This window comes from Ammospiza nelsoni, chromosome 3, assembly GCF_027579445.1.
Source record: "Ammospiza nelsoni isolate bAmmNel1 chromosome 3, bAmmNel1.pri, whole genome shotgun sequence".
Lineage (NCBI taxonomy): Eukaryota > Metazoa > Chordata > Aves > Passeriformes > Passerellidae > Ammospiza > Ammospiza nelsoni.
The window spans coordinates 62,471,049-62,759,406 of NC_080635.1; the positions used below are offsets into that span (position 1 = coordinate 62,471,049).

At 41.7% G+C, this 288,358-nt stretch overlaps 4 protein-coding genes, 1 long non-coding RNA gene and 1 other non-coding gene across 10 annotated transcripts; 2 read left to right on the plus strand and 4 right to left on the minus strand.

Annotated features, from left to right (window-relative positions):
* Positions 1 to 27,617: 27,617 nt before the first annotated feature.
* Positions 27,618 to 51,398, minus strand: TRMT11 (tRNA methyltransferase 11 homolog). Its single transcript, XM_059468393.1, has 13 exons — positions 51,148 to 51,398; positions 49,688 to 49,753; positions 48,853 to 48,926; positions 47,556 to 47,637; positions 47,365 to 47,457; positions 46,204 to 46,338; positions 44,441 to 44,597; positions 39,813 to 39,893; positions 39,024 to 39,188; positions 37,618 to 37,690; positions 36,774 to 36,905; positions 33,472 to 33,592; positions 27,618 to 28,212 (listed from the first exon to the last, which is right to left on the minus strand). Exons 1-13 carry the CDS (start codon positions 51,220 to 51,222, stop codon positions 28,081 to 28,083), a joined length of 1,386 nt encoding a protein of 461 aa, XP_059324376.1. The 5' UTR covers positions 51,223 to 51,398; the 3' UTR covers positions 27,618 to 28,080.
* A 2,355-nt stretch (positions 51,399 to 53,753) lies between these two features.
* On the plus strand, positions 53,754 to 58,037 carry LOC132070740 (uncharacterized). The gene is made up of 2 exons (XR_009418034.1): positions 53,754 to 54,080; positions 54,361 to 58,037. It is a non-coding gene; the product is annotated as an uncharacterized LOC132070740 (long non-coding RNA).
* Positions 58,038 to 59,444: 1,407 nt separating this feature from the next.
* HINT3 (histidine triad nucleotide binding protein 3) lies at positions 59,445 to 66,378 on the minus strand. Its single transcript, XM_059467741.1, has 5 exons — positions 66,176 to 66,378; positions 65,647 to 65,764; positions 64,253 to 64,322; positions 63,324 to 63,450; positions 59,445 to 61,132 (listed from the first exon to the last, which is right to left on the minus strand). The coding sequence occupies exons 1-5, from the start codon at positions 66,323 to 66,325 to the stop codon at positions 61,085 to 61,087; spliced, it is 513 nt and encodes a 170-aa protein (XP_059323724.1). The 5' UTR covers positions 66,326 to 66,378; the 3' UTR covers positions 59,445 to 61,084.
* A 2,137-nt stretch (positions 66,379 to 68,515) lies between these two features.
* NCOA7 (nuclear receptor coactivator 7) lies at positions 68,516 to 151,594 on the minus strand. 5 transcript variants are annotated; one of them, XM_059468061.1, is made up of 16 exons: positions 151,427 to 151,594; positions 128,517 to 128,648; positions 109,253 to 109,506; positions 92,741 to 92,820; positions 91,839 to 91,946; positions 90,831 to 90,929; positions 89,638 to 89,763; positions 87,254 to 87,438; positions 84,790 to 85,856; positions 83,211 to 83,379; positions 76,724 to 76,871; positions 73,349 to 73,477; positions 73,069 to 73,221; positions 72,460 to 72,555; positions 71,756 to 71,829; positions 68,516 to 70,835 (listed from the first exon to the last, which is right to left on the minus strand). In XM_059468061.1, the coding sequence occupies exons 2-16, from the start codon at positions 128,567 to 128,569 to the stop codon at positions 70,700 to 70,702; spliced, it is 2,877 nt and encodes a 958-aa protein (XP_059324044.1). In that variant the 5' UTR covers positions 128,570 to 128,648; positions 151,427 to 151,594; the 3' UTR covers positions 68,516 to 70,699. The 5 variants fall into 5 exon arrangements, with proteins under 5 accessions (XP_059324044.1, XP_059324045.1, XP_059324046.1 ...); XM_059468062.1 differs by lacking the exon at positions 151,427 to 151,594 and adding an exon at positions 147,079 to 147,209 and having other exon boundaries at positions 84,790 to 85,823; XM_059468063.1 differs by lacking the exon at positions 151,427 to 151,594 and adding an exon at positions 147,079 to 147,209 and having other exon boundaries at positions 85,204 to 85,856.
* Positions 151,595 to 154,061: 2,467 nt separating this feature from the next.
* TRNAE-CUC (transfer RNA glutamic acid (anticodon CUC)) lies at positions 154,062 to 154,133 on the plus strand. The gene has a single exon. It is a non-coding gene; the product is annotated as a tRNA-Glu (tRNA).
* Positions 154,134 to 164,485: 10,352 nt separating this feature from the next.
* HEY2 (hes related family bHLH transcription factor with YRPW motif 2) lies at positions 164,486 to 175,803 on the minus strand. Its single transcript, XM_059468319.1, has 5 exons — positions 175,649 to 175,803; positions 174,410 to 174,488; positions 174,220 to 174,303; positions 171,538 to 171,619; positions 164,486 to 166,709 (listed from the first exon to the last, which is right to left on the minus strand). Exons 1-5 carry the CDS (start codon positions 175,729 to 175,731, stop codon positions 166,024 to 166,026), a joined length of 1,014 nt encoding a protein of 337 aa, XP_059324302.1. The 5' UTR covers positions 175,732 to 175,803; the 3' UTR covers positions 164,486 to 166,023.
* Between the last annotated feature and the right edge of the window lie 112,555 nt (positions 175,804 to 288,358).

The window sequence follows — 288,358 nt, forward strand, 5'->3', positions numbered from 1 at the left end:
CACACACGCTTGGCCCCGATACGCCAAGGAAACAAAACACTGTGACTTTGGGCAAACAATCTCCATATTGCATTCTACTTTGGTTCAACTCAGGCTCAACAAATAAGATAAGAATTGTGTTTTCTTTTCTCTGAGGTTCAGAGAATGTGAAACGCAGAAATATTCTTGGGAAGAATTGTGCCTTGCTTTTCTCTGTGAAGAGAAATGTGGCAACACAGAAGAGCAGTGTTGACCACACTCTCACTTGATCCTTTAAAAAATGCATTTATTTAAGACCCTTTACTCCCTGCAGACCACTGAACTTGAAATAAGAAATATTGGTTACACAGCTCATAGGGAAATTGGTGATTTCTCCTTGATCTCTTTTTCGGTCCTCATGCAGCCAGTGCTGTAGGACATCTGTCCCCAAAACATACTTCTCATCTGTTGGACAGACAGATTCCCCTGGAGATATTGGATAAAAAAAATCAGTGGAGAGATATCAGATAGAAAATTCAGAGGAGGCAAGAGGAGAGACAAGAAAAAAAGTAAAGAAAGAAAAGAAAAAAATGAGAAAAAAGGGGGAGAGGAGAGGAGAGGAGAGGAGAGGAGAGGAGAGGAGAGGAGAGGAGAGGAGAGGAGAGGAGAGGAGAGGAGAGGAGAGGAGAGGAGAGGAGAGGAGAGGAGAGGAGAGGAGAGGAGAGGAGAGGAGAGGAGAGGAGAGGAGAGGAGAGGAGAGGAGAGGAGAGGAGAGGAGAGGAGAGGAGAGGAGAGGAGAGGAGAGGAGAGGAGAGGAGAGGAGAGGAGAGGAGAGGAGAGGAGAGGAGAGGAGAGGAGAGGAGAGGAGAGGAGAGGAGAGGAGAGGAGAGGAGAGGAAGAAAAGGGAGTCATGAATCTGGATGTGTAATTTATATATGAGGGAAAGTTTAAACCAGTGTGATTGGCAAGAATACAATGTTACCAAAAGCCACAGACATGCTAATTGGTGAGTCATTTAAGTAAACCCTATTGATCTTGTAGGTTTGCCAATTTTCAATTTTCGCTTTTGCTTGAAAATAGCTCAGAAAATAAGACTTAACTAGAAACTCATGATCATTGACTTTTTCATCCAATTTTTTAGCAAATGTAACTCATCTATCTTGAGGGGTGTTTTTGTTTGACCAAAGGAGCAGTCACAGAGCTTCCCATGACTCACCTAAGCCTCCCCCAGCATTGGCCAGAGTCACACACTCAGAGCAGACCACGTCCTATGTGCTTTCCATATTCCCATTATTTCCATATTTCCATTGCAGCTGCAAACCAAGATATTCTTCTCAACCGTGAATATTCACTGCCAGCAAACACTCTTAGGTGTATGAGAAATCACCACCACAGGCTTGTGACACCTCAGCCATGCCACTGCAGACGTGGGGGATTCCAAAGGTGAAGCTTGGCTCAGCTCAGTTTTCTGCAGCCATGCCCAGCATAGCAGCTCTGAGCTGCTCAGAAACACATTGACTGACATTGTCAGCATGAAGACAGTAAAGGAAAGTGACTGATGTCGTGTGGTTAAAAGATGAGTGTAGTTTGACAATTAAAGTAAAAAAAAAAAAAAAAAGCTTTTATCCCATTGATCCCTTCATCCTTTACTATTTGGGCTGAATCGAAGGCAAATTTGACAGAGCAGCTAAAGCAGGTATCCCTGAACATCCACCCTGCTCCTCTGCCACAGGTTAGGAAAGTCTTGTCCACCTGGAAAGAAGAACCATCATCTGTTGTGTGATCCTGAGATAGAGGGATTAGCTCCTTCTCCCCCTCAGAAAAAGCTTCAGTAAGCAGGCACAGGCTTTCCACATTCTTAAGCAAAATATTTACTTTACAAGTGCTGAAATAAAATTTAGAAAAGTGAAGAATAATATTTATTTTGATGATGTTAAATTGCATTAAAGTCAAAAGTGAAAATTAGATGCATGTACATACACCAAGGGCATTATTCACTAATCACAGGAACATAAAAGAACTGGAAAATACCCTCCTTCTTTGCCACTAGGAAAGTTGATCTGGAATAAATTACAGGCAAAATGTATAATTAAGCAAGCTATGTATCTTAGCACATGCTGACCTCGTTTATGGTGATTGGAATAAGAATTCAAGCAAGGTTTGATTTCACAGCTGTGTCCACGATGCCTTGGACCTGATGTTGCCCCAGAAATTCCCAGAGTTTTAGCACTGGTATCTAAGTTGCTGCTTATGGATTCCTGTCCTCCTCAGCTGCTGACTGGGGAACTTTTCTTTAGCTTCTTGGAAATGAGAAAATCGTTTCACTGATCTGCCAGCCAGGCTTTATACTTGAAACCTGTGTTTAATTACTTTGAAGAAGCTTTAATATTCCACCAGTAGAAGGAGGAGGGACCTTCCACTGCATGTTGCTATTCTCTTATTTTTATTTTTTGCAGGTGTAAGCTTGTGGCTTAGTTACTGAAATAATAATTCTGTTGAAAATATCCTTGGCATGAGAGACAAGCTGCCAAAGTGTTATGGGCACAGTAATTTGTACATGGAAATGAGGATCCAGGGAACAACATGAACATCAGTGTCCTGAGGAGCTTATGATTAAAACATTATGCTGAGCTTTTATGATTTCTACAGCTAATTAGCAAGATTTATAAGTGTCTAAAAAAAAAAAAAAAAAAAAGAAGGCTGAATACAGAAACGATCCTTATTTTCCACTTAGGGCAGAAAACTCCTGGGTTCCAAAATAGTGGGGAAAGAAAGAGATGGAAAACACCCTTATCTTTTCATTTGCCCACAATTTAGACTAATTGCTTCTCTCTTTTCCATAGGATGAGTGGATGTCTCTCAAGTGTTGAGCATGAAGTCTGTGACTTATTCACATCAGTGGCAATGCCTTGTTGATTTCATAGAGAAAAGGTTTCCTGCTGTTTCGTTATGGATTCAGACTAGCCCTGGTTTTGTTTTCCAGTGGCGTGCTGAGGAATGCGAGGTGTCTGAAAAAGCCACTTCCACCAATATATCCTTGGTTGATTCTGTTCCCCAGGAGTGCAAAAGGAAAGGGAGGGGAGTGGGAGGAAAGAAGAAATACCAAGCTAGCCTGTAGAGGAATGAGGGTCTTAGTCTGCAGCCACAGACCTGCAAGGACCTCCACTGCTCCCAGGAGGATTTCTGGCTGGAAGCACCTGCATGACCTGCTTGGGAAGTTCATGGTGTGCATGGAGAGGCTATGCATGCCCCCAGCCCTTTCCCTACAATTTTTGCATTTTCAGAAGCCCAAACATCTCCATGTAGTCATGGACAGAAAACCCCTGGCCAGTGTCATAAAACTCTTCTGTTCTGTCTGGACAAACCTTTCAGCCAGAAAAGGAGATGCCCTGAGAAAATGTGATTGTGTGGACATCTCATTGCATAGGATGAGCCTTGCTCTAAGTGGGATAAAGACTGATGATCATTACGAAAGGAAGGAATTTCTTCAATGCAGACCCAAACCAAGTGAAGCCAGATGTGATGACTGGTTTTGTGGTGATTGTAGCTAGCTCCTGTGTGCAGAGCAGCTGAGATTTCACCCAGAACACAGCTGGCTGTTGTGGCCAGGGTGTCCCTGGTCCAGGTTTGCCTTTGGGAAGAGACTCTCCAGCCACTGTCGGCATTGTTCTTTGCCAAAATCTGCTCTCTTCCTGTTTCTAGCCAAGAGTACAAGGACCGCAGGTGGGTCTGTGCTCCCCTAGCTGGAGATTGTGACCCATGGTGGGGGACTGAGAGCTGCACTGGGCACAGAACTCCATGTAGGGACACGTTCTATGTTTACAGCCCTCTCAGGCAAACGTGACCTTCACAGGATTGCACTTTACTCTTTGGTGGCTGCAAGCATCTAGTGACAGACACAACATCTTCATGTATCCCTGGAAAGTGCTTTGCCAATTCTGTATGTCACCACAATGTAATAATTAAAAGTACACTGTCTTACTGCACAACTAGTGTGACCACAGAAGTCCATTTATAAAGTTCTATCTATTTATACTGGGTCTCTGTTTCCTCGGCTTAGATATATACAAATACCAATATGCCACACTTACTAATATCCTAGCATTTTATTATTTTTTAATGAACCACTGTCATCACCTCATCCAGTAATTTTTTTCTCATTCCTCTATTCCTAGACAGATGGCCTAAATGGGTATAATGGGATAATTTCCACTCCAGCAATAGTTTGGCACTTATGTTATACAGTGCTTGGTAGCTGCTGCACCCTTGAGACAGAGAATATGCCAAGTTTATGGTGAAACTCACACTGGAGTGATGTCATACTCTCCATATTTACCTACAGAGCCAGTCTTTTTTTTTTTTGTTAACATGGAGTGGGAGCAGTTAGAAATATTTTTAAAGAGTTTCTAGTCTAACATTAGATAGGAAGGTTTAGCCTGAGAACTTTTCACTGAAGTGGCACCTTACCTCCTTGGCCAGAGGTGCTTCAGACCACGGGAATATCAGGCTGGCAATTCCTACTGCAACATGTCCAGCAAGAGGAACATCAGCAGAGCTTGACTTCATCATATAAACCCAGGGTTGCATGTGGATACAAAGCTCCCAAAACAGAGCGGTGGGGGAAAGAATACCAGCCTGATGGAAAGAGGGAAGTGGAACAAAGGCCTGGCTGAGGCAGCACTGCTGGAATGACAGCAGAGCTAGCAGAGGGAGGGGGGCAGGGAGTGCCCTGTCACATAGGAGCCCCTCCATCCTCCATTCTCCAGCACAGGGAGGGGGGCCTGCCCAGCCTCTTTTACAGGTGTGCAGGGAACTGGGGGACCCACAGGCTGCTGGGGCTCTCCTCCCAAGCATGTGCGCTCCAGATGGGCTAGGACTGAACGCCAGCCAATATGGAATATTATTTATAATAACAATAATAACAATATTAATAACATCAGAACATCTGGTAGCATTTTTTTCCATCTACCATTTGGCTGGAGGCAGAGCATCCGAGTGACATGACAATGTATTTCTGTTTCCAATTTAGCCCCAGCTCAGCTGCTGCAGTGACTCAGAGACAGGCACTTCCAGGGACGCATCCCTGCTCCCGGTCCCGGCTGGCCCCACAGGTGTCCCACCACAGACAGCAGAAGCACCTTAGATCATCCATGCTTGGATTTCCTTTATTGGCTGTTTCACAGGAGGTTGCAAGGGGATTTTATGCTTCCATGGCTCCTTTCCATCCTACCCTGTGAGGAAGTCACCCAACTACAACGGTGTGCGGTTTCAGACAGAAAACAAAAGCTGGCTGTTTTGAAATCAAACCAGAAGAGGCTCTATTACACATTTCATGCTATTGAAAGTATATTTGACTTAATACATAGTTAAACTATTTTTGGTATTGTTTTGAATTCTAAGGCTTTCAAATGTGTCCAGTGAATATGTCACATCCACCAACAAAGATTTCAGTTTTGACATGCAACTAACATCTAGCCTAAAAAATTAGTGCTGTAGTTAAAACCAGACTTTTCTTTCCTCATTATACTGACAGAAAACTAAGAGCAAAATTATCATGGGAGCTGAAGCTGTTGCTCCTAACATGCATACAGACAGTTGCAGTAGGAATACTTTTATCCATCCTGCTCATCATTAGTTTCTCCTAGCAAGTTCTAGCTGGGGAGTTGATTTCTTTGGGATCTAGTGAACTGAGGGTGGACTCCTCGGCCATGGAACAGGCTTTCACTTCAAAGCAGTTAACGCACTGTGCACGGATTTTCATCTGCTATAAATTTATACAGGTTGATGACAAACTTAAAAGGTGCACTATTAAAACTTCATGTTCAAGAATAATGTTCATTTAAGTATTTGAGTGTTCTCTCTCAAGTCGCTAAAGACTGAGATTTACGTAAAGTAAATGAAGCATGCCCCTGATGCCTTTGGAGGCACGTATCCTTTATCCTTGGGGTCAGCCAGCTCTGTACATATGCTCCAGGACAAGCTAGGTCTTAACACTCATTATATTATCAAATTTGCATATGAAGTAGCAAAAAACTGCTGATAAACCAAAAATCCAGGCCTTTGGCTCAGTACTTGTCCAATTATCAAAATCAGTTGCTTTAGATGACATCTGAAATAAAACCATTTCTCCTAATGCACTTTACACACCACTCTGTGAAAAGATTAAATCTAATTATGCAGCTTGACCTCCTAGTTTAGTCAGCTGAATTTTTAGGGCAACGCAAGGTTGCTCCCATCACCTTTGGCTATAGTGCTGTGATTCTTAAAATCCTTAAGATGAAAACTTCAATAGTGCAGCATTATTTGTAACTGACAAAGGCCAGGAATTTGGGTTAATTCTACCTCCAGCCTCATTTTAATCCCCACATGGGTTCCCTGTTGTCACAAATATTATTAGCATATGAAATCTGCTGACTGCTGGAATTTCAATAATGAAGGAATTTCCTCACCCTTAAATCTAACACAATTTCTGAAGCAGACTGGCTGCCAATGTGTATTGTAAAGCTCCCCTGGTTGACTCAACACTCAGTGACAGTGGCCAGGAGCCTGCAGCTCTGGTACACAAATACAGGGCCAGACTTTCCCCTCTTGGCCTGGAGAGGCAGCAGCTCCCTTTCCCCTTGGGAATGCTGGTGGTGCCACCCAAGTGGGAACCCAACATGTGCCTTTCTTTGGGATCTCATGGCTGGCCCTGGGTGCAGTGCTTACATTACAGGGCAGAACACACTCAGACTAGAAATCTGGCAGCCAAACAGCCAGAGGAACAGGGGAAAGCATAGTGGAAATGAGCAGACTTGGGAAAAGAAAACTGGGAAGGAACAAAGAGAGAGCTGTAATCAGAAATCATCTGAAGCAATGCTGTTAAGATGTTATCCATAACAGAGTCCTTGAAGACAGTCCAGGGCTCTCAGCCTGGGCCAGGGAACTGTCATCTAGAGAAGAGTAAAATCTTACATAGGTTCATGCTATTAATAGTGACAATGCTCAGTAAATCTTACCATGTGCACTGTAAACAAGCTTTTATTTCTGTGGCTCAGGACAAGTCCTTCTAAATCCAGAATTTATCTGTCTCCCAGACCAGAGGTCCAGCTTTGCACTGTCACACTGTGTATGAATGGGCTGCATATATTTTTAGCATAAGCAGGTATGATCCCCTTCCTCTTGCAAGATGTTGAACTTTCAGTTCAGTGTCTCCTCCCTTCCCACATCCTACCTCACCAAAACAGGGCGTTCCCTCCATTCTGTAGGGAATTCCCTCATATACTTGCATTATGTGAACTAAAGAAGTATTTGTGACAGTCACCTGGGAGAGGGAGAAGTGGGTTCCTGCCTTTGTTTTAAAGATTTGACCCAACAGCAGAGTGGGAACTACATCTCCATGGTCACCAGAGAGGTCTTGCAACCTGGAGAGACAGCCTTGCCTCTTCCACTGCTTTCTCTGAACATGATAACTAAATCCTTGAGCCCGAGGATGACAGCTGCAATGGGGAGACTGCAGTCCACAATCACAAAGCTTTCTAATCCCTTTTTTCCTACAAGATGGCTTAATCAGCCCTGCTTCTCCCTGGTAAAGGTGTGTGTGTTCAAACTATGTGTCCCACAGACTAAGCAGGCAAGAAGGTATGCAGGCAGAGCTGGAACTGAAAGAGGGTAGGTTTAGATTTGATATGGGAAAGAAATTATTTACCTTGAATGTGGTGAGACACTGGAACAGGTTGTCCAGAGAAGCTGTGAATGCCCCATCTCTGAAAGTGTTTAGGGCGGGTTGAATGCAGCTTTGACAACCTGGACTAGTGAAAGACGTCCCTGCCCATGGCAGGAGAGATGGCACTAGAGGATCTTTAGGGTCCCTTTCAACCCAAACCATTCTGTGATTCCATAAAATACCTTCTCAGTCCTTCAGGGTGTGCCTTGCTTTACCATCAGTGGTAAGAACTGAGGCAGTTAGCCAGTGCTTGAATACTGATTCTGTGTGTAGCAGATGACCAAACACCTTCAGGCAGAGGTGCTCTGCTCCCCACTCCAGGGTTTCAATAGTATATTGCCAAGAAATCCTGCACATCAACAGTGATTTTTTGGTAAGATTTTTAAAAATGCAGGTGTGGAAGGCTGATGAAAGATCCCCAGAGCAATGTGGGTTATGGTGTCAACATCAGAAAACAAGAAAGAATATCAGTGATTCCCTCTCATATTTCTGCCCACATGTCATCTGAAAGAAAATCTTGTTTAATCCTGAGTGTCATACTGTTATGGAAGGACAGAGATACCAAATAATAGGAGAGGGCACACACACTTCTGGCCACACTAAAAACTATCCCTAGGAAAAAATATTTCAATTTATTGGCTCTGGCCATGGAACCATGGATTACTCAGTCTTCTCAAAGAGTATGCAGCTAGCAGCAAAGCTCCCTCCTAACACCAGATTAGTGTTGCTTTTAGTGAGCTGTGGGCTTCTGTTGTGGGCAAAGGAAGAGAAATATTTCTCAGAGTAATAAAGAGATGACCCTGGAGTGATCAGTAAATGGGAGAAGATGTGAAGATGACTAGCATCATATTGATTGCTGACAGCAAGTGACTCAGGGCACAGTCCCTCCCAACATCTTTATAAGGAAAAGACTAGGGAACAGGAGAAGCTGTCCAGCCCAGTAAATCAGGATGGACAGTCCATCTCTCCCTTGAGTAAATGAGTTGGTCCAGCTCCTACCACAAAATAACAGAAGCTGGAGGGCTACACCCACTTAACTTCAAGCAGCTTTTGCTAATGTGGGACCTTCACCACACATTTTAGGGGATCAAGCAACAAGAGTGCTACTGTCTGCATTACAATGAATAAAATAAGCAGCAAAGTGACTGCATGTGGGTAATAAAAATAATAGCCAGTGGGAAACATGAGGAATCATTTAAATGATGCAAGAGAAATTATATACATCTGAGTATATTTTTTCATAGGCAAACAGATGAAAACTGGTCCTCCAGCAAAGCTGGGATAGAGCCAGGGACTTAGATGTTGCAATGTTTTAATTTGCAGATTTCCTGTTGCCTAGCAGACTCCTCGGCCAAGAATTAGAGAGTTGAGATACAATTCCCAGGGAGAATTAGGTGCCTTAGAAGAGTATTCCTAGAAACCAGCACACTGAGTATGAAGTTATTCACACTGCCCTGGAGAAACCACAGAAGAACAGAATGGGACCACAGCCACAGACAGCAAAAATATCTCGCTGCTCAGCCTGAATCTCCCCTGAAGGAAAAGAGTTCAAGCCCAGCTGAGTCTTTGTCACAGAAAGAATCTTTCCTTTTTTCTTCACCTCCCATTGCATCCAGTATCTCAGTAGCGAGGTCACTCTTAACAGAGAAGAAAAACCTGCTTCAAACCCCCGTGCTGCCTGATGTGCAGCAAGGATTTGGTGGTGGCTGCTGCACAAGCACTCACACCAAAGCAGCTCACCCCAGCCTCTGTGTCCCCCAGCAGCTGTGCAAGGAGGAGCAAGGCCAGGCTGAGGATGAGTGTGCGGGCCAGCAAACAGCTGTGCTGGGGGAAGGTGTGGGGCTCTGAAAAGAGCGGCTGCAGCTGCCATAAGCATGACAACAGACAGAAGCTGAGGTGGACAGCTTGGCCTTTCAAGCCTGCCTAGAAATCAGGACTTAGGTGCCCCGAGACATGCACCCATCTGACACTAACACACCAGTCACACAGCTGCCTGCATTATCCACAGGAAATGTGCAGATCTAGATAAACTTTGTGAAAGCTCAATGAGGAAGTTTCATAGCCGGCTCTCTGTCAGGATTTTCTCACCCCTGTATTAGGCATGGGAGACTGACAGACAGATTCTTGTTATATTCCTTTATGTTTGCAACCTTATGAATGAAGACTCTGCTCTCCTAGGGAAGAAAAGTGCAGCTGTATATTTCTTTTGTATCAGAACTCTGTCAGAAATCAACCTTCTCTTTATGCCCACATATTAAGTGTATAAGAGTAATATTCATGTGAAACCAGCTGATATATCCAAGGAACAACTATCCCAGAGACTATGTATGCAATTTTATGCAGCTAAGAGTAAAATGCTTCTGCATGAGCAGAATCTATTTGGGTAATATTATAATTATGACAGCTGTATACTGCTTGCAGGCAACCTCTCCACTGACTTTGGTTGGTATGCAGACCTTCAGGCACTAGAGAAATCTGCTTTAAAATCATTAAAATATACTTCTTACTGTCCAATTAAGAATAATCTTGACAGTCTAACCTCATGAAAAAAAACCAAAACAAAAAAACCAAACCAAAATAAAACAAAAAAACCCGCAACATTTTGGAACTGACATGAATTATATATGCTTAGGCTTGTATTACAGATTTTTTAAAATTTAAGATAAATGTGCACTAACTCATTTTCAATATGGCATCACTCCCAGTCTCAGATCCAGCAGATTTCTCTCTCTGGGACTGCCTGTGAACCCTTCCTTCTGCAGGCAAATAATTTTCATTAGCGTCTTATCTAGCTCCTTAGGACAGGCTTCCCTGCTAGATAAACCACTGCAATTTGAAACCACAGGGAAGCAAACTGCAAACCTCTTTGCCCAGAATGACTGTAAACATGCAGGCAGGAAACAAACAAAACAACCTTTGAGTTAATGAGGATGAATGCCAATAGCCACCCCGTTTTCAGCCAGGTATTCTAGAGGTAAGGATTGAGACAAGCAGGACTCAGTGCTGCTGATGTAGTCTGACTTACCAGTTAATGGAATGTGCTTCAGAACAATGTACCCAAGCTGGTCTGAGTAAAAGGACTCAAAAAATAGACAATTTTTCTGACCATAGGAGACCACCTCTCACCCCTCAACAGCACCCCAGACTACTCCCTTGTTATAATTAAGGGTATGTGGGGTATTATTGGTGGCAAAACTTTGTCGAATACACAGGACCTATTTAGCAATTGGCTGGACCAAACAATAGCAAATAGACCACAGAAACAATAGTCCTGTGCTTTTAGAGAGGGACACTGGGTGATGTAATGGACCTTCTGCATTTGAACCTTGTCATCTATCACTGGCTATGGGCTGCAGAAGAATGGAAAACGTGTAAGATGAAAACAGGTTTAACAATAGAAAAAGAAAACACAAATGCAAATGCAGAATGCAATATGATTGCTCAAGATGCAAATTATAACCAGACCCAGGGACAGATTAAGAGATGATGAGTATTCTCAGAGTGCCAGACTCCAAATAGTAGGCTACTGTAATGCCTCCTTTTTAACTCACTAAGACACTGAGACAGCAGTAAACTTCAGTTGCAGGACTTGGCTCTTCTTATGTTCAGGACATAGGTAGAAATGCACATTCAAAGCTCCAGTTCTACTTCTAGGTCTACAGCACACTAGAGGCAACAACTTAGACTTCATTTTTCAATAGGAATAGTCACAGAAAGTAGATAATTTCATTGAGGCAGCTAAAGACTGGATAAAGCCTGTGTATGACTAACACATGATCTCTGAACACAGCTCTAGAAACTCTGATTTCTAGTTTACACGGGGAGCTATGTGAGTGGTACTGCTGCCATCAGCTGAAAAAGACCCTTGGAGTTCTACTATAGGCAGTCTGAAAGTCTTTGGTTTGCAGAATGAGTTAATCTGCATATCTTCAGTTTCTGCAGCTGGCCCCATGGCCTGAGGACAACAGCATACTAAATGCTTCTCAAAACTCTTGTTGAAGATTCCTCATCCTTTTTCCAAGGCTCAGGCATATCATCTTCCCAAGCAAAATACAGGAAAGAAGATTGTTCTCCTGCTCTAGAATTGTTCTCCTCTCTTTCTTTGGGAAACAAAGGACTTGCTTCCCAATTCCTGGTACAGAAGCAACACAAATGCATCCCCACTTTGTCCAGCTGAAGCTCAAAAGCAGAAACTTTTCAAAGAAGAGAAAACCAAGAAAAGTGAGAGGCCAGAGCTCTGCTCACTTTCATCTCTGCTTCTCGGCTGAAGGCCCACAGAGCACCAGGGTTTCTACAATGCCAGGAGGTGGCTGGTAAAATGATTACACCTTGTTTCAAGCAAACCCACAGTTTCTAAGTGGCTTGCTGAGAAGCATCACCACCTGCTGGAGAGAACAGCAGGAGCCAGTCACTCAGCTACCAGTTTTTATGTGTTGGCAGGACCTATTGGCTGGCATAAAGACATTTTTATTATCAACACATACAATCAAATTTTCTGATTACAAGATTAAGCCAGGATTTTGCTAAGTGATTAACTCTATTCCCAAAGACTTTCTAACTTATTGCTGACCATTTTATCAAATAAAGAGAGGGAAACAGAAAGGTTCATAGATTTTATAAGACCATATTATTCTTCAATAAAGAAAGGCTGAGAAATACTACCCTTTTTCAAAATATTCAAAGACATATAATATTACAAACCCCCCTGTTCTCTGCCATATGATTTTCAAAGTTATATTAAGAAGGGAAAAATAGAACCTTAAACCAGACAGATCAACCTCTCCCAAGATCCTTGTTACAACAGAAATGGAGCTGAATGTATATGAATGACTTTTTATTTCACCGTTTCCCAATTTCTTCTCTTACACATAGAATTAATAACAAGTATAGGTTCATTCTATTAGTTAGACCCTTGTATAAAAGCAATTTCTGTCCTCTGTCTCTAACAAAACATCACTGAGTTCAAAAATACCCCAACAGCTCTAGTAAGCTCTTACAGGTCTCTATTGAACAATTTCTTTGCAAATCAGATTGACATGGAACAATTTTGTTGGCCAAGAAAACCAAGAACTCAGCCAGAAAAAGAAACAAAAAAAAACCCCTGAACCTTTCCCCTCGGTTTTCATGCAAACACACAACTGTAATAATATTTGAGCATATTTTTATCATCAGAAACAACTATTTCACTCTTAAACAACTTACAGTATTTAGCCAGCCATCCAACTAAACTGCTGGTCTCTCCAAACAATTAGTCATATTTTAAACCAATGATAACAGGAAAGATCATGGCTTCCATAATAAATATATATAAGTTGATCATTATTATTATATGGTTTCATTAGTAGAAACCATATTTTGTATCTTTTTCTCCAATATATATCCTATTGTATGCATTTCAAGGCTGTTAATAATCAGATGACAACTGTTGGAGAAGAGAAAAGAAACTGAGGCTGGCATAGATCCTACCTCATCCTGAGTTTCTGCTTCTGGGGCAGGAATCAGTAAAATAATAGGTCTCAATAAACTTCATTCTGTCATAAGAAATGAATAGTAAAAAAGGAAGGTGAACCCACAAAGAAACCAGAACGAGACCTTGGCATTTCAAACTCCCTTCCAATTCATATAAAGAGATGCTATTTCCTTTAGGTTTAAATCCCTACCCCACCTTACTGCTGTGTTGCACATTATACATAGAGGCCCTAACCATTTACTTGACTGGATAACCCCAGTGTGCTCCCAGAACTGAGACCAGCAGGAGAACTCAGGTCACCAGCCCAAGAGACTGGCTGCTGTGTTCCTGCTGAGGGCTGAGTGGTTTTACTGACACCTTCAGAGACAAGGACATGGCACACTTTGGTCCTTCCAAGCCCTGCTCCACAAGGCACAATGTTCTGCTCTGACAGAAGAGGTATCAACAGCGCAAAATAAAGCAGCTGACTTCCCACTACACAGGGGAGAAGGGGACTTCAGGAGAATGGGGGTCTGTGGTGGCCTGAGGCAGCTGGGCACAGATCCCCTTTCCCTCTGTCAGCCCATCTGGGCAGTGCTTAGAGGAGACCTGACAGTGGCTGCTGGTACACTGCCTCAAAACCATCTGCAGCAGGATCCTCTTCTCACAAGGACTGTCCAAATTAAAGACATTCAGAACCAAAATCCAGACTTTGGTGTGGAGCTTATTGAGGTTGGGTTTTGGTGTGGTTTGATTTTTTTTTCAGGCAAACATTAATGTAGCAGTGAGTCTCTGAACTAACTGAAATCTAAGTAACAATGTGGGGAAAGGAGTGGGGAAAAAATGGGGAAAGGAGTGGAAAAGCTTGGTCATCAGTAATTCTGTATCTATAATAATTCCTAAACCTGGCTAAGCACCTAAGCACGTGTAAAACTGCATAGACTGAAGTCTTCCTCTGGCTCACCTCCGAGACATTAATGCAGATACACTCATAATTAACAAGATTACATATTTTGTGAGATCTCACTGTTTCCAACTCAATGTAAGAAGAATAATTTTAGAGGGGTCAGTTGCCCTTTCTTATCCAAAGAACTTGCGTCAATGTAAAATTACCAAGTGGGAGGAGAATTAAAGCATGTCACTGGAAACCGAACTATTTAACTCTCTGGAGATATACATCTGGCTTTACAGTTCATTCTTTGATATTTTCTTTAAAAGCCTGAAAGAGTACAAGAAATTGAATTCCAATTAAACCATTGCAGTGTCTGCAGGGCATTTTTTCCCATTAGAGGTTCAATAACCTAAATGAGGTATTTTAGTTACTTCTGTAGAGTCCAGATTTACCAAAACACACAAACATGCATGTCTTTGAATGCTGGAACTCCTGGTTTATAGAGTCACATATTGAGATCAGTTCTGAGGAAACTCAAAAACTGCAGTGCAGTTATGTGTGCAGTAGGACAGTCAGCAGATGGGGATCATTTTGAAGAAAGGCACCCCCTTTGCCCCACTTAGAGCAGCTGTGAGTCCAAGTGAAGCACACCCAGCCATTGTGGCTGAAAAACACATCCTACAGCAGCAGCAGGGACTCTTGCAAAGGTACAGTCCTTGTGCTTTGTTAGAAACAAAGCAACTTGTGGGACTGGGTGCTTCACATTTGTGATTCAACAAACGTCCTCCACCTCCTTTTTCAGGACTTCTATATTAGCACAGCACATTAGTTGGACACTACAAACTGCCTTATCCAATTTCCCAGGTGCTCCAAATCTGCAAAGCAAAAGGTGAATGGTACCAGAAGACTCCTGGGTATCAAGCTTACAGACTGTCAAAGCCTTAAGCCAAGGAGCTGTTAAGTCTCCTTTTCTCCACTCAGACTATAAAGAGGGTGTAATATTTAATGGTAAAATATTGCCATGAAAGATATTTGCCTGTGTTTTTTTTTTAATAAAGTCTATTTGGCAGCTATAGGAAAATGGACCATTAGGTATTTTTCCATCTCTAGAGTCTATTATTCCAACTTCATTTAGGAACAGTAGTCCAGTATCCATCTGTAGCATTAAAGGCTAGAAAGGCAGAGTTAAGCCCAGACATACAATCAGAAGCTGCTGGAACAGCCAACACGATCAGTTATCCATATCTGGTAGCCAGTAATCTGATAGTCTGGTTTCTTACCTTTAAGACTGAAAATATCCATCATCATAGAATGGGAATTCATTTCTGGAAGAACAAACATAAAACTTTGAAAATAATCTTCTGGGCATGTGCTGGAGGTACCTCACCACACCGTCCTCTTCTTTGCGCTGATGTGTTGCATCCTGTGAAGAAGGCTAAGACAGCCTCTCTGAAATGTTGTGATGTTTTTCTCTTCACCTTGTCACAGCTCTGCTGAGTGATGGAGGAGGATTGAATGGTCTATTCTCTCTGGAGTGAGAGAATAGTGTCAACACTGCTATAGATTTCAGATCTGGCAAAATGTGCCTGAAGGTGACATGGAAGAACAGTAAGTTTTAAATGACATCTCCGCTCTCATATGACTCCCATGAAGATTTGCCATTAATAGCAGAAAGCTGTCTTAAATGTTATTCTTGTGCTTCTCGTACTGAGTATCTCAGCCCAATGCTGATTTAAATAAGGCAGACACTTGGTTTAGATGTGGAGGATAAGCAACAAGTCCAGCTTTAATGAAAATCTGAGTGTGTTTTAGTCCCAGCACCATCAGTGCTCACAGACTAGCAACACTCCATAGACAAATCAGTCTTTCTTGATGTTAGCAATCACAGACATTCATTTTTTACTTTGTAAATCCTAACACAGATGGAGCTTTTGTGGAAGAAATCTTTCAGACAAGCTTTGAAGATAACTGCTACAATAAAGGATTGATTTTCTCAGTTTCCTAGGTCTTGATCTGTTTGCTGTAGTTTAGTATAAAATAAAGAGTAGCTTTCTTACAATTGACAAGCCAGAGTGAATGAAACCAACTGTGCAGATTACAGCCTTTGAAATTTTACTTGAAGATTGTACTAATTGTCTAGAAAAATTTAAGAGTAATTGACAAATTCACTTGCATTGTTTCTCATGGTAAGAGGAAGTTTTGTTCAAGGGAATGTTCAACATATTGAGGACAATTACTTCGTGTTTCAGCATTAATTTCCCCACTTATTTTAAAATAATTCTTTACTTCATGTATTTTTAGTACAGTCCTATGGATCATTGGTTCCTTCTGGTTAGAAAGCAAATTAATGTAAATAGTGCCTACAAGCACAAAAATATTAAATGCTACAACAGAACCTATAAAATTACTAGTTTCACAGATAGATCCAGGTTGGGATTTACAGATCCAGAACATTTTGCTTCCCTGATCTCCTAGCACAGAAAAAAATCCCAGTGGATGTACAGATTTGTGAGCTGGTTGTGATCAGCCCTAGAAGAAAAGCTGGTGGAGTGGTTTGGGAGCTAACCTGAGACTTGGGAGATGTTCATTTTCATGACATCATGTATGGCCTTCGGCAAGTCACTTTTCTAAAACTGGAATAATGTCTACTTCATATGGATCTTCTCAGGACAAATGCATTCAAGAATGTAAGGCACTCAAATTATGAAACCATAGGAGCATAGAGGCCTTAAAGATCATCTCTTTCCAACTCCCCTGCCACAGGCAGGGACACCTTCCACTAGATCAGGTTCCTCAGGGCTCAGGCGCATCCAATCTGGCTTCAACACTTCCAGGGATGGGGCATCCACAGCTTCTCTGGGAAAGCTGTTTCAGTGCCTCAACAATCTTACAGAGAAGAATTTCTCCCTAATATCTAACCTAAACCTACCCTCTTTCAGTTTAAAACTGTTACTCCTTTTCCTATCACTACAGCCCCTGATAAATAATCCCTCTTTATCTTTACTGTGGTTCCCCTTTAAGTACTGTAAGGCTGCCAGAAGGTCTCTCTGGAGCCTCCCCTTCTCCATGCTGAACAACCTCAACTCTCAGTTTGTCATCCTAGGAGAGGTGCTCCAACTCTCTAGTCATATTTGTGGCTTCCTCTAGACCTGCTTGAACAAATCAATGTTTTTTTTCTTATCTTGAGGTCCTGAGAACTTGTGGTTTACAAAAATACATAAAGTAACTTTGTAAGCTCTGTGTTTGGAAACATTGCAGGATAAGGAGTTCTGACATAATTTGCAGAAGGAAGGGCCACAGCAAAGAATCCTAACCCTGCCTTCCTGAAGGCAAATGTCCCACACAAGAAGATGTCCCCTAGCCCAGAGATGAACATGTTCTTGCATTTCACACACAGAAACCACCTTCCTGCTTCAGGCAGGATATAAACTCTGGGTTACCCACTGCAGTCACAGCTGCTGCTCTGTCACTCTTGCACCACTTCATCGTCTCAGCATATCTAGTAAAAATATCCCCACATGGCACCTCCCAAAACTCCTCTGTGTGCTGCTGTTTGGTGGGTAACTGACTTAACCTGCTACACAACCCTGCTGCTCCCTCACGTTATTCAGGGTGGGATTAACCAGTCAGTGATCTCAGTCTTCAGTCTGGCTTCTGTCCTGCTACCCAGACCATACCCACACAGACAAGGACTGTCTGACCAAACCACAGAGAGAGAAAAACCAACAGCCCAGCACATCCTCACACCAACTACCCAGGCATGCCCTTGAAATGCTTGGGTTAATAATACGTTGCAGCATCCAAATGAAAGGAAAGCCAGGACAACTCTCAGCTGACAGACTGAGAGGAAAGGACTGATTTCTCAATAAAAATCAGTAGCCACTGAGATGCAATTCCAAATAGGACAAAGACCAAAGCAGAAAAATATTGTGTTCCAAAAGGGCCACTTTCACAGTGTTGGAAACTACTATAAGCCATATCAGCTTGGAGAGATTTTGAAAGGAAAAGAGAAGTAGTAATTAGGAGGTATTTTAAAAGAGAGCACTGAATAAATAAATATCCATAATCACACACACAAAAAAGGTAATTTTTGCTCTGTGGCACATACTGTGGTTGGACTTCTCTACATCTTAAAAAATCTGAAGAGAGACTACAAATGCTGCGGGGCTGCAAATCTCTTTATGCCATCCCAAGGTGGTAAATCCCATGGACCATTTGTAGCTCCACTACTGATCCTCATGGCTCCTCTGTATTAACTCTGGCACACCTTGCCTCTGGATCACAAGAAGGAAAGAAAGCTTTCAGCACCCACGATATAGCTCTTCACTTCAGGGAAAAATGTAATAAAGCATTAGGTCTCAAGTGAATAAACAACCCCCAAAGGCAATCCTTCTCAGTTCAGTGTATCATCCCTTTTCTCACAGGCATGGCCTGAATTTCCTTCTTCTGAGGTGAGCTGTTGGATCAGCTCATGGTGGTCATGAAGCCTTGGTCTCTGTCACACAAAAGACCATAATTTGCTTCTGCCACGAGGTCCTTGGGCAATTCAGCAAAGAGCTTCACAGCCTCCACAGTCAGCCTGAGGTTTAGGAGTGATGTGACAGAGATCACAGCTTCATGACCACAACAAGCTGATCCAAGAGCTCACCTCAGAAAGTGGAAATTCACTCCCTTGGGATAATCTATTTCAGCAAAATAGCCAGTTTTATCCTGGCTTAGTAGGCTGAACTGGCACAAGAAATGTTCCAGTAAGAATCACAGTCAGTGTAAGTGTGGGTCGCTCTGCTGAGGAGAGGGTGAGAAAAGCCAGGACCGGGGAATAGGGAAAAGGCACAAACCCCACTCCTTTCAGCAGCACTGCACTGTCACATTAGTATCCATGCTTGTGAAACCACAGGGTGAGGACTTGCTGAGGAGCAATAACTCATCTGCAGAACCTTTCATGAAGTGCAATCCAGTACTCCAAGCAGGATTCGTATCTTACCCATCAGCTCCCCAAAGCATCATACATATAAAGTAACAATCTAGTGAAAGGGGAAATAAAATTAGCTGCACAAATATTTAGATAACCCACAATAAAAGGAGAAGCAGTCAGCAACTCACAGAAATCATGAGCCACAAACCCGATAAGATGGACAAAAGGACAAAAGGAAATAACTTCTATGTCTGCCAAGAGAGCAAGAGAGATTTTGATCTTTGGGTGTTTGCTCTCCTGGGTGTTTCTTGAATTACTGTTTTTTCTTGTATATAAAAACCAAATTGGTTCATTTTTGGATGGACAAAGTAGATGAAAATTAAGAGGGCAGAACTATTTCATAAATATTCTTATCCAGCATCACAGAAGCAGGGGCTTATATGCATGGATGAAATGAAGGTGAATTAACTGGCCTCACTGTAAACAAAGTTCAGTAAAACCAGACATTACTAACTAGAGTAGCTCTAAATGAGCAAGTCTGAGATGAGCACAAGCAAGAGCTCCAGAAGAGCAGATGGACAAGTGCCCTGTCCACTGACTACAAGGACACTAACACAACTGCTTGAGATATGGCATTGACATGAAAGACTAGGTGTGGACAAGGCGCCTTGAAACTACACTCTACCTTGAGACTCACTCAAGGCATCCTGAGAGGGAAAGAAAAGCTCAAAGCAGCTGAAGACAGCCTCTCAAGCTCACACTTGCTGAACAGTGATGGAGTAAAACAGCAGGAGGACACCCCATAAAAACAAAGCCCTTGGCCCACTGGAAATTAGTGGAAAGGGTACATCTCCCACAGAAGAACGTGTCTTTCCATGGCAGCAGGCACAGCCTGGAGACAGTAGATGCTGCTGTGTCTACACTATCTCCCATAATGCTTTAGAATTTGCACCTCCTTCACAATCTTTAGATTTGCCAGAAATTGCAAGTGGGGAAAGTTGCTATTGTTCCTAATGATTAACAGACTATGCCATGAGTATAACGGGTAATATTCATGTTCCTTCTCCAGGCAGGAGGCACTCCAGGCAGGCCAGCAAGGTGCTTGGAGCACCTGCAGCAAGGAGCTCCTGCCATCCCCTCCAGGAAGCACTGGGATCTAAGACAACGTGCTCACAAGTAGCTTTCAGGTGCCTTTGTGAGCTGCAGCCTCACACCTGGAGGGGCTGTGCTGGTGAAGAGGACGGTCTGTGGCAAGGCCATGGGAAGAGGCTGTCAGCATCCCACAGCACTGCCCATGTTCAGAGCAATGTCTTTTCTTGGCCTCAGCATGGCCACGAAGGGAGGAACTCATGAGCGAGGGTTTAGTAAACTCACAAGTTTCCAGAAGACTCTCCTGGCGAGAGGGAAGAGGAGCAGGAACATGGGCGATGTGCCAGAGATCGATTTGTCCAATTTGAAGAAATTAATTTAATTGTCTGTGGCAGTAGGAAAGCTTGCAGCTGCTGGCTCCAGGAAGCCTGGACAGTAAGACAAGGCGGCGCCAACGCTGCTAGAATGAAGCAAGTGAGGTGAACACCCAGCAGCCGGGGCTCAGGAAGCTTGGTGGTTTCATATCCTTGCAATGAGAGGCTTGCACACCCACCATTTCCATTCTGAATTGTTATATCCCTCTAAAATCCAGGTTGTAAACATTTAGTGTAGCTGGTACAAGATAGTGTTTAAAAATTCCACCATTCTGCAATTAAAACCTTGCCCTGCAAAAGCCAGGGATCTGTCCTGTCTGTCCCACCACCCAGCAGGCGGCTGAAGTAGTGGGACCCTGCGTCCCAGCCCAGAGAGGTGAAAAGCAGGGAGAATACTAACAATTCTGTAATTACAAAATTATGTTTCCTTTTTTTTCTTTTCTTTTTTTTTTTTTTCCTCAGAAGATAAGAACAGTTGGAGAACTATATGCTGTGGGGCCTCAGCAAATCTACTGCCAGGATTTGCTGTTTGAGGCTTTCATCCATCCAGTTTTAATCCAAATTAGTAGGAGCTTCAGAAAGGGATTCTGGCAAAGTCACAGCTGGAAAGATTTTCATCATTAATTCTGCCAGGCATATAAAAATACAATTTAAAAAAAATAGGAAGGGGGTGGGCTGTAACAGCTCTTGGCAGAAACTTGTTTTGGTTTGCTTTTAGAGTAAAAACAAAAATCAAAATAAAATCCGTATTTAATTAAGAAATAATCCTTATCTTTGTTTTCCTTGACATTTTTACATAAGGCTAAAAATGCCATTCTAGGATTATTATAGAATTAATTTCTTTGCTTTGTAAAGAGGCAGGGCAGCTGGGGGTGAGCGGGGAGGGCCGGCTCCCCTGGCCCCAGTGGCACAGGGCTGTTCAGATTTTTGGCAGGTCATTCCTTGTAGCAAACAGCAGTAGTTTAACGAGTTCAGCCTGCAGCTTGTCAGGGGGAACACCAGAGCAGGAGGCAGCACAAGCACAGGTGGTGCCTGGGGCTTGTGTGTGCTCACCCAGCAAGCACCAGCATGTCCCCACTGCCTGGGACCAGCTCCCCAGCAGGGACAGGACCAGAGGTGCACACACACTTCTGTGACATTTCCTGCTTCAAGCTGTGGAGACTAAAACATGACATTTTGCAAATGCTGACTCTGACAAGTACTGCTTCAGCAAACCAGTTCATTTTCTCATGTAATCTCATTTATCCAGGGAGTGCTGTGTTAAGGAATGAGGCTCAAGCAAGGGCACACAAGTACTCTGCCACATATGGATTTTGAAGAGAGAGTAGGAACTTCCCAAAATGCTTCTAAATTGCTATGGGTCTGTCTATTAAAAAGACACAAGGTTCCCTTCAGGACAGAAGCATATGTGCTATGGTGCTGCTCATGATTCTGGTTATCTTAGTCTCTTTCACAGCTGTAATTGCAATAAACCCACTGCACCTGCCCAGCACTCCTGATCGCAGATCTCAAAGCTTTAAGCCAACTGCCTCAAAACAAACCTGATTTATAAAGGCACATTGTGACCACAGAGGCATCATCCCACCCATACAGTCACACAAAGAAGACAACCATGAACAACTCAAGGCTGCCTGTATGTAAAGGTGAGGAGCTGGACTGGGGAATGAGATGCTGGAAAGCAGTATTGTGAAAAGGGATCTGGGGGTTCCTGGTCAAAAGAGTTGAACACAAGCCAGCAGAGCCCTGGCAGCCAGGAGGGCTAACCATGTCCTGGGGGGCATCAGGCACAGCATTGCAGCTGGGCAAGGGAGGGGATTGTCCTGCTCTGCTCTGCACTGGGGCAACCTCACCGTGAACCCTGCATGCTGTTTTGGGCACCACAACGTAACAAAGATATTAAAGAGTGTCCAAAGGAGGGCCATGAGGAAGGTGAAGGGTCTGGAAGGGAAGCTTTATGAGGAGCAGCTGAGGTCATTTGGGTCTTTTCAGCCTGGAAGTGACTGAGGAGAGACCTCATTGTGGTCTTCAACATTCTTGTGAGGGGAAGAGGGGCAAGCACTGATCTCTTCACTCTGGCGACCTGTGACAGGGCTCAAGGAAACACCATGAGGCTGAGGTGGGGGAGCTTTAGGTTGGGTATCAAGAAAATGTTCTTCCCCCAGAGGGTGTTTGGGCACTGGAACAGGCTCCCCAGGGAAGTGGTCACAGCACCAAGCCTGACAGAGCTCAAGAAGCATCTGAACAATGCTCTCAGGCACACGGTGTGATTTTTGGGGATGTTATGTGCAGGGCCAGGAGGTGCACTTGATGATCCTGATGGGTCCCTTCCAACTCAGCATATTCTGTGATTCTGTAATAGATCCGACTACTCAAAGGATTTTCTCCACATAGCTGTGTTTCATGTGTAGCCAAAAATCACAGTATTTAAGGAACCTTGCCTATTAGTTAAGAACTTTCATAACTGAATTTATTCTGTACTGCAGTTACCCACTTGCATTTCCCCTAGTGCTCTTCTATAGAAGAAAAGACAGAAAAAGGGTTAGTTTTGCCTCCAAAATACACAGCACAATTCTCAGTGTTTAGTGGAAACCTTTCATATTGGTCTCAGGATAAAGCAAAGACATTCAGGGCTGTCCAGTCATGGCACTGACATCCATCCCTAGGCATCAGTCAGAGAAATCCCATCTTCTGGGACAGACTCCAGAGAAGGAAATATTGCAATTAACTATGACTACTTTGCCAATGGTATCTCCTTATAGAGATGAGAATTTTTGGAGGTATGTATTTGATTATAGTTAACTACTTATCCTATTACATATAATAACATAACCTGTTATTTTGCACTTTATTACTGAAGTATTTATTAGAATGAATCCACGAAGAACAAATTTTAAAACAGAATTTATACATCAACTGGCATTTTTAGTGGGAAAAAAAAACTTCAAATAACATTTTCTTTCGGAAAGAAATACCACAGTGATACTATGCTGTTTTGAACAGGTCTAGATTTTTTTATTTTCACCTCTTTCATGTAAGGCAACAAAAATTTAGATTAGAATCCCAGATGATCATTAATATGTCATTGTACAAAATCATATTTCTCCAGCAACTAAAAACTGAATTTTAAAAAATTTAACTTTTGGGGAGTTTAAAATGAAGCAAAATATCCTGATCCTGCTTTGCTACTCAAAGTACTCCATGTCAAGCCTGACACACTCAGTGGATCCCCTGTGCCAAGGCTTTGCTGTGGGTTTTCAGCAGCCTCTGAAGCACCTCCTGGGTGCACAGTCAGCCAATATCCCAAAAGCAGCAGCAAAGACACTGAGATTTTCCTCCTGACAATGGACTTTACCTTTCAGCTACCCACCTCACTTTATGCTATCTACAAGAGTTAAAAAAGATCTTACTTGGCAAACCTGTCTTGAAGTCCAGTGCCCTCAGTGCAGCCAGGCAGAATGTCCATCCTCCAAGACCTGGGGTCTGATCAGGTGTTTTAGCTAACAGAGAGCTTTCATCTCCTTGGCTCGGGAAAGCTGGAACTGGTGAGAGGCAGTACAAAAGGCAAAATACAGTGTACAAAATAACAGCATCCAGGACAGAGAACTGTAATGAAAACAGCTGTGAGGATACATACCCAAACAGATTTTTACAGCCCACTGAGCCAGTAAGAGAACACCAGAGAAATATATTAAAAGGGTAACACAGGAGCAGGTAAGATATATTTTGCATTTTGAAATTTTAAATTGATTACCAAAATCAATTACAGGAGAGAATAAGGTTAAAGAAATAGGGTTTTCTGCAAATATCAAACAAAAAAGAAAGGTGGAGAGGAATACCAGTTTTTTCATTCTCCTGGGTACCCACAACTCTATTTTTTTTAGGAAGAAGTTTCCAGACTGAAAAGACAGCCTTGTTCAACTCTGGAGCTCAGTTTAAACTGCAAACCAAACTAAACAGCAAAGAAAGAACATATTAAATTTTTCTTCCCAGCTTCTATGAAGGGGTGGAGAGTCAGAAAAGAGAAATATGGTGGTGATGGGAGCTGAGCCAGCAGCTGAAACACCTGCCAAATAATCCCAGAGCTCTTCTTGTCCAACAGGGAAACCTGCAACCACTGTGTATCACCCCCGTGCCTCTTCCCTGCTCTAAATGTACATTTTTGTCTGTGGAAAACCTGTGGCCAGAAGACAGTGCAAAGTCACAGGGTCACCACTCTGTGATACCCTTCTCTGGCTGATGACCTTAAAGTTGTGGAATAGTCCTGGAGACATGGAAAAAAACATTAAGAAGAAATCTTAAAAAGCAGAGCTAGAAGAAAAGCAAAGATTCAGAATTATTAAGGCATTTCCTCACTATAACATTGCTACATTTAAGCAATATCAAAGCAGCCTGAAGGCCCGTGGTATATCTTCCTAGCACCATTTTTCAGTAATTTTGGACAGGTAAGCCTTGACTGAGAACTCACAAAAACCTGCCTGCCTTCTGGCAGCTGTGGTGCATATGAACACCCATGACCTTGTTAAGTCACAACACTGAGAGCTTGTCTAACAGAAAGATATGCTGAACTGTTAAGGACTCCCACCACAGCCTTCCAGGCCTCTAGAACAGGCAGAGAGGAATAAAGGGCCCACCAAAACCAACGATAGAGAGTTGCTGTTGGAAAGCCCATGTCCAGTGTGGGGACATCATCTCTCTACTGGAAGAGACCCTGATGTCCTCCCATTAACAGACACCAGTTTCTTAGGATGGTTTACAGGGAGAGCTGCACTATCCTTGAGAAGTTCACCAAGCTAACACATCTGCCTGACTCAGTGATAAGGAAAAGCTACTGAGTTTCTGTGAGTTTGCCTCGTAGCTTGAGTAGAAGTGGGAAGTTCAGCCAAGGCCCTTGTGTTCCTACTAAAAAAGCTTTTTTGTATGCTTTTACTTGTGTCTCTTTATTTTAATGAGAAGATCAAGAAGCAGCAACGCCAGCACTGGTTGTAGCAGCAGAAACAAAAAGAATTGGTTAGAGCTTTTGTCCAGGTCTTGTTTCCATGTGGGTTCTCTGATGTTTAATGAGAGTTGAACTCGTATTACAGCCTTTTCCTTGGAAGAGATTGTCTTCTTCACTCCCTCTGCCTATTTCAACAAAAATGTAGCTCTGTTATCTGTAAGACTTCATGAAACCAACTCAGTCAAATTGGCCACTAATTATAAAAAGTATTAGAGAGAGATGGCAAGTAAGGTACACAGTAAATGCACAGAAAATCTATCTCCACTATTTTCCCCTTCTTCTTCCCACAGATATGTGGTAGGCTTGCAGTCAGAACACCACCACCAGGTAAAGGGATCCTGTAAAAAGAGGGAGCTCTTTGTTTTGCTGCCTCAACAAATTGCTCTCCATAGCCAGAGACAGCTTCTGCCCATATGACCTCGCAGCCGTTTTCAGCTCCTCCCTCCATCCAATTTGCCGCAGCACAACAAAGCACTCCAAAAATAACATTTATTTCTAAAAACTGGAAAATGGCACAAACCACCCCAAAGGAGAGAATGACAACGGCATGAGTTCAGCACAGGCTCATGAATTGCATCTCCTGGCCAGGGACAGGAAACTGGAACCTCATGGAAAGAGACTGGATGGAAGCAGAGCGAAAGGAAGTGCCAGGAGCCGCGGCCACTGATGGCCAAACGCTGCCGAAAGGATAGGCCAGCTGGCCGGGAGAGCGCCAGGACTGTGTCACAGCTCTGGATCTGTAAACCCCTGTGTTCTGGAAGTTTGCACGCACGACAGGCTGGAGCGCGCACACTAAGCAAGGAGAAATTTAAAGATGAGGAACATTTCCAAATGTCAGCTTTAAAGTTGGGGATCAGCAGAGACTGAACATCTGATTTCAATTCTAAATGATTTCCGATTAGCCAATGTTGATGCAGTACCCCAAATACAGTTTCTGTTCAAAACAGTATCCCTCAGTAATGACAGAGCTGGTATGTATGGACTGCTAAACAAAGGCCACACCACCACTGCTTAAGAGACTAGAAGTTGGACCAGGCAAAGGAGAAATAAACTAAATCATTTTCATTGAACAGGCAGAGCCAGATTTGCCACTACCTTACCTCTAGTACAGCCACTTAGATCATGTGTAAGGTAACTTTCACGAAAATGGAATTTTAAGTGCATAATAAATACATCCAGAAAAACTCCTTGCCTATGAAGAAGGGAAACTAATTTGTTAAGTAATAGAAGATGAATGCTAAATTGTAATGCTGAAATGCAGACAGGTTTTCAGAAGCAGTACGTTTTTGATGTAATATTTGAAAATGATCAATTCAAATTCTGATTTGAAAAATTTTTTGAGCTTTGATCTTGCTCCAAGTTGAGTCCAGAATGACTATTATATGGCTGACGTTAAAAGTGTCAGGACAAAGTGATTTATAATGGAAACACAGAAAATAAATCACTATTTGAGAACTTTTTAACACACCACAGATTAGAGCCAGAAGGCCAGACTAAGTTGTCACTGAGTTTGCAAGCTTTGAGCAGTTGAGGACCACAATACACAGAAGAGCAAATTGAGTTAATGAACTCAATCAGATACACACAATGACCTGTGCCTTCCTTGGAGAGGCACTTAAAAATTATGGTCTACACAGACACTAACATGACCACAGTCAGCGACCTGCAGCAAACCGAGAAGCCGGGCTGCTCTGGCTGCAGCGCAGATGCGTGCACCAGGGCCCTGCTTGGTGAACGCAGACCAAGATACGTGACCATATCTGACCACCAAACTGAGCAGAGCCATTAACATCCTGAATTAAAGGGCTTAGTGGTTTTCAAATGAGGTATTTCCATGATGGACGTGGTGTGGATTCAGCAAAGTCTGCCCTTTAACAAATACAGCCTTGGTTTCAAAGATTTGATTAGACTTAATACCATTAGGGAACCATTACTGATTTTATGCTGTTGTTGTTACTGGTTTAACTATCGATTTCTGAACCAAAAATTGAAGACAGTTGGCATTACCAAGAGTCAAGGTTTAGGAATGCAAAAGCAAATCCAAGGTACAGATGAGCTTCAGATGTGGACAGGCTTCACAGGGTTTCATAGGCCTTCCAAAGTTTGTCAGGTCACAGAGGCTTTTCTTTTTGTGGGGTGTGCATGAGCCCAGTTTCTTTGTGTTTGTTGTTTGTTTTAAACACTTGCAACCTCAGCCAGTGCAAGTGGAATTGATATGAGCAATTACTGCATGCAAGAATTAAAAAAACCTCACGCCAACCTTGGTTTATTGTACACCATTTACAAAAAAAAACAAAACAAATGAAAATGATCTTCTTAATCAGCAATCCCTGATCACCACCACGTGTTTTTAAAACAGCCAGATGTTCAGAGTTTAAGAAGCTAAATAATACTACTACTTTCTTGTAAACGTTAATGGTGAAAGAACAATAATAATGGTTTTAGTCAATCATCATTAGTACTTGAAAGTACAAATATAAATTAAATAAGACTCAAAAAACTTGTACAATAAAATCTGCTATAAACAAAGCTAATTAAAAAGAACTGCTCCCAACCTGGGTTGCGGGTTTCATCTTGTTTTAAAATTAAAAGCAGTTACTTATTTTTCTGAAGCATCCAAATGAATGTTCATATCCAGATGTCCTTACAAAGAAACACGGTCTTCATTCTTTTCTCATTCTTTAAGCTGTTTATATAATATTTTACTTCTGATTGTCCTTTTCTTCCTTGGCAATCCTCTTTGTCACACCACTGAAATACTTCTCACGGAAAGAATTGTGTCCCCTGTAGGGCATATACTGGCCATCCAACAAGTAAGAGTTCTCATCTTGATCCTGCATGGCACCAGAAGACAAATATTAGACTTGAGGGTAGTGTGTTCAGCATGTATTGAAAAAAAAACGCTGAAAACCAGACTTTTTCAAACTATGAGGCAGTTAGGTTTTTGTTTTACAGTTCACCAGCACACACTTAAGTCACTGAAAATGTCTCAGCTGACATCACCAGAATCCCACCTTGACACAACCAAATGAGCACAGGTACCATGCACCACACAGGTCACTTTCCAGAAAAAATATTTTCAGGAGAATTCAGTCAGTCAGAGGTCTGTGGAAGGCAGGCACAAACAGAAGAGGAACACAAATGGTAAAATGAGTTCCTACAGTTACTGAAGCACATTCAGAGATTTTTTTTTTCTGTGCAACACTCATGTATTTCTGAAAGTTAAAGTTGACACAGTAAATCCCCACATATAATACCTATTTGACACCAGCCAAAAACACAGTTTAGAAAATTGGCCCACTGTATATACAAAGGTTTAGTTCATCATGTACTATGGCTTTATACAATTAAGATACTTGTCAGCTAACATTAGCAACGCTCTAAGATAAACATTACATCAAACTTTAATCTGAGTGTTAAAGAAAACTGATGGCAACTTCTAAAAACAGTTTAATGCTTCTGGGTGATGTCAGTTTCTCATTATACTCAAAAGCAGGAAGGAACAGTGAGAAGGAGCCTCACACAGAACAACTGAACAGCACAAGGAGAAAATAAAAACAAACACACAACAGAACCAAGCCTCTATTCGGCCATGTGTTTCTTCTCAGGTTTTTAACCAATGCAGTAACACCGACATTGGTTCACTACCTTAAAACGTTTAGTTATTTGTTCACATTCAAAAATAAAGTTACTGCAGAATGTTTTAGCATCAGTAGAAACATGGAAGTAGATTTTAGTCAATATTTTCATATTACAAGAGTACTAAAATGCAAGGATGCACAGGATCCAAGAGGACAATCTCTCCCTTCAGCTCTTTTGTAGCCTTCTCCAGGTTTTCACCTACGGAGATCAGCATTCTAAGGGAGTGAAAGAAAAGGTTTTTCAACAAAGCAAGACTCTCGTGTGCATGTAGAAGGGCCCTCTTCTGGACACAACGAGATATTGCTTCAAAGAAGGTCTCACCTGCTACAAAAGCAGATATCAGGAATGTGACACCAGCTTAAATTAACTTGCTAAATGTTCAGTGCCATGTAGATATCTATTATGTAAAGCATGTACACCACCACCAGCAGCAGCTCTATTTAAATACTGCACTGTTGGAAAATAGCAGGAGAAAATTATTTCAGGAAACCCAATGCAGGCACAGTATCATCTATTGTCTTTTGGTCACCTGTGAGAGACTGCTGTCTCCATGACTGTTCTCAGGCTGATAAACAACAGGCTTTTAACAGGTTTGTGAAAAAAACGAAAATTACAAAATTACTATAGAAAGACAGGAAATAAGAAGGATTTAAGACACACTCCTCTCACAGCCAGCCTATATCCATTTCTCCAGCCACTCTTGGAAAAAGAGCACTTTTGTCTTGAAATTCCAGGTCAGAAATCCTTCTTTGACATAAACATACGTTTTTATATCGTTGGGATGCTTTAACAAGAATGCTATGTAATTCACTTATTTTGAGAAATGGATGGGATATTTGACCCTAATGAATAATGATACATAGATCAAAGATACTCTTAAGATAAAAACGAATCCCCACAACCTCTAAGAGGTCATGCATGTGTACAGCATTCATCTTGATTCTATAGGAAACAAAATGCCGATTCTTGGGGAAGGGATGAAGGAGTAAATGCCCTTTCCTCCACCACCAAGCTGGTTAGGGCAAAGAGAGGATGTGCTGTGTAGAAGAACAAACTTCAAGCAGAGCACAGGTGTAACAGAGGCATCCGCATGCACCAGATGGAAACAGGTTTGGTGCACCACTCCACAGCAGAATCTCATCTCAAAAATCCAGGCCTCATCAGGAGCTCTGCAAACACTGCTCATTAAATGAGAGATCTGCAGTCAGGCATGAATTTCATAGGAGAGATTACAAAGGAAGTTCCTGGCCCACATCACAATAATTCCAGTCTAAGAGGTTCCATTCCCTACCATAAATATGGCAATTGCTTTAAAAACCAAAAAAAAAACAAACAAACAAACACCAACAAGAATGGGAATTGCTGCTTAAAAAAGGGAAAAGAAAATAAGAAATCCTGAACTACCTGGGGATACCAGTCACTACTGAGATTTACTAGTCAAAGGAATTCTAAAGGCAGTGTGAGGACTGATCAGAGTAACTGAAATTTTTGGATTTCAGAGACTAAGGACTTTCAAACAAATTCTAACTTACACTGCTGTGTATCAAGGAGCTGAATGGGTACAATCTGAACACCAGGGATAGGCTTCATTTAACTCTACAGAGAAAATAACTTGTTAAAAAACCCCCCTTAACAATTTATTTGTTTTAAAGACAACATTAAAATAGGTTTTAGAGATCTCTAATAAATAATGAAGAGACAGAAGAGAAGGGGATGCTGAATGATAACAAGAAAATGTTTTTCTTTAAATCTTGGGAAATATTAAGTGACTTTCTAAAGATTCTTATTCATCTAGCATGTCCCAGTCCAGCTTCAAGGTAATTACCCACATTTAGTTTTTGTTTTTAAAAAAAGTCTTCCTAACCTTATCACTGTTTCCTACCACTCCACATCTGGTGCTGGACAGTAGCTATAGAAACCACTTGTGCTAATGTTATACAGCTATAAACAAAAAGGAGCAGTTACCAAACCAGAGACAGCAGGGTCATACACCCAGAACAAACACTGCTAAATTCAGCAGGAAAAATTCTACACCGGTAACAACTCTGGAGTGACCACATGACATGGAAATGCTTGACCCACTCAGCAGGGGTGTGTGCCTGGTGTGCCTGGTGCTTTACAGTCCCTCGCTGGACAATCATATGCTCAGAGTTTGTCCTTCAGTCAAGTTTTCTGTTACATCTTACTACATCATTTCTAGGCATCTCTCTTGGCATTAAAAAAGTGGGATGCCTCACAGGGAGGGAGGAACACAGGGCTCTGGGCTGAGGCTGCAGCTGCCCCTGCCTCACCCAAGCTGAGTTTTGGGGTGACAGTGTGCAGCTGTGCCATGGGGGATGCAGCAGGGGAGTGTGCATTTTGGGGTCAATGCTGTGCTGGGGGAACAGTGGCAAAAGTTGTCTAAAATGGTAATTAAAAAAACCAAAAAGTCTTCTGCTCATATTGTGCACATGCTGGAAGCGCATATTCATATCAACACTGAGTTCAGGAAGAAATCTTTTCCAGTTGGCACAATTTCACTATTAACTTAAAAAGAACAGACTGGATGCTTACAAGACAGTAAGTTATATACCAGGTTTATGAGGTTTTTAATAGAACAAATGATCTTCATGCTTATGATAGATCAATACTTCACCTATACATACTCACTTTTTGCCTTCACTTTGATCTTCTTTTTATTACAAACCATTCCAATCAAACTGCACCACCAATTTCAACAATTGACTGAATTCATCTCCAGTTAAGAGTTTACTTAAAGTGTTAATAGTGAAATCAAAATTTGCTGTGAAATCTGCAATTCCTTATTGGTGGCAGACAGTGGGGAAACCGAAGATCTGCATAGTAACAGTAACATGATTTATAACACTTCTCATCCATTTGCAAGCCCTGCACTAAGCTGAATTAAAAAGCAACTGAGGGCCTGTTACAAACCAGCTTAGTAATGCAGACAGGAACTGTCTGGAAACATAAATGTTAGGTATATCCATAAAAATTCACTCCTTCACTTAGGAAAAAGAAAAGCAGGCAAAAGTATAACTACTGAATTTTATGGTCCTATCTGGCAAGAAATATCCAATTCAAAGGTTGCTCAGGATATTAATAGAGGAAAAAACATGTTCCAGGTAAGGGACACTGGCGTGGGGAAATCCTAGACACCAAAACAAGGTCCTAAACCAAGCAGGCACTGGCTAAGGATTCAATATGAATTTTGTTCTCTAGACAAGTTTTGCATCATCAGAAACAACACATGGGTTCTGGTATCTTTAAATTATCTAACACACATCTGGAATACTGAATGTAAGCACTTGCACAATCTTATCTAAGCAGTAAGCCTGCCAGCTAGTCTCAGGTGCTCAGAGCTAAGCACTTCCAGACATGAACCTGCCAATCCATGAACTGAAGAACAGGTGATGCATGAGAGGAGAGTAACAAATGACGCAAGTCTGCTTGCAGAAGGGCTGATATATTTTTTAGGTTAAAATATGCTACCCTACAGCACTGGTAGCAATAAAACTGCTGTCAAAAACCTCCCTGAACACCCTGAGACGCACATGTCAGAAACTTTCATCATCTACCCTGCTGGTTTGCTACTGGTGAAGTTGGCAGCTCCGAGGCTGAGCTCCACACAGAGTGTTTAGAGAAGTTCAGGTGTTGCTTGAGAACTGCAGTCACCACGAGCATTATGAAGGCAGCACTGAACCCTCTGTCAGCAGTGCAAGCACCACACAGACACAGCAGCCTGACTGCATCTCCTGCCATCTGAAACAGCTCTTCCAGCTGACAAGCAATGCACTGAAAACACTTTCTCACTGCGTGCATTTTCATTAAGAATTTGCCTCACATGTGTTTAGCATTTCTTTTAACAGTATTAAGAGAAAGAAGTAGCAAGAATGGAAAGGAGATCTGAATGCCATATTCCCTGGTCCCAATGCCTCAGGAGAGGCACTTAGTGTGTCACAAAACAAAAACAGAAAAAGATCCAGTGCGCTTTACTGTACTTGTCACAATTTCAATATTATTCCAAAGAATAAAATGTACCACTCTAAAGATGAAGTAGCAGAATTAAATAAGGTCTACCTGTACTGCAAGACCCACAAAGATATTTAGTATTTACTTGGGCATTGAGACACACTTTGCAATCAATGAAAACTTAGGCATTAAGGCAAAGTCTCTGTGGATGGGATTTACAAGTAACCGTAAGTTCAAAGATCTTTTTCACACTATCAAGGGACTTTTTCAGGATGAAGAGTTTACCAAAAAACTGAGAATAAAAAGGAAGAAACCAAAACCAGAACAGTCCCTTAAATCACTGCTCAATTTTACAAAAGCTCTAACTCTGATCATAAAAAACAAAGTGTGACAGAAACAAGGATCAAATGCTGAATAGCACGAACTTGTCACGAACACAACAGCTACTATTTTACACGATATGATCAAGAACTCAGGCTTACCTTGAATTCTTTCACCTTTTCCATGGTTATGAGGCGCCTTGATGTGTGGCTGGAAAGCAGCTGCTCGCAGTTGCTAATAAGTTTCAGGCACGGATGGCGGGGAATGATCTCTTCTGTGTATCTGGAAGAAATAATCATTCTTAGTGCTGTAGGCTCATGAAGTGGAAAGACCTGCATCTGAAACAAAATTATTACAGACACTTCAAAAAAAGGTTCACAGTTGAAAGTTGTTATGCACTTTAACCTGATTAAATAAATTCAGATATTGCTGTTTCAGAGTTTTGACATCATATATTCCAATCATCTTGACATGCAGTGTGTAGAATAAATTAAAACCCCACAGTAAAGAGACACTCTCCCCATTTTCTGCATGTATTTAAATTAGGTTAATGTATGTACATCTGGTCCTGCCTGTATAATTTCAAGTACAAAGTACCTCAGCCAACCAGGAACAACAACTTAGAGCTGTGATTTTAAAGATATTTTCCACAGTCAACATATATGAAGTTGAGAGAGACTTTACTCTGGCTCCCTAAAAGGAGATCACAGCGATTCAATTTCAAATCTTATTAAGCCAGCTCTTATTAGACAGTAACATTCCTGAACTTCAAAATTTGGTATTACAAATTTATCTCATTGTAATTACTTTTTCTAATGGCAAAAAAAAATCCACCATCATTTAACATTAGATAGGATTTAATTATAAACCAACGTTGCTACTATCTACAGAAGCAAGAGTTACAGTGTTTTAAATGCCCCACCTCCTAAACACACTAGTTTCTACATAGAAAGTGCTTTCTCTAAATTGCCTTCAATCCTTCTATTTCTCCAAATGCTGAAAGAGAAATTTAAAGATTTAAGAACTTTGCAGGGGACTAGAGCAGCAAGAAGTATTAACCTAGCTAGTATGATAAATATGAGATGGCCTTCCTATATACTGAAACATAGATCAGCCATTTATTCCTAGATTTTGTAATAGGCTTTCATGTAATAGTTATGAAAAGATAACACAGAAAATGGGTTCTGATATTGTTAGGTATGATTTTGTACAAAACACCTACTCCTATGATTTTCCAGTGTTTGGGGGTTAACAGAAGTCAGACACTGAAACAGAACCAAACAACTTAGCATCTATGACTTGAATTTTAAAAGTACAAAGGAGATTGACATTTTTCCTGTAAAGAGGTGGATTTTCTGAATGAAAGCAAAGGTGTTGGTCTGGATTAAAATAGGATCTGTCTAGGTGCTGGCGCAAAACTTGGCATTTCTTAAGATAACACAGAGCTGTTAAACAAGTAACTCAATCCCAAATACAGATATGCAAATAAGAAAAAAACCCAAACAATACTGCCTCTTTGCTTTCCTCCAAAATTTCCAGACCACAAAACTACTTTTCAGTCATTTCTCATGTAGAAACAAGTATCTGCTTCAGCTAGATGAAGTCAGAACATGCTTTAGCAAAGAAGAATGAAATTAATTCTCAACTGCTTTTTCTATTACACAAGACTTTTGATGATTCCAGTACCACCAAACGGTCTTTCTTTTACAAAGGTAGGCACCTGGCCACAATATTTAAAAAGTTCCTCTCAATAATCATACAGGAGGCTGACTTTAATGGAATTAGAAGAATTTGGACTCAACAATGATTTCAATGTCTGACTGAAAGAGTAAACTCTGGAGTGAGATGCTATCTTGAAGAGGGAGAGATCACTATCACTTTGTTAAAAAGCCTTTTCTGTTAGCATTAATGAATGTATTTCTACATTCTTTCACGTAAAACTCAGAAACATGTCAAATAAGAAATACAGAAGCAATGATTTGAAATTAAAGCTGAAACTATTGGATTGGATGTCTGTTAAGGTAATATACAAAGATCTAAAATAATGAAACTCAAGGCAGGTGTTGCCAAGGGATATTTGATAATGCAACATGTTAGTAAAAAATCTCTTCTCCCCACTTAATTGCTTTAATGCCCCATGTTCATTATTACAGCTGAAAATAAAGTGACTATCCTACTATTCTATGCTAATTTTAGCAACTTTAGTATTTCAAGTCATAGTATGATGTACAAATTCACTTTTAAAAAGTCATCTCAACTAGACCTCCCCAAAACAGCAACTAAAGCTGATCCCAAATATGCAGTTCCCAAGTTATCTGAAGTGAAACACTTTACACTGCTGTAGTGAGGAAGTATGCTTTTACAAAAGTTCAATGAGCAGAAAGAAAAATACTGTTATCTTGATGAATAAAATAAATTCAGTAATTCCAAAGAGATCTTATTGACATGAAAATCTGCTATAATACTATGAATGGCATTCATTGCTGTGTCTCTGAATTGTCTTATGAGAAAAAAGGCCTAAAATATCAATTTTATCATTTACTAGAAAATACAAACTACTAAATGCACTCTCCTGTTACAGAAGCATGCAACAGAAATGGCTCCTTTTGATTTCCAAATTGGCAAAACAGCATGAGATATATAGGACTACCCCAAGACATATGCAAGTGAAACTAGGGACAACCACCACTTTATATAACAGTACAGTTGGACTGTACATAGAAATATAAGACGCTGTAGAAACTACCTTCAGAGCACATCTGTATCTGGAAGACACCTTGAAACAGCTACTGTACATCAACTCCTAACTTTACAGTAAAAAAATCTTTACAAAAACAGAACAAAAACCCCCCTCAAACCGAATCTAGGAGATGCTGAAATAAGGCATGTGAACAGCTGGTTTTCCTTACGCACTCAGCTCCGATCCCAGGCTGCACTCCTGAGCAGACAGATCCTGCAGTCTCTGCTGGCCTCTCTCGTCCCTAACAGGGCTGCTCTCGGATGTTCCTGCCTCTCACTGCCATCTCTTGGTCATTTCACTTCTATTTCTCACAAGAAAGCTAAATCAGTAGTGCCAAACCCCAAAGAATCAAGGATGATTTTTACACACCTCTATCAACTACTTTAGCAGAAACACACACTAATACCAGCCTACTGTCTTAGAAGTCTATCTGCACCTTGAAAGTCTAACTTTTTAAGCTTACATCTCAACCCACATGACATGCATTTACAATGATATGCAAAGGCATTTTCTGCTTGGTAACAGTCAGGAACTATCTCCATTCAAAAGCTCTGTTACAAAATGTGGCCTCCCTCATAAAAAGTTTTAAAATACAAAGTCTGGGCATTTCCCTTAAGTGCTGGTACTATGGAAGCTCCAGATATACTATGTTCCAGAGGAAAGCACAGAGAGAATGCAGCATCCCTTCTGACAAACAACACAGCAGAATTCAACAGTACATACTCAGGCCTGTATATGGGCAGCCAGTAAACCAATCTTCCTCCCATCACCAGATGTTCTGCCCCAAACTTCAAGAGGTCAAAAAAGATGTCACTTAGATGGTAACTGGATGAAACAAAGAAGTGATTTTCTGTGCTGAACAAAAAACATACAAGTGTAAGCAAACAGAGCACAGGTAAAAATTACATTTTTAATAATAGTAATTTTAAAAAAATGCACTAAGCCACAAAAGCACTTTCTGAGCTTTGCAAAGCTACCTAAGACAATGCAGGAGTACAACTTCTACTATGAGGAATACAACTTCACAAGTTCCTCCCTGTCTCTTTGACTTCCACATGTACTAAAGACGAATCTAAAGCACCACAGGTATGCTGGCAATAGTTATTTTGCACAGAATCTTTCTAAAGGAAATTAAGGCAGTAGGCAAGGAAGGCCAGGCAGTGGAGAAGCCATGGGACATCTCTGAAAAGCAATGAGCAGGAGAAAATGCAGAAGAAAAAAGTTAAAGGTAAAATTACAGGTACTCCATTTTGGAGTAAGTTCGCAGCCTGCAGGGATCAAAGAGAACTTTTCTGGAAATACATGCTAATGGTGGCTCAAAGAGGTGAGGAATAGGAGTCAAAATCTGAACACATACAAGGAACAAGGGAAAACACAACCAAGAAGGTTTCAGGAAGTGACAGAATGGTTTTGCAAACAGAACAAAAAGGGTTTTTCCTCTTTAACAATAATTGCTACCATTCTTTAACTTCTGACAGCCAACCAAGAAGTAACAAACATTCTAAAGCTGCAATTGGGTTTCCATTAAGATATTTATATTCTACAGCAGACAAGACAGCTTCCCTACCTTCTTTCAACTGATTTAACTGTTTCCTTTTGTGATCCCATCCTGCGAGGAGCTTCTCTGATACCATATGGTGCTAGACAAAGCACAAGCAAAATGCAGAGATGAGAACCTCACACTTTGTCCAAATAACACACAATTACACCAGACATACACAACAGTGCACAAACTGTGGCTTATGCAAGGTCAAAAAAATGAAAAGCTTTTATGAAGTAAGTCAGTAAGGGAAAGTTCTTCAAGATTGTTGAGTGCTTCTTGCTCCAAAAAGTTATTTTAAAACTGTTTCAAAGAAATCCCTTCAGCTGTAAGGGACTGCTGGATGACACAGGACAATGATGTGTTGTTTCTTAAAAGATATTCCTTAGATTTCCAACATGTGATAAATAATCCCATCCTTTTTTGTTTGACAGACATGAATATGTCCCCTATAGCACTTAACTAACCTTTTCTAAAATGAAATTAAGTATATCAGAATTTCTTCCCAGCAACATTACACAAAGGGTAATTCTCACACATAAGAACCAGAGAAGGTTTTTTCTCATATGTTTTTTGCACATTTCTAATAGCATAACGCAGTTACTTGTATGTTAATTTGTGAGACTTGTTTCAGCATCACAGAAGCACCAATGTAACCACTGCAGAAGTTTTAGAAATGGTTTCACACTCAGTTCTAAGTCCATGTTAATATTCTACACTGTCTTGCTGTTGAACAGGTCAAATAAAAACTAGCAAGCAACCCACAAAGAAAAGTCACACTTCCTATTCCTAATTAATATGAGTGTGTCATTGTAAAATCCAGCACTTGAGATCAGAAATTGCTGTATCAAGGTCTTGCTTTATCCCCTTAGTTTCTTTTCCCTCTTACAAGACAAATAGTGTTCAGTAAATAGGTTTCTAAAAGAGCAGAGGATCCTTTCAAACTACTCCTGCTTCCAGTAGCTAAGTGTATTGGAAACACATTAAAATTTCTCTTTGGAAGCATTACATGAAGCATTAACACAAGTCTCTCAAAGTCCATCAGAGATGCATGGTAGACTCCAATGTGCTGCCAACAGCAACACAGACCACTCTGGTAAGAAGTCTCTATGCATCAATAATGTGATGCTTTTACTGAAAGAGACTTCTTCAAAGGATGATTTTCAGCCACATTTATTTCTGCTGGTGAACATAACATGCTCTCCATGGGAGAAAGTGTTATTGTCAGCTTTGTTACACATTAATAACTATCCTTAAAATAAATGCAGAGACATCAAATGCAGATCCAATTTCCACAGTGCTGCTCTCGACAATCATCTTCAGCAACATGGAAGCTGCAGACCTGAGCACTGGCCCAGGCATTTCATCAGTGTACACAGGCAGTAATGTTTCAGTCACTGTTATTGGGCAAGGAAAGGCAGTAACAAACTCACGGTCTGTAATGATTGCATCAAACAACATCCCTGTTCTCCATACTGGCCTTGAAAAATCAGCAACCAGCGCATCGAGGTAGTATTTCTCTAAACCATACTGTCGGAGGTTTGCTCTGATATTTTCATCTGGCCCTCTCCATTTCTGGTTTTTTCTGCTTGCCTTGCCTGGGAGGGGAAGGGGAATGGAAAGGGTAAAAAAAAAGCATACTCAAGAAACTATTATATAAGAAGAGCTTTCATATACTCTACCATTTAAATTAAAGGAAAATAATCAAATGTCACCCAAAAAACCTGTCAAAACTTCACAAGTAGTAATGAAAATTGAAAATACAAGAGAAAATTTCTGCTGCACCATCTGCACAGAGTGCCAAAGAATACATTTACAAAAATGTTGGTTTGCAAGATGCTCTCTCCATCCACCAGTCACAACCCTGCCCACTAGGTCAAATATAATTTGCGTATTTGCAGAGAACAGTGAGATGAGGGCTCCTGGCTTAGGTTTTAGAGAGCTTCCCACATCAGGGGTTAAAAGAGCACACAGCTGTGGTAATGATTATTTGGAACTTTGTTTTGGTCTTCATTATTCTTTTTCAAAAATATTTTCAGCTTAAAAGTAAGATAATATTTTAACTAGCATACATGTAAATTGGTGAATAAAAACTAAGCATGACCAAATAAATCCTGCAAAGATTAATGCTGCTTTAAAATCCACTAAGCATCATCTGCTACTATCAGTCTTCTTAAATTACAGGGGGTAAGATTTCAGTGGCTTCAAAATATGTAACATACCTAATCCATGGATTGTGTTGTAATCTATATCAGTACCACACACATATGCCCCAAAATGTGCTGAGGAGATCAGAAGGCCACCTAGACAGGGAAGAAAAAAGGCAAAATATAAACTTCTGTCATAAATGTCACCTGCATTAGGATTTTTTCCTCAGGAACTTCAGGAGCCTACAACAGCAGCATACTAGACCCAAGGAAAAGAAAAACACCCAAAACAAACACCAAAAAAAGAAGTAGAACTATCAACCAGTTAGAATCACTATGTAATTATATCAGACATAATAACACTAAGTCCTTTGTCTGCTCTAGATGATTTTCCTTATCTTGCTGTGCCCTATGTCACTCCTCATCTCTGGAGATTGTTCAGGAGTTTTGTTTATGGCTTTCTGTATTTTAAGCAGTAAGATCCTTTAATCATTACATGAACCAAAACTTTTGATTCTACTTTGCAAGGAGCAGAATTTCAAACTGTTGTCAAACAATTGGAAAAATCATCACCAAACAAATGGCAGTTCTACTGTGTCTGTTCTCAAAGTCAGTTTCTTTAACCGTGTCCAAAAATCAAACTTCTGTAAGGTGGCTATTGCCATATTGTAAGAAACAATGGTCAAGAGCCTTACAAATGTAAATATCTCCACTGTAAACATAAATATCAAAAACATTTCTGCAATAGTTTTCAAGTGTGAAAACTACACACATATCATTTGTCTGTGAGTAGGCTGCCTGCTTTGTCAGTAGCACTTATTTTGTAATAAAACCAGTTTTTTTAATTACTGCAATTGCAACAGGCCTCCCTAATTAAAAAAGAAAAGAACACCATACCAAAAGTGTGATTTCCCCTTGAAATTGACAACAGTTGAACAGCTCACAGAAAAGAATAAATGCCATTAACTCTTTAACAGCTTCCAATGAAACAACGGACAGACTGCAGGAGATGGACAGATACCTGTGTGGTCAAGTCTTTATTAATTAAGAAACTTTGTGGCTACCAGAATGGTTTAGAACAGAACAGAACTGAGAACAAGGCTGCGAACCCCACTGATGTCAACAGTCCTGCTAAATAAAGGGGATGACTGCTGCAGGATGAAGGGCTGACAATGTGCAAGCTGGCTGAGGGGGTGACACCAGTTCTCCAATTCACCAGGAGCATGGAAAGAGGCATCCCAGGTGGCTGCACTGTCCTGAGCACCAGCAAATCCCTAATGTGCCCTGTGTGCACCAGAAAATTCTGCACCATATGGTAATGAACTCTACCAAAACCAAAGGTGAGGAAGAACAAAAAAAACTTTTAATATTCCTCTGCTTTTTCTCATGAAATGGATCAGGGAAAAACAAGGTTACTCACCCCAAAGGAATCACCCATTTCCCTTCTTGGCTGCAATCCCTCAGAACAGATGGGCAGTACATCCAGAGGGTCAAGACAAATTTAGCTAGCCCTGACCCCAAGTATGGCATACCACCCAGTCCTACAAAAAAAGTAAGAAGAGAGTCCTTTGCCCATCTAAGAATATTTTTAATTACAGGCAAAAAAAAAAAAGAAGCTTGGAAATCCTGAATTTACAGCTTTTAATAAATTGCAGCTTGTACTAGTTCAATTGTGTTCACACAGAAGGTGCACAGATACTTACATACTCTTACATGGCCAGCCCTTTGAACAGTATATGAAAGGGTTAATCAGGGAATCACTCTGTCCCTGGTGACCTGTAGCAGAATGATGATGGCACAGAGCTCCATGCCCTTCTACCACACACTATTCTCCACCTCTTCAGCACAGACGAGGTCTGGTCCTCCAGGATGTCAAAGAAAAACATCCTGTCATTTACAACTATGCAGTATCACAAATATCTTCCAAAAGAACAATCAACGAGATTAATGAGATAACCTGAACTGATTGTCTAGGAGGAAGCACAAAACAGTCAGGTAAAAGACCTGATTTATTCTTCTAGAAGCTTCCAGGCTTCCTTCTGCCCAACACAGAGGAAAGAATATCTAAACGTGGATGGAAGTTAAAAACACAGTCTTGGCCACTCCAATTCTGCTTGATAATAAAAAGGGGAATCAAGTCTTCTAAAAGCCAGCCTGCTCAAAGAGCACTTTATATTCCAAGGAAAACTGCCAATTGTCCATTCTTATACTAACGTGAAAGACTTATGGTTTGGCTCATGCAGCAAAAACCAGTTTGTTTGCAACTAGCAAGAACCATTTTGCAAGGCCATTTTGGTTTGGTCTTCTATTGGTTTATTACTGGTTTACTCTTCACTTTATCAGTGTAAAAAAACAGGCAGAAACACAGACAGATAACAAAGCTGCACTAATAAAGAAATCTGAACTGCAGTTCTTCAAAATGCTCCTCAGATCCTGAATATATATTTTTCTAAACCCATCAGCTCAAAATGACTGCATCACTCTCAACTCCAAACCACTTCCCAGAAACTCCAGTGACAAGGCACTGTAGTACTGACAAGCTCAAAATCTTCTGAAGAGACAACCAAAATTCCTGGGGTTTACTCAAAAGAAGTAAGTGCAAAAGCCACTGTTATTTAGTCATAAATACACTCTACTGACAAATGGCATGCCACCCAGTATCTCCGGCATCTCTACCCTTTATATAACAAATGTCTAACAAAAAATAAAAATTAAAATTAAATTATAATTTAAACTACTAGGCAATTTGGGGAGGATTTTGTGTATGTTAGCTTTCAAACTGAAACACAACATTTATCCTGAATTTCCATAGCTTCCTATCATTTTTATGTGATTTTTCTTCTTCTGTCTTTACCCTTCATTTTTTTCTTCAATTTTCACTCCCAAGAGAAAGAATGCTCTCAGAGACTTTATTTTGTGATTTAAGTTAGCAGATTTTATAAGACAAAAAGCCACAGATGCCAAAATGAAACCAACTGCTAGTAAATAGAGGGATTTCCTGAACCTTTCAAAGGACAAGCACAACAAAGAGGAGAAAATCTCCTAAGATGATATTATGCATTAAAAAAATCAGGACCTATAAGAATAAAATTTAAGATAAAAACACAGAGTTCACCAAACACTTCTGTTTCTGAAAATATCATATGCATGCTCTTTTTCTATGGCACAGAGAAGACACATACTAATAAGAATTTATCCTACCAGTGTAGTCTTCTCTGTCCCTAACTTCTCTGCAGAGATTTTTCTCAATCTTCCCATTAATATAAGTATTTTTAAATTTATGCATTTCACATGTGGTCACCTTGACTAAAGTTTAGCAAGTTGAACATGAGCCAGCAGTGCCCTGGCAGCCAGGAGGGCCAACCCTGTCTTGGGGGCATCAGGCACAGCATTGCAGCTGGGCAAGGGAGGGGATTGTCCTGCTCTGCTGTAAGCTGGGATGGCCTCACCTCGAGCGCTGGGGGTAGTTCTGGGTGCCACAATACAAAAAAAGAGATGAAATTATTAGAGAGTGTCCACAGGAGAGCAACAAAGAAGATGAGGGCCTTGAGGGGAAGATTTATGGGGAGCAGCTGAGGTCACTTGGTCTGTTCAGCCTGGAGAAGGAGAGACTGAGGGGAGACCACAGTACAATTTACAGCCTCCTTGCTGGGGAAAGAGGAGGGGAAGGCACTGATCTCTTCCCTGTGGTGACCAGTGACAGGACCCAAGGGAATGGCCTGAAGCTGTGTCTGGAAAGTTTTAGGTTGGATATTAAAAAATACCCAGAGGTGGCTGGGCACTGGAGCAGGCTGCCAAGGGAAGTGGTCACAGCCTGACAGAGTTCAAGAAACATTTAGACAATGCTCTCAGGCACATGGTGTGACTCTTGGGGATGGCTCTGTGCAGGGCCAGGAGTTGAACTCTGATGATCCTTATGGGTTCTCTTTAACTCAGAATACTCTACAATTTGATTCTAGGAATCTAGGACAGAAACACAGCCTTTGCTACATTTTGGAAGAAACTACTCTAGGTAGCTTAACACAATATACTCTGCTATAATTATATGGCACAAGCTGACACACTAAATCAGCTATTTCACATACAGCTGAGTTTCCCTGAGGCAAAAAGTACTTCAGTGCCATGCACAGCAATATGTGGAGTAAAAGCTCCCCCTCCTGGCTAAGATAAGGAAAGCTCAGCTGGGGAAGGGGTACCTTGTGTGAGCAATAATATCCTGAACACAGGCTGTGTACAACCAAGTGTTCCTCATGGAATGCTGCCATGACCTCACTACTGCTATGTTGTGTTGTATGACCAGAAATGCCCTCAGCACTCCCCTAAAGAGCCAGCTCTAAAATGCTGCTTCTTAATGTCCCAAAAGTGACTGCAGCAAGTGCTTAGCCAAATTCCAATTCCTGGTCACTTTGATCTTAAGCAGTCCATGAAACACACGGATTGGTGCTTAGGCCACGTGGTGTAAAACCCAACAATGAAGACAGACCTTTTAAAAGCGCAAAATAAACTGTTTACATCTTTGGAATTTGGTCTCCTTCCTCCAAAATCCCTTTCAGGTTAACAAACCATAATTTTATAAACACCATTTTGCCTTTGGTATCATCTCAAATATCTGATGCTCATGACACTACGTAAAAGAGTAGTGCAAGCACTAACACAATATTCCAGTTCTTCCCACCAGCTAAAAAAAAAAATTATATATATACCTGTTCCAACAAATGGATCATATACGATGTCATTGGGTTTTACTCTCCCATGGTTTGCCATGATGAAAGAGAGGCAGGCATCCATGCTTGTATTTCCAATGAAGTGTCTCTTCTTTACACTGTAGGATTCAATGAGTTCTCTTTGGCCATCTGCAATCTGTTGAAACATTTAAAACCCCTGTCAGATCCTGGATACAAGGTATAAACAGACACACTGACACACTTTCTTTAGTGACACCATCCAAAACCAGGTAACTTCACTTTGTAACACATCACCTTGCTTTCTGATGTCTGAAAATATGACAGACTTCTTTCCAAACAACAGATATCTTGCTTCAACACCAGGGTAAATTCTTCAAGACAGAGGTTAAAAATGTACAAACATTTTAGAGAGAAAATTCTTTATAAGAAATTATAATTAGAGTAACTTTGCTATTATTCTAAGCATCAGAAAAACAATTCCTGGCAACTCATAGTTAAAAGGATTTCAAAAATATGAGGACTAGACACGCACGTTAAGACATGCATGCACACACAGGGATGCCTAAAGTCAGACAGAATTTCCTTCTTCACTGGCATTTCTGTCCCACTCAAAATCCAAATTTAGAATAGCATTGACAGGTGAGAATTTGAGGGAAAAGCAAACAAAGACCAAATGCTGGCATTTTTACATCACACTTCCTAAGTACATTGGAGAAGACCAAAGCAATCTGAAACAAAACACATTCAAACACTATCCAACACTATCCCTCCACCTCGCTCAGCATCAGTCTTACTGGGTTAACAAAATACACCTGCCTATTTCTTCAGGTTGGTTTGCTCATTTTTAAACACTTCAGGAATTCAGCACAGATGGGACAACAGTTGCAATGTTTCGCAGCATTACCACAACCCAGGGTGCTCTCACATCAATCACAGGCATGGAGGATATTCACAGGCCCTAACAGATAGCTTGAATCTCTAACAGTGGCTGTAACACAAGCTGCACAACCTCTGCAGTGGTTCTCCCTCCTTGCAGCTGCCCTCCACCCAGGGCACTGCAAGCACATATTCCCACCAGTGGCTAGTGTCATACTGGGAGATATCCTTTGAGGAACCACTTTTCCCTCACAGAAACATAAAAGACCAGATCAAATTTCCTCAGGATGTCCTAATAATGCAGCAGGTTTAGAGTGCATATGGCCAGCAGGCAAGAACATTTGTAGTGAAGACCACAGATGGTTTTTGTACTTGGTTCCTTCTGCACTGCTGGTGCTCCCTCGGGCAGGTGCCTGCCTGTGGGCTGGACTCACTGATGTCCAAAGCCTCAGGGATCAGTCTGCACCTTTCCAAGGAGGTGCCTGCCAGGATCACTTGAAGCACTTACAGAATGCTCCAGTGAGGCTGATGCCACTCAGCTGGGCCACAAGCCATCTACAGTTCTGTACATCTTTCTATGTTTGGAACAGGGGCTTTCAGCTACTGCCAGGTCCAAAAAAATGTAACACACCACCCCTGCTATGCTGAGTCCTCTCAGGGGATGGCAAGACAAAGGTGTGTTTCCAGATACTTCATTTTTTACACCTCTAAATTGTTCATTAAAGCCACTTTTTCCTAGTCACAGTAAGAACTTCCAAGATTTGCTTCAGAGTATTATGCAATGACAAATTCAGACAATGGTATTTTCTCCTTCTATTAAAGTCAAAACACTTTTACATTTAAACTGAAGTACACCCTCCTGAAAATACAAGCTTGCAAGAACTGAAGCAAACATGCTCACGCACCCATCTACCAAAATACAGATGAATGGGCTCTTCTGGAACATCATTTGGGTTCATTCCATAATCCTCCAAAATCCAAAATACATGTTCTGGATTCTTTAAATTTACTTTTCCTTTGAATGGTAGAAACTCAAGAGCCTATACAATAAAGAAAAACAGAGTCAAAAATAAACAGGGTCAATTGTTTTTAAATAGGTACCTTCCCCCTCAAGAAAAAACACCAAACAAACAAAAAAATCAGCAAAACCCTCACAATTTCACTTGTGAGAAATGGTATATTAGTACTAAAAGTTCAATTTCCACTGGTTTTTTGAAATGCCTTTCTTCTAAACAAAAATATCTCAAATGATTAAGGTTTAGAAATTGGGAACCACAATACCTTTTATAATCTGAACAGAATTCAACTTCCAAGGAAATTAACTGTGCATATTAATTATGCAATTTTCAAGTGATAGAAACAACAATTATGATGAACAATAGGATGTGAAATTTCAGTGATGTCCAGCTACAATTGTTTACATACTTAGCATTATTTCATATACACAAAAACTGAACAAACAGGGAAAAATAGCTACTACTTATACAGATAATTTCAGTCTCTCTAAATGAAGTAAATTGAATAAACAGGTGCCAAAATAGAATGTGGAAGAGCAGAAATAAACAGTAATTTGGAAAAATGTCCTAAATGAAATACTGATATAGTTAGGAGGAGAGCACAAGTACAGATAAGAACAGGAGATCAGCACACAATCCACAGCTTGCAGCTGAAGTCACTTGTTCCACATTCCGCAACAACAAAACTCTAATAAAGAGCTCAAGTAACAGATTTTCCAAAAATTTAGAACCTAACTCTGGCCATTTGAATCTTACAGTTCTCAGCAGCAAGCTTCGGTTTCCCGAAAAGATTTCCACCTAGTGCTATTTGTTTGGCATTGTATATGCCTTAAATAGTCAGTTTATAGAGGGGGAGAAAAAAACCTGTGAATTTTGAGAGAATGCTAATTCAGACACAAAAATCTCATTTAGACCTGATAAGACATAAGCCATAAACTTCCTTAAGATCTTGAAGAAACCTAAATACTGATAATAATAATACTGATAGCATGGAATAAGAACAACATGAACAGATTAAACGAAACAAAGATTTCTTAACCATCTACTTACATCAATTTTTTTTATTTTCTGTGCTTGGGTCAGTGTTTTATTAAATGTATGAATGTGTACTTTGTAAGTAGAGTCTGACTGTAGATATGGAAGCTGAAAAAAATAAAAGGCAAAGACATTTAATTAGTACAGATGCAGGGCTATTCACTGGGCTTAAGGAACCATAGTATCCAGATTCTTTATTTTTATACCATCTTGTCTGTTGGATAGTTCTTCAAGGATGCATAGAGCTCCCCTGCAGATTTTCCATGGCCCCACAGTTCAAATATAGACCTGAAATTACAAAGTTTTTGCAAGTTAATCACATAGAGTAGGGAAAATGCCTTACAGATACTTATTCCTTTTAACCTACTTGGCCAATGTATTTAGGCTTTAATTCATGGAGTATTGAAGTGTGGCATTTAATTCTATATAAATGTTTTAATTTTTGTTTGTAACAAGTCTTTTTAATTACAGGCTGATATTTCACTGATGTTTTTCTTTGTTTGGTAACATGTACCAAAAGCATCAAAGCCTTTCATATTGATTAGCAGTGCAATGGAGGTACTCCAGTGATCTTATTCTAAAACTAACACATCTCCCCACAACCAGCAGTAGGACAGAAAAAATAAGCCATGGGTTAGTTATGCTTTGTACATAGAATTAGTATACATTAGCTGAGAGTGCACAGCGTGCAGAACATCTGAAAGCTGTTTGGTCACATTTTACTCCCCGAGCTCCCTGCAGCTGCTTTTTGAAGTGCAGTGCTCCACTCTTTAGGCAAGAGTGGAGAGCCCAAGTCATTCTAGGTAAAACTGAATAGCTTAGACATCAAGCACTTAACAGGGACTGTGCAACGTTCTGCAGAGGAGACCAAGCTCTGAAGAACACAGCACAGGCACCCCAAATTTAGTATGGTCAGAGGGACATAACACACCTAGGCTGCTTCTCATCCTGAACCATACTTCAAGGCCTCTCTCACACACCTCACTGGAAATACCTGCATGCTATTCAGACACCTCTAAAAATTACCAGCTGGAACAATTACTCTCCAGCATATCCTTGTGCTCTTGAATTTCCTAGAAGGGACTCTGCTGCAGCAGTCAGGGCTGAAGACTCAGATGAGGGAGGGTGACACAACCTTTCCCTTCCACGATTGTCAGTTTCCATGAATCACTGGTTTTATCTTTCAATTCCATACATATTTTAGAAAAAGCCACTAACTCAACATTATACAAGGCACATAAAACATGAGTGACACTACAAGTGCTGTCTCTGGAGTGAAGAACACCATTTTGAGACCCTGAATTGATCATACACTGAGTAAAGAGGACAGACAGGGATGCTACATAATCAGTCCTACAGGAGTCCTACAGGCTCCAGTAGCACCTTCTCAATTCTAGAGGGAATCGGAGACTATTTTATGACTCCATACAAAATTTATATTTGCCATATTAGAACAAAATTCCACTGCTTGTGTTATTATTTACAACATTGTTAATCTCTTACTTTGCACATACGGTCCGCTTCATTAGTCCCCTTGCCATGTCTTCCGAAGGAATATTGAGAATCCAAAAGGGAGACTGCAATCAAGAGAAGGTAAGTCATGCAAATACCTAGGATGTCACATGAATTACAAAACTACACAGTTCTGTTCTATAAAAACAGAACACGCATACAGAAGATTTAAAAAATTAATAAAAAATACATGTTACCTTTAATCATACAGAGAATGTGGGGGTAAAATAATTAATCTGAGAAAAAACTGTTTACTCAGCTTGAATGTCTGAGAAATTCTGTTATGTATTTAATTTTTCCAACATAACTGACTTGGTAAAATATTATTTGCTCTTCTCTTGATTATTCATCCACTAAAGATTGGAAATACCTTGTTACTGTTTAGCAGTAACTAAATCTCAATAACATTCTCTAGCCAAGCACTGAGACCTGAATCATATGGCTTCCTAACTGCACTCCTCCAGCGTCTCACTGATTTAGAGACAAACACCAACTCCAAACTGCTGCTGAGTGTTCTCAGGGTTTAGCTCTCCTAAAAAGCAAGGAGAGCCTCCCAGCAGGTGGCACTGCTTTCTTTCCTGCTGGTAATTGAAGACAACCTGAGGTGCATTTTGTGCATCTTTTTACTAAAGAGTTCTGTTTTGTGCATCTTTCAGTAAAGAGTTCTGACTCTTTACTGAAACTGAGAAGTCAGTTTTGGGAAGATTCCCGAATTTCCTAAGAAACTTCAATATTTATTCAGATGCCTACAATTAACAAAAATACTGCAAAGAACATACTTGCAGACCATACACACACTCGAGTAAAATAGTTGGTCCTCACTTACATTTACACGAATTTCCTGCTCACCACTGAACTGTCCGCCACAAAGGGAGAGCAATGATGTTATTTCCTACAGTGAAAACATAAAGGCCAGGATTTAGAATCTTATAAAGAAGAAAAGGAAAAGGGAAAAAAGAGAAAAGAGAAGAAGCAGCATGACATAAATTCTAATTCTAATAAGATGGTGGATAGGGCACACATTCACAAATAAATTCAGATTGTACGCACTGTTCATTAATTGAACATTAAGACATCTCTGCTATAAAAGGTTTTCTCAAAATTCATTGGCAAATGTCAGGAAAATTTCAGTAATTAAACCCCACCATTTCATATATTCTCCTTCATCAGAATCTTTACTGTTCAATCCTACACTCTCACAATATTATCCACTCTCTTCTTGAAATATTTTTCTGACTAGTTCACATAAAAGTGGTATTTCAGTAGTAACACTGACTCACGGCCAGGATCAGCAGATCATCTGACTAAAAAAATCTGTCCCTGCTTGTTCCATTAAGTTTTTGAAAATCAAGTTCCTTGCATTGCTCATCACAAAACCAAACAAGCTGAGCAGTCACCAAAAGAAAGGAGAAATGGCTCTGCTTCCTTCAGCAGCTGTATCACCAAGTGTCACCAAACCTTGGTGATAAAAAGAAAAACGTTCTGTGTTACACATGTACCATCTTCTTTTTACTTCATCCGACGACCTGGCCTAAAGAAAAATTAGGATGATCGCGAATGGAACTCAGGTTCCAGTCCCACAAAGCAAATAGGAAAGAGAACCTTAATGACAACAAGAAAAATAAAAACTTCAAGACACGTTAAACATTTTGTAACATGTGACAGTCCAATCGACGAAGGAACATCACCCTGTGAAGCGGACCATGGCACTGAGTCTTCCCCTGCACACGGCAGGGGCAGTGACTCCACCAGCGCCCGGGCAGAGCATGCAGAGAGGCCCTGGCATGTGCCCAGAGCAGCTCCAGCCGCTCCTGCACCCAGGGCACGCTGCCGGGAGCTGACGGATAACTTAAACTTCTAAATTAGTCACCAAAGCCAAGACTTGAAAGCATTTTTGTAACCCCAGCTTCCGCTTCTCTCATGGAGCCCCGGGTACTCTGCTGGCAACCTCTCCTAGCGCCAGAGGCTGTGGAAAAGCGAGCGGCAAGTAAAGTGCTGCCTTAAAGCCACCACGCGGAGGCTCCCCATGAGCCTGGGGCAGGAGGGGGAAAAGGGAGCCTGGGGGTCGGACGCGGGCAGGGGCGCGGGAAGAGGCGCCGTGCGCTGCGAGCCCCGGCTCTCCAGGAGAGAGGGGACCCCGGCTGGGTCCGGCTCCCCCGGCACACCCGGGCCCGCGCTGCCCGGCGCCCCGGAGGAGAGGGGAGAAGAGCGCCTCACTCGGTCGCAGTCCCAGCCCCGGTCCCGGTTCCGGCCCCGGTCCCGGTCTCGGTCCCGCGCAGCGCTCACCGGCAGGCGGAACTCGAGATGCTCCTGCGCCAGCAGCAGCAAATAGCGCCGTAGCGCCGGGGCCGCCAGCGCCATGTCCGGCCATCCCCCGCCTCCCGCATGCGCCGCCGGCAGGGAAGGGCGGGAGCGGTGGGAGGAGCCTGGGAAGGGGCGTGTGGCGGAGAGACCCCCGCGGCCCCTGCAGCGCCCGGAGCGGGACACGGGGCTGTGCGAACTCTTCAGGAATCAGTGCTCACTTCATCTCCTTCCCATCCTCCTGGTAGTTATACTTTGGGTGTGCTTTATCACGCACGCCACGTGTCAGCGCAGCAGTGCCTGCGTGTGGTTTATAAATAACTCCGTGTACACTGGGGACACGCTCGCTCAGGGGTGTTTCACTGTCAGGGGCCCGCCGAGGCCTCTCCCGGCCACACTTAAGGATCTGGAGCATTAAATAACATTAAGAATTAACAGACGCCAAAGGAGTCGCATTCCTTTTTCCGTGGGAAGGAGGTCAGCGCCGGCGGCGTGGGTGTCTCAGCAGGTAGAGAAACACATTCCCAGGAAAGGGGCAGAGAGAGGTGTGACAGTCCGGCAGAGGGGCAAAAAGGGGTTTGTCTTGCGGGTTATCTTTTGTTTTAATATCTAGTCTTAATAATTATAATCCCGTACTCACTGGTCTCGCTGTTGTGTTGATCTAAAGGTTCATCTTATCCAGATTTTGGTAAGCTGTTTATTAGGACCAGGCCAGCTCAGCACTGAACTCATGTTCTGTGTTTTATGTGCTAAAGTTGTTGGGCTTGTTTGGATTTTTTTTTTTTCCATTTTTTTGGGTTTTTTTCTAGATAGGTAAGATTTTGCTCATGACCTGTGAGCACTGCACGGGACAGCTCCTTGATGCATCTCCATAATCTCATCCTGCAGCTTCTCCAGTTATCCTTTCCTGCAGTAACCAAAACTGAGGTCACTGTGAAGCTTTATCCCTGATGATTGACAAGAAAGCCACCTAAAGCGACCTGGCACCTAAATGTGAGCTTTCCTAGAAGAGAAAGGGAAGAGCTAGATGTGGGTCCGGCTTGTTCACCTCAGTAGCTGAATGCTGCGACCCAGCAATAAACACATTGCTGAACTGCTGACAAGCCCTGTGAGCCTGAGATTGCTTATAAAATCTTGGAATTGCTGAGAGAGCTTTAGTGGAAAAAGTCTGCTTTTATTTTTCCAATCTGTCTCACTTTAAATTTCTTAGCTGTATGGCTTCCATTTTAGAAACTCCTTAGAAGGGGTTGTTGGTATTATTTTTAAGCTTCATCTCTTTGAAACTGGCTTTTGCTTACTTTATCTGCACTGCTTTACCTTCGGAGCATTGCTGCCTGTTCTCTCAAGGTGAATACCTATTTTTCACTGTTTCCTACAGAAGACTTTAACAAAAGCCGTGGGTTTTTTCTTGCTTTTGACTTGAGGATCCATGCATAGTCTCTGGCAGTGCATACATGTTGCTCTACTTAGTTTGAAAGTGAATGTACATTACTAAGATTTACAGAGTATTTGATTCTCACATAAAAACAAAATGCTTTTCAGATGCTGTGTTTAGAAAGAGAACGTACATTCCTGTAATGTCAGCGAGGAGAATCAAGCAGTTTGTTAGTGTGGATGTGGGGAGTCATCTTAAAAACATTACAAACCTCTTAACTCTTCTAGGGAGGGAAAGAAAGAGAATTTACACTTTTCAGCCTTCAGGGGAATATTATATACACAAAGTGTAATTACTCAACTTGAAATTTATCCAGGAAGCTAGAATGAACCACCTTCCTCTCACAAAAAATTATGTAATAAAAAATGGTAATATACAACAATCATGAGTTTCAATTTAAAAGTGAGAGACCATGAATGAAAAGCCATTATTTCATGTGTGCTGTTGCTTATTATTCCCAATTCGCTTCTCTGGTGATCGTGTTGCCACTCTGTGCTCACCTCAGGCACTCCTCTAGACCCAGAGGCAACACAAGTGTTTTTTGATTGACCTGGAGGTTCTGCTGGGGAATTTCAGGAGTCCTGTCCCTGCTCATGGGTTCACACGCAACAGCACCAACATATGCATGTGGGCAAATGCCCATGAAAACTTACTTTTAAAACAACAATAGTTTTAAAATACAGAAATACCGAATCTGTAATTCAGCTGTTAAACTGTTCAGAATTTGCGTTTCTGTCTGTTGAAATCCAGCACTGATCCTGTGTTTTAACTTCAAATGTCGGTAGAAGTATCAGCTCTACTCATGTGCTACCTGGAAACTCCGGCTTGCGTATTCCGACAGGTGAACGATACGACCCAGTAAAGACATGCCTGTAGCACAGTCAGATCTCGGTGGGGATTTAAAGCCTGTCTCTAATTCACCCGATGCCCACGTCCCGCAGAGCCGGTCCGTGCTGCAGGCGCACGGAATGCCGCAGGTGGCGGGCAGCCCGCCGCGCACCGGGAGCGGAGAGGCGCTCGCTGCTCCCCGCCCTGCCCGCGGGCTGACGCCGGCGGCCATGGCCGTGCAGCACGGCCTTTTAAGGGAGAACAATCTATTCTGCCTTTGTCTTCCGCGCTAAATAGGGTGTTGCGGACAGAGACGCGCTCGCTAACTGCACTTTTACTTCTCCTTGCAGTGCCTGATGAGGAAAATCCCCCTGCTCCCACCGCGTATTGGCGTTTCGGCTCCAGATAATATTTTATGTGCATTATACCTAGCGCAGCCTGAGGGAACCTTGTCGACACGGCGTGAATTCGTCCACCTTTACTCAGCGTTCAGGCGGAGAGCGGCTTCCCACCCCTGTGCCTGGGTTGGTGCTGCCGCTCGGGAATGGTTTGCTCTCTCCGCGGCTCCGCCAGCACTGCATCAGATTGTTTGGGAAGTCAGCGGGGCTGCCGGGTACCAGGATAAAGTTCTTGGAAAGGCGTCATTGCAAGAGGAGTGAGTACTGCACTGTGTGTTGCACGGAGGCTGCGGGGTTTGTTCGGTAACTGCGGGATCGGTGGAGCACCGTGTAATCTTGTAAACGTAATTTACTGCCCTGTGTTCTTAAATTAATTCTGAATGTCACCTGAATCACTTTTACTTTCTTCATTGCTGTAGAATTATGAGTGGACTTAAAATCTTCAGATATTTAGCCTCTTTTTCAGCAGCCTTGCCTCTCACTCAGGCAAAACTCTTCCAAAAAATATCAGGCTGATTTGTTGTTTTTCCTTCACAGCTGACAGTGCACACAGGAACCACAGTTACAGCCAGTCATTGATTCCCTTTCTGCTTAAGGGCCATAAAACATTTTCAGAAATGGAAGGAGAAAAAGAGCAAAGTGCTAAAGCTACCAGTGCAGTGGGTGACCTGAGGAAAAGTTGGCAGACCTGGGCAGAGGATCACATTGAGTATCAGAGGAAGAATCCGTTCAGCAGCGATGACAGGCTTGCGTCTGGACCTGCACACACTCACAGAGGAGATCCCACCTACGGGAGACCCCCGGAAGGCTCTCGGACAGAGCAGAGAGGGAGAGATGCTCACTCACACGTGGGTAGGGAAGTAGAAGAGCTGTGCTCGATCATCAGAAGAACTGGAAAGGTGGGAGAAGATGGACACGTGACAGTGACATTCGGGCAGCTGTTTGAAACATACGTGACTATTTCCAATAAAGTAGTGGGAATCTTGTTAAGAGCCAGAAAACACGGTCTGGTGCACTTTGAAGGTGAAATGCTTTGGCAAGGAAAAGATGATGATGTGGTCATCACTTTACTACAATAAGGCTTTGTCCTGGAATGAACTTTGCTGCACGGTTCCATTTGGAAAAACATAACTAGATACCATCTTCACAGGTTTTGGTTACAGAATTTCAACTCAGCTACCTACTGGGACACAAGCAGGAGAGGAAATAGGCAAGAAGGATATTTTTGTAAAAATGGCAGAGATTTGGATGGAAATTGCAGATTATGAGCTACTCCATCACGCTGACATTAGATTGTCCTTATTATCATCTACTAGCAAGTATATGAGAGTTCTTTAAATGACTGTGCTGGCCTACTGCTTTTAGGTTACTGAAAGTATAGATTACTAACTGGCTATCCTACACCACTGATTCCTGCAGGTTGTGAAATACTGTGTGGGAGGATGGGATTTGTGAAACATGGAATTGAAAACTCTTGTGGGAATTCATATACTTCTTCAAACAAAGAGCCTGGTATATATAGCAAAATTTTAGGTTTAATCTCACATGGTTAAGCTGAATAAATGGAAGTTATTTTCATGAAGTAGATAGAAATTCCCAAGCTTACAAAAATGTCACAGCAAGGATACTTGATGGTTCTTAAATTAGTTGCATCTTGCTTGGATTTTGGACAGCTGCACTGGTTGTGGTATTTAACAGTCTAATCTTATAGTCATATCTTCTCCAAACCTTCTGTGTCTCTTGTTCTTTTTGTTTTTTATCTCACACAATTTTTTTCCTGTTCTTCTAATGCTTCAGAAGAAGTCCACAAAGCTCTGCAGCCGTTTTGGTGAATTCAGCTATACCCCTTCAGAGAAGGTAGGGTGCCACAATGTAAAGATGCAAAAGTCAGCAGAAACTCTGTATTTGGGCATCTGTGCATTCATAAGGAAAAAAAAACCCTATTATTTCACCAAAATGTAGCAATGTTTTTTACAAGAGGAGAGTAGAGATACGGTAGTACCAAATGCATAAATGAAAGTATAGCAGCAGTTCCACAGCTCATTTAACTGCTTTCAGAGCACAGTTGTGAGCTCTTCAGAAAGAAAAATAAAGGATTGGTTATATAACATAGTTGTAATAGTGCTATGAAAAATAATCAGGAGCTGTATTTACAACAGTTACCACCAATAAAACTATATAATTAGAAATCTAAAGTTATATTTTTTAGCAGTGCAAATAGAAGCTTCTGTGTGGTGGTAACTACACTACTTGTTGGGTCTTTAAAGTAAGATACTGTTCTTGCCTCAAAAGAATATTAAAATTTAATATAAATTAGGAACTTGATAAAAGTGATGTGTAATTTTATGCTATTTATATAAAAGAACTTCTGTTGCAAAAAGCCTAAAAGAATGGGGTTTTGTTTTGACGTTTTCATCCAGTGGGGATTTGCACCAAACTAAGTCTTTGGCTGAAGATTTCATTATTTTCCTCCCTTCTTTTTTGTTTTTCTAGTGAAAGGACAATGAAAAGAAAGGGAAAAAAAGGGAACAAATTAATGTGCTGAAATAAGTATATCTGGGGAACAGGGTAGTCAGATGCAGGTAGAGAATGGATTTTAATCACCACATAATTTTAACACACTGGAAAAGAGGGAATATGTGCTGCACCAGGCACTGTTGGTGTGCTCCCTTAGCTTTCAAACCTACTGCTTCTTTCTAAACAGATCTATACCTTGCAGCTGAAAAAGAAGTAGATGTAGTTTGTTAGCTTAACATACTTAAAATGTTCTTTTTGAAAAAGCATTTCTTGCCAAATGACATGAGCACAACCTCATTTTTCCGCTCCTATTAGAGGAAGTCTTTACATGCATTCAGATTTCAACGCAAATTAAACATTTTATAGTGCAGCTGTGGAATGAGTTTTGTTTAATTCTAACAATTCTGAAATCAACTCAGTTCTGCTGTAGTGTTAGTTCACAACTTGCAGGAAGCAGCATCAGGCACTTCAAGTGTCATCAGCTGATTAATGGGATGCGATAAGGAAAAACAACACATTGCTGGACATTGTACAAATAATTCATTGCAAGACACACACGTGAGGCAGTATGTAGCCTGAGCACCGTAAGATGCAAGTCCAGCTCACATAAATTTACTACTTTTTAATTAAGGCTGGGTCAAATAGTTAAATATCAGCAGTCTAGGCTGTCACTGCCATGTAAGTGGTAGATGCTTGAGCACATCTACAAGCACTTTTAAAGTACACCTCTGATCAAAACAGAAGCAGAGCAAACCCTTAATGACATGGTCTTACCTACTTTGTAAGCGACTAAAAAAAGCTTGCTCTATTATTATATTTTTAATAGAACCAAGGATTACTATATAACAAAACTATTATTTATAGAGGGATTTTTTTTTAAACAATTACAGAGCCAACCTGCCAGCTTTAGATGAGCATTCTGGAAAACGTGACTGACATCTTTCTGTGTGCCCATGCAATGATTATAAACACTGAGCTGCCAAACTGGCTCAGCACACAGGTTGACAAATCCAGTCTTGTGCTTCCAGCAATAGCATTTCAAAAAAAGACTAAAAGATAGATAATAGAAATGGTCAGCTTGCCCACTGGTACACTCTAGAATAAAAAATTACTCCTGAAGCCTGTTTAGTAATGAATGTATTATATCTAATGCACATGACTCAGTTCAGATACAAGTTCTACAAAATTATGCTTCATCTGTGATTAAATAAACATCTACAGATGAAATAGGAATTTAAACTTTTCAACATGGCAACTTGGTTTTTTTCAGCAGGCTCCCATTAGAGTAAAGGGAACAGAATTTATTAAATTGTTTTTGCAAAAATTGTAGCATGTAAGGGGTTTTAGTATTACAGATTTGGAGTAATACTAAAAGTAAACCCCAACCTTTTTAAAAGGTGTTCTTGCCCTAATAAGCATCTTTTAGCTGTTTAAATCTCTCCTAAACTTCACTTTGTGACATATTACCTCAGTGGTCTTTGCCCTCCTTCCACTTGAAGTCTGTAAACTCTGCATGTGTTTTGGACTGTATATCATATACAAGACTATCTGTGGTTCGTTTTGTTAAACACTGAAGGCACTGTCACCATTTCAATAAATGTTGCACATTAGTTTGAAATGACAAGAGTTTTTATGCAGCATTTAATTGTTTACAAGTTTCTCACATTTCAAATACAATTTTCATTGGTTTGCTCTCATTCTCCTACTTTTATTTACAACTCACACTTAAAAAGACTTTGGAATAGTCTGAGGTGTTATTACCAATTTAACCACAACTTCTTTTTATTTTTAACAGCATGTTATGTGTACCTGCTTCATCCTTTCAGCACAAAAGCATTATTTCCTGGGTTCGTGTTAGGTTGGGAGTTTATGTAAGACAATTGAGCAAACCAGTACAAATAAAGCTTTGTCATTCCTAAACATGAGGTCAAAAAAGCAGCTTTTCTCAAGACTGCTAATACTGGATCAAAGAACAGAGCCAGCAGCAGTGGCTAAACAACTTTGCTTCTTCAGGCTCTTTGGAGAGGAAGAGCTGCTGAGTTCATGCTCCTTATTGATCTTTGCTCCTTAGAAAGCTCTACAGATGATTTTGGAAGTTTCAAAATTTCTAAAAGCTTCTATAGAAGACAGTGACAGAGTTAATAGGATCTGCCCACTGTCTCTTCCAGGGACTAGCCAGTAATTCAGTAGCATATTGAAGTATTAGGTTTTTCAGAAAGTATTTCTTCACCTAATTAAAACAATTATCTTCAGAGTCGAAGAATGCTTGTCAATGCAGAAGGAAAACAGAACACAGCTCTGTGCAGAAAAACACTAACAAGAGGCTGAGAATTCCTCTCAGTAATTAGTGTGCCTCTGTTTAACGCTTTGCTGTTTCAGCTGTTCAGATGTCTGTCTGTTGCTGTCAGGGAACACAGGATATCCCCATCTTTCTCATCAGCAAAACTCTGGAAGTGACATTATACCCAGATTTTTACCTTTTCAGTCTTGCCATTAGTGGGGTCATTCTCCAAAATTAAGACATCAAAGTTGGCCTTTGTGGTTTCATATACATTTCATATACATCAAAGTTGGCCTTTGTGGTTTCATGTACATTTGGCAAGATAGAGACTCTGGCTGGGATGGAGTAACTTCCTTCAGAGCATTCCAGGTTTGGGTGTGACTGGAAGTGCTGGTAACACAGCAGTTCTGGTGATTGCTGTGCATGAGCAATGCATGGACAGTATCAGGGCGTTCTTTCTCCTGCTCTGCCCCCTGCCTCAATGGGCAGAAAGCTTAGAGAGAGCACAACCTGCACACCTGACACAGACTGGCCAGCAGGGATATTCCATGACAAATAATGTCTGGAATAAAAGCTGAAGAGAGGGCTATTTTTTGGGGTGTGGGGGCTGTTGCTATTGGCTGGCCTATGGGAGGTCATGAGTGATTACCTTTGCTTTTTTCTTCCTCTTTCTTTCACATATTAAACTATCTTTATCTCAACCCATGAGTTTTTTCATTTTGTTCTTTCTGTTCTGCCACCCCACTGGGTTAAGGGATGAAGAGCGAGCAAAGAGCTATCTAGGGTCAACCCTCACAGTCAGCTATTCCATTGCACTGGAAAATCATCCCAAGATTAGCATTTATTAATCCTTTTTGACAACAGTTCATGTTGATATTTTAAATATTACATGTCACAGTTCAGTACAGTTACATAAATCAATTGCAGATCAGAACACATACATATTCACTCTTAAAAGTCCTTAATGTACAGGTATTTCACTAAGTCAGGAGCCAGCTCAAACCTCTTCATCTATTGCACAGTCAAAGTTCAGTGGCTTTAAGTCAAACTTTTCCTACCAAATGTAATAAATTAAAACCCTAAAGGGCTGCAAATAACATGCAAGTGCCCACTAATACATATAACAAGACATTAGGAAGAAGATCTTACAGACAGAGATGCGTAAACTCTGCCAGGAAAAAATGCAGTTCTTCAGAAGGGTGTGGACTCTGAAGTACTGTAAGAATATTACAGCACATTGTATCACTAAGGCAACAGGTGCTGGATCCATGGAAAACACAGACTATTATGTTCAGGGAAGTTTGCAGGTACAACAGATGTTCTCACCTCAGCTGCATCTGAATGCATCAGGCAAGGGCACTTGGTTAGCTCGGCACCAAGAAAAGCTCTGTGAACAGAGAAAATCCACTCCATGTGTTCTGGAGTTTTCACTTGCCAAACAGTCTGCCTTATTATGGTACTGAAAAACAAGTGCTAGCATTCCTGATTAGAGTCATGCTGCAAAGGCAAATGTTCAACAGGTTCCTTAAGCAACTTGGCATGTTCCAATTTTGGGCTGAGTCCCTGCTATCCCAAAGTCAAATCACATTGCTCTTATGTAAGTCTGCCACACACACACACTGCATTTCAGACCAGCTTCTCTTATGACTTCATTTAGAATCCAAATTTGGCCAAGGCATTAGTAATCTGCAAGGGACTTGCAGTGAAAATAAGATTAGTAATTCTGGACTTTTCTATCTACTGCCATGTAAAAGAGCAGTATATTAAATCCATTCTTTTGAACTCTTCACATTCTTTGTAAACATATAGTAATTTCAAATATTGTGCACATAAGAGGGGAAAAAATCATTAGGTCTATTTACACATAAACTATTGGGCACATATTGTATTCATGTTTACTGTGTCACTGTGATGCAAACAAGTCAGGTAACATTGAAGTAGTTTTGCACCAGAAAGTCAGTACTGTACTTTCAGCAATGTACCTTCCCATCACTAGGCATAAGTAACATATCATACAAATGCAGGTGGGAACAAATGCTTGAAATGTTACCTGCAGTCCCAGAACAATGCATCTTGAAAATGAAAGCTTGATTCTGCAGCAAATACTCCGTTTGGTACCATTCATATGCTGTTAGTTGTAACTCACTGCCTTGGTTGCAATACATTCTGCTGCTACACTTTGCCTTTTACTAGCAAGAGTTCTCTGCCTGTGTGCATGTGTGTATTATGTATGGATCTACACAAATTAAATTAAAATTTTAACTAAAATATATCGCGCTATTGCCAGGGAAGTATACAGATTGACATATCCAAATGGAAGAATTAGGTTAGCAGCTACAAATTCTGTGTGTATTTCCTCATAAGGAACTAAAGCTTTTTTTATCCTGGGATATTATTGGCAACATCAAACTGTGCAACCTTAAATCAGAGCTCAAAGACCAAACTGGCTGACAACACAAGCTTTCAGCTGGCAGCATTTTCAGTCTGCAGTCTCTCGATCAGTTGTTCAGCCTATGAAAGAGAGAAAGCAATGCATTACAAAAATGAAGGCCCACATAACTCCACTGTGGGCCTTCATTTTACTGAAAATTCCATTTCAAAAACAGTGACACTAACAGAGAATTTGCTTTTCACTTTTACAGATTAAGTCTATAGGAGAAGCATAATACAACAATTCCTTTCAACAACAGACTCAGTTTCCAACAAACACTCAAGAGGTGATCATAATGTGGACGTCAGAGGAGGTTTGAGCAAATGAACAGCAGATCTGTTAAAGCACTGTGACTGCAGAAACCTCAGAAGACAGCAGTGCTTGGAGCAACCCAGTGGTGGGAGCTGGGATTCTCTGTGAGCCACTCCAGAACTGTGTGTTGCGACCTCTCACTGCACCACCAGCCATGAACACTGCGTGGGACAGAGGGCATTCAAGTGTGTGGCTCCTGTCACGAGTTACTACCTCATGGTTTGGTCACATCACTGCACCAACAGAGACTTTTGTCATCATACATGGCTATTTACGCATCATGGGCAGGACTGGGACAGCTGTACTTTATACACATAACAGCACCAGCTCACAGAGCCACAGGAAGGCTCAGGGCAGGAGGGAGTCTGCCAACAAGCAGGCCAGACTGGGCACGTGGAGGCCAACAGGGGCACTTCTGAAACTGATCAGTTTACTGTCAGTCTTTGCTTTTTTTGCCAGTCCTACTGAATTCATCTTTTAACTTGATCTAGTGCTTGAGGCTTTATTAAAATCTCCAAAGGAACTATATTAAGGTGAAAAGCCCAAGTTTTTTAAATGCAGATGATAAAAATGCAATCAGATACTTCAGGTAGGAGCAACTCAACAGAGTTCAGTAATTACTGCAGTTAATTTAAAAATAAAGCTACATAAAGTATGCAGCAAATGAAAATTATATTATCTGAATCCTGTTTTGCATTCTTAAACAAGTATCACATTCAGGACACTATAACGTGAAAAAAAAAAAAAACAAACCAGAACCACCACCAACCCAAGAACATTTTCAACCTGACAGCAGGGCAAAATACCCAAGCGCAGCCACACTGGATAACCAGACTTAAGCAGTAAAACTACACAGCTATATGTACTTCAGGGACAAATATTTCTGAGATGCTCAATAACACAGCAGACACATCCGCTTCTTTTGAGCGAGGAGTGAACTCCAGCAAGGTGCCACTGTAAAGAAGCTGTGTTTCTTCTCTTTAAGTAAGAAACTGTCTATACTCTTTAGATGAGACAGACCTTTTTTAGCAGCTTTGATGTGGGGATGTGCAATGACACTAGGGTGCTACAGTTACCTTGCAAGGACAGGTGCTTTGCTGCATCAAAGCAATGAGAGTGAGGTTTAGGTCTCTAGAGAGAGATTTTCTAAGTGCTTTAGTCAGTGTCAGTTCAGTCTCATTGCTGACCTCTACTGACATAAATCAGTATCAACAATGTTTTTGCAAAGCAGGCACTAGGTTTAGTCTAAAAATGACAAGATGAGAAAAACCACATGAAGTAATAAATACAGTCATTAGGTGGATTTGTTTTCACCTACATGGGATTAACCAGGTTATATGCAAAACAATCCATCACATTTGAATACAGTCCTTTATATTAAAACCCAAATATTTACAAAGTGTCCACAGAAGCACATCACAGAGCCTCAGCCTCGGGCAAGATCCAGAACCATTGCACTGTTTGCTGTTAGTTATTAGCATTCCACTGTTGTCATCTTATTGCAAAAGTTCTATAGCTTCTTGTTGATTTCTCATGGACATATCCTCACAGCACTGACTCCTTCACTGCACAGCCAACAAACTCCAGCTCCCTTCTTGACCAGCTAACCCACTCTTTTATAGCACTCATCCTCACTGGACACAGCTGTGGCCTGTTAAGGGCAGGCCTGCTCCTAATCTCTGGTGATTAGCACAGCTGCAACTCATCAGGGGTGAGATTACCTTCTGCACTACTTTTCTTACATTCTATCCCCCTCCACTCCATTCCTTAATGTTTATAAGCATAAACATTAAGTTTTTAACCTTTATTTTTTCTCAGTTAATATAAAATGTACATAACTGAGAATTAAAGCAAGCACAAAAATAATTGGTCAGAGAATTTTTGGACACTGTTAGAAGGTTAGAAAGACATGGCTCCCAACTGAAAACCTGTGGCAAAGCTCACCTGCCTTACACTTACCGTGATAAACCAGTAGGAATTGAGTCTGTAGTAGATCCTGGATAAGAAGCCCAGCTGGCTGGCTGGGGCCAGGACGTGCAGATGCAAGTGGGCTATGGAGCAGAACGGTGGCCAGTGAAAACCCATTCTTCAGAAAAGGAGAAGCACAAGATAGTGGTGGTGTTAATTCAGGAGCAAATTCATTGCAGTGATTTACCTGCAATTCATTGCAGGTTATTTACCATAATCCACAGAACTAACAACTCATTGCATTTTTGATGTACATAGAAGCAGGAACAAAAACATGCCCTTTCATTATACCACAAAAAGCTCTTCAAAAGTTCATTCATCTTCTCCTTCACATCTCTGTATGTAAGAAACATTTTTAAAAGGAGTTAAAAGTATCTTAAATGTATCCTGCCTAGTTATGAGCTGGAAAGCCAACTATCAATTTTCATCATGAAGAGCCAGCTGCCTGTTTCTCTACCCTGCTCAAATTATGCTACAGTTTATTTCAGCTATCAAGGGCCTTAAACTGAAGGGTCCAGCACCAAAATCCAGTGAATTCTGGTATGACTGAAACACAATGTCATATCCTGCTTCAATAGCTAAAGTTTACCTCTCTTCTGGCAGCTAGGATTTACAGCATATTTGCAGCACATAATGAAAGAGCAGCCTCTTTGGTAAGTTGTTTGAAGTCCTCTCCCTACTCCAAGATGTGTTCAATAAAGAACCTCAGAGACAGAACCCAATTTGTGCCAGAACTTCATCAGAAAAAAAAGTTTCTATTCAATGCCAGCAGATTTTAATTGAGAATTCATGCAGTAAGTGAAAGGTAGACCTGACTTCTTCCATAGATCACAGTACAGGTTCTGCCACCATCTTTAAAGTAACATCCTGAAAAGTAAAATACACAATCAATAGAAAGATGGAAGGTTTTTATTACATACCTTACATCATTCAAGTCACTAAAATTATTGTTCTGGAGAACAGCTTTTCCCACTTCCATCATTCTCTTCACTATTAAAACACAAATAAATTTCATTTTAAAAAGATATTCTTCAGAATATTAACTTCAAGAGACTAACCTACATTGAGATCACAGACATGGGTTTTTCAAAATATAAACACTGTAAGTACTCCTAGTCAAAGAAAAGACAATCAAGGGAGTGTGTGCTATGATTTACTTGAAAACTGCCACTGATACCAACTTCCACACCTGCAATGCTTTCCAGTGGGATATTCTTGTAAGGACTTTGGCCAAAGCCATGCCATCACCACACCCTTATTAAAAAAACCCAACAAGTACTGACTGGTCAGAATGATGACTTTACACTAATTCCAGTGTTGTATCTCTGCACAGCTGCAGGACTTTGATCTCCAGAACCTGTTAAGTCTGGAGTACATTTTAGAGACAGCACATAAATTTAAATTAAATTGTCAGTATTTCTTATTACTAGTACACAGTTTCATTATCACTGAACAATGTAGTAACTCAAATAAAAAAAATCAAAGCAGAAGTTAGAGGAATTGCTTTGAAGCCAAACACATACAGAAGTTTTTTCTCTGGAGAAAACCACCCTATGTTTACAAGGGAAATACAGCAATGCAAGCTTTGCAAAATGCTATTTAAACTATTTTCTTGCATCACCTGTGGTGATACATTCCCTAAGGGGGAATTTCTTCATGGCTGCAATTTCTTCTGTTACTCAACACACTTAGCTAGCCATACCTTGTGAAACAAACTGCAGGACAATGTCCTCTTAAGAGAAAAAAAAAAAAAAACAAAATAAGCCTAGCAACATTAAATAATGGCTTCAACATTTCAGAATTTTGTTTTTTCAATTTTTTCTTAAAGCTAATTGAAACACCATCTCCCTTTTTCATCTGTCATTCCCTTTTTTCCTGACAAATAATGCAGCACTTATCTGAAAGTATAACCCGAACCTAACCCCACCAAAATCTCCGACCTCCTTATCTGTGTTTGTAAAATACAGAACACACATAATAAAATTCTTCTGTAAGCTTTTAGAATTGCATATGCATATCTAAGAAAATGCAATGAAGCAGCACATAATTGCTTTAAAAATAAAGCTGTACTTCCAAAAAAGTGCAGAAGCATCTATACTCCATGCAAACTGCAATGTTTTTCCAGAACTGCACAAAAAAAGTGCCATTCTAGACCAGCACATAGAAGTTCCCAGAAAGTCCCTATCTACACTCACTCACATCAGCTATTTCCACGTTTACAAATGGTGTCCGAAGTTGTAATTTACTTGACAACCCCGTTTCAGGCTGTGAAAAACGATTTTCCTTGAGGTTAAGCACACACTTGCAGCCTTACCTAGAGGTATGTGCTCTGTCTTCAGTGTTTTGCAGTTTCCCATGTGCTTCACGGGCACCACCAGGTAGTGGTGGGGAGCACCAGGTTTTATATCTCTAAAGCAAACAAGGTCTTCATCCTAGAAAAGGATGCAAACGTTTTAAAATTGATTAGGACGAGGATACTGGCACAGAGTAGGTAACAATGTCTACATCCCCCATATGGATGCGATATCAAATGTCATATTTGACGCGACCAGCAAGGAAAGCTGAGGGTGTTTCGGAGGCAGCCTCCAGGCACGGTGCGCGTCCGCTGCTGACCTTCGGCAGTCAGCCTTCCTCTGCGCCAGTTTTCAGGCTGCCGGCTGCTGGGCCAGCACTTTCGGAAGGTTTTAAGGTGCTTTCCGTGCCAGCGATGTTTCCCCGCATTGCCCATGCCGGCGCCGAGGGCCCTCAGAGCCGCCGCGCCCCCGCCCAGCCCCAGCCGCGATCCCGGGGCCGGCCCGTGAGGGAGCGCGGAAGGAGGGCGGGGAAGGAGGCGCCTCACGCACCTCGCAAGGGAGCAGCGCCGTGCCTGGCTCCTCCCGGCGGGCGATCCTGCAGAACACGCACTTCCCGTCGTAGCCATCGCCGCCGCCATTCCCGGCTTCGCTACCCTCAGCGGCGGCGGCGGCGGCACCCGCGGCCTCAGGCCCGGCCATGGCCGCGCTCCCGGTCCCGGTCCCGCTGCCGGCCCCTCCCGCTGCCGGTGCCGGCGCTCCGCCCGCCGAAGGAGGAGCGCCCGGGCCCGGGAGCCCCGCTGGCACCGCCCGGCTCCGCCCGCCGGACACACGCCGAGCGGAACTGGGGCTGCCCGTGAGGTTTTCACAAGAAAACGAAACCAAAAACCAAACCAGCCAACCAACAACAACAACAAAAAATTAGGGAAATAAAGCCCTGTGAATGCACTCTTAAAAGTCAAATTGCCGCAGGGGAAAAAAAAAATATCAAGCACGCAGTAAAGAGGGCGGAAAAAAGGATAATAAGTGCTTATGATGCTGGATCTTTCTCGTTCCTCACCAGAAAGTTATGTTCCGCAATTCATTGGTCAATCCAAGAAAAATTTAGACATTTTGCCCCTATAGGTCAAGTTACTAGGATTTTTATATGTGCACAAATAATCTTAAAACACCATTTCAGCACTGTTGCAGTTTGTCACTAATAGAATTCCAGAGATTTTTCCAAATGAGTCTACATTTTTTCTTTGACACTCCCAGCAGTGAGGGCTAAAATCTGATGTTAGTTCTAACTGCATAAGCTGACAGCCCGGAAATTGTTGCCTGTGCATGACAGCTTTGCTAATTGACAGCCAAAGATATTTCATAAAATCACAGAATGGTTTGGGTTGGAAAGGATCTTGAAGATCATCCTGTTCCAGCAACACCTTCCACTAGACCAGGGTGCTCAAGGCTCCATCCAGCCTGGCCTTGAACACTTCCTGGAATGGGGCATCCACAGCTTCTCTGGGCAATCCATTCCAGTGCCTCACCACCCTCTACTATCAACTACTTCTGAAGCTAATAAAGGGTAACTGGTAGTTACCCTTCAAGTTCTAAAAATGTTTTCTTAATAGTTTGCATTTTAAATCATTTGCACTGTTCATTAGACTAGAGCTGCAGAATCACTGACCCTGCAACTTAAATGTATTCTTCATGCAGCTCAAAAGGCACAAAGTGCTTGTCCCGCAGATGAAAAGAGCGTTTTAAAAGGTAATGAGATTAAAAATTAAGACTGAGATTTTCAAAAATGCTTTTTTTTTTTTTTTTTTTTTTTTTAAAGCAAGCTATGCCCATACAAACAGGACGTGGTTGGCTATTCTACCTGAAGCAGTTCACTTGCCAGATGTGCCAACCTGCAGAGTGCTAGGCAGTCCCTTTGCAATGGCCTCACCTGCTCCTTTCTCTGTTACAAACAGGCAAATCAAATCTTTAGGGTTTACGAATGAGGATTATTCTAAACATAACTAGACCTTCCTTTGCTCTAAAGCCAGCCTTAGTGCAAAACATCCAACATAAAACCTGCACTTAAACCAGCACCAAATAAAACATCTGCAGTTACCTGGGTACTGACAAGCTTGATTTGTGAGCCTGTGTTTGAACACAGTCCTTAATCAAAAATCTGTACCCAAGTACCACTGAAGGAACACATATTTCATGTTGCAAGAACAAGATCTTGTTCTTTCTGAGAGAAAAATGACTAGTGACCATAATTTTCCAGTTACTTTAGCAAAGTTGTTACTGCCATTTCACTCAGAGCAAGGCTCATGGATAGCACACTTGTTCCGTTTCACATGTAATTGTAGTTTGTTTTCTTTTAATGCCACTGTTGTATACAATGAAAACCAATAAAACCCAAGAACCAGGTACTTTTAAGACATCTTTGCTTTGCTTGGCTGGACATAAAAATATATGTGAGCACTTTGGAAATATGAAAAGGGTGCATACAAAAATTATGCACATGGGACTTTTGAATTCTGGGAAGAGGATGGTCAAAAAGATAAGGGGATACATGTCATTCACTGCAGCTGAGAGCAGCAGCAGGAACTACCAGGTAAACTGCTGTTTACTAGCATTTCTTAGCCCTTTGTCAGAGTCTATCTCAGGGTGAATTCAAAACACAGCTCTCTTTAAGGACACAACATACTACACACACAAAAAACCCAAACCCCAAATCCAACCCCACCAAAATCTTCAACCTCCTTATCTGTTTTTGTAAAATACAGTATAGCTGAAATCCTCTTTTTTATGAGGTGGCACAGGTATTTGTCAGCATAACCTGTAACTTAAGCTGCATCCTTTCATCTTTAAAACCGTCTAAAGTTTGTGAATAAAAGAGAAAGCATCTGTAACAAGTTTCTGAATGCATAAATTCCTTTATTGAAAATATTGTGATAGCACTGCATTACATATATTCAATATTCATAGTTTCAAGGGTCACAGAATTCTGATTGAACAACACTTTTGAATATAGACCACAGCATTTAGATATGCTTTGACAAGGATAATATAATGGAGTAAGTTGTAGGTAGCAAGAGTGAAATGTATGCAAAATGTTGAACTTGGTTTCATTTTGTTTGTTGTGAGGATTTTTTGTTGGGTGTTTGTTTGGTTGGGTTTTTTGAAACCATTAAGTGGCCTTCTGCCACCATTTAAAAGAACAGTGTGGTAGATATTCTGGGTATCTTCAAAGCATTATGCTGTTAACAACTTCCAAAATATTTTAAAGCATTACCAGTAAGAACTTTATTTATGGCTGTAGTGGACCACAAAGAAAGGAAGTGTGAAAAGCTCATGTGCAGCATGTTACAGGCTTACTGTGTATAGCATTGTTTTATTAGACTGTGAAACTTCTGTGCAAGATTAAGATTTAGAAATACTTTTGAATGAAAAGCAATTGGCTTTTTTTTTAATTATTATTTAATCTAGTCAAAAAGGAAAGAGCAGTAACTAAATTGAGTTGTATTACTCAATTAGTAACATTCCAACATTAGATTGTACTGCTTTAATGCACACTACTGTCTCTAAAACTTGCCTTTCTCAGGACAATGAAACACTCAAGTCTAAGGGCAGGACAGCATCCTAATATTAGTTAGGCCTGGATTGTGTAAACGAAACCACAGCTTAATGGCAATGCTGAATTCCCTAGCAAACAGTGAAGACTGCCAGTCCTCTCTCACACTCTCTCCATTCACCAGATGTTTTATAATTTGTAATATATTTTATTCGTAAAATAAATTTTACAAATTTTGTAATATAGAGTCTTTTCAGCTTTGGTAGGGGGGGGGGAAGTATCTGATAATTTCATTAAAAACAAACAAGAATAATTAGTTGACTGTCAAATCCTAAACCAGACTGCTGCTTGAAGTATTCTTTTAAAGAAAATTATATGTGTAATTATTAGGAAAACAAGTTTTACACTAACATGACCTGGTCTGTTAGGAAAAGAACTTTCTTCTCTAAATCTCAATTGTATTTTGTCCTTAACAAATTCTTCAGTTTGTAGAGAAATGCTCATAAAAGCATAGTGGGTGGCTTATTTTGAACCATTTTGTGATGATACAGAAAAATAGTTCTCTTAGAAATCTTCTTCATAATCAGTCAAATAACACTGAGGCAGGTGCTCAGAGCATGCTATCCCAATTCTGTGGACTGCAGCTGAACTGATGAAGTCTACACCAGGGGGCACTTGCCCAGTGTCTCCATACACTGCCAAAACAGTTATCTATTAACAGGAATGTGACGGCAGAGTTAAGAAGAAGCACTATCCACCTTCTCCCTCATTTCAGGAAAAGAAAATGAAACAGAATTATGCACTCAAGTGTTTCTGCCAGGAAAACAAACCCTCTAATTAGGGTATAATGAAAACCTAATCTCATTTACAAAATAAAAATATAAAAATTAACTTCAGAAATCAAATAAATTGATTCAGAATAAATGCCAATGCATAAGAAACCCACCTCAACAGTAATTATCAAAATGAGATTTGAAACATTGAACAAAAAACTCATAGCTAATACATTTACAAAAAAAATCTACTATACAGTAACAATAAATAAATAATTTTAAAAAACATGTTCCCTTAAGTGCTGTGTACACCTATTTCTGATTCTTTTCCATGGCAAACATTATACTGTAGATTTTGGTAAAGTAACCTTTTATTTTTGGTCAGCATTTGCATGTTGAACATAAATACACATGGAATGTACTAGACAGTTAAAGTTCTTCCACAGGATCTTTTTCACAGTTACATAAGAAGTTTTCAACTTATACATCATGAACATTTTCATAAGCATTGCATCTTCAATGGAAGAGTGCTGAAGAGGAAGTAAAAAACACTTCAGAGTGATCTCGCACTGTTCTGTCTCTTACTGCCTCTCAAAACCAATTCTTTCATTCTTGAGTTGTTTGGTTGGATTTTTTGCGCAGTCATGCTCTGGTACAAACTTGAGGAAAAAGCGTGTAACATTGTGAGGCAGCCTGCACCTTCTGGATAGCTTTAAGTGCCTAATGGATCCAGTCCTTAAGGCAGTCAGTGTTTCACTCAAATGTCCATACTTCTACATCTTGTATTATGAAATCTTCTTTCTTAGTTAAGATGTCATTATTGAAGGTGCTGCAGGAATTGCTTCGCCCGTGATACAAATCTGCATCTAACCATAAACCAAAGCGGCCACTAAAGGGAAATACAGAACAGATTTGGCGTTAGATGGAACAGTAAAAGCACTGGAAGCTGTATAAACAATCAAAGAAGTGATACAGAGGAATCTAGGTGACTCTGAGGCCAAATGTGAAGAGCTCAGTACTGGCAAAGCACTCTCCAAGAAGCTCATGGAGCTGTTCCCTTGCTTTTGTTTGCAGCAGTGAGCGGGCAGCGTGCAGGACTCTGTGAGTGCCCACAGCCCTGGGCCACACCCAGCTGCTCACACTGCCAGCTGTGGCTATACCAGGGCACAGGCCTTGGGGTCCCTTCTCTGGCTGCTTGGATGTGGACAGACCTTGGGGTCCCTTCCCTGGCTGCTTGGATGTGGGCAGAGCATCTCCTGGTTATCCACTCCTGATGCAAACCATGCCCAGCTGTCCCATGGTGCAACCCCCAAGTAAGCTTTAGTTGGTTGTACAGTCTTAGCCCTTGATTTTATACCTACTGACCTTTGAAACTCATGAACTGATTACGCCCTGTCTGTATCCTTGCTCTGTGCATCAACAGAAAAACAACAGCTTAGTAAGGACCGCTTGATAAACCCTAGAAAGTGATGGCAAAATTGCCATTAGGGATTATCTTCCAGTGACAAACTGCTTCAGCAAGGAGTGATGTATCTACCCAAAACATCTGCTTTTTTTCCTGGCTAAAAGCAACCCCAACTCTGCAACAAACCCTACTTGCCTAACATCAGTCACTCTAAGCAAACAAAATTGCTTTCAGTCTGTAACCGAAATTAGATTGCTGAGGTATCTCTGCTAAACAGCTTACTAAAATTAAGTTCAGCCACTTTACTGCAAAGTTTTTCTTGCACCTACCACTGTCCCTATTTCCATTTAAAATTAAAAAAAAAAAAGTTGGCAATATGATTTGAAAACCAAACACACACTCACCCTCCACCTCCAAGCTCCAGAGAGGTAGTGTCTCCATTGATGAAGTAAGTGTTTTCTCCACTCCATTTAAATACCTGAGAGGGGAAAAAACATGAACATATTTGGACTGAGGATTCTTGCAATCTCAAACTACTGGGTACCCTCTTAGCAGCTAAGAGGTTTGGTCATCTTTTATCTTTTTCTTCAAAGAGGAAAAGGTAAGGTAGAAAGTAAAAGATCAATATATATTTAAGACTATGAACAAAGCATCCCAATCCTTATTTTAAATGCTGCTTCCCTCTCTAAATCAAGTGGTACCCTGTTAAAAAGGAATAATGTGTTCAATATGGAAAAAGTGCATAAGCTATGAGCAGCAAGGGGTATTTCAGTAGCACTCTTATTTCTCTTTTTTGTGGTCACTGTGATCCTAAGAATGCATGGCATTATATCCTGTTCTTGATATCATTGCCTTCTAAGGTGAGTCTTTGACACTCTTTAAGTCCTTCCTGCTTCACCCTTCAACTCATTTAAAACTCTCTCCTCACACTTACAGACTGTCCTCTCTTCAGATAATTACAGACACTTTTGCTTGAAGTATTGCATTGAAGCAATGAATGATTAACTTCATTCATCAACATCTGGCACCTCTTGTACACTCAAAATCTCATACATGTTTCTGAAGTGGAACCCAAAAATCTTATTTCAGAAAGTGGACACTCACTTACCTTGAAATGTGGACTGAAAGTGTAGAGGAATGTTTCACCAGTGCCATAGTAATGGTCACTAAACCTGAAGGGATGAGTAGCATACGCTCCAAATATCTGTCAGAATAAAATGATTACACGACTTTAAGGGAAAGTGCAGAATTCAAGAGAAAAACCCCCAAAGATGTCAAAATGCTTTCTAATAACGACTAAGCTGATCTTCATGTTAGAAGAACCAACTAGTGAAGCGCATCAGATATGCAGGTATTCCTCCACATCTTCTGTATCCTGCAAGTTAAAGCAGATGACAACCATGGCAGCAGCATTGCTGACTAGCAGCTACTGAAGAATGAGACCCTCCAGAGAGGCATTGCTTGTGACAGCTCCTTAACTGAGATACCTAAGAAAGGTATTTCCAAAGGCACTACTGCACGCACTGCAATTCTAAAACTTTTACTAGTGCTGAAGTTCTTTCCTCTGGTAACTCTAGTTTAGGCAGTAGAAAATATAAAAGAATACACTAATGTCTCATTTTGGTATGACATGACTTCACAGTATGACTAGCATTTCATACTGATCACTTTACAAAGTGCTGCCCTTTCTGCCCCACCCCGAAGAAGCGCTCCTGACCTGGTTGTCCATATCCTTGATGACAAGGAGAACGGGGCTGTCGAGAGCGGCCGATTTGCGGTACAGAGTCTTGAGGCTGGTGCCGTGCTCCAGCGTGCTGTACGCCAGGCGCCACGGGTAGCCCTGCACCCGCGCGGGCAGGCGCCGGGCCAGCTGGGCAGGGGCAGGCAATGAGGGAAATGGTTACACAAGCAGCACAGCCAGTGCCCCAGCCTCTTCCTCGCACTCGACAGAGGCAGCACCACATCTCAGAAGGAAACCTGAGGGCTTTCAGCCATACCTGCTCTATGTGCATGTTCTCCAGAAGAGCGCTGTGATGCTTTAGGATAGGCAAGGTATCGTCATCTTCTTCTTCTTCATAGTAACTGCAAACGCTCTTTCGTCGTTTAGCTTCTTCTACGGTAATGATCTGTGGCAAGAGAACAAGTGTCCAACCTAAAGCACAGCTCTTACACCATCAATCCTCTGTTGAAGACAATTCATCTAAAACTTACTCCTCAGCTGTCACACTGTTTGGAGAAAAAACACCATATGGGATAATTTTATCAAGCACAGGTACCCTTAAGCAAATGGGGAAAATCTTTAGCTGGGGCTCAGTGCCACCATGGCACATAGCAAGCAACAGCAAAAGCTCTGAAATGGAGCTGATGAGAAAGAGAAGGGGAAGCAATGAAGCCTAGCTACAAAACAAACAGGAAACCTTAAACTGTCTTTTCCTTCCGTCAGTGTATCACCACAGTGGTCTTATCTGGGAGCAGGAATTTCAGGATGCAGCTGCAGAGCCCACTGTGCTCTGCTATGTACCTCGCTGCCAATAAGGCTTCCAAAGGGCTTTCATGTTACACACAGATCAAGTTTTGCATAATTCCTCCACGCCTCCACGATCACTGCTAGAACTTGCAGAAGCTGTCAACAGTCAAGACAACTGGGAAGAGATGCCCGGAGGTCCTACACACACCTGGCCCTCAGGCGAGAAAGCAAATGCAATAGACTGACTCCAGGTGTGGACTGAACCACACATCAAAGCACACAAGTTTTGCATGAGGACCAGGGCTGGTGAGGAGCTCTCACAGCCCTAATACCCTCAGTCACACCGGGCATCCCCAGTGGGATGAGAGCTACACATCTACTGCATGCACTCATGTCCAGTCCATGCTCTCCCGCAGATGCCTGGAGCTGAGCAGGGCTCATGGGCTCTGGCACTCCAGTGCAGGGTCAGGAAAAGAGAGGAAGGCAGATCACAAGGCAAAATCCAGCCTGCAGAACAAACACCGCTATGTGTCCCTGCACACCTGAGCAGTTACAGGTATTCCTGCCCATGACAGCAAGAGCTCTACAGCTTCATCCTGACCCTCTAGTCTCTCCTTCTGAGACTGCAGATAATCCTGTGCTGGGAAATTTTTCATACGGTTAATTTCAGGAAAGGTTTGCACTGCAAAATTAGAGTAATTAAAAACAAAACAAAACAAAAATCTGCCCACAACAAACTGCTCAGAAAAAACAATCTTTCTACTTGTATCATTGTTCTTTTTTTTTCACCTTCAGACTGGTTTGCCTTCGCTCTGCATCTCCCAGAACATGATTGTATATTTTTTAATTAACACCTTTTAGACATTAAATCAAAAATACACAACTTTCCTTTTGAGGACTTTCTTTTAGGAACAGTCTCCCCCCCCTTCAGGAGTGGGGGAAAAGTACCAGACAACAGCAAATCAACCAAGAGGTATCTGTAGCAAAATACAACTCAAGTCACTTAGGGAACCAGAGAAAATCTGTTAACAATTGTAAATTGCAAACTGGGTCCAGAGACAGACAAGCCCCCCTCTTCTCTGCATACACATTTATTCAGTCTCTGAACTGAATATGTGAATGAAGTTCAGTCAACAACTGCAGAAAGAGGCATCTGCAAGATCAGGTATTTACAGACCACACAAAGGCAGAAATGGATGAAAAGAACTGACCACTACAGAAACTGGATCTACAAAGTATTTCAAAGATTTTATGGGGCTGAGAAAGGAAGCCACCTGAGGTGGAAATGCCCCTCACCTGAGTACAGAGCACGTTTATTACCAGGACAGAAGTTCCATCATCAGAACCACACTGTTCAAATGGGAAATAATTCAACATACCTCTACAAAAGGTTCCTCCTGATCCGGTCTGGCATAGTAAACAATTTGAATATTCAAAGGCATTTGTCTCTGTTTCATCATCTAGCAGTTTATTTTCAGTACCCACTATTCTATCCTTGTTCTAGTGGCAAGAGTTCTCAGCCCCAAGAGTGACAGACAGCTACTGGCCATGGCATGCTGTGATAAAACTGCTTATATACTGCTCTACAATTACAGTTTCTGTTTCCCCGCAAGCGAGAGTGAAACTTTCACTCTCATCATTTCACAGTCATCATGCCCAAATTTGGACTTCATTCAATAGAGATTTCCTGGCAAACCTACTTTAAATTGGTGAAGCTGGAATATATTACAAATAAAAAGACACACCTTTAAAAGCAGTTTCCAGCTTTTCTTCCTTTCAATAAATATCTAAAAAGAACAATGAGAGACAAGCTCCCAGTGTGGCCAGATCTCTCCTACATCTGTCTTTAGATCACTGACTCTCCTTCACTGTGGTTTTATGAAAATGGCACGCAAATAACTGAACAGTAAAATCTAGAGCAATGTATGACTGCATTCAGCTCTAAGCAAAACAAGGAAGACAGGTTTTTTGCATTTCAGCTCAAAAAGCACTAACATTGAGAAGCTACAAAACTGTAAAAATATTAGTTCCTTGGGAATAGAAGTTGCTACATTTAAAATGACAGGTCTCACTTCCAAGCTCCATTTTTCAACAGAACATACTGTGAAGATCAAAATGCTGAAACAAACAAAAAAGAGGGTAGTAGAATTTAAAGAAAACAAGTTTATGTTTAGGATGAATCATCAGATAACTTATTTAATCACCATCAAGATATTTCTCACTTTGGAATGTATGTGTCTGTTTCATTTATCCCATATTCTTAGCACAGAAAGTGTTTGAGCATTGAGAAATATGACTTTTAAAACTGTGTGTAAGCTTATTTCCCTTAGAAACTAGGCTTTGTATATAGAAGGAGGAGATAACAAGCATAGGCATGCCAAGTGGTTAAAACAGATTGCAGAAGACCACACATGAAAAAGCCAAAGTCCAATGATAAATTTATCCCACTTACACCCAATATTCAAACAAAACTGCTGTGTGCACCCTAGAAGCAAGGGTCTGGCCTATCACCACACAACAATCCATTTCAACCAGCACACAGGAGCCTGGGTTGATGTTTAGATGCATTATACATTTTGAAGAATTTATTTGTAGCATATAAATACATTAGGAATTTAGCAATGCTGACCACATATTCCTGTGTAGCTTTGCAAAAGACTAATATCACACGGTCAAATTATTTACACAACTTCTGCTGGTTGCACACCAGAGAGCTCCCAGTTGTTTACCTGCTCTTTCTAGGGAGAGAGGAAATGAAGACTGAAGGAATATGAATACATTTGTGAGACAGATAGAAGCCTTAAGGAAACACCATAAAATCCTCAAAAGAACAACTGCTGAGATTCTTAGCAGAGGATGCACACTTGATACGCACACGCTTCAGGCAAAGGCAGAAGGCACTCACCTCCCAGCTTTTAGTAGTGGGCTCACTAAAGAAGTTGTCAATCATGTCAAGCTCCTCCTTTTCCACCACAACAAAACCTTGGTCTTTGGCATCTTTCCCATATATTTCTGGTGACCACTGAACAAAAAATGTGTACAAGTGATCCACCCTGTGAAGAGAAGAGGAGGAGACAACCATTGTTTAGTAGTCCATGAACCCAACACTGTCACGTAGCACAGAGGTTTTGCCCAATGCCAAGGCAGGGACAACTACACAAACAGGATATCCATGTACCTCCAGCCTCCCATACCACACAAGGCAACAGCTCCCTCCACCTGGCAGCCTGAACCACTTCAAGGTTTCTCTGCTTGTATTTTCCTCCTCCCTTTGCTATATGCAAAGCCAAAGAATCATGGTAAAGCAATATGGCTTGTCCAGTCCCACACAATTCATATTAAGAAGTCAAATTGATTGATATTAGATCATAGTCATTAAAGTTAATTCTGTAAAACATTCACTTTACCCATTTAGTTTGACTTCAAGCATGAAACCAGCAATGAGATCACCAGTGAAATCTACACTACAGTTTTAGCTGCCCTTTAAAAGTTATGGAGGCTAGCCACAAAACAATCTTCATTCTCTTAGCATTATGAAAATAAGCTGTTACTGACAGCTTTGCTAATGATATAGTACCAGCAGCACATACTCTTCCATAAAAGTAGTCAGCTCTCAGCCACTGTTTTTAAAAAGATATTCCTTGACAACTTCCATAACAAACCACAAAACAATTTCTGAAGAAGGAATTTATGTATTAAGTTAAAATGACCACATGCAATTTCAAACAGGAATACAACAGTGGATCCACTATACAAGGAGCTAAATTGCCAACAAAAAAATCAGACCCACAGCAAAGAGGGCAGATAGAAAGATAGTAAGTGCTTATGACATCAGATCTTCCTTCAGCTTTTCACTAGGAAGTTACATCCAGCAACTCTTACACCAACAGAAAACAGGAAAAACCTTTTAGAAATAGACATTTCCCCCGACCACCATATTTCAAGTAACTTGGATTTATATGTATGCACAAATAATCTTAAAATACCCTTTCAGCACTATTACAATTTGTTAGGATCACTAGTATAATTCCAGACTTTTTCAAGTAAGTCTACAAAAAGAATAAAGAATTTACTTTGCTTCATCATGGAAATAATGAAAAAGGAAAAAAATAGCATTGCTCACAGAGGTTTCAGAAAAAGCAGTCTGATTAGCTCTTTGCTAATTAATTTGAGCTTTAATTGAAAGAGACAACTGACTTGAGCACTGTGTATTTTATATGCAGTAGTCCTACTCTGGAAAGCCATCTACTTAATTCCTACAAATCCCTAAGAAAGGACAATAAAAGTAGTGGTTTCTGCTGTCCGGGTAAGATCAGTTTGAAAGCACATTTATGCAGGTGGATGAAGGAGAGCAGCACATTCATATCTCAGAATCACAGAATGTATTTATGTTTTAAGCCATCTCTGGAAATCATCTAGGCCAGCTTCTGCTTATAGCAGAGCTAACTTCCAATTTAGAGGAGGTTGCAAATTCTTGTCTATTTGAGTTGGAAAATCTCCAACAATGATTCTACAAGTTCTCCATGTCTTCTGGGGTTTTTTTTCTTTTATCTTATCACTATTTTCTCTGAAGCATGCAGCACATGATCTGAGAAGAGTATGGCGCCATCCAACATTTTCTGTTTCTTGTCCCCTCCCCTCCATTTTTTAACCAATTGCCTAAAAGGAAGAGGGGATTAATGACTACATAAATTGTTTGGCTGTACTTTTTTACTTGAGTCAGCAAGAAGCGAAGCCTTTGTTACTGCAAGGACACACCACTGACATGTTGAGCTTGCTCTCAACTTTCCCAACTCCTTTTCAGCAGAGCTACTCCCCAGGCTGCCTTTCCCCACCTACTGCTGCAGCAACTGCTCCATCCCAGGTGCACAACTTTTCCATTTGCCTTTTCTGAACTTCCTGACATTTCTGTCAGCCTGTTGTGTTGAGGCCTCTCTGAATAGCAGCCCTGCCCTCCAATTATGAGCACTCCAAATTTTGTGTCATTCCCTAAAATCACAGAGGTGTGTTCTGTCTCAACATCCATGTCACCACTGAAGACATTAAGCAGTATCAGTCCCCAAGAATACCACTTGTACCTCATTGCCACTCAGACCAACTACCTTTGAGCCCAATGGTCCAGTCAATTTTACAACCACCTGTAACCTGCCTGTCCAGGTCATATCTTACCACTTTGGCTACAAGGATACTATGGAAGATTGTGTTGAAAGCCTTAGTAACGTGATGGTATCAATCCCTTGCTCTCTCCTTGCTCAAGGAGCTAGCAATCTCAAACAGAAAAGTTATTTGTTCAGTAGAAAAGCAATTTGCCCTTGGTAAATATATGACAGCTGATCCTGATCACTTCTTTCCCTCTGTGTGCTTGGAAACGGTGTCTGTAAGGACTTGCTTCCCAGGGACTGAGATGAAGCTGACTGCCCTGTGCTCCTACAGATACTTCCTTGATTTTTCTGACAATGGTTGCAGCGTTTGTCTTTCCAATTATTAAGGAACACTCCCCCTCAACACAACCTTTCAAAAGATGATAGAAAGCAGCTTTGTAATAACACCAACCAACTTCCTCAATATACTCAGAACGTTTCCTGTTAGGCCCCATGGACTTGTATATGCTCAGTTTATTTAAGTAGTACATAGCTAAGTTTTCCTCTGCAACGGACAGTTGATAAATCCAGACAGTCCAGATTTAAAAAGCAGCAGCATGAAATAGAAATAGGTGATTACAGAGGTGATGTCATTCTGAAAAGGGATGCTCTGCTAATAAAATCCTAACATTATGCTACAGTGGTATTTCCAAGCTACCAAATGTAAAACACTTGATCCAATTTTTAAATTGAAAAGCCACTTCTTGAGGAACTTTCTTACAGTCAACTAGACAGCTGTGAGAAAATTTATCCTAGAACTCAATAGCTGTTTTGGGGATCACATGCTTATGCGTGAATCATGCACTAAAAGAGACATCAATAAAACAAAGTACTTAGAAAGAGACTACTATAGAAACCTGAAGTTAGTAACTCCAGAAAGAAAATATTCAAAAGGCTCTAAGTCCAGCCACTGCTCCTGAGCCAGAGAAAGACAATAATCCAGAAGTATTCTATGACTTTTTTATAAATGTGCTTGACTAAATGATGATTCTTCTCAAATCTTGAGCACTGAGGTATTGTAAGCCCTCATATGCTTTTATGAGCTTATAGAGACTTCTATGAGTCCTCATTCTAAGACATTAAACTATAGATACAAACAAGTTTTCATAAATTTTCTCTGTACAGTTTGATATCTTATTATCAGGAGTCTAGCAGTATTCTCCTTATAAAAGGCTAATTTAAAGGGATTCTACGTCTAGCAAAAAAGTGGATGCCCTCTCAGCAGCACGATCTCAGTGCAGTGTCTTTTATATCAACTTCAGTGCAAATTATATATTCATAAAACAAACATGTTTGCAGAATTTACACTGGAAAATTAAACAGATTTACTTCTTGAATGAGGAACTAGTTAATGCTATTACTTACAAGCAAAGAAATTCTACATTACTATCTGTGTCTCTGTGCAAGGCATTTTCTTGTAAAAGGTCTTCAGGAAATGTGTGACCTATTTACTGAGCTACTGCTACTCAAAATTCATTAGGGTGGGAAACCACACACCACTTAAACATAAATCCACATAGTAAGAGCACACACAGACTTACCCTCTAATGCTGTAAGCTATACCCATTGCAAAACTTCCCAGCAAAACAGTCAATCTCTATTTGTGTCCAAAAGCATGGGTGCCCCTCTGCTCAGCTGAACCTGGCCAGAAGCTGCCCTAGGCTGAGTAATCTGTATATAAGGCAACTCAAGATGCCCAGCATCCCCTCTGCATGCTGTGGTGAGCCCTGCTGTGACCAAGCAGGCAGCACAAAGCAGAGCTGCAGACACTGATTAACTCAGCCACAGCGTGCTGGCCATGGGCCGATGTGTGCCAGGACACACTTGGTGCCTGGGAAGCCACACATGGAGAGAGAGCACCTACAGCAAATGAGACAGAAGATTTAGTGCCTTTATAAAGAATACCAGCCTAAAAGTCTTCTTTCTGTATTCATAAAGTTTCCAGAGGCTTCCAACAAAAAAATATATATAAAAATACTGGGCCCAGAAAGTAGCTGGAGCTACTGGAGCTGGCATGTGGAAGAGCAGCTCTGCTGGGAGCTGTGGCTGTGGGACCAGGCTGAAGTTGGAGCCATTTTCACAACTGATGACAGAAGCTGCTTTAACAGCAAACACTATGACCATGGAAAAAAATGTAACTAAAAGCAAATCAGAGGAAGATTTAACTTACACTAAATATAGGCATACAGACCAATTTTTTCACAATTTCACTCCAAATTTGGACTTTTTTTTTTATTTTGCTTTGGTTTTTTTTTTTTTTAATTACTACAAAACATTAAGATGCTGCACAAGCTACTGTGACTAGACTGGAGAAAGTGTTTTATTTATGGCTGCCTTGTGGCTAACAAGATGAGCGTTATTCTTGATATTTTCACACATGAATATAAACTGCATTTCAAGTAGTTTTAGACTTAGTTCACTATCTCCTATTTTGTCCAAAATACATGGCAAAGCTATCCCAAACCTACTGTTCATGGCACTCCCAAGATGCAACACTTAGGTTTATATTCTACACAATACTGATTCAAGAATACTCCCAGAAGGTAGGAAGTGTTGTGTTTTGCTTTGGGAAAGCATCCAAGGGCTTGGAGAAAACACCATCTTGTTCCAGAGGCACAGACATGCCTGGCATTAACACAAAGGTGTGGGTCTCATGATTAATTTCTGCTTCAAGTTCTGCTTGATCTGTCATGCAAATCTGGGGTGTTAAAACAGGCATGAATAGCACTAAAAAGACTCAAACTTACAACCCACCATTCAGCACTACTTTTGATCAAGATCCAAACAGCAGCCCTGACATCAAAGATCTGGTATGTCAGCCAGCATGGCCAGGTGCTGCTGCAGCAGCTCACTGCAGAAGTTACTTTTTTCTCATTATAAAAACTGAAGTACAAACCAGTTGTCAACACTTCAGTTTATAAATGGATTAGGTCTGCTCCCCATTCAGAAAGTTTCTGCTCATAAAAGGACAAGCAGCAAAGCTGTTTTCCAAGTCTGTGGTTAGAAGCTTGACATACTTACCTGTTACACACAGAAGTGATTAGATATGATCTCAGGCAGCTCAGCAGCTTTATTCACTGTTAGCTGCACTATCCCCAAAGCACTAACTGACCTTGTGTTGTATTTCAGCATCACTCCAACTCATCACTCCAGCTCCCTAAAGTATTTACTCAAACTTCAACCCAGAATTTTCTGAACCCACCCTTTTGCAATCCCTCAGAAGCCAAGGACTGGGATCCACAGATAGCAAGCACACCAAAAGCCATCCAGCTCCTCTCCCAAGGACCACATTCCAGCTGGATTAAACTCTCCCTCTCCTCCAGGAAGAGTTCCAAGACAGCAACTTCCACACTACTACAGACAATCAAAACACTCCTTTTCAAATCACAAAAAATATAAACACTTAAATCAACACACATGATACACATTTGGAATTAAAATTATTAAGTAAAAATTATTTTGAAAAAATTGACTGCATCTGAAAGAGACATCTCTGAGACAGATCACAAGTTCAGATTCCTCCTTCCTGGCTTCTAATTTACCAGAATCACTGATTTTGGTTCAACAGACCAGAGAATTGCTCTAGTTGCCTTCTGTCAACAAAAGAATCACATTTGATTTTTCACAGCCTGTGAAAATTCTTGGGTGATTTATGTCGAAGATCATAGACTTCCACTTCTCTAGTTTGTTGGTTTGTTTTTTCTAGAGTACTATTTATGCATTAATACATACCTATAGGAAAACATTTGTGTTCCTCAATTTTACTGCAAAGGGACTATTTTTAATGGGACAAAAGACAGAAATCCTCACACCTGTTTAGTTAGGAGTGTCTCCCTTTTCCCACATGATTCCCTTTGCTCATGTGAAATACTTATTTTTTTTAGCAGTGACACCTTAGTAGATTCCACGCCCCTCCAGCCACTGCTCCCTTTCTCCCACTTCCTAGACTACAGCAGAAACCCTGATCATCTCCCAGTTCTTTTCATATGTTAGCTGCATATATATCCCTCTTTCCATCTTCCAGTGGCACCTGAGGCCTTTTTCATTCCCACTGAGAGCCATATTAGACTATATTAGCAAGAAACATTGCTTTATGTCACTGGCATGCAATGAAATGAGGGCACCCTTCAGCATCCCTGCTGCACTTCACAACTTGGGCCATGTAGGCAATGTAAGATTCAGCTCTAGAAAGCACTTCACATTTAAAAAGTAACAAACAGACATTTCTGTGCTGACAGGAGTGCAGCTTACCTTTCCCGAGGAACAGCAAACCAGTACTCAGGTTGCTTTATCTTTTTGCTGTACTGCTGAGACATGGTTGTGCTCTGAGACACAAAGGACTTTCTCATGGGCTTGCCTACTTTAATGCACAGAAACATTGGAGGAGTCTTGCTCTTCTCCTCTTTTGAAGGAAGCATATCTGAACAAGACACAAAACAAACAGTCTGCTTATGTGAAAGCACAAATGCTGCAGCTGATAAAACACTGACAAAGATTAACAATCTTGTGCAAAGGAACACTCAGAGGCACCATACACAGAATTACACCTGACTTCAACAGCACAGCTGGTTTAGTAAAACCACATTCATCCTAAACTGAGGCCATTTATTCCCACTTTTTCACAGTCTGTTCCCCCTCAGCTGTACAGCTGTGTACAGAACAGCCCTGTAAAGAAATGGGTAAGATGACCACGCCGAGTGCTGCCTGCAACACAAGGCAGGCAAAGGGGACATGTCAGGGTCCAAAAAACCTATCCAGGCTGAAGGGCAATCCTGCATGCACACACGCACGCACACAAAAAGCTCAATCAGTTTCTCAACTCTGTCAGTCACACAGCCATACCAGCACCTTTTATCTGCACAAGACAAGGCCAAGCCTAGAAGCAGTTCAGGCTCCTTAAATTGCTAGTGTGATAAAAAAAAAACTTGCTTAATTAAGTACAGCTTCAGTCACACTGAAGTTTCCTTGTTTCAGCAGTACACATACAGCCAAATACCACCAGCAGAAACCCTTATGAAAAAAAAAAAGAAAAAATCATTTTAAGACCAGCTATTCTTAAAATAGAGACTTCCACTTTATTCATCCCCCACCACCTCATCTGACTCAAGGGTATGTCCACTGGTTCATTAAATTACCCAGAGAGGAGCATCAATGCTCCAGGACAGACTACTGCTCAGAGGCACTGGGCTGCCATAGAAATGGCTAATATGTGTGCACACGCTCTGAATGGAGATTGCATTCTGGTATCTACTCTCCTGGAACAGCCTGAATTATTTCTGATAATGCAGTGATCAATCAGGAGAAAACTGACCACTCAGTAGGACTATACATGTATTCCTATTTATCACTTTTTTAAGGGTTTCCATAGCATGAGAGACACCAGACACATGCAAATATTGTCAAGAATACTTCAGTGCCCCCCTTCACAGCAATGCTCTACTACTTTGGATACTATCGGAAACAAAACTGACAGACTTCAATGAGCCAACAGTGGTTACCAATACCAACAGTGAAAATTCCTAGGCCATGAAGTGTCCCTGCCAATACTGAAACTAGATGACATTTCACTATCCTTCTTAAAGCCAGCAAACAGAAGTCCAGATTGTATAAGCAGTGATCACTGAATGTGGAGAGAGCACACAAGCTACTTATCAAACAACAAGCATTGAGAACTTGAAAATAGCAGGTTATATAAAATTGAAATACACAAGGAGTAAAAAAGAGACCAGGTATTACAGAAAGAAGAAATTTAGAGAAGGCTGTCAATTCAAAGGTTACCGTCATAATGCTGTCCAAGTCTCAGAGGAAACAAGGATAACCATAGACCTACCTTCAATTGGCACTTGAATTTTCTGCAGCAGCCACAGTCTGATTTCTGATTGATTGTCTAACTGTGTTTCTTGACAGGTCTTGTCTACAGCTGGTACTAATGAAGAGTCCACAGACTCTTTCAGATCCTTTTCCTCTGCTGCTGCTGAGCTGATTTCTAATGAAGGTCCTTTCCTTTCAACACAGCAGGAACCAAGCTCCATACTTTTAACTGTATGGACTTCATTAGCTTGGGACTTTGAACAGCTAAGTGTAAGGTCTATGCCAATTGCTTTATTGTTTTCACCTTTCTGGATTTCAGCCTTGTGTAAGTCTTCAGATGACTGAGACCCATTTCCATCTTTATTGAGGTAAAATTCAATAAGTTTATCTTTCTCTAGCTCTTTCTTTGTGTCCAATTCAGTCTCCACCTTACCTGTTGGGGTACTGACACATTTGTTTACTTCTGGAATAACATCTTGCTTTTCACACAGCTCTAAGTCTAAGTCAGCTTTAGGTTCAACACTGTCTTTTTTTTCCAAGGAATCAACTGTCAAGTGCTCCTGGACTTCTGTAGTAGGTTTGGTTACCTGCTGCTTAGTTCTCCCCAAGTCCCTGGGGTCAGCCAGCAAGCCTTCCATTACTGAGATTTTCCTGTCCAACCCTTTATCCATACAAGATGATGTCTTTTCCAGGTCAGTGAACTCATCTTCTCCTTTTCCTAGAAGGGATTTTTCTTTGGTTTTGGTATCTGAAGCATTTTTTTCCCTGGAAGGGTCCTTGGTACATGCATCTGCATCAAACTTTTCCAAATGGTCAGTGGCAGTGATGTTGTTGGGAAACTCCAGAGACTTTGATTTGATTGAGCCCGTACTCTCTGATGACTGAAGAACTTCAAAATCAGCAGACTTTTCCTTATCTGAAGGCTTTATCTGTTTGGCACCCAGAGCAACAGATGCATCCCCACTCTGCTGCCTCTTTTCCTTGCTAAGGGATTTGAATTTGCTGAAAGGATTGATATCTTTCTCAGAGGACAGGTCTTCCCATTCTCCTGGCCTGTACAGAGGACAAAGATCCTTTGGTATGTCACTGTCAGGGGAAATGATGGATGTACATACGATGTTAAAAGCAAAATGGAAATGGAAAAAAATATGAAAATAAAAACTAAACATCAAATTAACTTAAACCATGAAACTCATTGAAAAATAACTTTCTCCAAAATAAACATACAGTACTTGAAATAAGTGACTTTAAAGACAATGGAGGAAAATGCTGAAAGTGTAATACCAAAATAAAATGAGTAAAGCACTTGGCAGAATATGCCATGAGGGTGAAGAAATGTAACACATGTAATAAGAATGTGCAAGTCATCAGAAGGTCCATAACAAAAAAACACAGGACATGTATTTAGCTGCTGGAATTTAATTCAAATCCTGTTAATATTGTAATTTCCCATACCTGACAATGAGTCAACATCTACAACCATCCATGCCTCCCTGTCAGTACAATGCATTTTTGAGAAGAAAAAAATCGGAGATAAGCTGTGTCCTGTTTGAACACGTTTACTGCAGAACAGTAACAGGCAACGCAGTTATTAGCTTTCTTCTATTTGTCTCCATTATTCAAACATACTGTTTGAATGCAGGCTTCCCTAAACATTTCTTTTTAAAGCAGGACAATCATAAAATATTTCAAAATGAAAAATTCTGAATAAACGTATCAGCATAAAACTTCAGCTCTTTGTTACTGCTAAAACTCTGAGGAGAATCAGACAACAAGATCCTCATCACTTAAAAATTACTAAGAAGTTATTAAATATTCCAGAAATGAGTGTACCAAGTATCTGGAAAGTTTTTCTTGAAATGAGAAATTCAATGAATTTCACTGTTCAAACAGGTATTGCCTGTAAGAACAAAATCCTGCTTAGAACAAATAGATAAGAAGTGCCTTGTTTGTGCATAAATGAAAGCAGCCCACCCTAGAAAGTCTATAATGTATTATAGATTATAACTATCGATGCATTTCTGGTTCTGAGATAGAAGTATTCCACAGTATGGTGTTTCTGTAAGTCCTGAAGATGGTAGCTATGGTGGTGTTACCTTCAAAAGTTTCAAATACTCCTCTGAGAACAGTCCTGGTAACACAGTAATGGTCAAAATCTAAACCTCTTCACATCCACTGAAAGGGCCCCAGAGACAGGTAAGTGCCACAGCCCGAGTGTGGCATATTACGAATGCTTTTATTAATTACCGCAAAGGAGTCTTTGCACTTGGGTTCTCATGTTTGTCACCCATTTGTGTTTAATGTCGCTTTAGTGTTCTAAAGAGAGAGTTGTTCTGAAGAACAACACAAGTGAATCATTCCTTAGCCAGCACTTCACTCTGTTGCACTAAAACTCTTCCCCTCCATTCCCCCATTCCCCAGCCCTTTTCCATGACCCTTACTGAAAATCTGCAAATGTAAGTTCAGGGAAGAACACTCCTTACGATGGCAATGCATCTTTAATCTTCATGTGAGAGATGTCATTGTAGAGAGCTATGGAGACAACCTCCTCCATGGGGCAGATGAGCCCATACTCCTCACAGCCATTCTCAATCACCAGAGGATCAGACTTATGTGGGTCAAACATGATATTGTTTGGAGTTACTATCATGACTCCTCCAACGACGCCCTAAAACAGGAGAAGAAAGAGTCAGCACAGTACATGTAATGCACTTATCACTGGGTGCTGGATTTTAGGCTACTATCCTCAAAAGCAAAACCACTTCCCTCCTTCTTTATATTGTGTCGTGTAGTGTTTGATAGCAAAATACTTTGCTTTCCAATACTTTGCATCAAGTCAGACATTATAAGGAGAGAAAAAAAAATTCTTAGTAACATCCAAGTTCCTGGCTGAGGAGGAAGAACATCTGACCTATTCAACTTTCAGTGCTGACTGCTATAAGCTAAAAATGTGATTGTTAATCAATCTCAAAACAAATTAGTGGATTTATTTTTTAAAATCTACATAGCATTTTATTCTGGATGCAGCTACTTTCATTTGATCCATGAATTTACATGCAACCAACACACTTGTATGCAGTTTTACTTATGGAAAAATCCAGGTTACTATGCCAAGCTAACATCAGAGGTCCCCTTGATCTACTTTCCCAGAGGTACACCCAAAAAGCTTCTCCATACAGGGATCTGGTATGAAGCTTCTTCCCATAGAAGCTAGAAACAACCTAGAAACAGCTCCTATGACTGGTCCAGGCATATTCTGCACAGCTGCAGAGGACTCATTTAATTTTTCAAAATGTGCTCTAGCAATGGATTTGATAAAATGCTGCTGCATCAGCCATTACTCATCATCAATCCATGGCAACTGACCATCTTCCAAGGTTTAGAAGGAAGATTTCCACTGTCTCGCTTCTGCACCGTCTCCTCCACATGAAGTACAAAATTCACCAGACTAACTCAGAATCTGTTTGTAAATCATGACATCTGACAAATGAGAGACAGAGATCAACTGGAATGGCCCACACTGCAGGTACTATTAATTATATGAGGTCATCTGCAAGGCAAGCCAAGGAAGGCTCATAAATACACAGGTAAAAGACCACAAGCTTGGTTTGTGGGGCTTTTTTTAAAGCAGTTAAGATATCAGGCTGATGGCTTGGCAGTGGCAAATGAGCACATGAATGTCTGCTCCTTTATAAAGCAAAGTCTATTTGTATTCCCATTCACTTCTCCTGTATGACTCGCTCCTCAAGCTTGGTTTGTGTTTGGATGACAGAATGAAAACAAGTGCAGAGGCTTCTCCCAGAAGTCACAATAGAATACATCAGCAGGATGTACTTCTCACCCAGCCACTGCAGGAAGCCAGGCAACAAGGGATTTCAGCTAAACTGGCAAAGAATCCATCTCATTTTTGATTGCTCTGGCTGAAAATTACTTTTTTCATCCTGCAGCCATAAATCTGTAATTGGCAATCTGTATCCCCTGCATCTAACAAGCATCACATAGCAAGTGACAGTACTGCCCTAATTTACATGCCAGACATCACGCTGTCCTCTATTACATTCTACAAAATGCAGACTGTAAAACTGCAGTTGATAAATACAGCCTACATCCACTCAATGCAAAAGAAGCCAGAAACCCTAGGTATAAACACATCCATCTTACAAAAGTCAGGGCTAGGGGGAAAAAAATGTTGCAACTACAATGATTAGCATCTCCAGTGTTATAAATTCCAGAGAACTTGAAAACCCAAACACGCAGACAGCTAACTGAAGCCAGAGTCAACAGGGACAGATATGTCAAAGTAGGCAGTTCAGGAAGAAGTGTCTTGCAACCTTGAGAAAAGGGCTAAAATACTACCCAAGCTCTGTGCTTCTAAAACACTTGCTGTAATTTAGGATTACAGTCCTGGCCTATGTTACAAGAAACAGAAAGAAAAGACTGTATAATGGAATATTCATTCTTTTATTAGGTTTGCACAACATTCATTAGCAAGTGCAGAAGCAACATAAACATATTTGGAAACGCTGCTCTGGAAACAGTTAAAATTTATCTTCATGTCATAAATGAAATAGACTGGCATGTACTCATTTTATAAAGCTGTTGCTCAATTTGATGGAACTGGACCACTAATCCAGACATGTTTTAACTCTGAAGTGCAGTTCTCTCTGTGTATCTAGCAACACTCAAGCAAAAGAACAAAATTATACAGCATATTATCACAGTACCAACAAACGCAACAGTAATAGATAAAGCCAACATCACTTTTACATTCTTTAAAAACATTAAGCAGATTTGACTCCCCCAGTATTCATCTCTCACTTATCCAAAGATAATCTCAAACAATGCCCAAAAATCAGGTTCCACCTACCTTACCATCTGTGAAGTAACGACAATTCATTTTTAAAAATTTGACAACCACAGGCTCATCCTCTTCTGAAGTAGAGGAAAGGACTCTCTCCACTGGTTTGAAAGCCTTTCTTGCCAAATCAGCATCCTTAGAAAAGAAAAAGTTCAGTGCAGAGCAACAGGACAAGAATCATATACTTCTAGATTTTTGAAAACTAAAAGGCCAGTTTTAAACAATTATTTTCTGTTTGCATAAGGAAGAAAAGCAATGGTCATGTATGTAAGTATATATGTACACTTCCTACAGTGTCCTGTATTGAAAAAAAAAAACAACAAACCCACCCTTGTAACCTTACAAGAAACTCCATACAAATAACAGGCAAGAAATTAAAAAACATCAAGGCAGGTCAATTCACCAAAATTCAATTACACATCTCAGTAGGAGAGGGCCTGCCCTGACACATCATCTACACTGAAGACCTCTGCTCACAGAGCACTGGTGTGATTCCCCATGCAGATGGCACAGGGGTAAGGTTAAACACAATTATTCACTCCAAGCTTCTCTTCACTTTGGATTAGTGATGTATTTGAAATGACTAATTACTTTCATCTATGACTAATCACTTTCATCTCAGCAGATGTTAAAGATGTTGAAGGCAGCTAAACTGCCTAAAGGTACTATCTAAAAATCATCATGGCCAATCACCCTTCTAAAGAAAATGAAAGATCAGCTATGCCAAGACCTTTTACAAAAATTAAATCCAGCAGTCTTGTCTAAAGACAAGTATATGGGTACCACTACAATTTAACTAGAAAGAAACTGACTGCTCAGACTAAACCAACAGCCTCCCTGTTCAAGGATGCCAGTGCAGGATCAAGGATCTGGACTACAGAGCAGCATAAAAATCTCCAGTAGGAAACACTACATAATGTTTCATATTTAGCTTTCCATTCTTTAAAGATTGTGTACTACACTATTTTAGTAGTTTTGATAGACTTAGGGCCCAACTGAACCTGTAATGTATTTCCACAAGCAGAATTCCCTTAATATGGAGTATTTTTAAGACAATGGTAAATTTTGTAGTACAGCAAACTAATTTAATGCAAGACACTACACACAATGCCTGTAAACTCAAAAAACACAGCCTTGTTTCTCAGCTTCAGAATCAGAAAATATTTTGAGAGTTTAAGACCAGTGAAGCATGTCTGACTTACAGGGAGTTTATCATATTCAGCATCTGATGATGAAGGAGAAACAGGAGCACCAGGACTAGAAGACAGCCTCCCAGCACTTGTATCTGGCACAAAGAGAATCTAAATACAAACAGGCATTTCAAAACAGTGAAGCAAAAGCTTTAAAAGGTTATTAACTATGTTATATTAGAAAGACAACACAATACTGATCACTCATATCTGCAATGTACACCTTAAAAACATTCAGAAAAATTAAACTAATTTCCTTATTCCAGCTTTTGTCTGCTGGGTATTCTTAGGCAAGTCACACCATCTCTCTGTGCCTCAGTTTCCTTATCTGCAAATCAAGACACTTCAACCTCTGCATGGCTGTGAAGCAGAAGTAGAGACCTGCTGTTTATGAACCAAGTGTTATTCTCCACACCTGCATTTCCAGTCCCGGAAATTTCAGGATTTAGGACTCTCCTAAAAAGTCTCGCTTCATTTATTTCTCATCTTACAGGAAACTGACTCATACCCAACATAATGGCACAAAGGCATTTCAATTTCTGTCTCTAATTCTTTAATGCATTATAGATTGCATTTATCCAGACTTCCCAATAATCCAACTCCTTCACAACAGCTGTATTATCTTCTTGAGCTTCAGAGTCATCTTTAGGCTATAGTGACAGTACATAAATAACAAGTCAGATATGGCAATTACAAAGATTTCCCATCACACCAATTCTAAGAAATAATCTACTGAGTTTCCCTTTTAGGGAGGGCTTTAAATTAGCATCCATTATCCTTGTATCCAAGTACCTAAAATATACATGTAAGTAGTAAAAAACTTCTAAATACATAGCAAATAGTTATGTTTCAGATATTAAAAAAACCCCAAATAAATAAAAGATTTACCTGGCCTGGCACAATTGTCTATGTGAAAAGCTTATTGAGCTCCACCAGCTTGTTTGGGGTGACGTTGAACTTCAATGCTATGCTGTTTATGTTTCAGATATTAAAAAAACCCCAAATAAATAAAAGATTTACCTGGCCTGGCACAATTGTCTGTGTGAAAAGCTTATTGAGCTCCACCAGCTTGTTTGGGGTGACGTTGAACTTCAATGCTATGCTGTTTATGGTGTCCTGATTTCCAGCCTGAAGAAAGAGTTGGTGACTAAGATACCATATTGAACACAGCACCACACATGAACTAAACTCATTTAGCAGACTGTTTGCAGGGATAGACTTGACAGACATCTATTTAATAGCTTAGGTGATAAGCCAGTATCAAAAAAAAAAAAAAGGACAGAAATATTCTTTCACAATATACAGTAGAAAAAATGTAGAGGTGTTACAGATGTCCCTCTCCTCTTCTCTTAAAACTTTAAAGCAGCACATCTGTATTTACAACTGGTCTGGCAAGGGGTAAGAGGTCATACACTGCAAAGTTCACTACATCTCCAGCAGCGACAGCACGTCAGCATTCCTGCAGCTCCCAGCTGGGACACCACCTCCCACAGAGGCTCTGCGTGGTAGAGGGGAATGCACTGAGCGACCTGAGGGCTCACACACAGAGCAGAGCTAGCACACTGCTGCCCTGCTCCAGCTTAGAGGAACACATCTCACCCAGCACAGGTCAGCTGTAGAATGGGAGTATTTTTCAGAATAACAAAATCACTGCTCTATTAGAGATCCATAATGCAGAAGTAAAAATGGAACTGGCAGCTGAAAGAGACAGAGATCCTGGGTTGAGCAGAGATTCAGGATGTGACCCTAGCTCTCCCCATTATGGTGGTATTTGAATGGTAACAAGAGAAGCAATCCCTATTGAGGTAAGTGCATACTGAGAAGGAATTAGTGCTCACAGTTTTGTGCCACTGCCCCCCTCTCAACCTCAACAACTCCACTTTCAAAAGGCAGGCATGAACATACCACACACCAGCACTTACTATATATTCTATGGTACCATGGGGCTTCTGAGAAACCATCTTCTTCTCTTTCTTTTCATTGCTTTTGTTTTGATTATCATCTAAAGAGAAAAAAAAATTCAAGTGACTGTCAAGATGGTTACCTTTCAGCAGGTTTTGAAAGAAATCTACATTATGTGCAAACTGCAGCTGTGAAGAAGAACAAGAGGACACATTAAAATACCTATTAGGCCTTAAGATTAAATTGTAAGGCAAGAAAACTTCATCAAGTACAGCAGGTTTAGTAATCATTCAGGAACTCTGCAGGTGTAATGTATATATAATACCATAGCAATACACAACTGCTCCCATGGTTTCTTGGTGATTCCTACACAGTTCAGCTCTGGATACAAGTACTTTGTACCATCAGGTGAATATACTCATATCTACTGCGTTGGTACAACCACAACAAATACTGGTTAGTCACCACTTCATAAGTACAATATGTTTAAACACTGCTTAAATCTCTAAAGGTAAAAATTTGCCAAGAGTCCTGCAAAGCATGCATGTATACAGCCAAGTAAGAGAAAGCAGAAACTTTGTGCAGAATGGCTTTTCTATCAGCTGCAACACACAGAACCCACTACAGCAGCAGAACCCAAACCCTTGCAGGACCCAAAAGGCACTCGTGAGCTGTGAGCACCAGAGCAGGGCAGAGATGTCCAGTTCTTACGACAGCAGTGGGTGAGGAAAGCCAAGGCTCAGGGAGGATGGAGCTGCCCAGCCAGCCCCAGCCCCAGGCTTCTCTCCAAACCCAGAGCCCAGCCCCACGTACCTGGGGGGAGCGAGGGCAGCATGCAGCCCCAGCTCCAGGAGTGGGGATGGGGTGCCAGGAGGCAATTCATGGCTCTCCCTGCCTCACTGCCCCCAAGCCCTCAGAAAGCTCCCACTGCCTCCAGCAGGATGCTGCAGCCTGGATGAAGCGGGGAGAGCCAAGAAGACCAGGCAAGGCTGGGCCCAGCAAAACCAGCAGCCGAGACCAGGAGCAGGGACACGCTGTCCAGGGTGAACTCCTCCTGTGGTCCAAGCCAGCAGCTCTGGAAGATCAGGGAGGAAAGGACTGGAAATGGCAGCGCAGGGCTTCTGACTTGCATTCAGGCTTTGCTGCAACCTTTGCTATTTCCAGGGAGCAAGAGGCCGATAGCAAAAGGAAGGGCGAGGACTCGCCTGCCACACTGTAATGTACACAAGAAACAAGGAGGGGCCCAGTGTGCAGGACTGAGCCTTCTGCTGGCCCATGGCCACAGCAAGATGAATGCTGTGGGGCTGCCTTAGTGTGGGGCTGCTCCCTCTGTCAGGAGAGACTCACACCTGGACATTCTTCCAGGTGTTACTGCTGGCATATCCCACCCACCAGCTGCCAGGGATGCATCATGAGAAGTGCATTGGTTAGAGACACTGCAATAAGGCAAAAGAGGCAGGAAGCCTCTTTGGTGTAGAAACCAAACTCAGTTTAAGTACATGCATATGGTGTACATGGCATGAAGGACAGCGGGAGGAACGGGAAGATCAGGATGATGCTGGCTTTTCCCTGACAGCATTTTGAAACACAGCATCACTCAATGATCTCAGACACTTCACCTCAGAGACTGGACACTCACATTGGAACTTTTTTAATTAGCTTTCTTACTGTGTTTTTCTGGCCATTTGTGTTTTCACCATTGTCACACCACCTTCTGCTGATCAAAGTGAAAGTGTGTGGAAAAACAGGTAATGGCAGCATCAGCAGGGCAGAGTATTAAACCATCAGAAACACAATGGCAACACGACAAACAAAAAATCTGACAAATACTGGATGTTTTCTTTATCCATTACCTGCATAAAACTGCCGATATAGCACAATCCTGCCTGAAGAAACCCTGCCAACTACTGAGTTCACACTGTTTTGTGCTACCAGGAGAAACCACTTCAACTAGTCCAGGATAACTGTAATTACAACTACATATCACACATGAAGGCAAACTACCTGAACTTTTTGTGACCTTTCCCTGGAGAAAGACAAGAAAGGTAGATCTTTCAGCTAGACTTGTTCTAGGTGAAAAAAGCAGACAAGTTTTCAGATCTTTTACCCTTACTTATCTCTGAAACAGTACACAAGGTAGGAAACAGTTAAGAGCAACAATCTCACAGTAACTAGACACATACCAGTAAAACCCTGGAAGAGTTGGAATAAAAATAAAAGTAGGCCAGAGAGACGTAGAGAGAGAAAGAGATTTTGCACCTGCTGAATGGGAAAAAGTTTAAGTCTGCATGTAGATGGCAGGAATAACAATATGCAATAAAAGCAGTTTCTCTGAAGAGCTTATAATATTTGCTATGAGCTGAACATTTTTTGTTTCAAAGTTTTGTGTTTAAAAATGGAGAGCTGACCACAACAGCAACCACTATGCCCCTGTGGCACAAAAAGATCATAAAACAGCAATACAGACAACTTTCTCCCCTGCAGCTTCCTACCCGGGAGGCAGGACACCTCTGTCTCACCCTGTGAAATATCAGTATTTTCCAGGTCCTCCTAATTGCATTGCCTGCTAAGTTTGGAGATAAGAAATACTATCCAGGAAAAGGCTATAACCTGTATAACATTTACATTACCAAATATACTGTATTCACAGGAGACATGTAATATGCTCTAGTTCTTGGCTGACAGGACTGTGAACCTGTTTGTTTAGTAGGATCCTGAACACAAGTGTAGTACAATAGAGAACTAAGCAGGCACACATAGTTAAAAACCTAACTGCAGGACAAGAAAAAGAGAAGTTTGAAAGGCAAGCTGAGTTTAGATTAAAGAAGATACTGTGCTTTTTTTGTCAATAAATGTTAATAAATCCTAAATAAGTTGAACAGTTAGGCAATTTTCTTTCACACCTATGTGCAAGAATACATGTTGTATAGTCTGTTTAGCTGCAGGCTAAAAGAAGTCACAGTCACAGTCTATGAATTTATTTGTCTCCTGAAACAAAATCTGACATTTTGTGTTTGGATACTTTTTTCTTCTACCCCCTACTGCTCCCTGTTTTTTTTTCTATCCCAGTAACAAAGGGTTGAGAACACGGTCCATACATTATGCCTAACTACTAGACAGGCCTGGGCAATTCAAAATAACATCCTAATTACTTGAATAGTGTGAATTCTTAACTAGCCTATGTTTTTAATTGTGCATATAAAGATTTAAAATAATGAATTAAAAATTCAGACCTCCAGAAGAAAAGACTGCAATGAATCCCATTAAACCTGACAGAACTGCTAAGCCCACATACCCTCATGTGCTGAGGCCAAGGTCACAAAATCGTGCTCAAGATGAATGGTTCACAGCAGAGTGACTGGCAAGCCAGCCAAAGCAGCACACTTAATATACTTAAACACACACAATATACTGTCTCTCCAGTTCCCCTCATCTTTTCCCATTTCTCCTCCAGGAAGCCAAACGTTTTCTGACATGATCTGAAGGTAGGCAGCTCTTGTATAGCCACAGAGGCACCCAGAGCACACGCAGGCATGTTGGAAGCCTCAGGAACCAGGTTTCTTTCAGTCAGAACTCCATAAAGAACTCCACAGGCTTTAAACAACTGCCTTTGACTACTTTTTGAACTTGAACACTTGCTTGGTGGTGAAATGACTCACGGTTCTGAGTCCCAAATTTTCCTACACTGCTGTATGCTGGAGATGGGATTGCACACCATGAGAAGTGACTAGGTGTTAATGCAAATTGGATCACACCACATTTTTAGGCAAAAGGCAGAGTGGGTGGACTGAACCTCTCTGTGGTTTTGGGAAACTTGGAAATTGAGAATTATGTAAAAATAGTAAAATAATAAGCAGGGAGAAGAAGAATGCCAAGTGAGAACAGGCAAGAAAATACAGGCTTACTGAAAACAGACAGGTCTAGAATGGGAATTTTTCTGCCTGTAATGATATATTTGTATCTCAGTTTCCTAGCAGACTCTTGACATTTCATTTAGCAGTGTTACAGGAAACCTTACAAAAAAGAGCTACCTAAGAGTAATTTGGAAACCAGCTACGGAAGGAGTATGTTAAAGAGGTCAATCAGTTTATCACCCAGAAGACCTTGATGCATGATAGGAGAATTACACCTCTGCAACTGTGTAAATAGCTCTGTAAGTAGATAGAACAGGTCAAGGAGCTTCAGGAGTCTCCTGGGCTGCCCAGATGGAGCACGGGCCATCCCCATGCAGGATGATGCCATCAGCACTGCTGCTGCCCTGCCCCGATGAGCGTGAGGTGAGGCAGTGCTGGCAGTGACAGCTGAACCCGCCGGGCAGCTCCTGAGCCACCGCCAGCCCCAGGTCTGGCACTGCTGGCAGGAATGCCCAAGCAAACAGGGGACAAAGGACTGACCGCTTTCCACGCCTGGCAAACAAACTCAGTAGCTTGAGAGGACAGAGGCAAGGGCACACTTGGTGCAAAAGTCCATTTTACTCATTAATTTCTGTCTTACCAAAGGTTTAGGCCGCCTGTCAGTAGGGAAATCTTTCCCCTGATTAGCCCCAAAATCCCAGATTTCCCAGAGTAACACCATTCACTGAGCTGTTCGACTCTTTCAAGAGCTCCACACCACTTCTGTGCCAATGAACCCCACGCTAACATGTGCTCATAAAGCAGTGCTTCCCTTCTTGTACCTCATACTTGCCTGAACATCCTAATTAATGCTATTTTAAGGGTGAAAAAATAAATAGTCATTATTCACCTTCTGCATACCACTCATGATGTCACAGATTTCCAGCATCTTTTCTCAGTTACTTCACTTTTTCCAAGTGACTAATACTGCGATACTTTGGACTCCCCTATTTCTCTGATCACACAGGATGCCCTTTTTGCTAGTTTTTCTTCTCCTACTACCTCCTTTTTGAGTTGGAGGAAGTAAAACCAAACACAGGTTTTAAGCTATGAGAAAACCAATAATATATGATGGTGACAGAAAAGAGGGTTTCTTTAAGCATGTATGATACTAGTAATTTTTCCATATCATATACAAATAATTTTTCCATGCTGTTCAGTATGTCACTGCTGTTTCAGAACACTCCAGTCCAGTCCCACATCTCTACTACAGATTTGTTAGAAGCAATAAAATTATATTACTATAGTGTAGCCAAGCACCAGGACAAAGGAGTGAAAACTTACAGGTAGCTTAAAAGAATCTGAAACACAATAAATTCAGGGGAGAGCAGTTATCCCTCAGAGTAACCTAATCAGGGTAGTGATAAGAAATTAAGCAAACAAAGCTTCCTGGGTAGCTTCCTTATCAATGAATGAGGCCTGATACCAATTATGGTGACAGAGATGGAATACAGTATCACTTAAGTGACTCTACACACAGAGATCCCAAGAATATGAAAGACCTACTTGGGATGATAGAGGGGAAAGACAAATCAGTTTATCTAAGCAATTCTTTCCATTCCTTCTCCCCTGAGATTTTAATAACTTTCAGCAATTCTGCTATGCACCAATTTGTGCACAGAATGATGTAATTGTGATTTAAAATATCTTTCTGGCTTTTCTCATTACTCTCAAAGTGATGAACTGAACAGCATTCACATTAAAATTACTAGTTTTAAATAAAAAAATCTTTCTTTTAGCTCCTGTCAAGCGTGGGTGAACCCCACCACCACAGGGGCCAGATTCCTGGTTTGGGACACCATCCACCCACTCTGATGTTTCAGCTGCAGCAGCCTCTGAGAAAAGAGACCCAGCCCCTGCTTCAGCCAGCTGCAGCAGTTAGGGGGCAGGCATATAAAAAAGTTTTTTAGCCATCTTATCAGACCTATCTCCCTGAAGAAAACCAGCAAGTTAGGCAGACACATTCCCTACCCAGATTTGGGTAGTGTACTGCTACCATGTTAAATGAGAAACAAAAAAATCCCAACACTTTCTCACCAATTCAGGTGTCTGCTTTTCTTTTCTGCTTCCTGCTTTCCCCAATCTCCTGAAAAGCCCTCACCTTATTTCTGCATATTTTTACTCTACTGAATCCTATCAGTTGGTTTTCTCCTTTGCTGCTGTTGAAGTCACATAAACCAAAAGGGCAGCTGTCACCTACCATGATCACACTTGTGCTCCTTCATCAGTGGGACTTCTCCTGATACAGGAACATCGCAATTCCCTGAGCAGCACAAATCCAGACACATGACCCTGAAATAGCCATGCCTTGAACAACTTTTCTCCACTCTCAATAAAAACTGACTGTCCACTAATTATTTGCCAAGCAATTCTTTCAAAGGAATAAAGAGATCACCAGAAATTACTGAGCCTCAAGGGAAAATGACAATCAGTTCAAAGAAGTGATAAAAAAAGTAGTAACTCCTTCTGCTATTAGGCATTTTTAGGCACACTTCAGTAAAAATTTTACTACTGATATTCATGCAATATTCACATACTGCAGCTTCTACACAAAAAACTGCAAATATTTAAGGAACTTAATTTTCCTCTTTATTTACTTCATCCCCAAGAAAGGGCTTTAGCTCCTTTGTGGTCTGACAGCATTACTTGTGAATCCTATTCAGGAACACGTCAGCATCTAAACACATCTTTCACTAAAGTATCACCATAAAATTTCTGGCTATCCACTACATTAGGTACTTAAGGACAATACAGAGCGAAGAAAATTAACCTGTCAACAAAGTAGGGCTGAGGGAAGGAACACTTAGGTATCACAAGAGAAAATATAGACATTTTAGAAAACGGTTAACACTACGCATGCTGGCTTTCTTCATTTACTTTGCTGCTTGAACACAGCATAGCTTGCCTGGGAAGGAAGGCTATGCCATGTAAGTCAACCTGGACAGAGTCTCCTAAAATCAAGCAAGGTACTGTCCTGTCTACTAAATGGTATTTACAAGGTCAGAGGCTAAAAATAGAGATGAAAATCACAAAGATTCTAAAGATACAGGACACATGCTCTCTTTTTGCATCTGGAGATGACACCAGCATCTGATGTGCTGCTGACTGTCATCACTTCATCATGCAGATGCTCAGAAGCCATAGAATAGAGCAACTCAGTTTATACAAGCTGCTGCTGGATCCCAAGCATGACCCAACAAGTTGCAACAGAGATGTCGCAACAGACTGAGAAGATATCAGGAAATGTCAGTAGAGAAGGCTGGGAGTGAGGACGTTACAATCAAAAAAATCTGGCTTAACTTTGTATTATTATTTAAACGCACATGAAGAGAGTGCTGCTTTTCAGAGCATTTATATTCACTTTCAACAGTGCATTTCAAGCACAATATGGGAACTTGGTGGAGAAGAGAAATTAAAAGCCTGTCTTGAGGATTCCATGCCTCAGTTATGCAGACACCCTAAAAATGACTGCCTCTGCCTCTGCTTGGAGACCAAGATTTGCAACATGATTTCAAATGCACTATATTGTGCTTTTTACATACTTGGCTTATGAATATTCCTGTCTTGGAGAAGAATGTCTGAAACCAAAATGAGAATATTCTGCCTATTCCCTGGGGGCAGAAATCCCAAGAGAGCTACGGTGAGTCACTGGGCAGGGGAGAGAGCTGACACACATGGGTGCTGCAGAGCACTGCTCCGCAGGCACTCAGGGTGCAGACTCTGAAGCCTGGGTAGGGCAAGAGGCAAAGGATGCAATCTGCCTGCTTGACAGCCCTCCAGGAAACATGGAAGAGAAAGACCTGTGAAAGTCCAACTCTTTATCCCAGCACAGGGCACACCACTGAAGAGCTGCTTGTGCCTTGCAGGTACTCAAGGCTAACTCCACAGGGCACCCGTGCTCAGCACGCACAAGCCTCAGCAGGCAGCTGGCACAACCTAGAAAAGCCAGACTACCCCAGGCATGATGAGCCAGTGGATCCTGGAAGTGATGAACTTGCTAACCACAAAGACTTGTTTCCCTTCATTATCCCTGGCAGAAATATGACAACTCTCTTTATTAATTCTCCTGACACACTTCCTTTTCACCTCCTGCACACACACACCTGTCACAGCCTCACCCTGGGCTATGGGACCAACTGCTCCACAGCCTTCCTCTCTTCCTCTGGGACCACTTTTCAGAGATGTTAAGTGCACCTGAGTTTAAATATAATTAAGAACTTAAGTGCTCCCTCTTTCTGAAAACTCAGGCCTTGGGAAAACAGGCAGCCCTTGGAAACACACCTGGGTCTTTCAGCAATGAGATCAGTTTTAGCTAACTAAACACCAGCCTGTCATTCCACAGCCTGACCTTTCCAGAATAGATCACAAGATGTCATTGACTGACAAGATGTCAGTCTTACTTTGAGTAATTGCTATAGTGGAATGTAACTTTGTAAAATAGCAAATCCTGATATTTTTCCCCCCAGGACAGAAACACCACTTTTTAATTTTCTGCCTCAATACTTTATGCCACTGTTAAAAAGGTATCCCTGATTTCTAATCTCCACTTGTTTCTCTCTATGTCCTGGTCTGCTGAGCCCGTCAAAGCTCTTTGCTATGATATTTCAATTACACAATTAATTTAGGATAAGGGTCTTGGGTTTTTTCTCCCTCAAGAAGAGCTATAACCAAGGTAGTCTCTCACAACTCCCTCTAGTCTCCAATATTTTCCTTCTTCCCTGAGCTGTGCTGAACAGAACTCACAGTAAAACAAGTCATAGAACCTGAATTAAGAGTAAAAACATCCCCTGTTCCAGTATCCTGGGTCCTGGAGGTCCAGAGAAGGCTAACAAGGACAAGCAAAGCCATGAAAGAGCATACATGTAAAGAATGCTGAAGATCTTCAGCCTGGAAAGGAAACTATGTAAGAGGGATATTTTATAGAGAGAAAAGAACAAACAAAAACCCAACCAACCAGCCAGAAAACAACAAAGAAACACACAAGAAAAATCACCGGAGTCTTGGAGATGGTGACTGACAGTTCAGTTTCTTATACAAGAACCCATGGGTACCCAACAAAGCCAGCAGAAGCAAGATTTGCTCTTTAAGAAAATGGCAGCAAACCTGTGTACACTTCACCAAAAGATCCTGCAGAAACCTGCACAGGCCCAGGGAGAGGCAAGAAAAGCACATGGTAGAGCACTCTAAATGCATGAACTATGAGCAGCTCAGAAGAGGACAGTACTGTGGAGACGTTTACAAAATTCACTGTGTTCATAATCTTCCCCAGACATCCACGTGTGGCTCTTGTGGGAGAACATAGGCTACCCTAAATGGGCTCTGGTCTGGAATGGGATGGGCTCTCCTACTGCCCCTCTTGCACTTCTTCCCCTTGGAATCACACACACCACCAGGCTTGGACACAGAGGTTCAGTAGCATTGTAGAGTAGCCACACTGTAATTTCTTTTACTCACCTGCATAAAACTTCCAAGTACTGTAGGATTTTTCTGCCTCCAAAATGATGTTTTCCAAGTTGACAGTCAGGTAAATAGGCACATGAAGCACTCCAAGTAATTTTTCACAGTTAACAGGCCATTCATCCTGGAAAGCTCTGTTCTACAACCTACCTTAAAACATGTAATCTGCCTGTACTCAAGTTACCACTCAATTCACACAATTCAGCATTGGTAACCTGTGATGGGCACTTTCCCCCCTCACCCAGAAAGCTACTGACCCCTTCAGAGCTAAACACACTTGGTCATCCTACCAGAGTGACCTACCATCCAAATCTTAAACTTGAGACATTCTAGAATATAAACTCACAAAGTACTAGTACATTACATCAGCAATGTAATGCTTACAAATGAAATTTGCCTTGATTGACTATTTGAAAATGAAGGCAGGAACATAAAAATTTTGTATCAACCTTTTTTAAAAGCTTACTGAAAAAAAACTACATCAGTTATCCTGAATTCATCAATAAACTCTCAGGACTTGTATGTGAAAAACAGCTCTGTCAATTAAAAAAAAACCAATTTGTGTCTATTACGCTACTGTTTACCTCCCTTTCTAACTGAGTGGAGAAAATCACACCACAGCATATAACTAGATTAATTCTTCTTCTATGTCCTTTCATCTTCCTTGCTGTCAGAAGCACCAGAAAATTACTGAAAATTCAACTGCTTAAAATTATTTTTAGTTTCTCTTTTGTTCTTAACACAGTTAAGAAATCTCTTCTTTTTTATGTTCTGGGACAGTTTTCATGTTCTTCTTTCACTTTCCCATTCAATTCCCTTGCTTTCTACTTGAAATATACATTAGATTACTATCAACAGGTGAATTTACAAGTTGGTTTTATACATCCATATGGCTTCATTTCCTTCTAACAGCAGTCTTAAAACCAGCTCAGTCTTCCATCTCAAGATTAGGTGCCATGTGTGCCACTCATTTCCTCTGAGCATGGTGCAAATAATGCCAAGGTTGTGCTGATGGGCAATACCTAGTTATTACATACAAAACACCAACTTTCAGCTATTTGAATCTTTTACTTAGTTAACAACAAATAAAAGCTTATCCAAGATGAGAATTTGAAGTGGACACCATACATGGAGAGCTTGCCCAGTGTTAAGATTTCCATACAAATTTTCAGAACTTAAATGCTAACAACATTATTACTGGTACTTACTGCTTAGATTGAATTCTCCTGCCTATGGACAAGGAATCCCTTCTCTGTGCAACTGTTTCTAGCAAACATCTGTTAACAGCACAGCTTCCATATAACCTGGTGGCCTTAACACTGATCCTCCAGGATTCAAGACCATTTGTTCTCACTCCAAAACAAGTCACCTGAAAACAGCTGCCTTTCAGTCATTGTCCATTTTATTGTTTCCATATGGTTTCCATGACCAGTGCTAATAATTCCTGAAACTTCCCAACCAGCCACTGCCCAGTCAGTACTTTCATTTTCCCCTCATATGCAAGTTATTCCAATCCCCTTGGTATTCTACACAGGCAATTATAACCAAAATGACTGTTTCTTACGCTGCTTCAATTTTATTTGAGATCTTCTATGTAAAACAAACAATTCTTTACATTTTCACCCCTCCTTATATCCACAGTCATTTCTGGGCTGAAGCACAAACACTAAGGCAAGGTCTCAGAACCTGAAGAAATTTAGACTCTGTTCTTACTGCTGTATTAAACAACTTAAGACAACACTGAGTAGTCCACTTTGTAAATCAGTTGGATCACTTAGAATAGAAAGTACTTTACTACATGAATAGGGCTGACCAAATCACGTCCCCAGAAATTAGAGCTGATTACAGTTAGCTAGCTACAAGCAATATTTTATAAGGATTTTCTCTTTTTTTTTTTAATTTTTCTTCTTTTATGAGTAGCACCAGAATTAGATCCTCAACTGCATCTTACTGTTCTGTACCAAGTAATACAAAAGACAAAACCAGGACTCATAAGCAGAAGGAAATTTCCATTTTTAACTCAATAAGTATTGAAAAGTCCACTTCAGATTAAGCCTGCTTAGCAGATGACCTAACATTGCAATGCACATTGCAATGTGCATTCAGGAAGTATCCCACCATTTCATTACATTTAATTCTCTATACATTTTCAACGCATTGCAAGCAACTTTCATCTTTGAAACAAAGTACCTCTGGTATCATGGGAGCTGCCTCTGCTGTTTGTGTGCCAGTCAGGGCCAGTCTCACCACATAATGCATAAGGAAAATTGTTATGCCCTCTCTGCTTTGCTTACTAAAATTTGTTCTTGGTCATTTATCCAGAACATTCAGAGGCTTGGTGACTGCACACACACTGCACTGCTCCTCCATCACTCCCTGCTAAGGGATGCCAGGGAGGAAAAGTAAATAAAAGGCATCCTCTTTCTGCCTCTAGGGAGATACTCTGGCACCTCCTGCTCAATGTGTGATATACTCTCTCATTAAATGGACATACACTACTTTCCTTCTCATGGTGTTTAGGAATCCTGCTTGTTTTGATGTAAATCAGAGCTACACTAAGAGGGGGTTTTGTTACTCTCACCTCCCACTCCTGCAGAAAATGAACACCCTGCAATGAATGGGAAAGGATGGCTTTATGATAACAGAGCAGAATGATAAGCTGGTCAGCTGGATTTTATGTTGTTAACAAAAGTAACTCTGTGATATGGGACAAACTCCCTAAATCAAACTTTTCTTTATGGCATATTCTTTAATGGAGACCAATTCCTCACATATGTTGCCTGCTTAGGTTTTCAAGCAAAATCAGTGGAATCTAGGAATATTATGCACATCTGATATAAAGACACATTATATCGCGCTGGAATAAATACATGGATGAAATTCAGTGTTGTTTTTGACCACTGTTACACTGCTTGCTTTCAGAAGCTCACACTTTTACCTTCCTCAGTGTCTTCAGTGGCACAACACAAATGCTTTCATCCAGTTCAGCAACTCCTGACAGGAAGTTGTGGTTTCCTAATCTTTCAATAAAAACAGGCTTCCCAGAGATAGCACATCAAAACCAAGAAGCCAAGCTGCAAAAGTAGGTCAGCTGGGTTATCCCAAGAAGAAGGGGAGAGCATCCTGGGCACCAAGTACAGCAACCACTGTACTGTGCCAGACAGACAAATCCCCCAGAAGTCTGAACGCTGTTTACAGCAGCAACAACAGCAGAAAGAGTGAGACAAAGTTACAAAGCAGACTGCCACATAAGCCAAAAGATTATAAAATATAAAAGTATAGAGAAAGGGTTGTTATTTTCATTGATCTTCAGGAAAAACAACATGCAGTATTAGTATCTCTTTTGCCTGAGAGCAAAAGAGCAAGGGCTGTATCTGCAAGGCAGTGTCTTACAGGGTGAGATTTGGAGACTGAATGTTGCAAATTATTACAGAACTACAGACCCACTGAAGAACGGTGCAAGTGCTGAGAGAAAAGGAAGCTATGAGACTACACTGGAGAAACTTTCTAGCAGTAGGACCTATGCAGCCACTTAGCAGTGCCTCAAGGGAAATATCATTCCCGTATACCATCAGGTTATTTGTACAGTGTAAGCCGATGTGCTGCACTGGACAGTCTTGGCTGCGAGAGGGATGCTGGAAGATCCCTTCCTAGAGGATGCCCCAGTCGCACCTCTCCTTCCTCCTCCCTCCTCCTCCTCGGCCCGGCAGTGCCACCCGCCGGCTGCCGGCATTAACGCAACGCCACACCTGCACGCGGGACAGGAGCTCCTGGCTGCACTGCTGGCCTTCCACCTTCCCCAAACAATCCAAGCCTTTTAACCACCTAACCCGAACCCTTCCCCAGATAATCCAAGCCTTTTAACCACTGTCTCTTGTACAAAGCTTGCCAGGGATAACCAAGTTCTGCACAGCCTTCAGAAGCTGTGCTAGTTCTTCCACCAGAGAAGAGGAATTTACTGAGTCAACAAAATCCCCCTGACAGCATTGGTGCCTGCAGGAATCTATTAAAAAGCTATTAAAATCTATTAAAAAGCTCAGCATTCAAAGTGAGAGTCAGGATGGCACTGCATTTGCAAATTCAAAAAGGCAAACACATTCACGAGCCTCTAATGAAGGGATTTTGGTGTGCAAGGAACAAGTTATAATGAGATGTTACGATCCTTCCCCCAACTTTTAGAACAATAATGAAAGAAGGATTTATTGTCCTCTAAAATATGAAAGGAATATTATTCAGAGGACAGTGGTCTTCATTCTGTTAGACTGACAGACACAAGCCCTCTGGACTCAAATCATCTAATGACAGAACCTCCATTAATCCACAAAGCTTGGTTGTATCATGGCAATATGCAAGGCTGTTGCTACATTTAATAAATTTTCCTTCTGAGTAAAGTTAAACATTTTGATAAAGTGCAGAAAGCATTTAAGGAGAAAAGAAGTAATTACTGTGTCAGATTTTCATAAAGTTATAATTATAGAGCTGTTTAAGTTGAAAGGGACCTTAAAGATCATCTAGCTCCAACCCTCCTACCATGTTCTAGACATTAGTCAAAGCTGGCTAGTTGGGCAGGAACAGACACCAAAACTCCCAAACCCTTCAGAAAACATAAATAGAAAAATGGTTAACAGAGAGACAGTGCATGCTTTTTAGTCAGAACACTTCCAAAACATCAATAATGGGACAAGTCAGAGGGGAAAAAAAGAAGGGAAGGGGGGATAGGGAAATGAGACATATATATCCCTGATATTAAATAATTGAGGTATATGTATCCCTGACATTAAATACCTTGAGGTACATGTATCCCTGACATTAAATAATTAAGACACACATATATACATGGATAATCCCTCTCAGACACTTTCATATGAAAGCATATCAACAATGAAATGATAAAGTCTTTACAGATTAGTCAGTGCCTTCCCACCACTGCAGCTGACACATCTTCCAGCAGAGAATTGCTGAATGTACACCTGACAGAACTCAGCTGAGCAAGACAGATGGGTTTGACCTCTGCCACGCCATGTGCAGCTAAAAGGCAAACTACTTATACAAGTCGAGTTCTTTCAGATTGCTGTGGGTGCGCAGACAGCTCTCAGAAACTACTCAGGATGTTGGCAAAGGTGGCAGCTTTCTGGAGAGCAGCAGTGACAAACAGCTGAGCAGGTAACCCTGTGAGCTACAGCTGCAGTGGGTGAAGGCAGTGTAAGCCACGTAGCCCAGTGCCATGGCAACTAACAATTCTACTGAAAAGACTTCATTTTGAAACTTGCACATGGAACCACGGCACTTGTTTCACAATCAACTCTTTTCTGCCTCTATTTACACTTTCACTTCTGCAATTTGGTGCTCCAGCTGGGTAAAAGCCTTTAGGCACAACTGGAAAGAAGGCATTTACACAAGGAGGAAGTTTTTATCTCTCTGGATTTTGCCAGTTGAGTCTGTGCTCAGCTCAACAACAGCATTAAATTATTTCTCAACAGAAATTCTGTATTTCTGCAGAACCCAGAAACTCTGCACACCTACATGATGATAAGTAGCATTTCAAGTCACCCTGTAATGATGCCAATCCACATGAAACCAGGGAACGCTTACGAAACAGACATAAGTACAACCTGAGTTTGTACTGACTGTTGGATCACAAGTAAAAGACAGCTCAAAGACATCAAAGACACCTTTACATTCTCCTTAGCTAGCACTGCTGCATTCTTTAGAGACAGAGAGTGATCCCATTGCCCCCTATCTCACCACACCTAATGTCAAATGTTGCAGAATTTTTAAATTTAATTCCTGAAAAATTTGAGAAAAAAATTCAGCTACCTCACAAACACCTAAATTACCCTAGATACAAAGAAACAAGTGCTTCTAGAAGAAGCACTTTACTAGGAATGTAGCAGAAGCTTATATTTTGGTGTGTTTGGGTTTTTTTATATCAGCATACTACCAAAGCAGAAAGAATTTACGGGTTTGTTCATTAACAGTTCGACAGTTTTCCTTTTACAGATCTTATTTGCAGAACAGTGCAGTCAGAACTTCAGACAGAGAGAAGTTCTTTTAGTTCTCAAATAATTATCTCATGACATTCAAATCTGCCAAAAGTTATAGCCTGATCAATAAATCACTGCAAACCCCAGGAAGCATTACTCCAGGGTTTATCTTCCCTATGGCAAGGCCATACTGCCTCATAAAAGGCGCTTTTCGGTTGTGGGCTAGTCTGCACGACCACTCAACACAACATTTTCACTGCGGATTTCCTTTTTTTATCCTAAAATAAGACTCCTCCTTAGAAGTCAGCCATCCATGCATATACTCTGTGAGCAGTAAAAAAGTCTGCTTTGAGGATAGCTAGAGTTTTCTGTTCCATCTCTTTGGAAAAGGATTCCTTACAAGATGGAACCAGAGTTCTCCAAATCTAAGAATTCATTCCAACAAAATACCAAGACAAAATCTGGAATGAGAAGTAAATAATATAATATATCTATATCTAAATCATATCATATAAATCACATCTAAATCATATATCTATATCTAAATCATATCATATAAAACATATCTAAAATCATTTAAGAGTATCTAACAAATTACAATCCAGAAATACAGATGTGTGTATGACTCACCTCATATATCAACGTACAAAAAATTTTTTTCACAAGTACTTGCAAAAAAAATCTAAAAAGGAGTTTATAATTAATTGAGTTACTTCGACAGCTGCGGGGGAACAAGCCATCACACAAGCCCTTTGACATCTTGTTTAAAAATATGTAGTTAATTTACTTACTTCCTTGCACTTCAACAGACAAACATGAATATGAATTAAGACTGAAGCCTTGAACAGTATACATCAATTTATGAAAGAAACAGCCCTACCAAAAAAAAAACTAAATCCCATAAAACATTGAAGACTAATCTTAAAAATAACTAAAACAAATGCAAAAATAAACTAACTGCTGCCTATAACAACACTGACTTTTAGAACTGAGAAACAAGATATAGGTATTTTTGTGAGAAAGCAAGGTTTAAGTTAGTACCAGATATTTTGAACTATATAATTCTATTTGCTTTTATAGGAAGGATATCCAAAGTTAATTATCCTTTTAAGAAAGGCCTACAGAATATGGGAAAAATACATTAGCAAACTACCAAAACAAACACATTTTAAAATACTATAGCATTAATAAAACTCACCAGTACTATAGTATCTTTTAAGTTCTGTGCGTCTGATGTCTTTCAGTTGATTGTACTTTTTCTTTTTCTTTTCCTTGTCTGGAGCAGTTTCCTTTTCCCCAGGAAATTTACAGTTGTCTTCAGAGGAACTGATTTGCTCCAAAATAACTTTACTTTCATCATCTTTCTCAGAAGGTGTTTTGGAAACAGGAGATCCAGGGGAATTGGCAGAGACAGTCTCACTGGTTTGTTTGACTTGCCTTTTCTTTTTCAAACTGTGCATAAAGAAAAGAAACCCACATTAAGATTCAGCCAACCTCTAGAGACAAGTAAACTCATTTTCTAAATTATCTTTTAAAAACTTCATTTAATATCAGAATTCTTTACAACCCTTTAAAAATCACACACTTGGCATCAGTAACTTGGTAACTCAGATGATCTTACCTTATACTATTTTTTCCATTATATCATAATCTTAAGGATACTTTCTCAAGAATAACTAAAAAGTTTTTACTGTTGTTTACTGAGGAGAAGGAACAAAGAAAAACAAACAAACAAACCATTGAAAATCTGTGGGTTTTTAAAAGGACCATACATCTAAACGTAAAAAACAAGGTACTGAATTAATGTTTTCAAGATGAAGCTTGGTATAAAATAAAACCTCAGATCACAATGTACTATAACACAACAGCTAACAACAATTCCACAGTCCACTGCTCCTGCTTTATAAAACCATCTGTTCTCATATAAACTTGTTGTTTTTTTCCATTTTGTCCAAGGTTATCTCCTAGAGGCCACTCATGCTAGTCCACTCAGCTGTTCCGGCACAACCCACACTAGCTGGTATTCCAAGTGTCACCCAGGAGCTCCTTCTGCAACATTATCAACGTGGCCACAAACTGCTTCTGCCAAAACATTCTCCAGCTGCCTAGATTTTTTCTGAGAGAAATCTTAAGCTACCTATAGATCTTCCAACTTATCACTATAGCAACACGAGTACTTTCTTTTTAGAAGACTCCTTAAAGCACAAATCAAATGAGAAAGATGCTTCAGGAATCCTAAAACAGAATTTTCTGCTAAATCACCATCTATAGCTCTGAATTTGCTTAGTGAGAGCGAAGACCGACTTTATGGGTTGAGGGTCACTGTCACTAAAATAGCTCCTGATTAATCACTGACTCATACCATCCAAAATGAAAAACTAATCTATCTAATGCTCCTTCTCTTCAGTACATTAACTTATTGGTTACAAGGTACCTAAGGGAGTGAGTAGTATATTTATCTTATTGATGCCAAAAGCTTTGCTTTGTGCACAGGAAGAATTATGCATAGAAAATACAGACAACCAGTGAGTCACCACAAATGGGAAAAGGTCTCATGAGCTCACAGCAGTAGCTTACGTAAGTGAAAACTTAATACAGTAAGTTATTAATATACTGCAGGAGTTTCAGAGATTCTTTCTTCCACCTTTTACATTTATATCCTTTTCAAGTATTCTTTTAGACTACAACATAGAAATACATAGAGCAACTGCAGATTTCAGAAAGACATTTCAGGCTACATACCTTTTTTTAAAAATAAAATACTAAAACCAGTTCCAAGTTCAGAATATTTAGACTGAGAAGGGTCAGCGTCTCAGAGTACATGTGACCAACACTTTCCAGTGAGACACTTCAAAACACGACAGTATTATTGTATTGTTTGTGTTACAATTGGTCTCTATCACACACATATGTATACATATTGCTTTCATGCGTCCTAAAATAAGAAGATTCACATCCTGCAGCCAATCCAGCGAGGATGCTGTGTTCCCCGTTCACTTAAATTCACAGATCTGTAAGATAACTTGCAGTAGTAGCTCACGCTCTACCCAGCAAGAGACAGTTACTGTATATTAAATTTATGGATTCAGTCCTGACTACATATGAAAATACCACAGAGCGTGTTTTAGAAAAGATAAAAGTGACTACATCTATTTAACAAATGAAGTGTTTAAACTGACTAAGTGTTAAACTAGACTAATTAAAATTTGCATATGCAAATGAGGCTCAATTTTAACTAGTAAGCCATAGCCCTTCTAAAAGGCTGCTGTAGCAATCACAAAACATTACAAACACTTTGCATGCACAACGTGTATATTTAGCTCTGGTGTAAATCTTGGCAACGCAGCCCTCTATGCTAAAATGGCATATTCCTACCATGGTTATACCCAATTACAGACTTCTAAATGAGCCACATTCCTGACTTTTGACTCCAGTGACTCAATGACCTTCCTGTGTGGGTGCATATCACAGGACACCCAAATCACCTGCTTCAGCAGATGAGAACTAGCAAGCATCCAGTGGCACCCCAGTTCTACTCACACTGCAGCAGAGACTTCTGTCTTCAGATTCACAGTCTATTTGTTTTGATCACAAACTGTTTAGTAAGCTTTATGTAGTATGAATGTAGTATCTCAAAACAAGAGGAGAGCCCCTAGTGGAAACACAGAACCCTTTCTGGCAGGGGCAAAAAAAGAATAAAGAGTAAAACCTCTCTAGAGGTCAACAGTCCTTCTGACAATACCAACAGCTTCTGTCAGGACTTTCCTTAAAACATTCTCATTTTAACTGGAGTTTTCAAAGATGTCCCTGGCAACTTTTAGAATGAAGAGCTAAAACAGAACTGGCCCATTAGTGATATTAAAAAGAAAAGCAGAAAGGAGAGTCTGAACTGACTCACTGCAATGCAATTGACTGGTTCTTGTCCTCGGTGTTTAATCCTGCAGCACACTCCCACTCCTGCAGCACACTGGGGGCTCACTACACAATGCACAGCATCCCCAGCACACAGCTGCTGCTGCTGCTGCTGTGAATGGGCAGTGTCACTGGTACTTCAGGTACAAGTGATCAAGGGTCTGGGGACTCTATAATTTCTATTCCATCACCATGGCAGCTACCAGATTTTCAGATGGTGCCAGGCTTATTCCTGCCCACTGCTCTCTTTCAAGGCCATGACCATCCAACTCCAAAAGCGCTCATCTTGGCACTAGGAAAAAAGATTAAATTAAGACCAATTATCCATGACATTCCAGGCAGGACTCAGAGTAACTGCAACTCTGTCAAGGGTTATGATCTCTGCTTGCAAGATGATTCTTCCTGAGGTTCCTAAAGCCTGGTAAAAATTACCAAATTACCCTCCAATTCACCACTCCTGAAAAGCCTTGCCTGTAATATATCAAGGAAAACAAGATACAGCATTTAAAGCCATAATGGCAGCCTCAAATCTACTATGCTTTTTGACATTATGCACCCTCTTAGTAAAGCAAAGCCCTGTATACACACAAGGCAATTCACCATTAATGTACTCTGGTACAGGGCAGCAGAGACTGGGCTGTGAAGAGCACGGATGAAGGGTTTGGTTTACTGCATCCTAAACTGCATTCCCTTGAGGCACGTCCTTCAGCCTCCATTCACCCTTCTCTCACACTGACCTCTACATCCCACACAAGCTGCCAGTACTTCCACAGCTCAGATTTCAAACCCATCACTCCCTAAAGAAGGTAGGGGCTGAAAGTCTAATCTACTCTTCTGTCAGGTCTCAGGTATTTGCTAACCTTCATGACAAGAGCTGATATGAACGATGGTTTTAAGAACATAATTTGTTGAATTATTTCTTTTTTCAACTATTTTGGAAGATTTTCAGTGGGTTTGTTCAGTTTCTAAGGGGATATCTGTGAACAAATCTAACATTCAGTTTTGTCCTAATAGTTATAAAAGTAAAAGGGAGCTGAACAACAACAAAAAATTGAAACCCCCCCAGTTTGATCTTGTTCTGCAATTAAACCTGCCTTTCAGGCAAAACAAGATGCAAACAGTGAATTCATAAAGTGTTGCTGCAGAAAATGCTTGGTTTTCAGTATCAATTGATGGATATGTTGTGTTCCACAAAGAAAGCTGCTGGGGGAAAAAAGAAAAAGAAAGAAACAGGGAGGTCAGGATAAACAAGCATCTTATCTGCAAAAACACTCCTGTTTATGAAGAAAGTCTTACACATCTGTACTTTCATTTAGAAACAAGATAACATTTTTCAAGCTAGTTGATTCTGACAGGCAAAACATTTCTTCTGAGTTTATACAGCTCCTCAAGTGCTTTCTGAACAACAACCAGTAAGGCATTTTTGAAGTTTGTCCAAATACAAAGTTTGCCAGTAAAAGTAAAACTTGCTACAATACAAAGATAATTTAATTTAATAAAGACTAATGATCTGAAATGGGCACAATCTCAGAGTAGGCAGGTAAAAATGCCAGGTTAGCAGCGCTGACTTAAATTATTTGCAACTGACTGTTTAATACCTTGGGCACTGACTTACAGGAAAACAGTTAGGAAGCATTCCAAGAAATAGCCTACTTCATCTTCCAGACCCAACTGTATTTGACTGCCTATGAAAGACAAATAACTAATTTTTAGAATAAAACAGCCTGAATTTCCCATTACACTTACAAGGCAGGTGGTTAGGATAAAAAGAATTGCTCAGAGAAAAGAGGGGTGATTTTGTCTGCCAACTTCCACTAGAAACTACAAGCAACCAGTAAAGCAACTCTGACACTGTGACAATAAAGACATGGAACAGTAACTTCTTTCCTAGAAATTTCATTTTGTTTTGCTTAACATTTATTCAATAGAGGTGTCTAACAGACAATTCAATAGGACCTCATTCAATACATAATGGCACAGTTGAAGAGCACTAGGTACTAATCATAGGATGATCTAAAAAACTCCTGTGATAGTAAGGCATGTTTTTTATGATGTATTAGATTAATAAAGATCATACACCATGAACAACTCTTGCTTTAGAAACAAAAGCATCTAATAAAGTGGCCCTCCAAAAATATAAGCAAAAGAAGGGGGAAGGGAGAAGAAATCTTTTTATCTTTTGGCTGACAAGCCAAAGTTTTCCTTTTTGGACATTTTCCACAATGTGCATCCTCTAAAATGTGCCTTGATATCTGGCATACAATCATGTTAACATCCTGCAGAGCACAAACAGACCATGTTTCTCAAATAGAATTTTTAAAAATCTATTTATGCATACAAACAATAAGATTACAAAAAAACCCTTTAAAACACTTCAAACACCTTTATCTGTTTTGTTCCCATTAGGATTCCTTTAGATAAAAATGATTTGTACCCCAATTATTTACTTCAGAATTAATAATTTTAATCTTAATTTAAATATCTGCATTGATTATAATATATACTAGTTTCTTTCTACCCTCCACGCCTTTCTCCACCCATCTGGAAGAGCTAAATAAATCAAATGTCATGTCAAAAAAAAAAAACAACCCTACCTACCCACAGCAATCTGATAGTAAAAATCTCATTAGTCACCCACTGGTCTGATCTTAATCAGGCCTTCTCTCCCAGCCTGCAGAGATCACCCCTCTCCCTTTTACCCAGCTCAGTGCCAGCACGACTCAGCCAGCTCCAGGCATGGCCCTGCTCTCATCCCACCCTTTGAACCTGAGGAATAAGCAAATCTCAGACAAAATAAATCATTGCTGCTTGCAAAGCCAAAGGAAGTCAGACTGCTTGGCAAACCATAACAATTAACCCAGACCTTCCCAGTGCAGCTACTTTCACTTCAGCACAGAAACAAATACAAAGCCTTTCACCCTCAGAAATCTTCCTAAAACTGAACAGCATCCACCCCACAAGGAAGCACACTCCATGGAACACCAGCCATTTCAGGCTGGCACATGTCCTGTTTTAGAAACAAGCAAGCCACAAGGCTGTGTGTTTACCATCAAAACAGACTATTAAGGCAAATGTAAGGGAGAGAACACATCTTTTGGCAGATATTTAAAAAATACCTTTATATATTTATATCTTTATATCTTCCACAGAGAGGAAAAAACTACAAAAAAATCAAGTCTGAAAAAGTTATCAAGGACAACCATGTGGTCACAGTATGGTGGTTGCAGACACTCAAAAGTGTCCATAACCTGGTCATTCCAAAGGACAAAAAACAACTCCTGAAAGCTCTGATGTTAGTAGCGCAGGTCAAAGCTGGAAATTTCCACTTTTATTGGAGCTCCTGTTACTGATTGACAGCAAGTACCACGACCAGGCTTCACAGATGGTCAGCCAGCAGCAATGCTCAAGAAAGCTGGCATGTTCCAGAGAGTGAAGTGCTGTACTGACAATCCAGGGTATGTCTATTTTCTTCCCAATATTGCCATTAGCTTAAAAACCAAGTCACTACATGCGTTTCATCAGCTGCAATGTGGAGGGGAGGATTTGCAGTAAAGTTGTTCTGGAATTTTAAAGACACTACACTTTCTGATGAATTCTTAGATTAAGTAAAATATGTTCATCTCCCCTCCCAGTTTTCTGACTTAGATCAGGGAATTTTAAATATCTCATCCAACGTATTTTATGTTTATTTTAGGGGTGGAAATAATCTCTGTTTCCCTGGGTAAAACTCAAAGAGGGTTTTGAGCTGTCTGGAAGTTTTTGCTTTCCTAAATTTAAGACTACAGTGCTCCCATACACCCTAACAACCTTTTCATTTTCAAAAGCAAAAGTATCCCCATCTTTTCTGTTTACTTAGCAAAAGAGGTTATGATGTATTCAGCACTCGGTTGCCATGACAACAATTTAATAAAATCTTTTCCATAGGAAAAGGATTCTGGAAAGCTATTTTGCTTGCTTTAGACATCTATTTGATTCTCTCCCTTATAACCTTAGTTACTGCAAGCTCTCAAAGACCAGCCTTAGGCAGAAGGCAAAATGAAGAAGTCATTCCCTTCAGATGACTCCTTTAACTTTGCCAGAAGTTCACTTAATAGGCTTATTCAGTCAGAGCAGCACCACAGAACTATTTTGTCACAAATACCAACTTGATTTTTAACACACTCCCATGGCGCTCCTCCTGCTTTCGTCTGCTGACAGTGCCAGACACTTTCTCCTACTGTGGTGCTCATTCATCACCCCAAAGGGCTCCTACACATGCCAGGAATTCTTCTGAAAGTAGCTCAACTAGACATTCTCCCTGCACTGAAGGCCTGGCAAGGGAGGGATGGCCCTGCCCTGTCACCTCCTGTCACCCTGGCTGGCTCCCAGCTGCTCTCCTCCACTTAATGCCAGCCCCTGGAGCCAGCACTCCCCTCCACACCAGCTGAGGGAAACTGCAAGGAAACTGCAACTGCAGTCACACAGCAAGGCAGTATCTTACAGAGAAGCTGCACAGGAGTCACACCATAGTAAACTTTTCTATTTTGATGAGGACAGTAAGCTCATCAAGCTGGCTGGCGCATCTCAAGTTCCTCCAAAGCTTTGGTAAACTCCTCACTCCCTGCCTCGACTGAACACTCTTCATAAAACTCAAATTCCATGAAAAAAAGAGTAAGGTCCTTTAACATAAATATTTAATTAACATAGGGAAACAAGATGCAAGAATTGAGACCAATCCCAAAGGCAACAACAGAGTACATGGAAAGCTCTGGGGGACGTGTGCTACTCCATACAGTTGTTGCTCCACATCCACTTTCTCAGACCACCCATGTAACAAAATTTCCTGATAACAGAAAGCAGTTTTAGTATTGATTAAACTGCCTGAAAACAGAAAGAAATTTAGTGCTCAGTGACTCAAATGGCAATAAACATCCGCAAGGAAGCAATAAAACAGGTGAAAATCAATGGTCATTTACAGAAAACCCACAGGAAATGTGCCACACATCATGCAGCAGCAATGTAGCTGGAAACCACCTCCAGGAAAAATACCTCCAGGGGTGCTATCTTAGTATCTCTTATATGAGAAGTACCAAAGATACCAAATTAAATTCTTTCAAGAATTACATTCAGATAAAAGTGAAATCCAGACAAAAATAAATAGCTTAGGCATGTTGTTTGCCAAAGATGTAAAAAGGTACAAAGAGCCGATATGAAAATTCATCATGGCAGGGCCATGGAGAACACAGTGACAGGGATACAGTCTTTCAGTTTTGGTGATTTGGTTGGTTTGTTTTGGTTCTAGGGGCTTGTTTGTTTTTTTCTTTCTCAGAAGGACACTACATGGCAAACTGTTAGAAGGCAGTACACACGTGGGCAGACTCTTTAAGGATACCTGCAGGCACTCCCTTTCTTTTTCCCACCCCTCATTCTAGAGCATGGGTGCCTGGACCCCAGCAGAAATCAAGAATGGTGAGTGCAACAGTAAGGAGGCAAAAAGCACAGCAAACCTCCAGAGCTACACACTATTTGAGGAAAAGGAGACTTGTCTCAAAGCCTGTAGCTCAAAGCAGCACCTTTAAGCCACTTCTTTTAGCAAAAGAAGGTGCCTCCCTCTCTCTCTGCTCACCACTGATTCTGGCCCCAGGAGATGTCCCCATTCTTGCACAAACCTATTTGTTGCAGCTGCACAGGGATCAGATCTGGGAAACTGTGTAGGTTAAAGGTAATCCAGCAAAAATAACAACACATGAATTAATTTTTCAAAATTGGATCCCCCATTAGATCCCACCTGGCTGTGCTAGCATTGGTGCCAACACAAAAGGAGGCAGCCTTTTGTAAGCAGAGGCAAGACTGCTCCTCCAAGCAGGGACCTGGCTGAGATGGAAGGGTTTGTCAAGCAACAGCCTCTGCTATGTTACTTGAGACCAGTAAAAAGAGGATGCCAGAAAGCCAAACCACAGGCACACACCACACCATGCCCAACAGACCTCTGGACTGGAGCACTGAAGTGGTCATGGCAGATTCTTCCCACTTATCCAGAAAAGGTGCTTTGATGATGGGAAATTTTCATAAACATTGTCACTCCAAGGGCTGGAAGATGGGCAGCTTCCCCTGCTGCAAAAAGGAAACAGTGACTTTGTTCCTGCTTTTCCAACAGCAGCAGAGAGAGAAGAAAGTGTTGTTTTCTCCACAAAAAGCATCTTAATGTTGAGTAAGTTGACACAACTCAGTAAGTGAAGTCACCTGTCAGTGTTTGCTGACCAAAAGGGTTGGGGTGACCCAAAAGTTGCTGTGGTTGAGAAGTCAGTGACCAAAATAAAGTCAAAAATTCAACAGTTTTCTTATTTAAATGACCAATAATAGAGATATCTTAGAGAGGGAGAGGACTTGAAGTACCTGTTTTTGCATTAGCCTTTGCTTTTCTTAAGAAAGTTACTTTGCAAATTACCAATTAAATTTCAAAGTGCTCTGCATCACTGCATCAAACTATAAGATTTAACACAGCTTAAAAAAGAAAAACATGAAGGAAAAAAAATACACTTTCTCCTTTATATCATTAATAGACAAGGCCAAGGTTTTTTCTTTAAAAAAAAAGTCCCTAAATGGAAGCCAAACTAACGGCTTTAAATGCTAACTTTCATAATAACACCAAAATTATCCAAATGTCACCACATATTTCTCAAGGATTCTGTTAGTAACAGCTGGATATCACAGTATAAGAGATGCTGTGCACAAGCCTACAAACAGGTTGAAAACTTATCTATTCAGGAACAAATTTCAGCAAAAAACACAGCAATGTGAGTGGAAAAAGGCTTTATTTAAAGTATTTTAGAGTAATTGCTAAAACCAATGTCAACCAACCAAATGCATATCTCATTTCTCAACATTGTCCTCAAATAACCTGCATTCATTGTCCTCAACTTGCAACCTATTTTGCATGTTGAGCAGTTTGATGGCTTTCCTAACAGACTTCCCATGAACTGGCATGCAGCACAGAAGAAATGTCCAAGTTAATTTAGGATATTGTAACATGGATTAAAGTTCTGAAAAGACACACAGCCATGTTGTCATGGAGGAATAAAAAGGAATCTGTAGTTTCAGTGTTTAGAATAATGGCTGATATTGTCTCATACAACAGATATTTCATAAGTGAGAATCATAATCAATCTACACCCTGAACAGGTGTCTGCATCATATCTGTACAAAATAATATGGCATCACCTTTTTAATACTGTAGTGAAAAGGCCATTAACGACAGGTATAAAGATGACAAGACAGGGAGAGCTTGTCTGCATGGAACAGTCACATGGCAGGCATGTACAAATGTAACTTCTAACAAGCATATACCTTAAAATGAGAATTTTACATGGTCTGATATTTTTCAGCAGCCATACCATTTACATTAGTGCAGTCGGTCCTCAATTACACTCATCAGAGATAAAATGTGTATTAATTACTACTTCTTAAAACTCCTGTGTGGGTTTTATATCAAATATTATAATATTTTAAATTTATTTTTGCCTGAAGAATATTTGCATTTTTTCATTTTCTCTTCAACTGAAACTTTTAACCTGCAGTCAAAATGTATATGGCTGGGAGGGGAAGAAGCAATGACTTCAGGGAAAATGAAAAAGCCAAAAGTAAACCTTGCCCTCTGTCAGCGTGATGGAAGATGGGAAGACACAAGAGGCTCTCCTCTATCTCCATGTTCTCTGGACTCTCTAAGTCCGTGAGGCCTCACTGCACTTGAGGCAGTAGCTGAACTAGAATAATATGCTGAGGAAAAGAGGAATGTAATCCTGAGAGGGAGCCCGTCTGCTCCTTGCAGCAGCACACCCAGGAGGCCGAGTGCTGCTGTCCCCTCCCTGCACATGCAGAGCAGGAGGGTGGTGGGGACAAGCAGGCCAGGAGCTATCTTCAGCTCTCCTGGTACTTTCAAGGACAATAACCTCCTATCAAATCCAGCCAGCCCACGCCAGATAAAGAAGGTGCTCTGTGACACTGTGTCCTGCTGCCTGCCATTATTCCCTTCTGGGCTGGGAAGGGAAGCTTTCTGGCATGCTGGCTCCTACCCCTGCTATGGCAGGTGGGTAAGGAGCTGCTGGCATTCCCTCCCCTCCCCTCTGGTGCTCTGGCACTTCTCCCTGCAGCCACAGTGCTTTGGACCTGCTCCCACCCCTCGTGCCTGCACAGCTCAGCTCCTACAAGCAGCTTTCACTGTTCTGTAACACCTAACAGTCTGGTTCCTCACACGCATAAAATTGCTCGGATGCATCTGTTCATGGGGCCAGAGTCATATGCTGTAGTTTTGGATTGCCAGAAAAAAAAAAAAAAAAAAAAAAAAAAAAAAAAAAAAAATTAGTTTTGGCAGTATTTGCAACAACAAAAAAATCCTTCTTAGCCTCGTGCAAGCAGAACTGCAACATGCAGCACCTGCTGCGGTCCAGGTGGAAAGACCAGCATCATCTTTTTAACATTTAGCTCCCTAACAGATAGGGAACATACAGATAAATCTGCCTGAGGAGATTTGACTTTTAACAATTGTCTGATTGAAACATGTGATTGACACCTTCAAGCCATTTATTTATAGAAGCAGTACTGAAAGTAAAAATCCGTTATAGAAAGGCATTGTTATGCCAAAACCATAATATAATTTAAACTAAGCTTACCCATGATTGGCTAGCTGTTAAGCTTACACCTACTGAAATAAAAATAGCCAGTCCAGAAAAATAGTAGCAAAAGCCTGAAGTTATTAGCAGTATATTAAGTGTTTTACCAGACAAGTTCTCTGTGCCAGAAACTGCTGCCTCACAGGAAAATACTCAGTGTATTAAGACATCCAGAGGGCTGATTTATGGCTTATTTACATTACAAAGGTTTTCCACTATAGGGACAATTATCTCCCTCCTCCCCAAATTCCTAACCACTCCTGCTGCTCTCCTTGGGATATTCTCTCACATAAATCAATAGGAGGAATCCCACAGATCTTGGTGGACTAACATAAGAGACTTAAAGCATAGGTAACATACATCTTCAAATTTTAGATGATCCTAGGAAACTCTCCTTGCTCAGACTACAGAGTAGGACAGAAAAAAACACCAAAAACCTACACTTAACAAGTCACCTCCAGATAATCAGATTGGCAGGCGCAGGGTGGGGTGGAAGAAATCCCTTCCGAACACTGTCTGGCAGCTGGATTAACACTGAGGGCATGAGAGTTTACCATGGGGAGCCTAAGGCCACCAGGAATATGCACACAGCCTCTTACCCTTTGAAAGCTCCAGAGCAGAGGCAAAAAGCTTCATTTCCTTGGGGAGGCAAGAGTGGGGAGCCCAATGCCTAAAGGCATGCAGCAAAAACTTCAGAACGTGCATCTAGTAGTTCAGATGCAGTGCAAGCAAACAGGTGTACCCACAGTATTTCCCCTCTTACCAACAGAATTCCCTTAGTTAGCTATATAGTGCTTTCCAGTCTCTCATACAGAGGGGGAACACTGCCCCTTTCCAAAAGCATGTTCCTGTAGGTATCATTCATCCCTTTCCCCTTAAACATGCAGCACTCTTCGCAGAAATATACTATATAATGTAGCATGGCATATGGCAAAACCATACAGGCAAAAGCCTCAAATGATGGTAGATACAAAGGCAAGCAATTTTGTTCATGAGCCAGAAACACCTTCCCTGAGGGTACATGTCTGTCTTCTTATCAACCTGTGTTTTCTTCAATCCAGCAAACTCTAACTTAGCTCACAATGCTGACTGTTCTCCTTCTCAAAATACTGTACAGCCCACTCCCTACTCCCCGTGGTACAAAGCACAGGAGAGTTGACCAGGACTGCTGCCAAAAGGAGGTAAGACAGTTGCTATTTATCAGAGCATGAGCAGAAGCTGATTAACAGCACCACTAAAAAGTCAGTACCATTAGGCATCTCTTTAGGTGGCTGCTTCTGGAAGGTGCCTTCATGCTGGGGCAGCTCAGTGATGGCAGCTCTGTCATCCACAAAGACATGGCAAAACCAGAAGGCTGAGTGTGACCACTTCCTTCCAGCAGCATCTTACACAGCATCACTTCAAAATCAACCATGCCACCACACTTCTGCCAAGTATTATGCTACATTTCCACCAGTGTTTAAGCTAGACTTAATTTTAAAACAGTTCACTGGGGTTAAACAGAATTTTATGCAGTAGATACATCAACTGCCTAAGAACAGAAGAGAACACCTGGGAGGCTGAAAGGACAAGACCATATCTACAGACACTACAGAAACAGTACAACAATTTAAAAATGTAATTATATCAGATACACTAAGAAGTCTCTATCTCACCTATCCAGAAAGCCACTCTGTAAAGCCTACAAATTTCATCATTTTTAAGATAAGTCTTTAAATCCTTCCAAGAGCAAAAGGGTAAATGGCATGGCCCAGGAATGTCCAGGAATGGCTGGACCAGGAATGTCCAGCACAGCCCTCAGTGCCTGGCATTCCCAGCTACAGGCTGCAGGAAAGAGAAGTAGAGGAAGACAAATTACATTGCAACTATGTTAATAGCCATTGTTATCCAAACTGCACAGATGTCTACATTAAAAGACCCATGGTGTAACTATTTATGTTCTATAAAGAAGGCTAAATAAGTTTCTTCTTAAAGGCTGATTAAGAGACACCCAAAGGTCCCTTTGGGAAAAGCAAATTTAAGGTCATTGAATGCTTCTCTCTAACAATCCAACCTTACAAGAATCTTGCAAGGTGAAAAATTGTGATATTACTGGTGTGACACAGTACATTTGGAGATTAACTAAACTCTCTTCTCTGCCTAGTCTGCTCTCAAAGAAATCAAGAATAACACAAAATTCCACCTTTCTTCTCTGTCCTAAAAAAAGCCTCTTCCTTCAGAGGCCACACTGTTACCCAAGACTCACTTCACATGCAGGGGGAAGTGAATGGGTGAGGAGGTTAACCACGCTTCCTGTCTTACACAAGCTTTGTATCTCCATAAACAGCATTTCTGGTACTGGAAAGTTTCAAAGAAGCCTGAGGAAAGCCTCAGGGCCCCATTAAGTACTTTCACTAATTGTTAGCAGTAACAAAATTCTTCCTCAATCCTAAATGACTCCACTACTCTTGAGGATGAAAGCACTGGAAAGAACCAAGACTACAGAAACCACTATCTTGTTTATGTTTCCCAGAGGAAGCACTCACATTGGGAATAATTCTGTGATTTAAAGACTAAACAGAAAATGGTGATTCATGCTCTTTTGCTGAATTCTGTCCTGCACCCTAGAATTACAGGACTGCTAACCCAGAAACCTCGGCATCCAGAAAGCAACTCCAATGTGAGATGAGGAAACAGTTCCCAAGATTAACAGCTGTTCAACTTCTCCCAGGCAACACTTCAGAAAAAGCAGGTTCAATTTTCAATTTCCCTCCCAACTCTCATTCTCCAGATTTACACTATGATAAAAGAAAACTTTATATACATATATATATATATATATATATACATCTATACATATACACACACACATATATATACACACAAAACACACAAAAAAGTTTGTAAGCAATGACTAGCAAGTGTCTCTCAAGCATCTGAAGGACCTGACCAACCTCCCAAAGCCCCACCTAACAGGTCCCAGGGATGCTGTCAGTGAAATTCTAGACATTTTTCAACTTCTTACACGACATTTGCAAAGGGCAGCTAAAATACTGACCCGCAGCACAAAAGACAGAATGTTTGCTAAAAACATTGAAACCACTCAAGCATAAGTACCTGGCAGGGAAATCATAACACTGTGTGTTTCAGAAAATATTTTATGGGGTTTTTTCAGCTATCCACCATAGCAAATCAACTATCCTGCACACACACACCCTAAATAACAGAGCAAATAATAACCAGTGTGCCCCATAAATCTGAAGTAGTGATATATTCAGCCTTTTTTACAAAATAGAATGCCTCAGGCATACATGATATTGCCTGAAACAATATGAATAAAATGCAATACTGTTATTCAGTTTCAGTAACTCAATTATGAGGTAATGTTTATATATCTGGAAGCAGAGCTAAGATATTTTCATTGTACAGATGAACTGAAATGATGTATTATTTCCTAGAGCCATTTAAAAATATTTAAGCATCTCCAGGATCTTGGCTTGACTATTCTTCACACCCAAGATAAACCTCCATGATGGTTTAAAAACAATGTGTGGAAAACTTTTCCTCCTAAAAGCAACAAATAAAATATGGGTGCTACAGGAAACCATAATAAACATCAACACATTGGCTCAGGAGAATGAGAACAATTGCAAGGAGGCAACTGCTGGAGGAATACTGAGCTGAGGAACAGCCAATACTTAAGTCTGTTACATAGATATAATGAGCCTGGCCAACAAGAACCACACCTAACAGAAAAACTTATTAAAAGGTCTCACATACATGAGATGGCCTCCAGGAAGTAACTTTGTACATATATATCTTATCTAGGTTTTCCTCTCTCCTAGCCACCACTGATGCCCTTTTTCCACACAGCCCCTCTGTGCTCACTGTGTTTTTATTTCATCATCCTACTGTGTCTTAATAGCCACAGGAATAAAAAATATTAAGTGCAGAATTAGTGAATATGGGAACAAAACAGAAGACAGGAAAAGTCCAAATGAAATGCTTACAAATCTGACAGCTTGCAGTATACAAAAGACTGACCAAGGGAGTGACCACAGCCTGTCAGACCAAGGGTCTGTGCAAGCCAACATCCTGCCTCCAACAGCTGCCAAGAGCAAGGATCAGGGAAAAACAATAACATGACAATTACATATAATGCCTTCCCCAGCTCAGCTTTCCAGAATCTAGGGGCTAACAGCTCAGTAGTTATGTATCAATGATTCCTACTGTTGGAATTGTTGTGAATACTTGAAAGGAAAGCTATGGTTAGGTCATAACCAGCCATGGGACTGAAAAACTGAAAACCATTTGTTGTATGGTTTTATTTATTTTTAAGTATCAAAAATAATTGGAAGGGGAAAAAATCTGTAAATTGGAGCTGGTAAGAAGTAAACAACAACTGCAGTAAACACTTATATTTATCTTTTTTAAATCTTGTGTTTAATGTATAAACCTTCACCTGTATGATGTAAATTTAGGTATCTAAGCCAAGAACCTAAATCAACTTAAAACATGCTGTGAATTCCTTTATTTCCCTTAGATATTGGCATCATAAGGAAAGAGGAGGTGAGCATCAAGCTATACAACTGGCTTCAGGTTCTAAAAAAGTATTAAAAACCTGGAGCTAAAAGGAGTCTCTGCCTACTGGGATGGTCTTTGGAGCATGTCCTAGACATTTATGTGGTTTTCTCAACAGAATGATGGTAGCAAGACCAATGTAAACTCAATAAACACAAAGGCACCCAAATCCCAGTGAGAATATTTTCCCTAGTACAAGTGCTTCGTTTTTGGCTTCAGAAATACGGCTCTCAGTAGTGACCAAAAAGAAACTGAAAACTAAAATTCATAATTCCCCTGGAAACTATTAAGAAATCATTCAACATAAGTATGGCTTTTACAGTTCATCTCCACACAGATTGTTCAGATTAAGTCACCACAAGTTGAAGACACAGCAATTAATAAAATTAATGTAAGTATTTTGGTCAACTTGTTGAAAAGCAGCAACTTTTCATATAAAGTACACTTATTTCTTTTCCCTAAGACAGTAGGAGACAGCTACTTAACACAGGATTGTACAAAGCATGGAAAATGCTCAGCAGCTCACTGCGATGAATGCTGAGACCCAGAAAATCTGAACCTGAAACAGCTCCTTTTCTCATTCTTCCAAAACACTATTCAAACTCTTCCTTTATGATTTCTCATATCCTTTAACTGCTTGTCCAAAGATATCCAGTATCACACAATAGCACATGCAAAATATATCCAGCACATGCAAAACAATTCCACTTTCGAGCTGTACATACAGCCTTCCAGACTACCAATTTATATCCAAGGCAATTCTTTCCATGTGATACACAGCACTCATTCTGGTAGTTTCTTTCTAAATTAAGTTGAAAATTTAATGGCTACTCAATTTATGAGGTGAAGTACCCCTAAACTCAAACCTACATAAACGGCCAAGGGAAACAAGGCTCTACATCCTGTGAGAGGGAAGATGCACAGGCAGAGGGAAATAGGAGGTTTTATTTGGGTTCATGGCCCATAATCCCAATAAAAAGCACCAAAAGCCACAGTAGAGCCATTACACAGAAATGTGCCACTGCACACGCATTACACTGTTCCATCTGTTTTTGGACTTGCTGAATACCAGCACAGATCCTGGTCCATTTGGGAGCCAATGACACAGAAGGCAACAGAAATGCCTAAAAACATGATTGGGAAAAAAGGCAAAAAATAAAGACTATTCTGTGTAGTTAAGTAGGAGTAGCAGTTAAATAGGGACGTATTGCATAAGAGAAATTTATGCTCATGTTACTCTTACACTTTCACTTCTTGCCTGTTAAACTCCTACAAGCTGTAACATTTTATCTACACATGGAATCTAAATCACTCTTTAAAAAGTTTTGAAGACATTACTGTTTTGTTTGGAAAAAAAATCACTTTTTTGGTTTCCTGAGAACGAAGGCAAAAAATAAGCCCTTTACCCCAAAACACAGTGGGTAAAATTGCATTTGGTAAGAAGCAAAAATGGATGGGGAAAGTTTTATTTCAGCTTCACTTGCCACAGGGAGGAGAGAAGACCTGGGAAGACTGAGGCTCTGTATCTGTAGTAGAAAAATATGATGGCTGAGTGGGTGTCTTCAACAGAGCAATTTCAAATATTTTAAAGGACAAATGTGTAAACAATGCTAAATTTGGGGGACAGAGATGCAGACAATTTCATGTTCATCTTAATCTTGCAATTCAGGAGCTGGTTTGTCAGCATATATTTTGGGATTCTCAAGCTTCCCTCCAACAATTGCAAGCACAACCACTCTGACATTGAGCACCACCCCTAGCTAGCTAAGAAAGAATAAGCTGGCTAAACTATATCATCTTTGTAAATAAAAGCAAAGCTTTTTCAATAATTTTTATAATTTGGACTCCATGATTGGTGATTTTTAAAAAATAAAGGATGTTGCTTTCCTAATAACTTGTCTTTGTTAATTTAGCAAGTCTCTAATCATCTCTGAGCTCTGACGTACAGGAAGAGCCAAGACCTGCAACCTATATAAAGAAAAAAGAAGCAAGCTGGGAGGGAAAGAGGTAACCTCTCCAAAGTTACACAGCAGCTAAGTGCTAATACTACGAATTGATTTCCCATCTTTTTGAACCTTGCTCAATGTCCTATGCCCATACAAGACATGCTGCCCCTGTGAACTTTTAAAAGAGAACACTCACAAGATGACAGAGGAAAACAGATTAAATATAATTGTCAAGGACCCTCCTGAAAGCCTCTTGAGGATTTCCACTTGTTTAGCAGACAGCACTTAGAAAGAACACAAAACATTCTCAACACTAAAGCATCTTACTCAGACATCCATCTCAAAGCCTGAGTCTTCTTTAACAGAAAATTTCTTGTTCCTTAGTACAATCCCTTTAGCTACTTCTGCTTTATCCTTCATAAGCCTCCTCTGTTTTAGGTGCCACTATCCACTTCCCCTTCTCAGAATCCCAAACTGCAACATTCTGCCAACATCAACATAACTGCATTTCTTCAAATAGAAAGCAAGTCACCAGACACTAACACATGACCAAAACTTCCTCCAGTCTTCAGCCACCATTACATAGAACCTGAATAGCAATAAAGCAGCAGCAACTTCTCCCCACACTACTTCCAAATGTTGTGACAGGCATGTCTCTAGATCTAGACTGCAATGCACTAAGGCTGCAGTTATTTAGTACTGAGTGGAGACAGGATACAGTTCTCCTCTTCAATACAACAGAAACATACTTGAGGCAAAGATGCTTTTTAAACCTATTTCCTATCCCCTCACAGGAGTAAGTGAGCTTTGGTTCTTCTTGTACATCAGAGCTCAGAGATGATTAGAGACTTGCCCAATTAAAGACAAGTTATTAGGAAACCAACATCCTTTATTTCTTAAAAATCACCAATCATGAATTCAAATTGATAAAAATGATTGAAAATACATTGCTTTTATTTATAAAGATGGTATGATTTAGCCAGCTTATTTTTTTCTTAAGTAGCCTCACCTAATGAGATAATACTATTTAGTCTGTGCTTTATGTGAAAACAAACTTCAGGTTTAGACACACATATGTTTCAGATATGCTTGGTTTCATCAACACTGTCCAGGAACTTGATGCCAGAAGCTCAAATACAGTGCAATTTACAACTGAACAGCCAAGAACAGTTAAATATTACAAATCAGAATTATAATTCAAGTATCCTCTACTACTCAAAAGAAAAAAATCTCCACTTAAACATCAGGGATAGAGCATGGAAAGCACCTTCTGGATACATACTGCAGCACGGGCTTAATTTTTACAAATACTTGAAAAATCACAAAGCCTTATCAAAAAGGCAGAATAAGGGGTTCTGCATTTTAATCAACACTGAAATAAGCCCTGTGAGCTTACCGAGCAAAATAGCCCTGTCGCCGTTCCTTCTTCTCCTCCTTGGTCTCCATCATTCACAGCGCAGTGGGCAAGGTGAGCAGCCACGCGTGATGCTCCTTTTCCCCTCAGCACCTCATAACCAGGCAGAGTCTCCTGTATATAACAGTTAAAAACAGGAAGTTCATAAATCAACATGCCAACAACACCTACAAAACCCAACAGGTTGTGGAAATACAACTGACCCAGTGACAAAGCAAAGTAAAACTTTAACCAGTGTTTGCTGTGAAGTGCCCATCAAGTATACAATGAGACAAAGCAATAAATGCACTCAGGCCAGTTTCTCAGCAGTGGAAGACATTTTGCAAAGCAGGTAACTCAAAGGGCAGCATCAAGTTTTGAAACTCCGGAAAGATTAAACTACTTTCAAGTACAAAAAAAATCTTCCAGGTCTCATGTGTTTCCTAGACAGGTAGATCAAGAGAAATTTGGAAATATATAGTACAAACAGAATAACCAGTAAGACACACAATGCTTACTTTGAATTTAAATTTTAAATTACTAAAAATACTATAAGATTTTGAGAGATCTGAAAGTTTTAAAAACAATGTAAAAGAAAAAAGAGTGATCTACATTCTGTACAAGGTTTGACTTTGTGACCAATACACAAGCTCAAACAACCATACAGAGAGAAACAAGATGGACCTCTGGTTCTCCCAATGAAGTGTAGTCACCTTGAAATAGGCATGACTAGGAAAGGTTATCTAGGTTATCTGAGAACTTTAAAAAAGAAAAAAGGAGACCAGTAGAACTGTTTTTTGACATGAAAATCACCACCTCTTGGTGGAATGCTGCACCAAGATCCTTGGAAAACAGAAGCTGAGAATTTCCAAATTGCTTTATAATTACTGTAATTAACAACATGCCACATAAACTGCTGCCCAAGATCCCTGCCAAGATGTTTTATCATTTTCCTCTCCTCAACATACGCTTAACCTACCCTGATGGCTTGTGCACATGCACAAAGTAAGTTAACTTTAGAGTTTTTTATCAGTATTTCAGAATAAACTCAAATCAGTAGCTGCTATTAAACATTTTAGTCTAATGGGCCGTATAACAAAGAAATAGAAGCCACATAATTATGATTCATAGCAAAAGAAGAAAAAATCCTCTGGGACCTAATCAGTTTCCATTATTTTCCCCTGCATTAAAAGATCACAAGCTACAAGACTGCCAGATGTCAACAAAAGAGATGATGCAGCAAAGACAGACTAATCTACTTGAAAAGCCCAAGAACAAATCATGCTAGAAATCCTTGCCACAATTTTCTCTCCTTACTGATGGATGATTAGTCCACAGCATATGAAGCCCATTGCTTCAAAATGCACTTTTTCTAACTCATTAGTTTTGAATTAATCCAGTGCATCAGAAAGAATCAAATTGCTCTCATTTTTACACATCAGGTAGTCTTACAGTAATGGGTAGTCTTTAAATGGCAAATACCTGACATCTCTAGCTTTATGAAGAGAATACAATTCTACCTCCGCAAGGTAACACATGATGGAGGACACAGCTGGACACCTAAACCTCCATGACAGAAGCATAACAGCAGCATTAGAACAAGCTGGCCAGCTCAGATGTTCAGCCTGTATGAAGACACCACAAAGTTCCTGAGAATTCTGATGCATCTCTATGTTCCCTGTTGGGGAACGTTCTTGGATCTTCAGAGGATCAGAACTGGTGGCTTCATTAGCACTGCCTTTAGAGTTACAGTAAGTCTTCCCAAGTGTTCAGCTACAATCTCTACAGTGAATTACAAGAGTTCAAAGGAGGAACCACTTTTCCCCCTTCACCTGCTTTGCCTTCACTACATTGTGATGTGCCATGAGGGCACTGACAGGCCAGAGCTGAATCTCACAATGACACCAAGAACTATCAAATAACCCCAAAGCATCAAAATAGTGTTAAACCCATGACCACAAGGACAGCAGGACCCATGGGAAGGGGAAGAGGAAGAGTCCTTCATCTCACTGAAGCAAGATCAGTTGAGATGAAGAGAGGCAAGAGAGACCTATCCTCACTGGCTAATCCCATGCAAGGGTCAGTGGTATGCTCTTTCCAGTCATTCTCTTCCTCTCCCATGATCTGACATCCCCAGCCAGGGAAGTCACTGCCCAGCTCCAGGCTGGCAGACAGAGAGCTCTACTGCCCAGGGAGCCAGGATTAGAAACCCCCGCCTGCCCACAGCCCTGCCAGGCCCAGGGCCAGAGCAGCCACCCCTGCTGCAGCAAAAAGGGGCACAAAAAAGGAGAGAGGAGGTGAAGCCTGCACCTAACCACAGACGCTGCAGGAGCTGCCAGCACCAAACCAGAGAGGCACTGCTCAGCTCCCCATGTGTGAGCTGTGCTGTTTGCTTCCATCAGTGCTAAACAAAGCCAGCAATGCCAACATGGGTATGGAGCCTGTTCTTCTCATATCAAATAAATCCAACTCCAATTCCTTTCACATGGTGAGGAGGAATAAAGCAAGAATTCAAAAAAATTAAATCATTGTATTCATAACAGATGGGCACTGAGAAAATTGGAATGTTATCCACAGAGCAGACACAGCAAAGGCATTCAGGCTTTTTTTTTTCTTTCACTAATAAAAATACCCAGCAACACATATCCAGTCACCAAACCAAGTAAATTTTCATAATAACATAATTCAATGTCAGATCCCACTCTGTTGACCTAAAACTTACTTAGTTTACCTTCTTAGACGAAACAGCAGTGTTGTTCTAGAAAGGCATATTAAGGTCTGAAAATTATACTTTGAAAACATAGTACTAGAATTACCAAACTGATTAGGAATGCTGACTTCTTAACTGCTGAGTTTACCTGTGTTGTTGGGAATTTTGCACTAGTTGCCTCAAAGGAAAAAAAAAGAGAAAATCTGACAGCTAGGAGGAACACAGCACAGCCTGCAGTAATTGCTACAGAAAACTAGTATTTAGTATTTCTGAGAGGTCCTTTTCAATTTTAGTTTTTTAAGCAGTTACAGCACAAAAGTCACATTTACTTTACAGGATGTCACTGACAATTTAAAGTGACATCAAAATAGGCAAACCTACTCCACACTTCTCCCTTGTCCTTTGATATTTTACAAGAAAAAAAAATTCAAGGTAATCTTTATCATCTGCATAAAATGCTATTAAGGCTATATGATTCAAATGAATCTTGGTTTCCTGGCAGCTCCTTTCTGGTACAGATGAATACTGAATCAGCATACCATTAAAAATGTACGTATTTGGGGATATTTATATGCTGAGAAACAGACAACTTACTCATATATCATGAGTTCAGTCCAAACTCAAAGGATGACAAAGCTGATTTTATATAAATTTCAGGCTCAGTTTAACCTTTTCTACACCCTGAACAGAAGCAGACTGTGAAATCTTCTATTATATGTTTACAGCAGTGCTAATTCTTTAATTAGGCATTTTCAAGGCAAACCAAACAATGCATTTCAGTAAGGAGCCTGTTAAATAACTGCCACTCTCCAAATTTAGCCAGTGTCAGCACCTGATAATTATATAAAGAAAAGAATAAAATACATAAACATACACTGTTCTTCCCTGATTTAGCCCTACTGCTCTGAATATTTTATTTATATTTACTCATTTCTGGATACTTGCTGTGTCTCTCTAGTGTTGCTGCCAGGGAATTCTGGGGAGTTCACTGAAAATTTGTAATTAGAATGGGAATACTCCAACGAGGCCAAAAAAAATTTTGTTTTTTAAATGTTATAATCACAGGAACAGACTGAACTCCTAACCATGGATATCCACACCCCTTCTACTGTCACCACACTCTCAAGACCTCCAGGAACTGCTTCCAGGTCCTGCTGTCCTCCCTGCAACCTGGCACTGCAGGACAGCAGCCTCCTGCACTGGTACATTCAAAGTAGCAGCAGAAGATGCTCTAAGTGCAGGGATAAAAAAAGGGAACAGAAGATTAAAAGTAACTTAGTGTGTGAATAGAGCACTCTTTAAAGACTGATAAATTTACCAATTTTTCAAAATTATTTTTTCTCCCTTTTCCTTCCCTTCTCATGCATGAAGAATGATGTACCTTGCTACTTGGAGTTTAAGTAGTTCACATTTTCATGAAATGAGAAAAAGTCCTGCTTGCTGTGCTCAGGAGTAAGCACCCAGAAATCCCGTCTGCTTCCCTAAAGCATCAACAAGCAATCCTTTAGTCATGGGCATTACTTTCCAAAACTGTGCATGTGAACAACAGTACATCCAACAGCACAGCAATGCAGAAACCAGTGAAGCATCTGACTATTTTTACAACATTCAGTGGACTTGATAGCTTTTCTCTTGGCCATCTGTGTCCACTGCAAGTCCTGGAAAAACATATGGAGAAAAAGAAACATTCAAGATCATGCGATTCTCTAGACACATTTTTGATGACCCTGTAGAGTCAGTATTTCCCAACCTCTCATGCGGTAGGAAAAGTATGTAATTCCCTGCTTTGCAAATGGGGAGCTGAACTGTAAGAATTACCTCCACATGCTCCAATGAGAGCAGAAGAGCAATGTGTGCAAGTGCCCTCCCAGTAGCTTTAATCCAGCCTTAACAATGAGAACATGGGAGGAGATTGCTTTGACAAGGAGATAGTTATTATTTTCTGTGAAATTTAAACTGACTGACTTTGGAAACCAATAGTACAATCTCGATTTTATCTGGCTCTGTGGGCATATACATAAGAATAATAGCTCAAAAGAAAAAAAGCCTAACTCTAACTCCTCTGAGGATCCAGGCTCGCTCAGCCTGTTCAGCAAGGAGCAAGCATGTAGAAAAAAGCAATTAACTGGCTTCAGGAAAACCAAGTCAAGGGTAGCGTACTCCATAACTTAGCAGGACCCTCAAAATGCAAGAGACAGTGGCAGCGATCACACTGTGAACAGCAAGCAGGGAAGGTCTACAGTCTACACACAAATTTTCCACTTGGGAAGGCAGAGTAGATGAAGGTACAAGACTCCCAGCGAGACAGCCAAGCAGACATGGCCACAGCAAGGATGCAACAGGGAGACCCCACTGTGCTGAGGGAACAGGATGCTGCCCAGACACACCACGTAGCTCTCATCTGCTCTCTGGCACGGTGTCCCACACAACAGTAATTTTTTATTTTTGCTTCTCTATTATACCTCTGCCCCTGAGATTACAAACACCACACACATCTGCTCACAGCAGGGCACGCTTCCAATCACCTGCTGTAATAACAACATTCAAAACTGGTCATATCAGACACCAAGCATTACTAATGATCTGGCTTAGGTCAGCAACTCTGCAACAGTGTCTTCTTACGAATAACAAGTCTTCTGGGTACATGTGCCAATTCTGACCCCTAAAAGATGCAGCATGAGAGATGACAAGGGTTACACCAATAAGCCACTACTAAGACAAAAAAACTGAAAAGGTATGTTTGTACTACCTAAAGAGCAATACTAAAAATATCTCTCAAGTTGGAAGAGTAAGAAATTGTAGAACAAATCACAGATAGAAGGGAAAGGGTTTCAGTGTATTAGATCTGAAATTGAACCCTTGGGGGTTGCTAGTTGTGCCTCTGACGAGCCCAAAGCAGTTACCAGAGCACTGTGCAGATGCAAGTAAATAAACACACACTCCATCTTTAAACATAAGGCAACAGAAACAGTTTAACATGGAAGAGGAGAGTAATTTGCTACTGGTCATATAAATGCCTATTATTAAGCTTCAAAAGCCAGAACACTAATAATAACCCTTGCATTCATTTCCATAGACCTCCCATTTTTAAAACTAGGAAAGTGAATGCCCACTTGCACTTTATGAGAAATGTTAAATGTTGCAGCATTTCATTAAAGCATCACTGACTGGACTAAGGCTGAGTTCTACTGTTTTTAGGTTCTGCTAGTATATGTTACTTGGTATAATAGAAAAGATAAAAGTTTCTGTATAAACACTACAGCATCTCAAGATGAAATGTAACAGAAATATACAGCCAGCAAAGAGGAGAATAAGCTACAATTTTATTTAGTCTTGTCTTTAGGCAGAATGACCTAGGAAAAAGTGAGATTGGAAGCTTTCAGAAAAGTACCTAGCAAAGAAAGTAAAACATAGCACCAACTTAATACATTCAATACAATGGACAAAAGAATGTTTACTCTAAAGCTAACTGAAATATGGCATTATTTTAATACAATTATATAGTTACATTACAGTTATGATGTATAGTGTACTGTTAATTCTAAAACACTAAGAAACTCTGTAAAGAAGTTCCAGTCCATTACACATCACTGGAGGACACTAAACTAGCCCAGGAGAGCTACTCCACCTGAGGTTCACTCAGCCTTGGTGAGGCGAATAGCCTTTCTTTATGCCTCTCACTTTTGAAGTATTCCATCTGCCATGTTTCTTGTGACAAGGGTGCACTCTTAAAATACACAAAAAAATAAAAATACAAAAAATAAGAGATGGGAAAATAAGTGTGTAAGCAGAAGCAATTTCTAGACTTCTTGTTCATATTAAATACAGAACAGTCACAATTTCTGTGTCTACAAATAGAGAGAAACAAAGAGATTCAATGTGGCTATTTGCATGCTGTGGGATCTCAACGACAGTGAAGATAAGACCTGGAGATAAGACAGGCAAAGAAAACAAACACCCTCGCTCTTGAGGAACCGGGTACAATGTTTAGGAGGTTATTATTCCCCCTACAATGGTGTAGTAAACTAAAAGGTCAAGCATTTTCACTCCCTACTAATAAAGTAAGAAAAGGCTAAGCCTAGCTCACCTCCAGTGCCCCTACTGGATTTCCAACAGTCTGTCCACATGAACAAAGTCCAAATAAAATAAATGAAAATCAATGTAGCAGAAACATTTCTGATTCAGAAACAGAAGAATAACAAAACTTGATGTTTGATTATTATGTTTGTTATAACTTGATGTTATTGTTATTGAAAGCCGATTCAGCTCCAAAGAGTTCTCCAGACAAATGATTCCTGTTTTACTTGGGAAGAAGCTTTAACCCACTAACTCAGGCTGCCATGTTTCACACAGAGTAAGAGGAAGCAAGCACGCTACCAGGAATTCCACATCACCAGTCATGTTTTCACGAGACAAAAACATTGAGATTTAATCTTCCGTCATTGGCAGCTGAATATCACCAGATGCATTTTCCATTCACAACAATGCATTTTACTGTTTAACTCAGCTTCTAGACAGAAACTGGTTACAAAACACAGTATAAACTATTAACAGGCAGAGTGCTATGCTATGCCAAATGTGAAAGTGCAGTGCTGTTGAAAATCAGGCCACCTGGGAAGATTTTCATTTTTAGGTCAACAAGAACATTGCTGTAGATGTTTTAAAATAATTAGTACCTTCATCTTACTGTATCTCCTGTTTCAACCCACCCCAATTCAATTAAGCATCAAGTCCAAGCCCTCTGCCCCCTCAGCTTTTCACACTCACATTGCACAGGTATACACAGTGTTTGCTGGAAAGAAAGAGCTGGGGAGGTGGCAGTCAGCCTCTTCTCCCAGGCAACTAGTAATAGAACACAAGGAAAGGACTTCAGCTGTGCCAGGGGAGGTTCAGGGTAGATATTAGGAAATACTTCTTCACTGGAATAGTGGTTAAGGATTGGGTTGTACTACCCAAGGAAGTGGTGGAGTCACCATTCCTGGAAGTGTTCAAAAATTGAGCACACATAGCACCTTACAATATGGATTTGGTCAAAGATTGGATTTGATGATTCTAGAGGTCTTTCTCAACCTCAATGACTCTGTGATTATATCAGCCACAGAAGGATGAAGTTAACCATACCCAGAGAGGGTAAGATGGAGATCACTGTTTCCTTACCTCTGCCTGGAGCATGTAGGCATATACACAAAAGGCTTTTCATGGATGTGCTCCCCACTAAAATCCCATGTACTTGCAATTTTCTAAAATTCAAAAAACTGGTGAACATTCAACACATCAACTAGCATTTAGACAACACTCTTAGCACTACCTGGCTGTTTTGTTAGTCGACACTATCATGTTCCTTGCTCATAACAACTAATTTCACTAATTGTTTAGAAAGCCTTGCACATCTGTTTTGATAAGATCAAGAAAGATACATACAAGCAACCACATCACACCCAGACCCAATGAATTACAGGTTCTCTACCAGGTTTATAAGGGCCATGATCAAGTCCTCCTTAGATTCCCCTCTTACCACACTCAGAATGCTGCTAAAGGCCACTTGATCCACAATGTCACACATTGCAGGCCTGGCCACACTCCAGAGTTGTTTCTGTGAATTAGACTACATAGGCCACAGAGTGGGATTTGCAGTGGCAAAACAGCAGCATCACAGTAGACAGATGAACAGCAAACATCCTTTGGTGATTAAGGCGACCATGACCAGTCAAAATGCCAAGCCAAAGAATTTGGGCATTCTCTTGTCTCAGGATGTTAGAATCTGTCCTTGAAGCAAGCAGCTGCCAGTTCCAAGTATAATCTGTCCTTGAAGCAAGCAGCTGCCAGTTCCAAGTATTACTGCCCTTTGCCTTTCTCCCTTTTGCCCACTTCAGCTGCCTGATAACACTCCTCCACCCAAAATTACCACACCAATGACTTGTAGCAGACTCAGCAGAAGTGGCTCTGTATCTGCATTTCAGTTTATATCCCACCAGGCCAGCTCACACCCCCTTCCAGCAGCCTCTGCTGCACACAGCTGAATTACAAGCACAACATCAGACAGACCTGGGGCAGAAAGCTTGGACAGAAAACCATCAGTGTGACTCCCTGAGCAGAAACTCTGCTCTGTAGGCACTAGCCAAGCACACACGTGGAAAGATGAGTGCCAGCATTCATGGGATGACAAACAGACTACAAGAGACAAACACCTGACCTCAGCTTCACAGCAAACTTGCTCTTTTCTCAGCTCTTTTCTCGCCAACACAAGAAAGGCATTTATATGAAATGTAAATAAAGCTGAGGTAGAGCAGAAAGACACTGGTGTTTGAAGATTCCTTAAATCACAAAGATGTGGCTTGATGCTTGGCACAAATATCTATATTGTCAATCACAGGTACCATTAATCACTTTCTGTTTACAAGTATTATTTAGTTTAGGTCCAAAGATTTATATTAAATATTCCCATTGTAATCAATGAGACTTGATTAACATGCTCCTAACATTTTACAAGACAAGACCAGGCAACAAGAAACCCATGAGGAACAAATCCATCAGTCTAACTAGAAATGGTCAGGTTTTTACATCAAGCACATTCCCAGCAATATACATAATCATGCTGGGAAAATTATTGGAAATGTCTCTTTATAAAGTACCCCATCATTTTCAAGTGTTTGGAAAAAGAACCCCAAATCAACAGAACCTCAAATCAACCCAGAGACACAACATTGTGAATGATAAGCATTAAATTACGTCATTACTTGAAAAAAGTAACTAGATAGAAGAGCTACTTTAAGGTAAAATTATTATTTTTGAGTTTCAGCTCAACATCTCTTTTTATAACTGACCCTGATTCATGCAAATTCCAGGTCATCACTGCTTCTCTATCATCTACCTCCCAACTGAGAAGCAAAGAAGCTGAAGAGTGGGGGCAGAAAGGAGTCTAGCAGTAATGCAATGCAAATCTTTTCCTATCTGAAACACTGTTAACAGAACCAAAATGCCAGGTTTCCATAGCAACCTGAACTGTGTCAACGCTTACACTGTATACTAAGCAACATTGAACAGTTTAATTGTAATACAAAATCCTGTAAATTTGTAATGTAAAAAATTAACACTGGAAACCTTCACTATTTATTTTTCAATTGCTTAACTTGAAAAATGTATTGCAGTCTGTTCAGTGTGACCTTGTATTACACCTACGCAGCTTTACAGGTGTTCCAATGCTGGCAGTGTAAGGTGCATCAAAATTACAGTGATCAACAACAAATCAAACTCTCTTTACACTGCATAGACTGAATCCTGTTTTTAAAAGCAGCAATATTTCTAATTATTTCCTTCTTCCTTGCAAAATCCCCTTTGGGCATTGTGTAACACAAGACAACTACTTAGTTGTCTTGTCCTTCTGAAACATCCTGAAAACCTCTATTATCTTACCTTTTTTCCTTCCTCCACCTCCAGATTCCTGTAAACACTACACACAGTTGCTGACCTTGTACCAAGTCACCCTGCACTATATGCAGTGCAGAAACTCCCCTCTCAAAAGGAATTCCCCTCGCTATACACCAGACCACATCACATGTACCTACTAATTAGGGAGCAACTCTTTGAAGAGCTGCTTCCTTCTTCAGAACCAGAAACAGAAAAGTTCTTTATAGTTTTGTGTGTTCTAACAATGTGTGCACAGTTAACTCTTTAAAATTATTCAGGTAAGTAAAGTTACCTATGTCTATGTAGACAGAAAAGATGGAACAATGTCTTGATTCATGCAAAAGTGTCATATGCCATCCTTCCTTCAGCATATCTAATTGGGCTTTTACTTGCTCAACTCTGCATGCATTCAATCAGTGAGATGGTTCAGGGCTTAACTGAACAACAAAAAAAAATAAAAATACACCTGAATTAAGATTGAGTACTGTTGGATAAAAAACAGTTGTGTAGAAGTTTTCTGGTAGCAGTAGCAGTATATATTCTACTTTCAGATTACTCAAGTGTTTTAAACATTCTTATAGAACTGACTAATTTTGAAAGTAAAATTCAAACTTCTTACACTGATAACATCAACAACATAACTCAGCATTCTGAAGCTAGATATCTCCTTTTACCAAACACCATGAAGTCAGAAAAATGACAAACAGCTTCAATTCCTCCAGTGTTGCATTTTCAGGAAAGCCATCCATCTCAGTGACATTAACCAGGTGCCACAACAGAGACTCTGAGCTCTCTACTCTCGTACCAAGTGCACTCAGAGGGACTTCTCACACAGGTTATCCTTGTGACATGTAAGCAAACATAGGGCCCAAAGATGAAAGCTGCCAAATTTCTGTTCACCACAGGTTATACCTGACATAGCTGCTCACATTTCAAACAAAACTTTGTATTTGCTTGTTTACAGCTACATCAGTGTAATTGCTTGCCTCTTCTCAAGTTGAAGCCAGCCAAATTAGTAAATGCATTAACAAGTTTTAGATTTGGCCTTGCTTTTTTCCATGTTAAAGCACTTATTTTTGAGGGGCCGTAGTCCTTCCATTTTTGGTGTTAAAATTTGTCTTTGAAAATCTATTAAAACTGGGCAGAGACCTACACTTTAAAAATAATACAAAAATCAGTTTGCACCTACCCTAAAAGGTAGTGGTTAAAAAAGACTGACACATTACCTGTGAAAAGGGTATTACCTCAGAGCTAGATTCATAGAATCAAGAACCATTTAGGTTGAAAAAGACCTTTAAGGTCATCAAGTTTAACCATAAACCTACTCATGTTCTTGCCAATAATTATGACAGGACCAAGGATTAAAACTCATACGTCTAATCCCAAACATACGGCCAGGCTAACCTCTTGAACAGGTCTAGCTTCCACAAGTCAAAATTACTTTTCTGAGATATCTGCATGCTGGACTTAGGGAAGTAAAAAGAAGGGGCAAAAAATAAGTGAAAAGAAGCAGGAAGAGAGATATGTTTCAAGGCCAGATGAAATAAATTCCTATTTATAATGGGATTCTGTCATCCTGGAGCCTTTCAGTGAAAAAATCATTCACAGGTCTCACATCACAGAATTCACAAAAAACAGTATGTGGCATTAAGAAGAAACCAAAACTTGAACAACAGATGTAAAACACAGTACTGTAGAACTTTTTACTTTAATTGCAATATAATGCTGACAGTAAAGCAGTTAAGATTTGAAAACTCTACTCAGTGAAGTCCTGATTCCAGTTACAGCCACACAAGTCTGCTTCTTTACAAAGCTTCTAGATTAAAAAAAACAAACAAACAAAACTCAACCAAACCAAAGCAAACAAACAAAAAAGAAAATAAAAACCACAAAAACCCAAACAAAGAAAACAACAACAACAAAAAACCATAATCAGAGGAGAAACTTTTAAAGGACTGTTACCATTTACTAAGGGATGGCAGGTTTTCCCAAGAAATGCATTTTGTAACTTGAAGTCTTTACATCCCAAACTCTACACTGGTCCAAAACAAAATGAACATGTCACAGCTACCAAGTAAAAATAAATACATGTCTCCTGAGAAGCACCTCAAAAATCAGGTGCTACAAGCAGCTCCTTCAGCTGCACCACCTTTCCTTTTGCAAACCTCCTTGGCTTTCTGCTTGCATTTGCACACACCACCCACAGCACCCTTCAGTCATGGCTCATTTCTAATGGAGCAGGTGCCACTCTGCAAGGAGCAGCACCGCTCTGCTCTGCCAGGTCTGAGCCTACATCTGCTCCCTGGAGGAAAACAAGGAAATGAACGCACCTGCCTTGCTCGTCCCATAAACACAACTTGAATTGTGTTCCTAGTTGAGCAGAAGGGCTAGGGACTGCTGTCCTGGATGCAGTGTTATCCCACAGCTCAGCACCCACGGAGGCCAGGAGAATCCTCCAACACATGCCAGTGTGTAAGGTCTGGTTCATCCCTAGGGTTCACCTTCCTCGCTCTTTCCAACCTCCCTGTAGAAGATTCATTATCTCTTGGTTTTGCTGTACCATTTTGATTTCAAGATCAGTCTCTAGTCCCCTACCCTAAAATCTGCCTATTATATTCCAGGCTCAGCCTGGGACTAGGAACCACCAGAGCAGGGCTTAGAAAAGGACACAAGTTGTTGACAAAACACTGAAACTTCCTCCTCACACAATAGGTCAGGTGCACAGTGTCAACAGTGCAGGAGAAAAGAAAACTAACCTTCATCTTCTTAATCTCTTTTCATGACAACCAGTGTGTTACTTGTACTAACAGAAATGATGCACTACAAACAGAATCCAGTTTTCAAAACAAACAACGCACAAATGAAAAATCTGTCCACAGAGGGATCAGTTAGCAGCAGAGACCCTTTTTAAGGAATTTAGAATTCCAGATAGAAGGAAACAAATGGACATTTGATGAGGTGTGACATGAGCGATCACATTAGCACAAGCCCAACAAAGGAGATTTTCCTTTCCATTCTGTAAGCATGACTGTAGTAGGACACAAATGCAGATGTCACAGAAGTTCTTGCCTAGCCTCTGCACACTGATGTGACACTACCCTCTATTCACCCCAACTAAAAGGCACACCTAACCAACACTGCCCACCACCATACACTAGAAAAAGACCCAATACCACAGAACAAAACCAAATTACCTGTAAATCAAATGAAATTTCTTCAGTCGATACCTAACCATGAGGACTGGAGAACAACTCATGGCACTGGCAGAAAGCCACCCCTGTCACTCCTTTGTGGTTCTCAATTTGTTTCCTAACTGGCCTGATGATGACCCAGGCTGCTTGTGACTTGACCCCCATATTTGGGTGGCAAAAGAACTCTCATGCTCATCAGCTGTTAATCATTTGGGCCAGATCTGCACAAGCGACTGGCTCACAGCAGGCAAAGTCCATCTGTCACCAAATACTTGGCCACATTTCAGCACACTGTTCTGTAACAAAGTAAAAGTTTCATCTCCTTGGTTCTTCGCCTATTGTCACCAAGATATTACTGCTTACATGACACAACTACCACACAATACCTGCATTTCAGAAGTTTTCAGAGTTGGGACAGAAGGTACAGACCAGATTATATATCACGGATTACCACAGCTCCTACCTTTAGGAGTCTTCAGCAGCTTCACTACAAAAGGCCTGATCAGCAACCAGGATGGAAAAAGGGACTACAAAATGTCAAACACTGCTTATATAAGAGAAGAATTTATTTTTAATATAAATTCTAAATATCATGCAAAAATCTTCATGTGTAAAATTATTATACACTTCAATGCTTCCCTGAATTGTCTGAACCTTTGTGAGAAAGCATGAAAGAAGAAGTCAAGACACTCTCTGGTCTACAAAGTTTTGTTGAGTTTGCTGCAGCTACCAAAAATCTGCATACAGATTAAACCCAGCTTTATCACAAGTACTCATGCCTTTGGTATCACTACAGCTGCTTAAAAAGCATTCTAAAAATGATACTTGAGAGTAAAATAAAGCCCTTGCCACCAGACTGGGGCACTGCTTAACCATGAGACAGTTAACTACAGCAGAAGCCCACTGACACAGCACAGAAGCAGTGCCAAGCCACTGACAACATCAAGTTATTCCACACAGCATCTCCTCCAAAGTAACAACCTAGGCAGACCCAAGGATTTTCTGCAATCACAGCATCACCTGATCTGGCAGAAAGCCATGCACACCTCTTCCCCTCTGAATCAAAATGGCAGTGATGCTTTGTGAATATTCATACTTCTTTTTTATCCACTGCATTACCTTAGAATACTTAAAAAGAAAACAAACTGACAGATGGCATGTGGGGCAGAAAGCAGAAAAAAACAGACTGGAGTAACAGCAGACAGAGAGAGTGCTGCTAGAAAAGGTTAAATTTATTTGAAAAAAAAATGAGTCAGGGAATATATTACCTTTTCTTAAGATAAGGTTGAGTTCAAGGAAGCAACAGCTCTCACTGTGAACTTCTCTAAAACAAAGCTGTGATTTCCTCTATCTGGTGCACTGGAACCAATCCTTGCCTGCAGTATCCTAGATTCTGAGGAAATGGCCCTCAGTTCTCTTCAGAAGCTATGAGAAGATCCCAAAATCAGTCACTAATGGATGAGAATAAGAAAATTTCCTTTCTAGAAATAGTTCTAACAAAAAGCTTTTAAATCCTAAAGTGAACATAAAATGAAACATAAACAGTACTATTTTGACACTGTGACCAAAAGATAAACACATATCCTGCCTGTATAAACAAGTATAATTTCCCTGCTAAGCCTGTATGCTTTCTGCTCCTGTAAATCAGCTTCATACGACCATTGCTTAAACATGGGTACTCATACAACCCACATTTCAAGTAGGATGTTGAAAAAGCCCCTTGAAAAACAAACAGAGTAGCCATAAGAAAAGCAGAAACATGGAAGAAATGGCACCTTGGTGGGCTTTACACACAGCATACCAAAGAGAAGGCCAAATGCTTAATTGCAGCTCAGGAGTACTACAGGGCACAGAATGACTGAGCAGGAACAGCCTCACTGAGCTCTGACAGGGGCACTGGACCACACAGCACCAGGAATCTGAGGCATGCAACTGAAAGCACAGTCCACCTCTTATGACAAACAGCAATCAGAAAGGCTTACTGAGATTATGATGAGTACTCAACACATTGACAAATTCAAGTCTAATCCAGAAGTCTTCTCAAAGGCTCGAACCTTTGTGGTTCCATGACAAGTCATCAATTCTCAGGTAAGTACAGGAAGGTCAGGAGGACGCTATAGGGCACTGAGCTGAAATATTGGTACCCTTTCTCCCAGCTGGGTCAGAGACTGGGAGCGGCGCAGGTGCAAGAGCAAAGCACTGCGCCTGGTTGTGGGCACTTAGTACAACCTTCTGCACAGACACTGCAGATACACAGCCACAGTCCCATGCAAGGCTGCAGGGTGCTGCCCACCCCAAAACTGAGCAAACAGTTCCCAACACACATACAACTTCCAGCACCAGCACAACCACTCACACCCACCTGACATTTTGACCAGGAACAAAGACATACAGATTTCCACCTACAACAGAAGGGTTTGCAAGGAAAAGCAGGGAGAAAAAGAAAATACTCCTCTGTATGTGTTGAATATATCAATCTGAAACATTTTGTTTGAGGAGGGAAATATAATTCCTCTAGTCTGCTGTGAATTTTGTCACTAACTCATAAATCTGGCTAGGGAAAAATGACAACGGAATAAGATTTTTAAAAGGAAAACAAGGAGGAGAAGAAGAACTGAAGACTTGTTTCTCCTACTCTGCTTTCTTTCCTAGTCAAAGGAGGTCACTCGAGTGAGCACGCTTACTGCTGACTTCAGTCATCAAATGCAGCATTACATTTTGTTTTTTTGGGAAAGCAATCTTAACCCCCAGGACAAACTCAGCGCAGAAGTGGCAGCAACATGACTTGGACATCTCCTGCCATGAGGGTGCAGATCCCTCACAAGAGGGAGTGAGAAGCCATCAACTTTGTGGCAGGCAGCCACCTCCACCATCAGTAACTCCACCAGCACCACCTCACTAAAACAAAAGTTACACCTATAAAGCCTTTGACTATTTTGGCTTATTGATCATGACAAAGAAAAGGTTTATCAGTCAGCTGCTTTTTGGGTGATGACACTGAATTTTTTGTGCCAGATGAGCCAAGGACCACGACTGCCTGCTGCTGAACTGGGTACCCACTGAGACACAGAGGGCACAAGGCAGGTGCTGGACAGAGAGCTTTACCACTTTTCTCAGCATTGGTCATGTTCCAACTTTCCTTTCACGCCTGCTGGATAGCAAAGGGAAATTGAGTCCCTTTGTCCTTCATTTCCATAATTATTGTTTGTGAGCAGCTCCAGCTGCCTAGAACAGCAATTTCTGGTGTCAGATCCCGCTGCAGAGGCTCACACTATGTTCTCACCTTTGAAACACTCACCCAAAAGGGTGACTGCAGACTCACTCTGGCTGCAGTAACTAGCCACAGGATCACCACAATTTCTTTAATTACCTTTCTGAAGACACGTTATCCTCCCATCCAAATCACTCTCAAGGGAATTCACTTCTGTTTGAATAGCAGGGCTTATTCATTAACACTTAAAAGAGATTTGCCAGCTGTCCCCTGAAGTCAGGACCATAAGGTAGCCAAATATCTACTAGAGTCAGCCTCCAACCAATTTCAACCTTCTCTTTCAAAATCATGGATACACAAAGCAACAAAGCCATATTCCTAACAAGACAAGGACTGTTCCAATCAATTCTAACTCACTTCATCTCCAAAGGGAATCACTTATCATTTCAGCAGCAGATGTGATGCGTCCAAATGTGAGCATGGCTACTGCTGCAGTAAGAACAGGGCATTGGGCAAAGCCAAGGAATGAAATCCAGAGACTGCCTCATAAACAACTTGGACAAATCAGGTATTCCAGTAGTGTTTATTTCCCATAACATAATATGCAACAAGGAAAAAAAAAAAACAAAGCAAAAGACACAGAATTTCCCTCCGAGCCCAAGATTTTGATCCACTACTTTAAAAAAGGCAAAAAAACCCCAAAAAACCCCCAAACAAACAAACAAACAAAAACAAAAAAACCCAAAACAAAACAAAAAAAAAACAGAAAGCTATCAGACAGCATTTTGCCTACAGGCATGTACTTCAATACAACTCTTCAAAGGATCAACATTACTTGACTACTTAGGTGCTTAAAAGATTTTGCGTACCTTTATGGACATTCTCCAGGTAAAAAGATGAAAGAGAAGGCAGTCTAAAAAGCACTGCAACTTACATATTTTTTATCATGGTTTACATTTAAAAATATATTCCTGATAAAGTAATTTTCATTCAGAAAGTATATATTCACGCATACTTATACATATATTCTTGTCATTTTCTACCGCCCTCTCCATTAATTTTCTGAAAGTCTGTGTGTGTACACATAAGTGTCAGATGGAACAATATCAGGAAATTATTATTTCCATACTGTGTAAACACTGGCTGATACAATAGGCTGGCAGAGTTCATCAACACACATTTTAAGTATCACACAAACACAGGCCCTTAGGCTGGGTCATAGCATTTTAAGCAAACCATAATCGATTAATGGGCACCTACCCATCTTAAAAGTCCACCACTGCGCATTAATACAAGAAATGTATGACTACTTAATGGGAGAACAACAATTGTAGCATGTAAAGTAAACACATGCTAGAAGCCTATTACTGAGTCGAAGCGTTCATCATCTCATTTCATCACCTAGGGGATGAACAGTTACTACATCCTTAAGCACCACGATGCTGCACACACATCACCCAAGATACAAGTACGCCACTCCACCCGTAAACCAACTCTGAAGCAGTGTATGATGAAGGACAGAGGAAAGTCCATTGCACTGATTAAAGACACAAAAATCAATTACTGACACACCTTTGGAACCCGGCAGCACTTCGCAATCATGACAACCAAAGGCTATACAAATTAATATAAAGAGAGAGAGCCTGGAACATTCCAGTAATTCATCCAAGACTCTGAGAGGGAGGAAATAGACGAGGTTCGAAGCCGCGAAAGCCATCTCGGCTACACCGGCTGGGTAGCGGGAGCACGCCGCGGGTGCCCAGGAGCAGCACCCGGGGCGGGCGGGCAGGTCCCCGGAGCCGCCCGCCCCCCGGCCGCGCCCGCACGGACACAGCGCGCCCGCGGGGCCGCCCCGCGCCTCGGGGCCGCGCTGCCGGGCTGGCTCCGCGCACAGCGAGCGGCCGAAGCGCTCCTCTGCCCCCACAGCGCCGGCCGCGGCCCCGTCCCCGCCCCGCCGGGCTCCGCGTCCCCCGGCCGGGGCACAAGGCCGCGCCCGAGCAGCCCCGCACGCCCCGCGGCCCGGCGCGCACAGACAGACAGACAGACCTGCGGGCGGGCGGCATGGCGGGCCCGGCCCGGCGCCGCGCCCCGAGCGCTCTCCGGGAGCGCCGCCGCCGCCGCCGCCTCCACCGCTCTGCGCTGCTCTCCGCTCGGCCACAGCGGCGCCGGCCCCGCCGCGCCCCGCCGCTCCGCCCCGCCCGGCGGCCCCGCCTCCCCCCGGCCCCGCCCGGCCGCCCTGGCCCCGCCGGATCGCCGTGGCCCCGGGGCCGGGGGCGGCGGCCGCGCTCCTGGCGCTCTAAGCCCTGTCCTGGGCAAAGGGGGCGGTCTGCGGAGCCTGAACTCCTACGAGTCATAGAGCCCAAGCGCCGGCATCTTCCTCTGCATGGCAGTTTTCTCAAGGGCGGCGCTAAAAACAAAACAGCCGGTTTTGGAAATTGAGGTTAACCAAAGCCTTCAGATCCGTGGGAAACTGAAAAGCCTAGATACCTCATCCGCTGTTTCTACACTGTCCGCCAGTAGGCTTCTTCACCCAATCCCAGAAAACAACAGCCGCTACATTTACCAGAAACTCCACTCCTTTACCCGAGATAACTGCAGGCAACCCTTCCAGATGCTTGTGGCTAGCCTAAACAACATCTAGCTTCTTTGTTTTTCTTCCTCAGGTTAGTAATCAGCTCTGAAAGACTGATTTCGGGCATTGTCTTTCGAGCATTTGCACAAAGGCATTATAACACCATTAAATTCCAAATTCTGCAAGACAAAATGTCAAGCAGATAGCTGCATAAATGAAAAGCATACACAAAGCGTACACATATATACAGAGATGCTAAGAGAGTGTGTCAAAATAACAAATGGTGCACAGGGGTCTCAAGAATAATATTTTTAGTAGTTACAATGTTATGAATCCAACAAGTTTTAAGTAAGAGATTTGTCAGAGGCTTGTTTTTTGTTTCTTTCTTTTTTTTTTTTTTTAATTTAAGAGCTGCTTAGAAGACTCAATTCAAAAATTGTCAAATTCAAAAAGTGTCATTTTCAGGACCAAATACATCTCAATACAGACACAGCCATCTCCCACCATTGCCATTATCCTATTTGTAGCATGTGCTTGCTACCACTCAGTAGTACCACTCCAGTCACTACTGGAACAGCAATTGTCTCAACTCCTCCACTAAATTTGCTGCTGCATTTTTAGCTAAAATTGAAGTTTCCATCTCATTTTTTTTTTTACCAAACCAGCTTCTTTTACAAGGGACGGATTTTCTTTTAAACACAGTCTGGTGCTTAAAGGATACATTCTGGTAATACACTGAAGTTAGTACATCTTATTATTTCCCAGCAAAAGATGGACAAACCTAAAGTTACTTTGGTTAAAATCTCAAAGACTTCACTGGCACAAGGATTCTCTACCACAACACGGAAGAAAGGGGCCCTGCTCTCAGTTACTCTTCTAGCAGCGCTTAGATAACAAAAATGGGAAAAAAAAGAAAGAATAGTAATACTGTTTACCCAACCACATCTGCCAAATTGCAGGAGCTATGAAGCCCTATCCATCAAAGTGGTGGAAGCCCTATTTATCTCTTAGCTGCACTTGCACGACAGTGACAGTGACTAACAGCTTGTTTTAGCTCCAGAAAAGCTATCCCTGTCCTAATGTACCAGTCTGCTGTCCATCATCATTCCAGCACAGTCACCTCTATTGTACAGTGTAGAAAGCTCTATGAAGACAATGCATGAACTCCATAGAGCAAAGAAACTGTGCATTTCTATAGTAGTTATGTTACCCTGAGCATATCAAATACACATTCTAGACTGATGGCATGGGCGAGAAATCAGTCAAATTCCTGTCAGAGCAGCAGGATAAGCAGGCTAGGACTGGTACAGAAGCACTGTACAAGTTCTGGTTATGGCACTGTAGGTCATTGCCTGTGGCTCAAACCCACAGACTTCATGTCACTGGAAGAAGTCATTATGTGAGTGGCACGTCACACACTCTTTTATTTTACTGACTCTGAAGTACTCAGTAATGCCTGCCTCTCTGTTGCGATGATGAACATGAGATAGGCAGATAATAGGTAAATTAGAAACACACACATCACCCTTGAAATAAAATTTAGTTTTAGTCTCACGGCAGTATAGCAGACAGTCTGAATAGTTTGCTCTTTCCCATGGCAATATGTTCCTTGCCAATTCATTTGAATACAAGTGCTCTAACACCATTTGATTCATTTACTTCATGGTATCAATGCTTAGAATATCTTTACCAGAGAAAATCTTAAATTCATGTTGCTCAGTAAAAATCAGTTGCTCATGTTTTCAGTATTGGGCACATTTGTTTTATCACTGTTTGCATTATTTTGATGGAGACAAAATGTAAATTTGCTATTTTCATCACTTCCAAATTGTGAATTTTTATCCTAGAAAAATATTTCTCACACAAACACACATGTAGAACCACACATGAAAGACAGAGCAGATTTGGGATACTAAAATACTACATTTGTATGGGTTTTGATCTTCTGCTTCAGTGTACATTAACAGAGTTACATTCAAGAGAAAAAAATGCTAGAGGCACAGTAAACATACTGTATGTGGCCTGCATTCAGATCAGCTTACACTAATAGTAGAAAAAATACTGTATTGCTTGTGTAGTTCATGTAGTTTTTGTTTCTTTTTTTACATCTGTAATTGTTAGCTTACAGCTCATTTATTTCAGAAAGACAACCTGCCATAAAAAATTACACCGACAACCTCGACTGTTATAACAGTCCAGTTTTGAAAGAATACAAACATAAAGGTGACACCAATCTTTCTTTTTATTTCCATTATCCCTTCTGTTTTTGCCTATTACTCCTACCATTATTCACCATGAAGTAGTCACAAAATAGGTTTTTTACAGACAGACTTTTATGCATACATAATTGAGGCTCTGCTTGATCCTTCTGCACCGAGGGCTATTCTTAGCCTGGTTTCTTTGGTTTATGTAATGATGAATTTTCAGAGTGTCCCCAACTCACCCTTTAACTTTGAATTGATTGTCTAGATATAACTCAATGTGACTGAGGTATTGAAATTTTCCACAAGTTTTACAAAAAATGAGAAAGAGACCATAGCTTGAAACTTTTATAATAAATTCTCCCCTAATAACTGATTCTGTGCACCTATTTCTCTGTCTAGAAGAGCAAACCAGAAGTAGCTCCCAAAATGCTCAACCGAAGAAAGACTATAAAAAGAAACAGAATTTGCTGCAATACAAGAGGAGATGACAAAAAAGTCCTATTTGTTTCACCTAAGGTAGCTCAGTGGACACTGCATGAAGCCCCTCACTGCCACACTTTATCCCAAACCCCAGAATCACGTGCATTTTAACATGGGCTAAAAGGGAAAAGAAGCTGGCTCAGGCTTTACTAGATGAAATAGTGCCAGGGGAAGAACGGAAGCTGAAGAAAAAGAATACAAGAACGTGTGAAAGTACTTCTGTAAAGTAAGTACTGTAAAATATTGCTGGTTGCTCCCCGTCTCGTTGTTCAGGACCATTAAAATATCCCCCAGGAGCGGGACTGCCGCGCCCTGCCGGCCCCGAGCCGTGGCGCTGCCCGTCCCCACGTCGCATCCCCTGGCGCGGCGAGCGCCACACTGCAGGCACAGGGAGCAGGCACCGCACGGCCGGGAATCTGCTCTTGGAGCTGGGACCTCTGGACAACGCCTCTTCAGGTTCTCCTCACTTTATTTCCATCAAAACACTACTGCGGTTAAAACAGATATAATAAGATACGAAGTACAATAGCATTTTCCTCCAGAAAATTGTTATAATCCAACAGTTAGGTCACCAATCTGACCATACATGGAAATTAAACATAAAATAGCAAAAGACTGTGCATCATCTCTTCCTTCCTTCTCCTTTCCACTTCCTTGAAACTGGGATGATGTACAATTACAAGTCAGGGGAACTTACAGACAAAAATCTGATACCAAGACTTTACATATGAAACACACAATTGAGGAAAGAGAGGACTGATAAATGCAGTTTCTATGCAGATCAAGGGTTTTCACTATAGCTAAAGAATGTACCCCAGGTACTAAAGAAAATTTGTACTTACCATTATATATTACATGCATACTCAAATTATATACTTTCCATAACTTAGCATATTACTTTGATGTTATTCTTACTCATTTTTACACCGTAAGCCTACTGTCACACATCAATCAGCATGTCAAATTAAAGTTATAATAATATGTAATGTATTCACAGGGAACAGACAAGTTAATTGCACGCTGCTGTACCACTTGCATTTAAAGGAATTGCTCTGATTTTTCAGGTTCCAAAATTCAGCCTTATTTACCAAAATGTGACAGCTCTGCTCCAGCACCTCTAACACTGAATGCTACTCACTCGGTTTCACAGGCACACCAGCGTTAGGTGAAAAGAAACATGGGCCTCTGACATTCCTTTCCTAGTGCCTTTGGGAAGATCATTCTTCTCCAGCTACCATCTCAGGGATGCAGGCACAGGCACTGGCTGCTTCTGTGCTGGCAGGAGGCTGAATCGCTGTCAGTTTCACTGATGCACTTCTCTATCGGATGCAGGAAGCCAGAGGAGAGGCACAATCTTTTGTCAGTGCACATGACTTGTACAGCAAAGAAAGCCATTTCTAAAAATAACTAGGCAGCATATGACTCTCAGTGCTATTTTCCTGATGATCTAGTGGTCAGCCCTCACCTCAGAGGTTAACATCAAGGAAAATATTTGCTATTTCAGTAAATTTCTCTTGTACATACCTTAGTTCTCACTGCTCCTGTGGCTGTAATTAACAACCCTTCCACTACTCAAGAGAAATTTAGTAAGATATATTACTCATTTGGAAAGTGGTTTGCTAACTGTCAAGCACAACAGAGCAGGATTGCTTTGCTTCTACATCTAACAGCTACCTAGGGCATGGGCAAAACACATTTGCCCACCCTGCCATCGGCACAAGATCACATTTTTCGTAGGCTCAGCGACTTTTCTGAAATCGTCAGGGGGAGTATTTTGTCTCCATCATTGAGGCACCTTAAGAACCAAGGGACTCACCCCTGCCTTCCCCTGTGGTGTCACATAACAGAGACATTCTTAGGGGTGGCAATGATCGTTCTGTTACATTTATCTTCAATCCTGCCAATGCAGCTGCTGTGGGCCTTGAATTGTTCTAACCTAGCTGTCTGCAGTGCTGCTAACATCACAGCCACAGAAGTAAGTACCCCTCCAAAACCCACCTGAGATGCACAGCAAGTGGAGAAGCCTATGCTTTTAAACACAACACTGTGGACTTAGTGGAGTATACAAACCCTTAAGGCTAACTCAGTTTCTGCAGTATAACCACCTCAATATCTGGTTGGTGTTCCTGGCAGGTTCACTCTGTAGGAAACCAGGTCCCACTTCGGCTTTCTCTTCAGCAATGGGCACAGATTACCTGCTGGGACCAGCTGACCTCTCTCACCTAAGCAGACCCACCTCTGTGAAGTGGCCCCAGGCCACAGTGATATCTCAGCCTCCAGCCCCACACAGCTTTGGCTCCTCAGGGTCTGAAATGCTTTTGTCTTACCAAAGGGGATGCTGTCAATCCTATGAGAAAAGCTGTTCCTGCATATATAAGACATTTTTCACCTCATATTTTGTTATCTCTCTCACTGCACAGTAAAATTGCTGAATTTAGACCAAAGAAAGCTTCATCACAATGAAGACACCCATTTTGTTCTAGACTGCTACAGTAAATGTTTTGTGATGAAATGAACTATCAGCTTAACAGGGATGCTGATGAGATGGAAACCAAACACCTTCCACCTCCTTCGCTTCTCCCAGAAGAAAATTATCCTCTAAATTTGTTTTCAGACTCTGAAGCTTTTGAAGATCAGCTAATGCATATTTGCACAGTTGACAGGCATACAGTCTGAAGCTTATCTATCGTAACACAGAAAGGTTTTTGCATTTTAGAGGCAAAGGGTTTCAGAACTAGCGAAATTTGCTCGGGCAGAGCCAGCCCTCTTGCATCATTGGACACTGTCTAAATAGGGAATATTATTTTTGCTAGTTCAGCTCCTAGAACTTCTATGTTCATGAAAACAACATGCCAGAGGAAAGAGCTTTTACACAGAGGTCATCCACAGCACTGGCCACTTTGATTCCACTCACACAGACCTTACAAAAAAAAACCAAGTTCACAAATTAATAAATATCGTGTGAGAAGGTCGCGGCAGAGCAAGGCCAGCAAACACCAACTTCGATCCCCTATGTGGAGCCACTGGCTCCCAGCTGAGAGAGGCCTTTGGAGCCGCTTTTCCCTGCTGGCCTAGCACCAAACCCGGACAAGCTGAGGTGTTCCCACAGCCTGCCCGTGCAGCGACCAGGCCGGCGCGGAGGGAAGCGCCGCGTTCCTCCGCTCCCGGCAGCCACCGCCGGGATGTGCGGTGCGGAGCGCTCGGCTGACAGCCGCGACAGCGACACCCCGTACACAGACGACGATGTCACGACCGGCTTGTAAAGGCAACGCGAAATGAGGGAAAACAACCGCGCGAAGCCCGTGCCGGTTGGGGGCAGCGGGAAGAGCGCTGGCGGAAGAAGAGACGGAGACCCGGCAGTGGCCACCGGCGCCCTCCTGCGAGCCCCCCCGGCCCTGCCGCGGCCGCGCAGCTCTTGCCTGTGGCGCTGTGGGAGCCGCCCCCGCTCCCGCTGCGGCACCGCCGGGCTGGCCGCTCCTTCCCGCCCGAGGCTCCGTCCTGCCCGCTGCCCCTCCACCATCCCGCCTTCCGCCCACGGCCAGGGCCCTTCACCAGCCTCGCCTGGGCGGCCCCCTCTCCTCCCCAGCATGCCGCCGCTATTCTCTTCCGTGGGGTGGAATACAACGTCCTTCTCCATATCTACCTGCTTCCAGGACTTGGTACTGCCTGGAAGGTGGGAGCACAAGAAGAAAGCAGCGGCAGAAGATAATTGAAGGAGGGAGAGTGAACTATTACTGCTTCTTTAGAAAGAAGTATAGGGAGTGCTGCAAGGATCCCTGGTGGTCTAGTGGTTAGGATTCGGCGCTCTCACCGCCGCGGCCCGGGTTCGATTCCCGGTCAGGGAACACTTACTTTTCTTACCTTTATCACCCCCTCCTTCATCTCTGTTTTGTTTTAAGACTCTCTCCGGCCCTCTCCTTCTGCTCTTACAATTCTGGCACCATCGGCCGGCTGCTGTGCGAGCCCGAGGCGCGGGGGTAGTAGTTCGCACCTGACAGCCTGGAGCAATCGTGCACAAATCGTGCCGGAAGTGTCAGCGCCCTGTGCTGGTGGGCAGGGGAAGGTGTAGCATTAGCAGGTGCCTGGAAATCTTTCAGTCAGTCACAGCACTGCCTATAGACACCCCATGCCCACCCACACGGATTCTGGAAGTCAGCAGAGGCCTGCCTAGAGGGCCACATGCATTTAGAAATAACAACATAACTCCTTTTCTTTTTTTTTTTTTTTTGACTTCTCTAACAGCTTAGGGTGCTCCCACACCTCCCCCCCCCCTCCACCCCCCCCCCAGAGCTGAATGGTCGCTTAGTGCTATCATGAATCTTTGAGCCACAGCAGCAGGGACCTAGTAGGGGCTGGAACATCTCTCTTATGAGGAAAGGATGAGGAGGCTGAGCCTGTTCAGCCTTGACTGAGACAGCTGAGACGGGACCTCATCAATGTCTGCAAGTACCTGAAGTGAGGTGCCAAGGGGATAGAGCCAGGCTCTCCTTAGGGTGCCTGATGCAAAAGCACCACTGGAAATAATGGCTTTGGCTGCCTTTCCCAGGGCGTGCCAGAGCCTAGGCTGCCCTCCACTGCAGACAGGAGTGTCTCCTGGGAAAGATTCTCCACTATATTCTTTATGAAAAAGAATCTTCAAGGTGATTCAAAGGGAAGGGATCACCTTTGCTCTAAGGCAGAAAGCAAACAGTCAAAAGGGCTATTGTCATCCTTAAGATATAAAGAAAATGTGCCACCAAATTAGAGTTAAACACCAGGTCCACAGGTTGTCACCCGAGGAATTATTGCATTCCTATGGCTGGAGGTTCTTGAGAGTGGGCTGGACAAGTTATCAAGTCTCTCAGACTGGGCAAGGGGAATGGCTCAGTGGATCTCCTAAGATCCTGAAAGTCACAATTATATTATTTCATCCTGCACTTTCCCCTATAATTAACAGTTTACCTGCTCATTAGAACCGTGTAGGTCTCTGAGATTCTTCTCTCCCTCTTTGATCTCAGTGAAATCAAGTTGGTGGAAGAAGTTGCTGCTTTCTATGTCAGAAAATAATGGGCAATTTAGAAGCAGCTAAAATGAACTTCAGGTGTTGACTACCTTCCCAGAAAAGGCATATATTTGGCTTTACAGAATAGGAACAAAATAAGCATTTCCTTTTGCTTTAACTCATTTTGTAGTAGGACATTTGCACACCCAGGACTGGCAGAGCCATCAAAAGCACATGACAGAAGTGATCTGGCAATAGCAGAGGTATTTCAAACAAATATAAGATTATGAATAACACATTTTCAAAGTGTAGCTGAATTTGCTTCTCACTGTGGTAGATTTTGAGATACTGGCTCGCAAATATTTTCACTTTCATGTCTGTTCTTCGTCATAAGGGTGACGAAGTGCTTTCCATGTCACAGCAAAGTTGTGGAAGGGTTGGAAATGAACTGCAAAGGTATGGAAATGACCTGCAGAAGAAATAAGAATATAAGGAAAATACCTGAACTGTAGATCAACTTAAACCAGCAGCTGAGTCAACTTTTCTTTCTTGCTACCTCCTTTAAGTTATAGTCCTACATTAGTTCCACTTTGTAAGTTTTTTCCAATCTTATATGAAGTATCTTGGCTGTGAGTGAACATAAAATTTTGCATGAGTTTTACAACTAGCAATTCTTTAGAAAATGGAAGTTCCCACTCTTTTTTTATAGTCGTATTTTCTACTTGCCGTCATATTTCACTTCTGTTTGAAGGGCATAGAGTCATGCAGTCGTTAGATTTATTCTGTTCCCAGGACATTCTCTTGGCCACTTATCGCCTTTTTGTCTGTTTTATTGTGGATGTAAACAAGTGCAGCTCCGTGGTATCCTCCCCAAGGGAAGGAGCCTTTCTTTGCCTAGCGATATAAATATTGTAGGAACACGCCACGAGGTGGCATCCCGGTCCTTTGTCTGCCGCCACCCGCCCGCGGTTCCCAGAGCAGCCCCTCCTCTGGAGGTTTCAGAGCCAGCTCCCTAAGTTAACGTTGTGCCCGTTTCATTCCAACGAGCTGTAGAGCAATGTAGGACTTGTATTTGCTGATGAAGCAAATTTCATGTACAAATGAAGCTTTTATTAAGGCAAATCACGGCATAGTTTCTGAGTCGAATGCTGTATATGGAAACTTTACAAGCTGTCTTTAAACAGTCAATATAACATTAAAAAAAAAAAAGGTCACAAAGTATAATCAGGAGTGTGACTCAGACTCCATCACCTCATCCTGTCTGTGGCATTAATACAGTGAGGACACATACCATTACCAGAGTGACAAAGACCATGTGTCCCTGAACATGTTCACCCCCAGAGCCGCTCTGTTTTTCACCCCCACAGCAGCACCTCTGCTTTTCACCTGTAGGTTTTGAACTGAAGGTCATGCACAAAGTTTGTGCCAAGGTGAAGAAGGGAACTACAATTTCTGCATCCCAGGTCAGGATACTGGGGCATCACCTGCCCAAGGACACAAGATAAGGTTTCATTCCCTTCCCTTCTGCATGGATTCACAAGGCTGGTGAGCCATGGGAGCAGTCTGTGCTATATTAGTGCTGTCACCATGGCAGTCAAAGGACACAAACAAGACAAAGTGTTTATTAAACTGGTGGGGTGGAAGGAAAAACAAACCCAAAAGATGCTTTCAGGCACACAATCCTTTTTCCAGGCTTTTTTTCCCCCCGTCCTATTATCTATCCCAATATTCTTTCTATATATTGAATATCTATAATATTGATGTCATAAAACACAACTGTAAATTTCTTCCCAAGCTACAGATTCACTTCGAAACATGTTCTAGACAATAAGATAAAAAAAAAATATGACAACCTCACTGCACATCCTGCCAGGACTGTTCCTTGAGAACTACAGTTGGAAAATTTACTCTAAATTATGTTTAAAGAGAAACTATTTTATGCAAGCCAAGGCAGTTTATTTAAGGTAATGTTATTGAAAGTCCAATACAGATTTAATTACCACTCCCAGATCTAGATAATACTGTCCAAGGACTATTTTCCAGCAAGTCTTTTTACAGGAGCAGTTGCCATGTCCTATTAAGAAGTACTCTGATCATGAAATTATGAAAGCTCTGATCCTTTTAAAAGTCTGAGTTTTTCTCTTGCATGCTGCAAATCTGCTTTCTAGATCCTTTTTATACTGCCTTGTGGCTACAGTCAATCATTACCTTCTGCCTTTCCATGCTTTGTTTCCCATGTGCTCTTTTGAATAATCACACTTTAGTAAACTATATTGACAACGTTATTATGCTGTGCCTAATTTTTGTCTTGCTAGCAGGAAAACAGAGCTGGGAGATTCCAGTTTTCCCCCCAAAGCAGGAAAATAATAACAGACTATAAATTGGTATTACAACACATGCTCTGGCTGGTGGTGCTGTCTGCTGCATGTAGCTGGGAATAGCAGCAACCCCGACAAGGACAAGGCAGCTGGGCTGATGGAGGGTAGCCACAGCAGGGTGCCTTTGTGGCTGTCCACCCAAACTGCCCCTGCACCCTTTGCAAGGGATTTTTTTACAGAAATTACAACTTTGTATTCCATAACTGGCATAATTTGTATTGTGTAACCTGCAGTTCTGCACAAGAGAACCAGCAACATAAATGAAAAAAAAAGGAATGATCTCCCTGTCTGCTCAGATAAGAAACCACCTGCCTAATTCTATCAGGATGACGTTTTGCAGTTTGTTCATTCTCTACCCCAAGCCAGGTAGTAAGTCTCAGTTTCAGATTTGTCGGGACTGTGGCCTTGGTTCTATCAAAATGGAGCTCCTTGCTGTAGCCTGCAAGGGCTTTCATCCCTCCTACCACACTGCACTCATCTTCCCTTAAGTTACCAGGCTGAAGAAGAGTGTGAAGCACATGAGAAGATGAATATGAGCTCCTGAGCTTCTGTCACCATGACTCCCCTACCTGCTACAAGGCTCACAGGGAGCCTCTGTGCACATGCCAAACTCAGTTCTGAAGTGGTCTCTCTTGGGTTTACATCATGATCCCCTTAAGTGTGTCTTTGGTGGGAAAGGAGTGGCTGGTGCTTCTGCTGTGGATGAAGGCAAATTCCAGGTATCTTAAAGATAAACCAGGTATCTTAAAATCTCATGTAACTACTGCTTATTACAGTTTGCTGATCCTCAAAAACAAAAAAAAAAAAGCCAAATGATTAAATGCAATTGCATGAATTCTACTTCTCTTCTGGTCATACATTCAAAGGGGCTTTCCTTCCAAGTCATTCATTATGCCATCAGAAATTCACCTCCCTCAGTAGCACCCGGGCTCCAGGAGAGTTACTACCTTCTATTAATCAAAGGCTTATGGTAAGGGATAGAAACTTGAGTTAAAAGTGCTCCTAAGGTGATGATGAGTTAGGAACTAGTCTTTCCCCTGGGGTCTGTGGTCTAATTAGACAAGATCAAGGACAAATATTAATTAACACTATTCCCACTTTACAGGTGAGTAGCCAAGAAGTAAATTAACAAACAAGTTGTATTTCCTATGTATTTAAACACTGAAAAAGTAGCTTGACACCCAAAACTTTTAAAAATTGGACAAAAATTCATCCTCTAAAGTTTTGGTCCTGCAGGGGGCTTAAAAGAATAAAGAATTTTGTTCACACAAATAATCACACTGAAGAGGAAGAGTTCCCCTGTTTCCCTCAGAAGGACATCCTTAGTTCCTTCGGATAAGTCATATTGGTGATGAACTGTTACACTGATTTTGAAAAGCAACAGGGAAAAAGTCACTCATGTCAACAATAGCTAAAAAATCTCTCTAACGTGCCTAGTTCTTCTTTACTTTAAAGGTTATGTAAAGGAGAAAAAGAGCTTTATTTCCCCTTTTTTTTTGCCTCCAGTTTGAACCACAGGCACAGAAACACTCCACTGCAAAAGCTGGGCATATGGGCAAGCAGGTCTTACATATTTATATTGAATTATTACTTCTCTTTTGTTTTGTTGGTGGCTACTGCTATCGGGCATCCTTGGGTTTTGACGGTCACATCAAAGGAGCGGCTCTGGCGTGAGAACCAGTCAAAGTGAGGCAGATAATTAATGGATTTATTACTGAGGTCGGTTCCCATGATCGTCGGTGGGCAGCAGCCACTGCTGTGTCGTAATCCTCATTCTCTTGGTAAGGCACACACTGCCTTAAAAAGGTTTAATGATCCAATAGTGATTTACTAACGGGAATCTTTTTTGTCTGTTTAGCAGGCCTTGAAGGAGGACAGGGTGGCACATGAAGGTCAGTTTTCAGCAGCATCAAGAAATGGTTTTATTTGTTTTGTTTTGAGATTCCTGTTGGGAGCATTTTGATTCACTAAATGCAATAATAAATTGAAGGGTCAAAGTCATTGTAGCAGGGCAGGTATCAGATTCTTGATAACATAAGGAGGGAAGGAAGCAGACAGACATTGGCCACAGTAGATTGTGGCTGAAGGTCTGAGATAATGATCAGAAAACATTCACTTCAGCTTGTATGATGGACAAAATGACAAAGTGTGGTAAGAGGGACTGAAACAGCCTCATGAAACCGCAGGCTGGCAGCTGGTCCTCGCCACCAGCCCCTGCTGGGGTGGCTGCCTGGTTTGCAAAGGTTGCATCCCCTTTCTGCTGGGAAAGGAGGGAGGGGGACTACCAGTGGGACAGCTGCCCAAAAAGAGGGCAGGGGAGGGAAAAGGAGAGGAAGGAGCTTTGCCTGGTAGAGGGAAAGAGATGCTGCTGGTGCCCAAGGAGCCAGAGTCCCCACCACCGCTCCCCCTTGCCACCCTGGTGCCTCTTCAGAAAAACAAACCCCAGAAAAGCCAAGAAAAATAAACTTCCTTCTCCTCCACCAAAATACATTTTGAAAGCAACAGAGGGAGAGGGGGTGGGGAGAAAAACAATGTTATTTTATTTTAGGGCTTGTATTAAAAAACCAAGGGCTGTGCTGGCAAGTAACATTAAGAGCTATGTGAACAATCCACACACAACAGACCTTGTCCTGTTAATCAAGTTGTGAAAGTGCACCTTAAATGCTTAACTTTTCTTTTAAACTTGTCGAGGAAGAAAGTCCTTTTTCTCAAGAAAATTAAAGTCACTTTTCTCTGAGATATGAAAAAAATACAGCATTCTGAGTTAAATCAAAAGTAAGGGGGGAAAAGTGTATGTAGGCCTTTATATAACTACAGTTTTGTCTCCTTGGGTTTATATATTGCCTTGTATTAATTTGTTAGATTTTCACTTCCCATGTAGTAATATCTATGGGTATTCCTTACAGGTAAAACCATTTCCTTTACATCTTCCATTGGGACACTGTTTCCTGGAGTGGGTGCAGAGGTCTTGCAGTTCACATAGGCAGTGTTCAAAATTTCCTTGCAACCACAATTTCAGTGTTGCATTCAGGAATTTTTTCATCCTGAAAACTTTCTTTGTAGAAGAGAAAAATCCTGAAAATGAACTGAGTGGAAAGAAAAATTCAGGCACTAACTCAGAAGACTTTCCTGTAGAATAAGTAATAGCACTGTTAAAACATTGTCTAAAACAATTAGCTTTGCTTGAATTCAATATTGGCAGTTGTATATCTGTAGAAAAGGAATCTGCCTCTTCAGACCTTGAAAATAATTCAACCAGACATATTTCATTTTATTTCCCATAATCACTTCCTTTTGCTTCTGGTATTTGAGTATCTAGGGTACAACACTAAATCATGTGTCCCAGATTTACATTGCCACTATGAATGCAGAAAAATATGCCTTTAAAAACAAATTATATTGATGTCATCTTACAGTCATCACCACTGCTGAAGTCAGAGCACTAAGAGAAGTTCTAAAATTGATGCTGATTGAGGTGTTGACTGCTCTTAGTTCTATGGGAGTGACAGATGATAATGCATTATCACCAGATGATTTTGATACTGTTCTATTGTTTCTTCTGATGAGGTGTCTGATTCTTTGAAAAAATTAGATCATATGTGAAAATATTATTAAGCTTCAAGTCCTGTATCTCCAAAGATGATGCAAGACAGAGAGAAATTCAGTTGCCTGGCCTAACACATAGCAACTTGTACTTCCCAGGCATCTGCACAGGACTGGCAGAGGTGACACAGTACACAAGGGAGACCTACCCCCTCCAAAGTGATAGCTGGAGCCAAACTTTGGACATGGCAAACATTTAGACAACTGAATGATGACTAAGTGATTGTGTTTGCACATTCATAGCGCTTTACAACTTCCAGTAAAAGCAATTACCAGGATAAAAAAAACAAATCAAAATCAAACACACCTTTTCCCAAAAAAGAAAATCACATGTATTTTATGGAAATTATCTGTCAATTATCTGTCAAAATGTTATTTCATTTATAAATCAGGAGAGGTTTGGTTTACCCTTGAGTGGAGATCACAGCATTTCTAGCACCTGCCTAGTGCTCCTCTACTTATAATTTCTATTTATGATCAGACGTGTTGCTGCACTCATTCCTTTGAGATTTTTACACACTAATGTTTGAGTATTTGCTGGATCAAATGATGAAGCAGAGTAACAGTGCACAGTAGAAAGTTCAGTGTTGAGTAAAATTAACTCAGGTTCATGCAGTGGCCTCACACAAATGAAGCTTGGACACATGAAGCTTGTGAACAAACCTATATCAAGGCCTTCATCTTTTCTAGTTCTGAGCAAAACTACCAGTTCAATCCCTCAGGTCCTCAGTTGTGTGATCTCAGGCTATCTGTGCCCACAGAAGCAGATGAGAAATGAGGCTGGTGACTACAGAGCTGGTGAAATCCACTTCACATATCAGTATTTTCTTATGTTGTATCTTTTGACTAAAAGGGGCTTGTGACCTTTTCCTGTTGTAAAGCACACATTCCTCATTTACAATAGCCGTAAGAATTTGCCAAAACCCATGTCGCAGACTTCTCTCATGGCATCCTGATTGAAGTACCATCTTTCAAAACAGCTGCAAACATTTTCAAGGTTCACACTAAGGAGGCAGCAGCGTAAGCTGGCACCTCCTGGCAGTTGTTCAGGCAGAGGTAGTCACAGACAATTATTCTGCTTTGAATATATGCATTCAGCCCTCGGCCACAGTAGCCGGTTTTTCTTCTAGGCAATACCTAATGCCGGATTTCCTCCCCTTGCAATCACAGCAAAGGGAGGAGAGGCAGCACTGCCTCTCAGTTGCCTGTCTCCTCTCTAGGGTAATAATCTTCTCTCAGCAGTCTAAGTGCTTTTTATTTGCATTGCTGAGGGCTAAGGTTTTGAGCCTGCTAATGCTGAGTGACAGAATTGGTTTTTAGTTTTTTCCTTTTAAGAAAAACATTCTAGGAAATTGCATAACCTGCTTTGATCCTCCTGATAATTGGAATTTAAAGTTTCAAACCCACCCATTGAAAAGTTAGTCAAAGCCAACTGCTGACAGTTGAACAAGCAGCCTGAATTGTGTTCTTGTAGTATGTGCCATGATCTACTCTTAAATTATATAAATTACTCTTACTATCCTTCATCCAGGTCCACTCCTCATTGAATGCACAATAAAGATAGAAAAAGGCTGAAGTAAGGTTGCATGTGCACAGTCATGGGTCCTAACTTTTGCATCTTGGTTATGCCAAGGAAAGAGCTTTCCCTTGCTCCTTAAAGACTGCATAGATGCCTTCAGCCCTGACCTGTTAGCACAGCTACAGCCAAAGCCACCAGAAGCTATTACCCTCTCATGTCTTTCCAACAGCACACACCAAATACGTGTCTTCATCGTTAATTTCTCACTTGGGAAATCTTCATCCACTCTCAAAGAGGTAACATTCCCAACAGCCTAGGAAAAAGCAGGCATGAAGGATCAGCTCCTCATGTCTTCTATGTGATTTGATTCAAAGCAAACCAAAAGACAACACAACAAAAAAGAGTAGAGACCAAAAGCCCACACAAAAAACAATAGAGGATGCATCAGCAACTGTTTTTTTTGAAAGTGAAAACGGGATAAGCACAAACAGGCTGCACAAATCTGTCAGTGCCGTGTACCTAATCAGTGTCTTTTCAAACTGCCATTTTTTTAGAACAAGGCAGAATATTGCATTTTGGGAAACAAATGATGTTTTGAGGCACATCAATTAGATTGAAGACCTTAGATGGAACCAAGTCAGTGGGTGCCTATTTTTAAGGTGATACATGCCTGAGAGACCTCCTACCAGGCTCTTTGAGAGCAAGTTAATAGCTTACTGTGAAGCAGGGCTGCAACCTGCTCTTTCATGCAAATAAACCCCACTTTTTATCTACCAGCCATTAATGCCCTCTATTTTCTTGAAAATACACATTTAGAAAGTGAATGATACCTCATCTGTATGCTGCTAAATATGCCAGAACAGCAGCACAGCATTTCTGCGCTTAACAAAAAAAAAGTCATATTCCCCCCAAACAACACTATTTCAAAGAATATCAAGGTTGTGTAGGGGTTACAAGGGGTTCTTCCCCCTCTTTTGACCATTTTTTCAGGTGAATGACAACCCCTCCTCACTTAAGTGCCAGAGACCAGCTAATTGAGGCAGGGATGAGTTCCAGGTTTAATATTTGGGAGAAAGGATGACAGGAGAGTGAGCCACTGAGCTGAGGCTGCTGAGGCTTTTGGTGACGAGTGAAGCGTCTGGCTGGCTGTGGTGTGATCCCCTTTTTCTGTGTCTCAGTCTTGCCAGCTGTTATTTTGGCATTCAGACATGTAAGACTGTGTGCTCATCCTTACAAACAGAGCTTTCCACACTTTCCACAGAGGGGCTTAGCAGGTCTGATGAAACAATAACAAACCCTTGCCTCAGTGAGAAGTGTCAAATTAGAAGACCAGAACTTGTAAAAATTACCTCCTCTCATTCCATATATTTATGGATTAATGATGTCATTGGGTTAACATTTTCACCTTCTAAACCCTGTGGAAAACTGAACCTAGAAACCTCAATGATTTTTGGGGCTCTCCAGGATGAACAGATATGCTTGCATCATTAAGCATACCATCAATGCAGGGCCAGTTTGCAAGCCTGAAAACCAATGCTGCTTTGCTGTTTTCCCCTGCCTATTCCAGAGCACGCTGGAGAAGGTGGGCTGAGCAAGGGGAGCAGAAGAGTACAGAGCAGCCAACAGGCTTGTTATCAGGGGCAGAAAACAACTCTGAGTCCACAAGTATTCTTCAAAAGCAAACAAATACTGTAACAAATCATCCATAAAACGCAGTCAAAAAGGACTTCATTTAATTAGTGATATGTAAAGACTTTTGCATAGAAAAAAGGTTAACAAAGTAATGCATAAAAGACCGACTAGGTACAGTATTTTTAAAACAAATATTTTAAAGTATATTTTGCATAATGTTTAACATTTTCAATGCTTATTGCTTTCTCCACACAGCAGAGAAATCAAGTGCATAATAATACATGCTGTGTTTTATTTTTATTTTCTTTTTTTTTTTACATAAAATCTCTAGTTCTTGACTGGTTGTATTAAAATACTTAGGTTATTTTAAGTCACTGTAATAAAAATGAACGCAAACCATTTTATGCAGCACTAGTTATCTGGGTATTGACAAAATAATTTACTCACATCCCATTAATACATTCATTTTGGTTTGGAATCAAACCCACATTACAATGTTGGCGTGTTAATAGCCAATTTAAAAGTCGTCCCTACCATAACTTCATTCATACCCAGAGTGATCATTCTCCCAGAAGTTGATAGTGAAAAGAAGAGGGATCTTGCACTGAATCGGCTAAAAGTGAATGTCCAAATACAGCTAAATAAGTTAAGTTGAACTCTTACAACACTGAATCTCTTGTATTGGCATGAATTACTCTATCCAAGTGTGCACACTTTCAATAGGTGGCTACTTCTGGGTGCACGACAAATTCACTGTTTGTGCAGATAGGAGCTAGCACCAAGTTTAAGCCATAAAAATGGGTGCCTCAGGGCTCACAGGCAGTACTGAAACATTCATTAATCCCAGCACTGATAAGATAATTGCTTTTGCCAATGCTATGCTAGACGTCACAATTTGGCAAGTCTGTACAAAGAAAGTGAACTAAGCGAGAACTAGGCCTGTCAAACTAAACATTCTTCCTCGGCATTCTTTTGGCTAAAAAAACCTTTCTCCTTCAAGAGCACAATCTGCCCTGGAAAAGTATCCTAGTTCTGGAGCTGAACGCAAAACTTCCCCTCCCTCCCATACCATATTCATACCTGTGCAATGTTATTTGTTTTAGCAGAACACACACACATATATATATATTTATTTATTATTTTTTCAATGTCAGGCACTTATGAAACTGGAACTCCTTTTCTAGCCTGGGGAGATCTGGTAGATGCAACCCTCACCTCTCTGCCAAACAAGGATGCATAGCTGGAGAACTATTAGTTCTAATGTCTACGTATTCCTACGTATGTTGCAGGAAACCTCTACATGCCGACATGGTCACACTGTTATGAAAGCCATTGCTGCTCCCTCAAGGTGCCTCCAGCAAGTGAAACGGAGAAGAAGAAGAAGAAGGCGTCTCCCCATGTCCTCTCCGACACCGGCAGTGAGGATGGGTAATCGCCGTTCCTCGGTGGGCCCGCCGGCACCGCTCAGGCCCCTCGGGTGAGGCTGAGCAGGGAGGACGCGGCAGCGCCGGGGCTGGGTGCGGGGATGGCGGCTCGTGGCTGTGAGCACATGCACGTGTGCTGACAGGGAGAGGAGGGAGCTGCAGTGGGAAGAGCTGTGTGTGGCCGGGGTGGGGGGGGACTTAAAAGGCTCCAACTTCAGTCCCCCAGGGTCGGTAGGGTTTCGTGCCGCCGCCGGTGCCAGCCTGCTGAGGGCTGGCAGAGGCTGACACGGCCAGCGGAGGGGTGATGGCGGTGGCCGCGGCCACGGCGGCGGCGGCCGCGCTGGGGGGCAGCATGGGGAAGGTGCCGGTGAAGGAGAGGGGGAAGCTCTGGGCCGCGGCTGTGGCTGCTGCTGCCGCGGCGTGAACAGTGGCCGACAGGGACAAGAGGGAGGTAGAGAGAGGAGGGACACAGGGAGCGATGCTGCCGGCGGAGGGGACTCTGAGGGCGGCATCGGCGTGGGCGAATGTGGCCGTGAGCAGGGCGGAGCCGTGAGGGGGCACGTCCGAGGAGAGTCTGCACGGGGCGGTGTCGGAGGCGTGGTGGAGTCCGTTCGGCTGCAGCAGAGCGGCCGGGAGGTGGTGGAAGGCGGCGGCCCAGTGGTGAGGGTGCAAGGGGTGGTGGTGGTGGTGGACCATGGAGGAGGTCATGGCAGCAGCTTCCCTCTGAGAGGCGCAGGTGCTCAGGTGGGACACGAGTCTAACGCGCAGGGGGTCGGACGTGTCGAGGCCTTCCACCGAGGTCAGGTACCTCGCCACTTCTGTCAAGCACTCCCGGAAGCCGATGCTCATGAAATCCATGGCCAGGGAATGGGCGTCAAAATAACCTGCAAGGGGAGGGCAAAATACGTGTTGAATATGGATCTGGCCAACCGAGCCCTGGCTCAGCCACCGCATTTCCCGTTTGCCATTTGTGGGTTAAGATGTGCAACAGAAGTCTGTTCTCTGGTCTGTAAAATGATCTCTGTGACCATCCCTGTAATGTAATAAGCTGCAGTTGTTTATGCAGACCATATACAAATGAAAATAAGTAAGTCCATAAGACACTTAAAAAGATACATGATGCCTCTCCTGAAATTCCTCAGCAAGCTGCTGCAGTGCAATGTTGATCCTGTATGTGTGAATGAGATGCTTATCCACACAAAGAAACAGGCTGGAGATCAGAGAGCTTGCACGTACTATCCTGCCTTTTCTTCCCTACACTGGCATTCATCCTAATGCTTTCAAACTATTTCTTGACATTGTGAGATAGTTGTTGTCGCTGCTGCTGGGGTCCCATCTACTTCACAGAGTCATTAAGACAATATGACATACGGTGTTGCTTAACTACAAACAAAAAACATCTTGTGATGACTCTGCACACACACAATAAAAAGCTTTACTGAGAAAATGTTTTATGTAATGCCATTGCTAATTTGGAGATGGAAGACTGACAGTCATATGGCCCATGAGGTATTTCAACAAACAGCAACTGGAGCTCCATAGGCTTGGGACAAAAAAGCATTTGAAAAAAAAAGTTTTATTAAATGCACATGAAAGGATAAAGGGTTGAGCATAAAATCTTGCGTTTAACTTGCAGCTCTTCAACCACAAAAACCTATTTCACTTTTTGGAATTTTCCTATTTTAGTTTAAATGTTGTCTCCTTGGGGGAATCATATCCTATCCATTCCCAAGTTGGCATGGTGTTTTTCCTCTCACTTTCAACGAAAATTTTTAGGTATGTGATGTGTGTCAGTATATAAAGATCAAGTGCCCCTCTTATGGTGGAACGTGGCAGCAATGCCTTGTACTCTGTCATGAAATAATCTTGGCCTTTCTGAAAAATGCTAGCACTTTAGATGGCTTTTTTCATTTTAATCAATTTTCAGGCTAGAAAGAAGCACTTCCACCACTGCATGCCCACATTATAGAATTAACTCAGGCACATTTATCCATGTTGCTCCAAATCCCCTGCCCGCTATAGACTCCCTCTAGCCAAATCATGACGGTGCTTTTGCTGCAAGCCTACTTGCTCATCTGAACCTGAGTGAAACTCTGGCTCAGCCAGCAGATCAGCGAGCGTGAGGAGTTGAGGACTCCTGTCCTCAAGTGCTGACTCCTCACAGCTTTCTTCCTGCTGGGTCCACTGCGACCAAAGGTTTGAGCGAGCTCCTGAGAAACAGAGGCCAGGCATGCCTGGAGCAGTGAGATAGCAGGGCACCTTCTCGGCTGCCAGTCAGCCTGGCGTGGGGACTGCTGCTGTGCCGGAGGCTCCAGGACTCCAGCAGCTTCAGAGGGGCTGACGCAGAGCCAGAACCACTTCCCAGTCCTGGCCACGAGTCAGCCAGCCTGGGAGTCCTGAGAGCACTCGGCTCAAGCCAGGGCTTCCCGGCCTCCCTCCCTCCTGGACTGGAAGAGATGTGGGGGATGTGGTTGTCACCAGCCTCCCCTGAGTCTGAGCTGCTGGCTCTGTGACAAGCCATCCCAAAGCCCTGGCGATCCTGGCTCCCTTTCAGTCTCCTATGGTGGCCGAGGCATGAAAACAGAGGCTAGATGAGATCTGGGACTCCCAGGCTCCATTATATTTTAATGGTTATCTTTTCCCGGTTTGCCCTTCATCAGCTTCCCCCTTCTGAGAGAGACTTAAAAATGTTGTTTCTCATTTCTTTCCCAACCCACAAACGTCCTCCACCATGTGCACATGCCAGTGTTTTGCAGTGAACAGGAACTCTTGGTTTTACCTCATCTGTCCTGGTAACCCACCTGCTGCACACAGGTCACTTAAGGTACATGAACCCATGCACTGACCCAGGTGTCATTCACTCAAGATAAATTTGTAGTGAAGCTTCAATAAAACCACACTGAGTTCTCTGCAAGCAACTCACTATTGATAAATCACTCCTCCCCTGTGCTTGCTTGCACCACCAGCAAAAAGCCCTGGCCTTTGGCCAAAATAATAGCTCAGTGTGAATAGAAGACTGTCCACAGAACTGTCCACACCTGCGTCAGGGCGGCAGAAACACGGAGCCTGCATAGGACCTGAGAGGCATCTGCCTGCCTGCCTGCCCAGGCAGCTCTGAAAAGAAAAGAAGGGGCAGAAGCAGTGTTGGGTTTCTCACCTGCACTGCCCACCTCGGGATCAGTGTGCTGAGTGGTGGCCAAGCCCATCCCGACTTGCCCAGTCCCACCCACTCCCCATCATGGATGTCCTCCTTTCTGTGTGAGGAAGAGGACAGTCCTTAATGCAGGGCAGCAAATGGGTATCAGGACCCATTTCTCCTTTCCTCAGAAAGAAGTGATTGTCCCTGGTAAAAATGAAGAAACTAATTTTTTTGCTGATACAAAAAAAAATCCTCTGGCACACAAGATGAATTACAAAGAGGGAAATCAATACAAATAAAACAAATATCTACTTTAAAAATACTCTTAGAAATTATATTTAAAACTGTTAGATTGCAAAGTAAAACACTAAGCAAGCAGGAAATGCAGGCTTAAACTTAACCCAGTACTCATTCTCAAACCTCTTTTTCTTACAGTTTCTTAATCTGTGCAGTGAGATTACTCTTATCTCTAGGACAGAAGGAGCAGATAAAGTTGTAGTATTTGTGAAGCGATCAGGTATTATTGTGATGGGCCACCCACTGTGGATCATGGTGTGAAAGGCAGTAGCAGAAATAAGCCTGCATTGCCTCTCCCTGCACCACAACATTCATCCTTTCCCGCACTGCCACAGCTATGCCAGTGTCAGCTGGGGCAGGAGGGACAAGGAGCAGAGACCAACAAAGGAAGAGAAGAGACTGCAAGGCCTGGGACTGCTAGCAACATGCAGTTTGTCCAACTGGAGCCAGAGGCTGGGCTCCACCAACACGTCTCTCTGTCCCGCAGCTCCCATCCCAGGCATTTCATCCCCTGCCCCACTTGGCCACCTGACCTGACCCATTTATATAAAAATCCTCTGCATACTTTTTTTGGGCGGGGAAGCTGGGGAAGGAAGCTTCCTGATAGTTGAGGTCTCCATTTGGGTTCACCTCCAGGCTGTCCCGCTGTCAGTGCAAACATTGGAGGGCTGGGAGCTGCTGCAGCTCCTCAGAGGAACAATGTGCAGCGTGACGCGGGGGTCAGGCTGGGATAGCTGAGCCACACATCGCATGGGGAGGGTGAAATGAAACAGCCACCACTTCCCTCAGCAGCCAAGCACTCTGTGCTCCCTGCAGCAAGGGAGACAGAGCTTGTGGAACCAGCACACAGCCACACACTCAGAGAAGGCACCATCGCTCGGACACACAGAGGATCCAAATCACCTGAACACAGATTGCACAGCCATGATCAATTCTGGCATTTCATAACTTTCAAGAGTGTATCTTTAGCAACTACAGTGCTTTCTCAAGGACTTTTTACATATATGTCAACCTTCTTTAAATTTAGTACATTTCCTGAGGAATCGAGAGACATGTCTGTTACCTGATGGGCAATAAAATTCCTTTCATCTCTTATCAAACAAGTTACCCATAACTTTTAAGCTTAAATAGACTCCTAGAAAAAACTCCTTAACACCTACAGAAAAGGTGTGTCAGCTTGGCGTTAATTTTCACAAATAACAAAACACCAGCTTTTAACATGCTTTCCTATAGCCATCTGCTGTTAGGCACGCACTGACTCTGAGCTGAGTTTTTAATTGCTGCAAGGTACGGAGAGGAGCATAATTCAGTCATACACTAAAAACTTTGGTCAAAAAACAAGTAAGAGAGACAGCAGCAGTTTCTTTTCTAGCCTTTACCTATATGGTATAGTGGGTGAGTGAAGAATCAGCTGGCTCCCATTACAACAATTCAAAGCATGATCATGGTTGATGGCACGGGACGTGGGACCATGCTTATGGAATGCCAGCAAGTTTTTCGCTCCAAATAAGTTCCAAAATCATGACTACACAGAACACCTCGTGGGTGGCTGAAACCATCTGGCCTCCAGCCTTGGGACTGTCAGCTTGCACAAGCAAGGTACGCTCGACTCCCGGCGCTCGGCTGATCTAATGGGTCAGCGAGTGCAGCCACTGCATCACGCCAGCACCCATTAACAGGGAGCTATGCCAGCCTCTGACACACAAATATAGCATAGAAATGTGAGTGCAGAGAGTATTGCCTGCCTACCCACTTCATCAGATACCTGCAGATGCACAGAGCAAGACTGGGTTTTGTTCAGGTGAATGAGATGGTCTAACCTGGAACTGAAAAGTCTTTCCAGAACAAAGAAAATATTTAAACATAAATTAAAGTTCTTCTTCGTTCACTTCCTTCAGTATAGCAGCTCAATAATGAGGTTTAGCATCAGGCTTTCTGCTACACAATTGTTGCCACAAACCTCCTGTTTATGTTTGGTGTTTGTGTATTTGTTTTGTCTCCCTGTGCAGATTTCAGTGCTCTTTGGAAACCCCAAACAAATCTCTGACTGGGCTGCCTGTGAATGAAGCCTTTACTCCCACAGTGTTATGAAAGCAAACACAAGCCCAGGGTCAAGTGCTTCTTTTGTCCCAGTAGCTCTTTCCCACGAGTTCAATCCTGCCATTAGCATTGATTTCCACTCCTTTAATCTGGAAACGCCTATCACAGCTCCTCAAAGCACTTTTTTTTATGAGATTTCCCCAAATATTAGAAAAAAAAAATTGTTGGCTCCTTACCTTTCCCTCCTGTTGCCTGCAGCATCTTCAGATGATCCACTGTCATTTGCAGTATTTCCGCTTTTTCTAATTTGGCTGATCCCTTTGAGATAAGAGACACATATAAATAAAGGCTTACGAGTACTAGAAACTTCAATTTTATATACTTTCCACTGAGCTCAGCCTTATGGTTTCAATTTTCCCTATCATTAGGACATTCTCTGCTTAATTCTTTCGTGAGCATCTGCTTCCCAGACTTGGTCTAAGGACTAATACCGTCTCCCTAATTTCCCTTTATTAGGGCTACACCTCAGCACAGCTCTGGCCTTGAAGGCAGTGTAGAGATGACATCTTCAAGAAATAAGAGAAATACGCAACTTTCTGGACTTCCCTTTTAATAACAAACACAAGGGGAGAGCTGGCAGGAGGGTATGTGTGGCCACAGGTTAGGACCCTGCTGCAAGGTTACTTTTTGTGCTATTACCGGTAGGTGTCCCTGCGGACACACACCCAGCACTGTCCCTCTCTTCATGGCCTGTTAATTTGCAATGTGTCATTTGGTTGCTGAATATTCCATTCTCATTTTTTAAATTAAAAAACTGCCACGCAGTCCACAGTATTTTAAGTTAGTGAGAGGCCTACTTTGCAATGACTAAATACTGTGAAAGAGTGTAGCTCCTCTGTCAGTAAAAATATTTTCTGACACTAAGAGTGGCTCACAGAGCTACAAGAGATACTGGAAAAGTACAAAATAGAACTCAAAAGGTAGTATTGATATATCAATGTATAAATAAAATTATTTTGCTTGGTAGCATTCCCTTGGATATCTGGAACACACCCAGACAAAACAAATGTTATTCCAGTGCAAGAGATCATCCCTTGGCATCAGTTAAAATCAGGGCCGCGCAAGCTGCAGCCACCTGCACATCACATCCTGCCAGCCAATTTTTTTTCTCTTAGTTATCACCTGGGCCACCTGAATGTCTCGGCCAGCTTCTCCCAGGTTGCACATTTTTGAGCTGGGCAAAGCTTACCCGGCGCTGTGCAGCCGTGCTTCAGAGCGCTCATCTCTGCCACACTCAGGAGCAGCACGGTGGCTTGGGAAGGGAGGGAGGCGGAAGCGAAACTAAACCTCCAACTTGGAAACTTCAGTGAGCTGAATGTCAAGGAGCTGGGCAAGGACTGATGACTTTGTCCTTGGCATATTGCGGGAAAATGGTGGGACTTTCTGATTCAAACACAGCACATGCTCATTTTTATGGCAGTGCCTTTTTTTCAATCTGCTTATTGCTCCCAACATACCAACGTTGATGTGCGTGTGAATTTTTGGTCAGAATTCCCCGTTTTACATGCAGCTACATCCTGTAACTTTCTCAGACTTCATCTTTTCCATAGACACAGTACAAGCCGTCTCAGTGAGAGTGACTAATAGCTGAAAACTGCATGGTGCTGGGTAATTTCCAAAGGCTCTGTAGGACTTGTTTTATAATGTTTGTGGTTTTCAAGAAATAAACAATAAAATGGGACAAACAACTGTTGTCTCTTGCCCCTGTTTATCTAGCTGAAAATATCCCTGTCACTGTTTTGCCAGAACCAACGCAAGGGCATAGTGACAACTACCAGTTACTAAAAATCATATTGCAGGTGACACAAGAGATGCTCTCAACCAACACTTCAAATTTATTTTTTTCAGCCAGCTTTTGCTCAGGCCAGGGATGAAACAGGCCTAACACGGTGCGGTGTTTGCCACGTAGTTACTACTTATATTCAGCACCTCCCAGTCCTGCTCTCAGATTTTACTTTCTGGGTTTTTTTTACTATTACAAGGAAGTCAGGTTATTTATTTTCAGATGTTTCATTTTTATTGAAACATAGTGTCACTTGCACATATCCAGCAATCTTCAGACACTTCCAGCAAAACAGGAACAAGGCTGAATATTGAATCAAAGCCCAAAAAAAAAAATTCAAGATACGGAAAAAAAATTTGAATGGAAAAACCAAAAAGCCTTTTTTTTTTTAATGAAACATTGTATTCCAATCTCTTGGTCTGTAATTTCATAACCAAGGAGCTGAGTTGAAGTTAACTGGATCCTTTCAGACTTCCTACTAAATACTTTCTCACTGAAAGTCTGAATATATCACTGACTTCACTAGCTGACAAACACGGGCCTATTCCACCTCCTAATGCACTGGTTCTAAAGAGTAATCTTAAAACATTAATAATCCAGACTGTATGCTCCCTTTTCAGGAAATTGGACTGATTTGCTTGCAATGGAAAGTATAGATTTGAGAAAAAAAGGTCTGTTAAAGTAGTGACAAAGTAAATTATATTTAAAGACTTAGACAGAAAGCTAATTTACTTACAGGTTTAGGGACTTGTGTTGGGTTTGTGTATCTTTATTTTTTATTTAATATGGAGTAAAGCACATTTTTAACAAAACCACTACTGGAATTCATCGAAAGAACAGAGGCAACATGAACACAGTTACCCTTAAGGGAAAAACAAGCCAAAGAATGGAAATGTTTTTCAGCCTTATAATGAATTATGTTTCTAATAGTTTTGCCACAACAAAGCATTTTATTGAAATGCCTGCTTTGTGCCAGATCAGGACACATACAGTATTATTTTAATGACATTGACAAGAGAACTAACATTGCCAGATGAGATACAGAATTTATATTAAAAAAAAAAAAAAAGCTTACTTGTTTTTCAAAAGCAGTTGGCACAAGCCGCCTCAGCTCTGATAAACTGTTATTTATACGATCACGGCGCCTTTTCTCTATAATCTATTCCCAAAAAAACAAAACACATTAAGTTTATAAAAATGAAGGGCAAAATCACAATACACAACATACAAATTGTCAAATGCAAAAATAATTAAATGAAACATACCCCTCTTCTTTTCTTTCTGGCCATGATCTGAGATGTTGTTGTTGGGGAATTTGATCGAATGACAGAACTATTACTTTGCCTGTGAAACAATAAAAGCACATCAGGTGTTGCACAACTTGACACCGCTCTTTGAAGACACCTTAGGTCACCATATTACGTATGCATAGTCCCTCTAATGCCATTTTCAGTGCTTTTAAGAAGTGCCTTGCATTGCACAGTGTTTTTGAAGGCAGCAATGCATTTCAGTTTTGACTACCCCAGCATACATTTTGAATTGACGCTTTGAATTTTCCAACACTGTAGGAAATAAAGTCCTTTTCTGTAGACAGTTTACTATCTAGTGCAGATTTCATTTTCTTCGCATATAAAGTCCTGCCTGCCAAGCAGAGGCTGAAGAACCAGGCCCAAATCCACATGAACCATCTCTATATGGCAACAGCAGTGGTGAGGGGACATACCCGATGACACAACCTCTGCCAGGCCTGCTGGGTTTCGACATTGCTGCCCATTGCTACACAGTCAGTAGATGGTCAGTACGATGCCAGGTGCCCAGCCCGGCTCTGCTGCATTGTCCAGGAGCAGAATTCAAAATCTGCTTTTAAAACTACACTACCCACGAGTACAAAGGTGCTCTTATTTCATCATGAGCGCGCAAAGAAAAAAAAAAATCAGTATCTTTTAATACTTATGTAGCCACCGATGAGGAAGAGATAGGGCTCTGGTCATGAACCTCTAAATTGGCAGGAGGAGCCCTGAAGCCCCTCAGCGTCCCCGCAGCGCCCAGCCCGACCCTCACTGGGCAAACACTGCCCGCCCTCGGCTCGCACGGCGGGTTTGCTGAAGTTCAGCTGCTCAGGATCCCTGCTTACTTTCCACGGCTCATTTCCCACTGGCGCCGTGGGAAATGAGGTTGTTCGGCCTGATCAGGAACGATTTTGGAAAAGGTCTGATTGCAAATGGCAAATTAAGCGGAGCTAATGAACCGCAGCCCGGTGGCTCACACAGCTACTGGAGCGCTGCGCGTAATTTCGAGGCTCGGGCACTCCAAGCGCGGGGCTAATTTTTGGTGGGCTACGAGCGAGTTGCCAGCTGACCTGGAGGGGGTGAGCTCGGGGGGCCGCTGCCCCCACTCCCATCCCAAGGGGGTGTCCGGGTCTCCCCCTCGCCCTGCCCCAGCTCGGGGCGCACCCCGGCCCGCGCCCCCGACGGAGACGGCGGCCCCCGAGGTGCCCCACTTACCCCGAATAGTTGTTCTCACTCCCCACGTCTATAGTCTCGTCCATATCGCTGTCTGAGGTAGTTTCCTCGCAAGGTCGCTTCATCGTGCGCACGGCGCGGGGGCAAAGATAAATAAATCCGGGGGGGCTGCGGGCACGGCACAACTCGGCACAGCACGACTCCGCACCGCCAGCAGAGCAAACCCTCTCTGAGGCGCTTTCCCACGCCGCGGCACAGCCTCAAGCCCGACGGCCCGCCCCCGGCAAGGCCCGCCCTGCCGAGGGTGACGGGCGGGGGCCGCCCACCGCCGGGGCGCGGAGGCGTGCGGAGGAGCGGCGGCCGCCCGGCGGGGGCCCCGCCGCCCTCGGCTCACGGCAGGCGGGGAGCGGAGCCGGCACGGGGCTGGGGAGGGAGGGGTGCGGGGTTCCGAGCATCCTCAGAGCTCGCCCTGCGGGGAGAAGGAGCAGTACTGGATTGTCCGATGCTGCCGGAAGAAGAGGGGTGGCCGGTGTCGCCCCGCTGTCCGTCTCTCACCGGGCATTTGGGACGATCTTGCTCCCCTCCACCCGTAGCACACGAGCCGGATCAGCCCCCTGCCCAGTGCTCCAGAGCCCCCGGCGGTGGCAGCAGCCCCGGTCTCCTTTCTTGCGGTGCCGCGAGTTGTGTTATCGGGCACACGGGAGTGCGTTCGAGAGTTGTGTAAGTCCCGGGAAATGTATAAATCCCCCCGGGCCGGGCGCGCCTCCCCGGCCGCCCCGTCCCGCTGGGTTCCACGGGCGCGCCGAGGGCTAGCGGGCGCTTGCAGGGCCGGGAGCCAAGCACAGCGATAATCCCTGCTGGGAACGACTTGGGAGGAAGTTTAGCGTCTCGTTTACCGGAGGATCTGCAGCAGGCGGGTTTTATTTTGCTTTTGTTTGGGATTTCCCCACCCCGTTTGTTTGTGTTTTCAAATTCCGGATTCCTGACAAAATACATTCGGAGTAGTATGTTCTCCGCAGAAATTTAATCTTTCAACTGCGGCGACTGCCCCTGCCTGCCTGTTCCCCCCTGCATCCCCTTTGTCACCTTCCTAGGAACGTTTTTCTCCCGCCCGTGCTGTCGGACGCTGGCCGAGAGGGGCCGGGACGGGGCGGGAGGGTTCGGCACCAGCTTGGGCACCTCCGCCTTATCGTGGCTCTCGGCGGCACACGGAGCGGCGGTCGTTCAGCAGCCCGGAGGACTTGAAGGCTAGCGGCGAGGGAGCTGCCCTTGCTATGACTCGGTGCCTTGTCGGGACAGGGGCAGCCCCCTCGCCGCCCCGCCTGGCCGCTCGGGGCTCCGGCAAGCAGCACCTGCCGGAGAGAGAGACGCGGGCAGGAGCTGCCGGCGTCGCCGCAAATGACAGAGCGGCCAAGAGTCTCCCTTTCAGCGCGGCGTGGCCCCGCCGCCCTCACCGTGGCCGCACTGCTCTCGCCTCTCCGGGTTTCCAGGCGGCGACAGCGCTGCTCCGGACAGAGGGAGGGAGGGAAAAGGGGCCGGAGCGGCCGATGACTCCGGCTTTCCTTGCGGGGCAGGCTGCGAGCTCGATGGGCCGGAGGGAGCGGGCACCTTCCTGGCGCGGGCCCGCGCGGCAGCGCCCGTGCCGCTTCTGCCTGCGGGCGGAGTTTGCCCCGGCTGCTTTATATTTAGCAGCCGACGGTACCAGTGACTCAGTTTTCCACTCGGTTAAATCCCGTGGAAGGTACAGGTGGTTTGGTTCGTTCGCGGGTGTGCGTGCGGCACAGGGCCGTTGCGAATGAGAAACCCGTGCCAGCTCTTTTGTACGCCGACATCCGCCATCTCCGCAATTATATTTGGTGGCACGTCGGGTGTTTGCCCTTTCATGTGGATGTTGCTACTATGTAAAGGAACAGCGGGATTTCATGCCTCATTGCCCTACCGGGACATCCTTTTCATGCCCGTATTTGCAGAGTTACTAAAAGCTCCGCGGCTGCTCACTCGCAACAGAAGAGAGCGTCTGCGGGAATGGCGAAGACAGCTCCAGGGAACTTGGGACGCATTCCCCACAATGGCCCCTTTGATGGGATCTGAACAAAAAACCAAACCAAACCAAAGTACAAACCTCGCCCTCAAAAAAAAAAAAAAAAACCAAAAAAAAAAAAAAAAACCCAAAAAAACCCCAAAACCCACGAAATAAATCCCCAGGAACAAAAAACCCTAAAATGTATCGGGATCTCTCGGGAGAAGTGGACTAGCAGGAGCAGCCTGTGGCGCCCGACTGCAATTTGAAGCACAAACGCTTTAGGAATCTGGGATTAGGCTCAGCAGTTTCAGTGCTCGACGTCGGAGTTTCTAGAATATTTTTAAAATCCCAATAAACAAAAAAAAAAAAAAAAAAAAATTACCACCCCAAATTATTTTTCGTTGTCTGTGCTGTAACGACACAGGGAGACCTGAGATAGCAGGGCCTGCTCCCGTCGGGACCCCCGTGCTGGGCGCCCCGGGAGCGGCCGGGAAACGCTGCCCTGCCTCAGACATCGCCGTTCAATGCAGGGCGAGGTTTGGCAGGTCTTTGAGCCCGAGTTACCCGGCCTGGGCTGCAGCTGCTCGAGAGACGCCTGCACACACGGGGAGGGAGGGGGGACACAGGCTCGAGCGTGGGTGTCCGAATCGCCGCTAAAGCACGCGGATCACCCGGGGATGTTGGTGCGTTTCCGAGCTGTCTCGGGGCTTTGCACAGAAATCTTTCATGTCACGCGTCGGTGCCGCTGGATTTGTAATTTCTGCTCACTCTGGAAATAGCTCCTGCTGCTTTATGGTATTTTTTTCCCGTGGGGCACAACTCCCGCATGCTGTTTTCCTGCAGAAACCTGAGCTATCCTATGGTAACCTCCCCGAGCAGAGCTTATGTCAGCGTCGTCGATCCGGCTGCTAAATCCTCCTGGCAGCCTCGCTAAAGGCCCTCCTCCGGGAACTTCTTTTTTATTCTTGCCCAGATTAGGGATTTTGTTTGTTTGTTTTGTTTTTAATTATTTTTGAGAGATCTGCCTGCTCCTTGGGTGAGAAATTTCGGCCTTTCCCGGGTGGCAGCGAGGAAGGCACGCCCTTGCACCTCTGCCAGGTGTCAGGCTCTCTCTGCGGCAGGTGCGCTGCGACAGGCAGGGGCTCCGTGGCGCGGCACCAGCACCGCGACCCACGGGCCAAGCCTCTTGTTGTGCTTTGGTGCTGGCTGTACGGCACACGTGTCTCTTTCTCCAGTGGCCGCAGCGAGGATCCCGGGAATCGTCGCTGCGGCGGCATTGCCCGCTCAGCTGCAGCACGCAGCGCTGACAGCCGCGCAGTCGAAGCGCAGAGAAACGCATCTTTCGCCGTTCCCCGTTGCTTTTCCCTCCAAAGGGAAAAGGCCGGGCGGACTCGCCGCTCCCCGCCAGCCTGGAGGCCGTGGGACAGCCCCTGCCTTCACCCACCACCCACGCCAGGCAGCTCTCCCTGCAGGCCCCCCTCGCTCCCGGATCTCCCGGCAGCGTTTCCCGGGAGAGGAGGCCCCGGCCGGCAGCTCCGCGGCGAGGGCTCCCCGGCCCGCAGGCTTCCTGTCCCGGCCGGGGGGCGTCGGGGGGAGGCCGAGCAGCTCCGTCTCTCTCCCTCCCTCCTTCCTGCTTTCTTGTGGGTTTGTTGTTTGGGGGTTTTGTTTGTTTGTTTTTACTCTCGTGGTGCTGGCGGTGGCTGCGGGGCCTGGTGGGTCACACGAGGCCGGCCCGGCGCCCCGGCCCCGACAGGCGCTGAGCCGTGGGGGCGCTCCCAGAGCCGGCTTGCCAAGTAAGCAAAGCACTACATTTCTCGCTACGTCTAGAGAGCCGGCTCCCGTGGGGAAGTGACTCTCTTCTGCTCCGTTCCCGAAAATGAAATTTCCTATCCCCGAGATTTCAGGATTTTACACGTCTCTGTGAGCCGTTTAGGATTAAGTAGGGAGTTCAGAGACTATTTTTAAAATGTGCATGGCCTTCTGAAGGAGCTGAAGTTTTGTTTAGCAGCTCTCTTCAAGGGGACTCAAGATCGTCCCGAGTTTCTTTACTGAACACGGTAGGTACTCTGACTCTAAGTCTTTGAGGATTTTTTTTTTTTAATTTACTGTCTCCTTCTTAAAAAGCCATTTGCATCCTTCGCTCAGTAAGCAGCCTCTTGGGGATAGCTGTTCTACTACTTTTAAGTTTCTTTCTCTATTAGGAAACTCTTGAGAACAGGAGAGAAATGCAATTCCCATTCATGGACTGTGGACCATGATGCTGGCTTTGTTGGTTTTTTTGGGGGTTTTTTGGGGGTTTTTTTTGGCTTTTTTTTTTTTTCTTGATGGACTCATCACTAACTGCCAGGAAAACAAGAGAAAATGCCTTCTTGATTTTTTTTCCCTGATGTGATTGTAAATAGATGATTAAAATGGTTTCTGGCCACATTCATACCAAGGTGGGATGGACAGACTGAAGAAAGAGCAGAGAGCTGAGTAAACCGTGTGTGACAGCTGAATGAAATAATGCTCAAAAAAAAAGTCTTTAAAATGTGGCTTTGCCTAGACAGTGGCTACACACAGGTGGAAGTGGATGCATGACATTCCATGCAGGTCTGTATTGTGTAAGAGCATTTGACTATTAGCTGGGGTGAAGGATTTTTGACAATGGATCACAGTAGGGCGTGATCCACAGGTGATTCCTGTGGTAGTACAATAACCCCACAGATACTGCTAAAATTGCAATTCCCTGAGATGGATGCAATCACTCCAGTAGATCACTTCAGTTTTGGGAAGGATAAAAAGTGCACAAAGACTTGCTACAATAAATTTTAAGCTAAAGATGATGGAGGAAAAAAACGTAGGAAGGAAGATGCAGTGAGTATTTATAGACCTTTCTAAGTAACAACTTTTAATGTATATCACTGAGCTACACCTCCACAAATCTGATCTTGGTCAAGTAGTGAAGCTGACTATTGGGATTTTAGGCTGATGACAGAAAATGTAACTCTGCATCTCCTGCAGTGTGTCACACTGGTTCTCTGTTTTCAGTGCCTACAGGGGTCAATGAATGCACCCTCCTGGGTCGAGTGCTTCCTCCTGGCCCCTAGTCAATAGGTGCTGCGTGTTTGTCCAGAGCATGAAATGCTCTCCCTGAGAGCTGTCACTACATTGTAGGTGACACAGAAAGACAGAACACCTCCTCTGGCTCCCACTGTCTGGTGATAACGAGCGTGATTGAACAGCACCCCAAGGAAGGGCAGCTGGAGAGGACAAACCCTGCAGCTGAGCACCTCATCCTTAACTCTTTGTACCTTGGCACACTTCCTGTGTGAGCTCAGACATTCAGGACAATTAATTTAATTAACAAAAGGTGTAAATGAAAAGTGTCTGTGAACTGTATTGAAACTCAGTTTGCATGCTCTTATTCACAACAGAACTGGCTGCAATTTGATTTAAATTAACTCACTTTCAGAATAAAATAACATTGACTAAAATAAAAGCAGCTTTAATTTTGAATGGATGTTTACATAGAATTGTTTGTGGTTTAACTAATCCACTCTAAATATTAAGTCTGTTGATTTTCCCTGGCACTTCCATCTAGGCTAGTTTGCTTTGTGCCTCTATTTTAGGCTCCTATCACTAAAATGGAAATAGTAATTGCCTGCTAAAGTTTAAAGTCATTGTGTGAAGGATCTTGGTAATGACAGCATTTTGCCTGATACTCAGTATACATGTTCTGCAAAAGCCAGGTCTATATTTTCTATACATGTGCAAAGTTCTTGCCAGGTAATATTTTACGACTGTACCCAGCTGTGCATGACCAGGGGAGACATGCAGCGGTGGAGAATTAGGGCATCATCGTGGATTTTAGACTTTCACTGAATATCTCCTGGGATTTGGCTCTCTGGTTTTTTTCGAAGACTATGGGCCAAGATTTAAGAACTCTCTAACTTCAGTCATCCTAATGAACGGCTTCAATGGTGTTGAAGGGAACTAGGGCACTTCCTTTTCTAGTGGAAATCAGGCCACTTAATTACCTCCAGAACCTAATCTCACAGTTTTTTGCACAACATGAATAATGAACTTTAATCTATTTTGGCGGTAGTGCTATTAAAATCCATAGATTTGTATCAATAAAACTATGCTATTATAATGGAAATGGAGTACTTGTAAAAATGAGCACATAATCACTTTCTCATTGAAAACTCATTTCTGTTGAAATAAATTTTTACAGTGGTGAGGCATGGTTTAATTCACTAGTGACTGTGACAAGTATAGATAAACACATCCTGTGTCAGAAAAGGGGAACTTCTTGAATTTTTGTAATAAAAACTTGGTTGATTTTGAACTAAAGCAATTCTATCTTTTTTTTTCTTTTCTTTTTCAGTTCCTTCTTCCTTGTCAGCTTTTTACAGCATGTTCCTTTATTTCTTTTATGTTTTTCACGCTGAATGGACTTTTCTTTTCTTTTTTTTTTTTTTTTTCTTTTTGGATTCCAAAAATTGGAGAATTGTCATTTTTTGAGTTTTATTGTTGATTGCTCCTCCAAGATAAAAAAACCCCATGCTTCCCAGAGAGTTAAGAAGGAACCAATTTTCAAAGGAGTGCTAAGGTTTTATCCAAGATTTATTTATGAAAGAAAATAGTGTATCATCTCCAGGCTTCAAATCTAACTGTTACAATAAAGCACTTCACCTAATGCTCTAAAAATACTCCTTTATATAAACTGGGCATGTGATAGAAATAAACAACCTCAGATATTCTGGATAGATCCATGGTATTTTTGCAAACTTCCTCAGTAACAGCAGTCCTTATTGGCACTCGGAAGGGACTTTGAAACTACAGATCCTGCAAGGCTAGGTAAGTAAAAGGACACACTGAACATCTGCTTGTCAGTAGAAGAAATAAAAACTTTTTAATGGAAACATCTCCCAAGTCTCTGAAATAAAGCATGTAGGATCAACATGAATACTCAACTGATAAAATTTATACACAAATTAAACAGGCAGACATTCAGTCAAGAGCCAGGCTTGGATCAGAAGTTTGGATCAGGATTTTCAGCCAAAGAGAAACAGTTTTTCCCCAGACTGGAAGTTAGATACTTCCATGAATAGATGTCCATGTAGAGAACAGTTAATCTAAACTACAGTGAGTTCCCTTTTGTCACCTGCTGTCTAAGGGAGAGAAGTTGTCTTTGTTCCATCCTGATGAGTCTTGTGTCTTACGACTGCCTGTGCTTAAACAAGTATTTTCAGGATTCTTTAGTTACTATCATGTTTGATCCTGCTGAGCCTAATCAGGAAAACCTGTGTTAACTGGATATGACTTTTGCTTCAAGTAGAAAATTGAAAAGCTCTCTCTGCAGGAACTGGGCCTAATTCCAATTTTCTTCTTACTTCTAAAAGCAAACAAGTTTGTGAAGGTATTTTTGATTTATAGTGATAAACATTTTTCTCTCATTCAAAATATTATATTACTTTGGTAGTATTTTATTTTAACATATTTCTAACTAATTTTATTCAGTGTATACTTTTTGTTACACATGGTTGAAAATAAATATGTCCTATTACAGCAAAGGTAGATCAGACTTTGAGAGGAAAGCTCTGCAGCTCAGAGGACGTGTCAGACTTAAAAAAGTGTTCATTGTCAGTGACTTAAAAAGTGTTCACTGTTCTTTCTGGTAAAAGAGATAAAAAATTCTGTGCAGACTGAAGGCTTTCCAAAATGCTAAATGCTTTCCTTTGCTTGGTAGGTTGTTTCCTTGTGTTTCATTTTTATGGCAGATGTTAACCAAAGCACACTTAAAATTAATATGAGAGCAGTTTGCTTGTGGTGCTTGCTGGTTCTGTGTGAGTGCCGGTGCTCACCTTTGCAAGGGGCAGAGGTGCCATTTTCGGACCTGTGCTGTTCCTTTTTTGAGCTCCATCACAGGGCCTGAGGTGGCTGGCAGCACTTCCTGAGCCCTTCAGCCTGGGAGTCTCCTTCCCTGGATGTATTCAAAAGCTGACACAATCCCCTAATGTGCCCTAGGGGGACCCTGCCTGTGCCAGGGGGTTGAAATAGATGCCATGCAGTGGTCCCTCCTGACCCGATCCTTTCTGTGGCTTTGTAGCCCTTCTGGAATTACAGAAAATGGACACCCCTCTGCCAAAACACCATGAGGTGCCGGGGTGTAAAGGATAAAACCAGATGCTGCTATTTCATGTTTCTTCCCTTCAGCCTCCAGCTCAGCCGCTGTTGTATTGTTTTTGACCGTGAAACACTTTTTTAACTGAAGACTTTAGCTTCATTTTTCTGAGCCGAATCTCAGGTCTCTGAAACTTTCTCTTCTTTCAGTCATTGCTCCTACTTGGAAAGCTGCCCTGGCCTTCTGCAAACCTTTCTCCTTAGCTTTGTTTCTGACTTGCTTTATTTTCTAGTGCTCTTCATGAAACATGCTGCCTTCATTTTGCTAGCTCCTTCTCTGAGAACAACCTGATGATGTCTTCTGGATTGCAGCTCACAGAACTTTCTAGCAATGACTTCCCAGTCACAGAATGGCTTTTATATGATGTCTCTTTTGATAGACTCCTTCTCTTCATATGTCCTTTTCCCATCTTTGTCCTTTGCACAGTCAATATTGAACTTCTTAAAGCTCATCTTCTCTGCTTCCTTGAACAAGGCTGAGGACATCAGTTCTCTCAGTCTTGGAGGGAAAGGCTTATAATGCTGGCGTCTTCTCTGCCCTCTTGTTTGCTTAAATGTGAAAGTTGTCTCCAAGTGCAGCTATCAGATCTTCCTACAGAAGCAGAGGATAATTTGACTTTTCTGCTAGGTAGGCTAAACTTTGTTAAGGCTTCTGCCTGGCTTCCCAAGCACATCTCTCTGTATTTCTGGGCTTTTAGAAAAGCAATTCAGTTCATCCTCCTGGTAAATAGATCTGCCCACATTGTTCCTGTCACTGTCTCTGGACCACTCATTCCTACTCTGCCTGAGACACCCTGTCTTCAACATCTTGGCCCTTCTCCAGCCCTCCCTGGCCCCTGTCTTTTCTCTTACCATGCTCTCTCCTCCCTTCTTCTGGTAGTCTGCTCAACCCAGACTTACCTGCCTTCCCCATTTCGTGTGTGCAGTCTCTGAAGCTTTTTGGTGGGTTTTCCAGACACACTCAGGATTAGGAGTGGCTGTGCAGGGCTCCCACCACAAGGGCTGTGGTTATTGTCTGTGACATCTGCTCAGATTCACCATACTGATTTTCCAGGCTTAACAGTTGCTCCCCAATGCAGACTAGCTCCATTTTTTTTCAAGTTATATTACAAGAGCACTGCTAGTTTATCTCCTGCATTACCTTTAAATTGTCTCTGGGCCTAAGCATAGGTGCTGTAAACCCCAAGTGCGCCCAGGATTACTAGGCATGTCCATGTCCCTAAAATGTCAGCCTTGGATCCCCTTCTGTCTGGAATCTGCACACTGAGGTACTTCAGCATGCATGAAGCTCTTTTTGTGAGGTGATATGTCAGAGCAGTGGCACTTAAACTCCATCACCCATCCATCTCTGTGGGAGGTTTGGGTTTCTACAATCAGAGGGGATTTTTCTTCCCTGATAGGGGAATTCCAAGCTGGCACAGCAGCCCACTGGCTCTGTCAGGGAAGAGAGAGGTGAGAGGGATGAGCTACAGAAACCTTCCTGCTGCTCCCTTCCTGCCAGAGGGGACAAACCTTCCTGCTGTGAGAGGGAGTCTGACAGTAAGGAGAGCAAGGAAAGCTATTCTTGCTGGCATTGAGTAAGGAGAAGGAATTGTCATGCAGAGCAATTGCCCTGTTGGAGGCAGTTACTGAGCACCTGCCTGTTTGAATTTGGTTAGTGCCCACACAGTGGGTGTGTGTAACTTGTGTCACTTGTATGCTCTGCTTCTGAACCCAGGTATCCTGCAGAGCTCAGGGCCTCAGGGCAGTTTCACACAGAGTGAGATTTTTGCTGTGGTTACAGAAAGGCCGGAGTCCTTGTGTTCTGTAAGTCTGTGGCATCATCTAAAGTCAGCTAAATGTGTGTTATTAACAAAACAGCCTCTCATTTGTTTCATACAGTAAAACATAGCACAAATAACACATATTTAGATTTCCAGGACTACTCTGTCATGCAGAGTTTCTCCAGGAATTTTAACTTTCTTCTAATTAAAATAATCTCAGATAAAAGCACTGCAGTAAAGAGAGAAAGACAGCTAACATACCAGCTATAAAGAGAAGGTGCCAGCAATGCATAATGGTCTGGAGAGGAGTGTCTGTGGGAATTGTTGTGTAGTCCATTGATTTCTTCTGTATTGATCTTAAATGGGAAGTAAGGAGACTACAAGACTGATGTTAAGTAGAGCATATAAATTTATTTAAAATGTGGAAGATCTGGCAACAGCAGATAGGGCATGAGAATGAGAGAAAGCAACCTGAGGAGCTCAGGAAACACAGCCCAAGTGAGGTGAATTATGAGAAAGAGGGGTGCATTCCAGAGAACAGGAGGGCACAGAATATTTTAGCGTAGCATGTCTATAAAGTGGCCACTGTAGCTCAGCTGGTGAAATGGCTGTGCACTTGTGGAGCACGTCTGATGCTGTTATGTCAGAGACAGGCCATTCAGCCCAGTCAGAAGGCTCAGGAAGAAGGGGGTTGGCACTGGTTGCCTTCCTTTGTGGCCTCCATGCTGTCCTTGTCTTCTTGTTCAAGTCACAGTTTTTCAATTCAAAACATGCTTTGTGCAGGTATCAGAGTCAATACAGGAAATATTTAGAGGGATGATAACTCTGTGTAGAAAGACAACAGAATTTCATTGCTAGGGTCAGGGGTAGTACAAAGTACACATGTCCACAACACACCTTAGTCCCCACAGCTGTTTCTCACCTTCCCCTTCCCTGGGGCATAGAGAGCGGTTTATTTCCTATCACACCCATCTCCTTTTTCACGTGTGCCTGCAGAGGTTAAGACTCTTTAGTTGGGAAAAATTCAAGCCCTTCAAAAACAATGGGAGAACCTGTTGAGTTAATTTTCAGTGTAGCCAGTTTTTCAGTCTTGGGTTGGCTGGACTTGTGATATTTTGCTGGTGTTTCATGGTTACTGGCAAAATGACTAGGCAAGTATTTCACAGAGTCATCTAAGGAAGAAAAGAAAACATCCTAACAGAACACATTCCAGCAGATGACAAACTTTTAAAAATACATTTTGGTACTTGCTCATACAACTCTACATCACATACAAAATAGTAATGGATGAGAAAATGCACCAGCATCTCTTTTCCTACATCAATAAGCGTGTTGTTCAGTTCAAATATCTCTTGTGAGAGATATTATGAGCCTTAGAGCATAGGGTATGATAAACTCCTGTTCTAAAGTCATGGTGTAACCAATCTGCTGTTATTTTATACTTCAATAAGTTTGAGAAGACACATAATGCCTTATACAAAGACTTCTGGTATTTTGGTAATAGGAACATTTTCATTGATTTATATATTAGCATCATCACATGGTCTAGTTATAAATCACTTCATCAGTCACTAATTAACGGAATAGCTGGTGCTTTAAAATCTGCATCTTGTCAATGTACAGTAAGTCAGTTTTTAAGTATGGTAGCAATTAATGTTGAACTTTCCCTTGTACTTTTAAACAGATTGAGTGCTCTTCCTAGACTCAAAATATCCAGACTTAATGTCTCCCACATAATAAATAAAATTGTTCAAATGGCAATGCTGCAAAACTTCAGTTCAAAGGGTGACAATTTTGCAAAATGTTGCAATAATAATAAATGTAAATTTTGCTGTGACCACTTGGTGTCATCTAGTCAGGGCTAGTTAGTTTCTTGTTCTAGACTTGGTTTTAGTGTTAAAAAAAATCACATTAATTTTGTTTATCTGAAACCCGGAGGGCTGACACCAGCTCTTATTTTCTCCAGGTGAGTTCCTCAGAGACAGCCTTGCAGTATCACCAGTAGACTACCATTCTTAAGAACTGTATTCCCTCTTAGAAAGGCTGCTTTGGCAGACTGAGGCACATGACTGAGACTTTTTGCCCTGATTGCAAAGATATTTTGCTGCCAGTGCTGCTGGAGAGCAGACGGGTGAGTGCATCCTGCTTATTACAGCTGAGATGATACACAAGGGTCCAGTGTCCAGCAGACAGAACTATTAGGTAGCACAGGTGCAGCCTGCAGGAGTTCTCATGGAATTCTGGTGTCAGCTCAGGACAGCTCTTCATTCACCCTGCATCTTGAGCCCTCTCCTTTTTTGCCAGTCTGCTAGCAACAGGAAGATACTCAGCCCTCAAATGAGCCAAACAATTCCTGATCTCTGAGGAGTAGCACATTTTTCAAGAATTCTGTGTGAGGTGGAACGCTTGGAGTAATTTTTTTTTCTTTGTAAAGAGCCTTCTCTGTTCTCCTCTCCAGTTGGGTGATCCTGCATTGAGTTACACCCAGCCAATGTGTAATTGCTTGAAACTACATCCAAGGCTTGGAAAATCTTTTTGTGTTTAAATCTGTACCTAATAAAATATCTACTCACTCTGTGAGGAGCAAGAATGTAGAGCAGAGAGGGGGAATATTTCCCATTGCTAGAAATGAAAGGCAATATTTTTGTTTGGTTGCTTTTCAGCCACTTAAATTCAGTTTACCAGGAGACTAGGTTAGAGAGAGGATGCTTCTGAAAGGGTTTTAATTGTTTCATATATCACAGTTTGGTGTGTTTTAAATATTTATGTCAATTACCTTTGCTGCTGACAAACTAAGGAATCCAGTTGTGTCTGGTGCTGCTTACCACAACATTGTATAATGAAACTGGGAAAAAACCAGAGGTAGAATTAAGTGCAATTAGTAACATGCAACAAATGAGCAGTTGATTAGTTATAAAAAAGAACCTTGTCAGCACTGCGACAATCCAATGATTCAAAGATCAGAACGTTGTTGACAAACGGGAGGGAATTCACATAAAATAACTCAACCCACTGTTGGACTTAAAAGACTGGTTTATGGGAAAGATTAGGATAGCTAGATAAAGCCTGTCTGTCTAAATACTTTCATAACAGTAATGAATGTGGTATACAGCACTGTATGTTGAAGAGCTTAGTGGAAGTTGAGGGATCCAGTAGCCCCTTACAAAGTTGTAGCCTGTAAGCATGAAGAAAGGATAGAAGTGGGTAAGGGTTGCTGAAGGAGCACAAGTGCTTAGATGAAAAGGAGAAAAGCTTGTGCCAAACACTAGGAAATATTACCTCCTGTGAGAACTGTTAGGCTGTGGTCAGAGATTATACAAAACCCCTTAGCTGAGTCATTTAAAACGAATTGTAAAACATGCTAGAAAATATGCTGTACTGGCAGGGAGCACGCCTAGATCAGGAACAGCCAGCCTACTCCCTGGTTTCCTTTTCCCCAAGGGCCCTTTTCTGCTGGTGGGGTAGATATCAATAGACTTAGCAGGAGGCAGAGCAGGGCTGGCTGGAGGCAGAGAGGAAAAATTCAGTACATGAGTTTTGTGCAGGGTGGGGGCTCAGCATGGCCGCTGTGACGTACACGCAGCGTCCCCGTGGACTTGGGACATCACAGCACCGACCGGCCGGAGCCATGTGCCCTGTCCCACAAGGAGCTCTTTATCAGCTCGCATCTAATCTTCCCTGTATTCTGATCAAAGGGGTCAGCATCAAGAGGAACCACCACGAGATATAAATGGAGCAAGCTGGGGAATCTGCAACAGCTGCTGCTATTGCAGCTGTGCTGGTGGCTGGTTGTGCCCATGGAAAGGGGGTGAGGAGTGAGAGGCAGGAGGCTTGCAAAGACATGTCATCGTGCCACACTGATGTGTTTTCACCTCTTTCTAATACCCCACCACCAATTTCACACATTTTTAGTTAAGAAGAAAAAGGGTTGTATGTCAGTTTGTACATTTTGTGTTTCCTTCCTTTTTTTGTATTGATAAAGCTGGAGTTGCAGGATTTTGGGGCAGTTGCAAGCAGCCTGGAAAAAAGAATTGCTCTCTTGGGAGCCTCAGAAAAAAGCTACAAAGTGAAAAATATTGTTCTCTGCTTCATGGAAAATGCTGGATGAAGTTACTCATCCTGCTGAGGTCACCATGAAAGCTTGGTGGTGCCCAGCTGCACCCATCATGCACATTTAGTTATTTGCTTCTCCAGGAGATTTCTTTCCGTGGCTTTACTCCTTTGTGACCAGCGCTATTTCACCTGGCTAAAATTAATTTAAAACACAGTTTTTAGCACCAACACTGTCTTTATCGTGAGAGATTATTTGTGATTTTAGTGCTTGAGAGTTTGTGAAGTCTCAATTCTCAGTCTGTATTTGTTGGGGAATTTGTTTTTAATTTCATTTATGAAGGCCACCTGAGAGTGACCACACTTCACCACACTGTGAAGGTGATCAGCAGGGAGTTTCATTTCTGTATAGAACCTATAACTCCCTCATAGCCAAATGACCCCAAAGACACAAAGAGTTAAGAACATTAAGTATTTTAATGTGTTTTTTATTTACTGTATGCCTCCAAGACGCAGAAATGTTTTCTGTGGTGAAAAATGTTATTTGTATTACACAGCTGGGCATGGGTTGGCCTAAGGAATAGATTTACAATGGGACACTGGAGTTTTGACTCTCAGCATTGGCTGGCAAAGCCCATGCCTTTGAGTTGGGCTTCCAGGGATATGCAGGCTTGTTATGGGGAGAGCACAGCTCCTGAGCAGCATTCCCACTCTGGCATGTGGAATGCCATGTGTAGTGGATGTAAATGATGGGTATGTGTTGTTTAGCAGGCTAGTAGGACACACCATGGGAATATCCAAGCTCCAGGCCTTTCTGGATCTTTGGTGCTGATGCTGGACTGCTGTGGGACACATACTGAAACTCTCCCCTCAAGGCAGAGCCCAAAGCATCCCATGCTCAAAGTTTTCAACAGTGCTGCCAGCCTCGTCTGAGGCAAGTGATGAGGAGACTGGGCTTGCCCTGGAGAGAGATGAGGGAGAAGGAAAGTGCAGATGGGAGGCAGAGAACTGTGGGAGAGCCCAGCTTGCTCTTCTCGCTCAGGAGTGGATGCCTGGAGTAAGGAGCAAGGGCCCCAGCAGCAGGTGCTGGTCATGCAAGGCCAAGGAGCAAACTCAGTTTCTCAGGCCCATGCCACCAGCAGAGCAGAGCAAGGTGCTGCCATCCTCTGCAGGCCATGGCCCTTCTCAGCTGCTTATGGCCAGTCCCAGCCCTGTGATACAGCCAGTCCTTTGGAAAACAGCCAGGCTTATCTCTTTCTCTACAAATCTACTTAGAGATGAAGTGCTTGTTCCTTCCATGCTTCAGAATTGATGGATGTGGGAGAGGATGTTCACTTCCACTGAAGTCATGGCCTTTTGGTATGACCAAAAAAAAAAAAAAAAAGAAGCAGACCTCCTTCCTCTCTTATGGCCAGCACTCTGTCTGAATGAGACCTGCTGCCAGCCTGGCATGGAGAAGGAAAGTTTCATGACTTAGTGACATGTGACCTTGAGCCCCACCAGCACAGTCCTTCCTGTCCAGGTGTTTAGAAAGTAAGAGTAATAGTAATAACTTTTAATTAGACTACTTAATACTTCTCAAGTGTTTAAATGTTAGAGAGTTTTGACCTAGGTATCTCTTTTCTTGTCATGTATTACAGCAGGGAAGAGCAAACACAGCCAGAGAATTTTTGCACGTGTGAATATACAAGTTGTAAGATGGTGGGATGTTCTGCAGAAGATGTCCTCTGGCAGAGCCTTTGACTGAGTGTGTTAAATTCTCACTGAAATGTAAAGGACAATCCCTTTTCTCTCTGTCAGGCTTACAGGATGGGTAGCAAAAAGTGGACCTGGAAAGTTTTAAAGTTCAACAGGGTCTGTGGACTGTTCATTTGATGATGTGTTTTTTGTATAATATGATAGGTATCCTGTTCTGGGAGAAAAATTCAGTGAATAAATACAAGTTTTTGCTTTCAACAGTCTCCTCCTGGACTCCTGCTGTCAAGTGGCTGCAGAATTCAAAGATATTATTTTGGTGGTTCCAAAAATCTGTCATACAGATCTGAGTTTTTTCCCTTGTATTTGTCAATGTGTGACTAAGCACAAGTATTACAGGAAACGTGGAAATGTTTCGGCTTTAAAGAATGGCTGTGGAAAAAGACCTCCTACTGATTAACAACTGTTGTTTAATAAAATAATTTTCGGATGTCCAAATTGCTGATTGTTCCAGTGAGGGTTACATTCTGACCAGAAGGGATCCCACCAGTCCCATGTCATCAGCCTGTGTGCTCTGAGAAGAGGCTTTTCTGTGGCCATTTCCTGCTTCAAAACAATGGAGCATGAGAGATGCCCATCTTTGCTCCCCAAACTGCATAGCCCAGTCCCTAGGGTGGCATTAAAACCATGGGAGAGCAAACAAGGAGAGGAGCTGTCGTGTGAGGAATGTCTTTGTTTCAGAGATGCGACCCAAGGGATGAAAGCCCAGCTAAGATGGGAACAGAGAGGATCCCTCATATTTGGGGCACTGAGGGTCAGTGTGGGTGTATCAGGTGCTGGCTGGAAGGACAGCAGAGAGGGCCAGGGACTCATAAGTTCACCAGGAGCTTTTCTGTTCTGAATTTCTCCCTCCATAGCAGGGGCCAAGCCTGGGTCCTCTTATGCTGTCCTCTGTGGGGCTGGTACTCAGAGCCTGATGCACAGACCCCAAAGTCCTGGGTGGCACTGGGGGTGTTTTGCTTTAATTGTGCTCATTCAAGGGCTCACACAGACACACACAGAGAAACTTTTATTTCTCTTACATTTTGTGGCTGTTCTTGCTGTGCTGTGAGGCTTTCATCTGGTTTGTCTGTCCTGTGAAGTGGCAGAGTGCTGCTGCATGGCCTTTCACAGGTGATGTGGGCAGTGCTGCAGCTGAGCTCTCCACCTTGAACCAGGGCCTCATTGAGAGTGTCACTCAGGTCTGACACTTTCCTAGCAATACATGTTCCCTCTGCCACTTTATGGACACAATACTTCAGCTCCATGCAGCTGGGTATTCTTAGTCTAAACGTGGCTGAAGGCAACAAATTAATGTCACTGCCCATGTTTAATGTTGGTTTGTTTGTTTTGGGTTTTTTAATAGGCAGCCAGCAGATGTGCACAAGGGTTGCTTATTGACATTAATCATTACCCTGTTGATAGCCCTGGGCAGGCAGCTTTAATTGACCAGAACTGAATCCAGTAATCATATAATGGAAAATATACATCACATTTATTTCAGTAGCACATCTGAATTACAGTAATATGACTTCATGGCAAAATTCTCAGTGACTGCATTAGAAGCAGGAGCAGAGCCATTGTCTGATAGTACAGATGTAACTGAGCTGTGCCCCACAGTCTGCTGCTGTGCTTGGGCAGGACAGTGAAGCCATGTCCAAAAAGTCATAAAATTACCCTCCAGGATCTTGCAGACCAAGCCCTGTTCAGACAAATAAAGAGAAGTTCGTACATGGTGGTTGTAGAATTGTGTCTTTCATTGTTTTCTTTGAGTACAGCCCTTCTATAGAAGGGATGGTCTTCAATCTCTTCAAAGAGCAAAAAATGCTCCAGTAAGAATACATAAAAGAGACCATGCAAAAAAAAAAAAATTACGGAAGTCTTCCCTTTAACCCAATTACCTACAGAAAATTATAGTTTGAAAAATGACAGAGAAAGTAAAGCAATGTAAAAAAACCCTGAGATTTAGTTTGATCATTTTATGACTGGGGAAAAATCCCAAGAACTTAATAAACAAGCAATATTGATATATTGACTAATCTGTTAATGACTTCAATTTTTGTTAAATATATCAAATGTTAGATATTACATGGAAAAGAAACAAGGATGAATAGATGGCCAACATAGTCAATTGAGCCTATTTTTTCCATGGCGAATACAAAGTCTGTGACCTTTGTTCAACAGAATGGTTGAGAGATGAGGTTTGGGACTGTGTTAAGTTACCATGAATGGCAGAATCCAGGCAGAGCAGATGTGATTAGTTGTCTAAATTTGACTGCGGATATATTCCTGTGAACCTTTTCTCATCCTGTTCCATGCAGCAACATTCTAATAGCTAAATATTTACTATATTTATATATAAAATGTGGATGAAGGTGCTGATTTATAAAAACAGATATCTTGAGGATGAGCAGAGCCCTTGGGTTCAATCAATATGAATATGTTATATATGCTTCACTCTGTGCATTAACTATATGTATTTGAAGTTTTTAAGGTGGCTTGCTGACATTAAAGCTCCAAACAGCCAAGATGTCTCTTTTGAAATGGTAGAATTATAAATCAGTAGGATTATGTACAGTATGCAAATTAAATTACACTTTAGTGTAACTCTTGTTCAAGGTTTTTGTATAAAACTAAGACCTTGTTTTACATGGGAAAAATAAAAACACCAAAGGCCAGTGAGAGTTGTACAGTTGTTCCAGACATTGCAGTAGTTTATTAATATAGGTTTTTAAAGCAATGCTGATGTAACTCCTAATGTAATTTTAGGTAACGCCCACCCCCTTAAACTTTGATGTCTCTAAGAAAGGACACAGACTGCACTGAAAAACAGAGGACACACAGGCAGCAAGATGAACAATGCACACGTGTACAATGTACATATGTGCATGTACTGAACAGGTAGGTAGTCTTGAGTAAGATTGTTGCCTCCTCTTTTGCAGAAAAAGTTTTAATTATTGGGAGACATCTTCAAGGGCTTCCAATGAGAAATTGGTGAGGATATTGGTTAGATGGATCAGAATATTTTGCTAGTACCTAGTACAGGGAGGTTTGAAGGAGAGGTAAAACGGAGGTAGTTAGGAAGTTTTTTAAAATTTATTCTTTATTTATTCTTTTACTTATTCTGAGACCAGAAATTGTTTACTTTTCTTCATATTGAAGTGATTTTGTACAAAATACTTTAATTATAGCCTACTTAGTAGGAAGAACAGCTTCTTCATAGCAATGAGTAAACTTCTGGAGACAAACTGATGTTTGTAATCTCCTTTAATTCAGGAGGAGGTGCATTTTTGGGGTTCTTCAAAATTCAAAATTTCATTGATGTTTTCATTTTTCTTTTAAGCCATCATGATAATGCATAAAAATTAGAGAATACCAAGATTTTAGCTTTTTTATTTCAGTCCCCTAGTAACAGAAATATTGCAGCATGTAAGACAAAACAATTCTCAGAAGATACAAATTTAATTGACTGCTACCTTGTATTTAGCTGTGTACTAATTCAGATTTTGGAATTCATGCAGATTTTAATGGGGAATCTCAGTTTTCAAACCTTTTTTTTATGTAGCCAGAGAGGAACGGTAATAATGATTTAAATTATTATCTAACTTGATCTATGTGGGATCTCCTTAGAAAAACTCACTGTGTGTAGTTTAGACACATTCTTGAGTGATTTGTTGTCCCAGAGCCTCTCAGCCTATGCTGAATGTTATAGGGATCATGTGATTTCCTTGTTGCAACCCTTGAATAATGAAATCAGGGACACAGTAAAGTTGGAACCATCTTTCCATGTCGTTGTCCTAACTCTCCTTTCTCTATAAACTTATTCTTTACAGTACTGGTGAGAAAATTCGTGGTTCTGCTGACTTCCCTGCATTCTAGAAATGACTGTCAAGTTGGTAAGTTATATACCCAGTGGAAATATTAAAAGAATTAAGCTATCAAAACTGAATTTATTTTTCTCATACTTCCAGAAAGGATTGAATTACATTAGTGATAGTTTCATGTTTAAATTTGCAAAGTTGTAGGGAAGAGTTTGTAGAGTTGTAGGGACAACATGTGAAGGACTTTCTGTCAGCAAAATGCTCACCTAACTATCTGTGTTTCCAGCTTTTCCTCTGTTAGTCCTCATTAAATGCACAAACTGGTTAAAATTCACCTCTTTCTGTTTAGATATTTGGCCCCATGTTGACTGTTTTTCTAAGTGTAAGAACTTTTACAAGGAAAAAAAGAAGACCCTGAAGAATGTAATGCTACTTTATGGAGGACAAATCTTCTATTTCTACCCTGACATGAAACTCTTCAAGGTGAACAAAGAGGGAGACATGTCTAGAAATGCACAAAGAAGCCGAGCTAATTAAGAGAGCTCCCACTGCCTCCCTTCATGAAAGCTGCTATGCTTTTGAAACCCTGGAGATGGTTTGACTGTGGATTTGTGAGGTTAGGAATACAGCTGGGATGCTGAGACTGTGGGCTGGGTGGTATGTATACAATGTGTTTGATCAGTTTCCCTGGTTGTATTAGAAAGAGATGGCATAAAACAAATGGGGTGGAAATAGGCAGAAAGGATGAGGAGCTCCCTCTGGGATAGGTCTGAACTGATTTACATTGTGGGAATTCTGTGTGTGTGTGTACTAAATGTATTTTTCCTGGAGATTTCAGTGACAATATTTTTTCTTCTAATCTTTATCAATGTTACAGAAAATGTATTTGAGCCTTCAGCAACATGAGGTTCAAACCTTGCAGTTCATTCCTGCAGATGTTTGCATGGCATGCTACAGCCCTGCTTTCTGTATGCTGACATGCAAATAGCTTGTCAGTCTCGTCTTGCACCATTACTGTGATTCCTTACTTGGTTCCTGTCACTTCCAGGTATTTAACACTGTAAAAATACTTTTCTTGTTTGAAGCACTATCATAGATGGTGTACTTGAACAATGCTATCTCTGGGATAAATATGTGTGATTGTGGCATTTTGGATAAACAGAAGCTGGGTGATGCAGGACACGGTGCCTCTGTTCACAAGCCATTGAGGATCAATAATGAATATTCAGTGCACCACATTAAATCTGCCTATGTTAAGGCTACCCAGGAGACCACAACAAGCTGGTGGGTAGATTCATATGGCAGTCAGTCCTTTTGGTCATATTCACAAGCAACAGCTCCTTCACTCTTATACTTTGAGAAGAAGAATATTAACAAGACCTTTACACTGTCTTGAAATGCATCAAAAATCCTTGTGTCTCCTCTTCCCTGGTGAGACTAACCCTGATCATCTGATTCCTGTATCAGCAGAAGGATTTCCTCACTTGACAGGAGCATGGATAAACTTGGCAGAAAGTAAAGAGCATTAATAAAAACAGATGTTGTAATGTTTTTCTGTGTTTACAATGCACCTGTGTGCTCCATGTATAATTTCAAATTATATTGAAATTATTGATTTTTATTTAATTACTACAAGATAAAACATTTTCAGAACAGCTTGAGGGTTTTGGAAAATTAAATAAAAACATCAGAGTCTGTCTGAGAAATTCTGTGTTTGGACCTGACTCCACCCATTAAAAACAGGTACTCAGTTAAATGGAAAAATATATTTTTACTTTAGTTTTATTTCTTTTCTGTTGTAAAGATAAGAGCTGCACTGAAATTCTACTAGGAAAGCAATACCAATAAAACATCAGAATTAAAGGGAAAACAATTTTAAAGTTTGCTTGAAAATTTTATGCAATCATATATGTCTGCCTCTATCTATCTATCTATCTATCTATCTATCTATCTATCTATCTATCTATCTATCTATCTATCTATCTAATCTTCCTTTTGGCTTTTATTCAGCAACCTGTTTTAGCCTATGTCTCACCTTAAGCAGGCAGCAGGTTAAAATCCTTGTTGAACTGGGGTAGGCACAGTTGCATGTTAGTTCAGCTCAGAATGATAAATATTTGCTCATATTAGTGCTATGCAAAACCTGATTTTTAACTTCATGGAAACTCTGTGACATGAGCAAATTACTCGGAGACTTGCACAAGCCTCTTGAGGAGAAGTCCCCCATGCACATGATGCATGAAGAGTACTTGTATTCAGAAGCAGCCATGGATCTGTAGATCTGTGATGATTCATTGAGCAATTTCTAGTGATCCTGGAAACCTGAGTTTCCTGGGGCAGCAGAAGGACTACTGACTCATTTGACAAAGGAAATGGAGTAACTTTGCTTTTTCTGCCAACCAGGGGACACTGCAATCTCCCTTAGGGTGTCAGCAGAGGGTCTAGCAGTCAGCCTTTGAGTCTAAGCTCCTTCCTGCTTTCCCACGGGATGCTTGGCAGGACATGAGTGAGGGGGCACTAGGGCAAGGCATATCCACTAAAAGCAAATGTTGATTGAGTTTGCAGTTTTCATGAAGTGAATCAAATAATTTCTTTTGAGCTGTAAAACTTTGGTTGTAAAAGACAGAAAACCCTCCCCAGCCCAAAGCCAAAATTCTGACCAGAATGCAGCGATCAGGAGCACTCTATGGCATTGCTGGTTTTGCAGATTTGGCCCTGGTGAGCCAAATTTCCCCCAAGAGGCAGAGTCTCCCATTGCCTACCCTGTGAGAAGCTGGAGTGACAGAGCCTCCTGTGTCACCCCTGAGAAGCCTGGGCAGTGGCAGCACTGTCCCTGCATTGGGATGATGTGTGCCACAGCTATTGGGATGCCACTTGTAGCAAAAGGCGAGGAAATTCAACATAGTGAAGGATTAAAACCTGTGCTCTGCATTCCCACTTAGGCAAATACCCTCTTCAAACTGGAGAACCACTCTGTATACCCCTTTTTAAGTACACCCTTCCAAGAGGCAGAAATCTTCTCTTTCCTTTTTAGCAACTGGAAGATTTTTAAAAATGCTTTCCTTCATCAGGCTCTGAGCAGACTCAAATTAGTTGAATCACACTTCTCACAGGGCAATAAAAGCTTGCTCTGGTTCAGCTGTTCTGCAGTTCAGCATATATCAAAGCCCCTTTTTTATTTTTTGTCCTACCTATCCTGTAGACATTCTACCACCATTTCCAAAACTGCTTCTTGCCTATGCTGCTGAGAAGCCTTGATCTAGCTTTACATTAAAAAATACTGAAGTCAGATGAGTACTTAGGAACGTAGAGGCTGTGGAAAATTTGAATCATAAGCAACAGTATTGTTTGAATGATACTCTGAAAGAAATACTGACATTTTAGGTATGGGGTAATTTAAATTTTTTTTCCACTGTTCTCTCCCAAGGTTGTAATTTTATAGCTTAGTCCTTGTATGTCTCCAAATCCATATTGTCACCCATAACTCACTGTTGCCTCCTTTGCAAGTGGCTGGGTGCTCCATATAGGTGGTGCCTCAGTCTTGAGGTGCCTTAATCCAAATCTCAGCTACAGCACCAACACTGAGGTAGAGCTGTGTTGCCAGATTTGGGATCTGTTGTGTTGCTACTCTGAACTTTGTGGGAATCCAAGACATTGTGGTATTTTGGAGTAAACGTTTCAAAGAGAAGGGACAATTTTTGGTAAACTGTAGGGAGTGTGGGAGAGCAGCTTTGTCATTAGAATAGGAAGCTGGAAATAAAGGTTTTTGTTTATTCCTGCAAGGAGAGGTCGCTCAGTGCCTGAACTTCCAGTTACCTCCTCTAAAAATATTACAGCTGTTAATGTGAACCATTGTAGTGCCCAAGTACAAAAGTGGACAAACTGAATGGCAGAGCTGGGCTTTGAGTTTGTTTTTTTCTGTTTGTTTGGGGGTGGGTTTTTTTGGGCTTATGTGTTGTTGTTGATTTGTTTTGGTTTTTTGTTTTTTATTGGTTTTCTTTTTTTTGGTTTTGTTTGGGTTTTTTTTTTTTTTTTGGTTAATCTGTAAGGAAGAAAAAAAGAAGAATAAAATAGGTGCACATTTTAAAGCCTTTTCTCTCCATTTTAAATTGGTGTAATAAAAAAGGCCAATATATAACAGCCACATGAAGAAAAACAGAGGGGGAAAGGAATTGTAAGGTTAAGAAGCAGAGCTTATTAGGCTGTGTGCATTATGACATTAATCATGGGATCATAGAATCATTTAGGGCTGGAAAAGAAAGACCTCTAAGATCTTTGAGTCAAGCCATTTACCCAGCACTGCCAAATCCATCACTAAACCACGTCCACAAGTGCCATATCTACACATCTTCTAATACCTCTGGGGATGCTGACTCAAACCCTTCCCTGGGCAGCCTGTTCCAGTGCCTGACAACCTTTTCCATGAAGAAATTTTTCCTAATATCCAGTCTAAACCTCCCCTGCAGGATTAAAAGTCCCTCCCTGCAGTAGCATATTTGTGAGTGATTTGAGGATCTCTGCAGGCTGTTAGCAGTCCTGTGCCTTGGGATACCTGTTTCCTGGGTCTGTGCCCCTGCTCCTGGGAAGTGCTCAGCTGAGAGCAGCTCCTTTCCCATCACAGTTCTGCAGCTGGGGGCAGAACTAGCCCAGGCAACTTGGCACTGCCCCACAGGTCCCTGGACTGGGAAGATGGTGGCCAAGGAAATGTACGCACTCCTGGAACAATTCTGGCCACCTGTTCTTGATTAGCCTCTGTTTTCAAGGGCCTGCTAGCTTTAGGCATGGGTCTGTCTATCCCCCAACTCGGGTGACGAACCCAGCTGTGGGGTTAGAGGGAGGAGAAGGAGGCAGCAGGGTGAAACTGCTTCTCCTGGGCAACCCAGCTGGGTTATATATGCTCCTAACCGCCTCCTGAAAAGGTGGGAAATAGAGGATATAACTTGTTTCCTGCACACCCAATGCCTCTGCACAAGCACCTTGGTCAGTCATTATATTTTCTGTGGAGTCCTCTATTTCTCTGGCAGAGAAGCTGGCATTGTTATGGCATTTGCTGACAGCCAGCTGTCCTACTTGGAAAGCAGCACTTTGCTTCTGCTTCCTGGTTTGCCAGTCTGCCCCAGCCACAGAAAAATCCTGTGGAAAAAAGTTGAATATCAGGTTTGTATCAGAATAAATGTATATGAGGATCTCAAATTAACATTATGTGAGGAATCATAGTTTTATGCTTCCTAAATTTTAAGTGCCTGACTTTGCACCTTATCAATATTCACAGCATTTTTCTTCTTTTACATTTTGTTGTCATGGGGAGCTCTTGGCTGGTGATTAAGTACTATGAGCAGTCCCAAAGAAACCCGCAGATTATTGGGAAATATATTAATTTGTTCCAGATCTCACTTTAGTTATTATCATTGGTTTTGGAAGCCAATAACTTTAAAGCAGACTTGCAAATCGTTTCAACATGTTAAAACCTACAGTGATGTGTAAGTTCATGTGTGTATGCCATGTCTTAAACACAGATGTACATTTTATGTCAAACACTCAAATGACCACTTAAGAAAATGGGAATTTATTTAAATTTTGGCTGCCTATTAAGTATTTGAGTATTATTATTAAGTAACATTTCCACTATATAATAATGAGATCAAGAGCTTTGTTAAACTAACCACAAGACCAATATGTATTTCCTGTGGCTTTCTCAGGGGATGTCCAGTACCCTAAAATATTCCAGTACCTGAAATATTTTAGTACGTTGCCTTCCAAAAGGCAAGATACTAAATATTTCAGGGACTGAGTACATGCAGAGCAGGACTGCAGCTGACAAGTGACTGTCAGGTGCTAAAGTCCAGTGTAGATCTATGTAATTTAGGATTATTGCTGCTGTTCTGGAATGTAAAATAAATCTAACACCAGTTTGATGTCAGCCCTTTGAGGTGAATTGATCACTAGAATGTGTGGCTGAGGACGCTCTGCTCACACTGGGAACTTCATGGCACATCTGTTTTCCTGTCTCTTGTGTCCTGTCTCATTGGGTTTCAGTACTGAAAACTGCTGCCCCAGGCCATGCACACAGGCAAACATTGGCTGCTGGTTTTCATATGTGTGAGTAAGTCTGTCTTTTCTCAAAGATTCAGTTAGAAATGACTGCTTCAGTTCCACTCTCTGTTGATGAACAGTTTCAGTTTCTGGTTGTAGAAATAATATCCTATGACTCAGGCATAAAACAAATAGCATATTCCTCAATAAAGTGTTGCAGTGAATTTCTTGCAAGTGAAAAAAAATAGAAGCAATGCAAAGCTTCAACATAAATTATGAATAGGAAAAATGGCTGGAATTGTTATGTTGTTGGTTACAAACAGTTTGCTCAACTGTGGTGCTGAATCAGGCAGGTAGTTACTGCAGTGTCCAAATGGTGTTTGGCGCCAGGATCTTCAGCCACTTCGCTAAACGTAATGGAGGACTGGGTAGACCACAGCATTTCCAAGGTCTGATCCTCTCCTGTCTTGTCTCTTCCCTTTGTATGCAGCTTCATAGCAGTGATCTCCAGGAAGGACAATAACTAAATGCCACTAGAAAAATGCTCTTTACAATTCTCTTATTCCTAACAGCCAGGAATACTGCAGATATACAGTGACAATGATGATAACTGTAAACACTCGTAGCATGTGTGCAGAGTGTGGAAAAGCCAGGGTTTTGTATTGTACCTGCAATGTATATTGGTAATAATGGTAGGGGTTCATTATTGGTAACAGTGGCTAGAGTTCAATTAAGTTTTGGTGCAATACCTAAAAGAAATACAAAATGACTAGGCTTCCAAGTCATTCCTTCAGGGTCCTTAGACATATGTATCAGTGGTACATCATCAAGATTTGGTGAGTTCCTAGCAAACAAAATGGAATAGTCGTGCTTTGCCCTAAAGTATCAGCACTTTAAAAGATGACTTATGAAAGAATAGAGAGAGTCAGATAGGTTGGAAAAGACCTTTGAGATCATCGAGTCCAGCCTATGATTTAATACCACCTTATCAACTAGACTGTAGCACCAAGTGGCACACCACTCTTTCCTTAAATACCTCCAGGGGTGTTGACTCCACCACCTCCTGGGGGAGTCCATTGCAGTGCCCAATCTCCCTTTCTGAGAAAAAAATTCTTCCTTAAGTCTCCCACTTCAAAAGGCAGATGTTGTTGGATTGCCATTACCTAGCTGACTGAGCTAATTGGGCTTGCAAAAGTGGTAATTGTCTATTGTCTATTCAGTGAAGGCAAACATTCACAGCCAGGATGTTCCCCTTGGCAGAGTCATGGATACATCAGTCAGGCAGTGTAGCACAGGCTGGGAATCACTGCTGTAGGGTTAGGCCTTGACACACAAAAAGCTGCCTGCACACTCACTTGTCAGGTATCCAGGTGAGTCAGTGGTGTGTCCCGCTGTAGAAACCATTCTGGTTATGTGTTCATTATCACTGTCAGCGTACGGCAGTTAGTAAAGTCATGATTTTTTTAGGTATTGGAAATGCAAGACAATAAATCTGCGTGCCCAAGTGACTCCCTAGAGTATTATATTCTGTGGTAGCAAGGTGTGCTCATTCCTAAGGTCTTAGCAGAGTGGCCAGGACAACTGCGCTGTAACACAAGCTCATGACAAAGTGATTTTGGGACACTTGCTTTGTATTGCCCGTTTAACCATGAAACACCAAATACCAGTCCACTCAGTGAACAATTGCAAGCAAGGGAAGACCACATTTGTACTGAAGAGGGACTGTTTCTGGTATTTGTCCACTAGATGGCTGCAATTGTTGAAGGTAAGTACCTTATGTGTTTGAAAGGGGCCTCAGATGCCAAAATCTACATTCCATCTCTCCTGAGCTGTTGTCTTTACTGTCATTGCTTAGAGAACACAAAGAACTGAGAGGCAGAAGAGGGCTGGAATTTCTCAATTCAGAGATGTAGTATTTATATCTATGTGTAAAACATAAATAATCTACCTCAAAGATGTAAAACGTATTTCATCTTTGGCAAGAAAGGATCCCACTTGTGGCCTAATGATTTGTTGTGTCAAACAAGAATTTATGAATGAAACTTGAGGGCTAAAATGAATGGAAGAAGAAGGATCATGAAATAAACCTTTTACTAATCTTAGAAAATGTAGGGACAAAGTGAGAATTTCCAGAAGTCAAGCTCTTAAAAAAAGGAATTACAAAAAATGACAGCAGGTAAAGCAAGAAATGTAAAGAAAAAAAAAAAGAGAGAATTTTAATCTAATGCGCCCTAAGGATATTACGAGGTTTACAATAATCTGTGTATCCTGTAAAAGCTAAACAAACACTTTGTCTCAGCTTTCAATAGTGATGATATTGTCCATGGGGTAAAAAGTGGGGAAGTGAATGAGAGTAGTAATTGTGGAATGAATGTGGTGGAAATAAGATGCAGTCATGAAATAAGGAAGTGTCAGGAAATAAGACAGTCAAATAAGATATAGTAGATTACATAAATATGTGAGTCAATTCATTGTGTTTGTTTGACAATCCATCTCACCATGCTTCCCAATGCAGTATTGGTTTCTGAGCCTCCTGCAGTTTGTGGCCCAGGGACTCACGTGCCCAGTGTCAACATGGGGAGAGTCATAGCTGTTGTCCTTCAGTTGTTTTCTCTTTCATTTTCTTGTTCATGTACCCCCTCCCTGTTTCTATCTTTAACCATTCACAACATGTCATGACAAGGAATTCCAGAGGTTACCTGCAGCTCGATTGAAGTACAACCTTCTTGTGTTTGCTTCAAATGTGTCTCCTGCTCCTCAGATTGGAAGAGACGGTGAAGAACATGTGGTCTCCAAAGCCTCTCCATGTACTTCAGTTAAGGCACTGGACAATCTTCACCAGTGAGGCCAGTTGGAGAAGTGTTAGTACAATTAGCAAGGATTTTTAGCACAGCTTACTGCTGACATGCAGAATAATTAAGCAAATGGAGATAAATAGAAAGCATGATTAAAAATTACCTTGGTTGAATAAAGCATCACAAAATGTCTCTTTGAGATAAATAATTAATTTTCTAACTGAAGAAAATATAGTGAAATCATGGAATCATTTTGGTTGGAGATCTTTAAATCATTGAGTTCAATGTTAACTCTGTGCTACCAAGTCCATCACTAAATCATGTCCCCCACATCTTTTAAGTACCTGCAGGGTTGGTGGCTCCCAACACTTTACTGGGCAGACAGTTTGAATATTCTGGTCTCTACTGAAATATTTTATATTGTACCAGCTGAGAATCTGTCAGATTGGAAACAATGGAGATTAATATGAGAAACCTGAGTTGCACATAAAAGGGATGGGACAACATGCTGTGCTGAAAAGAAACCTGTCTGGCTGCAAGGAGGTGTCTTGAGACCCTGTCTTGGCACTGGTGTCATTCAATATGTTTGTTTCATGAGTTTGGAATAAAATGCAGGAATAAGCTGATGAAAACTGCCAGTGATAAATAAAAAGAGAAGGATGTCAATACAGATGAAAATCAGACCATTGCATGAAGATGACTCTGAAGACTACTTTGTCGATGACTTGAGCAGAAATGAGATAGAATTTAATATCACAAATAGACAATCATTGCATTTAGGAAGTCAGTGAAACCTCTGTTATAAGCTGGATCTCTGTTAGAGGTAATAGAAATTAGAAACATGAGTGTGATTTGGAAGAGATAAAGGCATATGCTTGGAGGTTTTATCAGATCTAGCAGCTCCAGTGCAGGTAGAGAGGTATTATTTTGCAAGGTGCTTGTGAGCTAGTATTTGGAGTTTCATTCTCACTCTGTTTACCCCACTTCAAGAGAAACTAGATTAGACCAGAGTCGATGCAGAAGTGTAAAAGGAGAATGATCACAAAATAGAAGATCTTGTATACAATAAGAAAATAGCAGAGACTGGTGTGTTAGCTTAGTGGCAGGGGGGGGAGGGGATATGGTTACTCTCTGTAAACGCTGGAGAGGAGAAGATAAGCTAAGTAAAGCTAATTTAGAAAGAAACTATATACCAGTGTAAGCATAAAAACAAATGGCTATAAACTTACTGTAAGTAGGTAGCAAAAAAAAAGCCAAACATTTTTCCCAGGAGTTAGATAAATACATAAAAATATGTTTCTGTCAATTCCTCTGGTGATAAGGGAGAGTTCAGGAAAGTCTTTGTTTTATCATTTTTCTGTCACAGGCTGATGAGCCATTTGCCTCTGATCTCTGAGGAGTTTGAACTGGTAAAGCATGCCCCAGAGAAGGGCACTGAATACTTGGTGATACCTTTCCTGGTATGGATTATGTGCCAGCCTTGAGCAAAATGCCAACAAAATGTACAAGAGCCTTGGCACATTTGTTTGTGGTTGGTCACACTAGTTTCCAGAACACAGTGTCCTTCCCGCTCTCTTTTGGAGAGTCCTGTCTCATGCTTCCTATTTTTAGATCCCTTTTTGCCCACTGTCTGTGGTGGAGGATTGCCTTCAACCTCTTAAAATGCTCTTCGCGTTCTCCTTCCATTTCCTTAATTTCTTTTTTCTTTTTTTTTTTTCCACAATCCTCTTTTTTCCTCACTAATTGTGAAGCCCGCACAAGGCTGTCTTTGACATATTTCAAAAGGACACAACAGTTCCTAAACAGAAGGTTTTCAAATGCCTTCCTCCTTTCTGTCCATGGCCATATGATCTGGTGCATCTACATTTTGTCTGATCAGCTTGGTTGCTTACTGGTCCTTTTTTAAGGTTCTGGGATTTTTTTTTTTAAATGGAATTATAAGGCTGGTTTTTTGGTTTCTTTTAAATGACCATTGAAGAGTGGGATGCCTGTGTACAGAGAAATCTCTCTTCCCTTTCTGTCCTGGTCTGCTAGTTCATTAAACATGGCATCTGTTGGAAAATGCTGGAGCTGTCTTCTGCAAATGCATGTGCCTTTCCTCCCCTTGGGACTTGGGGCATGAGGGAGGAAGGGAGGCTCCACTTCTCTGTCTTGTTTTGGCTGCCCCCACAGTCAGAGTGAGGATTGTGGGCTTGCCTCAGGAATGGAGCTGGTACTGGGGGACTGGTCAAATAGCACAGCCTGGGGCTCAGGCTCTCACCTGTGATTAGTGTCAGTTCATCCCGTGGTCGTTTAGGTTTGTTCAGTTCATTTTAAGGGAGAGGCATCAGAAGCACAGAGAAAACAGCTGCTTTGCCCAAAGCTATAGCACGTCTGGTGAAAGACTTAAGGAAACCTTAACCCCAGATCTAGAATGAAAGCCAGATAAGCGATGAACTCATCAGTGTCACATTTGATACTGAGATTGTTTTACGTATTTTCCCTTTGTATGACCAAGCATGCAATCTCCCCACCCTGCATTTTTGTACATTGCATGCCACGTGATGAAAACCCACACATGTATTTCAGCAAAAGAATGTCTTACCATGATTAGGGAGGCATATGAAAAGATGCCCTTGGTTCTTGTGCTGTTTCTCATTGTATCACATAGATTAGCTACTGTGATGTTTTAGCAGGGCTAGCGAGGAAGAATGCCTATGTAAAGTAAAAGGTGATAAGCTGGCCCATGGTCAATGTTATGTCATTCTTCTGTGAATTGCTTTGCACATCACACTTTAAATGACAAATGGCGACTCTGTATCAAATCATTCCATTTTCCATGCAAGAGATACAAATATAAATCAAAGGGGTCTTTTGGAAGCTGGCTCTTATTTTCCGCATTTCTTGCAACAAAGGACCTGTCTCAAATGTCTGTGGGACATCTATTCCAACACAAATACACCATAGTTAATGCTTGATTTGAAATCCATTATAGACATCTGAGACTAGAAAACATCCATCGTTTGTTTCTTAGTTTTTGTGCCAGTTTGCTAAAAGCCCTCCCAACATTTTCTATAATCCTCTTCTTTTCTATCTCTGTGGAAGGGAGCATTCTGAGAAAAAGAGTCTTTTCCCAAGATTCAAAGTGTGTCAGTGCTGCAGGCTGCAGGATGTAGAGAAATACCTGGGAGTGTTTCTGTTAAACTGATTGTTGTTAGGTAATTTTAGTGGAAATGGAGAAACTATGCTGATGTTACAAATAACAGCAACAGCTGTGAGCTGGGAAAGATCTGGAAGGAACTGGCTTAAACTACCAACTTGGTATCTCCAAAATGCACAGAGATTAGGAAAAAGATTTGTTGAACTATTTAAAGGAATGTATGAACATTTTGAACATATGCCACCAATCACTAGTGAGCAGATGACCCTGGGTCACAGTGACCATCAGAGGGACACCAGAGAGATACTCTTAAGGAGGACTGTTCTGCTTTGGCATAGCTGATGCTTTTCCAACATAATGAGAATATTACTTTGAACAACCTTTGAACAAACTTTGTGTTGATACTTGATATTTTCTGAAATAGGGCAATGGCTGTTCTGAGATTGATTTCTTGGATTGAACTTCCTGCATGACTTCTCCCAGCAAAGCTCCCCCCAGTGACTCAGAGCGCTGGCTAGCGCAATACTGGGCTCATGGCAAGGAAAATACCACTCCCTTTTTGTGACTGAGTCCTTGTAGGCTCCCCTTAGTGCATCTCCTGGCAATGATTAGGAACATCTACTTGTTCTTTTAAAGGCTACTCCCCCTCCCATAGACTTCAGTCCTGTGAAGTCCTTAGGAAACATACCAGATCTGAAAAGCTATTGTTTGGTATTTCAAATCCTGGTCCCTTTATGTCCAGCTGGTGGGAAAGGAGGAGAGAGAGACAGAAAGAAAATAGGAAGGCGGCAGCGGGGAATGCGGGGGAGAGTTAGAAGTGTAGCACAAAATGGGAATAACTAGGGATAAATGGATCCAAGGGACAGAGAAAAGTGGGACAAAAGTAGAGGAAAGTATGCTTAGTCCTCATCCCACCGGATGTTCCAGTAGAGACTTTATGCAGCCAGGGGGAGGTTTTCTCTTATGAAATAGCCTGTAGGAAGAGGTAATTAAAAATACAAGCACCTCAATAAATGACATGAAGATTAAAAAAAAGAAAATCAAACAAAATACTAGCAAGAAAAAGAAAGCAAAAATATCTAAGAAGTATCTGGATTATAAAGGCAGGAGTAAAAAATGAACAAAAAGCAAGTATTCTGTAGGTGGCCTCCTGCCAAGGACAGATGATTTTATCTCTCTGTGCCGCAGTTCTTCCCACTGCAGAATGGAGCTATGAATGCTCTTCCAATTTTTCAGAAATATTTGAAGTCTAGGAGTTGTTTGGATTGCTACTAACACTGAATAATGTAGAGTGGGAGAGGCTTGGTGCAGAGATGGAGTCATTTTGGGACTATCAAGACAAAGGAAACAGCAGTATGTAATAGCACTACTGAACTTTAGGGAAGAAAATTAGGACACTTTTAATGAAGATGAAGAAAGCATTTACAACATATATTAATAAGAATCATATTTGTATGCAAAGGCTTGATTTGACATGTAACATAATTTAGCATTTTCCCCTCCCATATTTAGAGAATTTTGGTTTTAACACTTTGAAGTTTAATACAAACTTTTTTTTTGCTTTGACTTATCCTTCCCATTCCCATCTCCAAGCTGGAGGTCATCAGCTTTGTTTACCATCTATGACAGAAAAATCTTCAGAACAAAATATTGTCTTTGGCTGTCTGGGTCAAACACACACAGTACATTTAGGGAGTCTGATATTCTGTGGCAAAGGCAACCACCATCTGTCTGGTAATCTCACATTGTGCTTCTGGTAGGCACGTACGGAGATGTACAGACTACATGGGAAGCTTTGTATGGAGTCTTTTGGCAGATGTTTGTGTCCTTTCTTGGGCTGAAATAAGTTTGTGAAATGGCTTCCTCTACTAACAGCTGAAAATCATAATAATTTCTTTCATCTCTGACACCACTGAAAACCACATGACTATTGTCCATTGCAAAACTCTGATGGTCTCTGTCAGTTTCTTAAAACTTTGTCTATGGTTGTATCTTTCTTACTGATCCCTGCACTATCTAATTTCATATTTACCTCATGTATTCATATTTACCTCAAACTCTTGGGTGATGCCTTATTTTTTGTTCAGCACCAGTATGCTTAAACTTCATTTGAGTCATGGCAAAGTTTGGGCCATGCTTGGAAAAACAATGTCAAAAGAAGTTTGGATGCGCTTCAGATCTCTCATATTTCAAACTGTATTTGGCTGCAATAAAGACAACAAATTGTGACCAAAGGATTTTATTTTCAATGCTTAGGAAACTAAAAAAAAAATACAACAGATAAGAAGAAGTATAAAAGCATAAGGTTATAGTTGCATTTGTACATGAGCAGCAAAGCATTGAAATACCCATATTTTTGGAGGAATGCAGATCTGTTTCTTTGTCTCACAGATAAGTATGTGCAGAACTGTAATTAAGGATGGAATTTCTTCTGAACTCCACTCTTCTGGCTGCATGGGGAGACCTGCTGGTGGTTTTGTTTAATGAGAATAGTCCCACAGAGTTTCTGTCTTCAAAACTCTGGGATTAAAAAATAAAGAATGCAAAAGCTATGAATACTGAGGAGACTAATGTTTTTCTTATTCCAGTGATTTACAAACCAAGTGTGACTACTTGTTGTCTGGAGCTGGCCTATGGAACTGTCTCACCTATGAAGTTTTGAATGAAGAAGTTGATGACAGTGTTTCCTGATGGTCGGCATGACTGCCTGGCATTGGGATTTACTCATTGGTTTGACATAGATTTTTATGTATCCCTCGTGGTGAGAAACACCTGGGTGTGTTCTAGAGATGCTTAAGTGTGTCTGTACAGCTGCAGCATTGGCTTATTTCATTCTTTAATAGAGCTCCATCTTAGTATGACTGAATTCAGGATGCTGCATAATTTTAATTGATGAAGGCAAAGACAGTTTTCCTTGTCTCTGGAAGTACAAAAAGTTGATGGAAACTAAAGTAGTACTCCTCTCTACAGGATGACAAAATAGCTACTAAGTGCTTTTAAATACTCTTGCTCCATAATGAAGAAATTAGGTCATGCTTCATGAGCTATGCTGTGAAGGGCTGAGCAAAAATTATGGTTTTTATGAACACTGGATTCCCTCCATAAGTTTTACCTCTGGCTTTGTGATCCTTGTGATCATTGTACTGGTACAGCCTATGGTGAAGCCAGGAATGAAAGGATTGCCCAGATGCACAACATAAGATAATTTCAGGTTTGATTGATATGTCAGAATCTGTCTTTATATTGTGGTGTTAGGGATTGCTATAGTGTTACTTTCAGTAAATGAACTACAACCCCATGGCCAGAGATATTAGGGTGGAAAAAGATGTCTATTCCCTCTATTTATGAAAAGGGCAAAGTGCTGCACAGCTCCGTTGGCAGAAGAGAAATTTGAGAGGTAACTGTTCACAGTTGTACGTGTGCTTGGAATTTAACCGATGTGTGTTCTTGTAGCAAAGACTTCATTTCCATGCTCCAAGACATTCTACTCAAAGCTGCTACAGAGATTCTGGGGTCTCTGTTCTAAGGACTGAACTATGGGTGGGTGATGGTAAGAACCACCTTGCAGTGGGAATGTAGCACACAGGGCAGTGGTACCTTCCTCACCTCTCCCACCCCTGAGGGAAGCTGGAGCACTGAGTAAAGGAGTAATGCTCACAAAGTGGTCTAGGCAAGATGGTCTTCCAAGGACTAGAGACAGACTTGCCACGAGAAACCTGGGCTGCTGCCCTGCCTTGACATGGTCTGTGAGAGGTGGTGAACCTGGTATGGCCGTGGGACAATATTCAACTCAAGGGAAAAGAGAGTCAGAGAAGTCTTTACTAAGGGCATTAGAAAGCTAAGAAAGGTATGAGAGTGATACTTTTTTACCTTACTTGCTGTATTTCAGTAGGGTGTCTGTTTGGCTTTTTCCTTGGCCTGAGTTCATGATTGTATTCCCCATCATATTCTTAGGACTTTGTTTCTAAGTCTTTGTGTACTGGAATGTGAGAATTGATGTGGGGAATAGTCCTAGGGGAGGAACACTGAATTTCCCCATATTTATGAATTAGTCCAAGCCTACAGTCTATCAGGAGAAACCCCCATGGGTGCCAACATCTGAAGGGCTGATGGGAGCCCGAGGGTGGCCAGCTGCAGGCTGGTAGCAGTGCAGCCAGGGGATGCTCAGGCAGCTCCTTCCCTTCCCAGGCTGTTCAGTGTGGCACGGTCTCCAGACAGCTTCCCAGGGCTCATCTCAGGGACTGGCGACACCAGGCTTAGTGCAGCCCTTCTCAATCATTGTCCTCTTTTGGGGTGAAACCTCACAAACTAACCAAAGACCAGAAGTGGAAAGAGAGAGCACTTCAGGAAATATACTGATTCCGTTTTTTTCCTCTCCTTGCATTCCTCCCAGCAGCTCGGATGGGACCTGACGACTGCTTTCTGCTGCCTCCATGGAGGGAGGGTGCTCTCTGTGCCACAGCAAACTTTGTCTCTGTTAAATCAACCTTAGAGGCTTAAAATACCCTTCTAAAGGATCTTTTGTCTCACTGGTGCAATGTCCTGTATCCCTGGTGCCAATCACATTATGTTGGTTTTGCTTGCCACTTTTGGGCTATCTTTACAGCATTTTATTTCTGAAGTCCTTCGCCAACAATCCAACCACACTGTTTCTTCCCTATTGGAACTGTGAAAAAAATATTTAAAAAGTGTTATTATTCTCTCTTTAAACCCAACATATTCTGCAGTACTTTCAAGAATGGGAGAAACGAGTGAACTACAAGATCTAGTTGTTTTGGAGGAGAAGTTTTCTCCAAAGTTTTAAGTGGGCAGGAAACACAGCTCGTGGGATATAAACATGCATTATCTCCATAAGCTCTGGCTTTCTCCATCAAAGCACAAGAGAGAATTTTGGGAGGGTTTAGTTGGAATACAGAAGTACAGAGTACCTCTCCAGTGATAGCAAGGTACTAAAGCAGACCTTCATACATAAAGTATATATAATATATATGTATATACTATATTGATTTTTTATAAAATTATTCACATTTTATATAAAATGATTCACACATCTGTATTTGCTCATCTATTTATTTTTTAACTTCACCACTTTCTGGGAAAGAAAAGGAAAACTCAGTTTCTAGCAGAAGAAAAACCACAGCTAACAGAAAAAGATATCTATCCCATTCTTCAGTATAATGAGATATAACTACGCTTCTCCACCACCTATAAGTGTACAAAACCTTACTTTTTACTGTGGTCATGTGGGGGAAACACTGATGGCTCTGTACATAAAAACTGGAAAAGTGAATGCTGTATTTCACTGCCCTCTACCCTGTACATTCTTGTATCTGTTGCAATGATCTTTTCTTTGAAGCTTAAGGTGTTGCATGTTCAAAATGAATGCTGGAGGTATATATATAGGTCAGCATTTAAATATAATCTATGCCCTGTTTTCTCTAGGGAATATTTCACTTGACACTGCACAAAATTTAAGAGATTGAAATCCCTTCATAAAGGCAAGTGCTGAAAATTTATTACATCTGTTTCACCTTGTAGGAAAATTACATGGTTTACAGAAAATCTAAAAAATTAAATTAAAACACACAACATGCTGGAAGCAGGTTGCTTCTGAAGTACTTGGAATATTTTCTTCTGCAACTGCACAGCAGCATGCCTGGCCAAAATATGACTAAAAATAAAAAAATATCGAAAGCACCGGCAAAAGGAACAGAAAGTGATTTAAGTTCCAGAGTTAGTGCTGGAAAAAAGAGTGTCAAACAAAGCCAGCCACTAATTTTATCTACTATCAGAGCAATTTTAACACAGCTATGACAGTATCAGGTGGCTTACATAGGTACCATATCAAAACATTAGGATGAAGTGAACAATCATGGGCATTTAATGTAGCTGCTGCTCAAGAAAGGTCTGAATAAGAGACACTATGGTTGCTGTATAAAAAATGTTTTCCTTGACACCACTCATGCTCTTCCCTGGCAGAAGCATCACTCCTTTTACTCCCCCTGTTTCAGCTCTCAGGGTCTTTGCCCCATCCCCTGCTGTGCCTGAGCTCTTTGTCACACAGCCAAAGAGCAAGATCAGTTTCTGTAGCCAAAACCAGGGAGGGGTGAAATAAAGCTGGCTGCCTGAGAGGAGGTGCTACAGCAGCACCACCATCACTGTCCTCCCTCCATCTGGTCGCTGCTCCCTCTTCCCCTCTCCTCTGATGTACGGCACTGGGCACAGAGGACACTGCTCAAGCGGCACCAGGGAGCCCCTGGGCACCAAAAGGGCTGCCTGCACATCCAGCTGCCACTGCTCCCATTCACAAATTGCCCTCAGATAGAGCACGTGGTAAATAATAGTTCTTAGCCTGTTACTTGTAGATGCAAAGTGAAATACCAGGATAGGCTGAGAAAACCTGTCCCACAGCAGCCTGTACCCCACAGCCACAGCCCTCTCCACAAAGGTTTGAAACCCAAATTGACTGTGTGCCTTTCCTCATAACCCAGCAGTGGCTCACAAATAGTTTATTTGGTTCTTCATTCTAGTGGCTTTCCTACAATGAAGATAATGTGATTTCCCTACAATCGCATAATTTTTCCATTTCCTAAAGGTATAAAGGCAATTCAGGTTACATGATGTGAGACATTGGAGCACTGGACGCTGTCCAATTTAAAAATGTCCAGTTTAAAATAGTTGCCAAGGATTCCTCTGTAATTATGGGAGAGATGGGTGCCTCAATTGACTCATTTTAGGAACCATTTTAAGATGAGGAAATTGCATTCTGGAGAAGATGCTTGTCTCCAATGACTGTGCAATGTAGGTTGTTAATGATGTGTGACTTTCAGATGATCCTCACTGGGTGGCATGAATGTCCATTCTGTGTTTGCCCATCTGAGTCCTGTGAAAGTTCAAAGTTAGTTTCAGCTAATTCGTTAAATATCAGAGGATAAAATTACTTAGGAGGCTGATTTGGAAAACAAAAAAACTAAACATCTAACTTTTCTAAATATTCTCTACCCAGTGTCAGGCTGTGCTCTTAGCCTGAGAGCTGAGCTCTGATGTGGGTTTTGTTATTTGCCTGATTGCACCCAATATTTGAATTGAAGGCTGATGCAAAGGTTCAATATTTTGCCTTTGTGTGGTCAAGTGGTGTAGTTCCTTCCACACAACATGGTGGTCCAGCCCTTTTCCTGTCTTCTTACTACTAATGTAACTGGGGTATCTATTTTTGTTGTCTTTTATGTCTATTGGTGTGTGTATGCTGTAGAATTGTAATTTCAGCCATGTAAAAATCTTTTGTATGATTATTGCATAGCTGCCTCGTAAATTCTGACATGACAAATGTTTTAAGAACAACAGAGTGGGATTAATTCACATCATAGACTAATCTGCTGCCAATATCCTTTTAAAAAGTCTTTTATGTCACTCATCAAAGAGGGCATCAAGCAATAGAAGAAGAAAAACAACAGAGACAAAACTGAGAAGAAATGGGGTTCTTCTTAACATTAAATGGTGTGAACAGATATTCCCCCATATTTCTAGACTGACACTGCTTGGCATATATGTTCCAGAACAAATTTGTGTTGTGATCATGCAAGCAGGTTGTTCTGAGCCAAAGATCTCAGACACGTAATTTTTTGACTGCAATATGGCGATGGTTAACAAAGTGAAATTAAAGAAATAACGTGAATGGCCTGATAGAGGATCTACTGCGTATATATCTAGGCATGTATAAAGGCAAGTGACATCATTATATCTTAGCCATGTAGAAAAGAGTTCTACTGCCAAAAATATTTCTCTGGCTAATGGAGTTGTACCTGTACGTTTTACCTTACAACAACAGCTTAAGCACAGGAGCTGGTGTGTGCACGAAGGCACAGGAACACATCCTTCGTTCTGTCAGTGTCCCTTGCATCTCCAGGAGCCTCTCACGTGCATCAGGCTGTGTGTCTGTGCAGCTGCTGGTGTGCTGCTGAAAGCAAAGGACACAGATGCTGTGTGTGAGGCTAAGCACACAGCTGTGGAACATATAGTGCTATCGATTTTAAGGCACTGTTGAAGAAGTGATGGCACAGAGCGGCTTTTAAAAATAAGTGCAAAGGATTAAGTGTCCTAAGTGGAGGGCAACAACAGGACTAAATAATAGTGGCAAAATTTGTATGACATTTTCTAACTGCTAGGCAGCCTTTTCCCTATCTCCAAGATAGCCAGGCTGTGACATTCTTGCAAGCTAAGTGTGGCTTTTGGCATGGGACACCTTGGAGGAAGAATAAATGCTGCACAAGGAATAATGCTGTTCTGGTAGTTAATTAAGGAAGAGGTCCTTCTTCCCTATAAGGAATGCCAGTGTCCCAGCATGAAGCTCAGGGTTCCAGATTTCCAAGCTCATTGACAGAGCTTCAGTGCAGCTTTTTGTAACACTTAGTTTCTCCTCCAAATTTCAAACTGAGAAATTATGCTCTGGTTGTCTGTTTTGCTACGCTGGTTTTATTTGGGCATGATATAATCATTGTCTGTAGCTGTTGCAGCGTTGCTGTTTGTTCTCATAGCACACAAAATGTTCCACCTCAGAAGCAGCTGCTTTTCAGGGTAAATACTGCCAGCATATGCAGCACATAAAGTCCTTTAAAATTCCACACAATGAAATGTCCTGTATTTTGAAAAGCTGTGTTCTTGTTCTTTTAGGCCTCAAACAGGAAATATTTAGGCACATTTTCAATTAAGTTGCAATGAAGTTAGTGTAATTTATGCCCATGTTTTCAGCATGTGTTTCTAATTAAACACATCCATAGATGCTGTCCTGATCTGAGGTCTTTGAGCCTGCAAAGCGTGAAAGCTGAAGCATTGATGTTTGGCTGCTCTGGGTGTTTGAGTAAATACATTTGAAAGCAATCATCACATCCCCTCCTTCCTCAGCACTAGGTCTAAGACCTGAACTGGGAACTGTAGTTGTACCTACAGAGTTCCAGCCTCAAGGCTATGGGTTGCTCAAAGCAGTACTGGAAGGTATGGTTCTTGTTCTTGTATGTTACACAGACAATAGTCAAGCACACACATAAAAAACAACTGAAGAAGCACTGGAGTGGAAGGTTTCACAAATTAATTTAATGTTCCTGCAGGCTGGTTTGAAAGGACACACCACACTCTACAGGACAGAGAGCTGGTTTAAGCCATCACTAGTTTGATCTGGCTGGAAAAAGAGCAAAAAACCATCCACAATAAAGCGCTGATTTGGGCTGAGCAATGGTAAAATGTTTTTGCAGCATAAAGCAGAGGTGCTTTAGACAAGTCATTCAACACTACACCAGGAGGAAAGAGAGCAGGGTGCTCACACATTAGGCACTGGTTTCAGTTGCCTGTTCCTTACAAAGTTGGGTTTCCATGATAGTCCTTCTGGATGAAGGAGATTATTGAACTTTCACAGTTTGAGATCACTAAAAGAAAAGTTGAATCGAGGACTAGATTAATCTCGATATGTATTCTGAGGTACCTGGCTGGTTGGATAAAAATGTTTGTACGTGCAAGCCACATGCTTGAATTGAATTTTATTATTTAGTCTATTATGTCAAGTAAGGAATGTGACACTTTTTTAAACCTTTTTTCACAGGCTGGCAGAGGAACAGATTTTCTTCGTCATCTATAGCTAATGACAGCATAAATTATTTTTCAAAAAAGAAAGGCAGGATCTGGTTGTGTTTTTGTGAAAATAACCTGGCTAACAGTCATTTCCTGGCTTCTTTTACTGTGCTATTCATCTCACTTTTTGAAGAACTCATCAACTTGTAAAAATATCTCCCAAGAACAGAAGGATATTATATGGCATCTTTCTCCTTCTCTGTTTTTTTTAGAGAAATTTTCTCTTGTGTTTTTAATTCTGAGCTCTGAATAGCTAGAGGATTTAGGATTCATCATATTTCTACATTTTCTTCCCAAAAGGTGTGAATGTTGCTGTTTGAGCCACTCTGCAGTTGCTGACAATCAGGTGCTGCAGCTGAAGCCCGGATGTTGCAGAGTGCTGCCAGACAGGCACAAGGCTTGAACTTGTGGATCTTGACAGCTCCACTGTCCCCAGGAAAGAAGGTGCCATAAGAAGCTGCTTGGCCCACAGGTGGCCTTGATAGATCTTACAGAGGGCTTTGACACAGAGGACAAAACCGAGAGGCTGTTGAAGGATGTGCCTGTAAAATGTCAAAGAACAGACAGTAAAATATGACAATAGCACTGCTGAGGACATTCAGGCAAATGTTTGTACAATGATTAAGCAAACCAAACACTAACTCACTGATTTTGTCTTAACAAAGTAGAATGTGATGTTTGTCACTTTACTGGAGAATGAGCACACTGCAGGATCCCAAAATGTTTTGGCTTCTGACCATACCAAGAACACCATGTTTGTTACCCTTGTTAAAAATCTTGCTCTGGTTTCTCAGGGTAGTGGCAGCCTTAGCTTTGTACCTACTGTAGTTCCAAGCACACTGCCACTGGAGCTCCAACTGGTCCCTCTCCATAATTTTCATAACAGGGCTAAGTTATCAAAAACTCCCTCACTGACACTTGACACTTCCTCATTACATCCTTTGCCACCTTTTCCCTTCCAACCTCAATTCTTTTGAGACCAGTTCTGTGATTTTTTTCCTTTCATTTTCTTTGCTATCAGCTGTAGATTCAGCTTTTCTTCCTTTTCTTCATGGCTCCAAATAGCCAAGATAAAGCATCATATTGGCAGGTAACCATAAACACACTCTTGGGAATACTCCAGGGTTTGTAATCTTGCTTGCAGCAGGAGGAACATATTTGCAATGCCTCCATTTCAGAGAAGCTGAACAAGCTTCCAGCCATTATTACATGACCTTAAGCCTTGTAGGAGTTATTTAATATTGCAATTATTTTGCTAACACATGACACAATGCTGTAGTTCTTACTTAAATTTTTTCTGCTTAAAAAGTCATTGTTTATTAATTAATTTGATAATACTTGCATAAATAGAGTTGTGACTTTGCTTGTAAACTATTTAGCCTTTTTCATAGGAGGTCTTAGTGTTAAAGGCTCCTACCCACCGCATAAATCAACTTCAGTAGTTCCTCACCAGGGAAGATGCTCCAAAGATGCTTGTTGTATAAGGTCATATCAAGTATTTCTACTTTGTGAACATGTGAAGTGGCAAATTCTTTGCAAGCAGAGATATCATTGTTCATTTTTGCCCTCTGTCTCCTCCACCCAAAACTTCTGACATTAATATCAAATCTGTAAGTCCCAAATTATCTACTGAGTGGTTGTATATATGTGCTTCATAAAGTTTTACACTTCCAAGAGGTGATATTACAGATCTACCTTTAATTGGCTAAATATTCCACATTAGACACGTAAGGATGCCATGGTTGGCTCTGTAGAAGTCTCCTTTGAGAGAATGGGTGGAGCTCCATCCTGGCATGAGATGGTCAGGTTTCCCTATCTCCTGTATAAAAACATGTACTGTAATTTTATCATCTTGATGGTCTTGATGAGACTCCTGTACACCTCAGTGTCTTGAGTTATATCTCTTAGGCATGTTTTATAGTGCCTAAGTAATGTGAGTCTTTCAATAACTTTCAGAGCTCCACTGTGTGCCCTTTTGTTTGGGGGTGACATCAGTATGCAGAGAGTTGGCTCCTGAAGGTGGATGAGCTGAGGGGTGAAGGGGCCCCAGCGTGGGTCATGTCCTTACCAGTGGGTTCTGTCCCAGTTCTGATCATGGTGGGCAGGTCTGGAGGCTGTGACAGCACCTATCAACAGACCCTGACACGGCAAGTGACAAAACAGGGCCAGGGACTATCCAGGTGCTTCTGTCAGAAGCAAGAGGAGATGGAACTGGCCTAATGCATGGCTCCAAAATCCACCCAGACCCAGAGGCAGGACTGGAGACAAGCTGCCATGCACATCCAGGAGACAGGCTATTTATGGCACAGATCTAGAGCTTTCAGGAGGTGGGGCTGGAAGCCAGCATTGCTGTGGCACCCCTGGGACAGGGACTGACCACCCCAGGCTGAACTGAAACGGGGTCCTGGCCTGTGTAGTCCTAAGAGAGGGTGGTTGGGAACAGCAAGGCCTGTGGATGACCTTAGCACCATGACAGGTATGGGGGTAGCTGACACTGCTGCCAACAGCATTACTTGTGATTTTGCTTTATTTACTAGCTGAGTTTTCTAGGAAATAAGGCTCCCACCATACCACTCAATGTGGCATGCGTGTTTTCGTTCATATTCACAACCCTTGATAATTTTCAAACCAGCTGGCAATTGGCCAGCTAAAGTTGGTAGGAATCACAAGGTGTTAATGACATTCCTGCGAGCTTCATGAAATCACACGGGCCTGTTGCATAACACCAGCTGAGAGAAACACTGCCGGGGGAACACAGCTCTAGTAGACACTTGAGAATCCGCTGGAGACAGAGTTTTGCAAAGAAGAAACTTTACTCCTCTCAGGACACTGGCTTTGAAATAGAATTCTGTGGGAAACCATGCACCCTTTGAGCTGGCACCTGGAGTGACGCATTTGGTGGGCATTTCAGTTCTCTCCCCTTGCCCCTGCTTTGGCAGCAGCTGGCTGGGAGCAGCCGACTGGTCTGGTCAGCCCACATTGTTCTTGCTTTTCCCTCCAACATAAAGGTACATTCATTATTCACTAATGTTTGCAGCTTGTACTTTTGGTACATTTACTTGTTAGGAAAGGAGTAGGTGGCAGCAACAGGTTTTATTGAGAAATCAGGAAGAGGAAGCAATCTATGGGAGTAATGCAGGATGCCAAAGGAGCAGCTACAAACCTTCACATTCAAACTCGTGCTTGACAAGGAAAGCAGCTCTTACACAGCATGGTTCCTCTTCTAAAGGGGGCAAAAATTCTCTGTCCTCTCACCACAGAAGGGTAAGCAGCATTATTGATAGTTTAAAAAAAAAATCCATAAGACATCTACATGCAGAAAGACACACAAGAAGTAGCAGTGCCCCAGTGTACAGGAGGAATGAGAAAGAAATGCTGCCCTCTTTTTTTGTGGGCTCCCATGAGGCTGGGCTTGTATCATGGAGAAGAACAATCCATCCGGTGTCCAGCTGGAATCTCAAATAACCATCTCATTTTTCTTTTCCAGTAACAGGGCCAGATTTGTGGCAAAAAAGTAGACTTAGAGGTCCAGAGAGAGAAGAATTGTTAAACCCATGTGTAAGTGCAATTGCATTTGGCTGAAAAAAATTAGAATGAGTTTTCTTGAAGTAGGAGAATACTTGAATATAGAAGTTGAAGCCTGAAGATGTTTCCAGGGACAACTCCTGTACCTCATTCCCACTGGTACATTTATATTTTTATGAATATGTCTCATAGTGAACAAACATAATATTTGCAGAGTGCAGAAAAATATTTTGCAAGTGTGCCTAAAAGGTTTTTGACTCATGTGGTACAATTTGGTTTGTCCTCAAAATGAGATTTTATGCACTCTGCCATCAGCTTACAATTGAGATGATTTGCATCTCTGAGGACATCTTCTCTATGGTTTTAATATCCAATAATAAGCCAAAAAATCGTAACTAGCCCTGGTACAGTGCCCTGCTCTGTTCCTTGTCACTCAACTGCTGAGCATTGGGAAGCCTGCCAAGTCCCTGACAGCAGCTTCTACTTGTGGGAGCAGAACTGCACAATTTGATGAAGGAGAAGATACAGAGTTTTCATATTTTACCCTGATGTCAGCAGCAGAAACGTTCAAAGTGGAGGGCTACTCCCCAGCTGTGGGCTGAGCTGCTCGGGAGGTACCACTCCTGTTGCATTGTCACCTCGATCGGGGTAGGAGACCGCTCTTTTCCTAGGCTGGGTGCACTGAAGAGGCGCCAGGCCTCCCACCCACAGCCCTCATTAAAGAAAAATAACAACAGCACAAAGCCCAAGGATTGTTTACTTATTTGTAGTATCTCAGCAACGGCTACTCTCTATCATCTGGTTTTGCTTTGGTGATTTCTTTTTTTATGGAGAAGAAATGCCACATGTTGCCACACAAGTTGCTCAGCTCCTGCGGCCGGTCAGGGGCTGCGGCCGTGCCCAGAGCAGGGCTCTGCTCCCCAGCTGCCCGACCTGCCCTGGGAGGAGCTGCCACAGAGCAGGGCTTGGCAATTGCTCTCTTTGCCCCGATAAATCGAGCGTTCGCCCAAAAGCTCAGCCCTGTGACGCTGGGTCAAGCAGGACAGCGACTTTTGGCTGAAGCAAAAAGTAACAAAGTCAGTTCTGGAAATGCCCAACTGGTTCATTTCGACATTTTCAGAAGGAAACATTGAATTTTGGAAGGCTCGATCCTTGGGGCAGCTTAGCAACTTTCACAATGCAGAGAAGAGGGAGAAGGTTACACATCCCTCCCTTGCAACTATATTTCGGTGTTTACAGCACTTGTCTGAGTGGGTAATTAATTACTGTCTATAATTTGGTATGAAGCTTCAGTTAGCAATACTGGGTGAGCTGCACTCCAGTTCACCTTTTCTGAGTGTTGAGACAAGTTCCTAAGAGGTAAACTGCCCAAATTCAATGTTGCTCTCTGCAGTAGAGTCATAAGGAGGAGTGTTGGATTTTTTTTCTTCTTGGTAAATACTGCAACAAGAAAAGTTTGCTGATTAGGGATATAGGCTCAGGGAACATATTCTCAAGACTTTTAAAGTAGTTTGGTAAATCCAGCCTTAAATTTACTATTTTTTTTTTCTGTTAAAGTCCTTAAAAATCAAATAATGCTTCTGGGGGAAAAAAAAAAAAAGTCAAAATAGCTCTGAGTCAAACATTGAATTTAAAATAATTCCCAAGAAAGCTGTACTACAGGTTAGCAGAGGCACGGTTTAGCATTTTATGAAGGATGAGCTAGCAGGTTCTTTGAGATGAAAATCATGTTATTGCATTTCTGTCTGCAACAGATGGCACCTCAATGGAGTGGAGCTCTGCGTGAGTGCTGGGCAACTCTTTTGCAGTGAAACAGTTGTAAAACATTAATGAGTTGTGGAGGATGTTTCTGGCCTATGGAAAAAGCTGTGCTTCTGCCTGTGATGGTGAGTCTGCCAAACTCCTGTGGAGGAAACCAAAGGAAACCAAACCAAACAAGAAGCAGGAGAGCTCTGTGTCATAGCTAGCAATAGTCCAGAGAGGATGGCAGCACAGTGTGACAATGCTAAGCTCGGTAGCAGTCATTGTTAAAAGATAAAAAATGTGAGTTGCATGTGGGCATCTCTGGCTGTTGTTTTGGACTCCCATGCAGCCCTCAGAGATGTTGCTGTCCCTGTGCAAGGCACAAACTGCACAAACATGGGGAAAGAGGCACTCCTGGCCTGGAGACCCACAGCGATGACACACAATAGCACAGACACTGGGTGGTTTCACTCCTCTTGTGTTAGATTTCTTGTCTCACCCAGCATTTCACTTAGCCTTGGGCTGAGGCAGAGACTGAGTTTAAAGCACCTGGGCATCAGTGCTCTGACCTGCAGTCATGTGTCAGGAAGACCCAGAGGAACACCAGGACAGCAAGAATGACTGAATGAAAAGTCTCTCCACAGGCAATTTCTGTCCCAGCCACCAGGGCACAGGGGATAATTCCCCTCCCTCCCACACTGCACCACACAGCTTGCTCACAGGCTCCTTTGTACTTGCTCCCTTTGGTTAAGGGACTGCCCTGATCAGGCTGGTGGGACAAGCTCTGCATGTACTGGTGTAATTGAAAATGGTGAGGAGCACAGCATGAATTGTTCCTGAGTACTGGAAACAATACTTACAAAATCACACTAGTTGTAACTCAACTTGCTGGAACTCAAACTGCTTTGAAGACCAATGGCTACTTAAAACCCACTCTGAACAAAGAAGTGCTTATGCTCTGCTACTCAAGTCTACCTGTATTTCTGAACTGCAGCAAGGTAGTTTTAAGAGAAAAGGAAGATGTCAGTGCTTTCCATACGAAGATACATTAATGCCTCTCCCAAAGGAGATGGTGGGAATATATGTGATGGTTTTACAAAGGCTGAGAAAATGGAGGGCTCAATTTTCTGTTATCGGCCCACTTTAAGGAGCATCATGGAGGAAAATTATTTAGTAACACATTTAACCCTCTGGCTACTGATTTTCTCATGCAATATAGATATTCAAGTTAAGTGTACAATCTCAGGTGGCCTCCAGGGCTGAAAATCATCAGGATATCCAGACCATCCCTTTACACTAGCAGTTCTGGAAATGATGCTGAATTCTTTTCTGTATTTTCCGAGCAAACTTGGGGGAAAAAAACTAAACAAAAACCGAAAACCAAAACAAAAACGTTTGGTGCCCTTGCAGCCCCAAGTGCTGAACTTGTCTTTCTGAAATGCTGTGTCAACAGCTCTTCACTCACAAGCCCATTATTTTTATTGGCCATGGCTCTTAGGCTGGTGTTGACAGGTTAATTTACAGTAACAGCGAGAGTCACCTTTACTCACTACACCCAAAAGCACAACCCACACCGTACTCGAGTGCCGCACTCTCGAGAGCAGGAATGTGGGGGGGAGAGAGAGAGAAAGAGCCTTGAAGCCTCATGCAGGCGCTCGGGGACTTGTACAAAAGAATGCTCTTTTGGTGAAATAATTTTTGCCAGCATATGCAACTTGAGCAGGAATGGTTGCAATTATTTCTTACCGTGCTTGTTAGAGAGGACATATGGCAAGATTAGTCTCAAGAATGTCACTCTTGGACATGGTCTTCTTGTGGGGATTATGCCACAGGGGTTTTTTCTATTCCTTTCTCTCTTTTCTTTTTCCCCCCTCTTTTCAATACATCAAAGTTCACAGAGAGAAATTTCCCTTGGTAACGTACAGATAAGCAGATCTCAGAAGATATGTTTCATGGGTATACTTTAAGGACTTGTTTCTCTTTTGCTCTTCTATGTTATCTCCCCTCCTCTCACGTCTTCTCTTCTTTTTCTCCCTTTTATTTTCTTGTCTTCCTAAACGAGTCTTAAAAGAGCAATCCTAGCAATGGGTGAGGAAGTTATGGGCTGGGAGAAAGGCCTTCTCTCTAGAGTGTAAGGTTGTAGTGCTGCTGACGTGGTACAGATGGTGAAGACTCTATGACAAACCCAAAGAAGAACACATGCATTGAAGAAGAAGGAGGAATTCAGAACAGCTAAGTGAGAGGGGTAAGTGCTGCCAAGAAGCAAATTATGCCAGGTTGCAAACTGACAGACCTTTCATCACAAGGGAACTGAAAAAATCATAACAGTGTCTTTCTAAGTGGTTTGTGTTTTTATAGCACTGTTTCCTTTTGTCAGTTTGATTTTTTTTTTAATAGGGCTGTCATATAAAACCTTGTGAATTAATAGTTTTTTGATTATAGAACTACCAGACACCAAAGCTCCTGCAGTATTCTTCAGTCTAACCCTAAAAACTAAACTTGTTCTGGGACAGCACGAGTCACCACCAAGGCTGGACCAAATAGAGTCTTTCTCTGCTCTCAGTGCTGATGGACAGAGTGCTGCTGAACCTACAGCCCCCAGGCTCATATTCTGTCTTGGCTACATGACCATTATAGAATCCAGAAAACATGCCTCTGAGGTTGTGACCATAATGGAATTTAGGCTGCTTACACTCTGCTGAAGTGGTCTTATGAGTTTGAAATTCACTCTTTTTCCAGACTAGCCATCAGCCTGGCTTTTACTGTCTCCTGTCACACTGAGTACAAATGTAAAGGCAATTAATGTGTTTAGTCTGCAAATCACAGACTCACAGCATGGGCCAGGTTGAAAGGGACCACAGTGGGTCAACCTCCCTGCTCAAGCACACTCATGCTAGAGCTCATGGCACGGGATTGCATCCAGACAGTCCTTGGCTATCTCCAGTGAGGGAGACTCCACAACCTCTCTGGGCAACCTGTTCCAGGGCTGAGTAGAGGGGCAGGATCACATCCCTCGACCTGCTGGGAATGCTTTTAGTGCATGCCAGGATATCACCAGCCTTCTTGGCCTCAAGGGCATGTTGCTGCTTGTAGTCCCCCAGGTCCTTCTCTGCAGAGCTGTTTTCCCAGCAGATCAGCCCCCAGCCTCTACAGGTGCCCAGGACCCTGCATTTACCTTTGTTGAATTTCAGGCAGCTCCTCTCTGCTCATCTCTCTGACCAGTTGTGGTCCTTCTGAAGGGCTGTATAGCCCCATTGGCCACTCCTCCCAACTTAGTGTCATCAGCAAACTTGCTGAGAACGCATCTGCCCCTTCATCCAAGCCATTGATGAATAAATTAAACAATACTGGGCCCAGTATTGAACCTTAAGGAACACCACTAGTGACAGGCCTCAGTAAAACCTCCTCCTTGAAAAGCAGGCTGCTTTAATGTATTTTAACACAGACACCAGCAAACTATGAAGCCATGCCACAGAAAGAAGTGATATGTGAGAAACCAGATTAGGAAGAAAAGACAAAACTTTGGTCTCCTGGGGTAGTGTCATGAAGGCAAGAAGGCCAGGACTAATGGCATGGCATGTCATGTATGAGAGCTGTTGCAGAGCCTGTCTGGGCTTGTAAAGGCAGAGGGTTCCTTTGCTGATCTGTATCACTTCTGTAGCTCTGGTTGCAGAGGCCTCTCTGTTTCCATGGCCAGGGGATGGAGATGTTCTCACAGCCTTCTTTGCACTGCTGTAACTCAATCTCTGTGATAACAGACAAAGGCAGACACAGAGACACTGAACCAGAAAACCTCTTCTCCTTTGAGCCCCAGTCTCTGCTGCACCATTTCTCTTGCAAGAATACCAGGGAGACAGAGTTAAACACACACCAGCACATCAGCACAGGAGGATGCTCCCCTGCTGTTGAGACTGTCCAAACTGAAGGCAAAGGCAGTAACAGAGCTCTCTTATGCAAGGCAATAGCCCTTATAGTTTCAGGATGAAAATTTCAACTCCACATCTGTGTTCCATGGCCTACTATGGCAAAAGAGTGTAATAAAAGCAGACAAGCTTTGTCTGCTCCCAGACTGACAGCAAGCCAAGCAGGATCTGTCACTGTCCCTGCTGTCACTGCTGCTTCCATGTAAGAACGTGGGGAAGAGCACAGGAAGGACAGATTACATGGTCCAAGCAGAGGAGCCCACCATGCTGCTGCCTGTGCTGCTGTAGAACCTGTCATCTTCCACGTGAAAGGCCATGGGGGAGATCAGTTTAACAGCAGCCTGGGGTCATCCCAACAGCCCCTTGAGCAGAAGAAGGCACCTCTAGCCTTGCAGAGAGGGCTCCAGCCTGGCTGAGTCCTGCCAGGGCTGCCAGCCATGGCTGCACGGGGTTTAGCAGCTGCCTTGAAATGGGAATGGGCAGCTAGTGGGAAACCCATGTTTGAGCAAAGTGTGTTGGGCACAAAATGTTCTTGTCACTGATCTCATGACCAGCCTTGGGTTGGAGGGCTGAGATAGTCACCATCCTGTCATTCTGACACACATCCAAATGCTCTGTTCAAATTCAGAGCAGAAATCTCTGACAGAGCTGAAAATGGTTATAATTTTCAGTTTGTCTCCCCACGTTCAAGGCTACACCCCTGTTATGCATTTTTCCTGAGGAGAGGAGCAGTAGGCTGATTAGTGCTAGACCAGATAACTAAATTATTTCTGTGAACTGAAAAATAGACTTCATAGCCAAATCCCTAGTTTAGCAATCTCTAACATCTGTGACAGATTGTTAAAATTAACATCTCTGCCCTGGTGGCTTTCAAGCAGCAAGAATGTTACACATTTTCCCTTGCACTTAGGAATAATCACCTTCTGGAACCCAAAAAAACATCCCTGCCTCACACCATGCTCGAATCGGTAGCTGTTTTCCGGTGAAGAAAGAAAAAATGTGATTGATTTTCCCTTCTTGGATTGTGGCTGGGGCTCTCCCACAGCAGCACCTTCATCTACAGGTAAGGTGAGGCCCAAAGTTTTGTTACAAGGTCACATTGGAAAGTACTGTGGCAGTCTCTTAGTACCTGCTCAGGAGTCTCGCATTCCCACAGTCAACAAGCCCAAAGAGCCAAAAGAAAATTTTCCATAATCTAGAAATCTGGTGTTACTCAGTATCACTCTCAGTAATGCTGGGGCACATGTAGGGAACTCTGATGCCAGTTTCAAGAAGCCTTTCAGTATCCTTGCTGTTCCTGCTGCTGGAAAAGGGCTTGCTCTGGTCTCTTGCATCACTATTCCACCTCTATGAGACCTGTGTTGTGACTCAGGGGCAAGAGAAGCTCTTTTCTCTTTATTAAACCTCTTACTTTCTCCAGAATAACACTGTGATCTTAGTGAGAGCTTCAGACAAAGAAGATTAGTGTGACAGAAAGCATTACAGCCTTCATTTAGATAAACACCCCAGCTGAAATAGCAGGTCTAACTAAACAGCACAAGAAAAGTACAAGAAGAGAAAAGCTGCAGTGAGTGAAAGCAGTTGGCAAAGACAGCAAGGACCTGACCTCTTGACCAAATCAGTGGCACTGCCTTTTTTCCTTCTGACCTGTTCCACATTGCTCCTGCCCCTGCTTGCTGCCATTCCCGCTGTGCTGGAAGTAAAATCCCTGGCTTCAGGAGGCCAGAGGCTTTCCAAGCTTCTCTCTGCTCCTGGCACAATCAGAAGATAGTGCAGGCATTACTTTTAAATATGTCTGCACATAATTGGCTGAGATATTCAAATGTCAATGGCAATTGAAGCTCTCCTCTCAGATGTCATTACAGTCCTTAAAAAACTTCTTACAATCTTTATTACTCTAGGAGTGTAAAAGCCCCAAACTCCCAAATTCTTGTAAGAGGCTATTACTTGTCACAGTCATATATCTCACATGTCTTTGCTCTTAACACAATTATTTTAAGGGCTAGTTTGTTTATAAGGGACACAAAAGAAAACCAGAAATGTATGACTTATGCTCTTCAAAAGCAGTTATTTATAACTATACTAATTGTTTTGTTTCCTTAAAAGCTGTGGGTCATGGCAACACAGCTGCTTTTGGTCTGGCTAATAAGCCTTAGTTTGGGACTAATGTCAGGGTAGTAAGTTTTCAAGCCTGTTCCACAAAGCCCACCAGTAGTGACACAAAACCTTAATCTGCCTGCTGTGATCTGCTGAGAGACTGCAAAGGTAGAGATTTATTTGTGCTTTGAAACACACCTACTCTTTTTCTTTCAAATATTTCATGACACATTTTCCCTTGGTTATACCATTCACACACAGGAGAGGATGAATTTGTTATCCGATACCAGAATTCTTCTGTAATCTTTCGAAAGGGCTCTGCCCTATCCTGCAGGACTCAGTAACTCACATGGACTTGCTGCCTGCCAAAGGCATTCGTAAGGATTGAAAAATCAACCTGGTATCTCAGTGTCATTTAATGAAAAATATTTAATTATTTAATGAAAACATTTTTGATTTTGCAAAAATGCTGATATTTTCCTGTTAGACACTCAATCATGTATTCATTAATAAAAGTGTTCCCCACAGAACAAGTGTGCAGGCTGTGTCTGGCTCCTGACTTGGTCATAGAGCAGAGACAAAAAACCATTTGCTGGACACTAAATGTAGCTCACAGTTCAGTGACAGAACAAATGGCATTTTAGGCCAAATAAACTAGACAAAATGCAAGGATTCAGGGAAATTGTGGTTGCTGTAATGATGGGACAGTGTAGTGGCTTACACTAGAAGTGGTAAGGCAGGGATACTGCTCTTTTTTTTTCAGGAATCCTGCACGCAGAGCCTTGTGGAGTCAGAGACATGGCCAGGAAAATCTCCTCATGGCTGGAGAGCACACAGGTGTAGTGGGAGTTGGGTACTGTAATTAAAATCTAAAGCCAGAAATGTAGTGCTGAAGTGTTGAAGCTCAGATGGTAATAAGTTAGTGAATGAGATTAGAAGTGTCCAGCCCTGCTAAATATTTTTGTTCCAGATGTGATGATGAAAAGGGAGAAGATGTTACCCTGAGGCTGATTTTAGAATTACTCCAATATCTCTTCCTTTTAGGATCATGGTAGTTCTCAGACCAGTATGTGGCTCATCCTGTTCAATATTCTACATTAAAAACCACAGTCAGCAGCAGACACTTGGTGACAAAACCTTGCCTTACACAAGCAGACACGTTTGTGTTCCCCCCCTTCAGTTTTATTCCTTCCCACCAATATTCAAAGCCATCTAAATCCTAAAGTAAAGGGTTTAGTGTCTCCTTTGGATTTTTTTCAGCATTATCTCTTATATTTTCATTCTTCACATGCCTGTCCAATTTCTTTTTCACAGCACTAACAATTTGACTATTTTTGTCTCTGAGGAACATCAAATGATACTTTTACTGAAGCCCTCCAAAATTTACCTGAATCTTCCTCCTGGTCATTAAAATAGGTGGTTCATTTCTTGGATGCTAGGTAAGAATTAAAATTTGCTCTGCCTGTCCTGTGTCACTACTTTGCAGTTATCTCAAGGAAACCTCTAATCCACCGATTTTAGAAGAGAGAATTTTGGATAGCATTGTTAATTTCACCACATTGAAAAATAACTCTTTATGGATCGTAGATTTTTCCTCACTCCACATTTTTTGGTTTGTAGCTGGATTCTATGAAGTACTAGGGGAATAACCATATGCAGAATTGTTCTATTTAATTCTTTTTATTTTTCAGTTAAAATTAATTTTTTTCACTATTATTGACCTGTCAATTCAGACTGGGAGAGATCCATGTGGTTGTCTGACATGCCAAGTTCACTGCCCAATGTTTTGGTACCCACTTACTGCAATTGATTTAAATGCTGGACGTTTCCTTTTCCAACCCCCTCCTGCTTGCACTTCTGAAAGGGCCAGTGCTTTTAAAACAATAGTGATAGGAAATGTATCACAGCACTCACAAAAGGGAGTCCTGCAATCAGGATTTGGCTAGGCAAGATGCTGCAAGTAATGGAGCATATTCCATCTTTAATCTCACCATCCTGGAGCCATTAGGAGGGAAGATGGACCTGACTGGACATATCCATGATAAGGATAAAGGCAGCCCAAATGAAAATGCTAAAGAGTAATGCATTTTGCCTTCCAGAAGAATGTGATGCATGCATACCAAACAGTAATAAAGGAGATTGGGGTAGATCTTAGGAATGATTTTTAATGTGCAGTCAGCTACACACTGAATTACGTTACCTGGGGAAACTGAGGAATCTCCATCATTTGAGATCTTAAAGACAAGATTCCATAAACATGCCTGGAATAGTTTGGGCATAACTGGCCCTTCCTTGGAGCCAAGTCAGAAAACCTTTTCAAGTCCTATAGTCTGTCTGTTGTTTAAAGGTCTCCTCATGATCCTCTTGTGATGCCACCATCACAAAATCCTGTTTGCTGCTTGCTTGGAAACTGCTTAGTTTGTAACAAGTCCCCTCTGTTACTGCTGTGACAAGGAATTCTTTCAATGGCTGTGCTGTTTCCCAACACGGGCCCTGGATTGTTCCATATACAAAACATATTGCTATAAAATTATTTTTTCTGTGTAACAGGTCATGATAACACCTATTTTGTTATTCTTTTGTTTCACTATTAATCTTTGATACGGAACCAGCCCCATCCCTCTGAGAGGCTGGCTTGCTGCTTTCTATTCTCCAGAAAACTTGGCTTACTTTGTACACCAGTATATTTGGCCTTTGAAAGTTGGCTTGCGGTTAGCAGACAGAAGCAGGGTCAGAATTAGTTCAAAATAAATTAATAGTCAGAAGTTCTAACTTGCTAAGCTGCATGCAATCCACCCTTCAAAGGATATTCACCAATTGCTGTAATTGCTCTCTTCAAGGGCTTCCAAAAAATCCTTGGACATGCTAATTAATGCTGTTTTAGATATATGTTAAGGTATTTGACCTGAGAGTTTAATTCTACAGTTTAATTCCATAATGATTGTAAATGGTAGGACTGCTGCATATTTAAAAGAACATTAGTATGAATTTAGCTAGCTGTTGGCAGTTTAACAGTGACTAACAGATATTAAATAAGCACAAAATTCTGGTGGTGAATGACACTTTTATAGGGGCAAGGGCTGGCAGCTGAAGGCAGGAGAAAATATTGCAACTATCCATGGTGACCTTCCCTTTTCCCTGGATTTTACAGAGTCTTTGTACAACTTTCCCATCATTGGGACAAGCCTGAGTTGGTGGAAGGGCCTTGTCCTTGCAGGCTCGGACAGCACATGATGAACTTGGTGGGACTGGAACTTGTTGATATGCTGAAGTCATTGACAGTCCCTTGCTGATGTCACTGACACCAGGATTTCCCCAAATCACTGAATATTTCAGCCACTCATAGATAATCACATCTTCCAGTGTCAAGAAAGAAGTCTGTAAATTCTATCCCTTCCTCTGCCAATTTTTTTCTTTCTTTTCTTTTTTCAAAGTGGATGTCAGAAGAAATCAATTGCCAGAGAAAAGAAAAGAAAACAAGTTGATCCTTTTATTGTTACTGTTCAAAGGCGTCTCTTTGTTTCAGAAACAAAAATGGTAGCAAGTGACTTTTTTCCACTCCTCAGTGGCTACATAAATTTCTGCTACTAAGGGACAAACATCATTGATTTGACCGACTTATTCAAAACAGGTCACGGAGCTGCAGCTTGTTGTGTCAATTCTCATCATACACTGATGTGGCAGGTTTTATGAATAAAATATGGGCAGTTGCTGTCTGGGAGGATGCCACATCTTAGCTACCCAAAACCCTCTGTCCTTGAAGAGCAAAGCTTTGAAAAATTAGGACCATGTTTCAATCCAGGCTGTACAATATGCTTTTCAATGAAGTGTAATATATTGTTTTTAGCTGAATAACTTTCTTCTCTTCTTCTCCCCTCCCCCTGTCCCTCCCCTACTTAGGGGAAAAAAAAAAAAGCCATGCCATCTTAAACTAAAGCACACTTCAGTCAGTCTCCCTGTGTGTGCTCTGTGCCAGCAGCCACAGCAATTCTTTCATCTTGGCTTCAAAGTGGTGCTGAGAGGGGGAGGGGGGCATCTAATGAAAGAAGAGAAAACAAACAAACAAACAAACAAGCACAAAACAGGGGAGGAAATGAAAAATAGCAGTCTACCTTTCAAATCTGAGCCTTGCCTGCAGGCATGCTCTGCAGTGGATGTTGCACTCAGCTTCAGACCCTTGTATATTTTTTTTGTTATTGCCACTTCCCATGCTGGGAAGATTCTTGTCATCCCTCACATATTTTATGTGCAGAAAAGGCTGCCCTGCCCTGTGCTTGGTGATTGAGGCTGTGCCCCTGGTGTGCCACACTATCAGTGGTTCCCAAGGCTGCCTAGCCTGGGAAAAGCTGCATGGAAACGGTCCAAAATCAGCATTACATGCATTATTGTTCTTACTCTCTCTGATTAGAGTGCACACAATGAAAACAACAGCAACAGCCTCGTTTTCCAGCTCTCCTCCCAACACAGGGCTGTTCTTAGGCTGGCTTTTTTTTCCTCAGAGTCTTCATAGGAATTAACTGCTTCTGTGCTGGTAGGTCCCAGGCATCCCAGCAGCTCCTCTGGGGGGAAGCCCAAAGAGCTTAGTCTGACTGGGAGTAACCTTTTCAAAAGTGCCTGGCAGACTGGTGAAATCCCATTTTTTAAAAACGGGTCCACTGGTAGGCTACCTTGTGGACCACTGGAAACACACTGCTGGGAGGCTGTGGTAAAATGCAAGGCACAGTAATCCCCATAAAACAAACCAGAATAGGGTGAATGATATTTAGGCATTAGTCCCTTGAATACTCGTGCTTTGTGTTAAATGCTGGAGGCAACACACACCACGTTCTAGCAGTGTGTCACAGCACCTGGGTCTCCCCCAGCCCAGCCACCACCACTTTTTATATTACTCCCTGGTCAAAGAGGTCTTGCTGTGCTGGCTGAGGAGTGCCAGAATGGAGTAGCACTGCTCTAGTGGCTAAGCAGTCATCTGGCACACAACAGTTTAAATTTCTTAAATTTTTTAAATGAGGCCCATTCCAAGTCCTGGTGTAGCCAGTTTGGGATGGGATAAAGCTCAGCTTGCTCTGTGAAGTCATGGCATCCAGTGCTTATCCCAAGGACAGGGAAATGCCACTTAGGAGTCACTGGGTGAGACAGAGCATTTCAGGCTTAATCTGATTTCATATTTCCTGAAATATCTTAGGTGGCATATCAAACAAAGGAGGCAAAGTATTTTCTTCTCATTTAAGAGATTAGATGTATTCCAGAGTGTCAAGTACCTGCACCTTGAATGTGCACAAGTATTTTATAGGAGGTGAACTCTTAAAGCTGCTCCAGAAGAGACCAGTAGATAGACTTGGATGCTAAAGATAAGAGAGAAAAACTGTGTTTTTAGACATGAAAATCCCATAGAGTACGTGAGTACATTTTTGTTCAGTTGTAATAGGTGCTAATCTTTCTTTTTCTTTTTTTTTTTTTCTTTTTTTTTTTTTTTTAAAGCAGGTCAATCTTGAAGACACTATTGGGAACACAAGTAGGAACAGACATATACTGTAAGTGATGTTCTGTTTTAGGAGCTTTTTATGACTTTTTTTTTTATATGCTCCAGCTGCATTGCAGAAAGGGATCCCTGATGCTGTGTTCTCTCCTTCACAGAAAGAGATGTAGATGCTCTGGGTTACTCTGCAGCCAAGGACCACCAGGAGCCCCCAGCATCTCTTGCTATGAGGGACCTCAGATCTGCAGAGGTGCCTGGGGGGTTAATGGTTGATGTTCTTAAATTGCCATCCAGCAGATGAAAGACAGATGTTTACTTTTAAGACATTTTAAGACCAGGGGAAAAAAGCACTTTGAAATTTGAAGAAAAAGAAACAGCTTTCTAGTCAATGCCTTGTATAGTCTTCTGCTTGTGGAAGGGATTAGGCTGAATCATGGAAAACAAAAATGTAAAGTTGCAGAGTTCTGGTCTGCCACTTGTCTCAGCGTCACAGTTGTTAAATCTGAAACTTTTCCCCAAGTTTTTTAGGTTCAGTTTGAAATTTCATAATCTATTGAGCAGCATTCTGTCTTGTGCATCACTCATGGTAAAAAGTGTGAGAAGAAAGTCAGATCCCTATTTTTCTAAGATTGTAATACACAATGAAGGAAAAGATTTTGTTTATTCTTCAAGAGCTCTACTGACATCACACTACTCTGAAAAATAATGTCTTTTTTTATGCTAACAAAGTCCTTATGGTCCAAAGGCAAAGCTGCTCTTGTCTTAGCGGACTAATATATTTTTGGGCAGGATTGACCCTTTGGTTATCTTACATGTCATAACTCTTTTAACTTTCAGGAGCTGCATAAAGAAAAAGGTGAATAGAGGGCTGTAAGAAATAATTTTAATCAGCTTTTCTGAACTTTTCCATGTTTGAAAAACTACTTGTGTTCTTGTGTTACTTTGTATGTGAACTTAAATACAACTGGGATGGGACTTCTGTATCAAAAACATTTCCTCTATTAAAAACCTGGAAACTGGCTGTCATTACTCTTGCTTCTCTTTCTTCCCAAATCAAACAGTTGTGCCAACTGCTTGTTTTGTTTAACAGTCTCAGTCAGAGAGATATCATGGCTAATCACAGTATCATTTTCTAATGTTCACTGGAAGGAAATCTCAAATTGTTCTCGAGAACCTAAATATTAGGCTTATTATAAATCTGATTAAGCAGGGGCACCAGTCCTTGAAGGCAGGATAAATGTGACTCCTAGGAAATTGTGGAAAAGAAAATCAAGCACTGCAGAAACATACTGTTCACAGATTATTGCTGGAGACTGGTCTTCCAAAATGTATTTTCTCTGCTTTGATTAATTAATTTATTTATAGGTTTCTTTTCCATTAGTTATAAAAGATCCAAATTTAAAGAGTACTGGCAAGACTGGTCCCTGCACTGTTTGCCAATATGCCCAGCATGAACTGAAGCTCCTTTTCCTCCTGTGTGCTGGGCAGTGGCATAGGACTCAGGCATGCAGTACCCCTGACCTTGTGTTCCTGTCCCCATTGCCATATGCCCAACAGGAGGGATATCCATGGATCGAGACATGCAAAGCCCCTCCACATGTGAAGTGATCCAATTGCCAGCTTGGAGAATCTAGCCTGACCAGGAGCTAGAGGGAGGCAGGCCCTAAGGTCTCTTTGAGAAATGGTGTTTAGATTATGACTCAAACAGGATCTTTAGAAAGAAAATGCCACTAGAAATATACCAAGACCAAAGCTATTTCTACTTCTGCATGAGATTCACATGGAGCATCTTATCTGTGGTTTTGTTTGTGCCATGTTACCATGTGGGAAAAAAGTCTGACTAAGCTCATGAACATGCACTATGGCCCAAAAGAAGCTCCCTTGCCATTGATTTGGAGTCCTCTGAGGCACACAGGAGCTGGATGTGACAGGGATGCCACCTGGGTTAAACTGCTGTGTAACTCTGTGGCCCCCTTCCAGCAGAGGGGGGCTGTTTGCACCCCCAGGACAAGCAGGACTGGTGTGGCCAACATCTCCCTGCTGTGGGGGGACAGCAGGTCTGGGAGGACATGCTGAAGTGTGCCTGCATGTCACCAGGGCCCTGACCCCTGCCTTGCTGCAGGGCCAGCCCACCTGACCATTGTCGGGGCTCAGTTGTCATAATTTCTGGTTTCCACAATGGCCAAGGAGCTTGTCCCAGTCACTCTGCTTGAGCACCACAAGATGGGAGAAATCCTGGCAGTAAACAGGCCAGCAGACAGTTTTCTTTCTTTCTTAATATTTTATTTATGGGGAAGAGGCCACAGGAATAATTGAAGATGCCTGTTTGCACCCACTGCAGTCTGTGAGTGGTTTGCAATGTAAACATGTCAGCTCACAACTGGAGCTGGAGGAACACATGTGCCAAAGAGCCTGGGGCCCTTTGTGTGTCAGTCACACTCACCTTCCCAGCAGTGCCCTCCTCTCACGAAGAAGGACAAGCCCGAGTGTGGGGAGCTCCTGCCCTGGATGACGCTGGTGCAAGTTTCCACGGAAAAACTGATGCGGAGGAGAACGGGAACACGCACATGGCATGAGGGGAACTTATGGTGTATTTTATGCAGTAAAAAGCAAATGGTATTTCAGACTGGTTTTATTTTATTTTTTTTTCTTTCTTGTGTAACGTACAAATTGAGATCAGCTGAGGCACCAATAGGGTTGCCTTTAGAGAAGCTGAAATGCTGTGCAGAAATACTTGACAGAAACAGCAGACAAAAGGCCAAGAGGAAGAAGGAAAGAGGTGGAGAGGCCTGGAGCATTGCAGGGGGATGCTAACAATCCTGCTTGTATAGAACTAGAAAGGGGTAGCAGGACATAGAAGTATTGCTTAATAAAGCACTATAAGAAGACAGAAATAATGCAAAAGACCAGAATTCTGTAAGAAGTGGCAAGGTCTCCAAAGTCTTCTAAATCAGATTTTGCTACATAAAGGCCAGATGCTGAATGGATGAGGTCCTCAATACAGTTCTTGACCTGCAGTGATTTATGAACACAAGTGTAAACTCGGTAGTGAGGGTGTAGTGTAATGAATCAATTCCTATAAATATTAAAGAAAGATTGACATTTAAAGCTTCTGCCATCCTAAAACCCAAGAGCACACAGGAGACAGCATTTCATCCCCTCCAAGCCTATTACTCAGGGGAAACAGAGTTGTTTTTTAGATGCATTGGATTAAAGCTGAAGAATTTGGAAAAAGTCAGGAGAATATTTTCCATGGTAAATAAAAAAAAACAAGTGAGCATATCAGACCCTAGAAAACGTATGCAGGAGACTGTTCTCACTGTACAGAAGAAATGCTAGAAAAGTCTCTGTGACAGAAATATTCAGACAGTCATGATTGCTTCTTTCCTCTTCCCAAAAAGGGGATTGTGAGTGAATAGGATTTTGTAGAAATTTCTGTTAAAGTTTACTGCATTGAGTCAAGTTGAGAAATGTATTCTACCAGTAGCTTCAAAAAAGTGTTTTTATTTTTAAAAAATGAGGTGTAAGAGAGCAACAGCACTATGTTAAGAACAAAGTTGATGCAAAACAAGAGCTCTGGTGTGGACTTCTCACCAGCTTTGCACTGACGTCACATTGTTGGCTGCAGTGGACCCAGCCCTGATTAATTGCCCTTGTCAGTCAGATCCTGGGAAAGAGTCTTGAAGGCAGACTGATACTCTAAGGGCATGTCAGATGTGAGGTTATTTGATTAGTGTCTTAGCTGAGAGCAGACAAAGTTTTGAGTTGCTGGCCTGTGTAGTGAAAATGACCATTAAGAATTGCCATGTGCGCAGGTTCAGCCTCCTACTTCTCCATGAAGCTGAAGGCCTCCCTCCAAAATGTGTGCGTGGTTCCTGTCAAAATCAGTGGGAATTCTGTAAAAGTGTTGGAGGATGGTATTATTGAGAATTGTTTTCTGCAACTTAAAGCTTTTATATTAGAGATAATAATGCCCAAGATATTTTCTTGTGCTTTCCTAAATTAGGACGTGCCTCACTTGTATCTAAATTTAGCTTGGATATGACTGTAGTAATATTTTTTCTTATTTTATATTCATCTCTCTTCTGTCTGCTGGCTTTAATTCAGACAAAGAAAGTCAATATTTTCTCTGCAAGTTATTTCATTTTGTTGATCTATGATATCATAGCAAATGTCAGCTGATCTTATGTAATATGGAGTTGAAGACTGTTATCCTTCCTTTTACAAATACACAGATCTAAATAACATAGGTTGGTGGTCAAATAGAGTCTTTTTAGAGCTATTAAAAGAGTAAAATAGTTTTCTGTGCTGATGAGAAAGTCTGCTCCTTATCCTGGTGGTCTCTTGTTTCTCCCCGCTTGCATTTGATCTCTAACACTGTGACACTGCACCATTTTGCCTGTAACAGAGTCATCATTCACTCATTACTTAGCAAGTCTGAGCACATTTTATGGTTGATAGCTGGATTGCCAGCATGGTCCAAAATTAACCTCTCTCTGCTTATTTTTGCTGAGCTGTAGGGCCAAGGCAGTACAAAACTCCACATGTGGCAGGAGGCAGCATGTACCAGCCTCTATATTTCCCTACACTGAGGGCCAAAGTCCTCCACTCTTTTGAGTGCAAGCAAGTCTGTGGTCAGCAGAAGAAATTCTGGCCCAACATCCCCAAGAACCTCACCATTCCTCCAGCCTGTGATTTGGGTAGGAGCTGGATGTCTCTCTGAGCTTACAACTGATGGGCAGCTTTAAAATCTCCACGATACATAGGCACAGCAGCTTCTTGCCTGCCCAGGCAGTGGAAATAAGTGAGTAGGATCCGTAGGGAATCAGTGTTTATACTGTGTTGCCCTTTTCCTTGGTGGGCCACAGATGTGGGGAGGGAGAGCCGAGAGGGCTCCTCGGTCAGACGCGAGCTGAGGGAGATGCTGGAGAGCCCCAGCCATCAGCACACGGAGCTTTCTCTCTCCCAGCACATTGGATTAATTTCTGCTGCTGGCAAAAGGGCAACACAAATGCGTTTTAAAATCCCTTCCTCTGCATAATCAAAAGGGAAGGAACAGAACACGAAAGCTGCCGAACAAAGAGCAGACAAGCGCTCCCACCCCTCGAGCCTCCCGTGCGCCGGCCGCCTCTCAAGGCCCGTCTAGGTCGTGTTATGACTCCTTTATTAGTGTTCAAGGTCACCAGGAGACATGCAAGTGCATCCTATATCAGGAAGTGTAGTATGTCTCTGGAGTGAAACATTTGGCTGTTAGCAGGAGCCGCGGCCGCGGCTCGGAAATCCCGGGACGCGCCTGCGGGGCGGGCGGGCTCCCGGCGCCTCCCGCACACGGAGCCGCGGGAAGCGGGGCGCCTTTCCTGCCATTCACTCTCCGCACGGGGCCGCCTTCCTCCCACACCGCCCCACCGAGCCCCCAGGGCTCCCCTGCCGCTCTGGCCGGCTGCCTGCGGGTGCCACTCCGAGGAAAAGGCCTCCGCTAAGGCAGGTACTGGCGCAAGAATGTGCCGCCGTCCGGCCCGGCGCTCCGCTCCTGCAGGAAGGCTGATAGGGAGCGCGCCGGGCGGGCAGGGAGGCGCGGGGTGCCAGCGCTTGGACCCGTGTGAGAGCCGGCACGGATTCACTGCCGAGCTGTGAGAGCCGGCTCCCGGGATGGAGCTGGGGCTCCCCGCAGCACGCAGCGCAGCATTTGTGTCCCGGGACACAGCGGGACACAGCGGGACAAAGCGGGAATTGCGGGGCTGGCACCTGCTCCACGACCCGCTCGCACCCAAAGCTGAGCCCTTTTGGCGCCGCAGGTCCCGCGGCCAAGGTGGCAAGCGCGAAGGTCCTCGAAGCGTGTTGGGTGATGTGAAAAACGCCAGTCGCTTGTCTTTAAAATTTTAGAAGTTCAATGGTAATAAAATGGTTATTGTGAAAAACGCCGATCACTTGTTTTTAAAATTTTAAAAGTTTAATAGTAATGAAATTGTTATAAAAATAGTAATACAATTAGAGTAATAATAATTTGGACAATTTCAATTAGAACAATATGAGACAATAGAAACAAAGAGTTATGGACGTCCGGGTACCTTTTTCTGGGCAGCACGAGCCCGAAAAAGGACACACGTTAACAGAGGATTAACCCTTAAAAACAACAACCTGTTGCATATTCATACACCTCATACATGATACCTAAATTCCATTCAAATACAAGATTCTGTCTGGTCATCGTCAACTTCTTCCTCTGAATTCTAACAGTGCCTTCGAGGTGGGAAGAAGTTTGTTTCCTCCAATAAGAAGGCAATAAATTATTTTTCTCTGAAAGATTTAAGTGTCCTGTGCCCGCTATTTTGCTGCAAGTCCTTTCTTTAGAAAAAGTATCCTTCATAGCATAGTTTCTATTTTAACAATTTTAACAATTTTTGTAACCTAAAAATATATTTAACACACTACTCAAGAAAATTATTACAGCATTGCTTTCTAACACAACACATATAATATCTATTTTCATATTTGCAAAAAGCCAGTCATAAAATACGCATTTTTCACAGGTGACGGAGAGTGTCACAGCTTCCTCTGGTGCACCCACACCCAATGTGCCAGGCTCTTCCTCCAATGTCACTCGAGCACAAGCCCTGCTCAGAGCATACTCATTTTTTAATCAATCATTTAGCACAATAGCTAAATGAAGCCGCCGTTCTGCATCCCTGATGCAGAAAGGGAGGCAGAAACAGGAATATTTATTTTCTTATCCACGCAAGTAACTTCAAAATATTTATGTCGTATCAGTACGTGCAAGAATAACATCCCCTTTCTTTTCATTGCTCTAGTGTAAAAGAGAGATGCAGACGAGGTTGTGTGTCAAGAAAAAAATTTCAAACATTGAAGTGCTTTTCATCAGCTTTAGCTCTGGTCTCGTAATGGGGTGGAGGATCGTCTCAAAGATACATCTAACTGCAAATAAATAAATAAAAACTAAAAAATGTGAGTATGTTTTCCCCAACAGAAGGGAGAGACTATCAAGAAATCATTGTCTCAGCCTAATAAATTGCAGTTACAACAACATCTCTAGACCCTGCTAGGATGTTAATTGCTATTAGATGGAGAAAGCAAACTCCTGGTAACATTGATGCTTATTGCAGCTGCAGAGTTTTTCCACCAGAGATCACCATTTTCAGGCATTTCTTTTTGTTTATCCAGCTTGGCCTTCGACAAATAGTATACATGTGTGTGTATTTGTATATGTTTTATATGTATATATGTGTGCAGACACAGCAAAATTATCTTGCTGTCTGATTTTTTACTTCAATGAAATGGACAGTCTGCCATAAATAAGAGAGTGCAGCATAGAAAGTGTTGAGGCTGATTTGGAATTGCAAGGTTTCTGTACTGAAATATTTTTCGTTTCCCAAAAATGTATTTGACATTTTAAAAGGATATTGTTATTGAAATTTCATTAAAAATCACACATGAAAAAGAGTTTCAAAGGGAACAAACCAAATAACCGTCTTAAAAAGAAGCTTAGTAAGGCAAAAAATTGGCAAATTATTTAAGTGTTAATAATACTTAGATTTAATGTCTGACCTTAAAGGAAATACTCCAATAACATCACCAATGTGTGGCCAACAGTCATCTTCCAAAAACGCCAGGTTTTTATGATGCATGTGTTTTGAAGTGTGTTTTGGTCAGCTGCAGATTAATTTCCTTTTTACTATTTTTTTTTTTAGCACAATAAAAAGAGGAGAAAAGTCACATTTTAAAAATGCTCAAGCCTCGCTGTTAAGGGTGTAGTTTTAACTTCTTGGCTCTGAGTAAATCTTCAGACAACCAGAGACACTTTATTAAAACAGCTCATGTAGGTAAAAAGCGTTGTGTGTACATGCAAGAAAAAATTTTACTGGAGGGTCGGTTTTCCCTGAAGTGTTTTATCGTATTTCAAAAAGAAAAAGAATAAAAATCCAGTGTTGGGCTGTGTGTATGACAACTAGTGACGAGCAGCAGCAATTAAGCACTGTCCTTCACACTCCTCTGTCCTGTGGGACACTCACCTGCCCTCACAGGGCACCTCTGAGCATCATCTTTGCTCTGGGTGGCTGAGACAGGCATGCACGGCAGCCCCCTGAGCACCTTGGGCCCTCAGCTCACAGATGGAGATTTTCTTGTGTGCTGATTTTGGCAGCCAGATCAGATTAGTCAGTCTAACTTTATGCCAGCTGGTTTTGACAGGTCCATTTATTACATTGTTTTTAATTATTTATGGCTGCGCTGCAACAGAGCCCGTCCGTGCCTCATGTCGCTGCCTTTAGAAGATCATCTACATTAACATTACTGAGAGCACCCAGAGGGTCGGATGGAGACTTTTTGGAAAAGTTAATCTCAGCAGGTCTCACGTGTGGTTTTCTCTGCTTTTTCTTCACTTCTCCCTGGAAGGATGTCTCAATGTTTCTCCTGCTGTGGTGGAGGGAGCAGCAATTCCTGCATGAGGAGGTGGTGGTGATGAGCTGAGGGTTGTGTCCTTCCCTGTTCCACTGGAGGAATGCTGTTCTCCAGCGCAGGACATGCAAGCCTTCACAGGCCTGGAGGAGCTACAAAGGGTTGTGTGCAATCTGTTTTTCACACATAGATCTGAGATCCACAGCGTGACAAACCTGGCTGTGTCATGCATGGCAGGCTCAGGGCATTAATAAGCACTTTTCTTAGCTGTTACTGTAAGAGAAGTAAGATTCTGCTCTGTGAATCTTTTGGAAGATATTTACTGCTTGAATTAAAAAAAAAAAGAGCAAATTTTGGACAGATGAAACTAATTAAAGACTTCATTTTACTAACTAAAATTTCATATTTCCCTCCACATAAGCTATTGTAAATTGCATGATGACTAACCTAAACATTATCACACGGCATGCTGTCATCTTTCATGAATAATAAAAGGATTGCTGTAATCCTGCATAAACCCAGCTTTGGATGTTGAGAAATATTACACAAGTGTCCAACATGAAAAGAATCATGTTTCTTATTCCACCACTCTGGCCAAATATCATGTTGTCTTTACTGGAAAACTGTGTTCATCAAACAAGTTTAAAGCTGAGAGTGGGAGAGGGTGGGACATTGCATTCTTGAGGAATGACATTATAAACAACTTCTTTGTGCTGTCAGTAAATTGGGGATATTCTAGAGTAAACAGGGAGAGCACGCCATGGTGTGCTTGGGCTCCATCTTTGCTTTTTTCTTCACAGAACTCACAGACTACAGAAGATGATCTGCCCTCACTGGGGCTTCCCACTCCCTTCTTCTCTTCCCTTCTGCTTCACTCTCTTTAAGCTTAAAGCTCTGAATCAAGAGCTATGAAACATTCTTCTTCAATGTTTAATCCATAATTGGAAACAAGAATTATGTGGAGGGGGCTGGAATAGGAAAGACATTCCAGCATGGCTTTGCTTTTATTTCTATAAAAAAAAAAAAAAATAGATGTTGTCAAGGAAGGACAGGGGTTGATTTTGAGAGGCTGTGCCATACAAGTGTTGATGTATAAGCATCTTTTTTCTGCATGTTAGTGGCTTGCTGTGGGCTACACGTCCTTAAATCATAAGCATTGAAGTATTTTAAAGGTGCCATTTTTAATCCCAAACTCATGACTTTCTTGATGTAGAGTTTTATGCATGGTAAATAAGTTGACTTCTCTTTTCAAAAAAGGACTTTTCCATGTAATTAAATAACAGAGAGTATTGCATTGTGTGTTTACTGTTCACTATATAAAATTAACTTTCACTCTGCAGTCTTGGAGGGCTGCAGTACCAGCCAGTGGTGCACTGTGCATGCTTTGGGAGTTTTGAGGAATATATCAGTCTCATGTGGGCACTCTCCTGATGTGTGCTCTCATACACAGGAACTGGGTGGAAGCTGTTCAGCTGAAAGATGCTAATGGCCTCCTTTATCAAAGGAAGCAAGAGGCAAAACAGCAAGTGTTTTATGAATTTCTTATGCATGCTTCTTGTTCTAATAATTTTCTTGTATGATTTTCTAGGTCTCTCATGGAAACTGGATTCCAGAAATCCTGGAAATTATCAGGGAATAACAACAGTAAAATAAGAGTTTTTTAAAAGTTTAAATTCCTTTCTTGTGGGAGCATTTTCTGAATGGTCTAGCAAGCTGTTGAAGCTTGGAACTGAAAAAGTGTGACTAGGCTGCACCAAGTCCTAAGGTTATGCAAGGCCCTTCCATATTTTATCTCTTGCCATTTAGCTCTCTTGTCCCCCCTTTCCATTTCATCTTCCCTCCCTCTCCTGTTTCTCCCACCAGGACACATTTTTGGAAGGAAAGAAAAGGACAGCTCTGTCTCCTGCCTTGGTATGCACAGGGAGAACAGTGAGGAGGAGCTTTGCTCATCATGTCTTTAATACACTGTCCTGCTGCAACCCCTGCTCCTCAAAACCTGGTGCATCATTGGAGCACCACAGATGACACAGAAACAAGTTAGCCATGACTGTAATGAAGAGAGAAAGGGCAAACAGTTTTTCCCCTCCTCCACAGTGAGGAGGAGAACTGAGTAGGTGAGGTGGAGACAGGGAGCTGGTAAAGGAGAATCAAAGTGCTCTGGGGCCAGTGCTGGCTGGCAAAGGATGCACCCTCATCCTGCAGAGTGAGGAACACGTGCATGGCATGGTGCTGGCCCCAGCCCCAGCTGCTTTCGTGATAGCTCTGTAAATGCTGTTGATATTTGAGACAGGTTTGAGTGAGCACAAAGAGCTCAAAGAGCTTATAAAGCAGAGTATAGAGCTTTGTGTCTCTCTAGGGAAATTCCTGGTCAGGTTCTAGCAACACTGGGCAGAGGAGCATGCAGAGATGTGTTTGGGAGAGATTGCTAAAAGAGCTTGGAAGTGGGCTGGGCATTTGCTTATGAGCTTTTCTTTCTTTTGTAAGCATGCAGTATAGGGATATTAATGAGAAGACAATAGGCTGTGGTTTCTACTCCCTGGGAAGCACAAGGTAGACAACTCCTATTCATCTACATGTTTGTTAGGCTCATATAAGGCAGTGAATGCCTCAGTCCTGACTAATGAATATCTGCTAATGAATACTGCTCCCAAACACTCTTATATCAATGGTGAATATCAAAAGCTCAGACCAGCTTTCCTATGCTGGTCCAGCCTACCATTCAAAAACCTCTTGGAATCCTTTCCTGAGTCTAAAACCTTGTATCTAAACTTTCACTGAAAAGACTTTTCTGTGGAGCTGTGCTGTACTTTCATCACTTATCTAAGTGAGTCTGTGGTCAGTCAACAAAACTGCACCTACAATTCTACTTACCTTTCAACTGCATGCCAGAAACCCTCATCTAATTCTGCATAAAAAAGCTGTATGCCAACAAAGAAGCATAGGATTAGAAAAATATTGAAGAGCAATAGCTATTTTGTGTATATATAAGGCAAACCTGTGAAAGAAAAAAGTATTATCTTAGAATATAATAATAAGTTTTAAGCCTGGGAGCATTTTCCTGCTTCATCTAATCTCATATGTTCTTGAACATATTGATTTCTTTTTAAGCTTTTGATACTAAACATAAGCGTTAGAGTCAAATTTGTAGTGAAAATACAATCTAAACATCAAAAGTAGAAGGATGTAACTTCTCTTGACAGCTCCTCATGAACAGAAACAGTTCAAATGTGATCAGAAACAGTTTAAATGTAAACAGATCAGTAGATAAAGTGTTCTGGTTTAATTTATAAACTTATTTTTCCTGGTCTACAATAGCCCTGAATAAAACTATTTTGGCTGCAATCTTCTCCTGAAATGCCCCCCAGCCACCCCTGTGGCAAACACAGAAGTGAGGACGTTGGGTCACTCTTGCAATACACTTGGGTAACTGTGGCACGAATGGAACAGAACAAAGTTTTCTTCCTTCAGCTGTCTCATCCAGTCTGGCACAGCACAGTTTAGAGAAAAAAAAATTCCAAAAGGCTCTCTGATATCTAACCAGTGTTTTGTGCAGCAAAATTTATGAAATAAATCCTGGGGTTTTTTTCCTCGGAAATAATAAGTATAATGTGGAATAATAAATGTATGGATGAATTCTGGAATATAACAACAACAACAATAATAATAATTATTATTATATTATAGTAATCTCTTATTTTGAAAGTTTCATTAAGAGATTTGGGTTAATATTGAATGATATTAATTCTTGCAAGCTGAGCATGTTTTCATGACAGATCATGAAGAAAGACTACAGAACTACAGAAGAACTACAGAAAGAAGGGGCTGCCCGACCTGCATCAGACAGAACTTTGGCCTCACTTTCTCAGGGTGCCAAGTTGTAAGCAGGGCAATACTGATAATATTCCCACTAATGACTGCAGGGTGCTATCTCCCTACTTGACAATCTGGGGGCATGTAATGGGTGTACCTCATAGGCTGTCCATTGCCAGTATAGAGTCTTGCTTGTCACTTGAGTTTTTTAAGTCATGATGGGCCAGCTTTCCAATAGATGTGCTGGAAATGAGTGGCATCCCGGTGGAAGGGATGAAATTCTGATGTAATTCTGATGTCATTAACAAAGGGTAAATTCCCATCTTAAAAAAAATTGAACAAGAAATATGTAGAAATCTAAAACAAATAGAACAGAACTATGTATCAACTTTCAAAAACTATATTTTCTTACTCTGTGGTAGTTATAAATATAGTGTAAAATGCATTTTATTCATTTCCACATTGTATGTTTGCAGCTTCCACAGCTGGTAAATTTGTTAACAGACTGGTATAGTTGCTTAATTAAGACTATAAATGTAGTTTCAACTTCATATTTGAGGTAAACTCTTCTGTTTTTCAAGTCATGGGGACAGACAAAACAGTCCTTGGTCTGAGCTTTTGCTTTGTTTTCATTTGTGTGCAACAAATTGTTTTCTCTGAAGTGTCTGTATGAAGACTTACATGAATAGGACTGCAGCAGAGAATTTTAGCAGAACTCTATGGAAAAAAAAAACCTAAACAACCCAGACCAGTACAATGAAAATTATTACAAATACTTGCTGTTCTGCAGAGAACTTGGGTATTAAGCTGCAGGAGAAAGAGACAGTGAGGATCTTTATGCACAAATACAGTCAGATGCTGACTTCTCCTTTGCATCTCTTTATGCTAATGTGACTTCAGTGAAATGTTTCTTTAAAATAGTGGGGTTATCCTGCAGGAGAAAACCTGTTCCTGAAAGCACCACAATACATTGTGTGCTCTCTCTAATTTATTGACCATAGAAAATATCTGTGACCATTTGTATTTTGCATTTCCATGCAAACTGAAAATTCAAGGCAGAGATAAAGCCCTGAGCATTCTGGGAGATGAAACCTGTTGCACATTATGCCAAAAGTAATAGCAGTGGAAGTAACTAAAAAACATTCTCTGAGGCAAACCCAGATTTAGTGCAAAGAGAAGCTGCACCCGTGATCATATCAGAATTGGTTCTCCCCCCTGGAGCCAATAACATGGCTTCCATGAGCTAATGATATTCAGGTTTCTGTCCTTCAATTTGTAGTGGGTGGCTTTGAAGTATTACCTCCAGTGCCACAAAATGAGAGAAATTTTCTCTGCAAGAGAGATAAAAGAGATACATCTTCTGGCAAAGGCCTAAAAGTAGGCAGTCAAGGGTCTAGAGGGCCTTAATCTTTTCCCTCTAAGGCAAACTAATTTAAAAAATATACTATCAGGCTTACAGCAGATCACAGAAACTCTTGAGGGCAAATTTGGGTAGTAGATCAGGAACATTAGTGGTGTAAAATTGATTAACAGAGCTGTGCAATCAGAAACATAGAGAAAGCTTATGGTGAAGGTCCTGCCAGAAGTAACTTGTTATTAACCCATTTGAAAATGCCATACTAGTATATAAAAATTTAGAAAGCACCTTTTTCTGTGAGATACTGACTCTTGCACTCTAAAAACTGATGTCAGTGCTAAACTCCAGCAAAGAATGCTCAGAGATACCCTGCTAGAGAGCAACTTTCCTGTTTCTCCCCACCTGCACAACACGCAGGCAGGGTAACTGCACTGTACTGCAAATCAGTTCTGCTCCCACCCAAATTTAGGGATAGGACGCTGAAGCCTCCTCTGCATATAAGGTTCAGTATTATGTTACTGGCCTATGTTACCAAAACCATAAGACACAAAAGGGAAAGGTGAAAAAAAAAGCTAGATAGCGATAAAATACAAATTATAAATATTTAGTCAATGTTCTCTCAATATGTTGTGGATTATCTCCGAGGAGCTTTTATTGTAGGATGCTAAAGTTGCTAAATCATGTGGAATGAGTCATGTAATATGTCTCTGCATTTGAAAAATGTTTTGGAAATTGATCTCTGAACAGATGAGGGCCTATAATTTAATTAATAAGGTCTGTGCAGATGGATTCCATCCCAAAATGACACATGCTGCTGTGATAACTGTGATCTCCTGCTTGAAGCCAGAGGAGTAGGAGTCAGAATGTGTCAGAACATGTTGAAGTAGACAAAAAATTCCTGTAGATTGAGATGGATTCCTGAACAGTTAAAGAGCCAACATGGATGCAGGATGGTTTGCAGAAACTTACTGCTTCCCTGAGCCTACAGACTCCAGCTTCTGATGTCATTTAAGCAGCCAAGAGTCAATCTGGTCTGATAGAACAATAGCATAAGTATCACTGTGTTGCCTAGGTGTTGGCCAAAGCTCTCTACACTCTAAGCAAAAATCCATTTATTATTAACATGCAGTTTCCAACCCTCCCAGCTCAGCCCAACCTTTTCTTTTCCATGGAGAACAGCAGCTAAGGCACCTGAGTAGTTTCCCCTCATAAACAGAGAAACCCTCGCCTGGTTTTTGTTTCTTTATTCCTGCCTCATTTCTTTCAGTTGAGATCTCGTGTCTTTGTCTGCTCTCCGTAGTGTCACTCACTGTGACCTTGCATCCTTGCAACTGGGGGAGCTTTGTGTTTTGCTGGGAATGGAATTGCCTCAAGGTAACTGGCATTTCCTTCCAGGAGCAGGATTCAGACTCTGACTGTCGCTTGGTTATATGATACCACTCATGATGAGCGAAATCAGTCGAGTTGCTAACTCTCTGCTGGATTTCATTCGTATTTCAAAGAGGTTTAAGAACAATAGGTGTTATGTTATCTACTGCCAGACATACTGCCAAATTGTCTGAGTCCTCTAGAGCTTGTGCCTTCAAAAGAAAAAAACATTTTTCTCAACTGATATCTACTTCCAATCTGCAGAGTAACAGCAATGAATATAAAATTAGGGAGTTTCTTCATTTACATAAAGGTAAGAATTGTGTTATCATATTCATCGATAAACAAACTGAATAATTTCCAGTATTTTCATTTCCTAAACTAGAATGAAGTATCATCAAGAAATGCTACTAACTTGGCCATTCTGTGCAACACATACTTTTCATTTGCCTGTGATCCAGTTTAAAAGCATGTGATGACTTTAAAATACGCAGTAGATAAAGATTTATAGCATGATTTACATTCCTGAGAAAACTGGGACAAGAGAATGTAAGCAAATATAGAAATACAGAAAATGCTCCTATTTTGTCATCTGTGCTGTACATTTATGTGGTGAGAAATCAGATGACTAAAGATGACAGAGAACTAATGGACTTGCCTACAAGGACCAGAAATATGCAGTCTCAAGAATCGCTCTGGGACAAAGATGGTCACACTGAGGGTGTCGTTCTCCTTCCACAGGTAACAATCAATAGGTCAAAGGAAAGCAACCTCAAGTTGTGCCAAGAAAGTTTAGATTGACTGTTAGGAAATATTTCTTCATGAAAAGGGTGTTCAAGCATTGGCACAGACTGCTCAGGGAAGTTTTTGAGTTGCCAACCCTGGAGGTGTTTAAAAGATGTGTAGAGGAGGCATTTAGGTTCAGAGTGCAGTGGTGGACCTGGCAGTGCTGGGTTCAAGATCTTATGGATCTTTTCCAGCTTAAGTGATTATATGATCCTGTGATAATAAGTTTTAGTTATAAAAATTCTTACACAACAGGAAATACATTTACATGGCAAATTTCTATTATTAAGCTGAAAAGAAAGTCTTGCATTTAAACTAGTAAATTGAAAAGTACCTTAGTAGAAAGCGTTATAAAATGTTACAGGAGTTGCTCTTAGGTTGGAGAATTTGCTATGCTAGATAATTCATCACTACTTTTCTTGTTAAAAGGAAGCAAGAATATAGTTAATTATTGCCTTTTCCATTCTCAGGTTTGTAGTTCTCTGCAGAAGTAGAAAATAAGGCAAATATCTCCTAGAACTTATTTGGAGACCATGCGGTCCATGGGGTCTCAGAGGAAAGTGTTCACACATTGCAGGCAATCAATGCATCATTTGAGCAGAGCTAACAAAATAATCCATATAAAAAACCAGCTTCTTCTTTCCAAATGGAAGAGGAGCACGGACTAGAAGGATTCATGAGGAGCAATGTTGCTGGTTCTGCTGTTGTCATCTGCTCTTCACAATCTATCTCACAAATTGTGGGTTATAACAATGGTAACAGAGAAATGGAAGTGTGGAAGAAGATGAAATGATTTGCAATTTCTCCAAAGAATAGAATTACAGGCCTGAAGTTTGTGTGTTACTAGATACAAAAAGAATGCAAAATATTAAGTGTTTCCTGCAACAGGCCATTCTAAGAACAAACATTGCAAGGATAATAAATCCAAAGGCTTCCAGAGACAAACTTGTTAAAAAGTTTGTTTTAGCAAGGAACCACAGTCAAACCACTAAGAGCAGAGAGATCCAAGTCTCTTCACACTGCAGTTAGTGGCCCCACATCATGCTCCAGATTTGGGGTCAAGCTTCCACAGTAATGATTTAGGAGCCTAAGTCCCATGAACATTCCCTGTGGCCACCCTTGGGTTAGAAGCAACAAGCGACAGCACTTCTTTCAGGGGTGTGAGGAAAGCTGAAGAATCCCCTCTCCAGCTGCTCCCAGCCCACCCTGATAACCTGAGCTGGTTTGGGCTGCGAGGCAGATGGCAGCTGAGTCTGAGTGCAGAGGTGGAGAGATCCTGGGGACAATAACCTGTTAGGGGTTTTCATCCCACAGCTCCCAGAGCTTCTGAAAGGACAGTTGGAGAGGGACAAGCAATCAACAGAAAATCCTAAACATCTCAGAGAACTGATAGAAATATCTTAGACAGAAATGTCAGACAAAATTGAATTCTCTGTGTGTGCTTTTTTATTTCCTTCCATTTTCTGTTTTAAGGAGAGATTTGTGATTAATCAGATGTGATTAAAGAAGGCTGTAAAATTGGCATCTGGATATTTATTTTATAATAATGTAATTACATTAGTGTATTAGAGTAAGATACAATTTGGGATCTATTATCTCTCTGTGCCTGTGGCAGGCGTCCAGGGGCATCCCTCACAGGGATCTTCTTCTCCCTAATGTCCCTTACACCCAGGGTGGGTAAGGGAGCCTGGGGGCCCTGCACCTCTCCCAGAGCTCTACAACCACGCCAGATGGCAATTCTGTTCCTAAAGGCATCTGGGAAAGTGGGAGTTTTTCTGAGTACTCCACCTCTTCCACTTGAGCAGGTAGTCTCATTTGTATAAAATGGCTTGAAGGAGACTGTATTTGGGAAGCAACTTTGGCTAGACACAGACACTGTGGTCTTCTAATTTGAAACAAGTTTTTGTGGTGAAATAGTGCCACCATTGATACCAACCATCATTCAGGCTTTAGGCCTGAATATGATAATACTAAGGAACTAATTAGTTAGCTCTGTGTTGGCTTGTAAGCGATCATGAGACACTGTACAGCAGTTTCCTTTTTGTTTGGTCCTAGTGGTAATCTTGCAGACATCTTGGGACTTCAACCAGGATTTTCATGTTGGGCAAAAGAATATTCACTTCATAGGGGGCAGTATTGCATTGACTTTTCATGTACCCATGGGCATATACAGCAAATAGGTCTCAGAAGATGTTACTTCAGTTAGTACTGCTGTGAATAAACATTTCAGCTTTTGTTTCACACAGTTACAGTTCTCCTTTCTGAGTGCCGAAGGGGACTGTACAGGGGTGTGCAAAGGTCAGGAAGAACAATGTTACCAAGCCTGTTTGTGAAAAAAATGCATGTAAAAACACTTGGAGTACTTAAGAGCAATTTATGGAGCCATCTAGATAATGTTACAGGAGTTACTGTTATGCCAAGAGCATAATACTGTGTTAGTCCTGCTTATCTCATTTCATTGACTTGACAGACAGTTCTTGTACCAGACCAATTCATGCTTGTGTGAAATAAGCAGAGTTTCACAGTTGGGCTTATTTTAATGTTTTTACCACCTGAAGACAGCAATGGGCTTTCAGTGCAAGGAACAAGGAAACTCCTTTCCTAACATCCTAATGGGCTCACGCTCCCCTGCTTGACATCATGCTGCACACAGCATGTTTTTCAACAGATGTTTTAGAGCCTATTGATGAGTATCTGCTTTTTTCTTAAAGCTGAGGAGCTATTCTGCTCCTCAGATGAGAACTCGCTGTAAGTAAGGAATTGCATAATACCCTTTATTATCTTTCTTGAATGTGAGTTTATCTGCTGGAGTCCCATTCTCTGATAATATTGATGGCGCGTTTTAAACACTGAAAAAATTCCACTCAAAACATACTGTGCAAGAAGCTTCCATTGTATATTAGTGATGGTGTATCAGTAGGGGTGGATGAGCAGCAGGGCAGTGAACGCTCTGGAAGTCCAATATGATCCATAATTCAGAAAAGGCAAAGAACACAACTGGATGAAACTAAGAGTGCCCCCCTCTCATAACATTGTACATGTGCTCTTTATCCCTGAGACCATGGCAGTAGCAGCTTTTGGAAGTAAACTCATGTGCTTGCTTTCAAATTTATCTTTTCTCAAAGTAAATATGAGTTCAGAGACTGTGAAATGGAATAATAATACAAACTGTATACAAAATTGGAAACAGTGATTAAGGATCTATGATAACACCACAGAGATTTCCTATTTTGTCTACAGGTAAAAGTGTTAAAAGTTTTCCTTTTGATTTGGGACTTCATCTATAAGACATTTGAAATATTTCATTCACACAGAATATCAAAAAAGAAATATAATATTAGACTATTTTGCATTAAATCATAGAAAGGAAGATACCATATTCCTAAACACGTAGAACTTCAATAATTCTTTATATATAAGTTGCAATGAAATGATCAAATCCCCCACACAACTGAAAATCAAGCATTAAAATGGAACTTGCATCACAATCCTAGCTAAAATAATGAATTATTGAGTTAATCTTTCTGTATGTTTTAATCCTGTCATTCTCTTTCTACCAATTACTATCGGGGTGTCTTTCTCACTCTTCATGGATAATATATTGATTTTCTTGACAAGAAAAAACCCATCACTATGGTCACATGATGTAAAACACTGATTAGGAAGAAATTCATCAGCATAAGTGTGGCAAAACCCATTCACCACCCAACTGTGCACCAGGAGGATTTATGCCAGATCTTGTATTATCTTCCTGTGCTGCTCTAACTTTGTGCTGGCTCAGCTATCTTAAGTCCTCCTAAAGCCAGAACAAAACAGGCAGAAAAAGGCCTAAAACTGGCTCAGACTCTGTAGTGAGCTGTGGTTTATAGGACAGAGATGGGGATGGAGCTTGGGCTTCACAGGTGATCTCATGGGATGCATATCTCTGAGTTGACCACAGAATGCAGAACATTTGAAGCTGGGATTAAGAAAACTTCCTTGGGCCAAACCATATCCTTGGCCTGGAGCTCCTGTCAAACATGAAAAGTGCCTTGGCCAGACCCCAAAAGTCATTGCATGAACGTGTTCCTTGCAGAGATGAGAGAAACAGAGAGCTAACACCTAGTGCTGGCACTGGAGAATAAGAGGATGCACCAGAGATACCAGAACGAGATTCCTCAGATGATCAGATTAGGCCTGATCATTACCTGCATAGCCACAGCTCCTCTGAAAGAGTCAATTAGATTTGAAATAATTTTATCAGAGATATTATTCCTTTAACAGAAAAGGGGTGGTTCCTAGTCCCCATGAACTCTCAGTAATTTTATTTATTACTTTATTTAAGGTCCCTTCAAAGGGACTACATACAGGGATCAGGCAGTCTCTGTTGGAAATACATTTCAACGGGTTCTGTAAGAATAAGAGAATACTCTGTTAGAAACTTTACAACAATATTTTTTTTCAAGGAAGGAGTAAAGGTATGAAAATACTTTTAATCTGGTCTCAGGAGTGTCTTCTATGGCCTTTGGTAGGGAGATAAAAGAGTCTGTGTGATGTTTATACAGCCTCCTGCAGAGTAATTGCCATAGCAGCTCATATAAAAGCAACAGTAGAAAGGTGCAAAAGTCATTTGCTGGGAAGAAATAGGAAGCAATCAGCAACACTTTAAACAAATTATTGCCATGAAATCACTCTCTCAGCTTGAGATAAGCACTCGGGGTCTGTTAAAGCTATAACAGCCCTGTGGCTTCTTCTCCTGAGACACTTTGCTGTAAAGTTTTTTCCCCAAACCAGGGGATGCAGTGGAGTTATGCTTTAGGGCAGTGCTGAATGTGCTTGTCCCCAGGCAGCAGCTGTTAACCCCACTGTTTGTGGATGTGTGTGTGTGAGTGTCCGTGTGTGTGTGAGTGTACAAATGCACAGTTAAGTGTGATGTCCTTTTCCAGCAGAGCACAAATCCGTGTGGGTTAAGCTGAGAGGAATTGCTGTTTGCAGAGGAGCCTCTGCAGATGTCTGTGGCAGGCAGCAGGGCTCTGAGCTGCCCCGAGAGGGAAGCACTTGGCACAGGTGAGCTGGGAAAGGAATATCCTTTCTGCAGAAGCACAAAGGACTGGAGGATTTCTGAGGCTGCCCATGAACCTGGGCCAGCTCTGTGGCCAGCCTGGCTCTCGGAGAGGGAGATGTTCTTTCCTGGTGCTCTGCCTGCAGAGAGAGAAAGTGTGCCTCTTGTGAATCTCCTACCCTGCCCTTGGCCAGGGGCCACATCCGCGCTGAGCGTTTGGCTGCCTGCTCCAGCTCCTGGTAACCACATCCAAAGGGTGCTCGAACTGTGAATCCAGTTTGTTGTTACGGAAATTCACAAGTGTTTGCTTTCAGATTCCGCCATATTTCTGTGTGTGCATGTCTTCTTGCTATTGTTTGCTCTTATTCCCTACTTTTCAAACTACTTTTTCTGTTTTTTTTTTTTTTTTTTGGAAACAGATGGGTGTGGGTGGAGACAATGAATGTAAGACCACTCACTTTTGCCTTTTACTGAAAATTTAAATGTCTGCCCATTCCCACTGATGTCACTGGTAGGATTAAGAGTGCAGGTGGGGACTAAACAGATGAGCTCTTGAGAAGGAAATTCTCATTTTGTAAATCTTCCTTCTGAAAGAAACTTGGCTGCCTAGAGCTGCAGGGCTCCAGGGTTATGATTCAAAGGGAAAAACAGGAATAGCAGTGGACTGTCTGAATATACAGACCCATGTTAACATGAAAGCAATCATGAATGAGGTGTGGTGGTCCCTGAATATGGGGAAGGGGCAGTGACTGAGGGGGGTGGGAGGTTACAGGGCCACCTTTAGCGTGAGAAAATGGATCTTGGCATTTGCTAGCCATGCCCAAGAGATGCAGGCAGGCTCAGAGGCAGCTGTGGGCACGGCTCCCAGGAGCCTGCTGACAGCCAAATGTCAGAGGCAGTCATGGGCTGGTGCTTAAGCCTTTTGCCTTGTCTTGCTGAATTCACCAGAGCAGGCATAGCCAGGGAAAAACTGGCATGCAGGAGCTAGTTTGAAAAAGAGAGGTCTCTGTCATGAAGGGGAGAAACAATACCAGTATTCCCAGAGGAACTCTGAGACACAGAAATGTTGCAGATAAGTCTTAAATCAATGAGAAGAAAATGGTAATGGAAAGGAAAGGATCCAATCAATCCACAGCTGCCTGGTTATAGGTATCAGTTTTTTAATTTATGTGCCCAGGTGTGGTGGCAGGGATAGCCCCTTCAAAACACTTCTGTTGGAAGAGATTTGTAAGTGTTACAGAGCCAGGGTTCATGGACTCGGATATAAACAAGATATGTGGTGGACTCTGGTTCTTATTCTGTGCCTTTCTGACCAGCTTAGCACCACCTACATTGCAGCACTCATAAACTCTCTGGGAGGTAAACTGACCCAGAGGGGAAGTGTGAAAGAAGGATGCTGCTGGTCTTTGTTGCTGCTTTGCCACCAGCTTGGGAGCTTTCTCTGTCATACTGGAAGGTGCTGCTACTTGTGTTACTGCAATGCTCATTTTCCTTTACTTAATCACTTAAAAGTTACTGAATGTCTTACTTCCATCTGAGTTTGTGACATATCAGGCTCATAGCTCAAATTGAAACATTACTGAAGTTGGATTTATTTGATATTTCCTTATCAGTCATTGGTTGTGTTCTGCATTTTCCTTCCAGCTACTGTATATTCCTTGCTGAGGATTTGCTTCTGTTAAAACTAAGTGAAGATGAATCCAGATCACAAAAATTGAATTCATCCATCTCTGGATTCCAACATCTCCAAAAGTCAGAAACAGTGCAAGATTGAGTTTGTTCAGGTTCATGCCTGAATGGAAAATATTCAAACCTGTCTCAAGGTTTGTTTACATGGTTTTTGATTTCAATATTACATGAAACAACTGCTGTTTAATTAGTGAGGCATTGTAGAAATTCTTCTTACGGGTGTAATTTTCTTTGATCTTCCCTGAGGAAGGAGTTTAGTAATGGAATCACTGCTCCTTCCTATTACAAGCACACATAGTTGTAGCTGCTTTGTCCTGGTTGTGGACTAGACTGTTTCTTGACTGCTTTTTAAATATTGCTTCTTCCTCTCATGTAATTCTTCTCTCAGGAGCTAGCCAGACATCTCTTGCTTCTTTATTAGTCCACGATGGTTTAGTCTTCATGCTGCCACTGCTTTTTTTATTAGGGTCTTTTGCTGGAAAAGTGATAAGTGAGCATCTTTTGTAAGCTGTATTCATAACCTGATGGGTTGCTTGACCTTTACTTGACAGTTTTTTACATCTATGTGGAGAACAAGCAACATCCAACAATTCTTACCGATGCAACCAACAAACTTAGAAGAGTTGCACATATGCAGTTATTTACTCGTTAGGATGGCACTGCCACTTTGGGGCTTTCTGGGGCGCCTATCCCGTTGACCTCTTTGGTGTTAGGTGGCCTGAACCCTGTGCATGATGCTCTGTAATTGTGTTTACCCTGGCAGGAAGCAGTCTGCCTGGACACGTTGTCAAGCAGAGTGCAGGAGTGAGTCTGGCCTCTTTCCTTCAGGAGAAACAGCTGGGCTGGAGCCAGGAAGGGAGGAGAGGTCAGCAGGTCACCCTGGGGTCAGGGATGCAAAAACCTGAATTTCAGTGAAGTCCTGTTTCCTCAGACACAGCAAATCTTCCCTCCCACCTTTTCGTCTTTCATCTCTTCCCGCTCCTCCCCAGCCTTGGCATCTGTGGGGCCATGTAGCTCATCTTTCAGCAGCAATCAGAGGAGCTGTGACATCCTCACTCTATGTGCCTTTTGCAAGTAAAAACAATCTCCATAGGTAGACCAGACTACAGCGTAAGGTGGCTCCAAAAATGGGCATTGAACCAGCAGCTGGAAGGGCAGAGCAGGCCCCAGCCCTTTAGCAAGGTGTACCCAGTGGCATAAAAAGGGAATAGAAGGCTCCAAGAGACAGAGAGAGGTAAAAGAGCTCCTCCTGCCCTGCCATCTCTGCTGAAGGGATGTGTGTGTGGGAAAATTTCTCTTGCACCCGTTTATGGTACAAATTTTGGGGGTTATGGAGTGGACCATATTTGTTCACTTGGGGTGATTTCACCACTGACCTTCTGACTGAGTTTTTTTCCCCATATTGATTATCATGCACTCTTTTCCATCACTTTCTGACTGCCTGGAATGGGGCCTTCAGCTTCTCCCTCTAAATAAACACTTAGATACAGCAAAGCATGGCAAGAAATCACCATTCAGTCAATGCCAGAGCTTCCTTTTTTTCTCCTCTTTACTTGCTTCCTCGGTGCCCACTGCCTCTGAAGTTTAGCATCCCCTCTTGCTTTTAGGAAGAGCAAACTAACAGGTGGAAGAGAGCTGGTGAAACAGAAGAAAGCTCCTTGCACAGTGCTGTCTCTCAGCACATTCTGTCCCTCACATTCACACCTGCAAAATGGGATTGAAACTTCCTTGCTAAACAGAGTGACTGTAGAAATGGGACTATGTCAAGTAACCAGAAAGACAACTGGTTGTCATGTCTGAGGAAGAAAGCAGGGCTGAGCTGGCCTTCTTGGCAAAAGCAAGATGGAAGCCTTGATTTAATAAAGCAGGATGACGCCATGTACCTCAGTGAGCTGGCAGCTGTGAGAGAGAGGGCAAACCCTCTTGGTGTGCGTTCATGAGCAGAGCTTTTGCAGCACCCTGCTGTCACATGTTGCTGTGTCCTTCTTAGCTTCTTGCTGAGCTCAGACTTCAGCCAGGCCCTCCTGACATCTGGACAGGGACCTCACTCTGCTCATCACACGAAGAGCTAGGCAAGCTGCCCAACTCATCTTTCAAAGCAATACAACATTTTCTGCAGGTCCAGTGTTCTCATTCTGCATGTAGATATATTTCAAAAAGCTCCTACAGGCTTTGGTATGGTTATTATTATGGTCTGGACCTCTTGGTTGGCAGACACTCTATGAACATGTGGCAGGAGTTTGCAAACTAAGTATCTGTGCTGCAACACTAAAGCAACTAAAGTTTCCTGATTATTGGTGGAACAGAAAATAAACCAAAGGCAGCACCCTTCATTGTGTCCCAGGTGTATTTTGGCCTGAAGTCGGAGATGAGCCACTCAAACCCCTGTGAGGCTGTCAGCAAAGAGATGGGTCAGGCAGGGGTTGAAGACCTGGTGAAGGGCAGAATGGGGATGAAAAGAGGGTGTGCTGAAGGCAGCTGTCCTCCTCTGCAATACAAATGTGCCCAGGGTTATCTGAGGGCAAGTGCTTGTGGTGAAGGGAAATAGAGGAGTAAAAGGTATGAAGGTAGAACATGGATAGCCTTTAAAATTTGATGGACTTGAAGAAGGAGATAAAAAAGATATATTTCTCAAATGGCTAAGGTATAACACTGGGGGAGATAGGAACCAGGGGGAAAGGATTCCTTTTTCTTCCTACAACCTCTTGCTTGATACAGTGAGTGACCATATGTGTCAGAGGGATGGGAAACTTTGAACCATAGATCCTCTCTGTCACAGCCACACTTCCAACCAAAATTCCTGCTGAACTCAACTCCACAGAGCACTCCTGCAGCTGCTTTCAAAGCAGTGCTCACCACCTGGCTGCCTCCAGACGTGCACTTTTTGGGACACCCACACCAATAATTTACATTGTAGTAAAACTTTAGTCTCTTCATGGTTCCTCTTATGCTATAAAAGTGAAGTAAAAGAGAGAGCCCATACTTTAATCCTTGCCAGACTATGGATCTTTTTCTGTTCATTATAATCACCATGGGACATTACTCAGGGAAATGCAGCCTGATAAAGGCTAGCATTTAAAATGGCTATTCAGCCACATCAGGAAAAGACAACAGGACGCTGAGCCTGTCAGCGCAGAGCTGCTGCCCTTGCTCTCCTGGTGTCTCCTGCAAGGTCTTTATGGCCCTGGGCTGTTCTTCAGGTATCTTCAACTTCAGGGGCAGCCAGGTGCCTCCCAGGCAGAGCAGACTTGTGTTGTATCAGGCTTATTTTGAACATGGGGAGCCAGACCACATAGGTATCAACAGGACTTAAAATCCAGTTTAAACCGAATCCTCCCTCACACTCACATCCTTAGTCAAGATTTCAACAAATAAACAATAAACTGGGGCATAACTAGTAGTCACCATGTTACATCCAGAAGTGGAACAAACCCAGGCTATATTTGATAGGTATTGAGGCTGGAGAGAAGTGTGCAAACGAGTTAAAAAGGAGATTGCCAGGTTTTCCTTTAGACTAGAAAATTTGCAGTTTCCATTGTATTTGCACAACAATGTGTTTTACCAACACATACAATAATGCTTATTTACAAACAATACATATTTACAAATAAATATATACATAAAAATGCATAGTGATAACTTATAATATCTTCGAGTCCTTGCCTCAAGGTCTTGACATTTGATAGAAACCTTGGGAGAAATGGATGATAATTTAGTTATTTCATAGGCCACGATAAATATTAAGAATATGAAATGTATGAATCAATAAATTTTCTTAGAAGCAAATATACAAACATTTGCTGGAAGTTTGGAGAACATTCCAATTTTAAGTCTCTTAATTCTATTATGTACATTAGACTTCAAAGCTTTAATGAGTTCACGCATGCAAGGAAAAAGCAACACCTGAAATAACCGAGATTTATCAAAAATGGCCTTTAGCATTGTCCTGTTCTTTATTAAAAACAAGCCTTTTTTTATATAATCAGCAGCTTGTGAAGGTATAAATGCAAATGACAGTAGGTCTGACTGAGGGGAAATTTATTGCAGCATCACTTCTATTCCACAGAGCAGAAGAAGCTCTGATATCTGACCTGTTTTAGGCATGTACAATAATTTCTGTCTTGGCATTTGCTCTTTGCTGAGAAAGCATCTCCCCCTCTTGTGGCTGCATTTCACCCCAGGTTTTCCCTTTCCACTTTCAGGTTGTGTAATAAGTCACAGCAAGGGCATCTAATCACGTTTAGAATGTGACAACATTTGGTTCAGATTCCCTTATCAGCATCACCTTTCCTTCTGTCCCTGCCCCATCCTTAAAGAAGACCAGGCAGTGGGCCTTGGGGATCAGTCACACGTCGACTGCTTCTTCAAACACTTCGTGTGGGAAACCATGCAGGGGCAGGGCTGCTGAGCTGCAGACCTGGAAAATAACTGTCATCAAAACTTTGCATCTGTCAAAGGCATTTCAGCTCAGTGACACAGCTTTGCCTCTATTTTGTTGTTTGATTTATTTTTTTTTAACTTCAGAAAGCCCTTGGATTCTCTACGCCTTAAAACTATCCCTGTGGGACATAACTAGGGGAAGAACTCTACTTCACACACAGATATTGGCCAAAAGTTACTTACACACCTTTAAGGTGAAAGAGGTGGCCTATTTTGCTCTGACTCAGATAAAACCACATGCTTTGTTTCCATTGTTTCTGTCAATCTGCTGAAAAGCCTGTGCTGCTGCAGCCCTTCAAAGCCAATTGCAGCTGGCTCTGAGCTGCATGAGGGGCTGCATGAGGGGCAGGGCAGCCTCTCCTGCCTTGCTGCCCCACGGCCCCAGACAGCCTCTGCAGAGGGCACGGGCTGCCCCGTGCTCCTGGCTGCCTTCCAGGGTGAGCCAAAGGAGATTCCAGCCCTTTGCCTGAGCACCAACATCAGCCAGCAGAGCTGTGTTGGGCAGTCAGGGAGGTAGCTCCAACCCCAGCCATACAAGGTGAGGAAGGGTGGCTCTGATCCTGAATAACACCTTGGCCTGAGCCTGACTCTAAATATGCGGTGGAGACCTACTGAGTGTGGTAGGACTGAAGTTTGACTTGTGTTGGTGGGTTCTGCCAGACACCAAAATTTGGGTATTTTATCATAGATTTTGTTGAACCAGGACCCGATTGTGCTGAAACGTGTCTCACTGCAGCAATATGAAGTGCTGCTGCATATACCTTATATGTGCATAATAAAGTACAAAACCTGTTGCAAACCTGACCTCTATTTCATCTTGTTATGTCTTAAAAGATGCCACCTGCTTCCTACATGAGTGTTTTTACATGCAATGGCATTGAAATATAATGGCATTTAGAGCTTTACAGCCAGTTTGGAAATTTGTGCACAAATTTCTTTAGTTCTTCAACTTAGCTCAGTTAGGAGTGGCCCCTTTTGAAAGCTGTGTGCATATATTCTAAAACTTTGAAGAAAAATGTAAATTATACGTTTTGAATACATTTAAACACATCAGTATTGGCCTGCTGCTATCACTGTGCATGGAGCACAGAAAGCATTTTGCCATCTTACATAATTTGCATTTAAATTCTGTTGAACCTTTTATCAAACAATCTTTCAGTTTTGCTTTGGTTGAATACAAAATCACATCCAAATATTGGAAGTTATGTGCTTTGAAAGCAAATGATATCTTGCCATTTCTTCCCAGGCTGATAATAACAACCTTAAAACTTGTTAACTTTTATGGGGCTATGTCCTTTTCTTTGTAGAACACAAGGCAGAATGTCTAGTAACACTTAATAAAAACATAAAACCTAAATCAAGTTTCGGCTTTGACATTAATATCCTCCTCACTGTATGAACCTTTGTACACTAGTTAATGAGTTATGCTTTGAATTCATGACTCCTTTTTCCTGAAGATCACACAGAACTTGAAATTATTATCCACCATAAATAACTGCAACTATTTACAGGTCTCTTAGCTTAATTTACATATTATTTCCCTGACAGTGTAATTGTTGTTGTGATATTTTTGCCTCCATGTAGATCAGAACAGTAGCCAAGCTTAGCTGGAGAGGGTCAACCATCAGTCTTCCTGTGGGGCACTCTGGCAAGAGGAGCTTGGTTCCGAATGTGGTTACATCTTTTCAAGGAGACAATGCACACAGGAAGGATATTATTAAAAATAGCCTTCCTTCCTTCCTTCCTTCCTTCCTTCCTTCCTTCCTTCCTTCCTTCCTTCCTTCCTTCCTTCCTTCCTTCCTTCCTTCCTTCCTTCCTTCCTTCCTTCCTTCCTTCCTTCCTTCCTTCCTTCCCTTCCCTTCCCTTCCCTTCCCTTCCCTTCCCTTCCCTTCCCTTCCCTTCCCTTCCCTTCCCTTCCCTTCCCTTCCCTTCCCTTCCCTTCCCTTCCCTTCCCTTCCCTTCCCTTCCCTTCCCTTCCCTTCCCTTCCCTTCCCTTCCCTTCCCTTCCCTTCCCTTCCCTTCCCTTCCCTTCCCTTCCCTTCCCTTCCCTTCCCTTCCCTTCCCTTCCCTTCCCTTCCCTTCCCTTCCCTTCCCTTCCCTTCCCTTCCCTTCCCTTCCCTTCCCTTCCCTTCCCTTCCCTTCCCTTCCCTTCCCTTCCCTTCCCTTCCCTTCCCTTCCCTTCCCTTCCCTTCCCTTCCCTTCCCTTCCCTTCCCTTCCCTTCCCTTCCCTTCCCTTCCCTTCCCTTCCCTTCCCTTCCCTTCCCTTCCCTTCCCTTCCCTTCCCTTCCCTTCCCTTCCCTTCCCTTCCCTTCCCTTCCCTTCCTAACTTTAATCCTAAAACTTCATATTTGCATCGTATTTGCTACTCAGAAATTATTCCTTTATAGCTTGCATGGGGAGATATGTCTTTTCTGGGAAGGTCATTCTGGGCTGTTGGGGTTACAGTCAGACTGTGATGAGGAAATGCAGGGGATGGGTCAGATCCAGAGGAAAGCCCCTGCATTCTGGATTGAATACCAGGGAAGTGGATTACATGATGAGCCTTTTAGTGGAATAAAAAGTCAGCTGCTCGTAGTTGGCTCAGCCTGTCAGTCAGCAGCTGTGGCATGGGGTTATCAGTCTGTGATTCTGCTGACGATGAGGAGATAATTGCTTATTTCCAAGACACCTTGAATAGGCTTTAGTCTGGTAGCAGGGAGTGCTGATAAGTTATCAACCCTCTCTAATCAGACACTAGTTCTGTTCTCCAACACACCAGCTAGACCCATTTAGGTAGTGCTCATATGCCTATATGTGGAAGCAGCTGCTGCAGCAAGAAGTTATGTTCAAAAGTATGTCAGTGAGCAGCTGAAAAACTGTCCTCCACCAAATAAAACTATCTCACATCAGAGGAAAGAAAACATATTCCCAAAGGGAATGTGCTTTGTTTGTGTACACTGCAATGTGGCAGCCTTTCTAATTATCACCTAGTCAAAGAGGATGTTTTCTGTTTTGTGTGTATGGCTGCATGTTACTCATTCCTGGCTGAATTCTCACCCCTGTAATTTCAGCACTCATCTGTAGCGCTGGAATGTGTGCCCAAAGAAGAAAGCCCATGAGAAACAGATTTGTGAGAAAAAAGAAAGCAAATCCCCTCCTCCTTGAAATCTATAACAACACCCCCCTTGTATGGATGTGAGACACTTCAAAAAGATGGGTGTAGTAGAAAATTAAAAGCATGCTTTGGCTTCATGTTTCGGAAGCGCTAGTTCAAGTAGCAGCAGGTATCTTGCTTTTTCTGCTCTCAGTTTCCCCACATCAGATTTATAATCTATTCCCAAACACGCACAAGGAGTGCATACCAAGCAGATACTTTTACTTTCAACACAGATGCATCCCATCTCCTTTGTACAAGACTGTGACCACAGACACAAGTCTCTTGCAGGGACTCTATTATTAGTAGTATTCTCATTAGTTTCCTCTTTGTTCCTCCATTTTTTTTTCTCTTTCAGTTGAAACCCTGACAGAATAGTGAATATATTTAATCATCCAAAGAACATATTTGTTGTCGGTATCTCCTATAGAAATTTGGAGCATAAATTATGCAAAAGCTGTCTGCTTCTTGGTTTCACTGCAGACATATGACAGGGTCTTCTCTGTTTGCCTAGTTCTGAATTCAGGTGTTAACAGGCAACTTCAGGAAAGAAAAACTGCCTCATATACACTGTGTTTTAAAATTAAGGTGTCATGTTTAAAAGCATAAACTTATTGGAATCTGAGATAATCTATCTCTGTATTTCTTTAGTGGGAGCTTCACATACCTGCTCACTATGATACATTGCAAAGCCCCAGTTCAGCCATCATTCAGAAGCCATCTCAGTTCTAAATTCAGGGTTAAAGCATTCTGCATGTCCTGGCCCACTTGTGCACCTGGTTTTCCTCAGCACAGGAACCCCAGTAGGCAGAGAGGTGGGGAGCAGGTCTCTATTAAGAATCGCCAAGTACCCACCTATTCTCTTTTGCCTGTCTGAATTGAGAAAAGGGGATGTTGCACCAGCACATACGTAGCCCCAGCATCTGAGCACCTTGGTCACTCAGGAAACTTGTGTGACTTGAATTTTCAGATAGATGGATTTGTCCCAGCCTCACACAAAAACCTCTTCTTCTTTGGAAGAGCAGACAGAGAATTGCACTGCCTAGGGTTCTGACTCATTCCTGTATTAGCAACTTGCTTTTCTTTCCATCTCCTTGGGAGATAACGTTAGAACTGCAGGTTCAACCCATCCCCTGTCTGTCTGAGTGGCTCATTCCTGAGCATTTGCTCGTCTTTTCCCCAGGCTTGTTTGCAACGTGTCAGTGATGGTGATAAAAGTCAGCTGAACTGAAGGCAATGTTAACAGCCAAGTATGTCTTCACGCTGTCCCTCTGAAGTGCCTCCGAGAAAGTCTGGAAAAAGGACATGAATAGTTTATTAAGGACAGTACATTAAGGACATAACTACCTTTTTGGTAGCCTTTCTGGAGACTTGTAACAAGGTTGGTCATTCCTTCCATGACAACAAATCATCTGAGTGTCCCTTGTCTGAGAAGTGGAACATGGCTAAATTAAACACAAGGCACGGCTTAGTCTTGTGACAGCAAGGCTTCAGCTGCAGCTTGTGAGGGCCGAGCTCCATCCATCCTGGAGGAAGGAGCTGCTCAGTGCCCCAGGAATCTGGGCAGCCCCTGTGGCCTCAGGATGCGATTCCTATCAGATGGGCTCCTTTAAATCTGCAGCTTTACTTTCAATTGATACTTGAGAAACAACAGGCCCTGCAGGGAAAAAAAAACCCAACAAAAAACCAAAAAAGAAAAAAGAAAAAAGGAAAAAGAAAAAAAGCTTTCAATTCAAAGCACATAGTTGTGAAAAAGCCACGCTTGAACCAGGGTGAGAGAAAGCAGCTCAAGGCATATATTCTACCCCAGCCTGTATTTAATTATGTGTTTTGAATTGAAAACAAACATATTGAAAATGGCTACTGAGACGCACTTCTCGAATGAATCCAAGATGGTGGCAGATGTTACGGCTTCTGTGATAAATGGTTTCAAAGGCACACAGGCCCATCACCCCTCTAAAGTGACAGCACTTGGGTCTCTACAGCCACTTTCCAGCTCTCCAGCAGTTCCTTCACTTGACGGTTTTTGGGATGCTTTTCCACCCTGTTTCACAACATTGCCACATCATTCAAGTGGGATGAAACTGAGCCGTTTCTGTGACATTCGTGCAGAGGGATGGCCACTGTGATCCTAAAGAATGTGGCACCCACAAGCAGACACATGGCTTTGATATTTTTTATTTTATTCAGAGCCCTCTAACTTAGTAAGCCATGTGTCACCAGGCAAAACCGAATGCTTGCTCGCAGTGATCACAGCCTCCTGCCTCTCCGCCCTGCAGCAGTTAGTGACTCAGGAAGTTGCTAGAGAAGCTCCTCAGGAAAGTCCTCCATTTTTAAGAAATGCTGTTCACTGTCTGCCAGTTAGCCAAGAGGCTGGAAGATACAACTCGCCCAGCACAAGCCTTAAGACATAGTGGGCTCCAAAAAAACCCAAAAGGCCATAACCAAAAGTAAACCAAAAGCTTTCCCTTAGAATAATGGCATAATGGGTAGTGGAGTAGTGGGAAGAATCCATATGTTCAAGTACAACAAAAGCGTTCTGAAAAATGAATGTATCCTAAACACCAAGCTGGGACTGCCACATATAGAGTACATGCAAAATTACTAATATACGAAAATGGGAGAGGAAGAAGAAGAAATAATTTGGGACCAAAATATAGTGTATTGGACAAACAAAACAAAAAAAAATTCATCTAGCTCATATTTTCGCTTAGGATGGAAGACAAGTCTCCTCTCAAACAACTTGTAATTTTACAGTATGTCCCTTCCTTCCTCTTCTGCAACTTGCCAGTGTTTTGGGAGAAAGATTTTCTTCCTGGCTTCCCTGGCCAAAGCAGTATTGCTGGCTGTAGGATGCCCTAAGAAGGAGTATTCCATTACCTGTATAAAATTATCTTGAAACGATCAAATTTGGGAAAGAGAGCAGGAGGACAAAATTACTTACATTCAATGAAATAAGTAATTATTTAGCTACTAAATTTTCTTTTTGGGATCCTCTTATGCTGATAACACCTAGAGCCACTGTGGCTGGGGAGAGCCATGAAAATGCTGAGCCTCACCCAGTTAGCTCTGCTTGACCTCCCACTTGACTCTGTTACACCTCGCCTGTGATGCAGACCATGACCTGCTCTCAGGTTTCCCACTTGTGAGCGTTGAAGTGTTAGTCCCATAATCCACTTTGTAAGTGGGCTGTAAGATGGGTGCATGAGGCACAGGCAAATTCCTGCTGTGAGAGATACGTCCCCAGCAGTCGTAGGCATGTGGATCAAATGGTGCAGGCAGGGGTCAAGGATTCAGATAAGCAGAAGGTGAGGTCCAGGAGCATCCAGCTCTCTTGTCATGAGGAGAGCCTTGTAGCCCACTTTCCTTGTTATTTCAACTTGTAGCAACACAGAAATGTCTTCAAATATCAGCTCCATCTTGGAGTTTCTCAGCATCAGTTCCCATGGCAGGAATACTATGATTGGTAAACACAGGTGCTTTTTGAATCAAACTCTTTATTCTTAGGATACAGAACCTACCTGGAATCTATGGACTAAGCAGCAGTGGTTCTTAGGAACTCTCAGAGAGATTGGTCCCAGCATAGCTATCAACCAGGAAGAAATTTAACTTTATCAGTATTGTATGTTATTCAGAAACACTTATTTACTGTTAAAAAAAAAAAAAAAACTGGAGAGAGGTATGGAGCTCTTGTACACCTTACTTACACCTTACTATTCTCTGCCTTTCTGGCAGGAAGAGCCTTTAGGAGGATGAAACATACATGTACATATATGTAATGACTCTTGGCTTATGTTGGGGTCCTGAATGATGTTTAAGAAAACAATAATAATAAAAAAATAACCTTACAAAATTGTTAAGTAGAAAACACACCCAAACATCACTTCTCTGCAGGCAGACTTTGCAGTGTTCTGACACTTCATGCCTCCTGCAGTCTGTGTGTTCTTGTGCCTCTACTTGCCTCTTATGCATGCACGTTCAGCCATGCACACAATGGTCACCTGTCTTCCAAAATATCTTGCTGCTTGTCTGTGCTGTATCATAAACACACATTCTTTCCTGTTGGTTTCTTGACCTGGGCTAGCTGTGGAGACAGCAGTCATAAGCAGCAATTCCATTAATATCTGTGTTATTTCTTTTCTTCTGCGACTTTTAACTCCCTGAATTGTATTTTACAGTTAGTAGCTGTTTGGAGCTAGATCCAAGAAAAAGACAACACAACTACAAACTGTGTACTTGGCCCCCAGAATGTAATTTGAGGGTTGGAGTCACATGCCTTTATCGCTTCAGCAAAGTGTCCTGACTGTAAAGCCATCTATGGTCAGCTAATAGAAAACAAAAGATATGGAATTGCACTGGAAATCCTGTCCAGTTCCAGCTGTCAGAGACAAGGTTAAGGTTGCAAAGATGTCTCCCCCCACAGAGGAGAGACAATCTGTGCCTTTGTGGGACATTTCCTATGACCAAAATGAGATGGGCACATTGTGGCGACTGCTACATTACTGCTTAAATGATCCCCTTACTCAGATTGCTCAGAGAAAAGAAACCAGGGGACTCATTCCACAGTGGGAAGGGATTCAAGGCATTTGAAACTGGACATGCCATCCTGGCAGCCTGTTGTATTTGTGCCCAGGGGATATTTTGCACTGTCTTGCTGATGCTGTGACTGTGCAGAGGAGCACAGGACAGAGACATGCTTCTTGCCTTACAGAGGCTTTGGGTGAAGAAATGGAAAGCCAGAAAAAGGCTGACAGCTGAGATCAAAACCCACACCATCTAAGTGTGGCAGCAGCATGGGACAGTCCCTGCTCAGGAGAGGGACCAACCCCAGACACCAGGCAGAGCTGCCTTCCTTCCTCCCCATTCCCACTTGCGGGGCTGCAGTCACAGCTCATGGGCTGCGGTGAGGAGAAAGGAAAGCCCCTCCCACAGAAAGGAAAGCCTCTCCCACCATCATTTTACCCACAGATGCCACAGGGTAAAATGATGGTGGGAGAGGAAACAACAGAGACGGAGGAAGTAGGAAAGGACAATTTGTGCAACTTGCACATATTAGCAGATAGGAAAGCACAACTGGGAAAACAAATAAGCTGTCAGGGAAAAGAACAAATTATTAGAGAGAAAACACCCAGGAAAGAGACAGCCTGATCTAGGATTTGTAAGCAGGGAGTTTCCCTCTGCAGTATTATTTCAGGGAAAGGTTAGTCAGGAAAACGATGAGAGACTTTTTTTAGAGCCACTGCCTGCATCTATATCAGTAAACTAAACAGCCCTTTGTCTGGCTCCAGAGTTGGAGATACAGCCTGGCCACAGCTGTAGCTATTGAACTCTGCTGACCTCCAAGCACGGTGTCCATGGGTAGGCTGCCTGTTGGGAACAGGCCCCAGGTGAGCTGTGACCAGGAATGCTTTGGGAGAATTGCTAACTGGCATGAATAAACAGTGCCAGGGACATTTCAGAAAGTTAAAAATGTTCACAATTGAGAATACATTCCCAGATCTCAGCATGTTTTATCATCACAGATACAGTTGTGGCTGCCAGTGCATTTTGCACTCCCATTAGAAGCATCATCTAATGATGGTGTTTGATGGTGAGGACAGAAGCTGAATTGGGAGAAGTATGATGCAAAGATGTTGGGGACATAGGAAATGACAAAAGCTCTCTCTGTGATCCAACATCCTGTATTGAGTGGGCAAGGACCTGAACTTTGAGAGCAGGTTGGGCAGGCAGGTAAGAGAATAGGTGACCAACATGGTTCTGAGAGGGCACAAGTGTCTGTCGCTTGCTGCTGTAATTCTGCTCACAAATCAGTTTTTAAAAGAGTAGTTCATATCTCTTCTTGCTTAAAGAGATCCTAAAATGCAAAACATTTTTAATATTTATCAGCCCATTGTATTTTTATTATTATTTTGTGTGTTCACTCACTGGCTTGGTTACTTGGAGCATCCTATTATTCTCTTTGATGTGAGGTAATGCAATTGACTTTTTTGCCATCAATGTAGTTGCTGCTATCTTTCCACCTTTATGATGTAGTACAACAGCAAACAAAGATGTCTCAAGAAGTTAAATTAGTGGGCAATCGAATCTTTTTGGTATAATCACAGAATTACAGAATAGTTAGAATTGGAAGGAGATCACCACCACCACCCATGCCAAGGCAGGGTTATCTAGAGCAGGTTACACAGGAGCGAGTCCAGGTGAGTTTTGAATTTCTCCAGAGAGGGAGATTCCATGGCCTCCCTAGGCAGGCTGTTCCAGTGGCTCTGCCACCCTCAATGCAACGTTCTTCCTTATGTTAAGGTGAAACTTCTTGTGTTTTAATTTGTGGCCATTACTCCTCATCCTGTGGCTGTGCACCACTGAAGAGACTGGTACCATCCTCCTGGCACCTACCTTTGAAATATTTATATGCATTGATAATACCCCCTTTCAGTCTTCTCCAGACTACATAGGCCCATTTCCCTCAATGTCTCCTTGTATGAAACAAGCTCCAGAACCCTAATAATCTTTATGGTCCTCTGTTTTGTGACCCTCCATTGGATCCTCTCCAGTAGCTCCTTGTCTTTCTTGAACTGTTGAGACCAGAATTTAATCCAATACTCCAAATGTGGCCCCACTATGGCTCAGTAGAGGGGAAGAATCGTATTTGCTCTGAGAGAAATAGCTTTAAATTATATCCAGGTATATCAGATTTGCTGTTGAACTTGCAAGCAGCACTGAAAAATAAACCACAAATGGTACCTGATAGGTATTTTGAATGGTCTTTTGAAGATGATTTCTGAACTGAATTAGGCTGCACTAGAAGCAAGATAGGAACTGTTTTACCTGTAGGAATATTTGTGTTACTACTTTACAATGCCAGACCAAAGCTGCCAGAGGATTTCTGTCTTTGCTACAGATGCAAATCCAAAGGCATTTAAAAATCCAAATTCCATTGATTAGCTCCAGTCTTACCTTTGGCAAGTATTCCTTATTTTCACAAGTGAAAATCAGAGTCAAGTCTGCTGTGTTTTACTGGTTGAACCCATCATAAACTAATGGATGGAACAGAGGTTATTGGACAGCCAGGATGAAAAGGAACATGCTTCCCTCTTGCCCAGGTCCTCTTGGTGAACCTCTGTGTTCCAGTCACCTCCTCTTAGTGTGAGTACAGTTCTTCCCACCCTACCAAATAAAGATTACACTACTGCTGCTCACAGTTAGGGTTATTTTGGTTAAGCCAAACTTTATATAAATGACTTGGACAAGAGTCAAGTCTTTGCAGAGCAGCGAGGAAATAGAGTTTTCCTTGCATGCAGAGCTGGAATGCAGTCTCCAGTGCACTTGCAAGAAAGCATGGTAACATCAATAACTGCAATACTCCAGTCCAGTAAAAGATAGAGTCTGGCCACACTGACCTTTTCTTTTTTTCCTAGTCTGGACAGGCTCAAGCTCCTTAATTGAAAGAAAATAATGAGCCCTGAAGTTGGTTTTGTTATTTTGGGTAGAGTTCCTTCATTCAAGCGAGCTTGTGTGTAACACATGAGAACAATTTCCAGCCTCTTATCAGAGCAGCAGCCAAGGAGTGTCTAGCCCACTATCTGCACCTTCCGAGAGAAACAATGAGAACCCGAAGGCAGACAGCAGGGCGAGCGCCAGCGCACCCTCCCAGGAGAGTGGCAGCAGGGGTGGGAAGGAGGGGCAATCATCGCCCTGTTGGGAACATAATAGCCCCTGGGTAGGCCACGGCAAACAGGAAGGGTGTGGACAGGATCTGAGTGCAGCTGCTGCCCTGCTAACAGCATCTGTTCCCACCAGCTTTGATCCGGGGGCATGCAGCGTTCTGTGCCGCGAGATAAACACTCCTGGAGCGGGTTTGTGTGCCTGACACGGATCTTTCCTCCTGGTGAGGTGAGTGCCCAGGCAGCCACACTCCGCATCCAGGAGCAACAAGGCCGAGCCTTTCTGGGAGGATTGCTGCAGGTCCTTGCAATCTTTGCACAAGTCAACCTTTTCAAAGGTGACATCATGTGAAGACTGCTCACCAGCCCCTGGTTTCTCACAGCCCTTAGCGTTGCTCCTGCCAAGCCAGCCAGACTGCTTCTCTCACTCTCTTCTCTGTGATTGAATCCCTCAGAGCAGGACACCAAATTTAACCTAATTAGCTCTCATGAAGGAAATTATTCTAGTTGGCTTCTTGGCATGGCTCAAGTGCTTTGTCTGCCATGGCTGGAGCCCTTAGGTTTGGAAAAAAAGCAGGGAATCTCAAATTACCAATTTGCGGGGCCAGAAACACTGCCTTACTGGGGATAGATTTGGAGTTGTACCTGCAAGTCCAGTCTAACACCCACTGAAGTCAATGGGAAGCTGTTCAGAAACTTCAAGGTGTGTTTGTGAGTCCCTGGCAAATGAGGAGGGAAACTGAGTAAGTCTCACAATGTCAGAAGTCTTCAAGATCTCTTACCTTCTCAATAGTCCAAAGGCTTGCACTGAGGAGAAGGGAAAGCAGCTGAAATTACCTGAATGAGCTGCTCTCATTTTCAGAGGTGAAGGATACCATTGCAAATAAGGATGTTTGCATTTGTATTTTAGAAATATGTGAGTTCTTCTTCACCAGGAGTCAATGTGAGACAACGACAAACTACCTTCAGCTTCTTTGCTGGAAGAAATGGCAGGGAAAAGGTTAATAGGTCAATATTTTCTAATGAATCATACTCGGGTCAGCTGAAAAGTTATCTGTAGTAGCCAAAGGGCAGTGAGTCCTGCCTGTCCTCTTTAGGAGCCCTCCCCAAACCTCTGAATTCTCTGTAGAGAGCAGCCTGGTGCAGAAATCCATCTGGAATTTTCTTCCTGCAGTCAACAAGAAGTAGTGATATGTATGATGTGAAGATACTATATATGGGCAGGAGAGCAGCTGTGAAAATGCTGGAATCTGGGGCCAAACACAAAGAACTTTTATATTCCTTCTATTGATATTAAAGGCAAGCATCTTGTGGTATCACAAGATGATGTCCTGTTTAGTTGCACTCCTGGGAGTAATCGTCAAACTCCTCTGTGTACAGTAGCACTTGCTGAAAGCTTGGTTGAATTGAGAAGAAAGATTTTCCAGATGTGAAAGATGAGTCAGGTGGACACTAAGGGCCTTGATTATGGTGCTTTTTGCAAATAATTTGTATCTCTGGGATTTTTAATGAGATTTTCATAAGGAGAACAAACCAGAAAAACTGTAATTTCTGGCTACCCAAACCCATTTGGTCAGAGAATGATGTGGTAGAGCCCTGCTTGTAAGCTGCAATAGACCAAGTCCTTCAGTTTCTACCTTTGATTAATTTCATGGCAGTTTTCCAGAGTTAAAAATGAGCTACAACCTATATACTAATAAGGTTCAATATAATTAGCACCCTGCCATTATTTTGTGGGGTGTGTAAACCAATGACTAAATTGATCATGAGCTGTCAGTGTTCACAAGTTTGTGGTTGTTTCCAGTGAACAGCTGCAGGCAAATAATTGTTCCTGTCTGCATCAAAGATTAGACTTTTATTTTTTTGACTGTGGACTTAAAGCTTTCCTTCCATTCTCTGTCGTTTGTTCTGTGAACTGCAATAGAGCTGTACCTTATTAGATTTTGTGCCTTCTTTGGCAGCCATTATGGCTATTCCAAAATACTCTTCCCATATCTGACTTCACTCACATTCACTGAAGTCAGGGGAAAGACAGCCCCTTTTGTCCTTATGGAAGAAGTTTGGCATGAGCTGCACAGGACTGTCAGGGCCCAATGCACTGTGCTAATCAATACCTTGCAAACACCATGGGTAGCCCCTCTGCATGGGCAGCTATGGGCTGCTAAACCTGGAGCACCAGGAGCACCCACAGGGCTCAGACAAAACCTCCACAGCACATTTTCTCTTCATCTTCAAAGAGGTTTGGATCAAGCTCCTCAGGCACTTATTTCAGAAACACAAGATTGTGGGAAATAGAAGAAAAAGCATTGGAACAACTTTTTGCTTTGTTTTGTATTGTTTTGTCATTTTTTAAAGTTCCTCTTTTCTCTGACTGGCCTAGTGTACTTTCAAAAGATTATTCCTTCAATATGTGGACTGAACTCAATTTTACAACAACCATATTTTTTTGACGAATAGCAACATTATTAAACATACTACTTTTTAGATAATGATTTAGTAAAAACTTACTAGATAAGCATTAAATAAACCCCTCACCTATTTTATATATATATATATATATATATATATATATATATATATATATATATATAAAAGTTTATAGCAAAAATGTCACCAAAACCACTGACTAAAGTAAAAGAAAACATTATAAAAAGCTCTGGGTTTTTAAAGAGAGGTCAGAGTTCATATATTGTGATCACAGTATTTTTTAACTCTGTCTAGCAGTGGAAAGTGTCTGGATCCTCTGCACCAAAGAGGAAAGAGCACAGAGAGAGTTTCAACATCTTGGAAGATACAAACAATGATTTGGTGAAGTTTTATTAAGTGTAGGATGTTTTAGACATTATCAGGAATAAATATAAGTTCCTGCATATGTTTAACCAAGTAGATGAGATACTCAGATCTCAGAAAAATATTGATTTATTTCATTTTTCCAGAGGCAGGCCATTTATTTAACTTCTTTTGACTTATTAAGTATTTGTGGAAATTTCATTTTATGCACGAAATAGCTATAATTACCAGCAAATGTGACTTTAATAACTAAGATACTGGGAGCCATTTTTGGTTGGCACTAAACCTCACACACACTAAAACCTTGTGATAAAATGGTCTATTTTCTTATCTACAGTTAAAAGCCAGGACAAATCCGACTGATTAAGAAAATCTTCAAACATGATATCATATTTCCTTTCCAAAATTAAACTCTGGCTGAAGATTCTCTTACTTCTGCTAGATGTCCTCAAAATGCAGGTATTGGCAAAAAAAATCTATAGAATATTTTTGTTTAAAAATAGTAGTCTTTGTCTTATATGACAAGTAAAATAATATAAAACACAGCTTGGAAAAACAAATTTGTGAATCAGTACAAGCAGCTGATTACCAATTGATTTCACTTTGTAACTTAAATATCAGAAAAATTGTTTTGATATTTTTGTTGTTCCAGCCTCAGCAGGGCTCGTGTGAAAATGTATGTGCCTGTGCAGGTTAAGAAAGACACTGACCATACTTCCATGGACATAAATGGAGAGACTCCAGTCATTGGGGAATTAAACTTTAAATAGGATGATGGAAATGTTATGGAAAAGACTCATCCCCCTTGCCAATAGCAGCCTTGGTGGATTTATTTCTCACCCATCCCCACTGCCTGCGGTACACATGACCTCCGGCTCCCTGAGCAGACAGTCAGACACACAGTAAATGTAGTGCTGGTCCTGGGAATCGTAAGGGGGGAAAAGGACACATCCATAAACAGGGACAAACATCTTTCCCTAAGCAAAGCTGTCAGATCCATTTAAACAGAGACCTGCTCAATCTTTTCCTCTGGGGCCACTTTTTCCTGTCTGGGAACGTCTGTGGCATTGCCTGTCTGCTCCCGAGTGACCATCACTGAGAGGTTTAGATAAGGCAAGAAATCGCACTCAACAGGCTACTGATCCCAGGCTCCAAGGAAAAATGGGAAGGCTGTACTTTTGCTACCACTCCTTCAGAGGAAAAAAATCACCCAGCAAAACCCAAGCACATATCAACTGAACAAAGGCTGTATTGTCTGCTGGGAAACACGGATCCTTAGCAATTGTCCTCATTTGTTTTGTGTAAGAGAAGTGCTTTTAGGTGGTCTAGCTCAAGTATTAGTCTGGGGGTGGCAGCCACAGGCTTTAGCTATGTAGCTGACTCTAGAATAATTTAGATGAGGCAAAGAACAAAAAAAGAAATTTTACTACCTGTGGCAACATTAAGTTCTAAATACCTTGGAGCAAAACTCATGCCCTGTGTTAGAATACAGGGCAGAGCACTATAACTGCAGACTGCAAATATTATTAATTACTGCAGACTGCAAATATTATTAATTATATCTTCTGGAGCTTAAAATTTGGTGGTTTACCTTTAAGCAAGGAAAACAACATTCAATCATCTTAATACATACACAGTCAAATTCATCAAACATTTACATATGAAATTATATTAATGACTGTATAAATATAAACATGCCCTATGCCCGAGCACTTGTCTTCAAGTGCAGCTCAGATGTAGGTAGGAGATTCCTGTGTCTTTTGTGTGCAGTGCAATGTTCAGAACCCCCTGTGTGCCAAATGCCTGTGTATGAAGAACTGAAGGGAGCAGCTCTCTGCATCTTTTAGAGTTTAGGACACCAGATCCCTTGGACCAAACCACTTTTGACATGCAAAAACACTGCACGCATCTAATGCAATTTTTTTTTTCATTTCCACTAGGAAAGGGCCCAGAAACCTTAATCACATATGGTGTATGTTTCTCAAAGACCCTGTAAAATAGTTGCAATGAGAAAACTGCCTGTGCTCCACAGACCTTGGAAGACAGCACTCTCTTTCTGTTTTTAGAATATGTAGCAGCTGTTGATAAAGGTATGCAGCACAAAGATGCTGATGTAGAGAATTATGGGCCATGCCTTTAGTTGGTATATATTGGCACAGCTCCAGAACATCACATTCTGTGCCATTCCTTCAACTGGTATATACTGGCACAGCTCCAGTGACTTCACCGAGTGCTGCTAATTTAAACCAAACTTATCTGGATTTATATCCATAATTATTGCCAGAAACAATACATAGTTATAAAGGAGAATTATTATTTGAAACCTTGAATGAGAGGCAGACAAGAGACTTTCTGTCTCCCGGGAGAAGGCACATGCTTTCTCTTCTCTTTTTCATCATTCAGGAAAATAGCCAAATAAAGGCTCAGGCCACCACAGGATGAAGTCAGTAGAGAGTTTTCCTATAATACCCCAAGATTTTTGCTCTTGGATGAGACAGCACTTCAGTGGTAGGATGAGTTTCGGTTGGTTTAGGTTCAGATAAACAAGTACTTTTGATAGACACATAAAATAACATTGGAAATACCTATCAGAGGCAGGCAATTTTTGCTCTTTGGATAAGATCACACCAGACATTAAATCAAAATCAACGTCCGGGTCTGGGCTCTACCTGTTCTCTTTAAACTGTTAAATTTTAATGTGAGGTACTCCTGGAAGAGGTTTTCTCACCTTTAAAGTGTGGTGTGGATGGAAAGAAAGCCATGGGAGCCACGGGATGGGGGGGGGTTTGCCAAACCACAAAAGCCTAGAGGGACTTCTTTCCTTCACGTGGCTTCTTTTCAGGAGCACCAGGACAACCATGAGCACCCCACTTTATAGAGAAGGTTTTCAGCCTAGAGCTCTCAGCAGTATGTTGTGTGGCCTTGCCCATGCTGCAGGAACTGGATCTGTTGCCATGAAGAATTGGTGCCATATGTGAGCACATTTAGATGTGCTCTGGTGGGAATCTGGGACCAGCACCAGTGGGTGGGCAAGGTGTGTTTCTGGCTGTGCTTTAGCAGCCAGCACTGGCTGGCATTCCCAGAGATCTGACTGACTTCCCAGCCAGCTCACCTGCTGTAAAGATGGAGCTTGACAAGTCAATGGAAGAGGTTGTATGACATGGCAGCAAGGGGAGCAGTAGGACAAGCTTCACTTGGAATGTCCTTTCCTGTCCTGTGCTCTTGGCTGTTACTCTGGCCCTGCTAAGAAGTGACAAAGGTAGGTGTAGCTGCACATAATATCTCACCATAATTTCTCCTGAGCTAGCTGGAGAAAGCAAATAGCATCATTTGAATGCTATTTTTGACTGGTTGAATGAGATAGTTTGTAGCACAGCAAGCACATTAAACACTGACTGAAAATACTTGTTATTTGGTAAAATGCAAAGGATGTGATTGCACTGCTAATAAGAACTGACTTTATACTTGTTTAGTGGAAGGAAGGGTGAAACTTAATCTTTTAATAGCATGCAACTGAACTAGAGGTTTAAATTTCCTCTGAATCATGAATAGTGTATGTTCATGAGCAATGCACATAGCTGACCACTACTAAAAAGACTAAATATCCAAGTTAACTTAATCTCACATCACTGTTGTGGCTCCATGTAAATCAAGAGAGGATTGCGCTCAGTTATTCTACCCTTGGCTAAAAAATCTCTGTTGTTTTCGGAGTTATCCATAGAGACTACTGAAAGAAATCTGAAATAAACATCAGTATGGAAGTGGACAATGTTCTCTGATTAAAACAAAAGTGCGTTCAGGTTACTCAAAATTTTAAATGAATTATTATTTCTGTTGTTAGCTTATTTCAGTGTGAGTCCTCCCTCTCTGATTCTATAAAGTTCATCTGTTTTGTTCAGTTAGCTTCAATCTCGATTTGTGTTTTAGCCTGATTAAACTGTCTTCAAATTTTTTGTAAAGGAAAAATCTCAATTTCCTTTAAAATAGTATATCAAGCCAAAATGGTACTTTGAACATGGGTATTTGCTGGAAATTTAAAAAGCCATTTTAAGCTGCTTTTTTTAGAATTATCTCAAAAAATTAAGAAAAAAATAAGTTGGCTGTGAACTTTAGCAATATACCTCACTGAGTCACAAAGGAGATTCTGAATTAATTTCCAGTATAAGTGATTGTAATTTATTCTTCTTTTCCTTTTGACCTCAGCTTCACAGCACAACATTATTATCAATGAGCGATAATAAAAGAATACTAACTTGGGTCAAGATTGTCTTTGATCCATGCTAACAATAACCAAAAAGGAAGAAAGGACTTCAGAGCTACAGTACCTATATCCCACTTACAGTCAGCTCATAAGATTATAGACACCAGGATCTTAAGCTAAATATTGTGCTATCTTGGGAGTTTTTCCACTGACAAGCTCTGTCCAAGATTTCACCCAGGACTGTGATGTTCTGTCTCCAGTGGCTCTGAAACAGATCCATAATTCACAGGAATTTCTTCATTCATGCTTCAGAAGTAAAAATGAAGGAAGGCATTACAGTGCTGACATTACAGGATGAAGATCCCTACTATTTTAATGATAGTTACTCCTTTAAGCAAGAGTTATATAATTTACTTTATACATGTGACCCACCAATGTCAGCCTTTGGAAACCCAGATGTGTTGAGCTTGTTGCTGGGACTGTGAAATTTTAGAAATTGCAGAAGAGTAACTGTCCAGTTTTCATGTTTAACCAGCATTAGTAGGAGGGATTTTTGTGAGTTTCTTCAGTGAAGAGAAACTGTGCTTCATCATCATGCTCTAGGGCAAAACAGGTGCAGTCAGCAGGCTGGGGTCACTTGGGAGGGAACTGCCCACAGGAAACACCATTTGGCTTTAAAAGTCCAACAGGAATATTCTTGGAGAGCAGAAAAAAGGCTTCATTTGTTTTTCACAGCTTTAAGTCAACCTTTCTAGATTCCTCTGCTTAATAGGAGTCTTTCAAATCCAGGCTCTGCAAGACATGCTGTGCTACCTGATGGTCTGTCTGCCTTGGGAGTGTTTTTCTGACTCTGGCAACCAATGGGCAGGTTCTGATGTGGGTACACTTTTGAATATATTCTCCATTGCTGCAGTTTCCTAATTCTGAGGTATAATGGGAAAAGACAGAGTACCTTCATGTCATAAATCTCATGGCCACCAACCTGAACGGGAGAGTATGAACACCAGGGAGCAAACTGAGTCCATTATGTCTGGAGAAGCTGCTAGATTTACAGTAGATATTTGGGAGCATTCTTTCAGAGAAAATTGTTGTATAGATATATAATTAGCACTAATTTCTTTCTTATTGTCAAAGTGGCTATTTTTTAAACGACCCACCACTTTCTAATTTGATGTTTGGAAAGCACACCATGCTACACAATTTAGATTTTTCTCCCCATTGTTTTAAAATATCCAGGAAAGAGTTGCCAAAGATACTTTTAAGTTAATTAAGGAATCAATCGGATTACAAAAAAAAAAAAAAAACAAACAAACCAACAAAAAAAAAAGCAACAACAAAAAACCAAATGGATTATGTTGACAAGCAAATTATGTTTTTGGTAGAAGTAGTCCCTAGTGTTTTCTGCTGGGGTGATTCTCAGATCACCAAGCTCTCAAAGATCCTTGTCCTCACAGGACTGATGTTACTGATGTTACTCCCATTGGCACTGAAGAAGACAGTAAATTCTAACACCAGCACATTCACTTTGGTAGGGGAATGCAGTGGCTGCTTTCCCTTAAAGCACATGATTTGAAGCTTCCAAGCAATACCTAAAGTAAGAGAATTGAATTTCAAGTAATACAGTAGCTAGTCTAATAACAGGAAGGTGTATCATGTAGTGATGCAGGTTATTCCTGCAGAAAGCATGAATGATTTGGGGAGAGCCCTAATCACAGCCCTGTGGCTGACTGATGAAAGCAAACAAGGGCTGGCTGCTGCCTCCCAGGCTCTGGTGTCTCCTGTGATTCTGTGCACAATAGCAGCCCCCATGCCAAGCTTCACAGGAAGCTGAAGGGTGAACTCCATCCACAGATTTCACAGGATCAGGTTACTGGCATTCATCAAAAACCCGTAGGTACAATTAACTTCTCAGCTATCCTTCATTGAAAGGCAAACAATCCCACAGTGCAGGTTGCTTTCCCTCCTTCCCACACAGGTTTTGTGTCATCCTGGCTTCCAGAAATGACACATTGCTAGCGTTACAGGCACTGAGATCAGCATCTTAAACTACAAACAGCTCACTGGATTTGGGGTTTCCTGCTTTACCCAGACATGTTGCTGCACTGCTGCTGGCTCCCCAGCACAAATTTCAATACACAGTGCTTCTCATTTTATAAACTTCACTTCTTTTTGTTTAGAGTCTTTTGATTGGTTTTCTTTTATCTTCTTTAATTTAATGTCCAGAAGGGTCATTATATAATTATTAAAGGCTATATACTTATTTCTCTTTTATTTCAGCAAAAATACAGAGTTAACACACTGAGAGATAAATCCTAAATTATTTGTGTGGAACTCATCTAGAGTTAATTAAGTTTCCAAGGAAAATGTTTCCAAGAATGAGAACTCCCTGCTCTCTTCCCACCTATTTTAATTGTCACACTCCCTTATGCCACTCTTTTTTCATTAATTATTTTTCTTCTTGTATAAGGTACAAATTAAGGCTGTAAGAGCAGGCTCGTAAGCCTGATCAACTCTAAGCATGTCCTTTGCATATAATTTATGTCAGTAAAATGCACCATTTGCACTTATATTACAGGGAGGAAACTATAAATTATAGCCTGCCAATGAAGTGATTCATGTAGAAACAGAAAAGGAAAGGAAGAAGTGAGTGACAAAAAGCTGACCTTTTTTTACAGCAGCATGTAAGAGAACAGGCTTGGCCCCACACATATATCCTAAATTTAGTCAGGAGCACATAATGTATCTTGGGGTCTTAGAAACGTGGGAAGGTTTGAAGAAAAAATTATGGAACTGGAAGTAGCTTTAGAAATGAAAGAAAGCCCACCAAACAAAGGGTAGTTGATCCCAAAACAAAAGACCAGGCAAGTACTAGGCCTCGCTCCAAAACATCCCAAACTCTGAAAAGTCAGAATCCTTGTTGTACAACCTATTTTTAAGTCTCATAGGACAACAGTTTCCAGATCCCTGTCATGTTCCTTAACAAAAATGAGCTTCTTTCAGACTTGAAAACATATCACAGAACTATAAAGTTCTTTTGCATTTAATATTGCATTAGCTGGGACAAGGGTATTTGTATCAGTGGCTCTGTAACAGAGTGTTCCTGGCTTGCTGGAAGTGTTTGACTGACCAGTAGTGACAAATGGTCTAAAAAAGGAAAATACTCAAAACAAGGAACACTTGCTAAACAATTCCTTAAAGCCAGATTTTCATCAGCTTGAGAGGAACTTCACCCATTTACCCACAGCAAGAAGCTTGCTTGCTTTCATGGGAAAGCTGTGGAGACTCTCACCATGAGAAAAGTTATTTGTTCTCAAACTACAGAAGATACTGGCTCCAATCTTGCTCAGTATCTAGCATTTAGCAAAACCAGATAATCTACCCCACCCCCATTCCTCAAGAAATATATTCTCAGCCTGGACATCTTATAATTACAGGCAAAAGAAGCCACCCTAAACCTTGGATATTAACTGCAATGACTGAAATTTTATTTACAAAATAATAATTTAAAAAATCATAAAAGAAAACCATCCCAACACTTGGAGCATTAACATTTTCAGAGTTTGTTGGTGGTATGCACAGTATTCAAGACACTTGCAGACCTCTGGCCACGCTTCTGTCTGAGAGGCAGCCCAGGTAGGAATGTGACAGCCTGGCAGTCCTGGCACTTAGGCAATGTTTCTTGCTCTCCAGATTACTCCTGCTACAGCACTTCAACTCTTGAGTCTCTTAGCAGAGAGAGAACTCCTGAAGCACAAAGTAAGAGATAATAAGCCTCACTTTATCTGTTCAGTATTTGTAGCTCTTTCATGCATCAAACACAGTCCTCTGCTACTTGTTCATATTTTTTCATGTGGGAATATCTTGTTCTTCTGCGTTAGCAGCTGTCTCTATCAACTGCTGCAGTCCAGATATAGGAAAAAATGTGAAGGATTTTAACAATTCAGCTCATTACAATACTTGAAGAACATAATTCAGTCTCTTCAATACATGATCAAAATATCCTGTTTAGCACTGTAGCTAAAATGTAACAAACTAATTATATAAATTAAATCACTACTGCTAAGTTATTATTATTATTATTATTATTATTAGTAGTAGTAGTAGTAGTAGTAGTAGTAGTAGTAGTAGTAGTAGTATATTCTAGCTGTAGATCTAACTAAGATGGTTTGATCAGGTGGTTAGACAACTATTCTTGCAAGCCTTTTGATCCCCAGTAAAGTAGTCACTAATCAAGGGCTTCTGAAGACGGCAACAACGTTTATAGGGCTGCAGTTGTAAAAAAGATCACTGCAGGGCTAATCCTTTTTTCATATCTCTGCAGTAGCACTGAGGACCCAAAGAAGGTTTAAGGAAGCTTTTGGCCCTGGATTACCATGTGGACACAGGACAAAGCATCTCCCATTACTGTAACCCACTAAACCAGTTAATTTTCTGTCAGAGGTTCATTTGCTTCATTCAATGGTGTGTTGGTTTCCTCAATTAAATCCCAGATTTCATGTCAGTGTGGTCTAGAAGAAGATATTTGCTGTTAGTATCCCTATCATTTTCCCCTTTTGGCACAGTCTAAATAGATCTATCCTGTTGCTTTCTTCTAAAAAGAGTTTCCAAGCTCAAAACTTTCATTCTATTGTATTATTATTATTACTACCCCATATACAAACTGCTGGCAATTGCTAATGTTTTATTAGTGATTTTGAACTCCTGAGCATAACAAGTGGTGCCAAAGAGAGGAAGAAATGAAACAGAAAAATAACAAATAGCTTAGTGATCTGGGCAGTCAACTCCATCTTGCTAACAGGCAATGTAAGTGACTAAAGGCTTATAAACTAAATAGCTGAGCAATTCTATTAATCATAAATTACAGTAATCATATTATTACTGTGAGTTGGAAAATATTATAAAGCTCCAGTGAATCTCTGGACCACTGGCAGTTTTTTTAAAAGTTATCAGAAGAGGGCTATGGCACTTAAGCCAGTTTAGAACCTCAGATCAGGCACTGCTGCTGCATGTATACTAAAAGTTCACTTGCTTTCTCCTTGCATATTTTCTCCAAAGCTGTTGTGATGTGAAGAAATTTAGCTGTATAAAGCAAAACAAACAACAAATATAAAGCAACTCAGAAAAAGGAAAAATATTTTGAGTATCAAATGAAATTGTAGTCCTAAAACTCTGTATGGGTCAATCAGGAACTGGCTCCTTCTGCTCATGGGGAATGAAGGGGGAAACAAGGTGAGAGGCAGGGAAGGAAGAGCTGCAGAATGGGCTCAGTCTGAGATGCCATTAGAAATCAGGGATGGTTTTGCTTCTGTGGTGTCTATACAGCAATTATTGGCCTCTGTATTAAATTTGATAGCCTGTATCTTAGTGATGTAAAAAGATCAAGAAAAATGAAACTTTTAGACAATCCTAACATTTTCATAGTTCTTTTTTTGTATGGTGACCTCAGCTCACACTTGTGGTCCATAGGCATCCTATGGGCATAAAAATATTCAGAATATTCACTGTGCACTTGTGGCACAGTTGCTAAAGAAGGCATTGCAGAGCTTAGAGCAAATCTAATATCTCACTGCATGCAAACCTAATCAACAGAATTTACAATTGCTCTTGTGTTACTGGAATGAAGGACTGATTTTTTTGTGAGTTGGAAGATGGCTTCTCTAATCCTTATTGCCTTGAAAGGCTGTATTGTTGTTTTCATCACTTGACCTATTACTCTTTTCATAATTTAATTAAATTATAAACTCTCTTGCTGATGCCGATTGCTTGGATATTTTCCCAACCTTCTTTGTATGAACTCCTGTTCACCTACTGCTTTTTCAATTTTCACTAACATCACTGCTGGAAGTTAAAAGCTGCCACACAAATCCATTTAAAGTAAGGTCTGGGTCTATTTTTTGATCTGTTACATATTAAGAAAAAAAAAAAAGGCCTGATGAAATGGTACAATTTCCTCTACTTTAAGCAAGTGTAAGAAGAATAAATACTTGTCTGTTCTCTCATGATGTGTAGGAGTTGACCTGGGCTGCATTGTAAATGAGTAGAGTAGATAGGCTTTTGGAGGTATGCTGTAAAAGAGTCACAGCTCTCTACAACAGGAACACACTTTTCTTCTTTCAGAAAAATCAGAATAATTTTTGCAGATTAAAACCAGCTCAGCAACTTTCCACTGACATGTAAAGGAAAATATTTGCAACATTTTTGTTCTCATTTTTAAGCCTGTTCAATATATGTCCCCAGGCTCCCCTCATAAGAAGAGAGAAATCTATCCCCAAAGCCTTAGCTGGTACCCTTTCTGCAGAACGAGAACTTCAGGAAAGCTGGTATTTGTCAATGCAGCAGAAAGCTTTGCTTCTTGTAGAGCTCTGGGTGCACACACAAGGCAAATGAAGTAATTTGGGTTGTGTTTGTCTGTTCCAGTACTACCATGCTGACAACATGCATGCTCTGTGTGCTATGCATTGCTCATTACAAATTATCAAAAGAGGAAAAAGATTGTAAAAAGAAGTGCTTTGTCCATCACAGAATCAGCTTCCTGCTGTCTTTAGACCTAAGCAGGTCCAAAGTGTTTATTTCACTGTATTGCTGAAGGGGAAGCAGGTTCTCTGTTTCTCACACAGATCTAAGAATTGCCGAGCTGGCAGGCATGTGCAGATGCATCAAAATAATTTTCTGCAGTTAGAACCATTAGATATGGTCCACCTGCATCACCTCTATTTGTACTGGTAGAAAGTTTCTTCCCTTAAAACTTTGGTTGAAGCTGAATGCTTTCATTATTAGCTGTGATCACCCAGGCTATGCTTCTGTACCATTGCTCTTTCATCTGGTTTTACCTTTGCCTGCTGAGAGCAGCACCTTCTGTACCATTTGTGTTATAGATAGCAGAAGCTTTTTGTAACTGAGCCGATTATGGCAATCAAGGCCAATCTGTTAACACTGAATGTCAGAGAATTTTAAATGAGGGTGTTTGCAAATCAGGTAAGGTAATATTACTTTTTCCTATAAACACTCTTCTTGCATTGAAATGTCTTCGTTGGCTGCCTATCCCACTTGCGAATTCTTTGAATGATAAAGTAATAGGTATTTTTCTTCTAACAGGCAATTACTTTTCAAGCCTGGAGTCAGACCCTGTAAGTGTCCAATATAAGATATTCAGTCTCTTTGCACCACCATCCCTTTTCTATCATTATCTCATTTAACATACAATACTGTATTTCCAAGATGACATTTTCTCATAAAAATTCATCATTACTGAATGCATTGAGATAATTATTTAATTTAGAAAGTAGTTTAATTTTTCTACCTATAGCTGTATTGTTACTTGTGTCCTGTGTCCTTCATGAATAGACCTCATAATCCTAGATGTATACCCGTGTAACAAAAAGTATGTACCAATAATCTGCTGAAAGAAGTTTAGCCTTGAATAATGGTGAGACACAGTAGTTGAAAGGTACAGGTTGTAGAAGGAATAGAACAAAAGACAGAAAATTTTATACAATAATCCATAATGTCAGCCTACCATTTGCTCTGCAGGGTGCTAATGTACAAAACACAGCAGAAAACTGCCCTTTTTCTCTGCTCTTTTGTTGTGGACAGTTATTTTGTTGGCTGTTTGGTTTGGATAGCTGTGGTGTCATCATGTATCTACATTCAGTATTTCTTACCTATTTCAAGCCTGCTGACTGTTAGGAAATACTCCATCAATCACTGGAGGTTTTACCACAGTGGGTTTCTTCTACCCACTTTCCTGTCCATGCATGCACCAGTTCAGACAGGTTTCCAGAGGTCCCCACCTCTGGCAGATCTCTTTTAGAGTAGTAATGGAAATACCACCTTTGTGAGAAAAGCAACACAAGTAAAAACCTTATTAATTCCCTTGGATTAGAAATTTGCATCTGACCACTCTACTCAAGGCCATCTTTTCTCTGTGTCTTGCCTCTCTGACCTTTCAGATTACACAAACTTGTACCACTTTCCTCCATCATGCTTTCCCTAGCCCAGGTTCTGGCACCCATCAGGGGTGGGTCTGATGTTTTGGTTTAGTGTAACAGCCAGCTTTCCAGTTTATTATAACTGAATGAAAAGCTGACAGGCTGAGTAACTGATTGCAGCCAACCTGTCTCTTTCTCATCTGAGTGGAAAAAAAAAAAGCACTTTTAGAAAAATCGTGTGACATTCTGCTGTGGAAACTCAGGTATCACAACAGACTGAAAAACCACAAGTATTCTGCTTTCTGCTTCACAGGCCTCCCTTAAAAGCTTTTTAAACATAAAAAAAAAAAATTAATGAAAATCTGACTGTTTTGAGTCACAAAACAATAGTTGTGCTTACACTGTAGAGACCACTAGATCAACACTATATCACCATCTCTATGGGCTTTCTCCATCTCCAGGGTAACACTGGAAACCAGTTCCATTCATCCTGGTCTCTGTATTAAGCAATTGAAAAATTAATACTCTTTTCCCATGCTATTTGTCTGCCAAATCTCCTCCCCTGACACAGGTGTGCCATGTCAAACAGCAGCAGGGCAGAGGTGGGGAGGGCGGGCTCACCCTCCTGGGCTGTGTTTAGGCTCCAGCCTGCTGTTAACAGGCAAAGGAAATCCTTCACTGTGAGCACTGAGGGGAGACAGCCTCGAAAACCACTCACAGCAGCTGAAGTGCTGTCCCAGCAGTAGCACAGGGGGGAGATCCCCCATGAACACAGACTGTCTCAAAAGACAATGAAAAAGTAAGGATCAAATCAAACCAAATCAAAGGCCTGCCTTGCCCAGGATCTTGCCTTTGACAGCCATCAGTAGAAAGTGTGTAGGGAAAGTATAAGAACAAAATAAGTGTGCAGTGGTACATCACCTGATGTTCTCCTAGCTTCCAGTGATTTGCTGTTCTCAAAGGAGAAGTTGCATTTTTACACTTAAGAAACCCTGACACAATTATCTAACTTTGCCCAATTGGTTTTGAACCTGTATGAACTTTGATTGCCCCAGCATCCTGAATCAAGGAAACCCACAGCTCAGCTACATGGAATGTGAAACAAAATTCCTTTTATTTTTTGGTTTTGGAAGCTCTGCCTTTACTTGACACTTTCCAGTTTCTGCACTGGAAGAGCCTTTCCAACCGTCACCCTGAGCTCTGTGTCCTTTGTGATGTCTGCTGTAAGGCATTCCTTTTTCAGCTGTAAGAGTGCTGAAAGAGACTATTTGGGTCTTGAAGCCACTCTGCACTGCTAATCATCTTTGTTCATCCTCTCTATATCTTTTCTGACATGAAAAGGCCAGAACAAAGAAAAAGGCCTCAGCAGAACAGTACTGAGCACTAAGACAATAATTTCACATATCTATTTTGTTATGAGATAAATACTTTATTCCTCAGCATTAGCAGCAACATGGAACCTATCCTACTAGGTGTAAGGAATGGAGTTTGCAATATATGTGTTGAATTTCACCTGACAGTGGCTATGACAAGGTCTTCCTGAAATTAGGTTTCACATAATTTTTAGCACCGATTTGAAGCAAATAATTTGCTGCATCCTGTGCAAAGAAGAATCATAGTGTAGTAAGATTCCCAAAGTGCTGTAGTAGAAATGCAATTTTGCACTTCTTAAAGAGGATGCTGTTTGGCCCTTATGACTAAATAATCTTTTGCCCTACAGATTCTCTGGCAAGTTGCCTTTTCCTAACATGTTTGAAAAATGATTTATTATGCAAGTCCATGTCTTTTGCAAGTAGTTTCTAAAAATTCCTGCCTTTGGGTGAATTCCGTTTAACCTTCCAGATCTAATGATGTTTTCTTAGAGAGGTCTTCTGATCTATGAGATCTTCCTCAATCAGTTGCCACCATACCTGCTTTCTTCTGATGTTTCTTTTTATGATTTTTTAAGGATCTGGTATGTATTTTCTCTGTGCCTCCAATACACAATTATTGTGGCAAAGCCCAGCAGGCAGCTAAGCATCACACAGCCACTCACTCACTTCCTTCACTGGGCTGGGGGACAGAACTGGGAAAAAAAGGTAGAACCCTTGGCTTGAGATAAAGACAGTTTAGTACAACAGAAAATAAATTATTATTATTATTATTATTATTATTATTAATAATAATAATAATAATAATAATAATAATAGTAGTAGTAGTAGTAGTAGTAGAAAGACATGAAA

What these genes read in the sequence shown, in the direction of transcription:
- TRMT11 (XM_059468393.1), bottom strand. Translation starts at nt 51,222, where the DNA reads ATGGCGCTGGCGGCCCCGGCGCTACGGCGCTATTTGCTGCTGCTGGCG. An exon ending in AAGCGGACCGTATGTGCAAA is followed by an intron (nt 47,638 to 48,852) that starts GTAAGAGATTAA and finishes TTGTAATTTCAG; the next exon opens with GTCTATATTTGAACTGTGGG. An exon ending in ATCTGTATTTTGGTAGATGG is followed by an intron (nt 44,598 to 46,203) that starts GTGCGTGAGCAT and finishes ATGTTTCAACAG; the next exon opens with ATTGCAGATGGCCAAAGAGA.
- HINT3 (XM_059467741.1), bottom strand. Translation starts at nt 66,325, where the DNA reads ATGGCCGGGCCTGAGGCCGCGGGTGCCGCCGCCGCCGCCGCTGAGGGT. An exon ending in CGGCGCTGCTCCCTTGCGAG is followed by an intron (nt 65,765 to 66,175) that starts GTGCGTGAGGCG and finishes ATCCTTTTCTAG; the next exon opens with GATGAAGACCTTGTTTGCTT. An exon ending in GACAGAGCACATACCTCTAG is followed by an intron (nt 64,323 to 65,646) that starts GTAAGGCTGCAA and finishes GTGTTTTAATAG; the next exon opens with TGAAGAGAATGATGGAAGTG.
- NCOA7 (XM_059468061.1), bottom strand. Translation starts at nt 128,569, where the DNA reads ATGATGGAGACCAAGGAGGAGAAGAAGGAACGGCGACAGGGCTATTTT. An exon ending in AGACAATTGTGCCAGGCCAG is followed by an intron (nt 90,930 to 91,838) that starts GTAAATCTTTTA and finishes GTTTGTATTTAG; the next exon opens with ATTCTCTTTGTGCCAGATAC. An exon ending in AGAACATGCACATAGAGCAG is followed by an intron (nt 73,222 to 73,348) that starts GTATGGCTGAAA and finishes GCCCCTGCCCAG; the next exon opens with CTGGCCCGGCGCCTGCCCGC.
- HEY2 (XM_059468319.1), bottom strand. Translation starts at nt 175,731, where the DNA reads ATGAAGCGACCTTGCGAGGAAACTACCTCAGACAGCGATATGGACGAG. An exon ending in CCAGAAAGAAAAGAAGAGGG is followed by an intron (nt 174,304 to 174,409) that starts GTATGTTTCATT and finishes TTTTGGGAATAG; the next exon opens with ATTATAGAGAAAAGGCGCCG. An exon ending in GCAGGCAACAGGAGGGAAAG is followed by an intron (nt 166,710 to 171,537) that starts GTAAGGAGCCAA and finishes CTCCCCTTGCAG; the next exon opens with GTTATTTTGACGCCCATTCC.